Source organism: Schistocerca gregaria, chromosome X, assembly GCF_023897955.1.
Source record: "Schistocerca gregaria isolate iqSchGreg1 chromosome X, iqSchGreg1.2, whole genome shotgun sequence".
NCBI lineage: Eukaryota > Metazoa > Arthropoda > Insecta > Orthoptera > Acrididae > Schistocerca > Schistocerca gregaria.
Window position 1 is genome coordinate 66628094 of NC_064931.1, and position 288358 is coordinate 66916451.

The following is a 288358-nucleotide window of genomic DNA, read 5'->3' on the forward strand; positions in this document are numbered from 1 at the left end:
AAGATCTCCGGATCTGTCCCCCATTGAGCATGTTTGGGACTGGATGAAGCGTCGTCTCATGCGGTCTGCACGTCCAGCACGAACGCTGGTCCAACTGAGGCGCCAGGTGGAAATGGCATGGCAAGCCGTTCCACAGGACTACATCCAGCGTCTCTCGGTCGTCTCCATGGGAGAATAGCAGCCTGCATTGCTGCGAAAGGTGGATATACACTGTACTAGTGCCGACATTGTGCATGCTCTGTTGCCTGTGTCTATGTGCCTGTGGTTCTGCCAGTGTGATGATGTGATGTATCTGACCCCAGGAATGTGTCAATAAAGTTTCCCCTTCCTGGGACAATGAATTCACGATGTTCTTATTTCAATTTCCAGGAGTGTATAATATCTTCCGCGTCAGCAGACCCAAAACAGTTGTTAGGATACGGCCACCAGCGTCTAACCATCCTCTTTTCCTACGGAAACGCGGGATTAACCCTGCAGTTTGCCTGAACTGAGCTTATAAGCGTGCAAAAGCTGATCGTTGTAGCTGATATTCCCCCTGTGTGTCATTAAATCTTGACTGATTAGCCACCATGGAATGAAGTTCGTTAAATGTATCCTCTAATTTACAGATTTCGTCTTCAACCGCCCAAATATTACAGTCCACCCTTAAGATCCATTGATGTCCGGACATAATTACATCCGCTTGTCGTGAGAACAAAACACCGCTTGATATAGGACGTATCTTCAAGGCTTCAGCTAAGTTGCAACAGCAAAACAGAATAATTATGCTGAGAGATAGTGCACACCTTCCCCCTTCCCTCTTCAGCGTAACCCATGATGCTGGAACTGCTGGTCTTACCAGAACGTCACGCCTTCTCAGAAACAAAAAAAACCTCACATTAGCTTTTCCTTTTTACGCGTGGCCTAAGAGCATAATAGCATGTCTGTTCGCTTCCACAATTAACTTGCTTCTCTTGTTTATCTACTCCTTTCTTATTCTTTTTCTTAGATTCATCTTTCTCTCCACTAGAAGTTCCTCAAAATTCCCCTTTGAAAGGCCTAATTCGGCTCATATGCACAATAGTAGGGCGAGTTGGAAGCTGTAATTTTACATTCACCTGCGATGTCATCTCGATCACCTGGAAAGGACATTGATGACGGGATACAATTTTTTTAGTTTTGCCTTTTGGCACATACGGATTAGTCATCATGACCCATTGTCCTACATATTTGGGTAAAGCCGCCTTTCTATTGTGAACTTTGTCCTGCCTCTCTAACGATTTAGTGTTCATTTTTCTCACCTGCCGCTAGATTGTTTCCAACTTTGTGGATAAATTCTTAACAGCCAAAATATTGGTTCCTGGTGGGGTCTTGAGCAATTCAGATGGAGATGGCACTTTTGAGTTATACGCCGCGGTTACAAACGCCAATAGGGTATATCAATTGTTGTGTTGCGAATTTACATAATAACTTAACATCTTAGCTATTGTACGATGAACTCTCTCGGTCCGACCATTAGCCTGCCGGTGTAACGCGCTCGTTCTCAATTTCTTTACATGCAACAACTTGCGTAACTGTTTCATCAAATAGGACATAAAGTTTGACTCTTGATCTGTAATTATAGTTTCGGGTGTTCCGAATTTCAATATCCATTAATGTACCATGGCGTGAGCCACAGTTTCGGCTCGCTGGTCCAGAATAGCTGTCACAGATACATAGCGCAAAAAATGATCTATTATTGTTAAAACATAGGGATTACCTGCTGGTGTTTGCACAAACGGCCCCAAGACGTCTACACCCAGTAATTGGAGAGATCTATCCGCTTCTGGTAGTCGTTGCAACACATTTTTCTGATGACTCAATTCCGCCCGTTGAGCACACGGAATGCAATTCTTTATGTACTGATCGACATCTTGAATACGCGTTGACTACCTATAACTCTGTGCTACCCTCCTTTCCGTTGCTCTTCGACCCGAATGACCAGAAAGTATTGAATCATGTGCTTGCCATAAAATTTTGTTTCGCAATTTTTCTGGTACGCGTGGACCGTTCTTAGTTTTACGGTACAATATCCCGTCTTCCACGACGAACTGTCTCTGCGAGGTAAATCGTTGACAATCTGTGTCGGCGGTTTGTGCCTCCACCCATTCGTTCTCATTTATTCCTGTGCATTCCATGGCGCATACTTTACGATTCATACCATCCGCATTACTGTGCGATTTACCCGGTCGATGAATGACTTCAAAATCGTACTCACTAAGACGCAAAGCCCACTTAGTTCATCTTGGGTCTTTAATCACCAACAACCACTTAAGTGCTGCATGGTCAGTAATCACCTGGAAATGTCGTCCATACAAATAACACCGGAAATAGGTTATTCCGAAAATTAATGCCAGTAGCTCCTTCTCGGTTGTTGATTAATTTTTTTCTACATTGTTTAGCTATCTGGAAGCATATGCTATCGGGTGTTCCTGCCCATCTATTCCATGAGATAATACAATACCAAAAGCAAAATTGTTAGAGTCACAAGAGAATATAAACTGTTTACTAAAATATGGAAAAGCCAAAACCGGACTAGATGTTAACAAATTTTTTAACTCTTGAAAAGCCTCTTCGCTTTCTGCTGACCAGTGAAATTCTGCTCCCTTCTTCAACAAGTGCGTGAGGGGCCTTGCAATTTCCGCAGATTTTCGAATATACCTCCTGTAAAAATTGGCGAGACCTAAATAAGACTGCAACTCTTTTACTTTTTGTAGGTGTCGGAAAATTCATTACCGCCTCTACCAGTTTTGGATCCATGCGGACACTCTCCTGTCCCATAATATGACCTAAATAACGGACTTCTTGCAACAAAAAATGACATGTTTCCATATGAAGAGTTAACACTCTGCTTTAAGAGGATCGAAAACTTCGCTCAAAAGGCGCACGTGTTCTTGCACGTCCTTTGAGAAAACAATTATGTCGTCCAAATATACCTTACACTGATTATGTTTCAGCCCTCGTAACACGCTATCTAGTAACCGTTGGAAGGTTGCCGGAGCATTTTTGAGTCCGAAAGGCATTCGCCGATACTGAAAATGATCTGTAGGTGTTGAGAAAGCTGTCTTCGGTCGGTCTTGTGGGGCGACATCCAACTGGTGGTACCCGCTTCGAAGAGCCAAGGTCGTGAAGTACCGACACTGACCCAAATTATCCCGAGTTTCAGTGATATTAGGCATTGGGTATACATCCGATACAGTTTTTTGATTCAGGATATGATAATCGCAACAGAAACGATATGCCTTGCCCCCATCAGGTGATTTTTTACTCACTATTACGACAGGAGTGGACCAGGGACTACTACTGGTTTCTATTATCCCATCCCTAAGCTGCTGATTAATAAATTCTTCCATGACAGTCTGCAAGGTTTTTGGAAATGATATGGATGTTTATACACCGGTGCTTCATTTCCAGTGGGAATGTAATGCTGAACTAACGGTGTGACGGGCAGTGGACCATGAGAATTAAATAACTCTTTATATTCCGTCAAAAGGTTCTCCATGACTTCTCTGTCTTGCCCTTCTAAATGTGCTACTTTACCCCTCAGTGCGGACCAGCTGAAAGACTCTCCCGACATTGTGTAATCTACTGCGAAACCCTTATCCAGTTCATCTTCCCTTATTATCTCCACATTCACTCTTAAGGTACCCCGTGCTAACTGCACCTCTTCGAGGCCAAAGTTCAATCAATACTGACAGGCACAACCTTTTTTCCTTCATCTCCAGCACGTAGGACACGCTACGGCGCGTAAAACACTTCATTTTATCCAGCGGCTCATTCTCAGACAAAAGTTCAACGACACACAACGAATTTACCGGCACGCTAGCTCCAACATCTGCCCAGATTATTTTTCCTGTACCCTTCGATATATTATCCCTCGAGTTAACCCTAAGGAACCTTGTACGCAGTTTAGCTGACCCACCCGACGTCTGGGCAGTTCCTTGCGACAGTAATGGAGTAATGGTTTTTCGGCAGCAGAACCTAGGCGAAATTGTATTCCGTCCAGTTCTACTGTATGTCTTTCACGGTCAACTTTTGCGTGATGCGCAACCAGGAAATCCAATCCGAGAATGACGTCATACCTGCTGCCAACAACTGGAAGAACTTCTATCTTCACCTGGAAGTTCCTCATTTCCACTCGGTAGTTTAACACCGCTGATCAGAGTGACTTCACCTGTTCCCCACCCACGCCACTTAACGCCCAGCGTGGTGGTTTTAATTCTACTTTACCGAGTACATTTCTACTCGCCACGGACACCTGAGACCCAGTATCCAATAAAAATTTCTACGGTTTACCCCTCATCAAGCCGGTCAGAAAAAAGTCTGCCACTGATTCTGCACTAGCATTAATCCTTACCACGGGTGTTGCACAGTGGACACATTTAACTGAGGGGGTGAGGCCCACCTTGCGGTTTCATATCATGTTTCTGCCAGGACCCATTGCAATTACGCTTCATATGACCCCAACGTCTGCATTTCCTGCACTGCACTTCCTTGCAAACGCGTCTAATGTGTCCCATCTGACCACATCTGAAACATTTTATTTCTGCATTAAACACTGCTTTCCTGTACCGTTGTCTTTGTTACTGCTTCAACTTCCTATAACGCTACAGCGATTCCAAATGCCTCATTGAGAGTCTTAGGGAATTCCATCCTAATCTTGCGGGAGGTTTCGGGTTGTACTCCCCGCAAAAATGAGTCTAGTGCCCTCTGCTCAGCTTCCTGCAGAATGGCTTCATTAACCCTATCGGAATCCGTGAGCTTATAGGTATTAACATTAATTTTTCGTATTCGATCTACAAAAGCTTCTATTGATACATTCTATTCAATTGTTCCCGATAATATCTAGAGGTATTTTTCCTCCGATACCTTTCCAGCAACCCTTTTTTGAATACTTCAAATGTCCGAGCATCAATTAATTCTTCATGGCATGTAATGTACGCTCTGGCATCCCCAGTTACTTTCATTACTTTCAACTTAGCCACATGAAAAGTGTTTCTGCACTCCAATTTCTCAATTTAGCGCCGTGCTAAGGTTCTACAAAAAAAAAAAAAAAAAAAAAAAAAAAAAAAAAAAAAAAAAAAAAAACACGTAACATCCTCCCCAGCTTTTCCCGAGAAATGGGTGACCAAAGACGCAGCGTTAGTGTCAAGAATTACTGTATTAACAGGAAATCGTTCCTTGCTCGCTTCTTTAGACTGAGCAAGCTCTCTAATTCCGACACTCGCTCAAGTTGCTGCTGAATAGCCACCTCGGCTGACACAGACTGCTCCAGCACTACCAGCTATCGAATCAAGACTACAGTAAGCCAAGAAAGAAGACCAGGAAGGGAAGACAGACTATGCTACAGGTTCAGACAAACCACCAAACGAAAAATTGGCACTTACTTGTCATGTTGGAGGAGTTGCTGATCCATTGTTACCCTTCTCAGGTGTCACATATCCTCGTCGATTACCAGCCACAATTTCCTCCAAATCCAGGGAGAAGACCACTGCTGTCACCAATTGTAACAGGAGTGTGTGATGCTCAAGTTGCCCAACTGACACAACTTCTAATAGGATGACCGGAGCAGGTGACGTGGTCAGGGTTGTAGGGTGTGGCTGGGAAGAAGAAGGTGGCTGTTTTTAGCAATCTTCCTCTTTATTGTTGGTTCTTCCAATAGATTTTCCTGTGGCTCAGCCCCACTGCTCGTGCCGTGGTGAACACGTGCTGATGCTCGCAGCCCCGGAGATTCAGACGCCATGCTCAGTCAGCGACTGCGCAGGCGGTAGGAGGTTAGCGCCATGAGGCCCGGCCCAGCTCGCCTGCCTCCTGCAGCCGCTGCAGCTCGTGACGACGCCGGGAGTCGCCGGTGCAGCAGCGGGCAACGCCCTCCGCCGGCCGGTCCTTGGGGACAGCGTCACAGATGACGACGATGTAACAGCGACCGAGCGCCAAATCGGTCGAACTGAATGCCGACGCCGACCTCTGATGCCCTTAAATAGTGTAGACCGCTGCTGAATCCGCCGGTTACGCGGCGGCGTGTTTATTAGAAGGTCCTCGGTGAGTTGGCTAACGCAACCGCGCCACACGCGGCCCGCGCCTGCGTAATTCTGCTGATGCTGCATTCTGGCTGTTGATGGCTGCCTTGCACGTACACTCATACCGACGCTCGTTGCAAAACTGTGTCACGTGTATAACGCGCCGGCCAGCCTCCATCCGCCATCTGCCGTGATGCTGGCGCATTGCGCACTGAAATGCGCTAAATTACAATTTTGCACCATATTACCTATAAATACCCCTTGTCCTCTACAAACTTTTAATTCTCACATAACAGTTTCAAAACAAATAGGCACTAATGAACACATATTACTTCCTTAAAATTTTGTATTCTCTCGCTATTGTAGTACAGATCAGTTTATCCTAAATAGTTAACTACCTGTTTTGGTATATTACAACTAAATGAATCAAAAACAATTTTTATGTTGTTATTCTCATAATACCAAATCCAGTGAGTACTAGGATGATTAGATGTATCTAAATTAACTATTCGACATTCATGTGTTTTTGAATGATTCGGTAATTCATCAATCACGTATACACTGCGAAAGTGTTTAATTTTCAATTGTTTAGCAAGTTTTTCTATATCGAAATTAGGTTATTTATAAATTAGGTTATTTATAAATTACTTTTTGGAATTTTTTAAAATTTTATTCAGTCCAGCACCAGCACAAGCTGAAGCAGGCTTAGAAACTTTGTCGAGTGCCAGCTTTCTTCTCCATTGTTTGATTATGACTTTTCTGTTCTTCTAATTTTTTATCAGCTTTCTTCTTGTTTATGACTGCATTTGTGATTGCTGCAGATCCGCCATCAGGTGAACCAATAGTTGCTAGATATGGTAATGCAGCTAAAAGTAATGGTAGAAATCCACCTTTCTGATGTGTTAGTCCTTTTCCTTCCTTGTTTTTTGTTAGATATTCGATAATTTTTTTTTACAAAAGGAATAGCTAATTTTCTTTATTTATGAATATGGCCAGCTATGGACCGCATACAACTTAAGACTTATGGTGTTTCTTTTCCTTCTGTTCTTCCCAGTACTTCTTCATTTTCTCGCCAACTGCTCCTCTCTGTTCATCTGTCCACACTCTCTTGGGTCGAGGTTTTGGCTCATCTTCTTCATAGTTTGCGTTTTCTATCAGTAGTCAGAAGTGATTCCTGTCACATATTATTTCTTCTGTAACACCTATTTTGTTGGCGGCTTTCTTTACTGCTTCTATCCATCCTACAGTTAGTTACAGCTTACTAAGATAATTAAAAATTTTCTTTGCAATCCATGTTTCTTCCATTCTTTTTAAATGTCTATAAAATTTTAGCCATCTCTTTCTCATTGTCTCTGTGATCTTTTCTGTATTTTTTTATATGTCTTCATTTCTCCTTTTAATCCACGTACTTTCCTTGTTTTTTCTAGAACTTTTCTTAGTAGTTTTCTCTCTCTTTTCTCTAGTTCTCTTAATTTGCCTTTTTTATTTAATGTTAGGCACTCTGATCCATACGTTGCTTGTGTTCTAATAACTGAATTATAATGTTTTATCTTCGCTTGTATGGATATTGGTTTCTTATTGTAGTAATATTTTTCTCTTTTAAACATCAGTTAAAATGGTTCAATTGCATTTAATTGTTTATTACTCAACTTTAATTTAACTGATTTTGGTATAGTTTTGCCTCTAGACAGCAAAGTATAATCAATAGTAAAATTGTTCATTTATATAGATTAAAAATTTAATAAAGATTAACATTTTTATATTCTCCATCCATTGTCATCCACACCTAAGGCAGCGCCAACTGTGCCCATTCCTGATTTTCGTTTTCCATACATTACTCCTGTAATTGCTGTTGCTGTAACTTCTTCTCCTAATGAAGCATCACTTGCATGCATTCTTTCTTTTGCAGCTAACTGAAGTTCTTTGTTTGGTTCATGTCTTTTTTCTAAATCTTTATGATCACGATAAGCAATATCATGTTTTTTACAAGCCTCGTCTAGTGGATTAATTTCCAGATCACCATGTGCGGGTCTTTCTTATAGCTTACTAAATTCCCCACAGTAATTAAATCCTGGTAGATGTATTTCAGGCAGTGGTACATTATTTAAAACCTAACTGACTAACCCTTTACCATGATTTTCACTCTTCCAAAAGTATGAGGAAGATTATTTAAAATTCTAATCAAATATGGAATGCCTTTTGGATTGTTGATTATGAAATCACTAAATTTATTTGTCAACATTTGCATTATTCCCACTTTTTCATTATGATAATTTTTATTTGCAGCTAGTTCTTCACCATAAATAACTGCTAATCTGTCGATTAATTGCTGAACATCATTCATCCAAACGTATTCAATTGGTTTTTCTGTATATTTTTTAACCAAGCCTTTACCTTTTTTCTTAGCAACAGCTGAATCAGTCTTAGAACTGTGCTCAGGTGATCTAGAATCTACAGTTAGTCTTCTTAAGGTTGGAAAATCGGTTATCAACTATCGGCTTTATCAGATATTTATGTTTATGAGCTCTACTTGATCTTATTTTATTTATTACTGTTACAATACGATGTTCCTGAATTATATAATATATCTGCATAATTTGATAAATCTACTTCATCAAACTTTTCTCCCATCACATCTATAGTAATTTGTTTATCAGTTAAAAGACTCATTAATCCATCAGTTCCTTCATATGTTTTTTTCACCAATTTTTAATTTATCTCCTTCAAATTTTACTGGTAATCTTCTTATATATTTAAAGGTACCAACAGGCCTTAATCCAAAGGCAGTATCTTCACTATGGTTTACATATTTTAGTATTCTTTCACTTATATTTATTTTCTTAACATTGCTATCCTTTATAGATTTTTTATCTTTTTATGTTTTTGTTGTTGTCTTCAGTCCTGAGACTGGTTTGATGCAGCTCTCCATGCTACTCTATCCTGTGCAAGCTTCTTCATCTCCTGAGACTGGTTTGATGCAGCTCTCCATGCTACTCTATCCTGTGCAAGCTTCTTCATCTCCTGAGACTGGTTTGATGCAGCTCTCCATGCTACTCTATCCTGTGCAAGCTTCTTCATCTCCCAGTACCTACTGCAACCTACATCCTTCTGAATCTGCTTAGTGTACTCATCTCTTGGTCTCCCTCTACGATTTTTACCCTCCACGCTGCCCTCCAATGCTAAATTTGTGATCCCTTGATGCCTCAAAACATGTCCTACCAACCGATCCCTTCTTCTAGTCAAGTTGTGCCAAACACTTCTCTTCTCCCCAATCCTATTCAATGCCTCCTCATTAGTTATGTGATCTATCCACCTTATCTTCAGTATTCTTCTGTAGCACCACATTTCGAAAGCTTCTATTCTCTTCTTGTCCAAACTAGTTATCGTCCATGTTTCACTTCCATACATGGCTACACTCCAAACAAATACTTTCAGAAACGACTTCCTGATACATAAATCTATATTCGATGTTAACAAATTTCTCTTCTTGAGAAACGCTTTCCTTGCCATTCCCAGTCTACATTTTATATCCTCTCTACTTCGACCATCATCAGTTATTTTACTTCCTAAATAGCAAAACTCCTTTACTACTTTAAGTGTCTCATTTCCTAATCTAATTCCCTCAGCATCACCCAATTTAATTTGACTACATTCCATTATCCTCGTTTTGCTTTTATGATGTTCATCTTATATCCTCCTTTCAAGACACTGCCTATTCCGTTCAACTGCTCTTCCAAGTCCTTTGCCGTCTCTGACAGAATTACAATCTCATCGGCGAACCTCAAAGTTTTTACTTCTTCTCCATGAATTTTAATACCAACTCCAATTTTTTCTTTTGTTTCCTTTTTGTTATCTTTTTAATATTTATTGAATGCATCTTGAATTTGTGATTCACTTAATGTAAATCACATTTACCAGGAATATCATCAGATCATTCGTGTAATCGTCTTATTAGTGATAAATCTCCGAAATCTTCTTTTTGATGAGTATATTGACTCATCTGTTTTTCAACTTCTATGTTTTCCTTTGTTATTTTTAGAACATTATCACATAATCCTTCAATACCTTGTTGACTTGTTCAATGGCATCGGTAACTGTTTGATCTTCTTTTTTGAATTTTTCATACTCTGTTCTTGGTAGTGTTTTCCATTTTTTAAACTCATCTTTTAACTGTTTTTTTTACTCTCCTGTTCTGTCTAGCCTTTTTAACGATTTCTGGGTCACATTTTGCAAACATTTATTTAAAAATAAAAACATTAATTACAATATTTTTAAGTTTATGTTGTTATGAAGGGTTGTATTTTATTTCTGAACTTTCCATCATTTGATTTTCGCACCATGTGTATTGGGAGAAATCCAAACTGATCATTCCAATATTTGCTACACATGTCTTTAAATTCATCAAACTTTAAATCTCCTCCAACAAATTCATGGTAAATACGATTTAAATTTGTGTCATCTTGTCTAAAGATATCTGAAAAAAAAATTAAGTTATCTCTTACTATTTGTTTTGGTACCTTCGAGTACGTTTGGGCTAAGTAAAAACAATATATTCCTTTATGTCTTCCTCTAATGAAATATTTTCTATCGATATCTTGATTTTCGAGAATGAAGTCATCAAACACAACAACTGAATTTTTTTCACATTCATCTAATGGAATGATTTCTTCCTTATTTTCAATAAAACTAACAATTTTTTCATTAAATTTATCTCCAATTTTTTACTTTTTTTAAATTTCTTGATATTTTCGTTGATCTAAACTTTTTGAATAAACATAAAAATGATTAATTTTATTCCAGTTCAGCCATCCTGGAGCTAAAATATAATTATTAATCATTAATGTTGGTTTTCCACATGCACGTGGTCCAATTATTGCACTTCTAATAGACTTTGGTAAAAGTTTACCATGTTTGTTTTTCGAATTCTTTTCTGGAAGTTTTATTTTTGGTTACCAATCAGTTTCGCTCATTTAGTAATAAAATTTTTAATAGTAAATGAGTAGTGATACTTCAGTTTCTCCTGGCGTATTTGTTGGTCGAACAGTCCATGGGTATACTGCCAGTTCATAGTGTCCAACGGGCACAATATTTCGGTGATCAGACATGTCGCCATCGTCAGGGGCGCTGGACACTATAAACCGGCAGTATACCCGTGGACTGTTCGAGCAACAAATACGCCGGGAGAAACTGAAGAATCGCATCATATACCTTTACGGGGATGAGATGTATCACAGTATGAAGAAACTCAACAAGCTGCGCCACCGAAGATGCCGTTTGCTGAGTGCTCTTGGATTCCTGAAGACATGTCAGACCGAGCAGATGGTGCCGAACTTTGCCACTCATCACATCGATTCTGGAGTAGCCAAAAGAATTAAGAGACGGGCCAGCCCTGCCATGGTACACGAGAGGGGTGCACTTTAATCGCTGCAGCCTTGAATACAAATCCCAGGAAATATTTAAACTTCATCTTAAACTGGCCAATCAGTTTAATTTGTGGACCTGGGACTGGGTGGATGGTGTTACCTGGACGACAGCCGATTCTGCACATAAAAAGGCCACTGGACGTCAGATTTCAAAATTCTCACGTCTCTCGGATAAACCATCGCTGGAGGCACCATGCAAGACAATCACCAATCTCACTGAAATCGAGCTGTCTCATGAGGCGGTTTCGGTTCTGGAGAAGGGACGCAGCTTTGCTCCCACCCCAAGGTTCACGCCGGTCGCGGACATAGTCAGTGCAGTGGAACAGCAGTGTGATTACCACCTGAAGCAGAAGAAGAAGTGCGTTGGGAAACCTGCCAGGCTCTGACCAGAACTAAACCTACGAAGACTAACATTACCAGTAGAGAGAGGGCGGCCATTCGGGACATAAGATAGTGTTCTGAGATTGTTATCTTACCTGTTGACAAAGGCAATGCCACTGTTGTTCTTTCTCACAAGGACTAAATTGAGAAGATGCAGCGCCTGCTAGATGACGACTCGTATAGGAAGATTAACGCTGACCCCACGAAGAAGGTGGAGAACAAAACCAGGGCTCTACTTTAGGACAAAGATCTACCAGAGGTGGATGCCAAAAATTGTCACCTCAAGGACCTGTACCACCAAGACTCTATGGACTCCCTAAGCTCCACAAAGAGTGGGTACCTATGCTCCCGATTCTGAGCAACATTAGGGCACCTACTTGATTGCTGGCAAGATATCTGGCTGAATTACTTAGCCCTTATGTAGGTAAATGCCCTCACCATACCCGTAATTCCGTGGATTTCGTGGAACGTATCGACAACTTCAGACTGAAAGACACTGATATCCTAGTGAGCTTCGAAGTGGTTTCACTATTCACCAGGGTGCCTCTACGAGAGTCAGTCGAGCTTATTGGGCAGAAATTTGACGAGAAGACCACCGAACTCTTTAGGCATGTCTTGACCTCAACGTATTTTCAGTTTAATGGGGAATACTATGAGCAAACGGATGGAGTCACAATGGGCAGCCCACTCTCGCCGGTGGTCGCGAATTTGTACATGGAGTACTTCGAGGAGGAAGCCTTGGCGTCATCCAATTGGAAACCTACTTGTTTCTTCCGTTACGTCGATGACACGTTCGTTATCTGGCCTCATGATAGGGACGAGCTCCTGGATTTCCTTACACACCTAAACTCTATACATCCAAAAATCAAATTCACTATGGGGACCGAAGCAGAAGGAAGATTACCATTCCTGGACGTCATGGTCAAGAGAAGAGCTGATGGTACCCTGAGCCACGGTGTGTACAGGAAGAAAACGCACACTGACCTGTACCTGCATGCAGACAGCTGTCACCACCCTTCTCAGAGGAATGGAGCACTAAAAACACTAGTACACAGGGTGTGCAGCATCTCTGACGCAGAGAATCTGTCCCAGGAATTGGAACACCTCAAAACCGTGTTCCGAAAAAAAACGGGTACTCGAAATGGCAGATTAGACGCGCTCTCCGTCCCACCACCACAGCACAACATGTGGAGACGGATGAAGTCACGGGAGAAGGGGTAGCCACTGCCTTCATTCCGTACAATGGCGCACTATCGGGGAAAATCGGACGTATATTAAAGAAACACCGAGTTAAACCCGTCTTTTGCCCGCCCAATAAAACACCGGCATTGCTGGGAAGTGTGAAAGATGACCTCGGTTTGAGGAAGGCCGGCGTATACCAAATTCCCTGTGAGTGTGGAAGACTTATATTGGACATACAGTACGCACCATCGAATATCGTTGCCGAAAACATCAAAGGCACACTCGACTGAAATATCCAAATAAGTCGACGGTAACAGAGCACTGTTTGTCCGAGAAACACGAGATGGATTATGAGCGTGCCAAGCTCCTGGCTAAGACCTCTAAATATTGGGAGAGCGTTATAACGGAGGCTATCGAAATTCCCACCGGGGAAGGTCTTATCAACCGAGATTGCGGCTACAATTTCAGCAAGGCTTGGGACCCGGCACTGAATGTAATTTAGAACACTCTCAGCAAGAAGTACGAACTGGCGACCAGAGTGGACGTAGCAAGCACATGGACGCTACGACAGATTCCGACGCCCACGTCTTCGCGTCCGCCGGCACGCGGGCGCGGACGGTGAAGAGAGCGGCCCGCGGCGGGAAGGGATTTAAATCGGCCGCCCGCCCTCAGGAGCTCAGACGCTGACTAGAGCGGACACGCACACGCACGCACTTGCGCTGTGGATGCCGAAGCGAGCGGACGCTCTTAGCTGACGCTGCCGAGGCTATTCCTTTGTTTGCGGTTTTGTAGCAATCGGCTGCGCGGGTTCACGCATTTGGCTTCTCGCCTTGCGTGTTCTCGCAAACCAGCGACTTTCTCTTTCAGAGTCGACAGCCTGCAAGGGCCTTTAGGAACTCGTGCGGCAAAATCCACGTGGCGTGACCCCATTGGCCGAAAAAAAGCAAATTGTCGTGCCCTTTAAAAGAGGCAAAATTGTCGTGTACGGGGTTACGACATGGAGGAGAAGCTCGAACGAGGCGATCGCCCCGGCGAGACTGAGGATGAGGCAGATGGCGGTCTAAGGGAAGTTTCCCGGACGACGGCAGCGTCTGGCCCCCCACCACCGACGAGTGAGAGTGTTGCTCGCGGACGTCGGACGAACGTGGAAACTTCCGCGAACGGACGGCGCCGCGCCCGCACGCTCTCTCTGCCGAGACGACGGATCGAGCAGCCGATCCACCTGACAAAGGAGGAACTCTCCGCCGCCATGGCCATGCTGACTCCCGACGAGTACTGCATCGCCGTGCAACGTCTGGCTATGGGAACAGACGCGGATAGGGTAGAGGTGATAACGAGACTCCGGTCTCGGTTACCTGCGTCTCGCGACAGTCATTTGCCTGTCGCAGTTGCCACGACAGCTGCCGCGCCAGCGCCAGCAGTCGCACCAGCCGTGGTGGCTACTGAAGCCGCCACGCCCTCACCGACGTCCAGGCTGGCAACAGCTGACAAGCCTGTCGAGGTCGAGAAAACCTCGCGGAAGCGCCCAGCCGCGGCCGTAGAGGACACTCCCTCCTCCAAGGCAAGTTCCGGTCGCGCCAGGCGGAAGAAGAGGGCGCGCCGTAGGACGACCACGTCACCGAGGCAACCCGATGGAGAAGGCTCCATCGCGCCTCCCCGGCGCCATACAGCGAGAGCCAGGGCGTTCGAACTGGTGACGCCAGAAGCGGTCCAGGCTGCAAACCGGTTCGCGGGCCTGCCGGAAGTAGCCGAGACCGACGGGGACGGGACACAGCCGACCACGGCGACGAAACCGCCCCGCCGCCCGCCGCATATCTCTATTCAGTTTCCCGGGATCTATACCGAGCTGAGGGACAAGCTGTACGCTGTCGCAAAACCGCGAAAGATGATCGCGGGCAACGACACGTACAAGGTTCGACCAGACTGCGTAGAGGACCATGCGAAACTCATGCAGCTCTGCGAATCGGAAAAGTGGCACTGCTTTACGCAGAGCACCGTTCAGCTGAAGCAGCTGAAGGCAGTCATTCGCCATCTGCCAATGAAGATGGAACCGGAGTTCCTACAGCGGCAGCTGGAAGAGATCGGCTTCCAGACCCGCCACACCGGCTTGATGAAGTCACCCAGGACCCACAGGGACATGCCCTTGTTCCTAGTGGTTCTGGTTGACAACGTTGACAACCGGAAAATTTTTCAGGTTGACAGCATTGCCGACTTCGACGTAAAAGTCGAACCACTCCGTGCAAAAGGCAGGCGAGCCCAGTGCTTCAACTGCCAACGCATGGACCATGTGTCCAAATTTTGCAGGATGCCGGAGCGCTGCTGCAAATGCGGAGAGCAACACCAGTCGCGGGACTGCCCCAAGAAGAAGGAAGACCGGCCGACGTGCTGCAATTGCGGCGGGGACCACGTCGCGTGCTACCGAGGGTGCGTCGCCTTCAAGCGAGGGAAGCGCGCCAGCCGCGTAAACCCGGGTCGCAGCTTTGCGGACGCAGCTAAGGGGAAGCCGGCCGCCACGGCCGCTCGCGGGGGAGGCCGCACCGGCACCGCAACCGTAGCAGCTGCCCTCGCCGGCGGTGCCGCCTGCGGTCGGGGGTGTCGGCTTGCCGGCGCCCGCGGCTGCTAGGATGGTTGCCGCCCCCGCAGGGCGTTCTCAGCACGCCGCTCCGCTGCCGATTACGGGAAACGTCGCGATGGAGTCGAACCCTCCCGAAACAGTGAAGGATGACACCACCGAGCTGGCCGCGCTTCTGCAGTCGCTCAACCAGCTGATGACTCAGCTACCGGTGCTCGTGGGAGCAGTGACGGCGGCCCTCCAGGCCACCGCCGGGAGAAGCCAGCCCTAATATGGATAACGACCATATTTATGGGTTAACCATCTGCACGTTCAACGCTCGGGGTCTCATATTCATGAGGCGCTTTCTGCTATTCTTGACAAACATCAGCAATTTGTAATCACTGAGTGATACAACTGTGTGATGATAATGGTACAGTTTGTCAGTGGATGTAATGGTGTTATGCTGTCAAACTGCCTACAGTAACGTTAATGGTGGCGCACATAATTTAGCGCTGACTACATACTTAAGTAAAGATAGTATGGTAATTCTGCAGTCAATTGCTTAGCAAATATAACCCTCAACTATGCAGCTGGAGTGACTAATTACACAGGTATTCTACATTGCATATGCTCAAGTGATCAGTTCGCTGCAATTCTGCTTCTACTGTTCGTAAATACTTGTATACTCACCAGTCGTTATTTGACTAAATATGGGCTACAATCTGATTCGCATGTATATGACATGGATTAGTGCCGTCACAAAGGAACAACTAACGATAGGATGCCGTTGAAGCCCCGTTACATTGTTGGCAAGACAAATGTTCGCAAATCACCTCTATTGCCTAAAAACCAATTGCATCTTAAATATCGAAGGACTGACATCCACACTGTCACAGTTCGTTGAAATACAGCAACGACGGCAGGTGAAAATTTGTGACCGACCGGGATTCGAACCTGGACCTCCTGCTTACTAGGCAGACTGCACTATTTTTTTTTAGAGTTTGAGAAGACTTTCAGCACAAGGTAGGTGGAGGCGAAGAGGGCAGGGGTCGAAGATCCGAGGCCTGGCCACAATGCCTCCCCCATACCTGTCACTGAGTAGCTACATTATTCCCATGTATTCAGTGTTTGTTCCCATATATGCCTTAAATTGTAGAACAGAATGGAAGTAGTAATTAAGGTAAAATAAATTACAGATTGCCGCTTCCAATGGCGTGCGTTCCTTGTAGATCATAACCCAAACAGGCAAAAGGGTGACCCAAAAGTACACAGCAAACATTCATTCAGAAATATATTCACAATTTAAGTTATTATGCACTGGATAGATATGAGGTCTGTAACTAAGCCATATATTTTTCAACAAATGAAAGAAATTTCGGAGCCGGAGGGCTTTTGCCAAATTAGAACAGTTCTGATTTTTGAACCAACATAAAAGAAGATTCCAGGTATAAGAAAAGTGACTATTCGTTTCCCACCTAGTTCTGGACTGTAGCACTTCTATACCACAAGCTTTAGAGCCAATTCTTCATTTACAGAAGCTAACAGGGAATAGTTTGGAGATACTAGCTAGTTCATTCACTGGCTCGAAAAATGTGAATCCTGTACATAATGCTTTAATTATGAACAGCACAAAAATGTACATAAATTGTGCACAAAAATATAATAGGAGTTATGACATAAGTATTATTCAGTGAAACAGGATTTCACTTCATTAAATAACAAGACACATGGTGACAAATTATTGTATAAGCTTGCACAAATGGATTCAACATTATGCTTATAAAACAACAACTATGAAAGCACTTTCCACTCCCAGTCTCAAAAATATTGCATGTTGTAGAAATTACAAAATAATTTTGAGCAGTACTCACAAAGTTCTTACAAATGAAAAATGACATTAATAAACATGAGTGAACATTAAAGTGAGTATATAATAATATAACAAGTGTTTTAATATAATGATTTACAATAAACAAATCAGCAAACTTCTGAAAGAGAAGAGTCACTTACTATAGAATTCTCTTTCTTACTGCTAAAATAAAGAAAATTTAATTGCTGTTATTAGTAATCATAGCTATTATAAGTTTACTATGAAAATTTGATATCTTTCAATACTAAATGTACTCTAAAATTATAGGAACATGCTGTAAGAATTGTCATATACCTTACATGAATTCTAAGTATAAATAAATGTGTATATTCCAGGTATTTACGCATCAAGAATATTATCTCAAATATCAGCAAAGTATATTTAAGGAGAAGGAAAGAAAAAAATTATAACTACATATGAGCAGACTATAGCATGTCATATGGAATGTTACAGTATAATTTAAAAAATGTGCTTACTACACACCTGCAGTACCTCATTTGAAGGAAAAATAAAACTGAAAGTTTCAAGATTTGAAAAGTAAGCTCTGTATTCAAGGCATTTAGTTGTGGCAAGATATATTGATGAGAATGACTCTCCATTAAATTTTATTGTAATCTATTGTTCACAAAAATCTGCTACAAATAACATGGCTATGCTAGATGACATTTTTATTACAGTTCATGCTGAAAGCTACAGGTATCCAAGAATATCTTCCCATTATTTAATAAGTCTGTTTTACAGTTGTGAATTACTTGACGTCTCTTACAAGACTATTAAGATTCATCAGATAGTCAGGGAGTGATAAATAGTTTTAGAATGTCATAGAAGTTAATGAAATTGATAGCATGATGCACTATTTGGCAGTCAATATAAAAGTGGATCCAGTAATTGTTTGCGATTCTTTAAGAGAGAAAACAAGAATGAAAATGGAAAGAATGAGCTGGAATAAAATCTTATTCAGAGAAGGGAATCTCAAAGTACAGTGTACTATACACACTTTTATGTAAGAAGTAAATGCATGATCTAAACGAATGTCATAGTACTGATATGGAAACGAAATAATATGCATCACTGACTGAGGAGAATGTATATGATATGTTTCAAGTTTAAGAAAGCTGAAATAACATGGTGGAAGAATAGTTTGTAGTTACATATAAAAGTAAAGATCTCATAAAACCCCTGCAAAAATTAGGTGCTTATATGTGTGAATCACTCATTGTTGAATGTAATGGTCTTGTAGTAAGTTGAAGTACGTGAAACCATATGATCTGTTTCATTATTTTTGGTCATTATCGTTAAAGTGAGGCAGTCTGCGATGAGAATATAGTGGGAGCTTCTTTTCACACACATTAGTCCCTCATATGATTCATCTGAGGCCAAAAAACTTTTGATATTAGTTCACCTCTGTGAGAGCAAAAAAAGGCTACTCATTCGGATACCAAATCTATAGCGGTACTACACAGAAAAGCAAATGCTGAAATATTTTAAAAAAATGCAAATCTGATTAGAATGTAGCAAACTGGCCAGAAGTGATGGACACATCTATAAAAATTGTTTTCACCTACTTCTAAAGCTATTTGTATTATCTTCCCTCTTCACCAACAGTAAATTGCAATAGTTTCAAATATTTCCTACTAATTGAATAGTTTTAAAAGCATAAAGAAATATTTTGTAGCTATATTGGCTGTTATTCGACTATGGCTCTTTGTTAAAATGTATAAACGGGAGGATTTATAGAGAGTATTACGAGTTACGATGATTTGTTATCTTCCTTAAATTATTTTACTACTGCAACATGTTATGTCATCCTATCATCAGACAAAAATTGCTCTAAAAACTTAAGTAAATACTGTAGATGTAAATATAATAATTTTTAGTCTTGGCATGAACAGAGCAGTCTGCATCACATGCTGGGACTAGGGGCTTGTATATTAGGATGTATGTGCATTTTGTTAAAAGTTTTCGTATTGCCATTTTTAGCTGGTGATGATTTCCTTCTTCAAAGAATTTTGTAACATTAAAATAATTGAAGCAAGATAACGAAGAATTGTAAAAAGTAACAGCCTCTATGAGGCTTTTTTGTAAAGTATTAAAAATTCAATTAGGATCATGTCATCAGTAATGTAAAATATTCAGTAAATAAAATTGCAGATTAGGGATGAAATGGAGTATTGTACACTGTACACAAATGTGAAAAAATTCTTAGATGAGTGACAATGGGTATTTCTTGGCAATACCTCACCAAACTGCATGGCAGGTTAGAATTACTCCATCACTATAACCACGGATCACAAGACAGTGCAGCAGAAACAAAGACTGTATTCCTAAAGAAACTGTGATTGAATATCCATCAGACAACATGTGTGTCACTCTTCTCTGTTTCTGGACACAGAGAGGGCCACTAACAACCATGCTGATGCTTGAATCACTATCTGTGAAAATCAAGTTGATACTCTGGGCAGTGCCTGATAGGAGCGACCGTAAACGTATTTCACATTTCCAGTCGGTCCCATGACCCACTTTCATGAGTGTCAACGTGTTCTGTGGAGGCAGTAGACATAAACACACCGCTATAACTGAAACAAAAGTAAATTTTACAGTATAATAATAAAGTACTGTTCATGGTATATTCGAATTCTGTAGATACGATAATACTCAGAGATTTTATTAAACACATCGGTCTATTTTTGGATAGTTGTCTTTTCCTTTCCTAACACACTGAAAATCAGTCTTATGAAATACACAAAGTCTGAAAATCATGGGTGGCCAATATTTCAAGCGATATTCAGGATGTAATCTTAGATAGGAGTTATAGAGTGTAAAACAGGCTTGCTAATACTTATGTTTATTATTATAGTCGATTTATTTGATATAAGCATAACTGTCAGTATATGAGTGCAGTGTAACAACTTTGCTTGTACTTTGTTGTTTGAATAGTAACTTTAACTAGATCTTAGGAAACCGATATTAAAATTTTAGCATATCCATTTAAAAAACACCTGAAAGTGTGATTAAATACATCCACAATTCTGCATCCACATAGATGTTTGTTAAATAAACCTTGACTGACGTGCACTTTAAACTGAGGATTTCAGTGGAAGTAGTGGCATACTTATTACCTACAATAAAGTGCTAAGGTTTTTTAATTAAATAAATGAATCTCTTTGGTTAATTAAATTTAACTTAAATTCACTATTAAATTTTCAGTTTTTGTACCCATTTATAAGCACCAAACACTTAATCATCAGAAAACAACAGCCATCATACATGCAGCAAGAAATCAGACTTCGTGCTAAATCTCCTTAAGACTGTAGTTTATTAGGTGTAGAGCTATGTCTAATGAATAATACTAACATTACAGTATCACTATATATATATATAAAATTACATAAAGGAGTTAGGGCAAGTACTGAAAAATGAGAAAAGTTGGCTTTTTAATCAACAATACAGCAATTAAAAAAGGACGCCATCTTTTTAAAACAATGCACTATGATTTCTGTTTGAAGTCTCTACCATTATGCACAACTTATTTGCCAATATTGCTAGTCAGTGGTCTAATATCCAAAACCCTATTTTGCAAAAATAATTGATTAGTGAAACAAGTGGGAAGTGAGTGTTTCTTCACATACATAATATACTTGAGGGACTGTTGCCTCTGTATACTATAACACTACAGTTTATTTGATGTAACGTTATTACGGCATGAGTGATCTGCAGGAAACAAAACTGACAAATTTGTGGCATAGAAGCATAAACTGCAGCTTACATTTGGGCACAGATCGTGGGTACTAATGCAAACTTGTGTTTGAAGAATAAATTTATGGCTAATCTTACAAAAATTGAGATAGATAAGTATGATGTACTTTATAAGAAGAATATTAAATCAGTGCTACTTAGTGAGCAGATAATATATGTAGTGCTTGGTATAAATGTTAGGTACGAGTCTACAAAGGGAGATGGTGGATAGTATTTTAAATGTAAGAGGAACATTGCCTGTTAAGAAAAGTTGAAATTATTAAAATCGTTTAATTAAGAAATGTTCAGTGACTGTGACTTTTAGGAGCACTTTTAATATCTTAATTTAGATAATTATTGATCATAGCAAAGAGAAACAAGAACTGTAGCATTAGAAAATCCGGACCAATATTCTGTTGTGATAAAATCGAAATGGTATATCAGTAGTATGGCATTCCAGTAGAAAGTTATACTTCCCCTTTATATCTTTCTTGGTTTTACTATGTACTATATATTTATTATTTAAGGATTAACTATCTTTCTGAGAAGGGCCTGTTTAAATTTCTAGCACATTAAAATTGTCATTTGAAACGAAAATACTTTTTAATTTCCTTAGACGTGAGTTCATTTCACTAACAGTAGTTTTAGTTGTCTGTGGTACATCTAAAAAAGGTAATCTTAATATCATTGTTCCTTTAGTGTTATATCTTCAATTTAGATCTCGTCACTTGTATAGTCTGACATCTTGTGTTTAAAGCAAGGAACTGAACTTTTTTCTTTTGCTTTCCCGGATATATATTTGAAAATGAAAATTTTACGAATTTCCCTAATATTATTTCAGTAATACTGTTTTTCGAATCTTTTTACTTGACCTTACCCTTAGAGTCTAGTAACATTCTAATTACCTTCTCTTATTCAGATTAAATTTCTAATTTGGCTGATAAATCAGAAATAAATTAGATCCTCCCATGTATTATAGCGTTAGAAGAAAGACCTAAAGTCTGTAAAGCACTCATTAAAATACATCAAGCCTCAGAAAGCACTGACAAAATTTGTGAGTGCTTGTCATTGCACTGCCTGTAGGAGCTCTTCCCAATATCTTTACCTATTCAATTGTTTTTTTTTCTGGCATATTGTCTGTATAAGTGTGTAGCTTTATCCAAATATTCCTATTGCACTTCTGGTGGTGAAATGGAGGATCTACCAGAGTATCATCTAGTGTGATAAGAACTCTTAAAACATTAAACAAAAGTCAGTCCAAGTTCGCCAGAGAAACTCAAATCGACAATACGGTGCTATAGGTTCTGTGATAATAATGAAAGCTCTGATTACTTCTTCAACACCTACATTTTACAGTTAGGATTTACACTTAAATGTGTTGTGGAAAGTTTCAGCATTATTTTACATAATTTTACTCATTATAGCGTATTATTTATATTAATGAATCACATGCTTAGACTATATAATCAGTTCCCCAATTTTCATTTCTGACAGTTCATCGTTAGATAAAATTTATGATACAGATTTATTCAGAATACATTTCCAAGTATGATCACCTTTATACAAATTAGAAACTATGTTCCCTGAAATATCTGAAAAGTCTGTATATTTATGACATTTTGGAGTTTTCCTCACCATTCATCTAGTTGTATTACCATTATAATATATCATTGTAGCCTTCTGTTCCTACATGCATTATCTTTGTTTCCTTTCTGCAATTCAATGCACAATTAATAAATGCTTGTTCTTGACCACACTAAAACTGCTGACAGTGATAACGCATTTCATAAATCTATTATCATTAGTTGTTAATGTTTTTTCATAGTTTACTTTAATATATATGACCGATCTGTGCCTTTACATTTTAATTTACAGCAGCCATATTTCTGTTTCCTTTTAGAAATATAATTAAGAATAGTTTTATGGATCAGCTGCTTAGCTTTAGTAGATTAAGTCCAACTTTAGGCAAATCTTAACAATAAAAGTACTAAGTCATTGACTGGTTGAGAACACTCACCTATAACACTACTGAAGGTTTCAATTAGTATGTTCTAAAACATACAAGATTAGAATAATTGGTTGTTATCGTTTTAAAAATTACAGAATAATGTATAAAATTGGTTTTGCTTTAATGTGTTTTTAGTTTTAGGCAGTCATGGGGAAAGTTCAGTTTAATGCAGCCTAACAATAGAGAATTATTAATATTTCCATTTAGAAATGACATAAAATATTTGTACATGTGATGTCTCTTCACTAAGTCCTTGAACAATATTATTGATAAATAAATATCGAGAAAACAGACATAAAATTTTTGAACACACAAGGTAGGCATAAATTCCCATAGTCCACTTATTTCACAAAACTCCAAAATATTTTAAGAGCAATAAATTTTATAGCTCTGTTGGATGTTTAATGAAATAACAAATTTAATGATGTACATCTGAACTGAATAGGAATTTGATTTTAAAAATTTAATCCAGTTTCCTTTCTCTTTCTTCATCTATACCGTGTTTATACCCGTACATTATGGAACTACATGATTTACAATATAATAACTCATTATATCACAAACAAATTTATCTTTATGAAATGTGAACCATAGTGACTAGAAAATGCTATGACATTCCATGAATTCTTTTTCAAGCAGACTTATTTCCCAAAAGATGGAAGGAGAACTAATCTACTTCCTATAACACCATCATTTTCCATGATGCAAAACCGCAATGGAATGTGCCTGTATATTTTGCAAATGGTGACTAAAAATAAATTAACTATGTACAGAGTATTTCTTTGAAAAGCTTATTTTTCCCAAAACATTGCTTGAGAAAGGCATGTTAATGTTTCTAGTTACACACTATATGAAAACTTTTGGTACTCAAGTCCACGTTCATGACTTTATGAGGGATACTACCAGTTAAAAACATCAACACAACATGGAAAAAGTTAAAAAGTCCTCAAAAAGTAATCTGCTGGTAAAGGTGTATAGGATACTTAATTTATCAGGCTGGATTTAATTATTGGACATTTCACCAATAAATTTATAAAAATGATGGCAGTGTAACGCTGCTGCAAAGTACATGTGTGTTTTTGGAATAACAGTCTTATCCCACATCAGAATATTTGAACTGCTTTATCATTATGTTTTGCTGTAGAACAACTACAACTGCAGTCTTTCTACACCTTATCCAAATATATTAAACTAAGATAGATAATAAAAAGTAGAATGATATTCCATCAACCCAGAATTAAGCTCCCAAGGAAGGTGAAATTAATAAGAAAGTAATTACATTCATCTGTTTTTAAGAGGTAATGGAAATAATATATACATAAAAAATCATTGAATTATGTTGGTTATATAACAGTACCAAAAGTAACTGGATCACATAAATCTTTCAGATAGTGCCATTTTCATTCCTAATTAGCAAAGTTTCATAATGGTTATGAGATGGATCAGTTATGGGAGAATTTGTGTCCAGATCCCATCCAATGATCCAGTATGGATCTATTGTTTCAATGAATAAGCTCAGGCGAATAGCAATATGGCACCTTCAATAACACATCTAAAATTATTCATCTGAGTCAGAGCCTCATAAATAATGAGCAATATGATGAACATAAGTGAACGATAAAGAGCAGATCCCTTTTCTACTTACAGACTAGAAATATAACCACTATTGTCTTTATAGAAGATCAAGAACCTTTTCATAACATAGTTAAGTTATAATAAATCACAACTATATATACAAATAGAAGATATATCACATAGAGCCAGTACTAATTACTATTTCCAGTGTTGTTTTAATGAACAGTCACATCTCACATAAAGATTTTGAAACTGTTAGTAAGGAAGTATGTAATGGCTGTTTGTTTTGATTAAAAGAAAAATCCTATCAACTGCCTGTCAAAACTTAATGAATATCAGACAAGTCAATTAAAATCTGACAAAGACTGAAACAAAAATACAGAATGCCAACTGTAAGACTTTTCCCAAGAATGGAACTTAAATCTTAAATAAGAGGTAGAAGAAAATGTATTGCTCATCTTAGATAAATGTTCACATCATAACAGCACAATAAGGCCAAAATTTGACCCTTACATGCATACAGTCTGCGCTGCCTATTGTTCTAGATGCAAAATCATGTTTTCAGAGAATTAATGAAGGTAGCCTGCAGTGTGAATTATAGTATAACTGCAAACTTCTTTCCAAAAAGAACAACATAGATCTTCATCTATTACAGTCCTGTTGCTGTACTGTCCTACAGCCCCTTTACATTTCAGTTCACACAATGAACTATTGTTCTTCTTTAAATATGATGCTGACTACCTTTGTTTATGACTAAGTGAAAAAGTGAAAAGTGTGAACTGTAGTGGTCACAAGTTCAATCATTATGAAAGAAATTAATCTGCAAGAAGTTTGTTTTGGTGTTGTTTCAGTGGTTTATGTGTCAATGTCGCAGATTACTTATTCAAACAGCTTCTAATTTCGTTCGTGAAACTGAATGTATCCGATTTCATACAATAACATTTAAGAAAAATCCGATGTGTTACTGGACTTCTAACACAACCTCCTTGTCCGTTGTCAGTGATAGTAACACTAAACATCAGTCGATATACTAAATATACTAAATTGCTACCATATCCCTTACAAGTTGCCATTACGTAGCGGAAGTCGGCTGCTGCCAAATGGATGATATGTTTTTTGAACAAAAATTCACCAAAAGGAAAGGATTTTGCCATGGGTGACTGACAGTGTGGACTGCGAAGAATTGCCGTGAAAAATTGCACGTGTCTCATATTGTCACTAGTGAATTGTTTACCCAGAAACCGCAGTTATAGTCATTTACTCGTGGAAATGTATAAGAATAACGAATATGACTAGCCTTAGTTGTAGGAATCCACTAGAAATCTTGATGTGGCCTGGGATCAGAAACTCTGTACCTTTGAAGAAAGCCAAAGTCTCCAGCAAGAGATAGACGATCCATTGAAAATTCAGCAACAAACAAAATACTGTAATTTTGATAAAAGCTATATTTGCCGTTATAACTTTTACCTTGCTTACGATGTTGTTACCCAGAACAAACAAATCCTTTTAGGTCCTTACGACTTTCAGCTATAGATCTAAGGACTCACTGGTTGATTAGTATCCTACCGATATTCAATCAACATCGTAATTTCTTAGGACTCCATATTGTCCTGTAACGTTGTTTTTCTGTTGACTCTTATTAATCTCTCAACCAAGTGTTAGAGTAGTGCCGTTTTTGGTTTAGAAGTAACATTCTGACACAGAGACAATAAAGTAATATCCTTACACAGGGAAGGATGTTTTGATGTAGCATCGAAGAGCACTGTGACACATCTTCTCTACCGTTTACCTAGTGCAGTTTTTCATGTTTTCATAATGTTCAGACGATACTGTCAGCCCCTTCCGAGATAGTTTGGGATCTCACCATTTCTCCCAGTTCATGTTTCTATAAACATACTAGATGAATAATTCGATCTAAACACGACCTCTCCAGTACTTGACCCATCCAAAGGCACATTACTATCTCAAGAGCATCTACTGTTCGGCTCTTCATGTGGGCATAACCAGACAAAAACTAAATGTTTTGGCTACCATGGACAATGAGAAGAGTCAGTGTTGCTTTTCTATCGTGATACACCTATTACTGCATGGCCACAGTTACAATGACGTTGTCTTTTCACCACACTGTAGCCACCACTACCACATAAGTTTCAAAGACACACTTGTGCGAATGTAGCCGGTCCGAATCTTAGTAGCGAACAAATTTTCATCGCCAGTGTTTGTCCGACAAATGGGAGAAAGGTGTTGCATGCTGTTTCTCGTAACCAGACTACACCAGAGTCCTAGGTTCAATTCCATTCTCATGGAGGGAGGATATACAACGGATCCCTCAATACCATTCGAGAAAAGCAGGCCATTTGTTGACACACAGTTTCACTTTCATCAACTACATCACTAATACAACATTACAGATACTGATTACATCATCTACACAACATAGTTACACCTAACACACGTAACATTGATCCCACCCAAATGGCGCCAATTACAAGCAGACTGTCCCAGATTTTTTGCCACCTTAATTCATCATCATCATCACATCATCATCACTATACCATTTCTATCTTTATCGCTCGGCTCTTTTCACAGCCCCACTTCCTTCATGAACGCATTTTCTTTATGTAGTATGATGCATTTGGTGATGAAGCGAATGGGAAAGGAGAAGACAGGAGGAGATTTATGAGGCTTCTGACCCAGCTTTCAGTTGCATAAGCTATGAACTGCAATCACCAAGAGTCTTTCTGAACTCTTCCACAGACACCTTCTGCAGCTAATGCTGAGTTTTTGGCAGAAGCTTTTGAAACACGTGTACAGATTCTTTCAGTCAAATATTTTTCCCTCTCTCTTCCTCCTATTTAATGGGGATACTTCCTGTTTAGGACACTGGAACTGAATTGAGGAAGAAATGTATTCAAATCCGGGATTGTTCATCCTCAATTAGGTTTCCGATTGTTTTCCTAAACCAGATCAGGTGAATATCAGAGTGGTACCCCATATAGGCTACGGTCGATTTTCTATCTCCATTCTTGCCCCTAGCAAATCCGTTCTCCATCTCTAAAGAGCTTATTATAACTTCAGATAAAACTTTAATCTTCATTCCTGCATTGTATATCTGACAAAGGAGATTGTGACTGTGTTCTATTAATGTCCCTTTTCTAAGGCAAGTTAAAATTACACGTAATAGATACTTGAAACTCAAGGCTGCGATGAATAAATCGCTGATGTCATCAGCATCATCTGTTGCAACCGCTCACTGATAATTTTTGGAATATTACCGATTTCTTGCTTATAAGATCATCTGCTTTATAAACATTGCTTGTATGAATTTTTTCGGCTCACATGTTGCTGTCCTAAGAAGTGGAATTTAATATTCAACACTATTTTTCTTATTAGTTAACGTTGTTCCACTTTACAGAGGTATCGACGTTTAACACATTAATACGAACATCTGTAACCAAATTTTAGTCTATTCGTCTTAAAATGTTTCGTTCTCTAACACGGATTAACAGCGAACGTAAATGATAACGTCGCTTATCGCTGAGTGTAACAGTCCTAACAGTTAGTTACTGACATGGTAGTCCTGCAAAACGTGCACTTAAAACATCGGTGTATTTTGTGATGGGAGCACACACTACGGAAGAGACAAATTGAGCTTGGGGGCATTTGCGGTGTCACAACTAACAACTACAAATTAAGAAACTATGATTTGTTAATGACTGATCACGGCATTCAGTTGCAATCAGTTTAAAATTCTGCTTTGCTCTTGTTTCTGTATACAGAGAAATATTGAATGAACATGTAATTGGTTCCAAAAGAATTACTACTGGCTTTCAAAATGTATGCGCTATAAACCGTGACCTACAATAGACAGAAAATAATCTAAAAACGTCAAGTAACTGACAGGAAGGAGCTGAGAGGGCCAGAAGACGGAGATTTAGCCTTTATAACCACGAATTACTTTTGGGGTCACAATAATACAGGATACGTCGAGTGCCCAAATCTGATGAGGGGATAAAATTAAGCAGTGTCACGTCATGAGATATTGCAGAGAAATTTGTAATGTCATCCAAGATACTGCTGCAGAATCTGAAGAGTAAGGCTATGTTACAAACAGCTAACAGAATTAAGTTGAATGAAGAGTAAATCCTCGAAACCATGCATCTCGTCACCTTCCTCCCCCCCCCCCCCCTTGACCACGTTTTCCTTCAGCAAGCTACACAATAAATTCCCATGACGTATAGTGAATTAGTATGCGAAACATGTGGCTAATAAATCGCAAGAATATCCACACCAGTGAAGTAGCCATCCTTCGTTTCTTAGTTACTCCAGGAATAATGATCGCCCACTGCAATAGGAATTCAGTCAGAAATAAAACAGCTATGTCATACTCGCTTTTGAGTCAATGTGAATACCGAAGTCACCGCAGGTTAGCATTTTTTTTTTAAACTTCTGCCTCACAGTATAAACAAATTTTAAGAACTTGATCAGTTTTGTTACGATCTGTTAACATTTTTGTGCTAAAGCAGTCAATTTCTCTTATAGGTCAAAATTTCCCTGCTCCGGCTTCATAAAAACTGGTGTACAATAAACCCTTTTTTAAAGTTGTAAAACGATTTTTCGTTTATGGTTCGCTTATAGAACGACAAATAGAGAAGATTTATTTGTTTTACAATGTAATTCTCCTAGAAGATAACCAAGTTTGTGTACACATAATTGCATCACTGAGAACATACTGTTTAAAACAACATGTAGAGGATGAAATAGGTATAACAGTGAGTGAAATTTGATAAATGTAAATGTCGTGTGACTAGGGCCTCCCGAGGGGTAGACCGTTCGCCAAGTGCAAGTCTTTCGATTTGACGACACTTCGGCGACTTGAGCGCCGATGGGGATGAAATGATGATGAGTAGGACAACATAAAACCCAGTCCCTGAGGGGAGAAAATCTCCTACCCCAGCCGGGAATGGAATCCAGGCCGTTAGCATTGACATTCTGTCGCGCTGACCAGTCAGCTACTGGGGGCGCACAGGGAAATATGATGACAACTTTCTATACCTTCGATTCACTAATATCTTTGGCTTAAGGAGTCGAGGACCATAACTGTTGGTCAACATGTACACTCTGATGGCGACAGGCATAGAAGGGCAAAGTGCCTCCATTAGAACCTAAAGCTAAACTGAACTCCGTACGAACATGCCTCGGAAGGCCCAACGATACCGACCGACCGCAGTGTCAACATCTCAACATCAGCCGATAGGCGTCGCTGGATGCAGAGATGGAGAGGAGTGTGGTTAGTACGTAGCTCTCACGGCCGTTGCCAGCTTTCGTGACCGGAGCAGCAACTTCAATTGGCCTCACAAGCGCTGAGTGCACTTCACTTGCCAACAGTGCTCGGCGGAGCTGGACGCTCACAAGCCCGACAGTGCGTAACTTCACTGGTATAATGGGAACTGTTGTTAGCACTGTGGCAAGGCCGTTGGCCCATTAGAACCTACCCAGTGTAAATCCGATGCCTCCTATCACTTAACAAGTGAATTTGACATACGGCGCTGTATGAGCTGAGAATAGTGTAGATGTAAAAGAAGCGCAACAGCACCATATTCATTGACAACACACTATCGAAACTAAATTTCACTCATTGCTGTGACATTTGGAATATGAAAATACTGGCATAAGTAAAGAAAAAAATTAATATACCCGAGGAACTGGAGGAGAAGTAATCGTAAAAGAGGATGTCATCTTTTCATGAAGCTGGGAACATTAAAGAAAAAAACATCACAGCAGAAAATGGCGGGCATACGTAGGGAAGTACAGCCTTTGTTAACTCACGTAGTCGAAACTACGATGGAAATTTGTCTGCGCTAAGCCTTTCGTGGTTGAGTTGATGCATATGTCCCACAACAGTAATATGCAGTTTTGAGGGTTTCGATGCCTACATCTCCCATTTGTCTATGGCAAGCACATAGCAATATACTTTCGAAATTTGGAGAAAAATACTTCGGACCATTGGGTGCATATGTAGAAGGCTGTGACCGGTCAAATTGGGTGGTGTGTTTATAGTGTGCCTCTTTCACAAAAATCAGATCAAATCATCGTCTTCTCCATTCCAAATATGTCTGAAATAACGAACTGTGTTTTCGTGTACATCATATATATTGGTTTGAAACATCAGTACACATCTCAATATTCTCCTGGTTTGTACATAATTTGGATGTAGTGGGACATATGTGACCCAGAAAACTTCATAGACTGTATAAAACTTTCGTGTGTGGTATATTAAAGCCATCTCTAAATGTTATGTTGAAAACTTGTGTGTGAAAGTTCATGTTTTTCATTGTCAGGAGAATATACATGTTTTGGTACTGATTTGTTCTACTTTTTTCCATAACTGCCATCTTGATAAAACCATTCTACAAACTAAATATTTAACTCTGAAAAACTAAGGTTCACGTGAAAATATGGATCTAGTCAGGTTCATCGGACACATGTGACCCACTTCACCGATTTTAAAAATCGGTCAACTTAAAAGTTTTGTTGTTGTTGTGAAAGTGAATTAGCTATCTCAAAGAATGACAGGGGTTGATGTTGTGTTTTTCAATTATATGCTGAAAGAATTTTGGCCTTGAACAGCTCGTCAGAATATACTCAACCAAATCTACACAGTAAAGCGTTACATTAAATTATTTCGAGAATATTTTAGTTTAAAATGTTTGCTGGGCAACCTCGTAAACTTAGAAAATAAAGATACGTAATATATCTGGCACCAGGATTTGTGAGTTAGCCACGAATTTTGGCAGGGACCTTTGAGAGTCAGATAGAGGTTCGTGCCAGGTTGTTGGTTTTTCTGGGTCACAAGGGGAGAGTATGAACTCCCCTCACCGATCTGATTCTTATTGACCCTGCGGGTAGGGCACGACTAGGATTTCAACAAATGTAAGCAGGAAGTCGCAGCCCTCAACTCGAGTTTGAAAATTTTAGACTTGCTCATATACTTTGTGTGGTCGGTAGAATTTATAAGCAGTAATTAGCCGAGCGAGTAAGCTCTTAGTTTCATATGAGCGAGGATTGTGGATCGAAGTTCGCTGCCAGTACTTTTACATTCTGCCTTAATTCTAACAAGAGATTTATTACGACTCTACAAATTATCAATTTCTAATCAGTCATTTATAATTTTCATAATCTTTTCCCGGTATCCACACGTGAGAGAAGAGCTACTTCTTTTGCTCCTTGATTCATGGCATGGACAAATGAACTTTTCAGAATAGAGGGGGTCTGCCGAAGTGAGGTAATAAAGTAATTCCTCCAAAATGTAGTCCGCTGGTGCAGCCTTGCGACGTTCAGGTTTAGAGGTAGCTGAAGAACGTTATAAAACGACTACAAAATTGCGCGTACAACATCGAAGAGAATAGGGTGTTTCTAGAGAACATTGCATAAAAATTCATTCAGTTGTACACCATGACCGAGAGTTATTTAGAATGTAAACCACGTTTATTTTGCAATACACACCTTGAAAAAGGCACTCACACGTAAAAATTCGGCATTCATTACATACGTTGTACGTCGCAATAATGACTGTTTTCCATGTTTCTACTATCAGTATCATCCTAATTCGTGCAGAGGTCCATAGGCTGCACATAATTGATGCAAGTGTGAACACAATAATATAAATAAAATGATTATGGTTATTTGACTGAGAGTTATCGTGTATCCTTATTTTTATTTTCAGTCTTCTTAGGGAATTTTTCTTCTTTTTTTAAGATAAATATTACGAAAATATAAATGAATCATTAAATACTGATAAGCTGTGCAGTAATAATAAAATAAGTCTTTTGATAGAATTACGGGGGAATGAAAAAACGATATTGGACCGAGAGACCACGACCTTGTGAAACTGCGTACTTATTCGCTCGCTACATACTCATTGAATACAAGTGACCATACAAAGTACATATAACCCGGGAAGGCCCAAGAGCTGTCTACCGGGCGCCGTGTCATCCTCTGCCTTGCCACTGCGGTATGAACGAGCATGTGGTCTGCACACCGCTTTTACGGCCACTTCGAAGACTTTCCAGACCGTGGAGCCGCTACTAGCCGGTTAAGCTGTTCCTCAATTGGTATCACGAGGTGAGTGCACCACGTACCAATCCTCCCACCTAGGAAAAGTCGTTGACAGTAGCGGGAATTGAACCCAGGTCTATTCCTGGCGGAGGTTCGGGTCCTCCCTCGCGCATGGGTGTGTGTGTTTGTCCTTAGGATAATTTAGGTTAAGAAGTGTGTAAGCTTAGGGACTGATGACCTTAGCCGTTAAGTCCCATAAGATTCACACACATTTGAACATTTGAACCCAGGTCCCGAGTATGGTAGGCGTCTACGCTGATTAGTCAGCATCGGAGGAGGACCTACAAATTACTCGTATATAAGCTCGCCTAAAATTTTCAAACACGGTTTTGTCGAAAAGAGTTGATATTTGTATCTTGTTTAAACGTGTTCAAGTCCTAGTCGCGCCCTACATACCCTATCACCGTGAATCGAAACGGCCCATTGGTAGTATATGAAGTACGGTACTGTAGCGACAACAGACGTGTCAGTTTCGTAAGTTCCGACATGGTCGCGGATTAAAACAGTGATCCAGGAAGAGGAGAATGAATTTCTTTTGTTTCCACCAATCGTGGGAAATGGAATACAACTAGTAAAACGATTACGTCCATATGCCATAACGAAAAATTATTACTTTCATGGAACATGAACTTAAAGTATGACGAGGCATGCCTGTTTTATCACTAGGCCTAGAATAATAGAATTTTTCGTTTCGGCATATTTTACTGTTCTAAGAGGTAATCTGTTCACTAGCTGTATTCCGTTTCCCATGAATTTCTGCAGATCTGAAGATGGTCATTGCTGACTGAAACCGGTAATCTAAGGACCGAATGTTTTGTGATCATTGGCGGAAATAAAAGAAATTCATTCTAGACGTGCCACTAGGGAGTCTATAGCCAGCCCTCGTTCCAGCTTATTACGATGCCGACGACTGTGACGATATATGGGCTATTGCATCTGAAATGGAAGAACTATTTGCTATAGATTGCTAGGTCCAACTAAGCTAAATTCTACATCCCTACACAAAATACCCGTAATTTCATTCGCTATCGATTGTTTCATTTCAGCTCGTCAGCATTTCACATCATTCTATAAACAGAAAAGAAACTTTCTAACTGAAACTTCTACAGTTTAAGAATATGAGACACTACCTAGCACTACGACGACAGATGCAATGCAAGAATTATCAGTTCCTTCTACACATATTTTTTGCCGAGTGCACAGCTCCTTACTTTCCAAATCCAGAGTACAAGTAGATGAACCATTGCAGTTATCTCTTTTATCGTACTAAGTGTAGCACTTTATCACAGGTCGCTCGAAGTTTCCTGGAGATCTCAGGGAAATCCTTCCAGTAGAAATTCAGTTCAAAGACGCCTTATTGATTTTAAGAAAGCTTTCACTTTATCTTGCCCTTTTATTTTTACGTTCAGGGAGTCCTCGAGTGGAAACAGAATTAGGAACACGTTCACTTGTTATTGACGTTCTGCAGGTTTACTGTCGGATCTTCTCGAAGAAAATAGAGACTGGCCGCGCGGTTACAGGCGCCACGTCACGGATTGCGCGGCCCCTCCCGCCGGAGGTTCGATTACTCCCTCGGGCACGGGTGTGTGTGCTGTTCTTAGCATAAATTAGTCACGTAGTGTGCAAGTCTAGGGACCGATGGACTCAGCAGTTTGGTCCCTCAGGAATCCACACACATCTTGGGTTTGAAACACTTTCTTCATACCTCAGAATCAGATTTAATCGTTCTTCGAGACCGAAGTAAGATTCAGAACGGAGGTTAATCAGTTTTGTATAACGTGTAAGCAACTATTTTGTGGAAACATAGGGACACTTTCAAAGTGGCAGTGATCTCTCATTTGCAGCAGACGAATACAAAGAACGTGCGAGGTATATCCGTCCCTTTGATAGTGCGTGAATAAGCACAACCGACGCAAAGGAAATAGGATGCTGTGCACTAAAAGCACGTTGCCTCATTTTATGGTCTGTTAAGTTTCTCAGACGTGCAACCAACAATTACTGCACGTGCCACTGGAGGAAATATATAAGTGCGATTAATTCTTTTGCACGTCATGTAGTCAGCTGCTTTATGCAACATTAAAGACACTGTCAAAATGACAAATATCTCTCAGCTAGAAGAGAATCGTAATAGTCGGAGACGACGAACATCCGTGGTAGGCAGATATCCAGGTCTCTGGCAATACGTAATGAAGCACAGGAGATCGATAGTGAGAAATAAGGATTCGGAGCACTGCGTCGTTTAACTGTCTGTTACGTTTCTCAGACGTGAGTACACGTCCGTTTCGACGCAGGAATCGTAAGCGCGATAGGTTCAAAGAGTGTCGTCAGTCTTTGCGAACCGTAAACTTTTACAGCGGTACGTTCGGAGGCACTTGTAGCGAGCCATTCAGGAAGATTGTCATTCGTTGTCGCAGGTTTTGGTGACGATAGATTTTTGGTGTTTAGCGTAGAGAGCACTGTGGCGGCGTCGGAGTTAGAGGACGACCGGCGAGGCGGGCGACGCGGCGTCGGAGCCCTGGCGGGAGAGCGGCGCGCGCCGCGGCCGGCCGTGCGGGTGCGGGTGCAGGTTGAGCGGCGGCAGGTTGGGGTGCTCGATGCACGTGGGCGGCGACACGCGCGGGCTGCCCTCCGACAGCTCGCCCAGCGGGAACGCGTCGGCCGACGTGCCGTCCGCATCCGAGTCGACGAACGCCGAGTTGTCGAAGTTGGTGGGCGTGCTGCCGGAGGCGGGCGGCGGCGGCGCCGCCTTGCACGAGGGGGGCGGCGACGCGGGCCTCCGGGCGCAGCCGCCGCCCCCGCCCTCAGCGAGGTGGTGCGCCGTGCCGCGCGGGGTCAGCATGGCCCAGAGCGCCATGCGGCTGTCGGCGCTGTGCGGGTACAGAACGGCCTCGCAGCCCTTGGAGACCCTGCCGTCCAGCGGCGGGCCATCCAGGCTCAGGGTGCCCTTTCCGCTGCGCGGCCTGAAAAGCAAAAAATGGTTCAAATGGCTCTAAGCACTATGGGACTTAACGTCTGAGGTCGCCGGCCGGGGTGGCCGAGCGGTACTAGGCGCCACAGTCTGGAACCGCGGGACCGCTACGGTCGCAGGTTCGAATCCTGCCTCGGGCATGGGTGTGTGTGATGTCCTTAGGTTAGTTAGGTTTAAATAGTTCATCAGGGGACCTCAGAAGTTAAGTCCCATAGTGCTCAGAGCCATTTGAAACATCTGAGGTCATCAGTCCCCTAGACTTAGAACTACTTAAACCTAACTAACCTAAGGACATCGCACACATCCATGCCCGAGGCAGGATTCGAACCTGCGACCGTAGCAGCAGCGCGGTTCCGGACTGAAGCGCCTAGAACCGCTCAGTCACAGCGGCCGGCCACTCTGTTTTCACTTACACGGGCAGTGATCAGGCGCTCACGAAAGAAACGGAAATGCGTTCTAGCAACTTCATTAATAAACTAGATACGGTGACCACCTCACTTTTTAAACTGAACTGTGCCATTTTTGCCTCCCAGGAATCGACTCATAGTCATCTACCCTTTGTCAGATTAGCTTATACGAGTGCATTTCCGCATCTGTGGTTCGTACCGTCGCTAGAATGATTTGACGTATGCGAGGTTTAGCACTGGAAACTCTTAACTTCTAGTGCGAGATGAAGTTTTAACATTTTGTGTTTTACCTTCGTCTTCTCGCGTGGGTTATGTCTGTTCCTTCTGAATGGCTGACATTAGTTATAGCATATTTGCTGAAACCAATTACAGCTACCTAAGTAGCGTTAGTATTAATTCTTTTTCTGCTCGGATGCGTCGATAAGGACCGCGTGCCAATTTCAATTCTTTATTCGCTGAAAAAAATGACTCTGAGCACTATGGGACTTAACATCTATGGTCATCAGTCCGCTAGAACTTAGAACTACTTAAACCTAACCAACCTAAGGACATCACACAACACCCAGTCATCACGATGCAGAGAAAATCCCTGACTCCGCCGGGAATCGAACCCGAGAACCCGGGCGCGGGAAGCGAGAACGCTACCGCACGAGCACGAGCTGCGGACTTTATTCGCTGATCTGTTATATTCTTCTAGTTTTGTTTCATCTGTCCACTACGTTTTTTCTTGCTGTCCTCTTCGTGCCAGTCTGTTTTCACTGTTCACTACGTTTTTTCTTTCTGTCCTCTTCGTGCCAGTTTTTTTTCACTGTTCTACCATGGAGTACTTCTACAGTCAATACTTTTTTCCACCTATACACTTCTCTGTCAGTTGTTTCCTCTACTTTTATATTTTTTTTTCTAAATCATGCTTTACTTCATGAAACCAAATTGTTGACTTCTTATGCTACAAATATTTGAAGATTTTTTTGGTTAATCTACTGTCTCGCATTCAGTATAAATATCTAAAAAGTACCAGTTTTCTTTTTCTCATTACTTCTGATATATTTTCCATGTTTAGATAAACTGCATTTTATGAGTTCCGAAGGTGGTGTGGCCATCGTAGAGCGAGCTAGTACTCGCCTTTGTTGCCCATGTTTCTTATGTGTATATCTGCCGACCCAGTAGTTTGCTGGTGGAACTTCCTCGAAGGTTCTCTATATCGTTCTTTCAGTCACGGTACATCGTCCAGTACGTGCAGTTCTCTCAGTGGATAGTTCCGAGAGAGGTGTAGAGCCAGTAGCAGACGTCGGACGTGAGTGTCGGCCGCATTGCCCCAAGCAGCTTTCGCATATTCGAGCGTATGTCGTATGAGGCACTTGTAGACAGGAAGATAGACGTGGGTGGGCAGCATATAATATGGGCTGATAACTGGATATAGGTCCCTCAGTCGTCCAAGTGCCCTGCCATGTGCGTCTTCCTGTATCTTGGGGCCACGTTAGATGTCTGTCCAGCGTGACGCCAAGGTACCGGGCAGATGATGCCCAGTTTATGACTATTCCCTTGACGATGACAGGCTGCAGGGCTGCTGGCACCACCCTATCCATAATGAATATTGCCTGCGTCTCGCTTGGTTTGAATGCTAGCCGTCATTTTTTGCCTGGTCATCGAGTTAAACTGTCGCCATCTGAAGTCTTCGCTGCAGCGTCTGTGCATGTCCAAGACCATGTTGTCAGCGTATAATGCCAACTTCACCCAATGGTGTTGTGGGTATGTCTGCTATGTACAATGTATATAGGAGCTGGGCGAGGCACCGATCCTTGCAGTACACTGATTGTGGTGGAGTAATGATCCTTCTTGCCAGCATGTCCATGGAAATTATGTCCATCCAAATAGTTGCACTGTAGTCTCACATGTGCATTTCGGACTCCATGTATTAGCAATTTACACAGTAGTCTTTCCTGCCACGCAGTCGAAAGGTTTGACAACGTGGAGAACTAAGGCTCCAGTGAAGTCATGGTGGTCGAAGACCTCTTTTGCATCCTCCACGAAGTGCTGTACTTGCTGGATTGTAGAATACTCTTTCCGGAATCCGCACTGGACGTCTGATAAACGATTTTCGGCTGCCCCATGGTCTAGTAGGCGTCGTAGGAAGAGGCGATCGAACACCTTGGATACTCCCGAGAGTATGCTTATCGGTCGATAAATTGTGGGGAGTGGGCGTCTTTCCCAGGCTTGGGGATGACTATAGTAGTTAGTTTAGTTTAGTTTAGTTATTTAATGTTCTGTAGATCATTTTTACGATTATTTTATCGATATGATGTGGAAAAAGTCAGATTAAAAGATATATACACACAAATGAATAGTGGTAATATTAATATTACTGAAGTTTTTAGTCCTACACATGAAACTACATTTAGAGGTAAACTTTTTAAAAATTAATTTTAATTTTTTTAACAGTTCTGAAACAGAAACTCGCCCATGGAATAGAAGGAGTTGCCCAAAAGAAATGATTTTAAGCTAGATTCAAAACTTGATCTGCTATCTGCCAGACACTTTATGTTGTTGGGCAAATGACCAAAGATTTTTGTTGCTGAATAATGTACTCCTTTTTGAGCAACTGACAGCTTCAATAACGGATAGGAAAGGTCATTGTTCCTTCTAGTGTTGTAAGTATGAACATCACTATTCTTAGCGAATGATCTTCCCATGCTTCCACACTGTAAGGAAGTCGTCTGTCCATGTTACTGCGTTGAGAAGGAAAGCTGAAGGGTCAAAAGGTGGTGGCGGAAATTATAGAAGCATGTCGTTGTAGATATGTGTCGTCCCTCTAGCCTTCCTTGATGCTAGGCAGTGAAGCTCGCACTGCCCTCTTCAGCAGTAATTGGTTCCAAGGCTTCTTCATCTCTGTGTGGTTCGAGGAATCATAGCAGCCTTTTATGGAGCAGATGGACGAAAATAGCTCGCAAAACCATCCCCCAGGGCATTGGGTTTTGTATTGGGATTGCTGACTACGACATTTCACATTTTAAGTGCAGGAAGCCGTGTTGTTTTGTGGAGGAAGTGTTGTGTCTCCTTCCAGGCAGAGCCATCCCAGAATTTTAGGGTGCAACATCTGTTGGCCCTTATTAGACTCCTTGCGTACTTTTCGGCGCTTTCGGTTAAGCAGACACTTCATCGAAAAAAAAAGGTTCAAATGGCTCTGAGCACTATGGGACTTAACATCTGTGGTCATCAGTCCCCTAGAACTCAGAATTACTTAAACCTAACGAACCTAAGGACATCACACACATCCATGCCCGACGCAGGATTCGAACATGCGACTGTAGCCGTCACGCGGTTCCAGACTGAAGCGCCTAGAACCGCACGGCCACACCGGCCGGCGAAGACACTTCATCGCAGGACTTGTAGTGAGCTGCCATTCCCGACAAACACTGTTGTTTTCTGTCATTGCACCACGCAGCTGGGGTGGCAGCCGTCGAGCATGTAGTTGCTGTTGTGCCTTTTCAGACGGTAAGGCCTCGCTGAACTCATTCAACACACAGGTTGAAAAACGTTGCAGAGCTCCACAGTTCCTTCCTCGGTTGGTTTGCTTTAAAGACACGTTGTAACGGCCGTAAGCGTTAGTTATCTTTGAGACGGGACATGGTGAGTTGATGTTAGTCATGAATGATTAGTCAGGAATGCTTTTAAGGCGACAAAGACGCCATTATCAACGCCGCACTAAGTTAAAAAGGAGGTCGTGTAGTGGGGTTACGAAAAGCTGATACTGCAGACCAACATGGAATGAATGTAGCCACTGTACATGATTGCTGCCAGCGGTGGTCACTAGTACGGTCGCGAGAAGACTGGGCTCCGGTTGACCACGTCGCGCTACCGAGAGGGAAGAGCATTCGGGGTATGGCTCTGGTGCGTCTTACTGCATCTGCAGCAGCAGTATTTAGTACCACAGTAACACAATGAACTGCCACACATCGGTTAATTCAAGGACAGCTCCGAGCCAGACGTCCTGAAGCGTTCATTCCAATGACACCAAATCACCGCCATTTGAGATTGCAGTGGTGTCAAGTGAGAGCTCATTGCAGGGCAGGGTGGAGGTATGTCGTGTTTTCTGGTGAAAGATGGTTTGGCCCCGGTCCCAGTGATGGCAGTGTGTTGGTTAAAAGGAAGCCAGTTTAGGGTCTGCAAGCAACCTGCCTGAGTGCTACACACACACGACCTGCACCTGAAACCGCTAGGAAGTTGAATGCAAGTATGCATATGTGCATGCATTGTGTTTTACAGGTGCCAGATGTCAGCTTGTGAGATGGAGTTCCGTGCCCGTTGCACTTGGTCGGTCAGTGGAGGCACAGTTACTGCTGATTGTGGATGAAGTTCGAGTTGTCTGATTAAGTCCCATATGTGCTCGATTTGAAACAGATTTGGGGATCGAGAAGGCCACGACAACATATCGACACTCTGTAGAGCATGTTGGGTTGCAATTAGCAAACCACATGTCAGCAGTTAAGATTAACAGTTTGCAGGTGCTTCGGAACCTAACATCCAGTGAACATAATGCAATTGTCATTGAAGGGGAAAGTGGTAGTAATAGAGGGATACAAGCAGGGGGAAACTTGATTGGGTTAAACATCAGGGAAACAGATTGGGATGGCGTAGTTGCCTATATTGTAGTATTTAAAATGTAATTATTCCAGTATATGTGGACCTGGGTGCGCAGCTAATAACCGATCTCTTGCAAAGAGCACAGGACATTTTCATGCCTAATAAAATGATAAAAAGTCAAGCTATAATCCGTTGGAGACCAGAACTTCGCACTCTGGTGCGAAGTGTTTGATCAAGAAGAGCTTGTGAACGTGCTTTAGGGCAATCAGAGCCCACTAGGAAGCTCCATGAATACAGGGCAATTAGGATGCTCTAAAAATATTGCTTCAGGAAGCTGAAAGAATACACTGGAAGAAGTTTCTATGAATCCAACTGCAAATAGACATATGGAGAGAATCGTGTAACCTACTGACTGAAAAGATTAAGGAACCTACTGTCATTGTAAGGTGTCAGGCAAATCCAACACCTTCCATGAAAACCCTGACATAATAAGCAAATCTAGTAGTATGTCACATAGCTCCAAATAAATTGTGACATTGAATTAATCGAAGTAATATGAGTAACGAGTGAGCAAATGGAATACCACAGACTAACACAAGAATGCCTAAATGCATGTCGTACCTTCCCACCGTGAGACCGACGCAGTTCCGAGGGGAGAAACGAGAACAGAAGCCGATAGCAGAACCGTGTTAAGCTAGAAGGTCCTACGATAAGGGACGGATTGGACACCCACGTCGCCAGCCTACCTCTAAGACTACCACCCGCAGGTTTTAGCGTGAGACTTTTTCGCGTCTCTGTTACGTCAAGGACCACCCCCCAGCCCATGTTAAAAGCTAGAGCCCTCCAGAAAAACAGTATAGATCTTACGATAACACAAAAATGGCCACTACCACCCGCAAGTTTTAGCGTGAGACTTTTTCGCGTGTCTGTTACATTAGGACAATCCTCCAGCCCATGTTAAAAGATAGAGCCCTCCACAAGAACAGTATAGATCTCACGATAACGCTAAAAGGACCACACCAGCTGCAGGTTTTAGCGTGAGACTTTTTCGCGTCTCTGTTACGTTGCAAACTTTAAAAACATTGGCCCACCACGAAAAGTATAACGTTTCCCATTGGATAGACAGAATTTTTGTAGGCGTAGCTTAAGGTTAACATTGAGACCCTGATTGGTCAGATGAAAACACAGACACACAGTTTTTTTTTAAACCAACTTCGGTAAATTGTAGTAAGGAGAAGGGAGAGTTAGTTCCGAGACGGCGAGCTGGATGGCTGCTGCGCCAGCCGCCGCCCCCCTGACGAACACCGACAAGGTAATGAACGCACGCGATGCCGCATAACAGGGCATAAAGCTTCACTCAGAACTGCAGAAATCTCATCTGTTACACCCACTTTTTGCGTAACACTAGTGTCGATCTAAATTGAAGCTCATGGTGTTCACATTTGCCACTTGAAGTAAAAATCTGAAATGCGATGATATCTCTGTTATATAGTTAATGAGAAGCCACATCAGCCACTTTAATTTACGACAAGTTAGATAAGTAATTAAAGATAATTGAGGTTCACTGTAGACCGTTTTGATAGTTTTCTCTTTGTGAAACTTAATTTAAACCTACGAGGGTCGGTCAAAAAGTAATGCCTCCCATTTTCTTTCTACTTAAAAAAATTAAGTTAAGTGAAAAATTTGAATTTGGCGCCATTCCTCAAACCTTCTGCAATCCACTGCAGTAGTAACTTTCTGTGTCAACAGGTGGCAGCACAGCAGAAGTTTGTAAGATGGCCGACATCGATGTTCGTTTGAGACAACGTTATGTGATTGAATTCTTGAATGCAGAAGGTGAAACGCCCATACGCATTCATGAAAGACTGAAGAAGGTGTATGGTGTTGTGACAGTGGATGTCAGCACTGTTAGACGATGGGTTCGTCGTTGTAAGGAAGCTGAAGGGCAAACACCGTTGACTGACGAAAAGCGGAGCGGCAGGCCGGTGAATGCAGTGACTCCACACAACATTCAGCAAGTTGATGAAATCATTCGTGGTGACCGTCGGGTGACTGCAGATGAAGTGTGTCGCATTATTTCTCTTAGTAAAGGCAGTGTGATCACGATTATTAAACAATTGGGGTACTCAAAAGTTTGTGCACGGTGGGTTCCAAGAATGTTAACCGATCAGAATAAAGAGGCAAGGAAAACAATAGCCTCCCAACACTTGCAGCGCTTCCGTTTGGAGGGAGATGAGTTTCTGAAAAAAATTGTGACCTGGGACGAAACATGGGTGCATTTTTTTGAACCCGAATCAAAGAGGCAGTCAATGGAGTGGCGTCACACAAGCTCGCCGAGGAAGAAAAAATTCAAAACTGTGCGATCGGCAGGGAAAGTTATGGCAACAGTTTTCTGGGATACAGAGGGTGTGATTCTGGTTGATGTTTTGGAGCAGGGATGCACAATAAATTCTGTTCCATACATCACAACCCTCAAAAAACTTAAAGCACGTCTTCAGCGAGTTCGCCCAACAAAATCAATGGCAGATGTTCTTCTTTTGCATGACAATGCAAGACCACACACCAGTCGTCACACCTCTGACGAGATTGTCAAAATTGGATGGGAAGTTTTGCCTCATCCCCCATACAGCCCTGACCTGGCACCATCAGACTTCCATCTGTTCGGGCCACTAAAAGAAGCTCATCGTGGGATTCATTTTGAAGATGAGGAGGCCGTCAAAACATCCGTGCGTCAATGGCTTAGGAAGCAGAGCTGTGATTTTTACCGTGCTGGGATACATGCCCTTGTTCAAAGATGGACCAAAACTGTAGAGTTGGGCGGAGATTACACTGAAAAATGACAAAATGATCCTCAATGTTGTGGTTTTCAACCTATGTAATTGCATTTAAATTTCCTGACAATTAAACGTAGAAAAAAAATAGGAGGCATTACTTTTTGACTGACCCTCGTAGATTATAGATGTGATATGGCATAGGTCATCCTTCGATCCATTGTAGAACTTGGAAACCCATTCAGGGAATATTCATTCACATTTTTGTTGAACGCAGTTGGTTTTTACCGTCCTGTATTAAAACATTTCCTTTTATCAATAGTGCAATTTAGAAACGATGTTTTGTGAGTAGAATAAAATTTCCAATGGTAAACATAACTGCTTTTTCGGCGTTATTTTACCAGCTAACTAAAAATAGGAAAGCCTTGAACCCCTTCCACTAAATTTAGTTAGTATTAAGATTCTTTTACAGGAGTGCAGTGGAGCTGACGCTGAAATCATTTAGTATTTGGTTATATCATCGCTAGTCTCACTGAACTCTTCTGAATTCTACATGTCATGTGTGGTCTGGCGTCTCCTTACCAGCAACAGGTCCCAGGTTCAAACTAGTCAATTCCCTAAAAAACACACTCAGAGCGTCTTTGCGCGAAAGTGGTAGGAAGACACGATATAGAACAAACAGACACCACCATGAATGTTTAGATCATGTCCACAATTCGTAAAGAGGATGGTTGGATGACAGCTGGATAGCGGGAGTCAACAGGACAACTGCTAACCGCTCTAATTCCTGGTTATAACACTACATCTACATCTACATCTACGTGATTACTCTGCTATTCACAATAAAGTGCCTGGCAGAGGGTTTAATGAACCACCTTCATGCTGTCTCTCTACCGTTCCACCCTCGAACGGCACGCAGGAAAAACGCGCACTTAAATTTTTCCGTGCGAGCCCTGATTTCTCTTATTTTATCGTGGTGATCATTTCTCCCTATGTAGATGGGTGCCAATAGAACGTTTTCGCAATTGGAGGAGAAAACTGGTGATTGAAATTTCATGAGAAGATCCCGTCGGAACGAAAAACGCCTTTGTTTTAATGATTGCCACTCCGATTCACGTATCATATCTGTGACACTATCTCCCCTATTTCGCGATAATGCAAAACGAGCTGCCCTTCTTTGTACTTTTTCGATGTCATCCGTCAGTCCCACCTGATGCAGATCCCACATCGCACAACAGTACTCCCGAATAGGGCGGACAAGCGTAATGTAAGCACTCTCTTTGGTAGACCTGTTGCACCTTCTAAATGTTCTGCCAATGAATCGCAGTCTTTGGTTTGCTCTAACCACAATACTATCTATGTGATCGTTCCAATTTACGTTATTTGTAATTGTAATCCCTAAGTATTTAGTTGAATTTACAGCCCTCAGATTTGTGTGACTTATCGCGTAATCGATATTTAGCTGATTTCTTTTAGTACTCATGTGAATAACTTCGCACTTTTCTTTATTCAGGGTCAATTGCCACTTTTCGCACCATACAAATATCTTATCTAAATCATTTTGAAAGTCGTTTTGATCATCTGATGACTTCACGAGACGGTAAATGACAGCATCATTTGCAAACAATCTAAGACGGCTGAGTAGATTGTCTCCTATGTCGTTAATATAGATCAAGAACAGTAGAGGGCCTATAACACTTCCTTGGGGAATGCCGGATACTACTTCTGTTTTACTTGATGACTTTCCATTAATTACTACGAACTGTGACCTTTCTGAAAGGAAATCACGAATCCAGTCGCACAATTGAGGCGGTACTCCGTAGGCACGCAGTTTGATTAGAAGACGCTTGTGAGGAAATCTAAAAATATGGAATCAATTTGACATCCTCTGTCTATAGCACTTATTACTTCATGAGTATAAAGAGCTACTTGTGTTTCACAAGAACGATATTTTCTGAATCCGTGCTGACTATATGTCAATAAATCGTTTTCTTCGAGGTAATTCATAATGTTAGAATACAGTATATGTTCTAAAATCCTACTGCAAATCGATGTTAGTGATATAGGCCTGTAATTCAGCGGATTACTCCTACTTCCCTTTTTGGGTATTGATGTGACTTGAGCAATTTTCCAATCTTTAGGTACGTATCTTTCTGTGAGCGAGTGGTTGTATATAATTGCTAAATATGGAGCTATTTTATCAGCATACTCTGAGAGGAACCTGACTGGTATACAATCTGGACCGGAGGTCTTGCTTTTATTAAACGATTTAAGCTGCTTTGTTACGCCGAGGATATCTACTTCTATGTTTCTCATCTTGGCAGTTGTTCTTGATTGGAATTCAGGAATATTTGCTTCGTCTTCTTTGGTGAAGGAGTTTCAGAAAACCGTGTTTAATAACTCTGCTCTAGTGGCACCGTGATCAGTGACTTGACCGTTGTTATCGCGCAGTCTTGCCACCGGTGTGCTTTATGTATGGCCAGAATCTATTTGGGTTTTCTTCCAGATTTCGAGAAAGAATTTCGTTGTGGAAATTATTAAAAGCATCTCGCATTGAAGTATGTCCCATATTGCGAACTTCTGTAAAACTTTGCAAATCTTGGGGATTTTGCGTTCATTTAAATTTGGTATGCTTTTTTCGTTGCTTCTGCAACAACGATCTGACCCGTTTTGTGTACCATGGGGGATCAGTACCATCACTTATTAATTTATGTGCTATATATCTCTCAGTTGCTGTTGATACTTTCTTTTTGAAAACATTCCACAACTTTTCTACACTTACATGATCAGATGGAGTGAAGAGTCTCTTAAAAAGGCGTTAAGAGCATTTTTATCAGGTTTTTTTAAATAGATATACTTTGCGTTTCTTTTTGATGGTTGTAGGTGTTACGGTACTCAGCCTAGCAGCAACTGCCTCGTGGTCGCTAATCCCTGTATTCGTCACAACACTCACTATTTATCCAGGATTATTTGTTGCTAAAAAGTCAAGTATGCTTTCGCAGCCATTCATGCTTCGAGTGGGCTCATGAACTAATTTTCTGAGAAAGCATTCAGTACAATTTCAGATGATGTTTTATGCCTGCCGCCGGCTTTAAACGTATAATTTTTCCAGCATATCGAGGGTAGATTGGAGTCACCATCGACTATAATTGTATGAGAGGGGTACTTATTTGAAATGAGACTGAAGTTTTCTTTTAACTGTTCAGCAACTATGTCTTCTGAGTCGGGGGGTCGGTAAAACGATCCAATTAATAGTTTAGGCCGATTGTCATGTATAACCTCTACCCATACTATTTTACATGAACTATCTACTGCAATTTCGATACAAGGCAAACTACCTCTGACAGCAATAAATACTCCACCACCAACTGTATTTAATCTATCCTTTCTGAACACTGTTAGATCGTTTGAAAAAATTTCGGCTGAACTTATTTCCGGCGTTAGCCAGCTCTCTGTACCTATAACTATTTGAACTTCAGTGCTTTCTGTTAGGGCTTGAAGCTCTGCTTCTTTCCCAACACAACTACGACAATTTACAACTACAATACCAATCGTTTCTGCAACTACCTTACAGTGTTTTACCTGCCCACTTTCTGACGGACGTCCCTTCTGTGGTTCCCTGAGACCCTCTAACTTAAAAAATCGCCCAGTCCCTTCCACACAGCCCCCGCTAGCCGTGTAGCCGCCTCCTGTGTGTAGTGGACTTCTCACCTATTAAGCGGAACCCGGAAACCCACCACCCGATGGCGCAAGTCAAGGAATCTGCAGCCTACACGGTCATAGAACCGCCTGAACCTGTGATTCAGACCTTCCACTTGGCTCTGCACCAAAGGACCACAGTCGGTTCTATCGACGATGCTGCAGATGGTGAGCTCCGCCTTAATCTCGGAAGCAAGACTGGCAGTCTTTACCATTTCCGCTAGCAGCCCGAAACCAGACAAAATCTGCTCCGATCCAAAGCGACACACGTCATTGGTACCGACATGAGCCACCACCTGGAGTTGGCTGCACCCTCTACTCTTCATGGCATCCGGAAGCACCCTTTCCACATCCGGAATGATTCCCCCCGGAATGCACACTGGCTTCTTTCCCCTCCTTGGCAGCCATGTTCCTAAGGGGCCCCAATACGCGCCTAGCGTTGGAGCTCCCAACTACCAGCAAACCCACGCTCTGTGAATGCCGAGACCTTGCGGGCCGAGAAGCTTCCTCTGGAAAGGGATGGACGACTGCATCTGGCTCAGAGACATCGTCAGCCACTATTAACGCCCGAAACCTGTTCGTCAAACGAGCCGGGGAGGCCCTACGATGGACCCCACGGAAAGTTTTTCGCTGCCTGCCAGACTTCGGAATGATCTCCCACTCGACCACGGGTGAGGGGTCAACCTCATTGCAGGCAGTACCCGAAGAGGTCACAGCAGTGGACCGATCGGAGGACACGTGGGACGTGCTCAATGTCCCTCGCATCCCCACGTCCGGTCCCCCACACCAACGCCCCCTGGCAGCAGCCTCAAGCTGTGTGACGAAAGCCACCGCAGCCTGAAGCTGTGAGCGAAGGGTCGCCAGCTCAGCTCGCATCTGTACACAACAATCACACTCCTACTGTTTGAAGCTCGTAAAAATATGTAACAAGCGAACGGTGTACTCGCCTTAGTAATAGCAGGAACTAGCAATGCGCTCTCGCTGATGGTCTAACTGACACTAACACATGTATTGAAATACACGCATAGTTTAGAAGTGAACTAGATAAGGAATACGACAATCTGATAATGGTGATACCTCTCGCTCAAGAGAAAGTTTGCTACACCAATTTTCAAGCTCAAAACTGGAAATGCACCTGGTCTGGATGACGTTTACCCTGAGGTTGTGTATATAGTAGGTCCATTGATAGTGCCATATATAACAGCATAACTAAATAAGGCGTTGCAAATAAGTAGAATACGGGCGATATGGAAAACAACTAGTGCGGTAGTGATTAAAAAGGGAAAGGATAAAGACCTGGCATCACCGTAAAGCTATAGACCTATAACCTTATTAAATGTCTTGGCCAAATTTCAGAAGCTTCTGGTCTGCGACCTGCTGCAGACGCACAGATAGCTCTTGGGCCTTAATCAGTGTCAATGTGATGATACAGTTAAAAAAGCTCTTCAGATCATAGAAGATTAGTTACTAAAGTATGAAATCGCGATGATAATTGACACTGCAGGAGCATTTGATAATGTTTGGTGGTCTGCAATGTTTGCACCCCTCCGAGATCCCGGTGCCCCAAATGTCTGTATAAGAGCTTTGTAGATTATTGCAGTGGACGTAGTGCCCAGTGACTTGTCAGGTAGGGCAAGGTAATCAAAAAGGTTACCAAGGGCTGTCCTCAAGCCCCTATAAGTAGTCCACTGTTTTGGGATCTTAGTATTGAACACCTATTGCATCTGTTAGTTGGAGCAAATGCTACTGAACGTCTTACTGCGTATGCAGATGACATCCTAACAGTTGCGTCAGCAGACTCTGGGGCGAGACTTGCGGAAAAGACGAATGATGTGCTTACTCAGATGCAGCATTGGTGCAAGGGCAACAAACTGACTACAGCTGTTCGTAAAACCACATACATACTTCTGAAGGGATGACCTTGTGTTGCCAGAAATCCATCGCTGAGGCTTGATGAAATCCTTCTAAAACGTAGCACTGTTAGTAGATATTTAGCCATTCTTCTCAGACGAGAAAAGAAAGTTTCTAGAACATGTAAAATCTGTTAATTAGGAAGTTGCTAAAATTATACATAAGATTTCTTGCAGTGGCACAGCTGACTATAAATTACCGTTGCATGCGACGCGGTCATATCACGGAGCTATCTTAAACGCCACTGTGGACTTCGCTGCCAGCCTCTAGGCGCATTACCTTTGACTAGGCAGCTACAAAGCAATACTGCGACGAATGTATTCCGAGGCTCAAGGATGCTACTGGCGATTCTTGGGATATGTCCAACGGATATCGTGGTACCTTAGAGGGCAGCGCTGTATTGGTTGGGACGTGGACAATATATCGTGTGTTCGAGATCACAGGAACTCGTATTACTGATAAAAAATATTTATAATCCTGGAAGTCAGACGAATGACAGTCTGACTGGGACACTATAGGCACTACAAGGCGGGTTTGCAGTATATTCCCAAACATCAGAAACAGGTTCAAACTGCTCGACATTACCCCTACTGGAGGTATGGTGTACCTATAAACGGGTCACGGTTTCATACCCAAACATTTGCATTGAATGGGATGTAGTAACACATCAATCTGTGAATGTGGAGAGGAAGGTTCCGCTCATCATGTCGTTTTGAGTCATCCCTTTTTTTCAGGTAGAGAGAGCCTGCAGACAATTTGACTGCGATTTGCAAACAATTGTAAGCGATTTAAACTTGTGGACTACTCAATATGATTGCACACAGAATATCTAAAAGGGAACTGCTTGGTTCTCAGTCTCTAGCACCAGGTGGACTCTCTGAATTTCAAAGTAAAAAGGAAAGAAAGAAAGGATGCTATGGCCACCCACACGATATGGATAGACTTGAGGATTACCAAGGCACACAAATGCCAGTGTGGGCAATGTACAGGGTGTTTCAAAAATGACCGGTGTATTTGAAACGGCAATACAAACTAAACGAGCAGCGATAGAAATACACCGTTTGTTGCAATATGCTTGGGACAACAGTACATTTTCAGGCAGACAAATTTTCGAAATTACAGTAGTTACAATTGTCAACAACAGATGGCGCTGCAGTCTGGGAAACTCTATAGTACGATATTTTCCACATATCCACCATGCGTAGCAATAATATGGCGTAGTCTCTGAATGAAATTACCCGAAACCTTTGACAACGTGTCTGGCGGAATGGCCTCACATGCAGATGAGATGTACTGCTTCAGCTGTTCAATTGTTTCTGGATTCTGGCGGTACACCTGGTCTTTCAAGTGTCCCCACAGAAAGAAGTCACAGGGGTTCATGTCTGGCGATTAGGGAGGCCAATCCACGCCGCCTCCTGTATGTTTCGGGTAGCCCAAAGCAATCACACGATCATCGAAATATTCATTCAGGAAATTAAAGACGTCGGCCGTGCGATGTGGCCGGGCACCATCTTGCATAAACCACGAGGTGTTCGCAGTGTCGTCTAAGGCAGTTTGTACCGCTACAAATTCACGAAGAATGTCCAGATAGTGTGATGCATTAATCGTTTCGGATCTGAAAAATGGGCCAATCATTCCTTTGGGAGAAATGGCGGCCCAGACCAGTACTTTTTGAGGATGCAGGGACGATGGAACTGCCACATGGGGCTTTCCGGTCCCCATATGCGCCAGTTCTGTTTATTGACGAAGCCGTCCAGGTAAAAATAAGCTTCGTCAGTAAACCAAATGCTGCCCACATGCATATCGCCATCATCAATCCTGTGCACTATACTGTTAGCGAATGTCTCTCGTTCAGCAATGGTAGCGGCGCTGAGGGGTTGCCGCGTTTGAATTTTGTATGGATAGAGGTGTAAACTCTGGCGCATGAGACGATACGTGGACGTTGGCGTCATTTGGACCGCAGCTGCAACACGGCGAACGGAAACCCGAGGCCGCTGTTGGATCACCTGCTGCACTAGCTGTGCGTTGCCGTACGCGGTCGCCCTACCTGTCCAGCACGTTCATCCGTCACGTTCCCAGTCCGTTGAAATTTTTCAAACAGATCATTTATAGTATCGCTTTTCGGTCCTTTGGTTACATTAAACCTCCGTTGAAAACTTCGTCTTGTTGCAACAACACTGTGTTCTAGGCGGTGGAATTCCAACACCAGAAAAATCCTCTGTTCTAAGGAATAAACCATGTTGTCCACAGCACACTTGCACGTTGTGAACAGCACACGCTTACAGCAGAAAGACGAAATACAGAATGGCGCACCCACAGATTGCGTTGTCTTCTATACCTTTCACATCACTTTCAGCACCATCTGTTGTTGAAAATTGTAACTACTGTAATTTCGAAAGTTTGTCCGCCTGAAAATGTACTGTTGTCCCAAGCATATTGCAACGAACGGTGTATTTCTATCGCTGCTCGTTTAGTTTTTATTGCCGTTTCAAATATACCGGTCATTTTTGAATCACCCTGTAGAATGGCGTAGCAACAATAGGTTTAGAAGTAGGTATAGTTGTAGTTATTCAGCAAACCTCGAGTTATTCCAAGGCTGCCAGTAATATTCTTATTTTATAAATGTTGTGTTTTATTTCTACATGAATATTATCAGTGGTTGCTTATAACACAATTTATTACTACACACATAACACAAATCATTGTATGTTACCAAGGTTATTGAATATGTCCAAAATTCGTGTCAATAAATTGAATAGAATTCAAATGAAATACAGTTTGTAGGGGATTTTGCACAAAGTACTAGCTCTTGATTCACCTAGTAAGAAACGGAGTGAAATTCGAGTGGTCAGCAAAGTGTCAAGCCACATTTGAGAAAGAGAAATATGCTGTGGTATTGAAGTCTTGTGTTGGTAGCTCTTAACTTCAAACAAGAGTTCATCCTGTCCTGTGATGCAAACAGTATGACAATTTGTTGTGTTTTGAGCCAGATCGTGGATAATAAGAAACATCCAGTAGCTTTTGCATCGAGAAAATTGAACAAGGTGGAATGCAACTATTCAATGACACAAAAAGGAATGGTTGTTGTTATTGACAGAACTACCTACATTTTCTGTTATTTGTATGGACAAACATTTAAAGTAGTTGCTAACCATGCTTCCCTTAAGTACCTAATTAAGTACTTTAGCTTAATTATGAAATGGGTGCGTAAACTAGGGAAGACAAACACTAACACGGACATGCTAAGCAGGGAAGTTGTATCTCTGCAAGCACTTACTTGGCAAAAACTTGTCAGAGTGGTTTAAGGCAAAATCAGATGACACAGACTGTTGGGCTTTATGGTCACTGTCACAGTTTGCGACACATGACGGCCTGTCGTGCAGAAGTGTGATGAGTGGATCACATGTGGTGGTTCCCACATCACTCAGAAATGAAGTATTGCAACAGGCAATGATCATCTGCTAGCAGGTCATGGAAGATGTACAATGACAGACACATACATAGTCAAAAAGTTTTGGTGGAAAACCCAAACACAAGCTGTTGACCAGTATGTAAAACACTGTGTGCCACGAGGGCAAAGAGTTCATCTTAGTTACTAATGTATGCTATTAAAATGTTTGCCAGTAGCAACAAAACCTTTCAACTGTTTGGTTTGGATATTTTTGGACCATTTAACAGAACAATAGCTGAAAATAAGTATATTCCTATGATAACACATCACTTTCCACAATTTGTAGCAATGATAACGATTCTGGGTCAGCAAATGAGCCCAGTCACATATGCGATGGTTAATAACTGCATTCTAACATTTGGCGTTCCTGATACTACAATTGCTGATCAGGGTGCAAATTTTATGTCAGACTTCTTGAAGCAGCTGTCCCTCCTGCTTCGTACCCAAAAACTTCACCCAATCCCTTTCCGTCCACAAGCAGCTGGTCATACTAAAAGGATTCATTGTATAATTTCTAAAATTTTAAGTCATTTTTGAATAGTTACACGATAATTAGGACCTGTATCTTCAATACATCGCCTCAGCATATAATTCTAAAGTACACAATAGTACAGCTCTTTCACCATATGAGGTGGAATATGGTAGAAATATGCCATATCCTTCTGAAACCTAAATTAGTTGCTCATGAGGAGTCAGTAAAAGAAATTCTGGGAAGTCATTAAGAGAAGTTTGGCAGAAGGTCAAATAAGTGAACACAAAGGCACTTAGATGTGAAGAAAAGGAGAAATTGCCACAATGTGGAGTGGGTCAGTGGGTTTTGGTAAAAACACGATAGACCAAAAGGAAGAACAAAAATGTTTTTAACTAGGTACCAGCGTCCATATCAACTGACAGAAATGACATCACCACAAAATGTGAAGATGCCGCTTACAAAGGATATATTGATCAATCGTATAAGCCAAGTCAGACTCTTCAGTGGAACAGCAGACACTTTGCCACATATTTCAACACCACGGGCAATGCAGAATAAAAACTCTAAGATGGTGAAGAAGAGAATAATTAAAAATTCAGGAGAGATCTAACATACTGTATACATTATGACCATGTGCTCAGTTTCCTTTTCTTTTTCTATTTTGATTTAACACTTCTGACTACTGCAGCAATGTATGTTCAGACAGGATTGTGCTGACATCGCTGACAGTATTTTCTTATACCCAAAGCCATTAAAAGAACCCTAACATACTCATGCAATTGTGATATCATCATTAGCACTCCCTTATCTCCAAAGCCATTCCAGCAATCCTACCATGCTCATGCAGTTGTGCTTGATATCTTTTGTTGACAGCAGCATCAGCACTGCCGTATGTCTGAGGCCATACTGGGAGTCATGACGACAGCAACAGCACTACCTTATTTCTAAGGCTATACCAGGAACCATCACATCGGCATATCTGGCAATATCCCAAAACCATTGAGGAGAGGAGAGGGAATTCCATGCACCCTAGGCACCTCTGACTCCATGCAACTACTCACCAGTCAAATATAAGAAGGTATCTGAATTGCCTAAAACACCAAAACAGTTTGTCAACTAAATTTGTATTACTGTCTTCCAAAAGCTCGTTTTAAGACTGACTCACCAGTCACATTGGTAATTTTCTTTTTTTTGCTATTTCGTTCCTTGCCCCATATGGGCAGAGGAGGGCTGGCAACAGCACAATCCACTGTTCTTCAGCCAAGTGACATTACAGTTAATATAAGGAGGAAACTATACATATAGAAGATGATAGGAAGGGGATATAAGAACATAAGTGGAGACAATGGGGGTTAAAATATACACTGATACAGAGATCTTCATTGTGGAACAGTTAAAAAAAGTCGACATAAATTAAAGAAAAATACTCTGAAGTCACATGCACAAGTTAAAAGTATTAAAATTCTCCAGAACGAAGTCACTTTAAAACCACTGTAAGAAACAGAGCACACACAACAAAGAATAAAATTTGCTGGGAGGGACCTGCTGAGGAAGAGGAGGCCTGAGAGGAGGAAAAATGAGGGAAGAGGAAAGTGCAGTGGGGGAAGAGGAAAGGAAAGGTGGGTCAGGGGGAGCACCAAATGGCAGGCAATGGGTGGGGTGAGAGATGGAGAGGGAGGGTCAGTCAGGAGGGAGCACAGAGACACAGAAGAGGTGCACTGGAAAGGGAGGGGGTGGAGGAGGGAGGGAAGGCGCTCAGGGGGAGGGGAGGGGAGAGGGAGCCCTCAGGAGTGGAAAGGGGGAAAAGCAGGGTTAGAGTTAGTAGGCGGCGTAGATATCAGGGCGAAGCTCACCATCCAGGATTGGTGAGTGCTGGAAGTTGCATTCGGAAAGGAGGTTGAGGGTGTGGAGATGGAGAGAGGGCGGGACACCACAGTAAAGGTGTGGCAAGGGGCTGGGGGTAGAGAGAAAACACCAGGGGTGGGGGGATCAAGTCTAAGTATGATGTACAGGGAGTGGATGTGTTTAAGGAAAAGTAGAAGAAGTGGGAAGAGGATGAGGTCGTAGAGGATCCGTTTGGGAGATGGAAGGCGGATACAGAAGGTGGAGGGCATGGCGTTCAAGGACTTGGAAGGCTTCATAGAATCTGGGAGGAGTGGAATTTGAGGTGATGCTGGCAGAACAAAAGATGGGCGGATCAAGGATTTGTAGGCATGTAGGATGGTGAAAGGATACAGTCCCCATGTCCAGCCAGACAAGAGTTTCAGGAGGTGGAATCTATTGTGGGCTTGGTGCTGGATCGTAAGGAGATGGGGAGTCCAGGCGAGGTGACAGTCGAGGGTGGGGCCAAAGTATTTCAGAGTAGGAGTGATGTAGATAGGCTGACCATAAATCGTCAGTAAAAAATTGTGGAGCCGGAAGGAGGGGGTTGTATGACCTATGATGATTGCCTGGGTCTTGGAAGGGTTGATGCGAAGGAGCCACAGGTTGCACCAGGTGGTGAACTGGTCAAGCTGGGTTAGAAGGGTATGTTGGCACCATTGAAGGGTAGGATAAAGGGCCAGGAAGGCGGTGTCATCAGCTAATTGCAGGAGATGAACTGGTGGGGGAGGTTTGGGCATATCTGCAGCATACAGGAGATAGAGCAGAGGGGAAAGGATGGAGCCTTGGGGCACACTAGTGGTGAATAGAAAGTACGGCAGTTGGTATTGTGGATAGTGACATACGAGGGACGACAGGAGAGGAAGGAAGCAACGAGATGGACGAAACTGATGGGAAGAGCATAGGTCTGGAGTTTACAGAGGAGCCCACGATGCCAGAGACGGTCGTAGGCATTCTGCAGGTTGTGAGAAAGAAAGATAGTGGAGAGACAGCAGTTAAGTTGGAGGGAAAGGAGATTGGTTAGGTTAAGGAGCTGGTCGTCGGCTGAGAAGCAGGGCCAGAAGCCACACAGGGTAAGAGGAAGGAGGTAGTGCTGATTAAGATGGTGATGAATATGGTGGGAGAGAATGGACTCTAAGACGTTACTGAACATGGAGATGGAGCAGATGGGACGATAGGAAAGGTGTCAGAGGGGGGTTTGTTGGATTTAGACAACAGCAGGACATGGAAAGTCTTCCCCAAGTATTTTTTTTCTAAAACAAAAATTGCCTAGTGGGAAAGCGTGCGCTCCGTGATCCAAAGAGCACGTAATCTAATCCCGTTTAGACCACAACTTTTTCACTATGATTTTTAACTGTTAATTCACTTCTCATAGGTGTTGGAGTGGCCACGAAAGACATGTGCCAGCCTCGGTGGCCGAGCGGTTCTAGGAGCTTCAGTCCGGAACCACGCGGCTGCTACGGTCGCTGGTTCGAATCCTGCCTCGGGCATGGATGTGTGTGATGTCCTTAGGTTTAAGTCGTTCTAGGTCTAGGGGACTGATTACCTACGATGTTAAGTCCCAAAGAGCCTAGAGCCATTTGAACCAAAGACATGTGGTTCGGATTCCACGTTAAACTGCAGGTCTTAATTTTGCGATTAGGTAACTGGGGAAGGTTAGGGATACGTACTTAGGTGCAGTGGCGCCCAGTTGAAAGACCTGCAAGAGAAGTACCGGGTACACCACACAGAATTCTCTTTTGCTCGTGTTTGTTAGCTTGTTTGTTCCGGTGAAAACCTGGATTAAGCTATTCAAAGATTTTTTCTGAATAACTTCTTATCGGTAGTTCAGTTCTTGCGCATGCAATTCTGATAAAAGTGACTAGTAGAGAAAGTAAAATCATGGCAGTGTTTGATGTCACAGACGACATCCATCAATGAGGAACTGTAATTTATTGAAATGAAATGTGTCTTGCGCTACTACGTTTTATAACAATTCTTAAAAACCATTCCTAATAACAATGTTTGAAAGTTATACATTTGATTATCAGTGAAACACTTCTTTGTTTATTCGCTGTAGTCGTCACAAAAATGCGAAGTGTCTATTGAATGACAAGAACAAACATTTTTCATGCATCATGCACACCGGACAAAGGAAAAATTGATGCAGTCAGGCACTTGGCAGTAACCACTATTTTTATTTAGACAGAACTGGGATGGAGTCAGAAGTGATCCCGACCGTTGTTCTGCATATTGCACTACATACCAGGCATACTTGATCAAATTCGTGAAGCGTGGCGGAGAAGACTGGTAATGCACAAATGACAGGAGCCTAAGAATACTGTTCCACTGACAAACCTGAAATGAGAGAAAGTGTCGGAAATTATGTTGTCTGATAATATCCTGAAAAATGCTTTCCACTGTCCAAAAAATTCTTTACCGAAAGGTTGAATCGCACTAGTAGTTCCAGGCTGAATCCATACAGGTTTTTCGTCGTCTTCCACAAAATCGGAGGCGTCGTTATGTCCAGACCATGAATCCAACAAAAGCAATGAATTAATTTCTGCAGCTGGTGGGAATACGTTTCAAACGAAGTGTTGAAAATAATTCTTTCCCATTTTTCCAGATTTTGATATGTCGATTACAAAATTTTTGCAACTAAACAGTGCATTTTTTTTATTTTTGGTCCTAATTTGCACTGCGGTTCTTGAAGACAAATACACAACTGCCGAAACAGTAAAGCACTCATAATTATCACTGGCATTATCGTATATGAATGTGTCATTGCATTCACTGATTCGGCAACCGACTCAGTCTTTTTTTCATCCCGAAATAATAAAGTGCGGTGTCCACGCAGATCTTTCAGTAAACCTGACTGATCAGCGTTATAAACAGCAGTTGCGGAGATAACAGCAGGTTTCGTCTTTACGTCAGCTCTGAATTTCTCTATAGCATTGGTTATCACTGGCAACTACTCTGCACTTCTACGTGACGTAAACTTGGTAATTTTGCGACTTCCTATTCTGTACGATTTCTTGAACCTGCGCTGCCAGGTCGACGAAGCCTGCAAGTTAGCAATAATCATGCAAGATGCAATTCGGAGGGCCCAGTCCAGTAAATCTCCATCGGTAACCGTGCATAGCCTCTACGGAGCAGTTCTAAACCTTTCGAACAGTTTTTCATTCAGATGGTTTCCGGTTTCCGTTTGGCGCATATTTCTTACTTCATGTAATTCATTCTTCCATTTGTACAGTTCACGTTCCTATTTTACGAAACGAAAAGGCCTTTTCACACTGCGTAACTTCAAGTGATTTTTCCCTCCTCCGTTTAACCAATATTTCACTGCCTTTCTCTGTCGCTGAAAGCTGTTGCAGTACGTAATTTTTTTAGGCTTGGAAGGTATAATTCTTCAGAACTGTTACGGGCACAACTGACATCGTTCATGGAATCGTCACAGTTATTTCCCGTTTCTTCTGGCGTATCCACAATTTCAAACGAAATGCCGATGTCATTTGAAGGAATGTCAAGGAAATCAACTAACAAATGACACATATGTACGTCCTCAGGAGAAGTAGATGATTTCGGCTAGAAACCATGTTTTTCATATTTCATCATTGGTAAATTGAGAACGTTAATTGGATTCCACATTACTGTGAAACTGGAAGAAAAAAAAGGCACTATTAGCAGGCATGGCTTACGAAAGACAATAAATATTAATTCCGCTTTATCTGTATTGTCAATACGAAAAGCAGCTGATAATTTGTAATAGATGTTACTTGAGTTGCTAATTCGAGAGAGTAGTAAATGTGTACTGTAGTGTCAGAGAAACTATCAACGAACGGCAAACTCAAATGTCCTTTACAAATAACGATCGGGATGGGTCGTGTTTCCTGTTTGCAAATGTACAGCCGACCACGGCTCTGTGTGTGTGGGAAGTGGGGGAGGGGGGGGGGGGGGTACGTCTACCGCGCCTAGTTGCCCATGCGCAGTTGTTACACCGCCAGTAGGGGTGTACATTTCTACCGCCTTCCGCTGCCCGTGTTCTAGTGGCCAGCGCTGCTGCCCCTGGATCAGGGGGTCCTGGGTTCGATTCCCAGCCGGCTTGAAGATTTTCTCTGCCTGGGGACTGGGTGTTTGTGTTGTCCTCATCGTTTCATCAAAAATGGCTGTGAGCACTAATTGTCTTAACATCTATGGTCATCAGTCCCATAGAACTTAGAACGACTTAAACCTAACTAACCTAAGGACATCACACAACACCCACTCATCACGAAGCAGAGAAAATCCCTGAGCCCGCCGGAAATCGAACCCGGGAACCCGGGCGCGGGAACAAGAACGCTCCCGACGACCGGAAGCTGCGGACTCATCGTTTTATCGTCATCATTCGTGACAGTGGCTGGACTGTATAAAAACTGGGACTTTGTACGGGAGCTGATGACCATGCAGTTGAGCGCCCCCCAAACCGAACATCGTCTACAAACCAAAACATTTCTGGAGCGCAACGAATTTGGCAATTATCAGCTATTTTTTAATACCTGCAGTGCCTCTTACAAGGGAACCTCCCCATCGCACCCCCCTCAGATTTAGTTATAAGTTGGCACAGTGGATAGGCCTTGAAAAACTGAAACAGATCAATCGAGAAAACAAGAAAAAGTTGTGTGGAACTATGAAGAAAATAAGCAAAATGTAGAAACTGAGTAGTCCATGCGGAAGATATGCAACATCAAGGAGAGTCTAAGCTCAGGCGTGCCGTGGTCCCGTGGTTAGCGTGAGCAGCTGTGGAGCGAGAGGTCCTTGGTTCAAGTCTTCCCTAGAATGAAGATTTTAATTTTTTTTTTATTTTCAGACAATTATTATCCGTCCGTCAGTCCGTCCGATGCGAGGTAACTGCGCCGTAGTATGGGGACGCTACACCTAAACAAACATCGAAACATCCACAAGAAAACATAAATAGGGCAAGGTAGAAGAATCTTTTTACCCATTCGCCAAGTGTACAAGTTAGATGGATCGACAACATATTCCTGTCATGTGACGCACATGCCGTCACCAGTGTCGTATAGAATATATCAGACGTGTTTTCCTGTGGAGGAATCGGTTAACCTATGACCTTGTGATCAAATGTTTTCGGTTCCCATTGGAGAGGCACGTCCTTTCGTCTACTAATCGCACGGTTTTGCGGGGCGGTCGCAAAACACAGACACTAAACTTATTACAGTGAACAGAGACGTCAATGAACGAACGGACAGATCATAGCTTTGCGAAAATAAAGAAAGTAAACTTTTCACTCGATGGAAGACTTGAGCCAAGGACCTCTCGTTCCGAAGCAGCTCCCGCTAACCACGGGACCACTGCGTTCCTGAGCTCACACTATCCTTGATGTTGCCTATCTTGCTCATGGACTACTCAGTTTGTATATTACGGTTATTTTTTCATAGTTCCACGCAACTTCTTCCTGTTTTCTCGATTGATCTGTTTCAGTATTTCAAGGCCTATCCACTGTGCCAAGTTATAACTAAATCTGAGGGGGGTGCGATGGGGAGGTTCCCCTTTTAGCAGCTAAAATTTTGACAGTGCATTTCTTTCGTTGTCTTCTTTCCGTGTAAAAACAATTTCAGGGTGGGTTTCGCCATGTATTATTGGACTACGAGAAGCTCAGAAGGTTTTTATAACTGAGTTACGGCACATAGTGAACCCAGCTAAGAGCTACACTCATGGAAATGGAAAAAAGAACACATTGACACCGGTGTGTCAGACCCACCATACTTGCTCCGGACACTGCGAGAGGGCTGTACAAGCAATGATCACACGCACGGCACAGCGGACACACCAGGAACCGCGGTGTTGGCCGTCGAATGGCGCTAGCTGCGCAGCATTTGTGCACCGCCGTCGTCAGTGTCAGCCATTTTGCCGTGACATACGGAGCTCCATCGCAGTCTTTAACACTGGTAGCATGCCGCGACAGCGTGGACGTGAACCGTATGTGCAGTTGACGGACTTTGAGCGAGGGCGTACAGTGGGCATGCGGGATGCCGGGTGGACGTACCGCCGAATTGCTCAACACGTGGGGCGTGAGGTCTCCACAGTACATCGATGTTGTCGCCAGTGGTCGGCGGAAGGTGCACGTGCCCGTCGACCTGGGACCGGACCGCAGCGACGCACGGAAGCACGCCAAGACCGTAGGATCCTACGCAGTGCCGTAGGGGACCGCACCACCACTTCCCAACAAATTAGGGACACTGTTGCTCCTGGGGTATCGGCGAGGACCATTCGCAACCGTCTCCATGAAGCTGGGCTACGGTCGCGCACACCGTTAGGCCGTCTTCCGCTCACGCCCCAACATCGTGCAGCCCGCCTCCAGTGGTGTCGCGACAGGCGTGAATGGAGGGACGAATGGAGACGTGTCGTCTTCAGCGATGAGAGTCGCTTCTGCCTTGGTGCCAATGATGGTCGTATGCGTGTTTGGCGCCGTGCAGGTGAGCGCCACAATCAGGACTGCATACGACTGAAGCACACAGGGCCAACACCCGGCATCATGGTGTGGGGAGCGATCTCCTACACTGGCCGTACACCTCTGGTGATCGTCGAGGGGACACTGAATAGTGCACGGTACATCCAAACCGTCCTCCAACCCATCGTTCTACTATTCCTAGACCGGCAAGGGAACTTGCTGTTCCAACAGGACAATGCACGTCCGCATGTATCCCGTGCCACCCAACGTGCTCTAGAAGGTGTAAGTCAACTACCCTGGCCAGCAAGATCTCCGGATCTGTCCCCCATTGAGCATGTTTGTGACTGGATGAAGCGTCGTCTCACGCGGTCTGCACGTCCAGCACGAACGCTGGTCCAACTGAGGCGCCAGGTGGAAATGGCATGGCAAGCCGTTCTACAGGACTACATCCAGCATCTCTACTATCGTCTCCATGGGAGAATAGCAGCCTGCATTGCTGCGAAAGGTGTATATACACTGTACTAGTGCCGACATTGTGCATGCTCTGTTGCCTGTGTCTATGTGCCTGTGGTTCTGTCAGTGTGATCATGTGATGTATCTGACCCCAGGAATGTGTCAATAAAGTTTCCCCTTCCTGGGACAATGAATTCGCGGTGTTCTTATTTCAATTTCCAGGAGTGTATTTAGCGTTGGTTTACTACATGGCGGTAGTCGAAACGAGGACATACAGAGCGAGACTACATGTGGCATTACGTTTTTGATAGTAGGCTTGAACGCTCGGTATCAATGTTTTATTGTACACCCTTATTCAGTGAGATAGGGCTCGGTAGAGAAATGGGTACAAGTAGGCACCAGCAGAGCATCAATAATTTCAGAAAACAGGGGAACCTATGCGCTGATGTCCAGATAAGAGTTACAGGGTTGCCAACAGGAGAGTATCACAGTCTGCCCACGCCGAGTGGACGGACTGACATACGGGCATCTGAAGTACAGTTGTTCCTCAAGCAACAGAGCATTGGAGGAAGTATTAATGCCTATTAGCATTTTTAAAGAACACAACATTGGTACACACACCAGAGACTATAACACTGAATTGTTACAAATAGAGAAAAACACAGGGTATGACTAAGACGGAGCTGAAAGACAGCGGAATTCTAATAAACTGAAGTGTTTGTGATATTTCCAGGACAAAATTTCGCCTGCCAGCCATATCATCTACGACAAGGATGCAGTTATCACATCACTTGCTGTTTGGTCAGAGAAGCCACTGGAGATACTGCCAGTCCAAAACCAAACATTTCTGAACGATACCTTAAACCTGGATATCCTTTACTCATTAGAGCAACTAATAGCGTCACGGAAGTGGCGGATTTCCGCAGAAAAGATGATGGAACACATTCAACAGTACCGCGGGAAGCAGCGCAACTAGGTTATGAACATAAGCATTGCAGCTACTAGTTGTATATCTAAGTCTACATGGACACTCTGCAAATCACAGCTACTGAAAATCACATTTAAGTACCTGGCAGAAGGATCATCGAACTACCTTCACAATATTTCTCTATTATTTCAGTCTCGCACAGCGCGCTGAGAAAACAAACACCTATATCTTTCCGTGCGAACTCTGATTTCCCTTATTTTACTATGGTGATCATTTCTCGTTATTTAGGTCGGCGTCAACAAATAATTTTCGTATTCGCAGGAGAAAGTTCGTGATTGAAGTGTCGTGAGAAGATTCCGCTGCAACGAAAAACGCCTTTGTTTTAATGATGTCCACCCCAAGTTCTGTATCATTTCAGTGACACTTTCTCCCCTATTTCGCGATAATACAAGACGTGCTGCCCTTCTTTGAACTTTGTACTCGGTCAATGCTATCTGATTTCTTTATTTATTAGTATTGATAAGGCCCACCCGTCGGGCAGACCGTTCGCCGGGTGCCGGTCTTTCAATTTGACGCCACTTCGGAGACCTGCAATCAAAAATGTTCAAATGTGTGTGTAATCTTATGGGGCTTAACTACTAAGGTTATCAATCCCTAAGCTTACACACTACTTATCCTAAATTATTCTAAAGACAAACACACACACCCATGCCCTAGGGAGGACTCGAACCTCCGCCGGGACCTGTCGCACAGTCCATGACTGAAGCGCCTGAGACCGCTCGGCTAATCCCGCGCGGCGACCTGCAGTCGATGAGGATTATAGGAGAAAGTACCTCGACCCAGCCGGGAATCGATCCCGGGCCCAGAGGATGGACAATCCGTCACGCTGACCATCCAGCTACCGGGGACGGGCAATACCAATCTGGTAAGGATCCCACACTACACAGCACTACTCCAAAAGAGGATGGACAAGCGTAGTGTAGACAGTCTCTTTAGTAGATATCTTACATTTTCTAAGTGTCCTGCCAATAAAACGGAATCTTTGGTTAGCCTTTCCCCGCAACATTTTCAATGTGTTCCTTCCAATTTAAGTTGTTCGTAATTGCAATTTCTAGGTATTTAGTTGAATTTATGGCTATTAGGTTTGACTGATTTATCGTGTAACCAAAGTTTAACGGATTCCTTTTAGCACTCATGTGGATGACCTCACACTTTACATTATTTAGTGTCAATCGCCAATTTTTGCACCATACAGACATCTTTTCTAAATAATTTTGTAGCTTATTTTGATCTTCTGATGACTTTGCTAGATCATCAACGTCAGCATCATCTGCAAACGACCTACGACGACTGCACATATTATCTCCTACATCGTTTGTATAGATAAGGAACAGCAAAGAGCCTATAACACTATCTCTGGGAACGCCAGAGATCGCCGGAAATCACTTCTGTTTCGCTCGATGGCTTTCCGTCAATTACAACGAACTGTGACCTCTCTGATAGGAAATCAAGACTCCAGTCACATAACTGATTCGATATTACATAAGCACGCAATTTCACTACGATCTGCTTCTGGGAATCTAGAAATACAGAATAAATCTGAACTCCCTTGTCAGTTGCACTCAACACTTCGTGTGTGTAAGGAGCCAGTTGTGTTTCAGAAGAACGATGTTTTCTAAATCCTTGTGGACTTTTTTGTGTCAATTGACCGTTCTCTTCGAGGTTGTTCGTATGTTCGAACACAATATATGTTCCAAAATCGTGCTGCATATCGACATTAATGATATGAGTCTGTAATTTAGTGGATTACTCCTACTACCTTTATTGAATATTGACGTCACATGTGCAACTTTCCAGTCTTTGGGTATGGATCCTCCGGCGAGAGAACGGTTGTGTATGGTTCTTAAGTATGGAGGTATTGTATCAGCATACTCTGTAAGGAACCTGATTGGTACACAGTCTAGATCGGAAGACTTACTTTTGTTCAGTGATTTAAGTTGCTTCACTACTTCTACGTTACTCATGTTGGCAACTGTTCTCGATTCGAATTTGGAAATATTTGCTGCGTCTTCTTTGGTGAAGGAATTCCGGAAGGCTGTGTTTAATAGCTCTGCTTTGGCAGCACTGTCGACCATAGTATTTCCACTGCCATCACGCAGAGTCTCGCGGTTAGCATACTTCACAGACGATCAGAATCTCTTCCGATTTTCTGCCGGTTTCGAGACAAAGTTTCGTTGTAGAAACTAGTATAAGCATCTCACATTAACGTCTGCGCTAAATTTCGAACTTATGTAAAAGATCGCCAATCTTGGAGATTTTGCGTCCGTTTAAATTTGGGATGCGGTTTTCGTTTTTCTGTAACAGTGTTCTGACCAGTTTTGTGGACCAAGGAGGATCAGCTCCGTCGTTTGTTAATTTATTTGGTATAGATCTCTCAATTGCTGCCGACACTATTTCTTTGAATTCAAGCCACATCTGGTGTACATAATTTTTGTTAATTTGGAAGGAGTGGAGAATGTCTCTCATGAAGGCGCCAAGTGAGTTTTTATCTGATTTTTCGAATAGCTGTATTTTTCGTTTCTTTTTGGAGGATTTGAGCTTTACAATATTCAGTTTCGCTACGACAAACCTGTATTCACTAATGCCTGTATCCGTTTTGATGCTTGTTATTAACTCACGATTATTTGTTGCTGAGAGATCAAGCCTGCTTTCACAACCGTTAACTATTCAAGTGGGCTCATGAACTAACTGTTAAAATAATTTTCAGAGATTGCATTTAGCGCAATTTCGGATGATGTTTGATGCGTGCCTCCGGATTTAAACGCGTATTTTCGCCAACATGTCGAGGATAAGTTAGAGTCATTACCAACTATAATTGTATGAGTCGGATGTGTGTTTGAAATTAAATTCAAATTTTTCGTGAACCTTTCATCAATTGTATCATCTGAGTTGGGAGGTCGGTAAAAGGATCCAATGATTATTTTATTACGGTTGCCAAGAATGACCACTGTCAATACTAACTCACAGGAACAATCTACTTCAATTTCGCGACAAGATAAATTACTTCTAACAGCAGCAAACATGCCAGCGCCGCCGGCAGGTGTGGCCGTGCGGTTCTGGGCGCTTTAGTCTGGAACCGCGTGACCGCTACGGCCGCAGGTTCGAATCCTGCCTCTGGCATGGATATGTGTGATGTCCTTAGGTTAGTTAGGTTTAAGTAGTTCTAAGTTCTAGGGGACTGATGACCACCGATGTTAAGTCCCATAGTGCTCAGAGTTATTTGAGCCATGCGAGCGCCAACTTTGTGTACAAAATGGCTCTGAACACTATGCGACTTAACTTCTGAGGTCATCAGTCGCCTAGAACTTAGAACCAAGTAAACCGAACTAACCTAAGGACATCACACACATCCATGCCCGAGGCATGATTCGAACCTGCGACCGTAGCGGTCAACCGGTTCAAGACTGTAGCGTCTAGAACCGTACGGCCACTCCGGCCGGCAACTTTGTTTAGTCTATCCTTTCGGAACACCATTAGGTTCTGCGCAAAAACTTCGGCTGAACATATCTCCCGATTTAGCCCACTTTCAGTGCCTGTAACGATTTGAGTGTCAGTGCTTTCTATTAGCGCTTGGAGCTCTGGTATTATCCCAACACAGGTGCGACAATTTACAACTGTTTGTATCCAGTATCTACTTCCTTCCTGTGTTCGGCTTTCATCCTTTGAGACTGAAGCCCTCTTTGTGCTTTTCCGAGGCCCTCTAGCATAAAAAACCACCCAGTCCAGTTCACACAGCCCCTGCTATTCCCGTAGCCGCCTCCTGCATGTAGTGGACTTCTGACCTATCAGCAGAACCCGAAACCCAACCACCCTATGGCGCAAGTCGAGGAATTTGCAGCCTACACGGTGGCAGAACCGTCTGAGCTTCTGATTCAAACCCTCCACTCGGCTCTGTACCAGAGGTCCGAAATCAGCCCTGTCGACTATGCTGCAAATGGTGAGCTCTGCTTTCTACATCTTCATCTACATGGATACTCTGTAAATCACATTTAAGTGCCTGGCAGAAGGTTCATCGAAACACCTTCACAATTCTCTGTTATTCCAATCTTGTATAGCGCGTGGAAAGAATCTATATTTTTCAACTATATCTTTCCGTGCGAGCTCTGATTTCCCTATTTCCCTTATTTTATCTTGGTGATCGTTCCTCTCTATGTAAGTCGGCGTCAACAAAATATTTTCGCATTCAGAGTTGAAAGTTGGTGATCGGAATTTCGTGAGAAGATTCCGTCGCAACGAAAAACGCCTTTTTTTTAAATGATTTCCAGCACAAATCCTGTTTCATTTCTGTGACACTCTCTCCCATATTTCGCGATAATACAAAACGTGCTGCCTTTCTTTGAACCTTTTCGATGTACTCCGTCAGTCCTATTTGGTAAGGATCCCACACCGCGCAGCAGTATTCTGAAAGAGAACGTACAAGCGTAGTGTAGCCAGTCTCCTTAGTAGGTCTGTTACATTTTCTAAGTGTCCTGCCAATAAAACGCAGTCTTTGGTTAGCCTTCCCCACAACATTTTCTGTGTGTTTCTTCCAATTTAAGTTGTTCGTAATTTTAATACCTAGGCATTTAGTTGAATTTACGGCTTTTAGATTAGACTGATTTATCGTGTAACCGAAGTTTAACGAGTTCCTTTTAGCACTCATGTGGATGACCTCACATTTTTCGTTATTTAAGGTCAACTGCCACTTTTCGCACCATTCAGATATGTTTTCGAAATCGTTTTGCAGTTTGTGTTGATCTTCTAATGACTTTATTAGTCGCTAAACGACAGTGTCATCTGCAAACAACCTAAGACGACTGCTCAGATTGTTTCCCAAATCGTTTATATAGATAAGGAACAGCAAATGGCCTATAACACTACCTTGGGGAACGCAGAAACCACTTCTGTTATACTCGATGACTTTCCGTCAATTACTACGAACTGTGACCTCTCTTACGAGAAATCACAGATCCAGTCACATAACTGAGACGATATTACATAAACACGCAATTTCACTAAGAGCTGCTTGTGTGGTACAGTGTCAAAAGCCTTCCGGAAATCCATAAATACAGAATCGATCTGAAATCCCTTGTCAATAGCTCTCAGCACTTCATGTGAATAAAAAGTTAGTTGTGTTTCATAGGAACGATGTTTTCAAAACCCGTGCTGACTGTGTGTCAATAGACCGTTTCCTTCGAGGTAATTCACAAGATATGTTCTAAAATCCTGCTGCATATAGACGTTAACGACAGGGGCCTGTAATTTAGTGGATCACTCCTACTACCTTTCTTGAAGACTGGTGTGACCTGTGCAACTTTCCAGTCTTTGGGTACGGATCTTTCGTCGAGCGAACAATTGTATATGATTGTTAAGTATGGAGGTAATGCATGAGCATACTCCAAAAGGAACCTAATTGGTATACAGTCTGGACCAGAAGACTTGCTTTTATTAAGTGATTTTAGTTGCTTCGCTATTCCGAGGATATTTACTTCTACGGTACTCATGTTGGCAGCTGTTCTCGATTCGAATTCTCGAATATTTACTTCGTCTTCTTTAGTGAAGGCATTTCGGAAGGCTCTGATTAGTAACTCTGCTTTGCCAGCACTGCCTTCGATAGTATCTCCATTACTATCGCGCAGAGAAGGCATTGATTGTTTCTTGCCGCTAACATACTTTACGTACTACCAGAATCTCTTTGCATTTTCTGCCAGGTTTCGAGACAAAGTTTCATTGTGGAAACTGTAACAGGCATCTCGCATTGAAGTCCGCGCTAAGTTTCGAACTTCTGTAAAAGATCGCCAATCTTGGGGATTTTGCGTCTGTTTAAATTTGGCGTGTTTGTTTCGTTGTTTCTGCAACAGTGTTCTAACCTGTTTTGTGTACCAAGAAGGATCAGCTCCCTCTTTTTTTAATGTATGTGGTATCAATATCTCAATTGCTGCCTATACTATTTCTTTGAATTCAAGCCACATCTGGTCTACACTTATATTATTAATTTGGAATGATTGGAGATTGTCTCTCAGGATGGCGTCAAGTGAGTTTTTATGTTTTTTTGAATAGGTATATTTTTCGCTTATTTTTGGAGGATTTGGGCATTACAATAATCAATCTTGCTACGACAGCCCTGTGTTCACTAATCCTTGAATCGGTTTTGATGTTATTAACTCAGGAGTATTTGTTGCTAAGAGGTCAAGTGTGTTTTCACAACCGTTTACTATTCGCGTGGCTCTTGAACTGACTGCTCGAAATAATTTTCAGAGAATGCGTTTAGCACAATTTCGGATGATATTTTATGCGTACGTCCGGAATGAAACATGTGTTTTCACCAACTTATCGAGGGTTAATTAAAGTCACCACCAACTATTATCGTATGAGTCGGCAACGTGTTTGAAATCAAACTGAAGTTTTCTTTGAACCTTTCAGCAACTGTATCATCTGAATTGGGAGGTCGTTAAAAGTATCCAATTATTATTTTATTCCGGTTGCCAACAATGACCTCTGGCCATACTAACTCACAGGAAGTATCTACTTCAATTTCGCAACAAGTTGAACTACTTCTGACAGCAACAAACACGCTTTCACTTCGCAAGCAAGAGTAGCAGCTGTTAGCTGCTGGAAACGAGAGAGAATCTCTTCCGATCCAAAGCAACACACATTATTGGTACCGACGAGAGCCACCACCTGCAGGTGGCTGCACCCTGTGTACTTCATGGCTTCCAGAGGGACCCGTTCCACGTCTGGAATGACTCCATACGGTATACACATGACGTACGCACTGGCCTTCTGCCCCTCCTTGGCAGCCATGTCCCTAAGGGGCCCCATAACGCATCTAATATTGAAGCTCCCAACTACCAATAATCCCACCCTCTGTGATTTCCCAGATCTTGCAGACTGAGAGGTTTCTTCTGAAACAGGACAGGCAACTGTATGTGGCTGAGCGACAGTGTCAGTCACAGATAGCACCTGGAGCTTGTTTGTCAGAGTAACTGGGGAGGCCTTACGTGCGGCACCCTGGAAAGTCTTTCACCACATGCCACGCCCCCAGATGACCTCCCATTTGACCTCGGGCGAGTAGTCAATCTCAGTGCGAGCAGTAAATAGGCTGGCCACCAGTGAGGACCGATCGGAGGACTCAGACATGCTGGAGGTCCATTGGATTCCCATGGACGGCCCACAGCAGTGATGCCCATCCACTGCAGCTTGAAGCTGCATAACCGAAGCTATCACAGCCTGGAGCTGAGAGCGAAGTGCAAGCAACTCGGTTCGCATCCGCACACAACAGTCCCAGTCCCTATCCATACTACATGGAAAACTACACTACTCAGACAAATGGACTATCGACACTTGCTGCGGAACTCAACTGTAAATCCTACAGAAAACGCAAGAACTGTGTCTAATAAATTAGATTAATATGCAGAGATTAAAAAACCGAACTAACGAAGCACTCAGGTGAGACCAAATAATTCTATCCTGATTTGAAATTTGTAATATGTCACAAAATCGGTTTACTTTCCGACGCAAACGAAAACGCGAGAACTGTGTCTATTAGGTATTAAATTAACAAACAGGAACTCAAGAAACTTAACTATAAAAACACACCGATGAAATTATACAGTTCGCTCCGGGTTAGGAACAAGTAAAAATCACAACGTCAGTTACTTCCCAGTTACTGCTTTCGTCTCGGCCGGTTGCTACTGCCTGACTATAGCGATTCAGGTAGCCATTTCTGTAATTTTGTTACAAGCGAAGATTCGTACAATACCCACAAGTAGTTGTGTATTAGTTACTTGTTGCCTGGTTTGACAATATAACGGGAAATGATATGGAGAAATTAAAGTCGAATTATGGATCTAAGCACTAACAAATAAGACTAAAGAATTAATCAGGAATTTGTGTGATACTTTAAGGGGATAAAGATTGATAAAATTAGCTTCAATTGAAAAGCAGAAATATTCCATGAACGATGAATTAATAGAACAAGTAAACTAGTTAGTAAAGTGGAAAGATTTCGGACTAATTTTATGAAGGACAGAGGAATGTTGCGCAGCAGACTACTAGTTCTGTGTAGGAATAAAATTTTGTTAGAAGAAGATGGGACGACGCTAAGTGGAACATGTCCGCCAGGTACACAGCGGTGGTGTAACTAATGTCAACACTTGTAAAAACTCACATAAATACTTGAACTGAGCTTATTGCCTCATAGTGTGCGAGAGAGGACGTAAGGAACCCCTGATTCAGCACGTAGACAACAGTGCAGAGCAGACACAACGATCAATGCTAATTTTGCATAAAGGAGCGCTCTCAAACGCTGAACTTAAATATTATTCCACTCAAGAGTGCTGACAGGCTCTTAAAACAGAAGAGAATGTTTCAAATGGTTCAAATGGCTCTGAGCACTATGGGACTTAACATCTGAGGTCAACAATCCCCTAGAACTTAGAACTACTTAAACCGAACTAACCTAAGGACATCACACACATCCATACCCGAGGCAGGACTCGAACCCGCGACCGTATCGGTAGCGCGGTTCAAGACTGAAGCGCCTAGAACCACTCGGCCACAACGGCCAGCTTAAAACAGAAGCACATTTGGTCGTCGACCGCTATAAAATTCTCGCCTTCATTCCACTCACTCTCGGAGTTACGCCCTTCCATTTACATCACAGGTTCTCTGGAAGATCAGCTTTAATAAGTTGCAGGATACAACAAAATGTTTGTAGCCGCTGCCACTTTGGAGTCCGCTGCTACCAGTCGATAGTCATCTGACTGTGGAAGGAATTTCGACTCGGTCAGCTGCACTCCTGCTGGTCACACTGGTGACTGACAGAAGATAAGGGCCAGGCCGACCTTCTGTGAATTAAACAGCTATCTGTCCACCTGCGAGCTGTCAACTTGGGAGCAGGACACCAGCGCCGCCACACAGCGCGTTCTGGGCAGTACACGTACCGTGTTACCAGCCGTAAGCTGGGACGCCCCTCGGACTATCCATTGTGTCGCTGTTGGGTTTGTCAACTGTACGACATCTCGACGACCGGTAACAGGGGCATTCAGATTTCTGGAGCCGAGCCTAAGCGCAGCTTCACTCAATAAGGCCACTGAGGCTCAAAAGATGTCCACAACCACGTCAGACTGTAGTGACACGATGGCTTCTGGACCTTCCTACGACAGGACCTGACCACTGACCTTTGACAACGCCAGATCCTGAGCCCAAAAATTCTTCACTGTATAGTAACGTGCTACTCTGCGCCTTCGTGCAACGTTAGCTCAGCACGGCCGCTGCTAGGGAGCTCAGGGAAGAAGACAGTGTGAATACAGAACTATTGCTAATAAATGACGTCTCATTAGCGCCACGGAACCCTACAGGACTCCACGACTGCAATTCCGCTCGTCTATTCTACACTCACTTAGGAGGCTGCATCTAGCTGACTCCCACAGTTTTTATTGGATTTTTCTTTAAAATATATTATCCTTTGACTTAACATTCACGAGCAATTGCATAAGCACACACACACACACACACGTATACTTTAGAAGAAAAAATGCCTCAATTGGAGGTGGGAATGCGCTTCGTCATCCAGATTCAAGACAAAAGTTTATCCAGAAAAATCAGATCGGGTGCATTTTGAAAAATACATGAAAACGATGAGCTGAAAGCACTGTCACATTGTACAGTGCGTCGGAATCTATAGAGGAACGTGTATCACCCCACACTATAGGACCAGCCACTGTAGCTCACTTATTAGACTGCTGGGACATCAAACAAACATCCTCCATGGAGCTATGGTTCGAATCCTCGTCAGGTTCCTTTCTTAGTTTTTAAATGTCTGTTCCTTAGTTCTCGTCATTTAAAAGTAGGAAATCATTTTGTTACATGGCTATAGCCTACCACATGACATTAGGGTCCATCAAACTGCATGCATGTCTCTACTAACTACGAAGTGCTCCGCGCGGGATTAGCCAAGCGGTCTCAAGCGCTGCAGTCATGGACTGTGCGGCTGATCCCGGCGGAAGTTCGAGTCCTCCCTCGGACATGGGAGTGTGTGTTTGTCCTTAGGGTAATTTAGGTTAAGTAGTGTGTAAGCTTAGGGACTGATGACCTTAGCAGTTAAGTCCCATAAGATTTCACACACATTTGAACATTTGAACTACGAAGTGCACAACCATAACTGGCCTGTCAGGTTCATGTAGGGTGGCTTCTCGTTGGAGTACACAAACAATGAATTCGTCGATATGCCTCTGGTGCTGGGTGCATCCGATAGCCATGCTGCTGCTGCTGTTCGTATTTATGCTGCACGGTAGCCTCAAAGGCGCCATCCCGATAAGAATATTTTTTGTCGCCTGGAGCAACATCTTCGGGAAACCGGTAATCTTCGACCAAATGTAATGACAGAGGTCGTCCGAGGACTAGACGTGCTCCACAAACAGAGAACACTTCGTTCACCATTCACCTCGGTGAAGTACCTGTGATACTCCAAGGCACTTCCAGATATCTCAAAGACTGGTTTTTAAAGTGTTGCACCACGAAGAACTGCATCCATATCATTACACGTTAACTCATCACCAGTGGTCAGAAGAACGCATTCGACGAGTACAGTTTGGTGAATGGATTTTGCACCAAGTGGAAGAAAGCGAATATTTTATAAATAACGTGATATGGACTGACGAATCTAGCGTCACCTGTGAAGGTATTTTCAACATTCACAACAGCCATTATTGGCAAGGACACAGCCCACATGCCCCCTGTGAATGTGGATTTCAGGCACTCTTTGACACAAGTTATACCCTGGAATCGTATGAGGGCCCTTATCTATTAACGGACATGTTGAATGCGCCCCTGTATTGTACGTTTCTTTGCAATACCTTGCCTGACGCATTAGAAAACGTTCCACTTCGTGTTCGGCGACAGCAAGATAATGCACCGCCCCATTTTGAAAAGAACGTGTGTAACTATTTAAATTAAGCGTTTCGAAGGAAATGGATTTATCGTGGAGGTCCAATATTCTGGCATCCGCGATCCCTGGACCTTAATTCAAGAGAATTTTATTTGTTGGGACATTTAAAGGAAACAGGTTTATAGTACTCCACCCATGGATGCCTAATAACTCACGTGCATGCTGCTTCGACAATGGTGGATGCAGGTGTGTTGCACAGAATTCAGAAAAGTACGATCCAACGAGCGGAAAAGTGTTTTCAAATGCAAGGTGCACGTTTTGAACATCTTTTCTAAAGTGAACATTGTTGGTACGTGTAGGTACTGCCTGAAGATTAGCCTGGACTTCAGATGTACAGAATGAATTTATTGTGTGTAGCATAATGTGCAATTTCGTATAGCCTACCTTTTTCTTGTGTCTCAGTGGATACAGACGATATTACTGTATCCACTATTGTTTTCTGTTGGCTTTATTTGTGGTCATAGTCGTTTACGTATATAAGAAGTTCATGTTATGTCTTAATGTTTATATAATGTTAACAGTAACAGAAAGATATACACAAGATACCGCTTTGTGGAGGTGTAAAGTGAATACAATTCGATAGTTTAAATGAACAAAATATGCTTGGCGTGAACGCTACTTGAACATAGGCAAGTCTGCATATCTAGTGGGACTGTTCCAGGAGAGGTCAGAGTTCATGTTAGCTGTTCTTAGGCACGCTGCACACAGTTGCAGCATTGCCAGAGCCTCGTATTTTAAATCTAATTTCTGTTAAATATTTTGGTGGGACTTGGTTTTGCTAGATACATTTGTCTTGAATTGGGATGAGGAATCCCAAGTACAACACTTTTTCTTTATCATGCTGACGCATTTTTGATACCAAAATAAATTGATATGCAAATTGATGAAATACATCAATTAATTACCACCAACCACGCGCACCCCCCCCCCCCCCCCAAAGATAGCGGCATGAGTTTTTCTCAGCTTGTGCGTAGGTCCCAGCCCCCTCCCCCCTCCCCACTTCTCTCCCTCACCCACCTATCCTAATGGCGGGAATTTCTTCCCCCCTCCCCTATCCAGGAAATGGCAGGAAATTAAAAATGGCGGTACGCTTTCCGGAACTCGATCCCTGGTCCTCCTTGACGGAAAGCCTTAGTGCGCCCCCCACCCCCTCCCCAATACATGGAAATTGCGCAGATTCAGGAGAGGAAGGTCGGGTTAGTGTATTTTATTTATTTTTCCATGGAAACTAAAGTAACTATCGGTCCTAATAACGTAATTTATCATACATATCGGTCCTAATTACACAACTATATACATAGTGCTACACAAGGACTGCCTAAAATCGCAATACAGCTCAAAAACTGACGATGCCCTACAACTGGTGCTATCCTGCTGGGAAAAAAATTTCACTGTACCACTCAAAACTAGTGACAGACACTCTCAAACTCTACCCTTCACCTACAAGCTGGCGGGAAAAAGGATGGAATGTAAGGTACTACCTTTATTCTTTTTTGCGGGAAATATGTTAAACTCATAAGATGCTGGTGCTGGGCAGAGACGAGTTTAATAAATGTATTACATGTAAGGATATGGTTAAGGATTATATCTATCCCTGCTTGACGTCAACTCGACAATCACCCAGCTGCCCAGGTAATTGAAGCCAATACATGCTACCACAACTGATGGGAAAAAGGCATCACTCTTCTAATGAAAAAAAATGAAATGTCGTGTGACGAGGGCCTCCCTTCGGGAAAACGGTTCGCCTGGTGCAAGTCTTTAGATTTGAAGCCACTTCGGCGACTTGCACGTCGATGGGGATGAAATGATGATGATTAGGACAACACAACACCCAGTCCCTGAGTGGAGAAAATCTCCGACCCAGCCGGGAATCGAAACCGGGCTCTTTGGATTGACATCCTGTCGCGCTGACCACTCAGCTATTACAGCACTCCTAATGAACAGATAACAATGCAACATATGTACTGGGGAATTGGAAAAAATCATTGTAATAACACAACTACCACCAAAACTGACCCCGGTAGATTGGAGAGGGGCAGCAGTTCCAGCTGTGTCCTCCTCGATGGGCGCTCACAAACTAACCAACTTGGAGGTAGTCTTACCACCCCCTTCCATCCCTCATCTCAACCTCCCTCCCACTCTTCATCGTAGGCTTGTCGCTGGTGGTCCACAAAGAGATCCTTCTGGTGAGATTGATATAATGTCTCCAGTCTCCAGAAATCAGTCCCAGATAGACAAAAGACAAGAAGAAGACATTTCATTTAATATGTTAAACGTAATCCTCTAAAAGACTGGGCCCCTGTGGAACAACAACGAAATTCCGGAGAGCGCTACAGATCGATTTTTCAAATAACCACTGACTGCAAAACAGGAAGCCCTCTGCCTAAAGCGACTGCAGCTCCGCCGGCCGCTGTGGCCGAGGGGTTCTAGGCACTTGAGTCCGGAACCGCGCTGCTGATACGGTCGCAGGTTCGAATTCCCCTCGGGCCTGGATGTGTGATGTCCTTAGGTTAGTTAGGTTTAAGTAGTTCTAAGTCTAGGGGACTGATGACCTCAGATGTTTAGTCGCATAGTGCTCAGAGCCATTTGAACCATTTCGACTGCAGCTCCTGTCATATTTAAGCGCAGAGTCTTCCTCGGCTGCGACCCCAGGGCGTGGCACACGCTCGCGCTCTCCTTGAGGCGATGGCCCTTCACCAACACAAAACGGATATTTAGTGGCACCGCCCCAGCCCCGCAGCTGTATCAGGAGACCACGCACTGCACAATACCGACACAGCTATTGCAATCAACACCCGTTCTGCGATCTAGAACAATTGAATTTAAGATCGATGCATCTCTTACAGTCGAGCACCCATTCAAAAGGTGAACACAATCGCGACGGTAATAAATGTACTCTTTCCAAGCAATGAGCAAAATCGGTAAAGTTTTTACATTCGATACAATTCGCATCTCAGTATTATGCGACATCAGTTTACACACTCCCTGTACTCGCCCACCCTGCATAAAACTGGAAAAAACTTCCATTATCTTGCTGCAAAAATTACAGATCACCGCAGAATATCCTCGTTATTTCGAAATAATCTTTGGAATAATGAAATAGTGAGAATTTAAACTCTGGAGAAAAAACATTTATGTCAAGCAATTTCTTTCAGCCCGAACAGGAGGTTGCTGGTACTTACCCTCACAGAATTCGTTTCTGGACAATAAGTAATTTGTTGAAATCAGTCCAGGGGTTAGGAGGAGGCTTTGTCCATGTCACATATGTTTCACATAGCCTCTATTTGACATATGTGAAACATATTTGTACACATATTCCACTTCTGTCCTTAGCGAATTTCGCAATACAGTTTTGTTTTAAAGTAGCTTGGTGTTTATGACGTCATATCTTCTGAACTACCTATCGTACAGTGATATAATTTTGTAGGTACATTCAGCGGCATATGTGGATACTGACTGTGAAATATGTTGCGAATGATATAAGTAGCAAAGAGCTAATAAATTTAAACGTTATATATGATACGACACTTTTTCACGCATCTCAGTCTTTATGACGTATATATCCTGAACTATGTTTCATACAATGATACAATTTTCCTGCTACAGTTTGTGGTATATGTGAAAACTGTATGCAAAACGTATTGTAAATAGAATTGGTAGTAAGGAAGTAATAATTTTGTGGATGATGCATAAAGGACCATCTTACTGCGTGAACAGTGAAGATATAGTAAGCGATAAACTTTTTTCCTTTCCATCATTTTGTAGGGGATGTTAGCGAGAAAAACTCTTTGAAATTAAGTGTAAATTTTGTTACAAATTACTAAGTGCTGTCATTCTCAAATAATGGATGAATATAGCCTGGCTATTTCGAGTCATTAACTACGCTTCTATCTCACAACCAACACCATTATTTTGAGAGGTAGGTGGTTCTTATCGCCCGCCACAGTGGCTGTTTCTAAATGGCTCTGAGCACTATGGGACTCAACTGCTGTGGTCATCAGTCCCCTAGAACTTAGAACTACTTAAACCTAACTAACCTAAGGACATCACACACATCCATGCCCGAGGCAGGATTCGAACCTGCGACCGTAGCAGCCGCACGGTTCCGGACTGCGCGCCTAGAACCGCGAGACCACCGCGGCCGGCAGCTGTTTCTAGACAGTAAGAAATATGTATATCAAGTTTTTTTGAAATCGATGCAAAGTTTTTGAGGAGATGTAAAACATACATGCATTGAGGTGAAAAAAATCGAAACAACAATAAGAGTTGTGAAACATAAACGAAAGTTGGTAGGTGTCTTTCTACCTCTGAAAGATGATGTCTGTTCAGATTTCACACCAGTCGTATAGGAATGGGGCTAGTATCACCACCATGGGGATGCAAATCAAGTTTGCTTTAAATCTACGCTGTAACAGTCTTGATCGTTAGTTGCCTGGTGAGTTGATGTTAGTCAAGAATGCCTTTAACACGTCAAAGACGCCATTATCAGCACCTCATTGAGTTCGAACGAGATCGTGTAATAGGACTGCAAGAAGTTAGATGTTCTATCTGCGATGTTGCAGAAAGATTCGGCAGGAATGTAGCTACTGTACATATTGCTGGAAGCGGTGGTTACGAGAATGTAAGGTCACAAGGAGACAGCGGTGGTTATCCCACGCACCCTGACTGCAAATTTGTACGTCAATCTGATGATTCGACCTGTTGTGCCGCCATTAATGAACAGCATTCTAAGGGGTGTTTTCCAACAGGATAACGATATCCCACATACCACTGTTGCAACCCAACGTGCTCTACAGATTGTCGGCATATTGCCTTGGTCTGTTCGATCACCAAATCTTTCTCCAATCGAGCGTTTATTGCACATCATCAGACCACAAGGCCTGTGTCATCCACGACAGCATTAACAGTCCCTGTATTGACCAACCAAGTGCAACAGACATGGAACTCCATTCGAGAAAATGACATCTGGCACTTGTAAAACATAATGCATGCACATTTGCATGCTTGCAGTCAACATTCTGGTGGTTACACCGGTTATTAATGTACCACCATTTCACATTTGCAGTGGCTTATCTTGCGCTTACAAATAACTTGTGATCATGAAATGTTAATCGTGTAAATAAGTTATCTAGACAAATGTATTCCCGAAATTTCGTTATCCTCCAGTAATTTTTTTTGGTGTTGCGGTTTTTCCCTGTCAGTATAGATATGTGCATACATACATACATTTTTGTAATATTTACAGATGAGAGGCAGAAAGAGAGGAAGAGAGAGAGCGAGAAGGCGAGAGAGAGGTATCGGCAACAATTGTGTAGTTTTTTATCTGTTTTGTCACCCTAAGTTTCCTTAAACAAATAATGCATTTTGAAAAGATTATGCAGTATTTATAGATTTGAGACCCTTTAGGAGCATACACCGGTTACTCAGCCACCACTCTGATTATGCGGCAGTGAAAACTGTATTGAAGCCTATAAGTTAAAAGCTCTTTGAGATCCACAAAACGCATTAACCTTGATAATAATGTATAGTAGGCTACATGTGGTTCCCTGCCGCCGTTGGATAAGCAGCTGCCAGCAAAAAGTCGTATACTCCTAGCTCACTCATTTGTTACATAGTTAAGTTCTTAATTTCTTTGCGTGTTTTTGGTAGTTGCATTGTTTAATTCATAAATTTCCGGCGTATTATAGTATTTGAAAGTTATAGCATCGCGTTTTAGGACCTGAATAATGTAAAATCGCGTAGTCTCCTTCCGCCGCCGAGCAGTGTGTCAGCAGTGCGCAAGTAGCAGCATTACTGCATTTACTAGGCAAACTTGTATTTTAATAACCGTTTAAATTTTGTGTCTATTTCTTTGTGCTCTCTGTAGATTAGTTCAGACGTTCTTTGCACAACAGTTTTTAGCATGGATAGGGACTGCAACTGCTGTGTTCGGATGCAGGCTGAGTTGGCATCCCTTCGCTCCCAGCTTCAGGCAGTGTTGGCTTCGGTCACACAGCTTGAGGCTGTTGCAAATGGGCATCACTGTGGGGGTCCGGATGGGGGTTTGTCGGGGACGGCTAGCTCGTCCCACGCATCCCCCGATCGGAGTACGACTGTGGCTGCCCGGGATACTGCCCACATTGAGGCCGATCCCTCACCTGTGGTAGAGTGGGAAGTCGCCTCGAGGTGTGCCAGAGGGCGGAAGACATTCCGGAGGGCTGAACGGAAGGCCTCTCCAGTTTGTCTGACGAACCGGTTTCAGGCTCTGTCTCTGGCTGATACTGATCTTCGGACGGACACGGCGTCTTGTGCTGTTCCAGAGGTTGCCCCTCAGTCTGCAGAGGGTGAGCTTACTGGTAGTTGGGAGCTCCAACGTCAGGCGCGTAATGGGGCCCCTTAGGGATATGGCAGCAAGAGAGGGGAAGAAAACCAATGTACACTCCGTGTGCATACCGGGGGGAGTCATTCCAGATGTGGAAAGGGTCCTTCCGGATGCCATGAAGGGTACAGGGTGCACCCATCTGCAGGTGGTCGCTCATGTTGGCACTAATGATGTGTGTCGCTATGGATCAAAGGAAATCCTCTCTGGCTTCCGGCGGCTATCTGATTTGGTGAAGACTGCCAGTCTCGCTAGCGGGATGAAAGCAGAGCTCACCATCTGCAGCACCGTCGACAGGACTGACTGCGGACCTTTGGTACAGAGCCGAGTGGAGGGTCTGAATCAGAGGCTGAGACGGTTCTGCGACCATGTGGGCTGCAGATTCCTCGACTTGCGCCATAGGGTGGTGGGGTTTCGGGTTCCGCTGGATAGGTCAGGAGTCCACTACACGCAGCAAGCGGCTACACGGGTAGCAGGGGTTGTGTGGCGTGGACTGGGCTGTTTTTTTAGGTTAGATGGCCTCGGGCAAGTACAGAAAGGGCTACAGCCTCAAAGGATGCGGGGCAAAGTCAGGACATTTGGGGACCAAGCAGCAATCGGTATTGTAATTGTAACTGTCGAAGTTGCATTGGTAAAGTACCGGAACTTCAAGCGCTGATAGAAAGCACCGAAGCTGAAATTGTTATAGGTACAGAAAGCTGGCTGAAGCCAGAGAGAAATTCTGCCGAAATTTTTACAAAGACACAGACGGTGTTTAGAAAGGAGAGATTGCATGCAACCGGTGATGGCGTGTTTGTCGCTGTTAGTAGTAGTTTATCCTTTAGTGAAGTAGAAGTGGATAGTTCCTGTGAATTATTATGGGTGGAGGTTACACTCAACATCCGAGCTAGGTTAATAATTGGCTCCTTTTACCGGCCTCCCGACTCAGCAGCATTAGTGGCAGAACAACTGAGAGAAAATTTGGAACACATTTCACATAAATTTTCTCAGCATGTTATAGTCTTAGGTGGAGATTTCAATTTACCAGATATAGACTGGGACACTCAGATGTTTAGGACGGGTGGTAGGGACAGAGCATCGAGTGACATTATACTGAGTGCACTATGTGAAAATTACCTCGAGCAATTAAACAGAGAACCGACTCGTGCAGATAACATCTTGGACCTGCTGATAACAAACAGACCCGAACTATTCGACCCTGTAAATGCAGAACAGGGAATCAGCGATCGTAAGGCAGTTGCAGCATCCCTGAATATGGAAGTTAATAGGAATATAAAAAAAGGGAGGAAGGTTTATCTGTTTAGCAAGAGTAATAGAAGGCAGATTTCAGACTACCTAACAGATCAAAACGAAAATTTCTGTTCCGACACTGACAATGTTGAGTGTTTATGGAAAAAGTTTAAGGCAATCGTAAAATGCTTTTAGACAGGTACGTGCCGAGTAAAACTGTGAGGGACGGGAAAAACCCACCGTGGTTCAACAACAAAGTTAGGAAACTACTACGAAGCAAAGAGAGCTCCACTGCAAGTTTAAACGCAACCAAAACCTCTCAGACAAACAGAAGCTAAACGATGTCAAAGTTAGCGTAAGGAGGGCTATGCGTGAAGCGTTCAGTGATTTCGAAAGTAAAATTCTATGTACCGACTTGACAGAAAATCCCAGGAAGTTCTGGTCTTACGTTAAATCAGTAAGTGGCTCGAAACAGCATATCCAGACACTCCGGGATGATGATGGCATTGAAACAGAGGATGACACGCGTAAAGCTGAAATACTAAACACCTTTTTCCAAAGCTGTTTCACAGAGGAAGACCGCACTGCAGTTCCTTCTCTAAATCCTCGCACAAACGAAAAACTGGCTGACATCGATATAAGTGTCCAAGGAATAGAAAAGCAACTGAAATCACTCAACAGAAGAAAGTCCACTGGACCTGACGGGATACCAATTCGATTCTACACAGAGTACGCAAAAGAACTTGCCCCCCTTCTAACAGCCTTGTACCGCAAGTCTCTAGAGGAACGGAAGGTTCCAAACGATTAGAAAAGAGCACAAGTAGTTCCAGTCTTCAAGAAGGGTCGTCTAACAGATGCGCAAAACTATAGACCTAAATGTCTCACGTCGATCTGTTGTAGAATTTTAGAACATGTTTTTTGCTCGCGTATCATGTCTTTTTGGAAACCCAGAATCTACTCTGTAGGAATCAACATGGATTCCGGAAACAGCGATCGTGTGAGACCCAACTCGCTTTATTTGTTCATGAGACCCAGAAAATATTAGATGCAGGCTCCCAGGTAGATTCCACTGTCCTTGACTTCCGGAAGGCGTTCGATACAATTCCACACTGTCGCCTGATAACAAAGTAAGAGCCCACGGAATATCAGACTAGCTGTGTGGCTGGATTGAAGAGTTTTTAGCAAACAGAACACAGCATGTTGTTATCAATGGAGAGACGTCTACAGACGTTAAAGTGACCTCTGGCGTGCCACAGGGGAGTGTTATGGGACCATTGCTTTTCACAATATATATAAATGACCTAGTAGATAGTGTCGGAAGTTCCATGCGGCTTTTCGCGGATGATGCTGTAGTATACAGAGAAGTTGCAGCATTAGAAAATTGTAGCGAAATACAGGAAGATCTGCAGCGGATAGGCACTTGGTGCAGGGAGTGGCAACTGACCCTTGACACAGACAAATGTAATGTATTGCGAATACATAGAAAGAAGGACCCTTTATTGTATGATTATATGATAACGCAACAAACACTGGTAGCAGTTACTACTGTAAAATATCTGGGAGTATGCGTGCGGATTGATTTGAAGTGGAATGATCATATACAATTAATGTTGGTAAGGCGGGTGCCAGGTTGAGATTCATTGGGAGAGTCCTTAGAAAATGTAGTCCATCAACAAAGGAAGTGGCTTACAAAACACTCGTTCGACCAATACTTGAGTATTGCTCGTCAGTGTGGGATCCGTACCAGATCGGGTTGACGGAGGAGTTAGAGAAGATCCAAAGAAGAGCGGCCCGTTTCGTCACAGGGTTCTTTGGTAACCGTGATAGAGTTACCGAGATGTTTAGCAAACTCAAGTGGCAGACTCTGCAAGAGAGGCGCTCTGCATCGCGGTGTAGCTTGCTCGCCAGGTTTCGAGAGGGTGCGTTTCTCGATGAGGTATCGAATATATTGCTTCCCCGTACTTATACCTCCCGTGGAGATCACGTATGTAAAATTAGAGAGATTCGAGCGCGCACTGAGGCTTTCAGACAGTCGCTCTTCCCGCGAACCATACGCGACTGCAACAGAAAAGGGAGGTAATGACAGTGGCACGTAAAGTGCCCTCCGCCACACACCGTTGGGTGGCTTGCGGATTTAAATGTAGATGTAGATGTAGATATGTATTCGCAGTTGCAAATATGTACAACGATCAGCTGTATAATGGAATGACGGCAATGCAAATTTGTGTCGCATCGAGACTCGAACCTGGATTTCCCTCTTATTGCGAGCAGTCGCCATACCATTGGGCTACCCGAGAACGTTTCACGGCGAGATCCAAACTTCCATATGTCTGCAACTATGTATCTACAGCCTTAACTCGTACATCCATTATTTATATTCCCATACAGGGTTTACATTTTAACTGAATGTGACTTGCCTGGTGTCGGCGAATAGATATGATATTACAGTGCCTGCGCTATTGAGAAGTACAATGCATTGTTCCTTCGAATATGCATGCATGGATGTACGAGTGCAGGTTGGAGACACGGAGCTCATGACATACGGAAGTTTGGGTCTGTCTTTGAAGTGTGCTCGGATAGCCTAAATGTAAGGAGACCACTCGCAATAAGTGTGAAATCCGAGTTCGAGTCTCGGTCCGCCATAAATTTTCATTGTCAACGTTATTTCGCAACTGCGAATGCAGTTCATGTATTTCATAATGGCTATAGTCGCTGCAGTGCCTGTTCATGTGGACGGCATTTACCCACCAAGACTCTTTTGTGTGGTAGACTTTTATTATTCATTGGATGGAAGTCAGATCCGCACGTTTCATCATAAACGCACTCATACCATTGCAGAATCTCATCCCCACAGTTTAGACATTCACTATATGAAACACATGCAGTGGCGTATGGTTTCCTAACATTGATGCCTAGCCTCCGACCAATCGTGCGGGAGGACACAGAATGTTGCAGGGAATCCATTACTTATTATCGGATGTCAGGCAGTGATTGGAAAGGGCTGCGATGTGCACGGTGCACAATATGCAACAGTCCCTTCTGATGAACAGACGTGGTCGACCGTAATTCTGAGGACGAGTATGCCTGCCCTGACGTTACCATGTAGTCCAACATCTTGCTATAGTCACGTCTGAACGCCCTGCAAATCTGGACATTGGAAGTTTCGATCAGCCGGCCAAATAAGGTGCACAATGAAACCCCTTAGAAACTCTGTCATTTGCTGATAACGCGGCTTTACAGGATTACGCGGCATCTCCATAGCCTTCACGTTGATTAATCAACATATGGCGCGGTCTACACCTCTGATATACTCCAGCGTGGCAGGTAACAACACTAAACACAAACAACTCTAATACTCTCCGTTAGCCGTTCAACTCGACACAAGGTGTTGTAACTCTAATCATTTACATCTCCGTCGATATCGTGTACGTGTATCAAATTACATTGACATCTGACCTTGTCTTCCAGGTATTTCACTTTTTTATGGCAGTGTACATACTCCGCAAGCCATCATAAGGTGTACTTTTCCTGTTCCACTCGCATACACAGCGAGGAGAAATGTCTATATGCCTCCGTAGGAGCCCTAATTTCTCTTACCTTGTATTCGCAGACCGTACACGAAATTTACTTTGGTGGCAGTAGAATCGTCCTGCAGTCAGCCGCAAATGCCATTTCTCTAAATTTTCTCAGTTGTGTTTCGATAAAAGAACGCTGTCTTCTCTGCAGGGATTCCCATTTACATACACGAAGCATCTCCGAAATATTCGTCTGCTGATCGAACCTACCTCTAACAAATCTAGCAACCCGCCTCTGAATTGCTTCGATATTTTCGTCCAATCCCATGTTATGGGGATCCATTACACCCCTGCAGTACCCACGAATAGGTCGCACTATTGTCCTATACACGGCCTCCTTAACAGATGGGCCACACTTCCCTGACATTCTGCCAATAGACCGAATGCGACCATCCGCCTTTATTACTCTTGTCCGTACATGCTCGCTCCATTTCACATTGCTTTGCAACGTTACACTTAGATATTTAATCGATGTTAATGTGTCAGAATCACTTCATTAAGGGTACAGGATACTTATAAATGGTGGAAAAATTGAAATTATTTAACGGCTTTATTAAATTCTACAGTCTTTCCTGATTAGATTGATATATACATTATAGAGTTTCAAATGAAAAATGACATATGTATATCAAATTTTAAAGTTACGGTCACGTATGCCGCCACGCCCCCTTAATTCTGTTACAGAAAACGGTATTATTTCGAAAATAACTGTGAACTTTCTGTTTCCAGCGGTTATATGTATGATACATTGTATATGTTGGTAACAGTGCAGGTTTCTACTGTCCGTAAATGATTATCTTTGCTAGTATTTACTTTTGTTTCGCTGAAGCAGTTTGTTCACATGTTACTGAATGTTTATTGCACAAGTGCTAAATGTATTTGTGGAAGTACATATCCTTTAGTGTGCAATAAATACGAGCTATGCCATGCATCAAGAAATTCAATAAGGGGAAATTCCGTGGTAACCGGTTCACAAACAAAGCAAGCCACACTGTTGAAAGTAAACTAGGCATCAGTTCTTCAGAGAGGAAACTCCTACGTGGCAGACCTCCTGGTGATGCAAATTTTTGTGTTAACAATGGCGCTGTTTTTAGTGCGCATCTTATCTTTTTTTTTATTTTTTTTTATTTTTTTTTTTTTTTTTATAAAAGAAGTGGCGATATGTAAACACCGTTATGGTGTAGGCTGTCTTGAAATGACTGAATAACAAAGTAGCAGGAAGCGTTTAGTGTCAAAATTAGTTGTTCTGTGTAGATCCTGCAATAAATATACCTCGACAATGATTTCGAACATTGTGCATGATTCATATGATGTGAATTTGAAGTTAGTGTATGCAATGCGTGAAATAGGAAAAGGAAAAAAAGGTTGCTCAAACGTTTTGTGGTTTGATGGAGCTTCCTCTCCTCCCAGTAGGTTCAGCAAGTACATAAAAATACTTTTAGGGTCCTTGACGGTTGTGTCTAAAGGATCTATGGAACGTGCGGTAGAAGAAATTGCAAGTATTAGTGGAACCAGAGACATTGCTGTTGCACTTGATGGGGCATGGCAACGTCGAGGACATCGTTCCTTGAATGGTGTTGTAAGTGCTACTTCTCTGGAGAATGATGTTGAGTGCTTATCTAAGTACTGCCACACCTGCCATGGTAAAACTGAAGGACATATTGAACATCAGTGTTCTAAGAATTACGATGGTTACAGTGGAGGTATGGAGTGTGATGGAGCTCTACAAATATTTCAGAGGTCGGTGCCTGTTTATGACGTTAGATATACGAAGTACCTAGACGATGAGGACTCTAAAGATTTCAATAAAATTAATGAGTTAAATGTTTATGGTGATACCTTGGCAACAAAACTGGAGTGTTGTGGACATGCGCAACAGAGGATGGGTGTTAGATTGAGGAAGTTACGAAGAGAAATGAAAGGAAAGTTGCTATCTGATGGAAAATCTCTGTCTGGCCCAGGCAGATTGACAGATACTGAAACAGACCTTCTTCAGAGTTATTATGGACTGGCCATTAGACGAACTGCACCTCTGAATGATGTTACAGCAATGAGAAAAGCTGTATGGGCCACCTACTTTCATACGTTGTCCACAGATGACCACATTGTTCACGGACTTTGCCCTAAAGGAGCAAATTCTTGGTGTGGTTTCCAAAAAGCAAAAGAAAGTGGTCAAATATACCATCATAAGCATTCTCTTCATGAGCCTGTTATGAATGAAATGAAACCAATTTTTAGAGACCTTAGCGACCCTGTTTTGCTTAGTAAATGTCTTCATGGGGGCACTTATAATACAAATGAAAGTTTCAACCATTGCATATGGGGAAGATTACCTTAGAATGTTTTTGTAGGGATAAATACATTAAAAGTTGGTGTACTAGATGCAGTGGTATATTTCAATTAGGGGGTGATGGGAAGGTTGGAAGTCCTGAGAAATTTAGGGATAAAATGTGGCTCTAATACGGAAGACCAATTGCTTGCGTGTAACAGACAACAGGTGCTTGAAGCTGAAAGATTCGCTCATCAAGTTACCAAAGAAGCAAGAAGTTCTAAAAGGACGCCAAGAGGAAGCTTGAAGATGAAGAAATGGTGCGGGATGAAGTCTATGCTTCAGGAATGTTCTGAGGCACAGTTTAATTGGACTCATATCTTCATTCACAATTTCCCACAAGTTGTGTTTTTCAGAATTCATGTACAGATATTTCCTAAAGTTTATAAAGCATGGCTCTAATTTTTTTCTGTAACTTGAAATAGTCCATACTTACGTAGTAGATCTAAGGTTTATTGCAGAATCAACTGAATTATAAAAAATAACATTTTTATTAGGAAAAAATTATAAAAAATAAAATATATGATGTTATATTTTTTATCCTTGTAATATACATAATAGGTGGAATTAAATAGGTCTCGTACCTCAACCATCATGTCATGCATATCTGGTAAAAATGTGGTCTCCTTCAAATGTGTAACATTGGAAAAGGGAAACATGTGGAAAAGGGAAAGCTGATTCTCGGATGGACGGAGCTTTCCGAACTTGTGTTGATTTGTGGACAAAAGCTTTTCTGTTTAAGGAAATTTATTATATTCGAATTTAGAATATGTTCACGATTTCTGCAGCAAACCGACGTAAATGGTCTTTAATTTTGTGGGTCCTTCTTTTACCCTTCATAAATACAGGAGTCACTTGCTATTTGATCTAGTCGCTTGGGACTAGGGCGAGAGATTGGCGTTAATTGGAAGCTGAATATGGGACCAATGCTGAAGAGTACTCGTTGTAAAACCGAATTTGGATTCCATACTGACGTCGGGAATTATTTGTTTTCAAATCTTTCAGTTGCTCCTCAGTGCCAGGGATGTCGTCCATACGAGGGTGTGTGCGCCAATCAAACTATGGTAAGTCTTTACGATCCTCCTGTTACTCTGGGGTGGTGTATTTTAATTAATGTAGGTCTGTCTTCGGTTGTGGATCTGACCTTTTAAAGTAAAACTTTTTTTCATCAGTTTTTGGGAATAAAATCCGTCCATAATTACTTTTTCTTCCAATATTTAGACTTAAAATCTGCCATGAGATCCGAAATGAATGTTGCGCCGTGACCTCTGAATTTGACTTTTACGTAGATGGAAGCTTAGTGAAGTAAACATTAGCGAAATCATTTTTGAGCTTCCCTCGAGTTGTACGTCAAAGCTGATCGCAGTGCCTGAGGTCTCCCTGTTACTGCACCTTTTTGGGTCTTTCGTATATTTTCACACAGAGAACACACATTTTGCAGCCAAAAGCTGCAGGATAAATCGGTGCTTCAGTGCGGTTGCGTCATACCTAAACCATGTACGATCAACAGATAATGTACACTGTGTCGTGCAAAGACTTCAGTCTCTTCTAGTTAATGAAAAAAAAAGAGGAAATGTAAAATTTTCTGTTTTATTCCAAGCAAGAATTCGTTCAGAACCGAACGAGTGTGAAGGGAGAGAAGGCTGTATTACTCCACAAAGCAAGCCGGAGACTCTACGGTAGCAGAAATAACTCGATCACGTACTTAGGTACAACCGTTTTCTAGTTCAAAGTACTGCGCCTTCTTACCTCGCAGTTCGAGCATGGGAAGGAAACTAAGAAGCACATTTCTATGAGTAAGATCTTGTTTTAAAAGGAGCTAGAATAAACGAGTCACTATATATACAAACGAGAAGATACAGTTTCGCAAAAGGCATAAACCGTTATGTTCTTACACGCAAATAAGTAATCAGCATTAAAGCAGCCATTGTTATAGTTACACTGTGTCCTCCAGAAGATACAGGACACAGTCATACTCAGATCAACGCGAAGCTTCCTGATACTAATATTCGATGCATCCGCCTGACGTCACACATGTAGTTCCCAAATAGACTCCATCAGCAAAACGCGGATATAAGCCGACACACGGCTCCAGTCAGTCAATATCAGCGACAGTATCGACACAGGATCCAGCAGTAGCTCAACGCAGCATCGAGACTCATACATAGCCGCCGCCAAGCGCACCCATAGTGGATAGTCGACAAGTGATTGTAATTGTCTGTGGTGTGCGTACTGTAAGACCTTCGGTACACACACCATCAGATTATTTGACTTGTAGCTCTAGAGAAGTAGGCGAGTTTCAGCAATATGTCTCGTGATCTTATCGTGGCGTGTTTATCTTGTGCCGTTAGGTCAGACGATAGAAATGCCACTTGAACGCTTAGTGTTGCAGATTGACGGTGACCGACTTTGAACAGAACTTGATTAATTTTCACACACATTTATTAAAATAATAACAATCATAAACCTTACTTAACTTGATTCTGGATGCTATTTACAATTGACAATCTGAAGTTCCTTTGGTCTTGGTACGTTAATCTTATTCTCACATATCTCTGATACTTGACAAAGTGTCTATGTATTTCTCTTCATGGCTGTGTACAGGAATATGATAATCTTATTAGGCGCAGACTGAAACTTGGCTGTAGACTGGTACAGACAAATGCAGACTGACTAATCGAGGTCTTTACACTCGTTATAATACCTCGCGCGTTCAGGTATCACTGCGCGAGTGTGATCCGCGAGGAGAAAAGGTTCTATATTAGCAGCAATCTCATTGGCTGCGAGACATATTAATACGCGGATCGGCGGAAGCAGAATTTGGTCCGTCTCTAAGATAGCGCCATCTCGTAGTGCGGAGACGGACGAGTGCTGCGCCTGCGCTGTTGTGCTTAGCGAGGCGCGCTCTAGTGGGAAAGTTGTGTACGCGGAACTATGTACACAATATTGTCGTTGACTGGATTCAGGACTAGACCGGAATTAAAGACAGATCAGTCGAAATGAAAACTGATCTACTGTCACACACTATCTTCATGTTAAGCTAAGTATCTGTAAAGTGACTATAAATGAATTATTGTAAATTTTTTCTAATCTGCATTCCCAACATTTCGCCACGTATGTGGCATGACCCTCTTTGGACATGTGACGAGGCTGTATAGTTAACGCGTCCTAGCAAGCCACCTCATAACAACAACTACCTTCAGTGGCAGGAGGGTATCATCCTGCCGCCTATTTATGTTTTACACCAAATGTATTTTGTAAATAAAACATGAAAACCAGGCGACGAGGAAAAAATAGAGATACAAAATTCTGGTACCGAGGAGGCTGCGGCGTGGGGGGCGCAAAACGCGACAGCGCTCCGGTTGCAAGAATAATCGAATGTACTTTGTCATAACCTTGTTTGTCATAACCATGTTTGTCTGCAGTTCACTTTACCAGGGTTAAAGCATTTACACTGCTGGCCATTAAAACTGCAGCACCATGAAGGCATCATGCAACAACCTACGTGATTGGATAAACCAATGATTAGTATTTCCGCGCAATGACACGACGTGGGTAGGAAAACGCCATACACACTGATAAGCCAAAACATTATGACCATTGCGCATCGTGAAGTTGGATGCCACCTGGTGTCGCTGCAGGCACGTGACGCACTACGGAAAGTATGTAAGCGCAGCAGAGAAATATGTGGGATCATCCTAGCGAAGAAATAGGCTGCAAATTGATAAATCCACTGAGATAATCGACTTTATCAAGGGCGAATCACATTTTTTTTTTTTGCCCTGGGTCGCTGGTCTTCTCCACAAACGCCGTCATCGAGGTGAACGGTGGCTCGAAACGTGTAGCGCGCCACGAGCAGTATTACGCTACGGGATAAATTTTTCTGCGCTTGCAAGGGACCTGTGGCAGTAATCGAAGACACGCTGACAGCTGCAAACCACCTGCACCCCTCCATGTTTGATGTCTTCCCCGACGGCGCTGTCACCTTCCAGCAGTATAAATGTCCGTGTTTCGGAGCCAGAAGCGTGCTACAGTGGTTTGAGAAGCGTTATAGTGAACTCATGTTGACGCCTCGACGACCAAATTCGACTGATGTAAATCCTATGGAACCCATCTGGGTCGCTATCGGGCGCCATCACCGCGTACGCAAATCCGGCGTACGCGAATTACATGACCTGTGCGTAGACCTTTAATGTCACATACCACCACAATCCTACTAATAAACTGATACAATGAATAAGTGGTGTATTTCATTCCAAAGTCGGACAAACAAGCTATTAAGCAGGTGGTCATAATGTTTTGGCTCATCAGTGTACATTATGTATTTAATGAAAAATTATGAAACGGGTTTTTCATTCAGAAATCGCATTTGAACGTTGTTCGTTTGAGAGAAGGTTGTGTTATACGCCATAGGAAACACGTCTAGGAGCAAGTGTTGGAATGCGACATCGGAAAGATTGTGAACTATGGAGACTTCAGTATGTCGTTCCGTGGTGTTTCTGTTTGAGTTGGCCAGGATCGCTTCATTGTCATTCGAAATTGGTATCGATGTGTTCAGGAGAGCCATACGCAACGCCATGCGGTATCTTAACGGCTCCACGGGGCTAGAGCTCGAAAGGAGGGACATATTTTTCTCTTGGCCACGCGAGACTGTACAGCCACGTGACGTATCTTGAGTTAGGAAATGCGCTAGTTTACAGGAAGATAACTATCTTGAAACACCCCCGTTTAGTTTCCTTTATTGGGTTTTGAGCGATTTACCGAAGCCGCCAAACAGTTAATTATGATTATATGACTGTGTGCTTAATGGATGAAGGCTATCGGTTTTCCTGCTGTGGTTTCGGGGGTATTTCAACTGAGTGTGGCTGTTCTAAGACGAAATAGTTAATGATTGAAAGTTCGTCTATTATTAAAGACCATAAAGGTTGTGATGTATTTTCTGCGAACACATAAATTCTGAGGCAGTTGCTACCTTCGCCTTACACATTTAATTGCGGTTATATCTTTCATTGGTTGCTGATTTTAGGTACTTCGTCACACGCAATGATGATGGTTAACATTCACAACAATTCTCACTGCAATCCATGGTTGTTGCTAGCCGACGCGGTTGACGCGGAACTCGTAATTCGGCACTTGTCACTTTTGGTTTCATATCACTCGCGAATCGGTATCGATGAGGGTCCACCCCACGACGATGAGGGGGATGCGCTCATCTGTCATACTCCGATGAATATACCATTTACTACTCACTCGACCATCATTCTTACCCGTCTCTCCATTACTACTGTTCACTCGACACTACTCTCACTGCCTCCTGCAGCGCTTGACAATCGACTCTTGTCTGCTATCGACCTGAATGTCGAATACTAGCATCTATGTTTGTAGGATCACGGATCCCTTACAGTCTACAGGAACAGTGTGACGGCGTCTAAAACACAACGGAATGTCAGCTCGGCGACCATCCTTGCAGCTTCCCTCAATGCAGCGGTAGAGAGAAGCACTGACAATGGTGCGCCCAACGACAACGCTGTACAGAGCAGTGGCGCGACGTCGTCTTTTCGGACCAGTCTCGATTCTGTGTACAGCAGCGTGATGGACGTATCCGTGTGTGAAACCTCTGAGGAGAATGAGCGTGGCATTCGTCTTCATCATCTGAGCCCAGCACATGGCTTGATGCTATGGCATACCGTTGGGCACACAACACAGTCACCTCTGATTCGCGTAGCCAGTAATTTGGGCAGCAGGCATTACAATTTTGGCGTGTTTAGGCTGGTGGCAGTGCCCGATAGTTAAGTTACGTTGTCAGTGCCGTTCTGGCTTACCTCGATACAGAGGACAGTCAGCTGTTTTCCTGACCAGTGCGTTCTCCAGGCCTCTCACCCATTGAATACATCTGGTCGTGGGCTGCTATGGGCCACTATGATTGATCGAGACCGGCACAGAGATGAAGAAGCATGGAGTGACGTCCCAGTATCTGCCGTCCAAACTCAGTTCCACTCGATGCCCAGCCGGATTAGGGCCACGGTTTCTATCATAGTTTGTCGCTCTGTGTAGTTAATTGTACATACTGTACATCCCCATATCTATCACATATTTAATTTTGCGTTCTTCTACTATACGCAACAAGGCGCAAAATTTCGTTATTTCCTATCCTGTCTGGCGCTGCAATTTTAATGGGCAGTAGTGTGAAATAATAATGAGTAAAGGCAGCAATCTGGTTACAGAAGAGTGGTGTTGTACGTACAGTTTGCACTTGAGGAGCAGCAAGGCGAGCAGGGCGCCGAGCAGCAGCACGCCCGCGCACGAGGACACCAGCACCAGCAGCCACGTGTCGTCCAGCGCCGGGCCTGCAACACACACCCACAGCTACAGTCACATCTGTGTGGCAGAATGATCCTGTGTTATTACCAAGATAATTTCGCCCCCCTCCCCAGCCTTCCCCACTCCTGTTCCAATCACAAAAGGTGAATGGGAACAAAGATTGTCGGTAAACCTCCATTATCATCATCGGTTTGCCATTACAGCTGCCTGGGTGTGGTTTAAGAGCACTCTCCACTTGTGCCTATCCATGTACTATTCTTCTCTCGGGACTGTATCCCTGCAAATCCCTCCTTCACTTAGTTCAGACGTCTCTTCCTTGGTCTTCCTATCGGTCTTCTAGCATTCACATGTGCGTGCAGCCATTTTTTGCGGACCTTTCTTCTTCCATTCGTTTGAGATGGCCGACCCTTTTCACTTTCTCTTTAAAGGATATGTACACTCCAGCTACTTTCCTTATTCTTTCATTCCTTACACTATCCTTCCTGGATTTTCGGATCAGAGTTCGTAAGAACTTCATTTCTGCTGCTTGCAATTTGTTGTCGATCTATTTGGTTGTTGTGGAGTTCTCAATGCTATGTTGTTGTAAGGATATAATATGACTGAAGGAGAGTCTGTTCGTTTCGGAGTAGATCCCGAACTTCTCGATGGAATTGAACTGATTTTTATCGGTTGAAATGTTCAAATGGTTCAAATGGCTCTGAGCACTATGGGACTTAACATCTATGGTCATCAGTCCCCTAGAACTTAGAACTACTTAAACCTAACTAACCTAAGAACAACACACAACACCCAGTCATCACGAGGCAGAGAAAATGCCTGACCTCGCCGGGAATCTAACCCGGAAACCCGGGCGCGGGAAGCGAGAACGCTACCGCACGACCACGAGATGCGGGCAGCTTGAAATGTTCACGCAAGATATTTGTACTGGTTGTCCTGTGGCATGTATGCTCCATATCGACCCATGTTTTATTACATTTCATCATTCAGTGTAGAAAGGCTTACGCTGCTGTACGTCAGCAAGTAGTTTAGATCGGTAGCACTCCCCACACCACAAAGTGACAGATGGTCACGGAGCGTGAGAACGGAGGCCCAAGCAGCAGCCGTGTCATACTGGAGCAAACTGAGAATACGACGATTTACACTGCTTGGCTTGGTGACAAACGCATAACTTTGTTTACACATACTAACTCTTTAAATGTTTATACACGACTCCAACTAGAGTGTCGGCATTATCCATACTGAAAGCTTCCTAACCGTGATATCAGTAACTACAAAATCAATCCCCATTTTAATTAGAACTTTATAAAATATTCTTAGTCATTGGTTGATTAAATCGACCAGGCGCAAAACACTGAAGCTAGATCACTAGGCAGTTCCCAGTCAGCTTTCATGTGGACAAAATGTATGTTTTACAAGTGTTGTAACTGCGACCAGGACAGTCGCGGGGTAGCAATGACGGAAAGCGCGGCGGGACCCGCGGAGAGGCCCGCGAACAACACCACAACGGGAGAGGACGGACACGACCAACAAAGGACAGAACGAATACATCAAGATCGAACAACGGAGTCACAAGGAAGCAAACACGTCCACTCGTACACAGAACAAGGAAGTAAACTGTCTAACGTGAGGCGAGGTGTCAACCGACGTACGCGTGATAAGACTGGGTGGCTGAGCGAGAGTCAGGCGCTGAAGTAGTCTATCGGGGCGCCGCTATTGGCCGCTGGAGCCAAGTGTGCCACTGTGGCGCCCTCGCATTAAAGGCGGGCCAGGAGGCGCGCGCCGCCACAGTTTACGGCGCGATGGTGCAGAGACCTCTATGGATCTTCGCCGTCCATGACATCTGGCGCGAATTCAAATTCCGCGGCGCGCGGTACCAGAAAAGTTCTGGTACTACGCGTTTAAAAGTGATGTAGTAATTATATGTGCCTCGGAGATCGTTTATATACTGACAGAAAAAAGTAATGAATTATTGAGGCTACATTTGTCTAAGTAACATGGTAAGATCACAGATGTAAGCGTGAGATTAGCCATTGCAAATGTGAAATGCTGGTATATTAATAACCGCTGTAAACGCCAGTCTGTTGAATGCAAGCATGCAAACGTGCGTACACTGTGTTGTACAGGTGCCAGATGGCAGTTTGTGGGATGGAGTTCCATGCCTCTTGCATTTGGTCGGTCTACACAGGGACGGTTTATGCTGTTTGTGGATGAGGCTGAAGTTGTTGTCTGATGATCTCCCATATGTTATCGATTGGAGATAAATCTCGCAATCGAACAGGCCAAGCCAACATGTCGACACTCTATAGAGCGTGTTGGGTTACAACAGATGTATGTGAGCGAGCGTTATCTTGTTGGAAAATGCACCCTGCAGTAATGCTGCGTAGGATAACCACGACACTGTTCCTGTTTTCATAGGAAATCACACTCCATATCATAATTTCATCTGCTGGCTCATCGTGTCTAGTACTGAGAAAGATTGCCTGCACCCCTCAACTGGCCTCCTTCTAACCAACACACGGCCATCTTTCTTCAGAAAATACAATAGATCTCTACCCTACCCTCCAATGAGCTCTCGCTTGACGCGATTGCAGTCGCAAATGGTGGTGGTTTGGGATCAGTGGAATGCACGCAACAAGACGTCTGGCTCCGATTTGTTCTTAAAGTAACCGATTTATAACAGTTCGTTGTGTCACTGTGGTGCCAACGGTTGCTCAAATTTCTGCTGTAGATGGAGTACGATGCGCCAGAGCTCTACGTCGAACACAATGGTCTTCCTTCTCAGTAGCGCCACGTAGCCATGCGGAGCCTAGTCTTCTTCCGAAAGTGCATTATAGTGTACAATGGCTACATTCCTTCCTTCGCAAGAAGGCTAACGAGTTATAATCAAAATACACTGACACGCCAATTTGTCTGTCGTCATGGCGTTAAGTCGGCAGAAATAGTTGGGTATTATTGTCTGCATCACCGGCACCCCATTGTCGTCTTCTCTTACTGAGATGACCCTGAACACAAGACGCCGAGATAAATGTGTATATTCTCCGTGACGAAATATTCCACATTGCATTCATCCTGATCCATTTGTTACGTGCATCAAAGAGTGATAGAAAAGCTGTTGTGAGGTGACGAATAACAATAACAATGGTAGTAATAACAAATTAATAATCAAGGATGTGTAGTGCATTGCACACAATTGTTAACGATTAACAAAATAACCAAGAAAGGCTGAGTGCTTAATTGGCGCACTGCATAGGTGTTCTTACCACTTTTTTACTGAATTCTGTTCTGGTTGTTTGCAGAGAGAAACGAAAGAACCCTGTAGCCATACATATCGCTAGTACAACGAGATATTACCTATCAACTATCCTTGCTTTACATCACGAGACGAACATGGCGTCACTGAGCTGATATTTCAAATATTTCAAATATTCTCTCTATGTCTCTCTCTCTCTTTTTACTTTTATTTTTATATTTTGAGGAAAGCATCGAGAAGCGCGAGTAATAAGCAAGTACGCATATAATTTATTTACAGTTATTTTCATTGGGATACATACTGCAAAAAGACAACTTTTAAGTATATCATTGCGTAATACCAATTACTGACAGTCTGTTCGCGAGCTTGCTCGCATTCAGTGGGGTGAGACCCATCACAGAAGCAAGCAAAACACAAATATTTCTTGCGACATGCGCAACACACAAACGAAATCTCGCTGCACTGACGTGTTGTCCGATATATTGCTCGGAAAACATATCTGATTCATGTTCCTAAATACGGCTCTATCAGATATCAATTTAGATGCGTACCAAGCGTATAAAAGTACGTCTAGAAATACACAGAAAGGCACATAGAGGTATTCGACTGAAACATAGCCATGACGAAGATTGTAACTGGGGTCGACAGCATCGTGGTCTACCACCTTGACAACTCGAACGGTGACACTGCTCGGCCGGTTACTTACGTTTACTGGTATCAAAGCTACAGAATGAAAACACAAAAATGTTAATAACCCAAAGATCATTAACTTTGGAACCCATAGCAAAGTAAAGCAGTCATCAGTTGGAAGATTGGTTAGAACACCACAGTGCTTTAATAGGCACGGTCTTGTTGGAGGTGGTATGCCTTTTCTTTCCTCTGACCAAAAGCTGTCGCCTTTTCTTTTCAAGTTTAGATTTGGTTAAAGATATTGCCCAACATTTCGGTAATTCATGACTCTTCTTGATTAGATTAGATTAGATTAAAAGTTGTTCCGTAGCCATGAATACGACATTCTTTACAACAATTTTTTACTCTCTCTCATTCTTTTTTATTTTTATCTTTCTCTATCTATCTATCTATCTATCTATCTATCTATCTATCTATCTATCTATCTATCTATCTATCTATCTATCTATCTCTTTCTCTCTCTCTCTCTCTCCCTCACACACACACTCTCTCTCTCTCTCTCTCTCTCTCTCTCTCACACACACACACACACACACACGCGCACACACAAACACACAAACACACATTCTTTTTTATTTTGATTTGTTTGTTGTACTCGACTACCAGCGAGGCATGAAAGCGTCCGTGAATGAGTTTCTTAGTTTTGAGTACACTTACGAAAGAAATATAAAAACAACTATGAGAGTTACTGATTTATGATGCTTAGTTTGCAGTCAGTTCTGAATATTATAAGTAACTACGCTCCAGTCCCTAAACCTAGTTACAGAAGTGCGGATCAGACGCATTACATATTCCAGGCCATGACAGCCGTGTCTTTGAGACGCCAGCTATGGTCACTTCCCGGCCCGCTGTAGGAACACATCGGTTCGTCTTCTTCCTGCTGGTACTGTAACTGAGATTTGGCAACAAGGCAGGGTATGTTTGGCAACTCTGTGATCTACTAGTTATTTCCTGGTGTGCACGGACTTAAGCCTCCAAGTTAACTTGATTTTTTCTGCCATTTCCATTGAATAATCTGAGTTATTATCGCTTGAGGTGTAACAAAAAATTATAAATTTACGGTTTTCAGCCCAGGAAAATCGTTTCACGTGGAAATCGCAACTAATCTCGTCCTTTAAAGAGCGGTTTACGAGTTATAGCCACTATTGGCCTCATAAGAGGAAGCCGAGGCACGTACCTCTTCGCTAGCTCTGTGGTAATGTGCTGACCTGTGAAAAAGCGTCTGTTATGGTTCGCGGTTCCAGTCAAACATCGATAAGGAAATCGCAAGAAAATACTTTCGGCTCATAGTGCAATGGTGAAAAACTTACAATGCTGCACAACACTTAACGCCTCTTTCCGCTGCTGACAAGCAAAATTTGTGTTTCTAGGAATACATAACTTTATTTATGAAATGCCACATTTGCATATCTGTTGAATATGACACAGCATATCAATTAAACACAGATCCAATCGAAATCTAAGTGAGTAGTATTTTACTAATTTGTGCCGATAGAGGCACGCTTGTGTACAGATACTCAGTTTTATTCAATTAGACTTTCATCGTTAGGTTATCTTGGATAGTTTTATTTCATTTCTTATAATACAGTACACGATTTTCGTAAGGTTTCTTCTAGTATTGTTAAAACAGTACTAAACATGAGAGAGGACTTAATCATCACCGACATATGTGAATTCTCTGATATTATCTATAACAGTCTGGCAATGCACATGCAGTTTACTGATTACATGCATGTAGAAAACTTGTTCTGAGCTATAGCTGTCAAACAAGGTTTGAAGAAGAATAAAATGCCACTACCACACGATAGCTAATCTAGAAAATACTTTTATGACGTATTTTGGCACGATGCGTTCTCCCCATACATAATACAAAAGTTTCGAGGTGCATCTGCTGCCTGGCCGTCTATTAAACCTGAAAAGAACAAAATGTCGCAGAAGTTAGCCCTCTCTTCCACATGCAACTATTTTGGGTTGAGAATTAAAGGAAATTATGTTCAAAGTTCCATTAGATTGATCAGCAGACAGCAGAATTACGTTTTAAAGAATGTAGCACTGAATGTACTCGAACTCGCAATGTCTTATCTACAGTGCACAAAGCTTACCGTTACGATACTAGCTGACACCTAGCTCCGGCCGCTCCAGAAGTCAACAACAATTCCTCCAGAACTTCCGAATTCCACAGTGCTGTGAGATAATGCATATGACCAGATCTAGACTTCTGAGAGTCTGACAGTGTCAGTTTTTCTTTCACACTGCACGACGTTTTCAACAAACAGATAGCACAATAGAGTAACTCAAGTGGAGAGGAACACTTCCTGTGTAAATTTCTGCATCCTACACTGTTGGCAGTACTGTGTAGATGGCAGTTACGTGATTTTTATCAGTTATTACAAAATAGAATAGAATGTATGCACTGGGTAGCCGAGGCAGCTAGTTCATGGGGATTCGGTCAATCAAGTAAATTAATGTACTGAACATGCTGCAAAACCACTATAGGGAGCCTGTGTGTCAGAATTCTCATCCAGTGTGGTGCAACAGCGTTACAATAGAAACATGAGTCACAGAGAATATTATTTGGTGGTCTGTTGGATTGATGATAGGTTCATGTACTTATGGTCTGGGTTTTATTCCAACTTCTTCCAATGATTATTGATAGGGACAGACAGATTCTATTCTCTTCTGGCTACGCCAAGTGAAGAAGGTATAATGGCATTGTGGTCTGAAATTCACATTAAACGTGATATCCCTTCTCTACGAAGTAGATGTTAGGTTGAACCACAAGAAAGTTAGGAGTGGCGACATGTAGAAACTATCACCAGTAACCGTTCTTATAGTAGTTATTTATTTCTAGTGAGGAAACAAACACTATGTGGAGTCATAGGACACTTATTCCATCTTTTATTTGACCTTCTATATGTCGATAAAATTGGTTCTGAACTGGGAATGCAACTCAGATCGCCCTTAACGTGGAATTTGATCCCTTCATGATAATACAGCTCGACTACAATTTGTTGTTTATTCAAAACTGCATATTCCTCAACATGTCCACATGTTGGCCAGGCACTAAAGTTTTCATTATGTATTATCTAGCTCTAGCATGAGAACACCTATCTGCTGATGGATAATAATTTATATTTTTAATGTATTTTCATTCGTTGTCAACACTAACGATATCTGACTTTTTGACTCCCAGTGAGACACAGAACTATTTGCGAGATCACTGTAAATTCAAGGATGTTATTACGAGCTGCTGGTGGAGAAAAAATCGGTAGCTGACGTCTCTTCGCGTGTAGTCAACAACGATATGTGTGGGGTTCGATTCTCAGTCAACACTGAACTCTTCGTCATGTTATTTCTAGTTCAAACATGCTCACATGTCGCTGCTGGTGTAACAAACCCATATTTAACGTTCGTTTACTCTAGAATGGAACAGCGATAGGTGCCAGGTTGGAGTCCTGGGAAGGAAAAAATCAATGTTTTGTCTCGTCATTTCAGTTAAAACATCCAGCTACTGCCGAGAAAATCCGATATGTTACAGTTGATTGTGCTTCGATAACAATCCGATCAGGTTCTGGGTTCGAATCCCTGTCCAACACAAAGCTTTACCTCACGGCATTTCAAGTAAGTTACTTGTGAAGAAGTAATACTTAACATCTCTCGTAGTTCGTTAACAGGGACAATAAATAATAATATTATCTTGGAAATCTTCCATTTGGTCCGTGTTTGCATAGAAAAACAGTAATATTAGAAATTGAGTCCGCCTTGATGCAAAACACCTTGTTATTCATTTATTTCTTTATTATCCACTACATAGGACAAACAAGCAGAAATTTCCGAACGAGGTACACAGAGCGCATGAGAGCTCTGAAAAGTGACAGCACACATTCGACTTTTGCAGAACATCTAGTGAACAAAAACCATAACCCCACTAATTTCGAAAACGATCTACGCATTCTGAGAAGCAGCAACAATATATACCGACAACTAAGAGTAGAAGAAAATTACTACACACGAAAGGCTATAGTTGAAGGGAAAAATGTAATAAATGAAAACACAACACTCTGCAACAACACACTCTTTACCGCTCTGAGAGAACTGACCAAGGACACAGAACAGAAAGCACACACACGCAAATAACCATTTCCCCATCACACACAGAGACAAAAATAATGAAGAAATGTCGTCGTAATTCGCGCTACAGTTTTTCATAGCCTTTCACGCCACGTGCGATACGCCTCTCGCGACACACGCGAACTGCAAGGTGGCGTAATATTTTGGATCAGAAACAAAGTGCGGAAGTTTGGTTTTTCTGTGTATAAAAGTAGCCACATACCATCCAACGAACGTGAGTACACGAATAGCTAAGCAACAGCTCAATACACACCAAATAACTGGTTTCCACAACACTACCACAACCCGAAGTATGTACTGCTGACATACAAAGTTCACCTTTTAGTATTTGTTTACTAACAGCCGCTCACATGGTTGCAGATGACATTATGTTCACAAGTAAAAAGACAAAAAAAAAAGAGTACAGAAAATATTTCGCAAACAGGGCCAATAATTGCTTAAAACATGCTGTAAAATACTATAAATAAGGTCGTATTAAAATATCAATAGAAAACTATATTTCAAAAGACGAATGGTAAAAATGTAATAATGTTTTACTGTGTTTGTATAACCATGCCATTTTCTGCGAGTTTTAGATTAAAATACCCCACTGATAGTGGTAATATTTGTCGCCGAAACTAGTTTGGGATAATAAAGAAATAAACGAATAGCAAGGTGTTTTGCATCAAGACGGACTCAATTTCTGATATTACTGAGGGACAATAGATGCTGGGTAGGAATTCGCGTCCGTTAAAAATGTTTACGTTATATAATTTAAAGTCGATATTTGCTAACTGATACGGTCTAAAATTGAGGTATATCATTCTCTGCATGCCTAGTAAGGAATGGCTGTTAGTTTCCGTCAGTCACGAAACCTTTGCTTGGTCTGCATGACCAGGTTTTGAATCCATATGCAGAAAGAGACGGTTCGTCGTCTCATTTGAAGTTCATACATATTCTCAACTAGCTGCTCGTGAATAACTTAAATTTTTAATGTTATTTTGTGTAAAATAGTAAGTAAGGTATGTTACTTTGAAGAGGAAATCACGAATACGACGAACTTACCATGTGCATTACCTATCTGACGTAATAATGAGAGTGGTAACAATTCAGGTATGTCGTTTATTGTAATAGATGTGAGCTTACAAGCCTTAAGGGCAGTCTTATCTGTGATAAGGTGTTCTCTCAATTTTTTTTAGTATCGTGGTATTATTTTACATCTTGAGTTATTGCGATACAGAGCAGTATTAGCTGTGACTTGTTGAAACCATTTTCAATAGTCTAACGACTGTATCGAAGAGCTATTAGAGGACCTGCTAGACAGCTGCGTTATTCGGGTTGCATGAGAATCAGGCGAAATGCAATTCGACCACAACTGTACCTGCTGCGCAGGCCCACACGTTGCAACGTTCACTGAATGGTCGTTGAGGAGACACTGTTGTTAGCACCTTGGTTCATCTGTGCGGTCAGCTGCTCAACGGTATTCGTCCGCACAAATGTCCGCAGTCTTCGTTCACCCTTATCACTTATAGCCTGTGCTGCACCTCAGTTGCCTCGGCGCCGGTTTTGGATAGCGCCATTTTCCCATGCACGGTATAAGTTTACAAACTCTGCCTTTTCGAAAATGCTTCCACCCTTGCCTGAAGGTCAATTATCATGCCATTTTGGACGTCAAATAAATCGCTCCATTTCCGCATTACGACAATGACCGCACTGTTTTCCGCGTCACCAAATGTTCAAATGTGTGTGACATCTTATCGAACTTAACTGCTAAGGTCATCAGTCCCTAAGTTTACACACTACTTAACCTAAATTATCCTAAGGACAGACACACACACCCATGCCCGAGGGAGGACTCGAACCTCCGCCGGGACTAGCCGCACAGTCCATGACTGCAGCGCCTGAGACCGCTCGGCTAATTCCGCGCGGCCTTCCGGACGTGCTTTATATACGCTCCGCTGCTGGTGCTACCGCCTGCCGTCTGTGAATGGTTGTTGCACGTTGACGTCGAATATAGGCGGTGGTCGTATTAATGTGACAGGACCGTGTAGATATTCTCGTTATAGCGAAGCAGCTTAAATCACCTAACAAATGCAAGTCTTCGGGTCTAGATTTATCACTTAGGTTCCTATCTGAGCATGGTGTTATAACTACTTCATACGTAGCAATCATGTACAACCTCTCGCTCGAGGAAAGATCCGTACCTTAAGAGTGGTGAGTCGGTCAGATCACACTAATACTCAGGAAAGGAAATAGCGTAATGTGATGAATTACAGACCCATATCACTGTTTTATATTTATAGATGGATGTTAGAGCATATATTGTGTTCGAACATTACGAATTATCTAGAAGAAAACGATCTATTGACACATGGTTAGCATGTATTCAATCTGCTGAAAAACAACTAAAACTTTATTCTCACGACATAATGAGTGCTATCGACAGGGGTATCAACTGAACCCATATTTCTAGATTTTTCAGAATGCTTTTGGTACCGCTCCTCAAAAGAAGCTTCATATCAAATTGCGTGCCTGTGGAGTACCGTCTCAGCTGTGCAGCTAGACTCGTGATTTCCCGTCACAAAGCTCACAGTTGATAGTAGCTGGCAGAAACTCATCGAGTAAGACAGAACTGATATCAGGCGTTCCACAAGGAAGTGTTACAGTTCCTTCGCAGTTTCTAATCTATACAGAGTGCACATGGATAAAACCGACAAACTGGAGGGACAGATTTTTGATTGAAAATGCACCACTGCTACGGTAGATGGCGCTGATGAATGACAGTTGTCGGCCGTGGTGGCCGAGCGGTTGTAGGCGCTACAGTCTGGAACCGCGCAACCGCTACGGTCGCAGGTTCGAATCCTGCCTCGGGCATGGATGTGTGTGATGTCCTTAGGTTAGTTAGGTTTAAGTAGTTCTAAGTTCTAGGGGGCTGATGACCTCAGAAGTTGAGTCCCATAGTGCTCAGAGCCAATGACAGTTCGTCTCACCACGTACCGTGTGTTCCTGGTGTGTTGCAGGCTGTGTGACTCACGCAGCATACTAAAAAATGAAGTGAAATCATCGTATGGCATTGTTGGCCGCGAGGCGCCATTCGGGGGTGTTCGGCCGCCCTATTGCAAGTCCGTTTTATTGTAAGTTAGAGAATGATCCGGTATTCATGTCGGGAACAAATCGAGATATTGTGTGCGTGTACGCCCAAGTAGATGGAAACGGTCGATAGACAGCACGGCTATAACAAACCAAATACCCTCACAGAGACCACCCACATCACACAACGTTTCAATCCCTTTTGCGATGTTTGTGTGCTCATGGGTCCCTTCAGACAGACGAATGCCCAGGGAGTTGGTGGACTGTGTGCATACCAAATTTGGAGGACCAGGTTTTACAGGATATTGAGACGAACCCTAGTACAAGCTCCAGTCAGATGGCCCGCTAACATGGTATAAGTCAAGGAACGGTTATGTGTATCCTCCATGACAACAGCAATACCATCCCTATCACCTGGAATTCCGTGGAGGCCACTTTGAACATCTGCTGTGATGTGGATGCGATACAGCTCCGCACTGTGTTCCTGGACGATTTGTTGTCGTAACACACACACTGGCCATTACTGAACACATGTTCATGGAGCCTTTTTTCTCCATTTCCAGTGAGGAACCCGTTCCTGTAGTTTGTCGGTTTGATTGAAGTTCACCCTGTTAGGACAATCTGACTAGTCCTGTAAGAGTGTTTGCAGATGAAACTGTCATTTATCGTCTAGTAAAATAATCAGAAGAACGAAAACGACTGTAAAACGATTGGAAGATATAAATAAGGTGCGAAAAGTGGCAGTTGACCCTAAATAATGTGAAGTGTGAGGTCACCCACATGACTACTAAAAGGAATCCAGTAAATTTCGACTACACGAGAAATCATAAGAATTTAAAGGCTATCAATTTAACTTAACTCCACAGGATTACAGTTGCGAACGACGTAAATTGGAACGATCAAAGATATAATGCTGTCGGGAAGGCGAATCAAAGATGGCGTTTTATTGTTAGAACACTTACAAGATGCAACAGATCTAGTGAAGAAACAATCTAGACTAATCTTGTCCGTCCTCTTCTGGAGTAACGCTGCGCGGTATGGCATCCTTACGAGATGGGATTAACAAAGCGTATCGAAAAAGTTGAGAGAAGGGCAGCACCCTCTATATTATCATGAAATAGGGAGGGAATATTACGACTACGATGTCAAAGTTAAGGTGGCAGTCCTTAAAGCAAAGGCGTGTTTCGTCGCGGCGAATTCTTTTCAAGAAATTTCAACCACCATCTTCCTTCTTCGAATGCTGAAATGTTTAATTGATGCCCACCTACATAAGGAGAAATGATCATCGTAGTAAAAGAAGAGAAATCAGAGCTCGCAGTTCGAAGAAGAAATAGGCTGAAGATGGTTCGATGAACCCTGTGCCAGGCACTTAAGTGTGTAAGTGTAGATGTAGATGAACAGAAATGAGAATCTCCGGAGTGTAGAGAATGTTTTTTTTTTCGTGAAACACTACTTATCCTGCAACTGTTTGGCTGTTATCATTTACCGTGAAGAATTTCAACAGCTGCTGTTTCAGCCATGTTTAAAATCTTGAAACTACTGAGAAAATTTAGAAAATAGGCATCTCCGGCGGACGGCAGAATGATTCTGCAACCACCAACGTATATCTCGCGTAAAGACTGCTAATATAAGATAAGAGAAATTAGGGCTCTTACGGAAGCATATAGATAGTCGTTTCTCCCTCGCTTCATTTGCGAGTGGATCAGGAAACGGAATTTCTAGCAGCGCAGCGGTACAAAGTAACCTCCGCTAGGCACGGTAAGCCGGCTTACGGAGTATGTATGCAGACGTAGATGTAGATGTAGGAGAATGCTATAGAGAGGTCTTGGACTACCTCTACAACTAACTGAAGGAAATACAGCTACGTTTGGCGAGGGAGAAAGTGCCGTTTCATCACGACAATGTAACAGTGCATTCATCTGGCGTTATCACCGTAAGACCGCATGAATTACTTGCTGCAATTACCCAAGTTTTCGCTCGACCTGCTTCCTTGTGATTTGTTCATGCTCCTATACGTGACAAAACTGATCAGTGGTAAAAATATTTTACAAATGAGGATGTCGTCATAGGGACAGAAGCATATAGAGAGCTTGACAATTCCCATTTTTGGAAGAGCTGAAAAATGGCCGGGGCGTTGGGAAACGTTTATATCATTAACTTATATCATTAAAAGAGGAGTAAGTTGAAAAAATATGTGTTTTAGAGACAATGGCTTCTTCATTAGTAACATGGTATTTATTGAACCAACGTCGTATTTTAAACATTGTTGCATGCCAAATACTGGGTTTCTCAAAAAGAGTCAGTCGATTTCACAAGACTATAACTCATAAATGAATGACGACAGAATGTTGGGGCGAATTTTGACTTATGCAGAGGACTACACAGTTTTCACTTTCAAAAGACTCTTCCCATTTTACAAAGACAAAGCTTCTGCATGCATGTACATACAATCTTCGGGTGATATTCATAATTACGTTTAAGATCGAAGTTTTCATTTTCTTTTCACAAATGTCTAACGTGCATAGGTTTCATGTTTGTTCCACTGGCAAGTTCTTAATCATAATATTAATCGTGAATATGATCTATGGAACAAGTAACTAACCAACAAACTAATAGCTGTAATTACATGTGAGCGTCCAACAATGTGTCTCCAACCCGTCGTTTCACCATCATGCAACTATTTTCTTCAGATGCTCACGCGAACAGCTGTCCAGCTTCGCCGTTTATGAGAATCCAGGCGTCGGAGCATAATATTCTGCTCTTCTCCAAAGTCGCTCATGTCAGTGAGTTCCACATTAGCTCGTCGTATCGTCGCTAGAATGATTTCCCATTCATCTCTGCCCCGCTTATCTACATTAGTTACAAGGAAACATCTCCAAATGTAAATAAACCATCTTGATAAAACTTGGTAGGTATGTAGAAGGGTCAAAATAATGCAATGCGAATTTTTTGCCTTTTGTCCAGTTTCACTTTTACGGGGTAAAACACCCTCTGAAAAGTAATTTGGTATGTTAAGTTTCGAGGGAATATCTTCGAAACCATGATATATGTAGAGTAGGTTTCATATAAATTGTTATTTTACCTTTCACACTCATGTTTTTTTTGTTTACCTTTTCAAATACATATATTTCATTAATTGAAAATAATAGGTAACTCATTATTACAAAACAAAATCATTACAACTATGATAATTTGCAAGGAAATGCTTAAAACATATTTTTTTTTACTCCATGCACATTATATGAACGAATTTTTTCACATTATACACATGACGGACAACAAACATAAAACAGAATTCAGTAGGAATTCAAATTGTGACGTGTAATCCTCTAATACCCTGATTTGTACCAGGAATATTTCAGTGCATTGGAAAACCTTGGCAGAAAGAACTGACTAAGTTCTAGTGACTGCGGCTTGGTTATGTTGTTTCTCAGGTGGAGAGTGACATCATAATGATTCAGCAGAACTAGATTTGAGGAACTTCGCACAAAGTTTTTCCGACAACGAAAGCCGTATACGTCCAGTGTACTGTCGAGCCTTTTGCGATCGCCGTGTGAACACGTTCCTTATTCTCAGGTACGAGATTCAAAACAGTTTTCACACTCTCAGCCACTCTTTTCATAGTTTTGAAAGAAACTAATGAAGACTGTGGACCAAGAAATCGGTAATTTTTTTTGAACCTCCAAATGTTCTTGTGACCGTACCAGCATATGATAAACTAACGTCTGACCAGGTCAAAAGATATTCGAAAGAAGTCTTCTTTCCATGTGCCGGAGAAAATCTGTATTATTGCTAGATTCTTAGGGTGGTCATTGTAAAAGAACCGTTTTGAACATCGTGCCTCAGCACAAGGAACTTTTTCATCACTAGTTAATCTGGTGATTCCGAAAGGCTTGACGAGACAGGTACATTGTCGTATATGGCATTCGTGTGGAAGAACTCTGTTGAATGATTATGATGTCAATGGCCACTTGAAAAATAATGTAATCAAACTGCAGTCATTAGTACTTAATCAGCTCTTCGCCAAGGTTTTCCAATGTGCTGAAATATGCCTGGTACAAATCAGTATGTTTAGAAGATCGCTCACCGCAATTTGAAGTTCTGCTGAATTTTGTTTTATATTATTTGTCCATTGTCTGCATTATGTGGAGAAATTTAATTCATATTATGTGCGTGATGTATGCAAAATGTTATATTTTAAGCAGTTCTTTTCTTCAGAGATAATCATTGTTGTACTCGATTTCTATCATAATAATGAGTTACTTATTATTTTCAATTACCAAACTATATGTATTAGGAAGCAAGCAGTAAAGGAAACAAAAGAAAAATTCGGAGTAGGTATTAATGTCCATGGAGAAAAAATAAAAACGTTGAGGTTCGCCGATGACATTGTAATTCTATCAGAGGCAGCAAAGGACTGACTTGGAAGAGCAGTTGAACGGAATGGACAGTGTCTTGAAAGGAGGATATAAGATGAACATCAACAAAAGCAAAACGAGGATCATGGAATGTAGTCGAATTAAGTCGGGTGATGCTGAGGGAGTTAGATTAGGAAACGAGACACTTAAAGTAGTAAAGGAGTTTTGCTATTTGGGGAGCAATTAACTGATGATGGTCGAAGTAGAGAGGATATAAAATGTAGACTGGCAATGGCAAGGAAAGCGTTTCTCAAGAAGAGAAATTTGTTAACATCGAGTATAGATTTAAGTGTCAGGAAGTCTTTTCTGAAAGTATTTGTATGGAGTGTAGCCATGTATGGAAGTGAAACATGGACGATAAATAGTTTGGACAAGAAGAGAATAGAAGCTTTCGAAATTTGGTGCTACAGAAGAATGCTGAATATTATATGGGAAGATCACATAATTAATGAGGAGATATTGAAAAGAATTGGGGAGAAGAGGAGTTTGTGGCACAACTTGACGAGAAGAAGGGACCGATGGGTCGGACATGTTCTGAGGCATCAAAGGATCACGAATATAGCATTGGAGGGCAGCGTGGAGGGTAAAAATCGTAGAGGAAGACCAAGACATGAATACACTAAACAGATTCAAAAGGATGTAGGTTGTACTGGGAGATGAAGAAGCTTGCACAGGATAGAGTGGCATGGAGAGCTGCATCAAACCAGTCTCAGGAATGAAGACAACAACAACATGTATTTGGAATGGTAAAATAAAGAAACGAATGTAAAACTTAAAGTAATAATTTAAAACAAAACAAAAATAAGTGATTAGAATGATAATGGAAGTTTAATTATTTTAACTAGGTATGTTGCAAACATTCCGACAGCAGACTGTGTAGAGCTTATTTTCCTAACATGGTGTTTAAGGAACTAGGTTTATTTTACACATGTGTATGTAGCAAGGAAGCTTCTTTAATACGTATTGTAACGAAGTTTCTTTTCTTCAAAATTAATTAATTGTGGTGGGGTGCTTTCCGAAATTTCAGATTATTCCAGAAGATGATTATATAGTTTCAAGAACGTTAACTACGTTTTAAGTTTTATATGAACTACATTTCATATTTATTATAGCTTCAAAGATACCCTCCATTCCTGTCATCCCGAATTACCATCTGGGGTGTGTTTTACCACTTAAAACTGAAATTTGGCAAAAGAAAAAGTATGTATTGCATTATTTTGAGTCTTCGACATAAAAACCAAGTTTCATCAAGATAGTTTATCTACACCTGGGTATGTTCTCTAGTAAGCGACCACCCAAGAACCCAGAACTCGGAACCAATTGCAGGGCGCCTATCTACGACCTCAGAGATAACAAGAATTTGATTTTAAATATGTCACGAAATTATTGAGCGAATTGAAAAATTTCAAATGCTGCCATAATCTGGTCGTTAAGAGGTATAATATTTTGTTAAAAGTTTAACGCACTGAGACAAGTATAGCATTAGAAACTGTGTATTTGTCTTGAGGTACCGTAGTAACTGACGATGCCCAAATACGCTGACATTATACATCCAGCATTTCAGACAGAGGGCACTTAGCAACTTCCAACGAACTTCACACATAGTTTCAAATCTTTAAGAAATTGTTTCTCGATGTCACCTTCTACAAGATGTTGAGAGGAAGAAGTTTATTCCAATCCATTGTGGCTCTATGGTGCAGCAACCTTCTATTGTGATTAATATTAAAGACAGTCCAAAGCTGCAGAAAGCTCTTTATTGCCTAAAAGCCGATGCCGGATAGAGCATCATCAGGTTATCTGGAAGTACATTGAAAAATGGACACAAAAAATAACCGTGTGGGGTCCTGTTCTTAGCTTATATACTCAACAACGAAAACCAAAACCGAAATATGCAATACGTAAAGGACAGGAATGCATATAAAAATGTTATAATTACAGCTAAAAAGCATTCGTGAAATAGCCGATAACGAGCGTGAAAAACACCGTAACAGAGGGTATGAAAACCATAAAGAATAAACCTACAGAAGAATGCTTAAAAAGTGTAACCATCGGTTTACCTTGTGCGATGTAGGCCATTAGCCATAGCAACGCAGAATAAGGCCTCCATCAAAATCTGTAAACACTGCCCGGGAGCGAACTGCTGGTGGCCGATCCGCGCTCCACAATGTATGCAGGTATTGACATAATCGCGGTCGAGTGGTGTCGCTAGTAAAGTAACCGTTATTAGGAGGCGCCAAATACAAGTACGGAAGCAACAATGAAAAATAATTGTAGTAAAGAGAACGACATTCTCATAAACGAACTACAGATACTTTGAATAGGAAATAACTTGTATTCATATTGTTACAGAATTCTATCCAGTACCTGAGGCATGGAGTTCAAGTATGCGAAAGTATTACAGTATGATGGAGAAGGTTTAGAAACACGAAGTAGAAGTGCGGAAGAGATGTGTAATACAATAAACAGAGTGGGGAAGGTGACAAACAATAAGAAGAGAAAGTAATAAGAATTATACAACAAAACATCAAAACCTAAGGTTCTATCTTACCCAAAAGTATCCGAAAGACCTGACATTGCTTTCGCCTGATTTGCATGGTTGGCTCTGAGCACTATGAGACTTAACTTCTGAGTTTATCAGTCCCCTAGAACTTAGAACTACTTAAACCTAACTAACCTAAGGACGTCACACACATCCATGCCCGAGGCAAAATTCGAACCTGCTCCCGAAATGGTCGCGCGGTTCCAGACTGAAGCGCCTAGAACCGCTCGGCCACTCCGGCCGGCTGATTTGCTTGCAGCCCACAAAATGTAACTGACTTGTATGTCATCTAATTTCTTTGCAGTACAGTCGTTTGACTATACAAAATAGATGCCACAAGAGACACTAGAGAACACTGTTTTTTAAGGCAATCAGGCCAGATGTAAATGAAAACAACGATGTCGCAAATACTTGGAAACGTGTCATTAGAGATGAGACAGTCCTGTAAACTCAGTTTTATAACAGGGATTTCAACATCACTATCACACTCATCACAATTTGATTTAACTAACTCCGCCACATAAGTCGATCCAGCAATCTTTAGGCAAAATTAATATTTTTATGAATAAGATATTTTTAGACAATACCTGGACTTCTAAGGTTCTCTGAGAATTCGGACTATTTCCACTCTTGAAAAGGTTTTACCACATCTGATACGAGTGGTTTGTCATAAATTGTATGTTAAACTAAACAGTTTAGAGCAACCCGGTTAACAGTGGCAACGCCTTCTGGAAATCTCAACATTAACATCGTATCACCAGTAATTTCTCTGTACTCATGACTGAGCGTTTGTTTGCCCACATATTTGAACTTTAAACGACATAATGAACTTTCCTGTTCTGGAACTTAATTGAAGCCAAGCACCCACTGCTATTGTAACTAAGCAAAGTTTTCGTGCCTGACCGAGACTCGATCGTAGTAACGTTCGTCACTGGCGACTGGGAATAAAGAGTTTTGAAATATCGAAGTTTTAATCAGTATCAGTCAGGAAATCTCAACTTGAAAATTTTTCTGCACTTTCTGGAATCATATCAAGACTCTTACCTCCCTGTTAAGTAACCACGGAAAACGTTTAATATGATTTCAAGTAACAAAGTTTGCACGTGTTTAAAACAAAGTGCCATTATGTAAAGTTTTGTGACGGGGACTCGAATCCAGCACTTAGTAAATAAAATTAGACGTCAGATTTCGAACTGTTTCACGAACAGCGAGATGTTTGAATTTGAAATGTGGATACAAATTCTTTTGCACGAGCGGAAATCAAACCCGACATCTACCGCTGTTGTTTCCTATCCGCGAGTTGTTTCCTCACCAGTAGTGAGATGTGTGTGTGTTTGACTAGAAATAACGGCAGCTATCGTTACTATTGACAACACACGAAAACACATTAAACATGAAAATTATTTATCACTAGTAGTGTGGTGTACTCGTGTATGCTAGGGCTTCAAATGAAACCAAGAGTATTTTTGAGCTGGACCAGCTTTCGAACCCACATATATGCTTTTACTGGAGACCAGCTGGAGTCGGTAGCGAAGGAATATGATGTTTATAACGCTGATTCTGAACTGTGATAAAACCTGATGTTCTTCACTTGATATTACTATGCGAGAAGGATATATGTTTGTGGTTCTTTAAAATACATGGCGGAAGAGGAAATCAAACACAAACCTCGCAACTAATAAACTAGGATCAGTCCACAAAACCACTGAAGCCCACATTTGCAACATTCATGATTGTGTCGTAAAGTGTAATGCGCTTGGCTCACAATTTAGACAAAGTGAAAAAAATTCAGCTCTATATCAACTGGTTCATTAAAAGGAGGCTCCTGACACGGAAATTATGCTAGTCTTATGTTATCGGCTATAAAGACGCTTTTAGCCATCATAGCCTCGATTTGAGGTCATTCTGAAATATTTACAATTTCAAGCGATTAGCTAGATCGAGTAATAGCACTGCAGAGAATGAAGTTGCCGAATACTTCGATTATTATTGCCATTATCTCTATTAACTTCCTCATTCTGCTGCTGCTGCACTCATGCTTGAAGGAACCATTTGATATTTCCTGATCATTTTCAGAATCAGCTGCCCAGAATCAGGTCAATATTTAGTTCACCGCAAATGGTTGCGGCGTTCTGTACCAAATGGACCGTCACAAGTTGTTCAAATGTATGTGAAGTCTTATGACACTTTAACTGCTAAGGTCATCAGTTCCTAAGCTTACACATTGCTTAACCTAAAGTATCCTACACACTACTTATCCTAAATCATCCTAAAGACAAACACACACACCCATGCCCGAGGGAGGACTCGAACCTCCGCCAGGACCAGCCGCACAGTCCATGACTGTCCATGACCTGACCGCTCGGCTAATCCCGCACGGCTCACAAGTAGTTATTTAGCTTTTTACGCGTATAGGGAATACCTTTTAAGTTAATATCGGACATCTACAGTTATTCTTAGATTACATTAAAATTAAACTATCTGATGGAAACGTTACTTCCTAACAAAAATAGCGTTGCACTGCTTCTCTTACTTGCGCTTAGCAACGAAACTTGTAAAATACCAAAACTGGCAGTAAACACACTTTCAAACCAATAGGATCTTAATGTCTTCTATTAAATGTCAGCATCATTCTCTCTAGATGACTTGCTCGAAATCAAGTATTTCAAGTACTACAGGGAAGAAATAATTGCAAAAGGTCAATTTGTTTTCCGTTCCAATAAACTCATTTTACGCGGCCCACGTTCACTTTTTCGCGGAATTACTCCACTATAGTATCCACATCAAAAATGTAGAAAAATATTTCAATGTTGCAAAACTTACATCTATCTCAGTGGCCTTACACTTCGTCATGAACCAGAAATTCTAGCTCTGTGGAACACCAGTTTCAGCCAAGTGTTGCAGCGAAGACTGTGTACCTCTACTCTCTCCCACCGGAGTATACGCAGGTGACTTATGGGACTCTATAACTGTACTGCAACAATAATCTCCTGTGCAGGCAATGCATACGAATTGCAGAATTTACTAGAGCCGTGACTTCCAGTTCTGTATATTCCTGACCTAAACTGGTTCTGCGTCGTTTCAGGCCCCCAGGTTCGGCAACGTCATACTGACACGAACAGTGTGTTCAGACTGCCAACTTAATTGTTCGTTTAACTCGATTTTGTAATCACTGAAATGAAGGTCACGTGACCTTGCAACTTGTTTTATTTCGTTTCTTATTTTCTTGTGGGAGATTATTTTTCTGGTAAGCTCTTTTCTTTCGAACCAGCGAAATGCGGCAAAATGCTGCCAGTAATCGCTTCACAAACCGCTATTTACCCCTGTTAAGAAGATTTTTTTCCTAACGTAGTCGTAGGTGAAGGAATTTAGTTTAATCTTAAAACATGTTAAGCTGCAACGTTCACAACTCTGGGGAATAAGAAATGCACATTGCCCAAATAGGGAAAGGTTTAAGAATAAAGACTGCATAGTCTAGGCCAGATCGACCCTTTCGTCTCATGGCGGTGCATTGTAGTTTGTCTAGTATCGCAAGTTATGTTCCTGTAACTGTGGAAATCACTAGCTGAAACCGAGTTTAACATGAACTGTTAGTTTGAAAATGAATTCAGCCCTCGGTTGCTAATCGTTGTGTATTTATAGCAGTACCATACCGGTACACGTTAAACACGGTTTCATCCGTGATTTCCAAAGCTACAGGAACACAACGTGCGATACCTCTTAGAGAAACTACAGTGCAGTCCCATGAGACGAAAAGGTCGGTCTGGCCTAGACTGTGCAACCTTTATTCTTAAACCTTTCCCTATATGGGCAATGTGCTTTTCTTATTCTCTTAAGTTGTGAACATTGCTGATTAACATGTTTTAAGATTTACCGGTTTGTGAAGCGATTACTGGCTGCATTTTGTCGTATTTCGCTGGTTAGAAGGGAAAAAAACTTACCAGAAAACTAATCTCCTACAAGAAAATAAGAAACGAAATAAAACATGTTGGAAGGTCATGCGACATACATTTCATTGATTACAAAATCGAGTTCAACGAACAATGAAGTTGGCAGTATGAGCACACTGTTCGTGTTAGTAACACGCTGCCGTACCTGGGGCCTGAAACGACTCAGAACCAGTTTAGGCCAGGAATATACAGAACTGAAAGCCACGGCACTAGTAAATTCTGCAATTCCTATGCATTAATTGCACACGAAATTACTGTTATTACTGTTGCAGTATCGTTATAGAGCCCAATATGTCACCTGCGTAAATTCCGGTGGAAAGAGAGCAGTGGAAAAAGGGTACATAGTCTTCGCTACAACACTTTACTGCAACTAGTGTTCCACACAGCTAGAATTTCTGGTTGGGGACGTAGTGTAAGGCCACTGAGATAGATGTAAGTTTTGCGACGTTGAAATATTTTTCTGCATTTTTGATGCGGATACTATAGTTTTAGTAATTCCGCGAAAGGTGAACGTGGGCCACGTAAAATGAGTTTATTGGAACGAAGAACAAATTGATCTTTTGCAATATTTTCTTCCCTGTACTACGTGAAATACGTGACGGCGACCAAGTCATCTGGAGAGAATGATGCTGACATTTAATGGAAGACATTAACATCCTATTGTTTTGAACGTGGTGTTTACCGCCAGTTTTAGTATTTTACAGGTGTCTTTGCTAAGTGCAACTAAAAGAAGTAAAGCATCGCAATTTCTGTTTTGAAGTAACGTCTTCATCAGTTAATTTAGTTTTAATGTACTCTACGAATAATTGGAGATGTGCGATATTAACTTCAAAAGGATTCCCTAGATATTTAAAGAACTAAACAACTACTTGTGACGGTCCACTTGCCACAGAACGCCGCTACCATTTGCAGCGAACTAAAGATTTACATGTTTTTAAGCAACTACTTCTTAAAATGAACAAGCAGCATTAAATCTTTCCTTCAGGCACGGGTGTAGAAGCAGCTGAATGAGGAAGTTAATAGAAACAATGGCAATAATAATCGAAGTATTTGGTAACTTCATGCTCTGCAATGGTATTCTCGATTAGGAAATTTCTTGAAATAGTAAAAATTTCAAAATGGCTTCGAATCGAGGCTATGACGGCCATAAGCCTCCTTACAGGCTGTTGACGTGAGGCTAGCATAATTGCCGTGTCAGAAGCCTGCCCATAATTAACCAGTTAATGGAGAACTGAATTTTTTTCGCTTTGCCTAATTTGTAAGCTAAGCGCATCGTATGTTACGACCCAATCACGAATATAGCAAACTTGGCCTTCCATAATATATTTTGAACAAATAGGAACAGATCTCTTTCTCGTCCAGTAATACCAAATGATGATTGTCTGGTTGCACCTCAGTTCAGAATTCGCGTTACAGATTTCATATCGCTTGGCTATCAAGTGCTGCAGAGTCGGCATAGGTTGGGCCACAGCAGAGACGGAAGTCGCGGCAAACAGAAACTCTGTCGCCAATGATCTCCCTTTCATTATAAACTTTATTTTAGTTAATGAGCCAAGGTTCACTTCACGTCACAGGGCTCTTATTTAATGCGATCTTGACGCGTTTAAAAATTTGGTGCTGATCGAGGATTCGAATTTGGATCTCCCCTTTCTTGGTATCTGACCAACGCCGAACAATATAGTAAGATCACTTCGTTGTTTTCTCCAAGACTGCAAACTCTTCTAGGTTTCTACGAAAGGCACGAATGTGGGTTCTAATCCTAGTCCAGTACAAAAATAGTCTTCTCGTTCGTAAAATTATTTAATTTTGTATAAAGATTGCTGGATTGACCTATGTGACGGAGTTAGTTAACCCAGATTTTAATGAGTGTGATAGTGATCTTGAAATGACCCTTACAGTAATAAAATGAGTTTACAAGGTCTGTCTCATCTTTAATTTGCAACATCATGGTCTTGATTTAAATCTGGACTGATTACCTTAAATACACTATTCTCTAGTGGTCTCTTGAGGTATCCACTATGTACAGGGAGACGACTGTACTGCAAAGGGATTAGAAGACGTGCAAGACAGCTACGTTCTGTGGGCTGCATGCAAATCAGGCGAAACGCAGTTCAAGTCATTCGGATACTTTTGTCTATGATAGTACATAAACGGGAGCGTTTGTCAGGAAAAAAATTAATTTTTTTAATGCAGAGTGATCAGAACTAAAAGAGCGCCAGCAGTCGTCAAGATGACGTGGCCCAAAACATAATTAGTTTATAGCACTAAAACGGATAGCCTCAAAGATGTGCTGGCGTGTTCAGAAATCTTCAGTATAAAAGAAGGCAAAACAGTAAACGTCAAATATTTTATACAAGAAACCTACAACAAGTCTTACCTTAATGATAAAATATTATGCAAAATAGGATGGTCTGGGAGCCATCCAAGGGAGAGGGCATTATCAGTAAAAATTAAGTAAAATGACTAAAGCCAAAACGGAACCTATGCTTGCGAAGAATATATAGGCCTAAACGATTAGTTTATAAGATAAAATTACCGTAAGACTCTGCTGTTGAGAGCAAGAACCTTCAAGATATGACTATGTCCCTATATTTAAAAGTTTTTGTATTCCTAAAATGACGTATAGTCAGTAAGGCTTGTTTTCTATATATACATCTTCATGTTTTTTACCTTAAGAATCCTGGTTTTTTAATTAAATAACTCTCTTTATTGTGCTTGGGATTTGTAGCTTGTGTTGTTTTATCTTGAAGGTTTCTGCTTTTCACAGCAGTGCCTTATGCTAATTTTAGTTATAAACTAATCATGTAGGCCTACATATTCTTCATAAGCACAGGTTACATTTTTTATTTCGTCATTTTACTTAATTTTACTGATAATACGCTCTTCTTTACATGCCTCCCAGCCCGTCCCCCTGTGCACAATATTTTACTATGGCCGGCCGCGGTGGTCTCGCGGTTAAGGCGCTCAGTCCGGAACTGCGACTGCTACGGCCGCAGGTTCGAATCCTGCCTCGGGCATGGATGTGTGTGATGTCCTTAGGTTAGTTAGGTTTAAGTAGTTCTAAGTTCTAGGGGAGTGATGACCATAGCAGTTAAGTCCCATAGTGCTCAGAGCCATTTGAACCATTTTCTTTTACTATGGAGGCACATTAACTTATATGGTTTGTTGTAGGTTTCAGTTATGATTTTTCCTGACAACCTTAGATTTGGATGCTTTATTGTATAATTCTTTGTACTTTACATTCTTATTGTTTGTCAGCTTCCCCACTCTATTTACTGTATTACACATCTCTAGCGCATTTCTCCTTCCTGATTCTAAATCTTCTCTATTCCACTATAATACACTACTGGCCATTAAAATTGCTACACCAATAAGAAATGCAGATGATAAATGGGTATTCATTGGACAAATATATTATACTAGAACTGACATGTGATTATATTTTCACGCAATTTGGGTGCATAGATCCTGAGAAATCAATACCCAGAACAACCACCTCTGGCCGTAATAACGGCCTTGAAACGCCTGGGCTCTGAGTCAAACAGAGCTTGGATGGCGTGCACAGATACAGCTGCCCGTGCAGCTTCAACACGATACCACAGTTCATCAAGAGTAGCGACTGGCGTATTGTGACGAGCCAGTTGCTCGGCCACCATTGACCAGACGTTTCCATTTGGTGAGATATCTGGAGAATGTGCTGGCCAGGGCAGCAGTCGAACATTTTCTGTATCCAGAAAGGCCCGTACAGGACCTGCAACATGCGGTCGTGTATTATCCTGCTGAAATGTAGGGTTTCGAAGGGATCGAATGAAGGGTAGAGCCACGGGTCGTAATACATCTGAAATGTAACGTCCACTGCTCAAAGTGCCGTCAACGCGAACAAGAGGTGACCGAGACGTATAACCAATGGCACCCCATACCATCACGCTGGGTGATGCGCCAGTATGGCGATGAAGAATACGTGCTTCCAATGTGCGTTCAACGCGATGTCGCCAAACACGGATGCGACCATCATGATGCTGTAAACGGAAGCTGGATTCATCCGAAAAAGTGACGTTTTGCCATTCATGCACCCAGGTTCGTCGTTGAGTACACCATCGCAGGTGCTCCTGACTGTGATGCATCGTCAAGGGTAACCGCAGCCATGGTCTCCGAGCTGATAGTCCATGCTGCTGCAAACGTCGACGAACTCTTCATGCAGATGATTGTTGTCTTGCAAACGTCCCCATCTGTTGACTCAGGGATCGAGACGTGGCTGCACGATCCGTTACAGCCATACGGGTAAGATGCCTGTCATCTCGACTGCTAGTGATACGAGGCCTTTGGGATCCAGCACGGCGTTCCGTATTACCCTCGTGAACCCACCGATGCCATATTCTGCTAACAGTTGTTGGATCTCGACCAACGCGAGCAGCAACGTATGCGATACGATAAACCGCAATCGCGATGGGCTACAATCCGACATTTATCAAAGTCGGAAACGTGATGGTACGCATTTTTCCTCCTTACACGAGGCATCACAACAACGTTTCACTAGGCAACGCCGGTCAACTGCTGTTTGTGTATGAGAAATCGGTTGCAAACTTTCCTCATGTCAGCACGTGGTAGGTGTGGCTACCGGCGCCAACCTTGTGTGAATGCTCTGAAAAGCTAATTATTTGCATATCACAGCATCTTCTTCCTGTCGGTTAAATTTCGCGTCTGTAGCACGTCATCTTCGTCGTGTAGCAATTTTAATGGCCAGTAGTGTACGTTGGCATACTTGAACCCCATGACTGAGATATTGGACAGGATTCTGTAACAATATTTATACAAGTTATTTCCTACACAAAGTGTTTGTAACTCGGTTATAAGAATTTCATTCTCTCTACTATAATGATTTTTCATTGACGGCTTTGTACTTGTATTTGGTGCCACCTAATGGCGGTTATGTTTACTAGCGCCATCACTCGCCCCTGATTCTATCAGTACTGTGTATACACCTTGTGTGCACGGATTGGCCACCAGCAGTTCGCTTCGGAGCAATGGTTACAGTTTTTGAACGTGGCTTTTCTCTGCGTTGCTATGACTGATGACTCATATCGTACGATGTAAACCGACGATTACACTTTTTAAGTATTCTTCTGTAGATTTATTCTTGGTGGTTTTTATACCATCTCTTAAAGTGTTCTTCACGTTCGTTTACAGTCTATTTTAGTCGTATTTGACCAATGCTTTTTGGCTGTAATTATAACATTTTTACATGCTTTCTTACCCTTTACGTGTTGCATATTTACGTTTTGGCTTTCGGTGCTGAGTATTGTAGCTCAGGTTAGGACCACGCCCGGTTTTGGTTTTTTATTATGTCCATTTGTTATTGTACTTCCAGATAACCTGACGATGCAGCACCTGGGATAAATGTATCGTTTTTGACCCAATAAAGAGCTTTCCGGAACCTGGGACTGTCTTTAGTGTTAAGAAAGGAATAGGGTTTATTACTTACTAAAATTTCGCTGTCCATGAAGTAAAACTTCTACATCAAACTTCACTTTTTAATTTTATTACTCCCTTAGTACCTGTTTTCTTCACAACACAGTTTGCGGACAGCATCCAAATATACCACTCAAGATATCTATAAAATTATTGTGATTGTGCGGCTCATAGTCCAGGAGATATGACGTCACAGAAACTAAGATACGTGAAATGCTTGCTCTTGCTTGAAATAGAGTGCAAATTATCTCGACTATATTCATCCATTGTCTTGTAATGATGACTTCCAACAAATTTCCTGCATAATTTCAAACATTCTCCAAACGTTTTCATTGCTCGTGTGATTACCGTTCAGTATTTAACGCATTAACTTATTTGCAATATAATCAGATGTTTGAAGCTGTTTTATAAATGGGAGTTTAATTCTTTGGAGAATCGAGGGATTAGAGTTGTACACTTTCTGATGAAAAGAATCCGGGCATCCCTATGTGAACGTAATTGGTCGTTAGATGCGTCGAGAGGCGGCCTCGCCAGTATAAGAGAAGACGGATAGAAGTGTTTTCACAAGAGAAACTGCCCATCGTAACCCCTTCAGATTTCTTGGGAGAATGGCCAGGGCATAGCCCGTCCAAAATTGAACACAGATCAAGCACGAAAACAAGAAGAAGGTGTACTGAACGATGGAAAACAAGCAAAATAGAACAGTGAACGGCCCCAGCAGAAGATGTACAACATCGAGCGACTTGCGAGAATGACGGCGTTGTGGCTGTGTAGTCACGATGTTGGGCTGCCAAGCAGAAGATCCGTGTTCAAATCACTCCCGCGTCCCACTTTTTTCCATAAATTTAAGAACTGTTCGTGCGGCTGCTGACGTGTCTGTTCTCCTTTTTTAGCCATGGTCATTGTCACACTATACACAGGTTATAGAACATGAGTCATGTGGTAAGAATACATTACCGTCGCAAGTAAATGTGGTGGATAGAGACAGCAGGCGAGACGCCGCATAGACCTCTCACAGAAATAAAGAGGTGTGAACTGTGTTACAACAAAGGAATTCGAGAGTCAAAATTTCCAAAACGGAACGCAACTATCATAGGAAGTACGTACATGTGGCGGTCCCTTTGTTACACCTCGCTGTTGCAAACTGATTTTACCCCGCGGCACAAACACAAATTTGAATATAGCGAACAGACACGTTAAGGACTGGAAAGGCAGTTTATAAATTTGGGGCACGAGAGATATCTGAACACGGATCTCATTCTTGGGAGTCCAACACCGTAACGACAGAACCACCACATGTTGTTGTTGTTGTGGTCTTCAGTCCTGAGACTGGTTTGATGCAGCTCTGCATGCTACTCTATCCTGTGCAAGCTTCTTCATCTTCCAGTAACTACTGCAACCTACATCCTTCTGAATCTGCTTAGTGTATTCATCTCTTGGTCTCCCTCCACGATTTTTACCCTCCACGCTGCCCTCCAGTACTAAATTGGTGATCCCTTGATGCCTCAGAACATGTCCTACCAACCGGTACCTTCTTCTAGACAGGTTGTGACACAAACTCCTCTTCTCCCCAATTCTATTCAATACCTCCTCATTAGTTATGTGATCTACCCATCTAATCTTCAGCATTCTTCTGTAGCACCACATTTCGAAACCTTCTATTCTCTTCTTGTCTAAACTATTGATCGTCCATGTTTCACTTCCCTATATGGCTACACTCCATACAAATACTTTCAGAAACGACTTCCTGACACTTAAATCTATAGCCGATGTTAACAAATTTCTCTTCTTCAGAAACGCTTTCCTTGCCATTGCTAGTCTACATTTTATATCCTCTCTACTTCGACCATCATCAGTTATTTTGCTCCCCAAATAGCAAAACTCCTTTACTACTTTAAGTGTCTCATTTCCTAATCTAATTCCCTCAGCATCAACCGACTTAATTCGACTACATTGCATTATCCTCGTTTTGCTTTTGTTGATGTTCATCTTATATCCTCCTTCCAAGACAATATCCATTCCGTTCAACTGCTCTTCCAAGTCCTTTGCTATCTCTGACAGAATTACAATCTTATCGGCGAACCTCAAAGTTTTTATTTCTTCTCCATGGATTTTAATATCTATTCCGAATTTTTGTTTTGTTTCCTTCACTGCTTGCTCAATATACAGATTGAATAACATCGGGGAGAGGCTACAACCCTGTCTCACTCCCTCCCCAACCACTGCTTCCCTTTCATGTCCCTCGATTCTTATAACTGCCATCTGGTTTCTGTACAAATTGTAATATAGCCTTTCGCTCCCTGTATTTTACCCCTGCCACCTTCAGAATTTGAATCTTCAAAAAGTATTCTAAGTCTACAAATGCTAGAAACGTAGGTTTGCCTTTTCTTAATCTAGCTTCTAAGATAAGTCGTATGGTCAGTACTGCCTCACGTGTTCCAATATTTCTACGGAATCCAAACTGAACTTCCCCGAGGTCGGCATCTACCAGTTTTTCCATTCGTCTGTAAAGAATTTGCGTTGGTTTTTTGCAGCCGTGACTTATTAAACTGATAGTTCGGTAATTTTCACATCTGTCAACACCTGCTTTGTTTGGGATTGGAATTATAATATTCTTCTTGAAGTCTACTGGCTTGTTAAATTCGATCGCTGTTGTACGTCTGGAGCTTGCACCTTTCACTGTTTCTAGTTTGCTTCATTTTTCGTAGTTCAGTAAGCCTGCTTCCTGTTTTCATGCTCTATCTGTGTTCAGCTTTTGAAGAGATATCCTTTGGGCTACCTTACCACTAAATCTGAAGGGGGTGTGATGCAGAGTTTCCCCTGCCAGTGAGGAAGCAGTAACATCAGACTATCTCTGAGAACTGTCACGTGAGTAACAAATACATGAAGGAGATTTCAACCTTTCTAAAGCTGCCGTATTCGACTGTAAAGACGGAATACGGAGGAACGAACGCACCTAAACCGAGACCAGGCAGTCGTCATGTACTGACGGACAGGGACTGCCGAACAATGGGAAGGGGGTTGTAAGAAACCGCACGAAATCCACGGAAGGAAGATCCAAATAGCTGCTAGCAGTCCATCCAGCACGTTGACTGTTTGTAACAAGTTACAATGAATGGTGTACAATGGTCGAGTAGCTCTCACAAGCCACACATTTCCGTAGTCAACGCTAAGCGACGCTTGAGGTGGTGTAAACAGCGGCGCCACTGGAAAGAATCACTCTTTACTCCCGGATTATCAGACTGAGGTGTTTGAATTTAGCGGATGCATGGGCAACGGTACCTGACGTCAAGTGTAGTGCCTACAGTGAAATAACGCAGGAAGTTGTACTACGGTATGAGGGTGTTTCTCGTAGTTCGGTTGTTGTCCCACGCTTGTTTCAATGCATTGTTTTGGTTTCTGTTGCCGACTGTCAAATGTTTTTGCCGAAGTTCGAATGTTATTGCCAAACTTTCGAGTGTAATTATTGAAGTATCTGTGATCTGTTCGTGTACTCGTTTGTGTGTGTGTGTGTGTGTGTGTGCGTGCGTGCGTGCGTGCGTGCGTGCGTGCGTGCGTGTGTGTGTGTGGGTGTGTGTGTGTGAGCGTGCGTGCGTGCGTGCGTGTGTGTGTGTGTGTGTGTGTGTGTGTGTGTGTGTGTGTGTGTGTGTGTTTTGGTGTGATATAATTTTGTGTGTGTGTGTGTATTTTGGTGTGATACAATTTCTTTTTGCGGGCTGTGTGTGTGTGTGTGTGTGTGTGTGTGTGTGTGTGTGTGTGTGTGTGTGTGTGTCCAGAAGGTGAAGGGGAAAGAGTTTTTTTGTTTTATCTTATCATTTCCTTTATTAAGTGTAGTAGGGGGCCTGTGCTGATGTGTGTTTGTTCATTTATCGCATGTTTGTTTTGTACTATGGCTTTCTGGATGTGGAAGTTTTCTTACGTTTGTTCAAAATGGTTCAAATGGCTCTTAACATCAGAGATCATCAGTCCCCTAGAACTTAGAACTACTTAAACCTAACTAACCTAAGGACATCAAACACATCCATGCCCGAGGCAGGATTTCGTGAGAAGATTCCGTCGCACCCGAAAACGCCTTTCTTTTAATGATTTCCAGCCCAAATCCTGTATCATTTCTGTGACACTCTCTCCCATATTTCGCGGTAATAAAAAACGTGCTGCCTTTCTTTGAACCTTTTCGATATACTCCGTCAGTCCTACCTGGTAAGGATCCCACACCGCGCAGCAGTATTCTAACAGAGGACGGACAAGCGTAGTGTAGGCAGTCTCCTTAGTAGGTCTTTTATATTTTCTAAGTGTCCTGCCAATAAAACGCAGTCTTTGATTAGCCTTCCCCACAACATTTTCTATGTGTTCATTCCAATTTTAGTTGTTTGTAATTGTAATACCTAGGTATTTAGTTGAATTTACGGCTTTTAGATTAGACTGATCTATCGTGTAACCTAAGTTTAACGAGTTCCTTTTAGCACTCACGTGGATGACCTCACAGTTTTCGTTATTTAAGGTCAACTACCACTTTTCGCACCATTCAGATATCTTTCCTAAATCGTTTTGCAGTTTGTTTTGATCTTCTGATGACTTTATTAGTCGATAAACGATAGCGTCATTTGCAAACAACTGAAGACGGCTGCTCAGATTGTCTCCGAAATCGTTTATATAGATAAGGAACAGCAAAGGGCCTATAACACTACCTCGGGGGACGCCTGAAATCACTTCTGTTTTACTCGATGACTCTCCGTCAATTACTACGAACTGTGACTTCTCTGACAGGAAATCGCAAATCCAGTCACATAACTGAGACGATATTCCATAAACACGCAATTTTACTTCGAGCCGCTAGTGTGGTACAGTGTCAAAAGCCTTCCGGAAATCCAGAAATACGGAATCGATCTGAAATCCCTTGTCAATAGCACTCAGCACTTCATGTAAAGAGCTAGTTGTGTTTCACAGGAACGACATTTTCTAAACCCATGTTGACGGTGTGTCAATAGACCGTTTCCTTCGAGGTAATTGACATGATATGTTCTAAAATCCTGCTGCATATCGACGTTAACGACAGGGGCCTGTAATTTAGTGGATTACTCCTACTACCTTTCTTGAAGACTTGTGTGACCTGTGCAACTTTCCAGTCTTTGGGTACGGATCTTTCGTCGAGCGAACAATTGTATATGATTGTTAAGTATGGAGGTAATGCATGAGCATATTCCGAATGGAACCTAATTGGTACACAGTCTGGACCAGAAGACTTGCTTTTATTAAGTGATTTTAGTTGCTTCATTACTTCGAGGATATTTACAGACGGTACTCATGTTGGCAGCTGTTCTCGATTCGAATTCTCGAATACTTACTTCGTCTTCTTTAGTGAAGGCATTTCGGAAGGATGTGATTAGTAACTCTGCTTTGGCAGCTCTGTCTTCGATAGTATCTCCATTCCTATCGCGCAGAGAAAGCATTGATTGTTTCTTGTTGCTAACATACTTCACATACTACCAGAATCTCTTGGCATTTTCTGCCAGGTTTCGAGACAGTTTCGTTGTGAAAACTGTTATATGCATCTCGCATTGAACTCCGCGCTAAGTTTCGAGCTTCTGTAAAGGATCGCCAGTCTTGGGGATTTTGCGTCTGTTTAAATTTGGCATGTTTGTTTCGTTGTTTCTGCAACAGTGTTCTAACCCGTTTTGTGTACCAAGGAGGGTCAGCTCCGTCGTTTGTTAGTTTATTTGGTGTAAACCTCTCAATTGCTACTGATACTATTTCTTTGAATTTAAGCCACATCTCGTCTACACTTACATTATTAATTTGGAATGAGTAGAGATTGTCTCTGAGGAAGACGTCAAGTGAATTTTTACCTGCTTTTCTGAATGGGTATATTTTTCGCTTATTTTTCGAGGATTTGGGGATTACAATATTCAATCTCGCTACGACAACCCTGTGTTCACTAATCCCTAGATCGGTTTTGATGCTCGTTATTAACTCAGGATTATTTGTTGCTAAGAGGTCAAGTGTGTTTTCACAACCGTTTACTATTCTCGTAGGCTCATGAACTAACTGCTCGAAGTAATTCTCAGAGAATGCGTTTAGCACAATTTCGGATAGTATTTTATGCGTACCTACGGAATTAAACATGTATTTTCGCCAACATATCGAGGGTAAACTGAAGTCACCACCAACTATTATCTTATGACTCGGTTACGTGTTTTAAATCAAACTCAAATTTTATTTGAACCTTTCAGCAACTGTACCATCTGAACTGGGAGGTCGGTGAAAAGATCCAATTATTATTTTACTCCGGTTGCCAACAATGACCTCTGACCATACTAACTCACAGGAAGTATCTACTTCAATTTCGTAACTAGTTAAACTACTTCTAACAGCAACAAACACGCCACCGCAACCGTGTTTAGCCTGTCTTTTCGGAACACCGTTAGGTTCTTCGCAAAAATTTCGGCTGAGCTTATATACGGCTTTAGCCAGCTTTCAGTTCCTATAACCAAAAGCGAACAGCCGATTCGAAGACGGCTATACACTGCAAAAGGCTGAAATTTCTACGATATTTTCCTGAGATTCCGATCTTAACAGCTTTGAAGAATTGGCTGATATCTTTAACCGTTTCCGAGATACAGTGGTTCATTTTTACTTATACAGGTAAAAAACGCACATGATATTTATTGTGAGACAAAATATAAATAATAAACGGCCGAATAAAATAGCTCAAAGATTTAGGGTATATTATCTAGGCGTTTATCTAAATGTTTTTCCGCTATCGATAAACACCCCAAAAACCTGGTTTCTGGGTATCAAAACTGAGCCGCGGATTCAAAGACGCCTATGGTGAGAAAATGGCTGTAATTTTTACGGTGTATTCCTAAGATCCCGATCTGAAACTCCCTTTGCAAATTGTTTTGATATCTTTATCTGTTTCCAAGAAACAGAAGTCCAAATTTACTGCACTTTTACATATAAGATATGCTCGTAAAATGTGATGTGATGCGAAATCAAAATAGTAAATAACCGCAGAAAATTTCTCAAATTTTAACTGTATAGCCTCTAGGCATTTATCTGGAAGTACCATCTTCCAGTTTTCAAAAGTCTTTATTCATTATTGGGAAACACTCGAAAAACACGGATTTTTGGGTACGAAAGTCGAGCTGCGAATTCGAAGATGGCTATGAACAGCAAATGGCTGTAATTTTTACGATGTATTCCTAAAATTCCTAACTCGAACAAACTTGAAAGTTTTCTTGATATCTTTACCCGTTTCCGAGATACAGATGTTCGAAGTTACCCTGTTGGTACACGTAAAATACGCACCTAAAATCCGGTATAAGGCGAAAACTTAATTTATAAAGTGATGTAGCACGGAGCAATAATCGTACGCTATAAAGTGTGTCCTTACCTTCTGAAGGGTTCTGGACACCATATGTTGTAGTACCGAAGCACTTGCAGAATTTTTGTGCACGTAAAATCAGGTCTGAGATGTAAAATTAGCTTTGTGTCGTTTGAATTTCACATAAGTAAACTACCTAAATTTTTCTGACCAATTCAATTCGCATGAGTCTCGTGCCTTGGGGTGCAGCAGGGAAAAGAAGGGGCCCAGTGGAAATATGCAAGTATTGGGACAGAAAAAATGCGAATATGTTTCTGTTTATTTAAAAGACTCTGACTGAAAACTGAGGTACCAGCAGCCTCGTTCTACATTCCTCAGTACGTTTAAAATTTTTCTCAAACATTTTGTGATGCGAACATATTCTTGTTTTTTCTTTTTCTTTTTTTACGCTGAGAGTGAAGAAGACACTGGCAGTGGCGAATAGACGGAAAAGTGACAATTACTGGAAGATAGTAGACAGTGGTTGAGGTTTAGAAAGTGAGAAGGAGACAATGGCAGTGTGAGAGAAAGAGAGGGACACAGTGGCAGTGGAACATAGTTGACAGTGACAGAACAGTGCTAGGAAAAGAGTGAAGGAGACAGTTCTAGTGAAAGAGGAATATAGAGAAGGAGAAAGTGATAGCCAGTGATAATGAGAGACAGAGTCTGTGACGGTGACAATGAGGAGGAGAGGGGTAGTGACAGTGAGAAGATACGTGAGCAGTAGGAAGGGATGGATGAGATAGTAGCAGTGAGAGAGAGCAAGAGGGAGGGTGACAGTGAGAGTAGACAGTATTAGTAGAACAGAAAAAAGGGAATTTTGGCTGTGACACAGAAACAGTAACATTACAGAGACAAAAAGAAAAAATGACAACGAGTTGGGCTGAAAGAGTGAATGAGAACAGACAAGTGTGAGTGGGTGGATATGAGCAACCTATAGCGATGGGTTAGTGGGATGAGCGAGTTACTTGTAGGAGAGCTTGTGCGAATGAAAGGTGAGTCGCACGTTGAAAAGAGCACGAATATGTTCGCATGCTAAAATTTTTTAAAGGTGCTGAGGAAGGTAGACTGAGGCAGCTGGTACCTCACTTTTCAGTCAGAGACTTTCAATACACAGCAGGATATTCATCCTTTTGTGCTGCGATAGGAGAATTTTTCCGGTGGTGTGGCTCAGCACGTGAAATCGAAACGGGACGTATATTGTGTGTTCCAGATGTACCGTTGTGGAAGGATGCGGTCGGACAGCGAGGCGGCGTTACCTTGGCGGGGCAGCTCGACGTACTCGACGGCGGGCGTGTCCGTGAAGGCGCAGGGCGCCGCGCAGGCGGGCTGCCCCTCGGCGGCGGCGGCGGCGGCGGCGGCGGCGGCCGCGTCCGCGTCGTGCGCCAGGGCGCGCTGCAGGAACGTGGGCAGCGGCGGCGGCGGGATGTGCAGGATCGCGTCCGGCGGCGGGCCGCACTCCACGCACGACACGTTCATCTGCGCAGGCACACCGTCACCGTTCACACTGCGCGGCCGCGGCTCGTCGTCCAACAGAACGGCACGCCACCGTCAAACTATGATGTTAAAATACGCTACTGGCCATTAAAATTTCTACACGAAGAAGAAATGCAGATGATAAATAGGTATTCATTGGACAAATATATGTTACTAGTACTAACATGTGATTACATCTTCACGCAATTTGGGTGCATGGATCCTGAGAAATTATTACCCAGGACAACTACCTCTGGCCGTAATAACGGCCTTGATACGCTTCGATATTGAGTCAAACAGAGCTTGGATGGCGTGTACAGGTACAGCTGCCCATGCACCTTCAACACGATACCACAGTTCATCAAGAGTAGTGACTGGCGTCTTGTGACGGGCCAGTTGCTCGGCCACCATTGACCAGACGTTTTCAATTGGTGAGAGATCTGGACACTGTGCTGGCCAGGGCAGCAGTCGAACATTTTCTGTATCCAGAAAGGCCAGTACAGGACCTACAACATGTGGTTGTGCATTATCCTGCTGAAATGTAGGGTTTCGCAGGGATAGAATGAAGGGTAGAGCCACGGGTCGTACCACATCTGAAATGTGACGTCCATTGTTCAAAGTGTCAATGCGAACAAGAGGTGACCGAGACGTGTAACCAATGGCACCCCATACCATCACGCTGGGTGATACGCCAGTATGGCGACGACGAATATACGCTTCCAATGTGCGTTCACCGCGATGTCGCCAAACACGGATGCGACTAAAATGATGCTGTAAACAGAAGCTGGATTCATCCAAAGAAATGACGTTTTGCCATTCTTGCACCCAGCTTCGTCGTTGAGTACACCCTTGCAGGTGCTCCTGTCTGTGATGCATCGTCAAGTGTAACCGCAGCCACGGTCTCCGAGCTGATAGTCCATGCTGCTGCAAACGTCGTCGAACTGTTCGTGCAGATAGTTGTTGTCTTGCAAACGTCCCCATCTGTTGACTCAGGGATCTAGATGTGGCTGCACGAACCGTTACAGCCATGAGGATAAGACGCCTGTCATCTCGACTGCTAGTGATACGAGGCTGTTGGCATCCCGCACTGCGTTCCGTATTACCCTCCTGAACCCACCCATTCCATATTCTGCTAACAGTCATTGGGTCTCGACCAACGCGAGCAGCAACGTCGTGATACGATAAACCGCAATCGCGATAGGTTACAATCCCTTTATAAAAGTCGGAAACGTGATGGTACGCATCTCTCCTCCTTACACAGGGCATCACAACAACGTTTCACCAGGCAACTGCGATCAACTGCTGTTTGTGTATGAGAAATCGGTTGGAAATCTTCCTCATGTCAGCACGTTGTAGGTTGTGGTTGACGGACATCATTTTGAGCATTTATTGCATTAATGTGGTATTTACAGGTAATCATGCTGTAACAGCATGCGTTCTCAGAAATGATAAGTTCACAAAGGTGGATGTATCACATTGGAACAACCGAAATAAAATGTTCAAACGTACCTACGTTCTGTATTTTAATTTAAAAAACATACCTGTTACCAAGTGTTCGTCGAAAATTGTGAGCCATATGTTTGTGACTATTACAGCGCCATCCATCACAAAGCAAAAAAGTGGTCCAACGAAAACATTAATTATTCTTTACGTACTACGCGAATATGTAATAAAAATGGGGTCTGCTGTTTAAAAAAGCGCAGTTGATATCCGTTTGACCTATGGCAGCGCCATCTAGCGGGCCAACACTAGCGCCATCTGGTTTCCCCTGAAAGGTAGACGAGTTTCGTTCTTTGTAGTTTTTTCTTTTGATGCTTATTTCGTGAGATATTTGGCCCGGTCACTATCAATGGACCACCCTGTATAGGTGTTGCCGACCGCGGAGTGGTATTCTGCGTGTTTACATGTCTCTGTATTTCAATATGCATGCCTATACCGGTTTCTGTAGTGTAACTTATTTTATAAGAGGCAATCAAAAAGTTCGAAGGTCCTGTTTACATGTCTCTGTTTGTAAACCAGCATCGGAGTCTCGCTGTGATCCATAACCGCTGCAGCAGCTCCCACGAACGAAAACTTTTAGATCGCTTCTTGTTCCAGGTGTTACCTGCGGCTGAGCTCATACAGCAGTATGGTTATGATGAGTGATTTTTAGTAAGTGTGCTATTCTACGTGCAATAACGTCAGCTGCACTCGTGTAGCTGCCTAGTTGGGTATGACACGCGAGTTGGGAGCCATTCACTAAAACAGAGGTGTTTTTCTTCGTGTCAGGAGTTTTTGACGAAATTTTAGTCACCAACATTCTCCTCCCAATGGAAAATATGTTGTTAGCGCCTACCAACATTGTGATGAAATAAAAGAAAACAGAGATCGCACAAAAAGATTTTAGTTCGACAATGATAGAAGCTGTAGAAATGAATTAAAATTTACACCAAGGTCGGGACTTGAACCAAGGTCTTCTGCTTACGAGGGATGTGTTATCCATTACACTACCTTGGCATTCTGGCTAACACTGCTGCACAGGCTATCCTCGTCCAACCTCGTCCCTAACACACACACATCTGTTCACGACTCAGCCCATCCTGATGTTCCCCTTTAATCGCCAGTATTGGTGAGGCTCTTCGATAATGGAACAACAGCCCAGCTTTGTAGATAATGGGGAAATGCTGCCTGTAAATTGCAGAGTGGTCATGTAGATGTGATGTATGCGTAGCTCCTGACGCGCATCCCATCTTGCACAGGGCCAATCCTCACTTCAAGACACGGTCTCACGCGCAGTGTCGTTGCCGAGCGGTGCGGGGGCCAGTGCGTCATCCATCTGCTATCGAAGTAGCACTACATTATACAATATGTACCGTGCGCGTCAAATATAATAATTACCTAACATGGTTTGTGTTCCCTAATGTAAAAAAAAATGTTCCGTTCCTTACGTTATCCTCCTGGAGATCGGTTATTTTCTACTGATGCAAAAAAAAGGTTCCGTTCCTTACTTCACCCTCTTGGGCATTTTTTTCCTTCAATTTCTCAGGTAGCTTAGGTTCTTCTCCAGGGCCCAACCTCCCTTCATGCCAAATTTAATAGAAATCGATTGACCGGGTTCATCGTGAGAGCTTCACAGAATTTAATAATGTTAGAATGAAAGTGTGGATTAAACATGTTATATGCTTGTATAAACATTGTATTCATTACGTTCAATCGTATTTTGTACAACAATTCAGCCAATAAAAGTACTTCCACAAATATGATAACGTTCAAAAGTCAAAGAGTAGGTAGCTTTTTTAAAGAGTAAGTATGTTTCCCTAATTAACGTTGTATTCTTCAAATCCATAAATGTATAGTACTATACACTTTCTAAAGTAGCCTATTTTATTCCCAGCGTTTACGTGACACATATATCAGTTCCTTAATTTCTCAGCTAAATTATGGAGAATGAAGTAGCATGAAAATTAAGGGTCTCAAAAAGGGTAAGGGATTCTAGGAATGACAGGCTACATATAACGAAGACGTGTAGGGAAAGATCCAGCGCAAAATTGAACAAATGAAAGCAACAGCGTTCCCCTGATCTGCAAGCTCTTTTAAAAATAAAACGCTGCTCATATAGTTGTACTTTGCAGAGCAGGCTTTACAGTCGGAATGCTTGGTAAATACTTATTATTCTGAAAGCACACTTCGAATTAATATCACATAAATTATAATGTTATGAAAGTTGGAGAGGCTTACGCCATTATAGTTCTTAAATTAACTGTGTGATACATATACGTATCAAATTTTCGGAGGTATGCTTTTCAAAGCGTATATTTTTCTGAAATCCAATTTCTTGGACGTTATAGTACTGTGCTGTTTACAAATATAAGCAAATGATTATGATTTCATTAAATTATATTATATATTTGATGCTAGTTAAACTACTTATTAGCATTATTATATAAATTTTATATATTTTGTTGTTATTATTACTAAAATCGTACACGGTCTGAAAGTAGGGCTGATGGAAAGTTATGTTTGGGAGGGGCAGGGACAGATACCGTAACAAACTGTGGGCCTATCCCCTCCCCCATCGCTACCACCGCCAGAACCGAACGCTGGATACGCAGCTTTTCAGACTACATGTAATATCCTCTTTTCGTCGCTCAGTTGCCTGTGTTGAAAATTCAGAGTACATGTATATAGGGCGGGGAAAACAAGGCGAGAATAAGGTCAGAGAAAGATAGGGGACGTGAAATTCAGCAAAATTTTCCAGATAACCATAGGCCGGAAATGCACCGTTGTGGGGCTGCGGCCATCAAAAGACAGCCAATCAGCGTCGAGTGTATGGAAGCGTGTGCATGTAAACTAACTTGCCCCACCCAGTACCTGCTACGCCAAAGAGCGCAGTTATTAAATTAGCTAAAGGTAATAGCTTCAGTCCAACAGTCAACGCTAGTGAAACCTTAAACTCTCATCCAGTTTGGTTACTTTAGACGCGAATTTTCTGTGATGTTCCTGGGTGAAGCCCGGCTATTGAATTAGCAACTCTAAAAGTACCGTAATGTCATCACAGTAATGCCATTAATTTTGAAAATCTTCGATAATGAAGTTGAAACTCAGTATGCGCCCAGAAAAGTATAATCACATCGGATCAGTTTTAAAGATGTTTTCGAATCGATGTCCCTCACCCTGGTCTGATCCTATTGGTTTTCGCCATCCAGTAACATCAACAATCAGGAACTGTTTAGTGGTAGTAGTGTTTATTGATGAACAAAGCAAAATTCGTAATGAATATTCTTGGTAAAGGCCGTATGGTAAACTTTCTACACTACTGGGAACTGAAACAAAAGGAAAAGCGTCGTACAAACATTTCCAGACATCAAAAGTTATTTGCTGGAAGAAAGCAAATCAAAGAGTTTTGGAAAGGAACACGGCGCCTTTCTGCTATATACTTTGCATCTTATTTTCTATGTAACTGCGAAGTAACACAAAAACTGTATTCTCCTCCTTCACCAGTGGCGTTTTTACTCACTGTTGAAATGATTTTCACTAAAAAGGCTTTTTTTATGCTCAATTTTTTATATACAGTGTAGGATTTATTTTAGAAAGTGGTGTGTTAGGCTTGATAAATGGACATGCCTTGATAATTTGAAGGTTGTTTGTCAATTGTTTGGGCAGTGCGGACTGAAATAATACATGTGTCAAAAATTAATCATGGAAATATTGGTTTAGCCGTTGTATTACTGAGGTTCATATGAAAGTATTGCCATGTATGCTTCACAATCTATACTTATTATTCATTTTTACTCCAATATAAGTTCATTTTCCTTTGTTTTCATTTAAATAAGTTACGTGTGAACATTATAACACATATAGTGCGTTCACGTGTGAAGTTTAGTAATTAACTGAATACGACATCATTATGGATATATATATACTATTTTGTTTCATAGTTGTTAAAATAACATTGAAAAGAATGGTGGGCGACAGCTGTCACCCACACGACCAATAATGAGGCAGGAATTCACGCGACTCCTATAATTTCACTTATATTTAAATGCGCTACGCAATATGAGACAATATCACAAATGATTACTAAATGCCTTGAATGTCATTTTCTTCTACTCATTGCGTTGTATTACAATAACCTTTATTTAATTTGATATCCCTTGCTGCAGGTAATTTGAAGATGACCGTCTTTGTACTGCGCTTTCACGAGCCCACGTTACTTCCCTGTCAGAATTTATACCATAGCAGCTGATCGGTAAGATCCACGAACGCTCGTGAGTTGGCAGTACTGGAAGACAAACAGTAAACAGTTCCACCTCTCACATCCTCTAATCTCGCAGTGACTGCGTTACTTCACCTCTGCTCGTGAGGCAAAATGAAGCACATCTTAACATATTACTGCCACTGTAGGTATCTTTTTTTCCTGTCAAGAAGGTCGCAATTCGTAGTAATAGACGGCAAATCATCGATTAAAACTGAAGTGATATTAGCTGCTCCCCAGGGAAGCGTCCTGGACCTCTGCTGTTCCTGATCTATATAAATGACCTGAGTAACAATTTGAGCAGTTCTCTTAGGTCGGTCGCAGATGATGCTGTAATTCACCGTCTAGTAAGGTCATCCGAAGACCAGTATCAGTTGCAAAGCGATTTAGAAAAGATTGCTGTACGGTGTGGTAGGTGGCAGTTGACGCTAAATAACGAAAAGTGTGATGTGATCCACATGAGTTCCAAAAGAAATCCGTTGGAATTCGATTACTCGATAAATAGTACAATTCTCAAGGCTGTCAATTCAACTAAGTACCTGGGTGTTAAAATTACGAACAACTTCAGTTGGATAGACCACATAGATAATAGTGTGGGGAAGGCGAGCCAAAGGTTGCGTTTCATTGGCAGGACACTTGGAAGATGCAACAAGCCTACTAAAGAGACAGCTTACACTACACTCGTTCGTCCTCTGTTAGAATATTGCTGCGCGGTGTGGGATCCTTACCAGATGGGATTGACGGAGGACATCGAAAGGGTGCAAAAAAGGGCAGCTCGTTTTGTATTATCACGTAATAGGGGAGAGAGTGTGGCAGATATGATACGCGAGTTGGGATAGAAGTCATTAAAGCAAAGACGTTTTTCGTCGCGGCGAGATCTGTTTACGAAATTTCAGTCACCAACTTTCTCTTCCGAATGCGAAAATATTTTGTTGAGCCCAACCTACATAGGTAGGAATGATCATCAAAATAAAATAAGAGAAATCAGAGCTCGAACAGAAAGGTTTACGTGTTCGTTTTTCCCGCGCGCTGTTCGGGAGTGGAATGGAATAGAGATAATATGTTTGTGGTTCGATGAACTCTCTGCCAAGCACTTAAATGTGAATTGCAGATTAATTATCGAGATGTTGATGTAGAGAAGACATATTGCAAAAAACAGAAGCTATATACCTCAGAATGTGCTATAAGCTATAGCAAAAAAATGGTTCAAATGGCTCTGAGCACTATGGGACTTAACATCTGTGGTCAGCAGTCCCCTAGAACTTAGAACTACTTAAACCTAACTAACCTAAGGACATCACACACATCCATGCCCAAGGCAGGATTCGAACCTGCGACTGTAGCAGTCACGCGGTTCCAAGCTGAGCGCCTTAACGGCGAGACCACCGCGGCCGGCAAGCTATAGCATACCGAGGTCAACATCCCTGAGAATTCATGACGACGACGACGACGACGAGAGAGCTGCCAGCTGATTTGAAGCCAGTGCTAATCGTAGGCGACCCTATCACTCGGCCATGCACTGGAGAATACCTCGGTGTCACAATGGACAGGCGCCTAATGTGGAAGGAGCATACACGGGAGGTGAGGGGCAAAGTGGTGGGCCTGAAGGGGTTACTATACCCCACGAAGACGTTGCCCTCACACTGCGACATCAAGTTGTACCTAGTACTCTTCGTACCACGGCACGGGGAAAAGCCACAGAAACCTCACTGAATACGCAGCAAACGGTGCAGAATAAATCGCCCAGGCTTGCAGATGTACATGACCCTGGACTTCCCGACCAACACCACATTGAAGGAATTCCAAAGCTTAAATATAGATTCTGGCAATCCGCAAAAAGATTTCACCCGGAAACTTAGGAATTGTGCAAGCAGTTCGTCAGTGGCTCGAGTAATCTGCTACACTAGAGGACCTACTTTCTACGAGATTGCCAGACCTGCTGCGTGATTAGTCACGCCACGCCACAAAAGATGAAGACGTCGCCAAGTGAAACCGAGAGGAGAAAAATCACACCGAGAGGCCACGCAATTTCAACACCAGAAATAAGCAGGAACAGCAGCAACTACTCATCCTGCGACTAAACGGGGCAGGGAGCCACATGCAAGTCACAATTGAGTGAATGCAAGTGAAGGAGTCGTATCCATTAGTCGTCTCTCCGCAGTCTGCCTCGGGTGTAGTAAAACTTTGCTAAATATTCCTTCTGGTTAGGATGAGACTTTCATTCCTGAACGATGTTGTAAACGCCGAGTATAGCAATCTGAACTTCGTATTGACTGTTTTCCATAATGCCATATGTGTTAAATACCACATGGCAAGTGAAGCATTCTCCTTGTGCAATACTGATTTAGAGTATATGGCAGTTTGGTGAACTTCACTTCAGGGTAAGCATCTTAATGCTTGAACATTACCGATGGTAAGCTACTGTTCAACTTTTTGTCGTTACGTAGACTGTCGCCTTAGCGAACTAAGAGAGACGATTGTTAGAAAGGAACTTCTGTATTATTTCATCTTCAAAACAGTGAAAGTAAGTGTACAGAACAAGGTCGTCGTAAATATCAATGAATTGTTATCAGAGTAGAAACAGTTTTTTCCGAAGATTTGTGTTAGACAATTTGGTATAAATATTTTTTCTTTCCTTGTATGAACATTAATTACGGATCTGATGCGACGGACATGAGGAAGCCGCAAAGAGGACACTGTTTCTCCACTATTTTTCGGGTGTCATTTTCATCTCTACCGTTAGTGAGCTGCCAAATTATAGACAGAAAGACAAATGTGAACATCACTAGCTCGGAAAATTTTTCTTACAAGATTCCGCCAATTAACAATTTATTCGAAATTTTTATATACCATCTCACCAATGCATCCCTACACATGTTTTCCAATGAAATGTTTGCTTTACCGACCATGGGATAATTAAGTCGCGAAGCCAAATCAAGTACTTCGTGAACCGCTTGGATTATAATTTTGGAAGGGACATTACAGACTGTAATATTATATGTACAGGAACAGACAACATAAAGTTACAAAACATAATACACGAGTAATGCAACAACACTAAAACAAAACACGTAGTGATAACGGCACTGGTCTTTAATTTAGGAGGAGAGGAGTTTGGATTTCCATCTGGGCATCGAAATTTAGCTCTTCTGTGGTTTCCCTAAGTAATAACTTCAGCTGAATGCCAGGCTGCTTTCTTAAATAGACACTAACGATTTTACTCCCCCCCCCCCCCTTCCCCCCCGTTGTACAACATGCTACGTATGGAATGTGCTCGCCGTCAGATTTGAAATATGCATCGGCACAAGCCTCCTGTACATTAGTAGGAATAAATGCTTTCATGAAAAAAAAAACAAAAAATAAAAAACACGAAAAACGTATCTGATATCCGTGTGCTACTGGAAATCTCATTAACCTTCTACGACCCCGAAGGGTCATACGGTCGATGCCATTAGTAATTTAAAGGACGCACAAAACAGGCGACGCTGCCACACGGTTAACTGAATGAGTGGAATCCTACCACTGAGCGCCATACAAACTAGTCGAAACAGCGAGCAGTTAAAAATTAACTCTTATAACTGGGAACGTATGTAATTTTATGTATCTTATGACCAACGAGAGGTAAAACGAAGATTAGGGTTTAACTCTCTGTCAACGACGTGGTCTTTAAGGACAAATCACAAGTTCGAATTGAGGAAGAAAAAGCCTGCGCCTTCTCAAAAGAGCCATTTCAATATTTGCCTTATACGATTTAGAGAAATCTTGGCGAACCTAAATATGGTTGGAGGGACGGGGTTTCAACTACCTTCCTCGTGAATCTGGGCCCAGTGTCATCACGGTCGCTGACAAGACGCTGACTTACGTATTTGATTAGGGAATTTATTTGAGATGCAACAATCAAGTTGTATTAAGAGTGAACAATGTGGGGACGAATTTCGCCGTATACTGTCTGGTTCTTCTTACTTCAAGTTTTAAAATAGCAGGACACGCGTTTTTTGCTCTCGTATACTTGCTCTCGCTCGAGAGTAGCTGAATTGAAAGAACCGACTTGTGTGACAACTTCGGTGTAATTGGTAGCAATGTCAGAGCTTTTTTCTAATTGAACTGACAAATATTACATTACCTAACAAGGGAAGTGAAGCACCAGAAGACATGATCGGATGTGTGTGTAACTTCATTTACATACACATTGTCGATTACGTGAATGATTAGAGTTGTAGAACGACCACCAGAGTGCATCAGTGTTACTCGTGTTTTATATTGATGCCGGGCCTGGTAGGTTATATAAGGGGCGTGAACAGCTTCAGGTGATGAGTGATTACTGCGAAGGACACGGAAATGCCGGGTTCTCGTATGAGGTTGAAAGGGCTCCATTGTGGGTCTCAGGCTGGAAGTGATGGAGGGAACTCTGGTGGCACGATGGTACGTCACAGAGAACCGCTCTTACGACAGTATCACGGTGCCATTTTTCAACAGGACAATGCTCGTCCATATATGACATGCGCCCTATAAACTGTTTGCCTGATACTGAGGTATTCTGTTGGTTGGCAATATCCCGAGATCTTTCGCCGTCAGAACACGTGTGGGATCAGCTCGGACGTATTCCGTTCTAGTTCTATTATAAAGGATATCGAGGACCAGTTTCAACAGTTGTGGGCCATCTTGCCTCAGCAAAAAATCCAACGATTTTACGACATCCATTTCAACACAATCAGTGCGTACATCCTGGCCAGAGGGAATGCTACGTCATACTGACAAGTGGGCTCATACTGCTAAAATCTTTGTAAAATTGACACGATTTTGTAATCACCAAAATAACATTACATGCTCTCTCAGCCCACGAAGTTACATTTCGTTTCCTCCAGTCTTTCTGAATGCTTCACTTTTTTTGTCAGGTAGTGCGTTTCTCTCGAAGACATGGTTGTGTAACTAATTTGTAACTTACTTGTGTATTCATTCGGGTTTCACTACTAGGGATTTTTATTTGTATCAGCGGCGTGTTACACATTGCAAAAGTACCCGCATTTCACTTGAAGAAGTAGCATGCCAGCATTAAGTAAATATCTGTTGAAGAAGCAGAAGAAACTAAAACTGTATTCACCAAGGAAGAAAAGTATTATTACGGCACATTACGTGCTTTGCGCCACTCCGTACGGTGGATAATAGAGTAAACTTGTATATACATTGACCAGCCAGAGCATTATGGCCACCAACCTAATAATCGATATGTCCACCTTTGGATAATAGTGTCGACGCTCCTTGACATAGAAGCACTGAGTTCTTGGCAGGTCGCTGGTGGAAGTTGGCACCACATCTGCACAAACAAGTCAGGTAATTCTCCTAAATTCCGGAAAGGGGAGTGAAGAGCATTGACGTCACGTTCGATCACAGCCCGGATGTGTTCGAATGAGTTCAGATCTGGCGTGTTGAGGGGCCAGAACATCAATTGGAACTCGCTACTGTGTTCCTCGAACCACTCCATCACACTCCTGGCCTTGTCACAGATGCATTATCTTGCTGAAAAATTCCACTGCCGTCGGGAAATATGATCATCATGACGTGGTGTACGTGGTCTGCAACCAGCGCACGATACTCCTTGGCCGTCATGGTGTGTTGCACGAACTCCACTGGACCCACAGATGCCAACTTCAATGTCCCCCAGAACATAATGGAGCCGCCGCCAACTTGTCTCCGACCCTCCGTACATGTGTCAGTGAACTGCTCCCCAGGAAGACGACGAATTCGCGCCCTCACATCGGGATGATGAAGCAGGTATCGGGGTCCATCAGACCGCACAAAGCTCCGCCAGTGCCTCAATGTCCAGTGCCGGTGGCCATGTGCCCATTTCAGTCGAGTTACCGATGTCGTTGTGTTGACATTGGAGTATACATGGGTCGTCGGCTGCGGAGGCCCATCGTTGGGAGTGTTCGGTACACTGTGTGTTCAGACTCATTTGCACTCTGCCCAGCATGAAAGTTTGGTGTCATTTTCGCCACAGTTCCTGTTTTTCCAATCTGTCCAGCCAACGACATCCGACATCTGTAAGGAAGGGTGGTTGCCCAACCGCACCACCTCTGGACGTGGTCTCACCTTGGTTTCGCCACTTGTTGAAGACACTCATGACAGCGCTGCTCGAACACCCGACCAGTCGTGCTGTTTCTGAAATGTTTGTGCTGAGCCTCCGGGCCATCACTATTTGCCGTTGGTGAAACGCACCTTCCTCATTCTAAACACCGAGAGCACGCTCGCTGATACTGCATGCACCGTGCGTGTGTCTGACTAGCAGTCATTTCACGCCACGCGAAGCTGCCTGGACGGGTTAATGTCGATAATAAGTCGGTGGCCATAATGTTCTGGCTGATCAGCGTATATGTCTAATAGGTTGGAAGGGAGATTAGGGTTTAACATCCCGAAAACGACAAGGTCGTTAGTGGCGGGACAACATATCAGATTGGTGAAGGACTTGGAAGGAAATCGACCGTTTCCTTTACAGAGAAACCACCCTGGTATTTGGCTTAAGATTTCTGATTTTGACTATTTACACTTTTGTTCACACCTTCAAAAAATGAAACACACCTAAGTTGCACCACAGGGCGGGAAACGTAAGTATATATTGTATTGGTTGTGTTCTTCAACTTCAAAACTGGCAGAGGTCTGAAACAAGTAGGGCTTTCAAAGTTACCAAATCCTTTACGGATGAATGAATTTAAATGTGTGTTATGCAACAAGAACCCAACTGCAAAGGAACAGAAGTTGCTGCAGTGCCATCGAATGCCGTCTGATAAAATATTTGGTAAAATTGGTTGTATACATCGCTCTTATCTTCCAAAATCATAGCCACTCCTGTGACTGCACTAGGAAGATACCTTGAGAGACGTGGAGAACGAGTTTTACGAAAACATTCGAAGTCCCTGGTGAGATGAGCTGCTCTACGTTCCCTCCCAGTTATGATTAACAGCTACCCGCTGTTACAGTTCTTGACTTTCTCTGCCATCGAACCAGATTTAAGTGCATACATTTTTTGTATTTTGTTAGTAGTCATTGCGGGCGCAATGCGAGATCACAAATCGCAGAAACGAGAAATGGGTAAATTTGCTGGCCAGGGATGAATCTTAGTACACCACATGATAGGGAGTGAGAGCTATCACAGATTTTTACCGCCCACTATATATGATTTCTCCAGTACAGAGAAATTAAACAGGGATGTGAGTTACTCACTGAATGACGTTCCTTTAATACTGCTGTATAGCTCAAAAGTTTGGCACTACAAACATAGATTTTTACTTCGTCCACACTCTCACCCGAATACATAACTTATTCCAAAACGAAAGCCTCGATTCACTGATACATAAGCTGTTAACAGATATGAAGTTTAACTTCGCTTTAACACCGCTCATATGTATTACAACTATCGACATCTCCGCAGCTCACATAACTGTGTTAGTAAACAAAGTATTTTACTCATTCTACAAGTATTGACACTGCTTGGTAGACTTTTAGTTCCCCGGTTGATACGTGAATATTATTCCATTATTAGGAAAAGAAAAGAAAACAGAACGTAACATTCATAGCGAAGCAAGAGAAGTTGTAGCAATGCCAAAGGATGCCGTATGATAAAATATTTTGTGAAACAGATTGTATACATCGTTCGTCTTATGAAACCATAGGCACTTCTGTGACTGCACTAGGAAGATTCCTTGAAAGATGTGGAGAACGAGTTTTTCGAAAATATTCGAAAGGTCTGGTGAGATGTGTTGCTCTAAATTCCTTCCCAATGTGATTAACAGCTTCTTCGCTGTTGCAGTTCGTGACTTTCTGTCATCGAAGCAGTTGTCAGTGTATATATTTTTTGCAGTTTGTTACTGGTCTTTGCGATCACAGAAGACGGTAAACTTCTTTATCCCAGATGTTATTTCCGAAAACGTATGGTGCTTTTTGCGAAATGTTCGAATCTGGGTGGAAGTTTTGAAATAATTTCTAATTCTTTTGCTGCCACACTGAAGAATGAAAGTATCAATAAAGCAAAATTCATCGAAGATGCGTAACTCGACTACACAGCCCACGTTCGGCTATTTTATTTTAACCAAAGTTGAATATCGTTTAACGATATATACACCCTAAGACAAATAAAAAAAAGTCGCATACCACGAAAGAATTATCTTAAGAGAACGAAGATAATAGATGTGATGTACCAGCACGCTCGAACTCGTAGAGGAATCAGCGAAACGCCGCGAGTAATGAGGGTAATGGGCAGGGGCACTACGTCAGTAGTGTGCGGATCAGTTGAGAATTTGGTTATGATGCGAGGAGTGCTAGGGTATTACGCACAGTTGCGCTGACCACTGTGTCGGTCGGAGCATCTGCCTCGTAAGCAAAAGACACGGGCTTGAACCCAGGTCCGGCAGAAATTTTCAACTTTTCCCATTGATGTCAATCTATGCCAACTAGGCAGAAAACCTTCGTTCACTCCTTTGTGTCCAAAAGACAAAAATTTCTGAAAAATTCTACGATTTATTCAGCAGAAAGAATGTTACGAACTGAGCAAATCAATAACGCGTTAGCCCACCTCTGGCCTTAAAGCAAGCAGTTATTTGGCTTGACATTGATTGATGGAGTTGTTGGATGTCCTCCTGAGAGGTATCGTGCCAAATTCTGTCCGACTGGCGTCAAAATCCCGAGCTGGTTAGACGTCCCTGCCAGTAATGTTCCAAACGTCCTCCTCCGTGAAAAGATCTGGCGACCGTGGTGGGCAAGTTATGGTTTGGCAAGCACGAAAACAGGCAGTAGAAACTCTCGCCATGTACGAGGGGACATTATCTTGCTGAGACGTAAGCCCAGGATGTCTTCCAATGAAGCGCAGTACAACAGGGTGTACAATATGGTCGACGAACCGCTGTGCTGTAAGGGTGCCTCGGATGACAAGCAAAGGGGCCTGGCTATGAAAAGAAATGCCGCCCCAGACCATCACTCCTGGTTATCAGGGTGTATGGAAGGCGACAGTCAGGTTGGTATCCCTCCGCTCCAGATACGTCTTCAGCGTGGAATCTCACTGACTAGAGTAGAATTGTCTTCAGTGGTCTGCCCATCGCAGACGTGTCTGAAGACGTCCCAGACAGCGGTGGGATACCAATCTCATTGTTGCCCGCCATACCATCTGACTGGGTGACAGTTCATTTCATAGCAGGACATCTTGGGCTGTCATCCGCGGTATCCTTACAACAAAACGGTACGTCGACGATAGTCTACGCCCCTTTTCGTTACCCTTCATAGCAGGCCACCCTAGGCTTACATTTCAGGAAGATAATGCTCCCCTGCACACGGCGATAGTTTCTGCTGCTTGTCTTCTTGCTCTCCAAACCCTACCTTGGCCAACAATGTCGCTGGATCTCTCCCCAAATGAGAACGTTTGCAGAATTATGGGCAGGCTTCTCCAACCAGCTCGAGACTTTGACGATCAAACGTTCGACCTGGACAGAATGTGGCACGATATCCCTCAAGAGGGCGTGCGAAAACTCCATCAATCAATTTCGAGCCGAATAACTGCTTGCACAAGGAACAGATGTGAAGCAGTACATTATTGACTTGCTGAATATGAATCATCAAAATTTTCCGAAACTGTAATCATTTGTTTGTCTGTATGTGTACATCGCATTTACCGATTTCCGTCCCATTCGGATAATTCCTTCGTGGTGCGTCTTTTTTTTTTTGTCTTAGAGTGTATATACATTGCGGAACATAATTAAAGAATCAACTCTTCAAAAACCTGTAATAATTTCCCACTGCGACGTGTAAGTTTGGAATTTGGTTCGAAGGTGTCTAGAGCCTTCTTCTGTAATGGAGCAAAAGCGTGGCGCCCTGCGACGTCACATTCGGCCTCGGCGACGCCTCGAACAGCAAGGTGTCGACGCATGCAGAAAGAAAGCCACAGCTCGGGAGTTCATGTGAGCTGTAAGGTGGGTTAACGACATCGCAAAGCACCAAATCTCACCACAATTCTGTCAAACGCTACCGTGGACGTGTTACACGATGGGAAGGTCGTCCCGATCCCTCTTACCAACATTTTACCCCTACGTTTCACGCCTCCGCAATGCAGGTTAGAAACGCGGCGCCCAGCATTGAGATCACGCAGAGTTCTTATGTGTGACCGAAGAAAAATTTCAGACACACCGCCACTGAGATTCGACACGAGAAGTCTTCCAGGAATGATATAAAGGTCGTCCTCGAGGCGTAGATTCCCACGTATTTTGAGGTCTAAAAGGACAGTTCACGGTGTGATGAGCAACAGGACGATGTACTCGAGGATCGTTGATTCTGCTGACACCGCACAAACGCTTCAACCGTTCTCTGAAGACATCGTGGGCCATCAATCCCGATGAACGTGATCGCACCCATTTGGAGTGCAGTTCAACAGCAAATTTTGCTCTGGTGTACTGTGTGGAACCACAAGGGAAGGTTGAAACCCAGCCGACGATATTTTAACCCGATCCGAAGCAGCAAAGAATGCTTATGCTTTTTCCGTCCTCCTGTTTTGCACCCTCCTGTGGTGTGATCACGGAAGGACGTGACATTGACACACGTGTGAATAAAACGGCAAAGGGTCGCTCTAAGACCCCTCCTGTCAGACAGCACCGTCAGTGCCACCTGCCCACACTCGATGAGCTCTTTGAAAATGTACCTGTAAAGAGATAATTCTTGATGATAGCCCAGGGGCCTGCAGGTAGGTAACCACTTGACATCCCTCCGTCCTGACACGTGTACTACCAGGCTGCTAGGACTCTCTCCTGGGCCTTCTTTGTGCAGGGATACTTTTAAAGCGCTCAATAAACTTGGGTGGGTGGCAATGACAGTAATGCCGAACTGGAGGCAGAGGGGGGTGTTAGAGGAGTCCTTTTCGTTTTATTCATCACGTGTCAATGTCGCACACCTCCGTGATGACGCCACAGGAGGGCACAAAATAACAGAGCTGCAAAACATAATAACCCTTTGCTGCTTCTGATAACGTTCAAATTGCGTCGAGTGGTTTTGAGCGGACACCTGTGGTTCCACACTGTGCGGCAGAGCAAAATTTGCGGTCGCACTGCACTCCAAAGTGGTGCAGTCACATTCAATGCGGCTGACGCCCTATGATGACTTTAGAAAATTGGAATTTTGTGGTAAGGTCTTATGGGACCAAACTGCTGAGGTCATCGGTCCCTAGGCCTACACGCTACTTAAACTAACTCACGCTATGAACAACACACACACACATTCGTGCCCGAGGGAGGACTCGAACCACCGACGGGAGGAGCCGCACGGACTGTGACAAGGCGACCAAGACCGCGCGGCGATGATTTTACAGAAGGGTTGAAGCGTCCGTGGGATGTCAGCAGCGTCAAAGATTCTTAACAACGTCGTCCTGTTGCTCGTCGCACTGTGAACTGTTGTTCTCGATCTCAAAACACGTGGGGCTCGACGCCTCATGGGAAGGAATGGTTTCATTGACGCCCTTATGCTACCCCCTGAGGCCATATCGTGTCGACTCTGGGAGACGATGTGTCTGGAATGTTTTCCTGGGCCGCGCATAAGAAATCCGCGTTATTTCGACGCTGGATGTCACCCAGGCGTCAAAAGAAGCGATAAAATGTGGGTAAGAGGCGGTGCAGCAATCTTCCCACCGTGTGGCACGTCCACAGTGGCGTTGGCCAGAGTTGTGGTGCAATTTGATGCCAATGCGACATCATTAGACGTCACGTGAACTTCCGAGTTGTGGACTTTTTTTCCGCATGTGTCGACATCTTCCTGTCTGTAGCATCGCCGAGCCTGAGGGTGACGTCACATGGTGTCATGCTTTTGCGTCATTACATAGAAAGGTCTGAGGCACCTCTGAGCCAAATTCAAACTCATACGTCGCAATTAGAAATAATTACGGGGTTTCGAAAAAGTGAATCTTTAATTGTGTTGCGCAGTGGAAGTGTTAGACAAATGTTCGGACGGAAAAATAAAAAATAAATGATAATTTGTACTGGAAATTCTACGCATTCAAATTGGCAGTGGAGAAACCGTGGAAATGCCCGGTAACTACTGGATAACCCTTAACGTGTGGTGAATCGTCTACGGCTACGACAAGCTGCTCAATTCTGTAGCGTGGTACGTCGTCGTGCGCAGGGGTTGTCGTTTCCTTTGACGGGAAAGGGGAGCGCTCGCTTTCTTTCTGGAGGTTGAATCCACTTAAGGGTGGGGGCGGCCTTTCAGGTTGCAGGCGTCAGACCGTGGAGAACGAGTGCACATGTCCCAAGGCGCTGCTTTGAACTGTGCATAGGGCCGGATGAATGCCGACCGATTAATAATAACACGCTTGGCTCGAGGTTACAAAGTGTATCACATTCCCCATTCACAGACATCTAAGAATCATTATTTTATACAAGAAATAAAAATCTAGTTCAAATTCAATTACAAAAATTAGCCTTCAACGAGTAAGGTAAAAGTATCTGCCTAGTACTTCGACATTTGTACCGAGTTTTATAGTAGATTTTTTAAGTTTGGTGGGGTTTTCTACGCTTCGCTACAGTTACATCCAGAAGATTATAGAATCTGTTTTTTTTATATTTTCTAGCTTTGGTCTGTCGCTAGTAATTCTCACGTTTACTGTTCCTCTCAGCAAAAGGCTGTTACAATAGATCTTCTATTAACGTAGTCGTAACAGACGCAGAACGTCACATGTGCTTAAATTATTTGTTTTGTTCCGCTACTAGTGTCTTAATTTAACACGTTGATACTTGCTTAGAACATGTTTTGTTAATCACCGAACGATTATATTCTATGGAAAAGAAAAGAAAAATTACTGAAATAATATAAAATTAACTATTTTTTAATTTGCAAACTATGTGTCATATAATTTTGTCACAGTCACCTCTTGTGAGACACTGTGTTTTGGAGGGGGGGAGGGGCGGGGGTACAAGGGCGAGAAAGTGACGTTCAGTATTGTTTCTGTTGTTGTTGTTATGATGAGCTGCACCTTGTTGTTTGCGGAAATGTGGTTTAAACATTCCAACTTCCATTTTCATGTATTTACTGTTAGAACCACTATATCATATTGCAGAATTATCGCAAGATAATAAGCACTCAGCTCAAAACAGTTATTATTTTCCGCAATTCACTAAAGACCTCGGTTTGTTACTATACATAAACATGCTTCAACATGAAAATTATGTACGGAACTTATAAATCACACTTCCACTATCAAGAGGATGTAGCTCAACACAAAACAACAACAACAACGTCACTTTATCTCACTCAGGGTGTCTTACAACGGACGTGCTTAATAGTTCATAAGCAACTGAACATTTCAAAACAAGGTTTATAGCAAGTGATAGTACTCAAAGCGGTCGATAACTTCTGTAAAATGTATAGTTCTAACTTTATTCCTTACAGCGATATCGAAGATAGTATGTTTTTTCTATTTAGATGGAATAATCTACTTTCATGGCGACATTTGAGAGGAGAGGTCAATGATACAACACATGCTAACATTTGCAGTGGAGCTATGGGCCAAGACAGAGGAAGTGTGCAAGAAGTAAAAATAAAAGCCCAGACTATGAGAGAGCGCAGATCCACCTCCGTTGCCACGTAAACATATAACGGGACAGAACTCACTCTCGGTCGCCACATACAGGCGTTGTATCTCGGCGTTTCTCTTTAGATAATCTCTCTAGTACTGTGGAAAGTAAAGCGATAAATCTAAAACGAGGGAACATTCGTTTCGATGTCTTGCTGAGTAATGAAGTTGCAAGTCTTAAATGCACAGAAAATTACTAGTCCCTTTTGCTTACTAATACTTCATTTCGATGTTTTGGACGTTGCACTGATTGTCAGGGATGTCATAATGTAAACAAGGTCGATTTGAGTGAAAGAATATAAACGGGTATTACGGAGATCAACTTAACGAAAGCTTACTTCTGTAAGTTGTATAGGAATTATCCTTTTAAGAAACAGGATGTGATGTAAAAGAAAAATGGAAAACACGGTACTCGTTCGAAAGATAAATAGATGCCGAATATTCACTGAGTCAGACATCTAAATAAACGCCTGTTTCAGTTGTTATTTCAGAAAAGTCCGCACTGCCTGAAAGTATTGTTTCTTCTGCGCATTGTATTCGTAGCGACACTGCATAAAATAAAATGATTTAAATGGCCTCTAGCATCCATAGCCTACAGAACAGTAGCACGTCTTCAACACTGAACAACTCTTTTTGTTTGCGAGCAGCTGTGACATTAGCAGATACCATATAAAGGGGCGCAGTAATAAACACTGTTTTCCATTGATTCTCTCTTTGCATCAGAAAGGTGCGAAATCTATTACTATAAAATCAATAGGGAAATAAACTATACGACTGAAAGTAGAAACATTTTTAAAATCATATCTCAGTTGCTCCTTGTTCACAAATGCTTACATTATTTCTAGAAAACAAGTAGATAAGTACAATTAGATAATTAGTATTACGACGAACACGAAGGAGAAGAAAGTTTCTGATATCAGTAAATTGGCGTCATGCTGACTTCCGTTGTACGACCACTCTGGTGTAGATCTTGCTCTCCTCGATAAGGATGGGGTAGTAAATCAGCCGTGGGCATTTAGGGGAGCTATGCTGGCAGTCAGCTTAAGGAGAACCCCTGATACCCTAAATCTGGGTGGCCTGGCGGGGATTTGAACGTCATTCGTTGCATTGTAAATTCGAGTTATGGAGCATGTAGTTAGGTGATTAGGTTAATCTAGTGTGGAGCAAAGGTCGAGCAAATTATACTGAAACGGGTTTTCGTTAACCTTCTACTGCCCTAGTATGTGTTTGTGAATATTGCTGTGTCTGTGAGATAAGAGGGTTGTAATTTAGAAAGACGGATTACATTTACTCCACAGACGAACTGGAAATAGAGAGCACGAACGAAGCTGCTGCAGTATGCACACAGACAGACGCTACTTCGTACGGTAGTTATACAGTGACGCGGAAAGGAGTAAGGCTGGTAGAGTACTGAACATACGAATAAGTACAAGAGGCGCGCTTTCGGATCCGGAGTAGGTTGCCTATCCGGGCTGGGTCGGGACGATGATGTTTACGGTGGTTAAATTCGACACTATTACATAGCAAAGCAATGACTAATACATAAAAGGTTTCAAAATAAAGAAGCGTATTATCGAACAGACACAGCAATTTTCGGACGGTTTTAATTCGCGTAGCAGAGCTGTAAGCGAAGCCATAGAAAAGATAAACAATGCACATAGGTTCGGCCCGCTGCCGTCAAGCTGTGATTTGTGGAGGAACCGTCAGATGGGCAGTTCGTTAGTTTTGCACGGCTACGAAGGAGCGACGATTTTTGAGGAAGAGGCGACTTACCTGGGCAGTTGCGGGTCACGTGCGGCGGCAGGCCGTGTCACATGTGGGCCCGGCCCTGTTGCTACAGGAGACGCGGCCGCGCGCCGCGCATGCGCACCCGGCGCCGGCCGGCGCGGCGCCCGCCCACGCCGCCATATTGATCGGCGCCGCTATCGAGCGCCGCCGCCGCGCCGCCCCGCCCACGCACCGAATTTTGTGCGCTTTCTCGGCCGCTGCATCGAGCGGCCCTGCCCGCGCCGCACCCGCCCCGGATCTTTCCCGTCCTCCCGTGCCGACCGCCCTGTCGATTGCATTACTGCGCCCCACGTGTTCCGACGCCGGCCACGGCCCGACTTAAAATTTTACTCCGTCGTGACAGCTTCCAGACCGGCTAAGCCGCTTTCGACTTGCGTACCACGTAAGAACTGCGCAAAGTGCGGAACGGGGCTCGGCTTTTACCACCGCGTTATTTTCCATTAACGGGACAAACTTCTGGGGGACTCACCGTGAAAAATTAAGAAACAAACTAGAGTCGAAGGAAGAAATAGGAAAGCGGTATTTGAGAAGGGTGTGGGACAGAATTTTAGCTATCTCCTACGTTATTCAGTCTGTATAATGAGCACGCAATGAAGGAAACCTAGGACAAATTTGGAAAAGGAACTAAAGGTTTCCCGATGATGTTATGTTCCAGACGGCCGAGGAATTTAAAGATTAGCCGAATGAAATACTTGGTGTCTCGAAAAGAGGTTATAAGATGAATATAGACACATTTAAAAGAAGGGTAATGAAAAATAGTCGAATTAAACAGAGCGATGCTGAGGGAATTAGATTAGGAAATGAGACTCTAAAACTAGCACTTGAGTATTGGTGTTCGAACGGCAAAATAAGTGACGATGGTGGGTGTTAGAAAACCTTTACTGAAGGTATTCGTCTGGAGTGTTGCCTTGTGCGGAAGTCAAGCCTAGGTGAAATTGAAATGTGGCGCTACAGGATAGTGCTGAACGTTAAAGGGATAGAACGAATAACTAATGAGGAGATACTGTATCGCATTGGCGAGTAAAGAAATTTACGAAGCAGTTTCGCTAAAAGAACGGATTGATATACAGGCGCACGCTGAGGCATCAAGGAATAGTCAATTTGTTAATGGAATGAACTGTGGGTGATAAAAATGCAGAGGGAGATCAAGGGTTGACTGCAGTAAGCAGGTTCATCTACTTCTACATACATTCTTCGCAAGCCACGCTATGGCGCATAGCCGAAGGTAGCCTGTACCACTACTAGCTATTTTCTTTCATGCTGCACTCGAAAATAAAACCAGAGAAAAACAACTATCTGTACGCCTCCGTACGAGCCCTAATTTCTCTTATCTTCGTGGACATAACGCAAAAGTATATATATATATATATATGATTACTTTTGAATACTATTAAGGTAAATACATTGTTTGTTCTCTATCAAAATCTTTCATTTGCTAACTATGCCTACCAGCAGTTAGTGCCTTGAGTACTTAGAATCTTTTATTTAGCTGGCAGTATTGGCGCATTCTGTATTGCAGTAGTTTGAGTAACGAAGATTTTTGTGAGGTAAGTGATTCATGAAATGTATAGGTTATTGTTAGTCAGGGCCATTCTTTTGTAGGGATTATTGAAAGTCAGATTCCGTTGCGCTAAAAGAAATTTTGTGTCAGTTTAGTGATGATCAGAATAAGTAAAGAGAGAAATGTCTGAGTGCGTCCAGTTTTGCTCAGCTGTTTGAAAATCAAATAACGTAAGAGGTTTATCACCACAGTAATTCATTAATTTTTGTAAGGAGAGGTTTCAATGCAAATGATTAGCTTTTCAGAGCATTCGCACAAGATTGGCGCCGGTGGCGACACCTACAACGTGCTGACATGAGGAAGGTTTCCATCCGATTTCTCATACACAAACAGCAGTTGACCGGCGTTGCCTGGTGAAACGTTGTTGTGATACCTCATGTAAGGAGGATTGTAGCCTATCGCCATTGCGGTTTATCGTATCGCGACATTGCTGCTTGCGTTGGTCGAGATCTAATGACTGTTAGCAGAATATGGAATCGGTGGGTTCAGGAGAGTAATACGGAACGCCGTGCTGGATCCCAACGGCCTCGTATCACTAGCAGTCGAGATGACATGCATCTTATCCGCATGGCTGTAATGGATCGTGCAGCTACGTCTCGATCCCTGAGTCAACAAATGGTGACGTTTGCAAGACAACTACCAACTGCAAGAACAGTGCGACGACGTTTGCAGCAGCATGGACTATCAGGGCGGGGACCATGGCTGCGGTTACCCTTGACGCTGCATCACAGACAGGAGCGCCTGCGATGGTGTACTCAACTACGAACGTGGGAGCACGAATTTGCAAAACGTCATTTTTTCGGATGAATCCAGGTTCTGTTTACAGCATCATTATGGTCGCATCCGTGTTTGGCGACATCGCGGTGAACGCACATTGGAAGCGTGTATTCGTCATCGCCATACTGCTGTATCACCCGGCGTGATGGTATGGGGTGCCATTGACTACACGTCTCGGTCACCTCTTGTTCGCCCTGACGGCGCTTTGAACAGTGGACATTTCATTTCAGATGTGTTACTACCCGTGGCTCTACCCTTCATTCGATCCCTGCGAAACCCCACTATTCAGCAGGATAATGCACGAACGCATGTTGTAGGTCCTGTACTGGCCTTTCTCGTTACAGAAAATGTTCGATTGCTACCCTGGCCAGCACATTCTCCAGATCTCTCACCAACTGAAAACGTCTGGTCAATGGTGGCCCAGCAACTGGTTGGTCACAATACGCCAGTCACTACTCTTGATGAACTGTGGTATCGTGTTGAAGCTGCATGGACAGCTGTACCTGTACACGCCATCCAAGCTCTGTTTGGCTCAATGCCCAAGCGTATCAAGGCCGCTACTACGGCCAAAGGTGGTTGTTGTGGGTACTGATTTCTCAGGATCCATGCACCCAAATTGCGTGAAAATATAATCACATGTCAGTTCTAGTATAATATATTTGTCCAATGAATACCCATTTATCATCTGCATTTCTTATTGGTGTAGCAATTTTAAAGGCCAATAGTGTAGTATCAATACTAGGAATAAGAACACTCTACATAAAGACCTAAGATATCTTACCTTGGTCCAAAAGGCGTCCAATGTTCAGGAACACACAATTTCAATAAATTTCCAGCACCCATTAAAAACCTAGTTTCAGATTAAGCAGTTTTTAAAGAGTTTTTGATAGGTAACTCCTTCTACTCCATAGATGGATATCTTAACAGAGACTGTTAAGCCAGCTTAAGTAAAAATATCTGTTAGATTTCAGTTTTGACAACACTTGACGACAACAGTCGAGATTAGGTATTCTGCGCATGATAAATTTATTAATAGTGCATAACAGAGTTTCGTTCTGACAGCGTGTTAATTCTGTAAATAATAGCTGCTCCAGTTTACTGCATTGTATTAACTTATTTCGAATATCTCCTGAAAAATGATAAGGGTAGAAAGTTAGATATAGTGGGAATTAGCGAAGTTCGGTGGCAGGAGGAACAAGACTTTTGGTCAGGTGAATACAGGGTTATAAATACAAAATCAAATAGGTGTAATGCAGGAGTAGGTTTAATAATGATTAGGAAAATAGGAATGCGGGTAAGCTACTACCAACAGCATAGTAAACGCATTATTGTGGCCACGATAGATACGAAGCCCACACCTACTACAGTAGGACGAGTTTATATGCCAACTAGCTCTGCAGATGACGAAGAAATTGAAGAAATGTATGATGAAATAAAAGAAACTATTCAGAAGTGAAGGGAGACGAAAATCTAATAGTCATGGGGGACTGGAATTCGAGTGTAGGAAAAGGGAGAGAAGAAAACGTAGTAGGTGAATATGGATTGGAGCGAAGAAATGAAAAAGGAAGCCGCCTGGTAGAATTTTGCACAGAGCACAACTTAATCATAGCTAACACTTGGATTAAGAATCATGAAAGAAGGTTTTATACATGGAAGAACCCTGGAGATACTAACAGGTATCAGATAGATTATATAATGGTAAGACAGAGATTTAGGAACTAGGTTTTAAATTGTAAGACATTTCCAGGGGCAGATGTGGACTCTGACCACAATCTATTGGTTATGACCTGTTGATTAAAACTGAAGAATCTGCAAAAAGGTGGGAATTTGGGAGGTTTTACAGAGTTTCAGGGAGAGCATAAGGGAACAATTGACAGGAATGGGGGAAATGAATACAGTAGAAGAAGAATGGGTAGCTTTGAGGGATGAAGTAGTGAAGGCAGCAGAGGATCAAGTAGGTAAAAAGACGAGGGCTAGTAGAAATCCTAGGGTAACAGAAGAAATATTGAATTTCATTGATGAAAGGAGAAAATATAAAAATGCAGTAAATGAAGCAGGCAAAAAGGAATACAAACGTCTCAAAAATGAGATCGATAGGAAGTGCAAAATGGCTAAGCAGGGATGCCTAGAAGACAAATGTAAGGATGTAGAGGTTTATCTCACTAGGGGTAAGATAGATACTGCCTACAGGAAAATTAAAGAGACCTTTGGAGAAAAGGTAACCACTTGTATGAACATCAAGAGCTCAGATGGAAACCGCAAAGAAGGGAAAGCAGAAAGGTGGAAGGAGTATATAGAGGGTCTATACAAGGGCGATGTACTTGAGTACAATATTATGGAAATGGAAGAGGATGTAAATGAAGATGAAATGGGAGATACGATATTGCGTGAAGAGTTTGACAGAGCACGGAAAGACCTGAGTCGAAACAAGGCCCCCGGAGTAGACAACATTCCATTGGAACTACTGACGACCTTGGGGAGACAGTCGTGACAAAACTCTACCATCTGGTGAGCAAGATGTATGAAACAGGCGAAATACCCTCAGACTTCAAGAAGAATATAATAATTACAATCCCAAAGAAAGCATGTGTTGACAGATGTGAAAATTACCGAACTATCAGTTTAATAAGCCACAGCTGCAAAATACTAACGCGAATTCTTTACAGACGAATGGAAAAACTAGTAGAAGCCGACCTCGGGGAAGATCAGCTTGGATTCCGTAGAAATATTGGAACAAGTGAGGCAATACTGACCTTACGACTTATCTTAGAAGAAAGATTAAGAAAAGGCAAACCTACGTTTATAGCATTTGTATACGTGGAGAAAACTTTTGACATTGTTGACTGGAATACTCTCTTTCAAATTCTAAACATGGTAGGGGTAAAATACAGGGAGCGAAAGGCCATTTACAATTTGTACAGAAACCAGATGGCAGTTATAAGAGTCGAGGGACATGAAAGGGAAGCAGTGGTTGGGAAGGGAGTGAGACAGGTTTGTAGCCTCTCCCCGATGTTATTCAATCTGTATATTGAGCAAGCAGTAAAGGAAAGAAAAGAAAAATTCGGAGTAGATATTAAAATCCACGGAGAAGAAATAAAAACTTTGAGGTTCGCCGATGACATTGTAATTCTGTCAGAGACAGCAAAGGATTTGGAAGAGCAGTTGAATGGAATGGACAGTGTATTGAAAGGAGGATATAAGATGAACACCAACAAAAGCAAAACGAGGATAATGGAATGTAGTCGAATTAAGTCGGGTGATGCTGAGGGAATTAGATTAGAAAATGAGACACTTAAAGTAGTATTTGGGGAGCAAAATGACTGATGATGGTCGAAGTAGAGAGGATATAAAATATAGACTGGCAATGGCAAGGAAAGCGTTTCTGAAGAAGAGAAATTTGTTAACATCGGGTATAGATTTAAGTGTCAGGAAGTCATTTCTGAAAGTATTTGAATGGAGTGTAGCCATGTATGGAAGTGAAACATGGACGATAAATAGTTTGGACAAGAAGAGAATAGAAGCTTTCGAAATGTGGTGCTACAGAAGAATGCTGAAGATTACATGGGTAGATCACATAACTAATGAGGAAGTATTGAATAGAATTGGAGAGAAGAGGAATTTGTGGCACAACTTGACCAGAAGAAGGGATCGGTTGGTAGGACATGTTCTGAGGCATCAAGGGATCACCAATTTAGTATTGGGGATCAGCGTGGAGGGTAAAAATCGTAGAGGGAGACCAAGAGATGAATACACTAAGCGGATTCAGAAGGATGTAGGTTGCAGTAGGTACTGGGAGATGAATAAGCTTGCACAGAATAGAGTAGCATGGAGAGCTGCATCAAACCACTTTCAGGACTGAAGACCACAACAACAACAGTAAGTATTATACTCAAATGTTTTATGTTATACTTTCTGACATGTTCCACAACCACGAGAATCATCTCATTTTTTTGGGTCTACGGAACGGAAACTGAATCTAATCTAATTTAATCTAATCGAGCGGTACTCAAGGATGGGTCGCACTAGTGGTCCGTACGAGGTGTCCTCTACAGATGAACCTCACTCCCCTAACATTCTCCCAATAAACCCAAGTCGACCATTCGCCTTCACAAGTAAGAGCTCTTTCATATCACTTTGCATCGTTACGTCTACACATTTAATCGAAGTGAATATGCCAAGAAGAAGGCCAGCGCCTATGCTGTGTTCGAACATTAGGGGATTATTTTAGTACTCAGCTACATTAACTAAGATTTTTGTACATTTAGATCAAGCTGCCGTCCATCACAGCAAATAGACATTTTGTCTAAGTCTTCTTGTATCCTGTTGCAATCGCTCACCGACGGCATCTACTCATACACCAAAGCGTCATCACCAAACACCCGCAGACTGCTGCTCATCCTCTGCATCAGATCATTCAACTACACGTAAGTTACCGTTGTTATACAGAGATGAAGATGCTTGTACAAGATAACCAGTGAGGGGGGTTTCGAGAAACCAGTCTTCAGACTGAAGATCACAACAGCAGCAAAATCTAATGAACATATACTGGTAAACGGACAGTTTCCCAGGTTATGACGCTTCTGTTTATACACGGTGCAGTCATATTAATGCGACCACGGCCGGTGTTCGATGGTGGCTCTCAGTAACCACTCACAGACGGCAAGAGGCAGCAGTAGCAGCGGAGGGTATATAAAGCGCTTCCGGGGGACGCGTGAAACAGTACAGTCGTTGTCTTAATGCTGAGCCGGCCGCGGTGGTCTCGCGGTTCAGTCCTGAGCCGCGCAACTGCTACGGTCGCAGGTTCGAATCCTGCCTCGGGCATGGATGTGTGTGATGTCCTTAGGTTAGTTAGGTTTAAGTAGTTCTAAGTTCTAGGGGACTGGTGACCTAAGATGTTAAGTCCCATAGTGCTCAGAGCCATTTGAACCGAAGTGGAGTGATTTATGTGACGCCCAAAAGGGCATGTTCCTTGGCTCTCAGCTCAAGGACGGAAGCATTTCCAGAAGGCTAAGTTTGTAAACTGTTCGCCTGACGCAGTGGTTAAAGCATACGGTGCGTGGCAAAATGGCGCTATCCAGAACCGGTGCCGAGGCAAATGCTTTGCACCACGTGTCATCAGTGGCAGGGGTGAACGACGGCTGTGGAGATGTGTACGTCCGAATAGACGTACAACTGTTGAGCGGCCGATCGCCCGGATGAATTATGGGGCTACCAAGAGTGACTCTTCGACGACCGTTCAGTGAACTTCACTGCGTATGGGCGTCCACAACAGGCGCCTGGTTCATACACCCATGCGAGGAGGCTGGAACTTGCACGCATCTGGGTGTCCACTGAATGGCGACAGGTGGTCTTTTGTGATAAATCGCGTTTCATGCTACATCGGAGAGATGGCTAGCACTCTGAACAATCGTCGGGAGGATCCAGGCCGGTGGAACGAGCGTTATGGTTTTTGGAATGTTTTCGTGGCATTTCTGGACGATCTCGTCATTCTGGAAGGCAATGTATCAATACAAATATGCACCTTTGCTTGAGGACCATTTCAACGCTTAAAGGCATTGTGCTTTTCCTCAGGGCGATTGCACGTACCAGCAGGACAATGCATGTCACACTGCTCGCAGTGTACACGCGTGGTTCGAAGGGTTTACTATACTCCCCTGGTCACCAAAATCCCCGGATTTAAACCCAACTAAGGCTCTGTAGGGCCACCTTGATCATGCTGTTCACACTGTGGATCTTCAACCGAGGAATATAGCACAGCTGTCCACGACACTGGGGTAGGAATGGTTCCACATCCCTGTCGGTGCCTTCCAGAACCTCACTGACTCTCTTGCTGCACGTCACATCTACATCTACATCTACATCTACATGGATACTCTGCAAATGCCGGCCGGGGTGCCGAGGGGTTCTAGGAGCTACAGTCTGGAACCGCCAGACCGCTACGGTCACAGGTTCGAATCCTGCCATGGCCATGCATGTGTGTGATGTCCTTAGATTACTTAGATTTAAGTAGTTCTAAGTTCTGGGGGACTGATGACCTCAGAAGTTAAGTCCCATAGTGCTCAGAGCCATTTTGAACTCTGCAAATAACATTTAAGTGCCTGGCAAAGGGTTGATCGAACCACCTTTACAATTCTCTGTTATTACAATCTCGTATCGCGCACGGAATGAATGAACACCTATATCTTTCCGTACGAACTCTGATTTCCTTTATTTAATGGTCGTAATCGTTTCTTCCTATGTAGGTCAGTGTCAACCGGATCGCACTGCGAAGGATGGTTATTCAAGCTTTTGACAAGTAGGATCATTAATGTGACCGGACAGTGTACTACTCCCTGCATTAGTGTAGACGACACGCTTTCGTTGGCTGTCACATGGCTGTACTGCTGCCCGTGACGTAAACAGTACTGTTCAGCACACGTTGTCTGTTGTTCACCACAGCCGAGGCGTATGTCCGCTTCCTGCGGAAGCAACTGCTGAAACAAGTGTCTTTGAAGTACGAGGCGTCCTGTGGTTGCTGCACCATGATGCCCCACCCCACTTACGCTCCATAACAGGAAACAGGAATGTGTTGTTCGTTGGGATGCCCTGTTGGAGGGTGGTACATGTTAAGAATAAAATGCCTTCTACGATAGAAACTATACGCTTCTGATCATATACTGATTAGACCTCTGCGTTCCTTACCTTCTCAGCGATAATCTCTTGCAGAGGGCCCGGCTATTCAAAATCACCCCGATCCATGTGTTCGTAGTTGATGGTCTACATGTGCATCTACACTGGTACTCCGTTAGCAACCACACGATGTGTGGTGATATGTTCATAGTGTAGCAGTATTATTTTCCACCTTCCTATTCAATTCGTGGATGGTAATGGATATAATTACTGTCGATAACCCTCATAGTGCAAATTTCTCTGCTTTTACGACCGAACAAGTTGGTGCAGTAATAAAACACTGGATTCGCACTCTGGAGGACGTCGGTCCAAAGGCCCATCTGTCTATCCAGATTAAGATTTTGCATGTTTTCTCTATATCGTTTAAAGAAATTGACGGAATGATTCCTTCGAAACGGACATAACTGGTTTCCTTCCCCAATCCGAGCTTCTTCTCCGTCTCTAATGACCTCGTCGTGGACGGGACGTTGAAACATAATCTGTCTAGTCGTTACATGACATGCGTATTGAAATTCACAGCATCTGTCTGGCAGCGTCTAACACTGGTGTTGATCCACCTATTATGCGACGCTCTAGCGATGTGTGAACAAACCCGGGAGTGATCGGAGAGCCGCTCTTTACACCTCTTTGTATCTTTCATATATATCCGGTCCCGCATCAACGAACGACTCTTAGGAACTGGTAGCACCAAGTTTTGTTGGCGGTCACTTTGATGGCGCACTTAAACTTCCTTAGGATTTTTCCGAAAAATTTCAGTCTGCCATTGTTTTTTCCCGGGGTCTTATTTATGTGATCTTCAGTGGCTCCAGGCAGATACTACTAGATACCTGGTGGGCGTGGCAAGTTCCACTGATAGCTCGCATGAACATGTAGTCAAATGGTATGGGCTCATTTCCTCTACTTTCTTAATACTATGTGACAATTATTAATGTTTAGAGACAGTTACCATCCTTTGCACCAAGTACCGATTACTTGAAAGCCTGCCTGCATTTCGCATCTATTTTTTACTGACATCGTCTCCACGTATAGAATTGCATTGTCTGCGAACAGCCTCAGAAAGCTAAAAACGATATCTGCTATATCATTTACATATATATGTCAGCCCCCGGTAGCTGAGCGGTCAGCGCGACAGATTGTCAATCCTAAGGGCCCAGGCTCGATTCCAGTGTGGATCGGAGATTTTCTCCGCTCGGGGACTGGGTGTTGTATTGTCCTAATCATCATCATTTCATCTCCATCGATGCGCAAGTCACGGAAGCGTCGTCAAATCGAAAGAGTTGCATCCGGCTAACGGTCTACCCGACGGGAGGCCTAGTCACACGACATTTACTATTTAAATATATCATGAGCAATAATATAAGTATAATACATTATTATGCAAATAGGCTGCTACTCTTGCTGCTGACGATATTTCCCAATTGAGTGCGGCTTAATGAGTTCTGTTCGACAGAATGCCTTCAATCTCCTCGCATACCAGATTCGATATTCCGGAAGTATGTATTTTGTTTACTACGCAGCAATGTTAATGAACGGCTTTGTTTCTAAATTTATCATCAACTGAAAAAATATCTCACAATTACACCTGCGTATAGAATGAACCAGAACTCCACCGGAAAACATTTGAAGTCAGTTCAAGGATTACTTCTAAGTCATTTTGTATAAGAGATCCATGGTCTCCAGAGGTTCGTTACATAATTATTGCATTTCGTTTGGATTCCTGCCCCACTTAGCTTTGTATCTGTATTGTACTGAAAACAGTGCACGACAGTGCGAATTGGACCATATTTGCCCCTGAGAATTCGTCAGGTCCTGTGGTTTCAACAAGACGGGGAGCCAGCCCACTTCGCACTCGATGTTAGAACCACATTGAATTAAAGTTTGGACGACAGTCGGTTGGTCACGGTGGTCCTGTTCCATGGCCAGCTCAGTTACCAGACATGACACCAATGGACCGCTCCATCTGCGGGCATGTGAAGAGCCTTGTCTACGAGACTCAGGTCGATAGTCGCGCAGACCTGGCTACTAGGATTATCGCAACACGTGCGTAGTTCGGCAAACTCCTGGAATTCTTGAACGCCTAAAGGTCATTTCACACCGGCGTACCGTATCTCGCGCTACGTCTTCGGAAGACGTCGCAGGACGTAGCACGTATCCTGACTAGAGATACGTACCCTTCAAACCGAAAGCTACGTATTATGAGCTACGTTTTCTATCCCATCTTCGTATTTGCTCAGTTGTTGAGATGGTGTGCTAACGTGAGTACAGTTTGTGCATGGTACCAGAAATGGCGTTCAGTGTGCCGTGGTGTGAGCCAGACATCAACTTCAGTGTGCCGTGGATGGACTGTAGTTCAAGTAGCGATAGTGATGATGAACTGCTGTTGTTGTATTCAGTGTCAAATAAATCGAATTGGGTTCATCCGATAAATGTTAGAAGAACAGTGTTTGGCGAATACCACCACCTAATGCAAGATTTACAGCTTGACGATGAAAAGTTTAGAAGTTACTTCAGGCTTAATGAAGACCAGTTCAATGAAGTTTTATCCCTCATTGGCAGTGACATTAAGAAACAGGACACAAATTACAGAAAATCAATACCTCCTGAGGAACGGCTAGCTATTTGTCTAAGGTAACAATTCCTTTCCCATAATGTCAAAATAGAAACGTAGCCTGTTAGTATAAGGTTGTAGGAAATGGAATAAAAATATATTTTCATTACAGTAATATTACACAAGTATATTTGTTAGCTGCCGTGATAAGACAAAATGTAAAAGATGATAGACATATATTAACCAGCCACAGCCACAAAAAGAAATCAGCATAAGATATATTTTGTTTGACTTTAAAGTTAATGAGGTTTGTGCTTAAAGTATTTGAAGATTGTCTTCAGTTGCTTGTCCTGAATAGTTTTCCGCTAACAAATCAACATCTGTATCTTCTTGCAGTGATCGAAGTAATGAGCCACTTTCTGTAAGTAATGTTTCATTTTGATGGTGAAGGATCGTGGGCTGGTTTGAATAGTTACCACCTGACCATGTTGAGCTGTCAGAGGAGGTACTTGGAGACACCAGTGGAGAGCTAGTTTGACGCACTGCCGGTGTTATTAGACTCATCAGTGAATCATGTTCATTTTCAGCTCGGTTTACTGCCTCTAAAACTTCTCTCTTTACTCTGTTTTGTAACCTTCGAGGCAATTTTTTTACCGACATTGATATGCTACCAAAAAACAAATCTAATTCGTCAGGGACAGAGCGAACAGGTTTGTTTATCTCTTTATTTTTCAGAAAATTCAGAATTTTGTCGACTCCTTTGGGTTTGTTCCGGACTGTGCTGACATCGTGATCAGAGTTGGAAAATTCATCATCATCAGGAGCAGCAGGAGCTTCAGCATTAACAATGCTATCATCGTTTATTTGATTTTCAGAAACTTGCGTGTCATCCATATCAGGAATATTACTGTCGTGTCTGAAAAAATTAATTTCAACAAACAAATAAAAAATTACTCTCACCAGAGGAATGCGATTCAGTTATTTATTTATAAAGTTCCCACCAGGGCAATAACAGTACTAAAATTTCAATTCAAAAGAACACTTACAGTCTGTGAGCTGGCAATACGGAAAGTAAAAATTCCATTTCTTTCTCGTACTTCCACTTTTTTGAGTTTGCTGCAGCTTGATCACTTTTCGTCTCTCTTCTTTTGAGGGCATTCCTATGGGCATCTCTCAGTGTTTTCCAGTCCGTTTTTACAACAGCCTCTGTAACAACAATTTTGTTTCAGGTATCTCGCTACTGGAGACTCATACACTACTATAAGCTTCAGCTACAGAGTCGGCATTAGTACTGTATCGTCGATCGTAAACCAAGTGTGTGACGCTTTGTGGCGTACAATGCAACCGTTGTACATGCCAACACCCACTGAAGATTTCTGGAGGAACGTTGCTGCGGGATTTCACGACAGGTGGAATTTCCCTCAGTGCATCGGTGCAATAGATGGAAAACACGTCAGAATTCAGGCACCACCTGCATCTGGATCTTCTTTCTACAATTACAAAAAATACTACTCTACAGTGTTGTTGGGTTTGGTAGATGCTAACTATAAGTTCATAACCGTAGACGTGGGCTCATAAGGAAAGGAATGTGATTCCATCATATTTTCAAATAGCACACTTGGGAAAAGACTGTCTACCTACAGCCTTGGTGTGCCAATAGACGAGCCACTAGTACCAGGAGGATCCCCTGTTCCATATGTTATCGTGGGAGACGAGGGTTTCCCCCTGCAGCGGTACATGATTCGTCCCTACCCACGCAGAAATCTTAACGATGAGAAGAGAGTTTACAACTACAGAGTGAGTCGGTGCAGACGTGTTGTTGAAAACGTTTTCGGCATACTTGCCCAACGGTGGAGATTGTACTTTCGGCCATTGCAGTGCAACCTTGACACTGTACATAAAGTAATAAAAGCCACAGTAATACTACATAACTATCTGTGCAATAAATGTGACGTTACAACAGTTGGGTCACCAGAAGAAATTTTGGTCGCCTACAGTACATGCTGGAAACCTCTTGAAAAAACTGCTGCCGCAGCTACAAAGGAGATCGCCGCAATAAGAAACCACTTTGTCAATTTCTTTAACTCTCCTGAAGGAAGCGTGCCTTGGCAGTGGCGGCACATTGCTAACACGTAACTACAATGCACTTATGAAAAATAAGCATTCGTTTAATACTCCACAAACTTTCATTAAGATTATTGTTTCATTAAGATTATTGTAACAGTTTTGTCAGTATGTTATTGTGACCACTTTCTGCAAATAAACACTAATGAATACGTAATTATAATGTTTGATGATTATTTTTATTGGCAAAGACAAATTGTTTGCAAATAGTAAACACCAGAAGAAGAGGGTGCAAACCCTCGATACGCGTCGTAGAAGAAAAACAATGTGACGAACACAGAAAAGTTTATGTCAATGTGTCTTTGTCATCAAAAATGGTCCCACATTCGTGATTTAGTCCATCATAGACGAAATATGATATTGTTATCTTATTTTTATTTTACTGTTCATTAGTATCTAATAGAGGGAAAGGGTAACTAATAATGGTCACCTTCTAATTTCAACATCAACTTCTATATACCCTGTGGATTTTATAAACAAGGTTTTTGCAGCTTTTCAGATAAAAAAAAATCACGATACACGATACTAATTGAATTGTACACGGCATGTTACTGTCAGTCATTTAGCCAGGAGAATGGCGTAGATTAAGAAGTATATCGATATATAGAGAAGTATTGTTTATTTTAGTAGAGAAGAACTAGTAGTGGCCACATTATCCGGATCTGACTGCTTATTTGAAAAATAGCTTTTTCTTAGTAACTAAAATTGAGGAGAATACGAACATACCAAATAATCTTTTATAACAAGGAAAAGAAAGTTGTACAGCCGTAATAAGGACTTAATACTGCAGTCTTACTTACACCTAAATACTGGACGAAAAGAAATTTTCATTCTTACTTGGCTTCCTTAAAACTTGCGAAATTTCTACCCAAGCTAAGTCAAACAAGTTAGCATCTCTATATTCCAATTTCGAGTAGTCCCACAGCACTGGATACTTTTGCTCTTGGTCAATTAATGCAGACATTTTGCACAATAAACACACAAAGACGCAGTAATAGAGCTGCTCAGCATAAGAGCACGTGGCTTGCAGTGCAGTGTAGTGCGCATGCGCCAGCCGAGATACGCAGCGACGCTACGTGTGCAAGCGTAGCTGGAGATACGTGTATTACGTATCTCGGCTGGACGCGACGCCATCTGCGTCAGTCTGAAATGCCCCATTTGATTACATTACAAGATACGTCTGCGACGTCTTTCCGAAGACGTAGCTCGAGATACGCTACGCCGGTGTGAAATGACCTTAAGAAAGTCGATGGTGCGCCACTGTACAGCTTCCCGTGATCATACTGGTCGACATTTTGCACAGCAGCTGTAAAAAATCGGTTCTGCACTTTGTTAGCCGGCCGTTGTGGCCGAGCGGTTCTAGGCGCTCCAGTCTGGAACCTCGTGACTGCTACGGTTGCAGGTTCGAATCCTGCCTCGGGCACGGTTGTATGTGATGTCCTTAGGTTAGTTAGGTTTAAGTAGTTCTAAGTTCTAGGCGACTGATAATCTCAGATGTCAAGTCCCATAGTGCTCAGAGCCATTTGAACCTTTTTTTTTTTTTTTTTTTTTTTTTTTTTTTTTTTTTTTTTTTTTTTTTTTGCTATGACCTGCATTGTACACGGACAGAACAGCCATAACACACTGTGATAAAAGCGTACGTGTTTCGTCTGAAGGTTCTTGCATTTTGTGTTCTGTAAATTTTGGTTACTGCATATTACCTGTTTCTTCACTGTTGTATAGCTATTTTCGTAGAACCAACGGTGACTGCGGCAACAAACCGAATAACCTGAAATTACATTATTACCCAGTCAGAGAGCGTGGGTCCCTTATACTAAAATACTCAGAAGATATCCCTCTGAATGTTTGTCGGTTGAGTTCTGGTTCACTTTTTATATCTACATCTATACTTCGGAAATCATTGGAAACTTACCTTGCAATCACGGATGGAAGAATAATTGCTTACAGGTCGCTATTTGAGCTGAAATTAATTTCATTTTACTATCACAGCCGCACGGAAATACTGTACAATGAGCAAAAAAATGTTCGTAGATTTCGTCCTGAAAGCAAGCTCTAGAAATTTGGTATGTAGGATTCTGCGAGATATTATACATATGTCACCCACTTTCAGCCGGTCGAGACCTTTCATCGTTTCTGTTAGGCTGTCCGAGGCAAGGAGGTTTGCGAACATTCGCACTGCCGTTCCGTGTGTACGTAAGATTTTCCTTACTGATCCACCATGATGTGGATCCTACACACCTGAGAAGTAGTCTGGTAGGATTTTTCAAAGAAAAACTGTAGAGTCACAAGTATCTTACCAATAAATCGAAGTCTGTTGTCTAATTTACCCATATCCGACACCATATATTCACTTCACTTTCAAAGAACACACCCAGACATAATATCTACAGCCCACTGCTCATGAAATGCGAGGGCAGCGGCAAAGAAGGTATTCAGGAGTAACAAGCCATATACACTGGCCGGCCGGTGTGGCCGAGCGGTTCTACTCGCTAAAGTCTGGAACCGCGCGACTGCTTCGGTTGCAGGTTGGAATCCTGCCTCGGGCATGGATGTGTGTGACGTCCTTAGGTTTGTTAGGTTTAAGTAGTTCCTAGTTCGAGGGGACTGCTGACCTCAGAAGTTAAGTCCCATAGTGCTCTGAGCCATTTGAACCATATACACTGAGGTGCCAAAAGTCATGACATACCTCTTAATATCATGTCGGACCTCATTTTTCCGGGCGTAGTGCAGCATCTCAATGTGCAATAGACGCAGGAAGTCGTTGGAAGTCCCCTGCAGAAATAGTGAGCCATTCTGCGTCTATAGCTGCCCATAGTTACAAAAATGTTACCGTTGCAGGATTCTGTGCACGAACTGACCACTCGATTCTGTCCCATAAATGTTAGATGGGATTCGTGTCGGGTGATCTGGTTGGCAAAAGCAGTCAAAATGTCCTGAATATCCTTCAAACCAATCGCGAACAATTGTGGTCCAATAACATGGTGCACTGTCACCCATAAAGTTTTCGTCATTGTATGGGAATATGAAGTCGATGAATGACTGCAAATGGTCTCCTGGTAGTCGAACATAGTCAAATCAAGTAACGTTCCATGTTAACACTGCCCAAACAATTATGGAGTCACCATGAGCTTGCACCGTGTCTTGTTGACAACTTGGGTTCATCGCTTCGTGAGATTTGCGCCACACACGAACCCTACCCTCTGCTCTTACCGGCTGAAATCGGGACTCATCTGACCAGGTAACGGTTTTTCAGTCGCCTAGGGTCCAACCGATATGGTCTGCATCCCAAGAGAGGCACTACAGGCGATACCGTACTGTTAGCAAAGGGACTCTGGTTGCTCGTCTGCTGCCATAGCCCATTAACGCTGACTTTCTCCTCACTGCCTAACGCATACGTTTTTCGTACGTCTCAAATTGATTTCTGCTGTTATTTCACGCAGTGGTGCTTGTCTGTTAACACTGACAACCCTACGGAAACGCCGCTGCTCTCGGTCGTTAAGTGAAGGCCGTCGGCCACTGCGTTGTTTGTAGTGAGAGATAATGCTTGAAATTTTGTATTACCGTAAAGTCTTGACACTGTGGCTATCGAAGTACTGAATTTCCTAACGATTTCCAAAATGGAGTGTCCCATGCGTCTAGCTCCAATTAACGTTCCACGTTCAAAGTCTGTTAATTCCCGTCGTGCGGCCATAACCAAGTCAGAAACATTTTCACATGAATCATCTGAGAACAAATCAGTACTACTGCGGTGAACTAGCAAGAAAGTTTTTAATTTGCTAAAATTATCGAAAATGATGTTTGAGATGTAACCTTTATCAACTATCAAACTTGGTGGCGCATGTGTTAAGATACTGAAATTGAATAGGGAAGATGATGACCCAAATTCCTTTCGATACATCCAGATTTAAGGTTTCCGTGGGTTCCCTAAATCTATTATGGCCAGTTCCGTGATGGTTCCTTTGAAAAGACACGGACATATAGATCTACCTTCCACCTCCTTCCAATGAGAGATAATGCTCATCTCTAATGTCCACGTTGTCGACGAGACGTTAACTCATAATACTCATTTTCCGTTTTTCCTTATATGAATCACGTTTTCTACATTATAGGATAGGTAGGCGTTGACATGTGAAGGATGAAACTTCTTGGAATATACAGTATTCACCAATTTCTGGAAGAACGCGTGGTTATGAGGACAATGTTATGTTCTTGAAAATAGTTTCTTGAAATCCTGTAGTGACAATAATGCCTGTATGACCTACTTGTAATCGTCGTCGAAACGAATCAAACGTCAAGTATCCTTTTCAATCATCGTGATGAGTATTTTCTAGGGATAATAAAATACGAAACTACGGGACACGTGGCCAGACGTATCTGCAAATGGCAGAAAGATGACGATCCAGAGTTTTCATATTTCATTGTTTACGCAGCGTACTCAAAACTGTAGATATTCAGCAGAAACCTGTGAAGTTTATGGGGACGAGCAGTGTGCATATTTGTTTTTCATTGATGTGCACACACACCACAGCTGCAGCACAGCGGCTTTTGGCAAGAATCATACTGTTCCCTCTCCTTAAAGTTCAGATCTGGCTGCAATTGGTTTTCTCATATTTCAGCAGTTACATTCAACCCTTGTTCGACGGCGCTACGCTGAAAATTCCGAGCTAAGTGGTGGAGCGCTTAAGACACTGACTTCACGGGGTTACCATCTTTCACGATTATTCAGATTTTATTTTTATTTAATTTTCCTAAAACGGTAAAGGGAACACTGGAAAGTTGCTTTGAAAAATACAAGACTAATTTCCTTTCCGATTTTTGTTCTATCCGAGCTTGTGCTCTGTCTCTAAAGATTTTAAACCTTAATCATTCACTGCAGGTTTCCACAGCCAGTGTTTATTACAGTTAAAAATTCTAGGCTGAGAGGCCGTGGTCTGTATATAATTGTTTCCTGACGTTTCGCCTTCGACTGCGCAAGAACGTATTCTGATGTTGCCGTTTACCTCTGAAGACGTCTCCTGCAATCGGAGGTGAAACGTGAGGGGACGATTTTATGTACCGATCACGTACTCTCAGCCCGGAATTGCTAGCTAGACTTTAAGCCTTAGTTTTCTTTATCCATTGCCCCTTGTCTCTCGTCCCCAGTCCTTTGTCTTTTTGCTTCTCTTTTGCGTTTGTCTTTGGTTTTCGATGAAGAAAACTACAATGTAGAGGATAACATGCAAAAGCTGCAACTACAGTACAATTCATTATTCAATAAACGAAATAGTTACGGAGAAAGAACTTTAAACTTACATTTACGACAAATAACAATGTCGTTATTTTTGTTTTTGATTTTCTTTATATCGGAACCTACATTTTTGATAATCTTCATATTTCTGCTAACTTCGACGGCTCAAACAAAGGACTTAGGAAAATGTATCACCTGTGACTAGAGAGGAAAAGGGTTAAATGGAACGTGTGTTCTAGGTATCTTACTTACAGTTGCTTATTAATATATGAGTCGACCTTGAAAATAACAGTGCAACATAATTTATCAGAACTGTTCGGAGAAGCATAGATGCGAAATGTATAGATAATCACCATGGAAGGTTGCAGGGAAAATTTCGGAACACAACCGGAAAATGGAAAATTGTAGTACAGTACCTGCAGATTAAGCGACAGGCTACCAAATGTACAATTCGAGTGAAATAAAGTACGAGTATGGTTAAGTCGGCACAGAAATATAAAACAGCCGTTATCCAGGTAACATCAACGGAAAAGATAGTTTCAAATCTATATCACGCTTTTACACGCTTGAAAGGAACAATTATAGACACTTATTATAAATAAATTGTCAAGATCCGTAGTAAATGGGGTAACTTTTAATGTGTTATAAGGATATTACGGACAGAAACAGAGAAACTCTATCTTCAGTCCAGTGTAATGGAATACAAAAAAGTCTATAGTAATCGAAGCACACCGGACGAAACGTTAGTCACCCCAGTAAAATAGCACACTGGTAGATTCGAGGTCCGAAAACTTTCTTCTGTGCTTACCTTTTACTTATTATGCATGGTCTCCTTCGAAACACTTTCCTCCACAGTTGACACACCGCTCCCAACACCGTTCCCACTTTCGGAAGCGGTCTTGTTACGGATTGCGAGAAGCGCCATCTGAGATTCGTTTTATCTCGTCTACCATTGCAAATCTTCGTTCTTTCAAGGGAGTTTCAACTTTTAACATAAAAAAGTCCACAGGCAGTGGTCACGCCCCAACAGGGATGAATGTGCGGGTGTGTTATTGTGATGCATGAGCCATGAATTGTCTCGCCATATTTCCTTCTCACATTTCCTTCTCATCTCGACTAACAGTTTGTCCCTGTGGCAAGAATTCATGAAGAACTAATCCTTCAAATTTAAAGAAAACTAGCAGCATAGCTTCGACATTTGGCCTGACCTCAAGAGCTTTTTTTGGTCTTGGACAACCAATCCCGACCTAATGTGAAGACTCAACTTTGGTCTCAACATCATAACCGTAGACCCACGTCTCATCACCAGTTATGACTCTCTTAAGGAACATCTCATTCTCATTTCGCTATGAAAAAGCTCTTCACAGAAAGCTCATCACAGACTTCCGGTCTTGACTCGTAAGCCGTGGGACGAATTTGGCGGCAACATGATGCATTACAAGATCATGACATATTATACTCTTCTGAGATCTCTCGGACAGTCGGTCTTCGATTGGCACGCACCGTTTCGTTGACGTTTCTGACATGAGCGTCTACGGTAGACGTCGAAGGGCGTCCGGAATGGTGATCACCTTTAACTTCCGTCCGGCCATTTTTAAACCGTGTGAACCATTCGTAACACCAAGTACGGTTTAAGCACTCATTACCGTAGGCTTCCTGCATCATTGGGTGTGTATCAGTAAAGGTTTTCTTGAGTTTCACGCAAAATTTAATGCAGACGCGTTGCTCCTCTGCTCCTCTATCTCGAAATTGGCAAACTGTGCAGCACAGTTTTCTACTCAATACAGCACTGAACAATAACTAACAGACATACATCTATGAAACTTCCGACAGTTACACAATAAACACAGATGTGTGCAGAAATGGCAACCGAATTTCGCTCTAACACACCATTGGCGCGAAATTACGAATGTTCCGAGAGTTTTTGAACAGACCTCAAATTGAGCGCCGTAGGTTGTGTTGAACTGGCACCACTTGATCGTATGTCTCTCCGCCAAACACGTAAGTTGGGGCAGTGAGGTAGTGGGTGTATGCCAGTCAGCTGAATGCAATCAGCGCAGTCGTAGAGACGTAAGAGAATAAGAGAAAGAAATTGTCATGTTTTGACGCGCCCACGACCACACCGTAAATGTAGTTGCCTAATTAGTTGGTGTAGCAACGCATGTTGTGCAATGTGCCTACATAGGCAAGTGTATCACTTGCAGCCATTTAAAACAGATAACAACAATGATCATAAAGAGATCCTGACTGACATGGACTGATGTAGAATTTCACGGTCTTGTCCATGACAATATATTTTCAAACTGGAATTGCTGCTGTCAGTGTACGTCAGTAGAGTACAAGGGACGGTATGAGCACAGCCTACACGGTTACCAGATTTTAGATGACCTGCTTTCCCCTATGGTATCATCCAACAATGCCAGATTTCTTCTCCTACACCTCCCCCCCCCCCCCCCCCCCCAGCTGTGTCAGATTACAATCCAAGGTGACGGAAACAGTCCACTTGTACTGATGGGAAGATCAGAAAAGGTAGAGATGGTTGAACTAACCCATTTCTCCTACGTTTAACTCGTTCACTCTGAGATTGAGAATTCTGTTTCTCGCTGTGCGGTGGCGTGAGTATTCGTGCTTCTTTTTATGTGAACGGCGCTGCTTTTCCTATTGCTCACTATGGAGCGGCGGTCATATTCAAACGCCCCAGGCTACTCTTTTCATATAGGGACCGTTTATTTTAATACTCTATTCTTTTAAAACATTGAGAGATCACATAAAATACTTTTACGCTACATTAATGATAAATTATGTGATATATCATTTATTCAGAAAGCTATGTCGGTGAAGAGTCACACAAAATTGTATTCAGAGATTTTCGTTGCGCCTGGCTGGTAGGCAATACATCACACTCAGAGTACTGCCTGTACCATAATTGACAGAGTCGATTGTGTGCCACTTGCAGCACACGCAGCCAGGTGGGAGAAGCTAGCGTGAGACACCAATGGTTTACGCCGGTGTGAATGTGTTAAAATGACTGGAAATCCTAAAAGTCCACTTGAGCTAATGAGAAATTCAGTAATACATGATACCACAACTAGCCCATTGTTGTTCAAAATGCCGTCTTTCAGCACACTTAATACACTCCTGGAAATTGAAATAAGAACACCGTGAATACATTGTCCCAGGAGGGGGAAACTTAATTTACACATTCCTGGGGTCAGATACATCACATGATCACACTGACAGAACCACAGGCACATAGACACAGGCAACAGAGCATGCACAATGTCGGCACTAGTACAGTGTATATCCACCTTTCGCAGCAATGCAGGCTGCTATTCTCCCATGGAGACGATCGTAGAGATGCTGGATGTAGTCCTGTGGAACGGCTTGCCATGCCATTTCCAGTTGGACCAGCGTTCGTGCTGGGCGTGCAGACCGCGTGAGACGACGCTTCATCCAGTCCCAAACATGCTCAATGGGGGACAGATCCGAAGATCTTGCTGGCCAGGGTAGTTGACTTACACCTTCTAGACCACGTTGGGTGGCACGGGATACATGCGGACGTGCATTGTCCTGTTGGAACAGCAAGTTCCCTTGCCGGTCTAGGAATGGTAGAACGATGGGTTCGATGACGGTTTGGATGTACTGTGCACTATTCAGTGTCCCCTCGACGATCACCAGAGGTGTACGGCCAGTGTAGGAGATCGCTCCCCACACCATGATGCCGGGTGTTGGCCCTGTGTGCCTCGGTCGTATGCAGTCCTGATTGTGGCGCTCACCTGCACGGCGCCAAACACGCATACGACCATCATTGGTACCAAGGCAGAATCGACTCTCATCGCTGAAGACGACACGTCTCCATTCGTCCCTCCATTCACGCCTGTCGCGACACCACTGGAGGCGGGCTGCACGATGTTGGGGCGTGAGCGGAAGACGGTCTAACGGTGTGCGGGACCGTATCCCAGCTTCATGGAGACGGTTGCGAATGGTCCTCGCCGATACCCCAGGAGCAACAGTGTCCCTAACTTGATGGGAAGTGGCGGTGCGGTCCCATACAGCACTGCGTAGGATCCTACGGTCTTGTCGTGCATCCGTGCGTCGCTGCGGTCCGGTCCCAGGTCGACGGGCACGTGCACCTTCCGCCGACCACTGGCGACAACATCGATGTACTGTGGAGACCTCACACCCCACGTGTTGAGCAATTCGGCGGTACGACCACCCGGCCTCCCGCATGCCCACTATACGCCCTCGCTCAAAGTCCGTCAACTGCACATACGGTTCACGTCCACGCTGTCGCGGCATGCTACCAGTGTTAAACACTGCGATGGAGCTCCGTATGCCACGGCAAACTGGCTGACACTGACGGCGGCGGTGTACAAATGCTGCGCAGCTAGCGCCATTCGACGGCCAACACCGCGGTTCCTGGTGTGTCCGCTGTGCTGTGCCTGTGATCATTGCTTGTAGAGCCGTCTCGCAGTGTCCGGAGCAAGTATGGTGGGTCTGACACTCCGGTGTCAATGTGTTCTTTTTTCCATTTCCAGGAGTGTATAATATTTCAGCAATTGCTCACATGCCCCCCCCCCCTCCCCAGTTCGTTATCATTATTCAAACATTCAAACAATTATGATTTTTAAACAATTATTGCTATGGCATCATCCAACAATGCCACATTTCTTCACCTACGCCTCCCCCCAGCTGTGTCAGATTACGATCCAAGGTGACGGAAATAGCCCACTTGTACTGATGGGAAGTTCAGGAAAGTTAGAGATGGTTGAACTAAACCATTTCTCCTACCTTTAACTCGTTCATTGATAGTGACCCTACCAAATATCTCACGAAATAAACATCAAATGAAAAAACTACAAAGAACGGAACTTGTCTAGCTTGAAGGGAAAAACCAGATGGCACTATGGTTGGCCCGGTAGATGGCGCTGCCATAGGTCAAACGGATATCAACTGCGTTTTTTTTAAACAGGAACCACAGTTTTATTACATATTCGTGTAGTACCTAAAGAAATATGAATGTTTTAGTTGGACCACTTTTTTCACTTTGTGATAGATGGCGCTGTGATAGTCACAAACATATGGCTCACAATTTTAGACGAACAGTTGGTAACAGGTAGGTTTTTTAAATTAAAATACAGAATGTAGGTACGTTTGAACATTTTATTTCGGTTGTTCCAATGTGACACATGTACCTTTGTGAACTTATCATTTCTGTAATGTTCGCACATGCATTGACAATGCGCTGACCCATATTGTCAAGCGTTGTCGGTGGATGACGATAGCAAATATCCTTCAACTTTCCCCACAGAAAGAAACCCGGGGACGTCAGATCCGGTGGACGTGCGGGCCATGGTATTGTGTTTCGACAATCAATCCACCTGTCGTGACATATGCTATTCAATACTGCTTCAACCGCACGCGAGCTATATGCCGGACATCCACCATGTTGGAAGTACATCGCCATTCTGTCATGCAGTGAAACATCTTGTAGTAACATTAGCAGAATATTACGTAGGAAATCAGCATACATTGCACCATTTAGATTGCCATCGATAAAATGGGGGCCAATTATCCTTCCTCCCATAATGCCGCACCATACATTAATCAGCCAAGGTCGCTGATGTTCCACTTGTCGCAGCCATCGTGGATTTTCCGCTTCCCAATAGTGCATATTATACCGGTTTACTTTACCGCTGTTGGTGAATGACGCTTCGTCCCTAAATAGAACGCGAGCAAAAAATCTGTCATCGTCCCGTAATTTCTCTTGTGCCCAGTGGCAGAACTGTACACGACGTTCGAAGTCGTCGCCGTGCATTTCCTGGTTCAGAGAAATATGGTACGGGTGCAACCGATGTTGATGTATTATTCTCAACACCGATGTTTTTGAGATTCCTGATTCTCGCGCAGTTTGTCTGCTACTGATGTGCAGATCAGCCGCTACAGCAGCTAAAACACCTACTTGGGCATCATCATTTGTTGCAGGTCGTGGTTGACGTTTCACATGTGGCTGAACACTTCCTGTTTCCTTAAATAACGTAACTAGTCGGCGAATGGTCCGGACACTTGGATGATGTCGTCCAGGATACCGAGCAGCAAACATAGCACACGCCCGTTAGGCAGTTTGATCGCAATAGCCATACATCAACACGATATCGACCTTTTCCGCAATTGGTGAAAGGTCCATTTTAACACGGGTAATGTATGACGAAGCAAATACCGTCCGCACTGCCGGAATGTTACGTGATACCACGTACTTATACGTTTGTGACTATTACAGCGCCATCTATCACAAAGCGAAAAAAGTGGTCCAACTAAAACATTCATATTTATTTACGTACTACACGAACATGTAATAAAAATGGGGGTTCCTATTTTTAAAAATGCAGTTGATATCCGTTTGACCTATGACAGCGCCATCTAGCGGGCCTACCATAGCGCCATCTGGTTTCCCCCTTCAAGCTAGACGAGTTTCGTTCCTTGTAGTTTATCCGCTTGACACTTATTTCGTGAGATATTTGGCCCCATCACGATCAATGGACCACCCTGTATATGCGTGTGCAGAAGTATTAGGATGGGAGAAAAGAGGAATGTTTTTACTGGCACAGCTGAGATCGCACAGTGAGCACGAGACGTGTGCAGGTAACGCACCTTCTGAGACAGGTTGATGGACTGGCCACCTGACCTGGCAACTCCAGAGTTCCGTGGCACCACTGATTCATCGTTGTTATTTAAACAACTTCGCCTTGGGTGTGAGACGAAGCATGAGGGATGTGTTCGACATTTTCATTTCAATAACTGGAGGTGTCTGCAGGCTTTGACGTCCATCGGTGTGCTGTTTTGAAGGCCACCAGGACTACAGACAAGTCACGTTACTTCACACTGTCCGTCCCAGAGTTCACAAGGGGATCATACGGCAATCGAATTCTTGTAATTTTTTATATTTATTGTACGTGAAGTTCAGAACTCAAATAGTAATTTCCCAGTATAGTTCGACGCAACTTTCAAAAATTCTCGAGAAAATAAACTTTGATATTTTCTGACCGTCGTTGATATACTAAAACAAGGCCGAGTTTTCTCGAGTGCCTGCGTGGCTGTGTGGTGGAATGTTCACATTTCAAGTGGGACTTTTAGGTTCGATTTTCAGCAGTTGTACATTTTTAAACAGAGGTGCATGTTCTACCAGCAATTCCGTGAAGTTCAAAATATATAAAGATAGAAGAAAAAATCAGTAGCGCTCGAGACGTAACCGCTGGTTCAAATCTCGTTTCGCTTATTATTTTTTTCGTTCATTTCGAATACCTACGTCATTTAAATATGAGATTCGTCTCATATATGCTAATTAACAGATATATAACTGTTATTTTTATAAAATATGCCCGTGTTCTTATTTATAATTATGTATCACACACATAAAACCCGTTTCCGTTCCAAATATTAACTCTTAATTACTTATCTCTTATAAAATTTTTTGCAAGGGCAGGGCCGTGTCATCGTAGGCTGACCATGTGAGGGTTGGCTTCTCCTCTCCTCTTCTTTCCCCAAAAACCTATGAACATCGCAATTATTTCTAGCGGAAAGCACCCATCATGACCACGATAGTACCTGTGTAACAGTTGCTCATACCGAATCAGAGGCTTTTCGAGGGTCAGTAAGTACTCCATCCCTCTCATTGTAGCATTTAGGAGACAGCTTCAGTTTAGAAAAAGACCAAACAATTAATATCAGTTCATATCAAATACACTCCACAATATATATTCTCTGTGACATACATATATATATATATATATATATATATATATATATATATATATATATATATATATATATATATATAAGACGGTCATTCAATAATTAAAGAGACAAATTGGTCTGGGGAGAAAACTGTTAGTAGGGCAAGATCGGTACTTTTATAGCTTTAAGTTGGTATCACTGGGGTGAGCCCTGATCAACTTATGTATCAGCATTGTTTTGTTTATAACATCAAAAATACATTTCAAGATGGCGAGTCCGCTTGAAACGTCCACATTAGTTGAACAATGTTGTCTTATTCGTTATTTACTTCAAATGGTTCAAATGGCTCTGAGCACTATGGGACTCAACTGCTGTGGTCATTAGTCCCCTAGAACTTAGAACTACTTAAACCTAACTAACCTAAGGACATCACACACATCCATGCCCGAGGCAGGATTCGAACCTGCGACCGTAGCAGTCGCACGGTTCCGGACTGCGCGCCTAGAACCGCGAGACCACCGCGGCCGGCCCGTTATTTACTTGATGAAGGCGAGAAACCAGTGAATATATACTGTAGAATGTCTAAAGTTTATGGTGAAGGTTGTATGAAGTGTGCAAATTTTTACAAGTGGGTAGAGCCGTTCAGAAATGGTCGCGACTCAGTGATTGACGAACACCGTTCTGGCCGACCAGTTGCAGTTTCAACTCCCTCATTTGAAAGTCGAATTGATAACATTATTCGTGCGGAACACTGTGTAACTGTGGAAATAATGCTTGATAAGAAACGTCCTGGCAGATTAAAACTGTGTGCCGGACCGAGACTCGAACTCGGGACCTTTGCCTTTCGCGGGCAAGTGCTCTACCAACTGAGCCACCCAAACACGACTCACGCCCTGTCCTCACAACTGTACTTCTGCCAGTACCTCGTCTCCTACCTTCCAAACTTAACAGAAGCTCTCCTGCGAAACTGGCAGAACTAGCACTCCTGAAAGAAAGGATATTGCGGAGACATAGCTTAGCCACAGCCTGGGGGATGTTTTTAGAATGAGCAAGTTTCTCAGGAGAGCTTCTGTTAAGTTTGGAAGGTAGGAGACGAGGTACTGGGTGAAGTAAAGTTGTGAGGACGGGGGGTAAGTCGGCTTGGGTAGCTCAGTTGGTAGAGCACTTGCCCGCGAAAGGCAAAGGTCCCGAGTTCGAGTTTCGGTCCGGCACACAGTTTTAATCTGCCAGGAAGTTTCATATCAGCGCACACTCGGCTGCAGAGTGAAAATCTCATCTCATTCTGGAAACATCCCCCAGACTGTGGCTAAGCCATATCTCTGAGGTCAACAGTCGCCTATAACTTAGAACTAATTAAACCTAACTAACCTAAGGACATCACACACATCCATGCTCGAGGCAGGATTCGAACCTGCGACCGTAGCGGCTGCTCGGTTTCGAGACTGCAGTGCGTAGAACCGCACGGCCACTCCGGCCGGCCTTTGAGATTCCCGCAGGAGGTCGAACGTGACCGTGCATTCGCAGTGTAGGTGGTGGATTGATACCCCACTGAGGCGACTCAGTTATGTGAATGCGCCGCGTATGTTCTTTCGGACATTTCCGACGTGGTATCCGCGAATTACGAGTAATACTCTTATCGAAACATTATTTACTAGTATTTAGGTACTCACAATTATGATAGAATCAAAGGAGAGCAGTTTCTCACCTTCTAATTTACGTCTCACTAGCGATTTTTCGAAATGATCGTAGCTATATACATTAACAGTGTTGTAACATTGCCATGTCTCCACTTGCACATACTTCTCATCGGCGAAGCCAAACTTGTTTTCTGGACCCATGTTCATTAGGATTTTTTGCTTATTTCATTATCCTCTACTCGCCCGTTTCGTTTGTACCTATAATAGTGAAACAGTCTGTATAAGAGGAATTAGGGAGTGCACGGAGGCATACGAGCAACATTGTTCCTTTCGCCCAAGTTGCGACGGTAAAAGAGAAGGGAATTATTGATATATTTCGTCATGCACTATACTAGTGGCTTTCGGAATATGTACGCAGATGCACACTGAGGTGAAATAAAAAAAGCCATGGGATACCTCCCAGTATCGTGTCGGACCTCCTTTTGCCCTGCGTAGTGCAGCACTTCGACTAAATTGTCATCGATCACGCCAAATGCAAATTCTGTTCACGTCACAGCGTCATCAGCAAACAGTCTGAGGCTGCTGCCCACGCTATTGTACAGACTGTTTAGACAACCAGAATTGACCTGTTACATTTGGCGGGGTCACTGCTAATGTTACCTCTGTCTGTGATGTTCACTCGTCGCCCACTCAAAACGGCCTCTAATCAGTCGCGTATTTGAGAACCTGTTCTGTATGTTGAGCGATCTATTAACGGTGTAAGCGTGGTACAGGTTCGAACGATTTCGTAAATCTAGGAATGTAGGATCTACCGGCTGGTCATTTCATTGTTTGAGCCAAACGTGAAGCTGATTGAGAGACAGCCTTCAGTTACAGTTCCACTAGGTTTTTATTATTTTAGGACTTCAGTGCATTTCTTACATAGCGTGTGAAGGTGTTACATCTATTCATCTTATTATCTGAGTACCAACAATGAGGTCATGGAAGAGAATAGCACAGCCGCAACGTAGGCAACTTCCTCATTGCTGCAAAACACTGATTCCATCTGATTGTCCTTAGGTGGCAGTGAAAGAAGAATACAAGTTATGATTTTTTCATGTGCACCAGGACAAGGACAAACATCAAACGTTATGTTTTATTTGAACTTCGGATATGTTTCGTTAATTTGAACTTAAAAATATCTAAGGCAATAGAAATAAAGAGGAAAAACCAAGTTGCCTACAAATAACATTCATTTTTTCAGATACAGCTGCACGCACGTGCTTAGAACGAGCTGAAAACCTCATGAACGCTCGTAAATTATATAACATGTTTCTGTCATTTACAGTCCGCCATCGCCTTGCAAGGGATGAAAGATGAAACTGTAATGAAAAAAAGAAAAGTAAAATAGTCTTCCCTCCTGTTCCCGTGACATAGGTACTCCACTGTTATTGCCACACTGTCCCAGTATAACAAAACAAATTCGGAACTGTCTCTCACAGAAGCTGGCACACTTCGCCGACGGGGCGTGTGACAAATGGAAATGTCAGCCTAGTGGAAAGACGTGAGGAAGCGAAAGGAAATTAGGAGAGAATTTCTTGTGGAAGCTTACCTGAAGTTTTTCGTTGTACGCGTGATTGTCATCGAATGTCATATTTTGGGGGAAACTCGCTCATGGGCCTATATGCCGCAGAACACATTTCATGCTCATCCCTGAAAGTATGTCACATGTCAGAGTGAATGACCTGATGTGAATGGCAGACGATATTCTGCGAAAAAAGTGAAGCACCGAGATTTATTTAGACGATACATGGATTAGCACGCATAAAATTGTGAATAAATGCTGTCGAAGTTGCAGTGTACAAGAAGCATTGTCGGACAAAATTACTGATGGTCTTTAACGGTCATAATCAATTAACAAGTGGCAATGATCAACTTTTACGGAAAACGGAACGTACACTGTTGGGACTTCAGTTTGCCTCTACGTCAGGTAATGAAACACAGTTTTTTTCACGTTCTCTCAAACGAGTAGCTTCAACAGTGTGTTTTTGCTACCATTTATCGATGTAGATTTCAAAGCAGGCACGCGTACCAAACTTTCAGTGACAAACTATCGCTGGAAATTTCGATTTCGATATAAACAGAGACAATACTGTTAGAGCATGGCATGCACTGTGCTCTGTTTTACAGGGCTCATACTAACAATTTTACTCTTTGTGTGGTAATAATTATTTTATTGTTTTATACACATATCATATTGAGTGGCAACCACTATTTTAATATTTATCGTGCAGATTATACTATATGCATACTCCCATAGATCTTCATGTGTTTATGTAATTGTTGTTGTGGTCTTCAGTCCAAAGACTGGCTTGCTGCAGCTCTCCATGCAACTCTATGCTTTGTAAGCCTATTTATCTCAGAGTAACTACTGAAATCTACATCCTTCTCAATCTGCTTAGTGTATTCATTTCTTGGTCACCCTCTACGATTTCTATCCTCCACATTTCCATCCTGTACGAAATTGATGATCTCTTGATGCCTCAGAAAGTGCCCTGCCAACCGATCCCTTCTTCTAGTCAAGTTGTGCCACAAATTCCTCTTGTCCCCAGTTTTATTCAGTATCTCCCTATTACTTACGTAATCTACCCATTTAATCATCAGCATACTTCTGTAGCACCACATTTCGAAAGCGTCTATTCTGTTCTTGTCTAAGCTATTTATCGTCCATGGCTACAATTCATACAAATACTTTCAGAAAAGATTTCCTGACACTTAAATCTGTAGTCGATGTTAACAAACTTCTCTTCTTCAGAAACGCTTTCCGTGCCATTGCCAGTCTACATTTTATATCCTCTCTACTTGACCATTATCAGTTATTTTGATCCCCAAGTAGCAAAACTCATTTACTACTTTAAGTGTCTCATTTCCTCATCTAATTCCCTCAGCATCATATGATTTAATTCGATTAAATTCCAATATCCGCGTTTAGCTTTTGCTGTTGTTCGTCTTATATCCTTCTTTCAAGACACTGTCGATTCCAAACTCTTCGCTATGTCTGACAGAATTATAACGCCATCGTAGACTTCAAGGTTTTTGTTTCTTTTCCCTACATTTTAATTCCTACTCCAAAATTTTATTTGGTTTCCTTCACTACTTGTTCAACGTACAGATTGAATAACATAGTTGATGCTACAACCCTTTCTCACTACCTTCGCAACCATTGCTTCTCTTTCGTGCCCCTCGACTATTATAACTGTCTTCTGGTTTCTGTCTAGATTTTAAATATTCTTTTGCTCCCTGTATTTTGCCCTTGCCATCTACAGAATTTGAAAGAGATTATTCCAGTCAACATTTTCAAAAGTTTCCTCTACGTCTACAATTGCTACAAACGTAGATCTGCCTTTTCTTAACCGAGCTTCTAAGATAAGTTCCTAAGAAATCCAAACTGATCTTCCCCGAGGTCGTCTTCTACCAGTTTTTTCACCGCCTGTAAAGGTTTCGTGTTAGCATTTTGCAACCGTCACTTATGATACTGTCAGCACCTCCTTCCCATGGAATTGAAATTATTATATGCTTCTTGAAGTCTGAGGGTATTTCGCCTGTCTCATACATCTTGCTCACCAGATGGAAGAGTTTAGTCATGGCTGGCTTTCCCAAGGCCCTCAGTAGCTGGCTTTCCCAAGGCCCTTAGTACTTCTAACAGATTTACTCCTGGGGCCTTGTTTCTACTTACGTCTTTCAGTGCTCTGTCAAATTCTTCAAGCATTCCATAATATTGCCCTCAAGTACATCTCCCTTGTATAGACCCTCTACATACTCCTCCCACCTCTCGGCTTTCCTTCTTTGCTCAGGAGTGGTTTTCCATCTGAGCTCTTGATTTTCATACAGGTGTCTCTCTTTTCTCCAAAGTTCTCTTAAATTGTTTCTGTAGGTTGCATCTATATTAGCACGTACTGATATATGCTTCTCAATCATTACATACACTCCTGGAAATTGAAATAAGAACACCGTGAATTCATTGTCCCAGGAAGGGGAAACTTTATTGACACATTCCTGGGGTCATATACATCACATGATCACACTGACAGAACCACAGGCACATAGACACAGGCAACAGAGCATGCACAATGTCGGCACTAGTACAGTGTATATCCACCTTTCGCAGCAATGCAGGCTGCTATTCTCCCATGGAGACGATCGTAGAGATGCTGGATGTAGTCCTGTGGAACGGCTTGCCATGCTATTTCCACCTGGCGCCTCAGTTGGACCAGCGTTCGTGCTGGACGTGCAGACCGCGTGAGACGACGCTTCATCCAGTCCCAAACATGCTCAATGGTGGACAGATCCGGAAATCTTGCTGGCCAGGGTAGTTGACTTACACCTTCTAGAGCATGTTAGGTGGCACGGGATACATGCGGACGTGCATTGTCCTGTTGGAACAGCAAGTTCCCTTGCCGGTCTAGGAATGGTAGAACGATGGGTTCGATGACGGTTTGGATGTACCGTGCACTATTCAGTGTCCCCTCGACGATCACCAGAGGTGTACGGCCAGTGTAGGAGATCGCTCCCCACACCATGATGCCAGGTGTTGGCCCTGTGTGCCTCTGTCGTATGCAGTCCTGATTGTGGCGCTCACCTGCACGGCGCCAAACACGCATACGACCATCATTGGCACCAAGGCAGAAGCGACTCTCATCGCTGAAGACGACACGTCTCCATTCGTCCCTCCATTCACGCCTGTCGCGACACCACTGGAGGCGGGCTGCACGATGTTGGGGCGTGAGCGTAAGACGGCCTAACGGTGTGCGGGACCGTAGCCTAGCTTCATGGAGACGGTTGCGAATGGTCCTCGCCGATACCCCAGGAGCAAGAGTGTCCCTAATTTGCTGGGAAGTGGCGGTGCGGTCCCCTACGGCACTGCGTAGGATCCTACGGTCTTGGCGTGCATCCGTGCGTCGCTGTGGTCCGGTCCCAGGTCGACGGGCACGTGCACCTTCCGCCGACCACTGGCGACAACATCGATGTACTGTGGAGACCTCACGCCCCACGTGTTGAGCAATTCGGCGGTACGTCCACCCGGCCTCCCGCATGCCCACTATACGCCCTCGCTCAAAGTCCGTCAACTGCACATACGGTTCACGTCCACGCTGTCGCGGCATGCTACCAGTGTTAAAGACTACGATGGAGCTCCGTATGCCACGGCAAACTGGCTGACACTGACGGCGGCGGTGCAGAAATGCTGCGCAGCTAGCGCCATTCGACGGCCAACACCGCGGTTCCTGGTGTGTCCGCTGACCCGTGCGTGTGATCATTGCTTGTAGAGTCCTCTCGCAGTGTCTGGAGCAAGTATGGTGGGTCTGACACACCGGTGTCAATGTGTTCTTTTTTCCATTTCCAGGACTTTATGTCTAGCTGTTTTGCACTTCCTGTCGATCTCTTTTTTGAGACGTTTGTATTCCTTTTCGCCTGCTTCATATACTGCATTTTTATTCTTTCTCTTTCATCAATTAAATTCAATATCTCTTGTGTTACCCAAGTATTTCTACTAGCGCTCGTCTTTTTACCTACTTGATCCTCGGGTGACTTCAATATTTCATCTACCAAAGCTACCCATTCTTCCTCTACTGTATTCCTTTCCCCTGTTCTTGTTAATCGTTCCCTAATTCTCCCTCTGAAACTCTGTGCAACTTCTAGTTCTCTCAGTTTATCCAGGTCCTATCTCCTTAAATTCATACCTATCTGTAGTTTCTTCGGTTTTAAACTAAATTAATAACCAATTAATTGTGGTCGGAGTCTACATTTGTCCCTGAAAGTGTCTTACAATTTGAAACTTGGTTCCTAAATCTCTGTCTTACCATTATATAACCTGTCTGAAACCTTTCGGTGTCTCCAGGTCTCTTCCACGTATACAACCTCCTTTCATGATACTCAAAGCAAGTGTTAGCGATGATTAAGTTATGCTCTGTGCAAAATTCTACTAGGCCGCTTCCTCTTTCATTCCTTACACCCAGTCCCTATTCACCTGCTACTGTTCCTTCTCTCCGTTTTCCTACTATCGAATTTCAGTCCCCCGTGACTATTAAATGTTCGCCTCCTTATCTCTTTGAATAATTTCTTTTATGTCAACACACATTTCTTCGATCTCCTCATCATCTGCGGAGCTAGTTGGCATATAAACTTTTACAATTGTGGTAGGTGTGGGCTTCATGTTTATCTTGGCTACAACAATGCGCTCGCTATGTTGTTCGTAGTAGCTTATCCGAGTTGTTATTTTTTATTCAGTATTAAAACTTTTCCTACATTACCGCTATTTGATTTTGTATTTATCACCCTGTATTCCCCTGACCAGAAGTCCTGTTCCTCCTGCCACCGAACTTCACTAATTCCCACTTTATTTAATTTTCACATTTTTAAATTTTCTAACCCACCTGCCCTTGTAAGCCATCTGCCATTTCACATTCCGATCCGTAGAACGCCAGTTTTATTCTCCCGATAACGATGTCCTCCTGAGTAGTCCCGTCTGCAGATCAGAATGGGGGCCATTTTACCTCCAGAATAATTTATCCAGGAGGACACCATCATCATTTAACCATACAGCAAACCTGCATGCCGTCGGGAAAAATTACAGCTGTGTTCTCCCCTTGCTTTCAGCCGTTTGCAGTACCAGCACAGCAATGCTGTTTCGGTTACTGTTACAAAGCCCGTTCCGTCAATCATCCAAACTGTTGCCCCTGAAACTACTGAAAAGGCTGCTGCCCCTCTTCAGGAACCACACGTTTGTCTGCCCTCTCAACTCTCAGATACCTGTGCTCTGTGGTTGTGCTGAGGGTACGGCTATCTGCATTGCTGAGGAAAGCAAGTCTCCCTACCAACGGCAGGGTCCATGGTTCACGGGGAGAGGATGTGCTTATAGAGAGACGAATCGCATGAGCAGAGGCCTTGGTTGTTGTCTTGATAATACAATTTTATTCATGGATTTATGTGCCTGACAATTAGCTAAAATAGCCCAATAATTGTTTACACTAACTGACATATACCGTCTAGCCGAAAGTAATATAATATTGCGAAAAATTTCAAGAGACTGTGGAACCAAATCCGCAAAAAAACATTAAGACCTTGAAATCTTTGTACTCATGGCGTTTTGCCTCTTTATTATAGTTAGAACTGCTATTTACTTTTCTTAAGATAAGAGTAATATTGGTAATAAAAAAAGTACACTAAGGTGTGTACTTGTTGCTAAACTTTTATCAGAATATGAATTTTCGTGCAAAGACGTCTGGACGATGCTGTAGGATACAAAAGATACACTTACGCTGAATGATGCGTACTACAAACGCAGTTGACCTAGGACGCTTCATTAAGCCTAGTTATCGGATTTCCAGTTCAGATTGTGGTATATTTGTAATTTTATACATTGAACATCACTTAAATTTTGTATTCATTTGTAACTATGCAGGGCACCGCTTCCCAACATCTAATGGCAATCAATTTGTCTTTTCTTATTCTTAGACCTGTATTACCTGCCAAAATAATAAAATTTGTATCTCGTGACTGTGCAAACAGAATGGAAAGAAGAAGTAACAAAAAATCCTATGAAACCATACAGTGCTTCATGCCCGACAGAGTGTCTATTCCGATGTGATACAGAACAAACTGACAGGTATTAATGTTTACCATGTAGAAATTCCGTAGTAGTTTCACCTTAGCATACACAGTTCACATAATCAAAGAACTGTCATAACTAATAACTTCAGTTTTACTAACTGCTACATTTTCTGTCAAGATAAATATTAACTGTCCAGTTGCCAGTCATTTAAAACCTCAAAACAATTGAATGTAGTCGTTTCAAATATGGATGTTAATATAGTTCGATTAATTTATTAGCGGTACTACACTAAGCACTATAACACTTATTTTTAAGAGAACTGATTCCATTGGAAACCCTTTTCTTAGAGATGGAGAAGGTAGTAAAATTTTATCAAACATGTTTTGGAATGTTGTTCTTACAAAATGTATTTATTTATTTATTTATTTATTTATGCATTTATTTTACCTGGCAAGATTAGGGCCTTCTGTCCCTCTCTTACATCTAACCAGGCATACTCAGATTGAATGAGTTACAGTTTCTAGATAACATTAAGGACATATAGCGTATTATGCAGTATTGATGTTAAAGAAAAAAATAGATATTATAACAGTAGTACAATGATAAATATAACAATAAAAATAATTATAACAACCAATAATAATAATAATAATAATAATAATAATAATAATAATGACTATGTATATGAAAGTAAACATACTCTTCTTTTGTGAATGTCAGTCCCATTGTTAGTTGGGAATTTTCTCGTTATGTTCTTGCAGCTTGTGAGTTATTGTCATCGAGCAGAGACATAAGACGAGAGAATGGGGTGAAAGAGATATACACTCCTGGAAATGGAAAAAAGAACACATTGACACCGGTGTGTCAGACCCACCATACTTGCTCCGGACACTGCGAGAGGGCTGTACAAGCAATGATCACACGCACGGCACAGCGGACACACCAGGAACAGCGGTGTTGGCCGTCGAATGGCGCTATCTGCGCAGCATTTGTGCACCGCCGCCGTCAGTGTCAGCCAGTTTGCCGTGGCATACGGAGCTCCATCGCAGTGTTTAACACTGGTAGCATGCCGCGACAGCGTGGACGTGAACCGTATGTGCAGTTGACGGACTTTGAGCGAGGGCGTATAGTGGGCATGCGGGAGGCTGGGTGGACGTACCGCCGAATTGCTCAACACGTGGGGCGTGAGGTCTCCACAGTACATCGATGTTGTCGCCAGTGGTCGGCGGAAGGTGCACGTGCCCGTCGACCTGGGACCGGACCGCAGCGACGCACGGATGCACGCCAAGACCGTAGGATCCTACACAGTGCCATATGGGACCGCATCGCCACTTCCCAGCACATTAGGGACACTGTTGCTCCTGGGGTATCGGCGAGGACCATTCGCAACCGTATCCATGAAGTTGGGCTACGGTCCCGCACACGGTTAGGCCGTATTACGCTCACGCCCCAACATCGTGCAGCCCGCCTCCAGTGGTGTCGCGACAGGCGTGAATGGAGGGACGAATGGAGACGTGTCGTGTTCAGCGATGAGAGTCGCTTCTGCCTTGGTGCCAATGATGGTCGTATGCGTGTTTGGCGCCGTGCACGTGAGCGCCACAATCAGGATTGCATACGGCCGAGGCACACAGGGCCAACACCCGGCATCATGGCGTGGGGAGCGATCTCCTACACTGGCCGTACACCTCTGGTGATCGTCGAGGGGACACTGAATAGTGCACGGTACATCCAAACCGTCATCGAACCCATCGTTCTACCATTCCTAGACCGGCAAGGGAACTTGCTGTTCCAACAGGACAATGCACGTCCGCATGTATCCCGTGCCACCCAATGTGCTCTAGAAGGTGTAAGTCAACTACCCTGGCCAGCAAGATCTCCGGATCTGTCCCCCATTGAGCATGTTTGGGACTGTACGAAGCGTCGTCTCACGCGGTCTGCACGTCCAGCACGAACGCTGGTCCAACTGAGGCGCCAGGTGGAAATAGCATGGCAAGCCGTTCCACAGGACTACATCCAGCATCTCTACGATCGTCTCCATGGGAGAATAGCAGCCTGCATTGCTGCGAAAGGTGGATATACACTGTACTAGTGCCGACATTGTGCATGCTCTGTTGCCTGTGTCTATGTGCCTGTGGTTCTGTCAGTGTGATCATGTGATGTATCTGACCCCAGGAATGTGTCAATAAAGTTTCCCCTTCCTGGGACAATGAATTCACGGTGTTCTTATTTCAATTTCCAGGAGTGTATAAGAGGTAAATAGTTTAGAGGAAGAGAAATAGAATGGTAAAATTCGAAGCTGTGATGGAGAGGAGAAAGAAAGAGATGGGAGGGGCACAACAATGGTGGCTATACCGTCCCTAACATGTAAGTTTTGAGTTCCCTCTTGAATCTTGAGTAGTTCTGAATAAGATCACAGGGGAGCGCGTTCCATAGTCGTATGGCCGAGATGGAGAATGACACCGAGAAAGATTTTGTGTTATGTAAAGGTACAGCCAAGACGATAGACGTATCCGATCTGGTGTTGCGATTGTGGAATGATGATAGGTGTTTAATTTGAGAAGATAAGTATTGGGGGCACCAGTGGCTAAGAAATCGATGAAGTAAGCACATCGTGTGGAGATCGCGTGCCTTATGTGGTCGTATCCAACCTAGCTGGGAGTATGAAGGACTGATATGATCATACAACCGAATATTGCACACGTATCGAACGCAAGCATTCATCACAAGCTCGAGGCATCTAGAATTTTCACTATTTGTGCCGTGTTGAACTACATCGTAGTAGTAAAGATTAGGCAAGACTAGTGTTTGGACTAATTTTTGTTTAACATGGGTTGGAAATATTTTTCTAAATTTTTGAATTACATGTAGGGAGGAGAGTGATTTCCGGCAAGCTGTTACTGTTTGTTCTTCCCAGTTTAGGTGTTCATCCAAGATCATTCCAAGGTCTTTTATTGTTTTTTGGTATGGTAGTTGGGTACCACTGAGGAGTATTTTAGGGACTGTTTCCCGAAAGTACAGGCTGATTAACTTTGGATGAGATATAAGTATGACCTGGGATTTCTTGGGGTTTAGTTTCAGACCTATGTTCTGTGCCCATCGAGAAACAGAGCAAAGATCTGCGTTCATACTCGCTAATGCGCCAGCAATGTTTTTGGGGCTTTCACTTATGTACAGTTGGATGTCGTCGGCATAAAGATGGTAGTTGCAGGAGTGAATCACTGAAGAAATATCATTAATGTAAGGTATTCTCTAAATAAACATTCAGTCAAAAAACTATTAAATGCATAAATGTTTCTTCATTTTCTCAGTTTAATTTTTTTATATTTTAGCTGCATGTCAAATAATTCTTAACTTGTTGCTACAGGGACTTACATTTCTTTAATATGTTAACTGGCCAGCATCTCATCACCCCTTCTGCGTGTGCGTGGTCAACTTTGTATCTTCAAATGGGAACTCCCTATTCTTAAAGTATTTTGGATTCTACGACAAAAAACACGAGCCGTTTACTCAAACTATTGTTTCCCATTCGTGGTACATGGCACTATAATCGACAAATACCAAGTGTGACTGTTCTTGCATTTGATTCAACGAGGGTTGGAACTTTAATAGTGACAGCTATTTATTTACAGCTTGTACAAAATAGATATGTGTTTCAAAGTTTTACTGACCCTCGAAATAGCCACCAGCATTGTGTGCAACCGGTTGCCAGCGATGTGGAAGTCGTGGGATACTCTTAGCAGGGCCAGTTGTGTTGGCAGTTCGAGCGGCGTGGTCTGTTGCTCAAGTTTGTAGCAGTTCTGAAGCGAATGCCCTGAATTGTTTCCTTCAGTTTAGAAATCGAATTGAACTCACGAGGGCTTAAGTCAAGGGAGTGCAGTAGGTGGTATAGCACTTAGCAACCCCATCAGTCAAACAAATCAGTAACAGCTTGCACTGTACGTGCTTGAGCATTTCACGGACAGCGCGCCCCCTCCCGCCGGAGGTTCGAGTCCTCCCTCGGGCATGGGTGTGTGTGTGCTACAAAAATCGTCGTGAAATAGACCGCGCACCTAGAACTGTCAATACAGCTGGAACTGCTAAGAGTACCGATATCCTAAGACTTCCACATCATTAGCAACGGGTTATACACAATGAGGATGACCACTTTGAACGTCAGTAAAATTTTGAAACTCGTATCTATTTTGTACGAGTTGTAAATAAATGGTTGCCACTATTAAAGTTCTAACCCTCGTACGTTTCATTTACGATGCAAATACAAACGTTTGTGTTCTAACGATTGATACTGATGTTTAAACGTTATTTGAGTGTTGCAAATGTGATTATGCAGTATAAATGATGTGGTTAGACTTTGATATTTCTCGCAAACAGGCTACTTGTGTGGGAACCTGGTTTTCTGTTCCATACGGAGTTGATTGTGGTGAGTCCACAAACCATCGGTGGCCGCCCTCGAACCCCACCATCAAGATGACTGATTCTGGTGTGTGTTTGCATCCACACGATGTAACCGTCGTGCTAGACGCCATGCTGATACCGGCGGAATACAAACCACAACCATTTTAATTATGTAAAATGACCATGAAGTGATTTTGATAGGCGCCCCTGCCAGGGATGCGGGATACTCACTGAAATCAAACATCCTAGAGGTGAGAGGCAAGGGGCTCACCGAAATTAAACATCTCAATGGTGACAGGCAAGGGGTGTCGCTGACATCAAGCACCCTAATGGTGAGAGGAAAGGAGATTTAGCGATATCAAACATTCTGATGGGGACAGGAAACTATGAATTCCACGTCGTTGTTCTGTTCAAGCCAAACGTAGTTTCCAACCAGACGTTGAAATGGTTAACCATTCTCTACTGTACAATCAAATCTGCAACACGAAAGTAAATTTCGAACACAAATGTCAACCATTGAACACAGAGGATTACACATACATCGTAAATGAAATATGCATCGATTATTAATTGCAAAAGACAGGCATACTTGATATTTGTTGGTTGGAAGCTATCTACAACGAATGGAAAACAATGGTTTAAATAAACGAACGCATTTTTTGGTTGTAGAATCCGAATATGCAAAATAAATCTGGGTTCCCATTTAAATACAAAGTTGATGCCAACCAAGTAGAAGAGGTGTCTAGGAGATGGCTAGTTATTGCACAGATGGTCCCTTTACTAATATTAACTTTCCACCTAGAACATTTTTTTTTCGTACGGTGCCTCGTTTTCGATATATTTAATTGTCTCAGGTTAAAACAAGCATCCCGTACCATTAATAATAACATGAAATCAGTTTATAAGTAGCAATAAAATTACATATAAAAGTAAGAGAACACCATAGTTAAATATAAGCAACAATGGTTACAGTGATAATTAATATGACAAGTCTATTGTAAATATATACTGATACTATAACGACTTTACTCACAATTCTACAGAACAGTTGTCATGTTATCAACTTACACTGTGATCATCATCATTATTTAATATTAATTTCAGTATGCTCTTCCCTTAATTGGTATAATATTCTGATTTTTTTAGCATTTAATTGAGTGACAAATTCAAATTTCAGGGCATCATTTTCCAAATTAGTCTGTTTCTGTGTTGTAAAACAATTAGTTTTTTCATGTATGGCCTGTTCATTATGTACTGCATTCTGCACTGTTGAATTTCTCAGTGCCTGTTTCGTTTAACACTCTTCTTCGTTTTCCACTTATTGCTGTTATCTTTGTCAAAACTCTTGATATTAAATATTATCAGCCAAGCATTTTGATCTTAGAGATACATATGTATAGGATTCATAGTATGATTTTTCACTAAGGTTGTGTTTGTAAAACATAACTAATGTCAGTGCTACTGGTTGTCTCAGACATGGCAGCAGCTGTGTAAGGGGACTTAGATTGCATGAAATGGAATAGATAAAGGCCTCTAATATTATTCTGGAAGAGGTATATCTAGACAAAATACATTAAAATCTCCACTTCCTAATACTTCTTTCTAATTACACATTTTACAGCTTCTTAATGCATTAAGGTCTTTCATAGATATCTAAAATTCACCAGGGAGGGCCTGTACTTTGTGAGTTGTATTATTAATGAACTTACGTATTTTGTTCAATACAACAAAAATGCTAATCAATGCTAAATATAGGAGTATAAGTCTTAGCTATCTAATTCAAGTGCAGTTGCCCATTTCTCTATATCTGACCTACAGTAATACTAAGCTATATCAAACAACATCCATCATTTACATTTCAGTGCTTAAATGCTGTTCAGGAAAACATAGCTACATAATTTGTAGGGTGCAGTGTATATAAGCAAATCATAAGTTTATTTATTTAATTTTGTAAGCATATAATATTTGTGTGTAACGAATTTACTTTAATTTCTTTTTAACTTCAAAGCATTCAAGCCCAGAATATCCAGTTACACCGATTTCTCTGAATTTTGATAATATGTATGTTTTTTGATTGGGTCTGCCTATAGGAAAGCACAATTTTGTTTTATATCCCAAACATGTTTCACTGTTTCACTGAAGTTGCAACATAAAGAACGTTCTTTACTGTTTGTACACATGAAAATATTAGTTTTTAAAATCGTAATTACAATTTTTTTTGAAGAACACATAAAGTTATGTATTCATACCTTTTTACCACATGGTGTGATTTTCCTGAGAGATTATGTTTTATAATGCTTGTTTTCTTTCACAGTTTGTCTTCTGAAACCGGATACAACATAATGTAGACAAATTATATAAGCAAAAATTACTATTTTCAAGCTGTTATGGCTATGCCTGAAGTTAATTAATTCTACGTTGAAGGTTGTGTTTGTGTGTGTGTGTGTGTGTGTGTGTGTGTGTGTGTGTGTGTATTTGTGTGTGTGTGTGTGTGTGTGTTGCATGTGTGTGTGTGCACTTGTGGCTGTGTGTGAAGGGTAATTTTTGGGGAGGGGGGTTCAATAGGTTGGCGTTATCTAAAAATGGTTTCAGGTCAGAGAACAGAGTTCCATTGCAGAAAACTGTGTTCATTTATAATTTCTATGGCTTTTTGGATTTGATAGTTTTCTTCAATTATTATTTTTTGTAGGGGCTGTTGTTGCATTTGAGAATTTTCAAGTCAGTATTGATGTCTGTTTGGCTATGTTCTTGTCCATAAGGTGTTCAGCAAATGTGGAATGACAGCCGTTACTTTTTAATGGTCTTCTGTGTTCTGTTTATCTGTTATTAAAGTTTCTGTTTGTATGTCCTGTATAAACTGATTTACATTCCTGACATGTTAGTTGGTAAATACCAGATGTGTTGCGTTTGTCTTTGCTTGTATTGGTTGTCATTAGTTTTCTCTGTGTTGAGTTGTCTGTCCTGTAGGCTATTTTTAGCCCTTGTTTTTTTGAGTGTGTTGCCTATTCTATGGGCTGTTGTGTTGCTGTAGGTGAGAGTGAACCACTCGTTTGTTGTTGTGGGTATTTATTGTTCAACTGTGCTCATATGTGTGTTCTGTGTGTTTATAAGTTGGTGCGAGGGCTTTTGTTTATGTGTGTTGGGTGTCCTATAATTTCGTTTTAATTTTGTTTATCTTTATTGTTTATCTATAGTGTTTGTATCGTATCAATTCTCTACACCTTTTTTCTGATTGTCTGTAATTCATTGTTATTGTTGTTTTCAGTGAGTGAAGTTTTGTTCAGTCTGTGCAGCATGTATTGGAAACTGGTTAGTTTGTGCACAATCAGATGATTAGAATGTTTCTGAATGGCTGTGCTGGTGGTGGTCACTTTCCTGAATATGAAGAACTGGTATTGGTCGTTGTGTCTGAATACTGTGAGGTCAAGAAAATTTAACATTTTGTCGTTTTCTGTTTCTATGGTGAATTTTATTTTTGTGTGGACTTTGTTTATATCATTATTGAGTTGTTAGATGTAACTGGGTGTTTCGCGCAGAGGGAATATGATATCATCTACATAATGATATCAATATATTATCTGGTCTTGTTTGGGTGTTACTACTGTTTCAGATATTTTATTTTCAATGTGATTGAGCAAAACGTTGGCTAGGAGTCCACTGACTAGTGACCACATTGGAAGCCTGTCTTCTTGTGAGAAGAACTGATTGTCAAATGAGAAATAGTTTTTCTCCGTGATTTGTTTTAGAATGCTAGTTATTTCTCTTATGTGGGGTTTGGGAATTCTGCCTCTTCTTCTAATTGTTGTTTGATGATATTGATGGTGTCTGTGGTGGGGATGTTGGCGTCCGTTGATGTGATGTCAAATGATGTGAGTGTGGCTGTTGTGGCTGTGTTGATATCTTTGATTTTTTGTATCGGCTCTTCAGTGTAGTGTATGCTTCTGTCTCCGGTTTTCACGTCTTTCTCCCTTCTGCTATATTTCTATGTAGCTGTCACTGCTGATATCTTCTCTAATTTCATGTATATTAGTTATGGTCTTCATCTAGTTCTTTTTCCATCGAAATTTCCCTCTATTACCGTTTATAGGAGCACATCATGTCTCAATAGGAACCCGGTTGTATGAACTCTTCTTTTTACAGTAGTGTTCCATGAATATCTCATTTCCCCCATCCTTTTAAGGACTTCATCATTCTTGGTCTTATCAGTATCCAGAGCCCAGGTCTCAAAGCCATGCAATGCTCCAATCCTGGGCTTTCTGAAACCTTTTCTTTTAGGGGTTAGTATCTTCTTCTTTTTATTGAAGGCACTTTTTATTTGGGCAATAGCACTCTTTGCTTCTTCCACCTCTACTGGTCTCGCTTCGTAAATAAATAAATGAATCAAGCAGGTATAGTAGTCACGGGCTTTGGATTGCTACCCCTTGTCACAAACCATCACCTTTGCCATAGACTAGTTTAGTTTCATGTCACATGTTTTTCCAATAACTCTACACAGTTTACTTAACGGGGCTCCAAGGTACTGTTCAGTTTCAACTAAAGCGTTTATGTCATCAGCATATCAATTTCTTCTGCCACTTACTACATTTATATCTACCTGAATTTTTAAAGTGCCTACCCTATAAACAGATTAAAAATAGCGGGTGACTGTGCACATTCTTGCCGGACTCCTTTTTGAACCTGTGCTTCTTCTTGTGTTAAGCGCCCACCAATAACAGCTATGTTGTTAGTTACCTATTGGGTGTCAGCCTCTATCTGTAATTATCTCTGTTTTCTTCTATGTCTAAAGGATTTTCCCCATTTCACATCATCAAATGCTGGTATTTCCAAGGTTTTCAGGACAGCCACAAGTCACATTCAGTATGTTTTATTGACCGATTTCGCTCTTCAGTTTAACAAGCGCGTGAGCAGAAACTCTGGAATTTACAGTTTAAAGTAAAGTAGCAGGCTGATAACATTGTCGGTGCCAGAGATTAACACAAAGAAGAAATCGATATATGCCAATTAAACCTGTGGCGCCGGCAATCTAATCACCCAACTACTGCAAATTCCAGATTTCTGACGATGCTCTTGTTAAATTACAGAGTTAAGTCGGTCAATAAAATATACTGAGTGTGACAGTGCCTAATCTGTAAAGCTTTAATACAACTGTCGCTGTTTCACCTATAGACAATGCCACTCTCGTTAGTATTCCCTCTTTGCCTTCTGGTCTTTTTTTCCGGAAGCCGATCTGATATTCTGAGAGTGCGGTTTCAACTTTCAGTTGGTAATTATTTTCGATGTGTACACAACTAGGGTAAGCAATCAGTAACTTTCCCATTTCAAGAAATTCGATTTTCTAGGGATGGGAATTATAAGGTTCCTCTCAGTATCCGTGGATGGTTTTCATACGTGCTACAAAGAAGAGTATACATCCGGTCATTCACTTCCGCTCCTTCAGCGTTGAGACATCCTTTGAAAATATTGTCTATTCGGAGGCTTTATCATTTCTCAGTTTTGAAAGGCTAGTACAAATTTCCCTTTTAAGATAAATTCATCAATACAGTAGCATCTATTTTTTTCCTTCTTTAATGGTAATCTGAGACAGTCTTCAGTCGCATTACCTTAATATACTGTTTTCATATTCCAGAATGAGATTTTCACTCTGCAGCGGAGTGTGCGCTGATATGAAACTTCCTGGCAGATTAAAACTGTGTGCCGGACCGAAACTCGAACTCGGGACCTTTGCCTTTCGCGGGCAAGTGCTCTACCAACTGAGCTACACAAGCCGACTTACCGCCCGTCCTCACAACTTTACTTCTGTCAGTACCTCGTCTCCTACCTTCCAAACTTAACAGAAGCTCTCCTGCGAAACTTGCTCATTCTGGAAACATCCCCCAGGCTGTGGCTAAGCCATGTCTCCGCAGTATCCTTTCTTTCAGGAGTGCTAGTTTGCAAGGTTCGCAGGAGAGCTTCTGTCAAGTTTGGAAGGTAGGAGACGAGATGCAGGCAGAAGTAAAGCTGTGAGTAGCGGCCGTGAGTCGTGCTTCGGTAGCTCAGTTGGTAGAGCACTTGCCCGCGAAAGGCAAAGGTTTCGAGTTCGAGTCTCGGTCCGGCACACAGTTTTGATCTGTTTTCATATTCTTGCAATTTCATCATCATCATGCAATACAATACTATTTTAATCCCTAACTGTCCTATCCCTGCTTCTTTTGTCTCCAAAAAAATATTTGCCGAATTTATATGCTACATTTAAGCTTCCCTCGTTCATATTCTTGCAATTTCATCATCATCATGCAATACAATGCTATTTTAATCCCTAACTGTCCTATCCCTGCTTCTTTTGTGTCCAAAAAAATATTTGCCGAATTTATATGCTACATTTAAGCTTCCCTCGTTCATATTCTTGAAATTTCATCGTCATCATGCAATACAATGCTATTTTAATCCCTAACTGTCCTATCCCTGCTTCTTTTGTCTCCAAAAAATATTTGCCGAATTTATATGCTACATTTAAGCTTCCCTCGTTCATATTACCTTCCACTTTCGAATCAAATACTCTCAATGTATTTTTAATTTTTTATCTTGACTTGTTTTTCATAATTTTTGTACTTCTATTAATCTCCTAGTTATCTGAGATCTGTGGATCCTATTTTGCTCCACTATATTCAGGTGTTCGGCAGTAATCCATTGCTTTAGTTTCCTTATCCTATATTTCATTTCTGCTTCTAAGATACTAGTTTTAATCGACAAACAACTTACTTAGATGTCATTACAGTCTACCTTTCGTCGTATTTTGAGCTTTTAAACAGTTCCAGTGTGATTTTGTTTTATGATTTAGTTAAATTCGATTTATATCTGCTACTTTTCATGATATTTTTAAATTTTAGCAAGCTTTTCATCGTAACCAATACATTATCACATTTCACATCGGGTAGCATCTACTTTCATTGAAGTTATTTTTAAACCTTTTTTTTTAATGATTATGAAGTGAATCTCATATTTATTGCTGTCGTCAGGTGTTTTCCATGTATAAAATCCCCTTTGGGCGATGGTTGAAACACATGTTCAGTGAAGCAAGGTTTATATCTATGGCAAATTTCACAACCTTTACTTCCCATTCATTCCTTGATCCCAATTCTAATACTCCAACGACCTTTCGCTCCTCTTCTTTTCCAACTATAGCATTCATATCACCCAGTAAGATAATTCATTAATATCTCTTGATTCTTAAAATAATCTCTTCCCATTCGTCATATATCGATTTCTCCTTCGTGTCCATTTGTTGGGAGATGTATCTGATTTATAAGTGCGTCTCTTGGCTTCTCTCGACTATAACCAGAATTATTTTATATTATATTGTCGGGTATACCAAGAAATCGATAGAATGAAGAATGAAATGCATATATACATTTAACTGCTTCTTCTGAACAGTTAAAAGTAACTGAATAAGGAATGGTTATTGGTATGACCGATATACTATTGAGTTTACTCTTAATGGAGCATTTGAGTCATATAGAAAATCTTTATGGTCACAATAAGTAACCAATGTGACTTTCAGATGCTCGCAATATTATAAGAGTAAAGTTTACATAGTATGTTCTCGTGACTCTTTGCATAAGAAGAAAAACACGGAGTGTCGAGTCATGAAAACAAAGATACTAAGATCGATTAAGAAGCCGCTTTCAAAAATTCAAATTAAACACAGAAAATAGGTACAGAAAACCGTCAGACGATTAAAACGAATATTGCAGTCTTATGGTGAGCAATAAGAAAAATATAGTACTGCAAAGCGTTGTCTGGATACACAATTAAAGACAATATACTGCATTTTCTGGTGTTACTTCTACACCATCAAAGTTATTGTATAAAAAAATGAAAAAAAAGAAGACGTACTGGATTATTTCGAATTATGAAATTGATTGTACTGATGATAAATGAATCAGCTATTATCTGAAAAAGAGTTTCATCAGACTGTTGTATAATACATGACTTCTACTGCTAACTCCGGAAGTGTCTCTTTATAAAACATGTATTTAAACGGTTGGTAGAATACTGCGGTTTTACTCAGTACTCGGTGATTACACAGCAGCGTTTAATGCAGCAACATTCCGAGCTGCAGAGTAGAAATTTCGTGTGGCTCGCTGTTTTTTGTCACACAGAGGATGCGGTGAGCTGGTAACACTTTCCTTCTTCGCAGGCTTCAAAACGTACTGTCGCATTCATCTCACGTCCATGGCCTGTGGTCTCTCATTTGTGTCGTGTAAAATCGACCGCCAACGTAATGAGACGATTTCACTTTACACCTTAACTGTTCATAAATTACGTCAGCAATTGGCTTTTGCATGGATACATCTATTCATCAGTTACTGCTATAAGACTGAATGACAGAACAATACAGACAGTAACAGTTGAGAATAGTAGGCGACATGCTAATATCAGCGCATTGCAGTCTGAGTGTCAGCGGAAACGTTCCTTTACTACTGACGAATCCCGCCAGCACATTACAGATATTACTACAGCTTTCTCTAGGTACGTCTGCAACTATATACACTATCGAACCAAAAGATTTAGGACTTATTAGGGGACATGAAGATGGGCTGTGTCCAGCTTAAAACTTTATGATGACTCTGCAGGGAAGGCTTTCAGTGATGTGTCTGTGGAGGAATAGCAGCCCATCATTCTTCAGTAGTCTAAACCAGAGAAGGTAGTGTTATTGGACGTTGGGTCTGGGGCAAAGTCGCCGTTCTACACCGAAGCGCCAAGTAAACGCGTATAGACATGCGTATTCGAATATAGAGAATACGGCGTTGCGGTCGACAACGCATATATAGGACAAGTGTCTGACGCAGTTTTTAGATCGGTTACTGCTGTTACAATGGCAGGTTATCAAGATTAAAGTGAGTTTGAAAGTGGTGTTATAGTCGACGCACGAGCGATGGGACACAGCATCTCCGAAGCAGCGATGAAGTGGGGATTTTTCCGTACGGCCATTTCACGAGTGTACCGTGAATATCAGGAATCCGGTAAAACATCGAATCTCCGACATCTATGCGGCCGGAAATAGATCCTACGGGACCAACGACGACTGAAGAGAATCGTTCAACGTGACTGAAGGGCAACACTTTCGCAAATTGCTGCAGATTGTAATGCTGGGAAATCAACAAGTGCCAGATTGCGAACTGTTCAACGAAACACCATCGATATGGGCTTTCGGAGCCCGTCAACTCCGAAATTCAACTGTTGATGACTGGAAACATGTTGCCTGGTCGGACAAGTCTCGTTTCAAATTGTATCGGTTGGATGGATGAGTACGGGTATGGAGACAACTTCATGATTCCATGGACCCTGCATGTCAGCAGGGGACTGTTCAAGCTGATGGAGGCTCTGTAACGGTGTGGGGCGAGAGCAGTTGGAGTGATATAGGACCTATGATACGTCTAGATACAACTTTGACAAGTGACACGTACGTAAGCATCCTGTTTGATCACCTATATCCATTCATGACAACTGTGCATTCCGATGGACTTGGGCAATTCCAACAGGACAATGTGACACCTCACACGTCCAGAATTGCTACAGAGTGGCTCCAGGAACACTCATCTGAGTTTAAACTCTTCCGCTGCCTACCAAACTCCCCAGACATGAACATTATTGAGCATATATGGGACACCTTGCAACGTGCTGTTCAGAAGAGATCTCCACCTCCCTGTTCTCTTACGGATTTATGGACAGCCCTGCAGAGTTCATGGTGTCATTTCCCTCCAGCATTACTTCCGACATTAGTCGAGTCCATGCCACATCGTATTGCGGCATTTCTGCGTGCTCGCGGGGGCACTTGTACCAGTTTCTTTGGCTCTTTAGTGTATCTCATTCCAAAGTTTTGAGGGCTTATGAGAAGGTGCTCAACCATTGTTCCAAGTTCCAAGGCAACACTAATGTGCTAACTGGAATGCTGGTAGCACTTTGGAACTCCTGAGTGATTCCTTCACATACTTTCATGTGATCATCTACACCCACGCTCCACAATGGTCGTCGGTCTCTGTTCGTCAGTACACAAAGTGTGCCTGATCCCAAGTGAGCTGTGGTCGTGCCTTCGCAGGTCCCCCTCACAATAACGTCGACAGCGGACGACTTGAGCAGCTTTAGAAGGGTTGAAATGTACATGATGGATGCTACACGGGTGAGTCAACATTCGCAGACATTAAGTTCTCCTGACCGGCTATTCTACGGTTACTGTTTCTTTACTGACAAGTCTATACTCCCCGGCCCTTTTATACTGGCGGGTCTTCATCACATGATATCTACTGGTAAATTCCACATTACATAGGGTTCAACAGATACCATTCACAAGATAGTTTTTTTTTAATCTTATGGGACTTAACTGCTAAGGTCATCATTCCCTAAGCTTACACACTACTTAACCTAAATTATTCTAAGGACAAACACACACACCCATGCCCGAGGGAGGACTCTAACCTCCGCCGGGACCAGCCGCACAGTCCATGACTGCGGCGCCTTAGAGCGCTCGGCTAATCCAGCGCGGCCATAAGATAGTTTACTTCCTCTACAAACCACTGCGAAATGCATATCATATCGTATCACGTTTAGAGTTTCTTTAAGTTCCATTCGTGTACGGAATACGCGAAGAAGACTACTTAAATAGCTAGGTGCACGCTGTAACTAGACTAAACTTGTCTGTCGATACGGGAACAATATATGAAGAGCTTATTTCGATAGTGGTACGAGTCCATTACCTCCACTTTGCTGCCTATAATGCTTCTGAAATTAATGATCCAAACAAACAGAATTAAAGGTTCATCTCTAGCAAGAAGCCATGTGCTTGAATATGTATGCTTCCCACGCCCGGGTTCCTGGGTTCGATTCCCGGAGGGGTCAGGGATTTTCTCTGACTCGTGATGGCTGGGTGTTGTGTGATCTCCTTAGGTTAGTTAGGTTTAAATAGTTCTAAGTTCTAGGGGACTGATGACCTTAGATGTTAAGTCCGATAGTGCTTTGAACCATTTGAATATTTCTAGTATCTCAACTGTAGATTTTTCAGCGCTCATTTAACTTTATGTCTCTGTATCTCAAAATGAACAAAAATTGACTTGTACTACTATTTAAATAAGACCTTCATATATTCCTACACTCTGGTAAGGCTAGTAAACAGGGGACATGTCGATACCAACGCATGAAGTCTTCGCTAATTTCATTCCGTGTACTTAGTTGGGCAGTAACTATGCCTCGCAGAGAGGCGCATGGACAATATAAACATACGCGTTTGAGAGAGGACGTGTAGTTGGGCTCGAAGAAGCGGTTTGGAGTAATTGGCGAATAGATAGCCGTTTGAATAGGAGCGATGCCAGCATTCTACGACGCTGTGCAGGAATGGGTGAACTATGGTCGAACACAGAGCTGGAGAGATAACAGAACTTGAGAACCTATCGGTCGTAAGAGAGGCACTCAGAGCTCCGGATTCATCATCGATCCGGCCTGCGGCTGGTGCTTCAGTGGCTACGAGCACCATTAATAGGCAGCCCACAGCAAGGGGGCGGAGCTCTCGGTGCCCTTGCGTCGACAGTCATCGACCTTTGTATACCAACAAGCTTGTTTGCAGTGGTATTGATCACATTTGGCCTGGAATATCATTGACTGGAGCAAAATTGTCTTCAGCGATGATTCCCGCTTCGAACTGAGCTTCGATGAGCATCGAAACGTTTCTGGAGACGCCACGGACAGCGGTGGAAAACCAACCTGACTGTCACCCGCCATACGGCTCGATAACTAGGAGTGACCGTCTAGGGTGCTATTTCTTTTCATTGCAAGTCCCCATTGGTGGTAATCTGCGGCACTCTTGTAGCTACAAGTTTTCCACAAGTGATTACCTGAGAGAAAAAGGTAGGGAGCAAGACTTACAAGAGTTACAATGAGCCTTTACGCAGCCCACTCTCCTGGAGGCAACTAGTCGTGGAATTTGGTTGTTTTTAGAGAATTTCCTTACGTCGCAACTACAAAGAGTGCTTCTCTTTCCACTGCCTAACCTGAAACGTGTCCGAGCATTGACCTAGAAGACACGTCTCTGAAGTCACCTCACACCATGAGGGGAGTGACCCCCATACCGCAGGCCATTACATGAGTGGGTTCCCCTTCTATACAAAACTCCCTTCGCAATGATTCGCATCAGTCGTGGAGTATAATTGTTGAAACCGAAAGCCAACAATAAATAAAGAATTCATTCCTTTATACAAAGTCATAAAATGTTAAAATATACTCTGCGTAGAGAAGGAAATTAATCTGCACTGAAGTCAGAGGACTCGGTTGTGAGACATCACATAAATTTATCATTTGCAACTGCTTCTCGTAATTATCAATGTCTTCCCCACTGCCTTCCTATTGAAGGTGGCAAGAATTAAACTCGGAGCATAAGAAGTCAATGTTGGATTTAGCTGGATCCCTTGTCTTATACTGTACAGAAATCTCGAAGTATGTATAATTAATTATTCTTTTCAATAGATTTCAATACCACGCAACATCGGATGCTGAAAACCGCAAGAGTTCGTTTAAAAAATGCTTGTTGATATCCATAATTACTATGTTATGACAAGAAAGTTGTATTACGTCATGAGGACAGAGCTGAACTTCGTCTGGCTAAAGCAATATAGCCACATTGAAATACTCGGTGTGATGCTAGGAATCATAATATTTTAGAAATATGGTAAAGTTCACTCACAAGACATTTGACACGCAACAGTCTCCAAAAGATCTATTTAAAAAAAAAAACTTCTCAGACTCAAGAGTGAAGTTGTAAATCCCTTAAAGCTGACAACAGTTGAAAAAACAGTTTGTAAGATATATGTATGACTATAGCTTGGCAACGAAGTAGAACACGTTCTTTGAGGTGGTTCAATGGCTCTATTGGTAGTCGATTCCTTTCCCGAGAAAGAATGCTTCACAGTTCGGGTAGAGTCCTTTGTTGTGGCTGGCTGGATGAAGTTCATTCCCCAACATACATCGGGCTGACGAAAGTCACGGGCTACTTCGTAATACTGTGTCAGGCGCCGTTCTGCCATACGTAGTACAGCAATTCGACGTGGCACAGACTCAACAAGTCGTTGGAAGTCCTCTGCAGAAATACTGAGTCATGCTGCCTCTATAGCCGTCCATACTTGCGAAAGTGTTGCCGGTGCAGGATGTTGTGTACGAACTGACCGTTCCTTTCAATTACGTACCATAAATGTGCAATGGGATTTATGTCGGGCGATCTGGGTGGCCAAATCATTAGCTCAAATTGTCCAGAATGTTCTTCAAACCAATCGCGAACAATTGTGGCCCAGTGGCATGGTGCATTGTCATCCATAAAAATTCCATCGTTGATTGGGAACATGAAGTCGAGGAACAGCTACAAATGATCTCCATGTAGCCGAACATAACCAGTTCAGTCAATGATCGGTTCAGTTGGACCACAGGACCCAGTCCATTCTATGTAAACCCGGCCCACACCATTACGGAGTTACCACCAGCTTGTACATTGCCTCGTTGGCAACTTGGATACAGGCTTCGTGCAGTCGGTGCCAAACTCGAACCATACCATCAGTTCTTACCAAGTGAACTAGGGACTCCTGTTGCCAAGCCAAGGTTTTCCAGCCGCATAGAGTCCAACCGATATGGTCAAGATCCCGGGAGATGTCGTGTTGCCGGCCGCGGTGGTCTAGCGGTTCAAGGCGCTCAGTCCGGAACCGCGCGACTGCTACGGTCGCAGGTTCGAATCGTGCCTCGGGCATGGATGTGTGTGATGTCCTTAGGTTAGTTAGGTTAAAGTAGTTCTAAGTTCTAGGGGACTGATAACCACAGCAATTAAGTCCCATAGTGCTCAGAGCCATTTGAACCATTTTTTTGAGATGTCGTGTTGTAAGCCAAGGTCCTCGCGTCGCTCGTCTTTTGCCATGATCCATTAACGCCAAATTTCGCCACATTGTCATAACGGGTACGTTTATCGTGTATCCCACATTGATTTCTGCGGTTATTTCATGAAGTGTTGCTTGCTTGTTAGCACTGACAAATCTACGCAATCGTTTTATTCTTGGTCGAAGTGCACACCGTCGACCATTGCGTTGTCCGTGGTGAGAGGTAATGCGTGAAATTTGGTTTTCTCGGCACACTCTTGACAGTGTTGATCTCGGAATATTGAATTTAAGAAACCATTTCCGAAATGGAATGTCCTATGCGTCTATCTCCAACTACTATTCTGAGTTGAAAGTCTGTTAATTCCCGTCGTGCGGCCATAATCACGTCGGTAACCTTTTTACATGAATCACCTGAGTGCAAATGACAGATACGCCAATGCACTGCCCTTTTATACCTTCTGTACGCCGTACTATCGCAATCTACACTCCTGGAAATTGAAATAAGAACACCGTGAATTCATTGTCCCAGGAAGGGGAAACTTTATTGACAGATTCCTGGGGTCAGATACATCACATGATCACACTGACAGAACCACAGGCACATAGACACAGGCAACAGAGCATGCACAATGTCGGCACTAGTACAGTGTATATCCACCTTTCGCAGCAATGCAGGCTGCTATTCTCCCATGGAGACGATCGTAGAGATGCTGGATGTAGTCCTGTGGAACGGCTTGCCATGCCATTTCCACCTGGCGCCTCAGTTGGACCAGCGTTCGTGCTGGACGTGCAGACCGCGTGAGACGACGCTTCATCCAGTCCCAAACATGCTCAATGGGGGACAGATCCGGAGATCTTGCTGGCCAGGGTAGTTGACTTACACCTTCTAGAGCACGTTGGGTGGCACGGGATACATGCGGACGTGCATTGTAATGTTGGAACAACAAGTTCCCTTGTCGGTTTAGGAATGGTAGAACGATGGGTTCGATGACGGTTTGGATGTACCGTGCACTATTCAGTGTCCCCTCGACGATCACCAGAGGTGTACGGCCAGTGTAGGAGATCACTCCCTACATCATGATGCCGGGTGTTGGCCCTGTGTGCCTCGGTCGTATGCAGTCCTGATTGTGGCGCTCACCTGCACGGCGCCAAACACGCATACGACCATCATTGGCACCAAGGCAGAATCGACTCTCATCGCTGAAGACGACACGTCTCCATTCGTCCCTCCATTCACGCCTGTCGCGACACCACTGGAGGCGGGCTGCACGATGTTGGGGCGTGAGCGGAAGACGGCCTAACGGTGTGCGGGACCGTAGCCCAGCTTCATGGAGACGGTTGCGAATGGTCCTCGCCGATACCCCAGGAGCAACAGTGTCCCTAATTTGCTGGGAAGTGGCGGTGCGGTCCCCTACGGCACTGCGTAGGATCCTACGGTCTTGGCGTGCATCCGTGCGTCGCTGCGGTCCGGTCCCAGGTCGACGGGCACGTGCACCTTCCGCCGACCACTGGCGACAACATCGATGTACTGTGGAGACCTCACGCCCCACGTGCTGAGCAATTCGGCGGGACGTCCACCCGGCCTCCCGCATGCCCACTATACGCCCTCGCTCAAAGTCCGTCAACTGCACATACGGTTCACGTCCACGCTGTCCCGGCATGCTACCAGTGTTAAAGACTGCGATGGAGCTCCGTATGCCACGGCAAACTGGCTGACACTGACGGCGGCGGTGCACAAATGCTGCGCAGCTAGCGCCATTCGACGGCGAACACCGCGGTTCCTGGTGTGTCCGCTGTGCCGTGCGTGTGATCATTGCTTGTAGAGCCCTCTCGCAGTGTCCGGAGCAAGTATGGTGGGTCTGACACACTGGTGTCAATGTGTTCTTTTTTCCATTTCCAGGAGTGTATATGTGCATATCTGTATTCCATGACTTTTATCACCCCAGCGTATGCCAGACATGCTCTTTACCTTTGACAAATTCACCCAGCAGATGGACAAGCATTGCAGTTCATGAAGGGAAAATGAGAGAAACGGCACGTAGGAAATGTATCAGATCTGGTCCAGTACTTATCACTGTACCTGTGGGCCACCAAAGAAGATGTGTAGCTCCATATGCCATCCAGGATGATGATTCCTACACATCCTACACACCCATGCCCGAGGGAGGACTCGAACCTGCGGCGGAAGGGGCCGCGCAATTCGTGACATGACGCCTCAAACCGCATGGCCACTCCGCGCGGCCCTACACATCAAAACACCACCAAGGATGTAGTTTATTTACATTGTGTTCCCCTGATTGTGCACGCTCCATGTAAAGTCGAAGTGAGATACTGGGAAACTGAAGTGGGGTTAATGCGTAACTGGCACATTCATAGCCACCATCTCTGTGCCATATGGTTGTTTATGTATTTTCAGCACGTGGCAGTATTTTTCCTGCGTTCTTTTCCCTAGAAGCTAGGGTCCTGTTCGGTGTCTACCTACACTTTCCAGAATTCAACACTTTAAATTTTTGTTTGGGGAATGCGTTCCCCAGTTTTTAGCGGCATCTTAGTTATTATTGCTATACGTGTTTTAAGTATTCGTGTTTCTACACCTACCTGTAACTCCTACTAGACTTTTATTCTGCAAATTTTTAGATTTAAACGGTGATAACAGTTACGTTGTAATTTTGAATTTAGGCCTCTACAGATATTTTTGCCCATACCAAGTATACATTTGTTTTTACTTTATTCCTAAAATCAGTTCTGCTTGTTACTGTCATGTATCATATCATGTTTTTAAGATGGACAGAGTGTCATTTACATTTTTTTTGGAGTCTGAGGCAACAATATTTAAAAAATTCCTGTATAAAATGTGTTTTATACGCATATTTGACCCTCCTGCTACCTTCGTGTGCCTATTCATCACGTCACTTGAAATAATAAAACCAACAGTCATACCAGTTTTACTGCTTGCACTCTACAATTATTGCCCATGTGTCTGAGTGAAAGGTGACTTCTACAGAAGAAAACTTCATGCAAGCAATGAACTACTTATTCGCATGATTTGCTTCTACGAAGGAATTTCTTGAATATCGTCTTCGCCCGGCTAGGTAATTAGCCCTTATAAAAAAAATACTACTGTGGTAACGTTTACATTAAAAAGGTACGCGATTGTTATTCGATATAGACTACATGTTTATATTAACATTTTTGTAGAGACTGACCAATAGTGTAATCTCCCATAATATCACGTATTCTTCCTAAGGCACCCAATAAATTTATCGTGTGTCAGTGTCTATATTACAGGCTACAGTCTATATGGTAGTTACGACAACGGCTTCCAAGGCTGCGGACACGCTGTTCCATCAGGGATATTCTTGTTAAGCACGAACTTCACGCTGTTCTGGCAACACAGGATCTCCATCAGCGTAGGTCGTGCCTGCACTACGGATATTGACAGCAATGAACCGCAAAGCGCGCGGGAGGCACTGGGGAAACGAGACGGAAATTGAGCCTTCATAACAGGGCTAATATGACGGGAGGATATGAGAGTTCGGTTCTCCTGCCTAAAACAGTTTCACTCTGTTTTATTGCCAGAACTGAGCGAACTGGCAATTTACGTGGGAAATTGACTTCTTACTACTACTAGGAGAATACAGTAAGCGATATTATTAACGATGGAAACAGTATATGAATGAGTGAGGCAGTGCAAGCAATGAAACTCTTAGTAATAGGAATTAGAGTGCTCACGTAATCATAGTGACTTGTTCTTATACTTCCAGAACAGTTAGGGAAAGTATTTTTTTCGGTTCTCTTCCTAAATCTCGTACAGTCAACAGGAAGACTTCACTGGACTGAAGTGAGATCGTAGTCAACAATGTGTCGAACATTAGCATAAAATAGACTGATTCAACAAAACATGAACAATACGAGCAACCTGATCACAGACGACGAAGAAGACCTACATATAAATATACACTAATTACGGAGTTTAACGCATAATAGTTGACATACCATTCAAGAAATTTGGAATAGAAGTTTTTTTCCACCAAAGATCCGGTGACGTTTCTGAGCAACTGAAATTTAAAAAATAAAAGAAGAGAAAAAAAATTACCGATTATCTTGTCACGAGGTCCCTGTCCACTTCATCGACGAGACAATTACAAGCATTAAAACACCTTTTCAGAAACATAGCTGCATTTACAGTGAACCACTTCGATACATCAACAACATCACATAAGTTTCAAAGGCTCGAAGAGAAGGAAATAAATGACAGTCTTGTTGTACGAAGTGGAGAAAATAATGACAGTCTCTGAAATCCGCCATGATTAAATGAATCTTAGTTTGCTTCAGAATCGAAGGAGGGGCACAGATAAAGACTGTTTAATAATGTATCCAGGAAAATACAGTATCATGTAGGCAACAGAAATAGGATTGAAACGGATTAAGTTTTTCCTCCATTATAATATCATGTGCACCATATAACAGCTATTAAACAGGAACACTCAGTTGTTTAAATACCTTTAAATGACCAGCAGGCGTCCGTATCAAGTATAATTCAAATAAGTGTCTGTTGTGCAAAATGGTTCAAATGTCTCTGAGCACTATGTAACTTAACATCTGAGGCCATCAGTCCCCTAGAACTTAGAACTACGTAAACCTAACTAACCTAAGGACGTCACACACATCCATGCCCGAGGCAGGATTCAGACCTGCGACAGTAGCGTTCGCGCGCCTCTAGGCTGAAGCGCCTAGAACCGCTCGACCACACCGGCTTGCCAACTGTTGTGGAACTAAAACGTTAAACGTTAATCTGATCAACGGAAACATAACAAGCCAACTTGGAAAAATAACAGAAATTAACACTTGTTAACCAGTGTAAGATTTAAGTTTAATGAACTCAATTTCTTAGGCATTTTCATCTCTATAAATTTGGAGATTCAGTATAAGATAACAAACTGAAATACGTATAAGCACGTAAGTAAGATAAGTATTATGGTGTACAAACGCAAGTCAAAGAGGCTGTGTTTTTAGCAAGAATTTATCCATTGTCATAGCATCTTCAGCATGAAGCGTCACTGTTAAATTTATAGGCCAACTATGTGTAAACTATCCCGTTGAGACGAGCAAGGGCGAAGAGTGATCGTACGTCATACGAAAACTCAGGAAGGGTGGCAATTACGTGGACTGGTTATTCAAACAGCTACATTGGTTAGTCGACTTTCTCTCGTTTTTCCTTTTTGCAGCTCAAATCAAGTCAGGAATTCAATAACTGTATTCTTAAACTAACCTTATCAACGCTCATTTGCGATTAATGATAAGTGAACAGTCTGCCTTGACCCGTGTGGAGTGTGAAATGCCATTAAAATGACTGAAGAGGAAGTTTATTTAATCTCTTATGTACTGATGTCCGCATTCAAAACAGAAAATAATGATAAAAGAAGGAAGAAACGAAAGACGTTGAAAGGTGACAACTGTTCATTAATTAACAGCGATTTTGTCTTTTTTTAAACGCGATTCACGCTACTACATGTGCTGATAAGGTAATAATTACACTGCATTTCACTTTGATTTCTTATATTCTAATTGCGAAGCCATCTTCGTCACTGGATTCAACCATTCCTTCTTATTTTAATACTTCTAAGAATACTATATAGCAATAGAGTTGGTGCCAAGAAACATGTGAGAAGGTATTTTTCGCTCGCCTTCTACAGATAACGTGTTTTTAGAGAAGCCAAACATTCAAGGTAGTTGTTAATAATTAAGTAGTTTTAAAATCCTGCATTTGACTATTATACACGATAAGCACTGAAATACATCTTGCGTGAATGTTTTACTATTAATTATTACCTCTCAATTAAACAGAAAATTTCTTTCGTAAAAGGTTTAAAAAGTTATGACGCACAGTAAGTAGACCACGAATATTAATTAATGAAGAAATAGTTTGTAAGTTAATTGAGACACCAGACTGATTTTGATGCAGTCACTCGTAAGAAACGCAATATTACGTGAAACACAACGACAGGACACAGATGACTAAGGTAAACAGTATGTAGCAAAAATTGATAGACATAGAAAAACCAATCTATCTGAGGTTGAGACAAACTACAAAGATATTACTGCTGTCATCAAATTTTTCCTGAGAGAGTTTTACCTACGTTTACAGAATTGTTCAAATGGTTCAAATGGCTCTATGCACTGTAGGTCTTAACATCTGAAGTCATCAGTCCCCTATACTTAAAACTACTTAATCCTAACTAACCTGAGGACATCACACATATTCGTGCCCGAGGCAGAATTCGAACCTGGGACCTTAGAGGTCGCACGGTTCCAGACTAAAGTGCCTTGAAGCGCTCGGCCACAGCGGCCGGCTACAGAACTGTCGTCGACTGTCTGATATACAATTCACACAGGTGGAAAGAAAGAAGATAAGAGTTTGTTGTCATGTCCACAACTAGAGCATTAGAGACGGAGTTAAAAATCGTGTATGATGACTATAGGGATCAAAATAGCCCGTGTCCTTTCCAAGGGAACCATCTGGCTACTAAACCTTAAGCCATTTACGGAAGCCGTGGAAAATATGAGTCTGGAAAGGTGGATCAAGATTTGAAGCTAGTTCCTCCAGAATCCGAGTCTAGTGTCTTAACTATATTTTCTATTGTTTTTATTAAAGCCTCCATCCTCCCCCACAGGTGATTTCCGATTTAATTCGGAAAGAATGATAGGAATTAGTTAATTTTGATTCTGATGCTGAGATTAATAATTATAACATTCCGAACAAAACCACCAAGTAATTTACATTTCTGGCAACCACCAGTAATAATAACCGCCACATTAATATAAGTCATTGAGCTTTATATAGGAAGAATTATGTGTTGTGTCTGATTGGATTCCGTGTATCTTATCGTAGATGAAACGAGATCGTTATATTTAAAATTTTGGTTAAGTGACAATCAACAGCCGTTAACTACTTGGAAAACGCATTATTAAGCGTCAGTTGTTTATTATTCTATCGGATTCGGTCGTAGATCACAGGATGACAGGTAAAAACAGATGAGGTGAAAGCATATTTCATGCTACATTAAGGCCTATACAACGTCAAAGTTGACGCAGTGAAAGTCCAAAATCAACAGTCAAACACAGCCCTTACGGTAGTAACATAGTATCGCAATGATTGTTAAGCACTTACACAGAGTATTAGAGTGATTATTAACCATTGTGATATATTTTTAATACTGTGAATGCTGTATTTTATTATTGACTATTAACTTTCACTATATCATATTCGTTGTTATATGAACCTAAAAGAAACATGAAATATGCTTTTACCTGACTGTTTTCGCTTTAGGCCCTGTAATGGTGGTCTATGACCGAAACTGGAAAACGGACAGGTTTATAATACACAGGTAATCGTTAATAATGCATTTTTTTCGAGATCGTTATACACTTCTGGCCACTAAAATTGCAACACCATGAAGCCAGCAAATAATGAACGTGTAACCGGCAAGAAGGGCACGATGTGCTCGGATACGAAACCGGAGAAACGAATAACATCACCATCATTCTGTGTATAATGAAAGACATACAGCGGGTTTACCATTCAGATAACGTATCTGGATGTTGTTTGTTTATAAGAAGACCATGTTATGTCTCGTGTGAGGAGGGTAACCGTCAATCAGGATATGCCGGAGTTCGCGGCCGTGCAGAATTATGCAGCATCGTCATTTACAACACGTTCAGTGAGGGAATAGCGATGTTTGCAGCAAGACAAGTATCTACAGGGACATTGTGATGACGGCTGGGTCACCCTCTGCCAGTTTCAATACGGCGGCTTGTGGAATATGTATGTAGGTGAGAATGTAGGCCACGGATTGTCAGCACGGCGACCTTTGTTGCTGCTTCCCGCGTCGCAGCAACAGAGGGAGGGGATCATACAGTAGCGCATAGTAGTGTGTGAAGACTCCGAACAGAACGAATGTTGCTCTTATTCTATCACATATAGATACTACATCACTGGCGTTCCGCAGTTGCTAGTGAAATAGCAAGTTACCGTCAGACGCCGCTAGCCATATCCGGACACCCCCAAGCACATGCGCTTTTCATATTAGGTGCGTTGTGCTGCCACCTGCCGCCAGGTATTCCATATCAGCGACCTCAGTAGTCATTACAATTCGTGAGAGAGCAGAAGGGAGCGCTCCGCGGAACTCACGGACGTCGAACGTGGTCAGGTAATTGGGTGTCACTTGTGTCGTACGAGATTTCCACACTCCTAAACATCCCTAGGTCTACTGTTTCCGATGTGATAGTGAAGTGGAAACGTGAAGAGACACGTACAGCACAAATGCGTAATGGCCGACCTCGTCTGTTGACTGACAGAGACCGCCGACAGTTGAAGAGGGTCGCAATGTGTAATAGGCGGACATCTATCCAGATCATCACACAGGAATTCCAAACTGCATCAGGATCCACTGCAAGTACTATGACAGTTAGGTGGGAGGTGAGAAAAATTGGAATTCATAGTCGATCGGCTGCTCATAAGCCACACATCACCCCAGTAAATTCCAAACAACGTCTCATTTGGTGTAAGAAGCGTAAACATTGGACCATTGAACAGTGGAAACGTTGTGTGGAGTCACGAATCACTGTACACAATGTGGCGATCTGATGGCAGGGTGTGGGTATGCCAAGCTGGTCCCAGGTAATGCTCCAAAAACGAACAGTAATGCGTTAGGATAACAACATCACCATATCTTTCCCCATACTGGGCTCTGACACACTTTCGCGGCGACCCATAATGTTTTGCGACAGAAGCGGCGACACTTTCTGCGCAACCCACCCATCATTTTGCACGACAATGCGCGGGAGCATACAACGCATGCTGTGGCTGCTCTGTTCGGTCGATGGGACTGGGAGGTACTGCACCATCCACCATACCCCCCGGACTTAAGCCCTTGTGACTTTGATTTGATTCCAAAGATGAAGGAACCACTTCGTTTCAGAACTGTTCCAGAGATTCGACAGGCAGTAGACCGCTCCATTCCCACCATCAACAGAACAGCTTCTGCTAACGGTATACTACGCCTTCTACACCGCTGGCAACGCGTTCTACTCAACGCTGGTGACTACTTTGAAGGACAGTAACAGGGGCAAACATCTAATTCATTTGTATCGGTTGTGAATAAATACACTACAAGCCATTAAAATTGCTACACCAAGAAGAAATGCAGATGATAAACGGGTATTCATTGGACAAATATAAACTACAACTGACATGTGATTACATTTTCACACAATTTGGGTGCATAGATCCTGAGAAATCAGTACCCAGAACAACCACCTCTGGCCGTAATAACGACCTTGATACGCCTGGGCATTGAGTCAAACAGAGCTTGGATGGCGTGTACAGGTACAGCTCGCCATGAAGCTTCAACACAATATCACAGTTCATCAAGAGTAGTGACTGGGGTATTGTGACGAGCCAGTTGCTCGGCCACCATTCACCAGACGTTTTCAGTTGGTGAGAGATCTGGACAATGTGCTGGCCAGGGCAGCAGTCGAACATTTTATGTATCCAGAAAGGCCCGTACAGGACCCGCAACATGCAGTCGTGCATTATCCTGCTGAAATGTAGCGTTTCGCAGAGATTGAATGAAGAGTAGAGCCGTGGGTCGTAACACATCTGAAATGTAACGTCCACTACTCAAAGTGCCGTCAATGCGAACAAGAGGTGACCGAGACGTGTAACCAATGGCACCCCATACCATCACGCCAGGTGATACGCCAGTATGGCGATGACGAATACACGCTTCCAGTGTGCCTTCACTTCGATGTCGCCAAACACGAATGCGACCATCATGATGCTGTAAACAGAACCTGGATTCATCCCAAAAAATGACGTTTTTCCATTCGTGCACCCAGGGTCGTCTTTGAGTACACTATCGCAGGCGCTCCATGTCTCCGAGTTGATAGTCCATGCTGCTGCAATCGTCGTCGAACTGTTTCTGCAGATGGTTGTTGTCTTGCAAACGTCCCCATCTGTTGACTCGAGGCGTGGCTGCACGATCCGTTACAGTCATGCGGGTAAGATGCCTGTCATCTCGACTGCCAGTGATACGAAAAAAAATGGCTCTGAGCACTATGGGACTTAACATCTGTGGTCATCAGTCCCCTAGAACGTAGAACTACTTAAACCTAACCAACCTAAGGACATCACTCACATCCATGCCCGAGGCAGGATTCGAACCTGCGACCGTAGCAGTCGCGCGGTTCCGGACTGAGCGCCTAGAACCGCTAGACCACGGCGGCCGGCTGCTAGTGATACGAGGCCGTTGGGATCCAGCACGGCGTTCCGTATTACCCTCCAGAACCCACCGATTCAATATTCTGCTAACGGTCGTTAGATCTCAACCAACTCGAGCAACACTGTCGCGATACGATAAACCACAATCGCGATAGGCTACAATCCGACCGTTATCAAAGTCGGAAACGTGATGGTACGCATTTATCCTCCTTACACGAGGCATCACATCAACTTTTTATCAGGCATCGCCGGTCAACTGCTGTTTGTGTATGAGAAATCGGTTGGGAACATTCCTCATGTCAGCACGTTTTAGATGTCGCCACCGGCGCCAACCTTATGTGAATGCTCTGAAAAGCTGATCATTTGCATATCACAGCATCTTCTTCCTGTCGGTTAAATTTCGCGTCTGTACCACGTCATCTTCGTGGTGGATCAATGTTAATGGCCAGTAGTGTAGTTGCCACTATTTAAGTTCCAATCCTCATGTCTGCCATAAATATTTATAAAATGTAATATTCAGAATTTACAAATATGATAGTTTCTAAAACACTATTTTAATCTAGTCCTTCAGTAATACTAGTTCTTATTTATTAACCCATTAAGTGCCATGATCCCCACTTGGGGATTTGTCTTTGTAACGGCAATTTTGCAATTCTAATAATGCTGGTTGCGATTGCTACAATTTTCCATTGTTATCCAGACCTTTGTCGAGCGCTTGCATTGAAGTTTCGTCAGTTGTTAAATGAGTAAGTTGTACACTTTTATTTCTGTGAAGAAGCTACGTTTTTTAGCGTTACAAGAGTTACACATTTTCAAAACAGCGTAAGCTATATTATTATGTATATAACCTCCAATATCTGTGTACGGGCATGTTCTGTAATGGTTTGAGGAGATGTTTATCGATCATTCATTTTCAAGACCTATTTCATTTCTGCATGACACCTGTTTGATCTTCGATCCCCATTTGGGGCTCATGACAGATTCCATGTAAAACTTTATTTTTTATTTGCTCCTCACGCACAGTGAGTCACTATGAAGGACTTTCTATAAGGGAGCCGAACTTCATAGCTATTTTTGGCGATGATTCTGATGTGAATGAAACCATTGACATTGTCGCTCTCCCTCCAGATCGTGTAGATGAGATGTCTGCCTGTGAAGATATCGACGAAAATATATTTGAAAATTATGTTGCATCTGATGTGCTAGGTTCCTTGGATATTCATGCGAATGGAGATAAGGAAAACGAGGATCATGCAGGTCAACGTCAGAAGAAAGTGAAAGCTATTATCATTTCTAATTGGACAAGAGAAGATGCGACTTATTCTGAAACCTAACATAATACGACAAAAATTGTACAGCGAAAATCCAATTTGGTAGCAGCACTAAAGGGAAAATCTACTGTTTAGTGCTTTAGATGTATCGCTTGTCAACGAGCACGTCACTTACTGCCTCTCAAATGAAAATATTCCACTGCTTCAATTCCGGAGGATGGTAGCAAGGGCATATCTTGAAAAGGGCACAACGTCCATCATACCCAAAATCATACTTTTCATGTGCTCCAGTTGAACTCAGGACTTCTGGAAACGGACAAGTGATTGAATGCACAACACTGGAGAAACAAAGAAAATGTGCAATTTCCAAGAAAAACGTGAGGGAACAGTGTTGTGTGTGCAATCCATATTGATTGTTTAGTTGTCTGACACAAAAAAATAAGAAAAAAAATGTAAAAAGGGAGTATCATTTGCCATAATCTACGTTTGTCGACCAATTAAAATAAATAATTTATTTTAAGGTTATTGCATCTTTTTATTTTATATTCCTTTTCCTCATCTCTATGTCAATCATTCAACACAAAAAAAATGCACATCGAAGAGAACAAAATGGTGCTTAATGACTTAAGATCATAGTAATCAGTTATGCACAGTTATCATGTGGGTTATTGGTTAAAGGTGTGTGAACAACATTTGCACCTTCATGAAATTATAAAAATATCTTAAGATAACAGAAGAAATGTTTGCTAACATTCAGACAAATCTTGCTCCTGTGATAAAATATTTTGTTCTTGTTAGTGAAACCCTTGATGTATCAGTATTTCTTTTGAATAAGCAAATAAACGAGTTAGGGCTAATTGGAGATAGGTTTATAACAAGGCTTTCAAGCATCGTTGATTTAGGTGATCTGTTAGACTGTGTGGGAAAAGCTGATATGCAGGTTACTGCAGCAGATAATATTGAGTAAATTTTGAGTATTGTGTGTGACATTCTTCAGACACTTCAATTATCTGAGTATGAAGCGACAAAGAAACATACGCTTTATCATTGAACAGTTGAAGTTACTGTCATCGAAGAAACTTTCACATACTATGTTATTCATGATATTTTCTTGTTTATCTTATAGGTTTAATAGAAATTATGGTTTTTTTGTATGCCCTCATTCAACAATTCAATTAACTTAGGTCTACAGGAAGAGCAATGCGAAAATCATTTTTTGTCATATACAAGAGCTAAATGTAAATTTCTTAAACCACACGATTATCATGTCAGTCTTCTAATAGATGAAATACATATAAAAGAATATTTTGAGTATAACAAAGGAGGAAGTGTTGTTGGTATAGTTAATGGCGAATGTTCAACAGCAAATTCAGCATATATTTCCATGATCAGCAGTGTACTGAGTAACTTTAAAGATGTTGTTCATATTCTACCAGTCAAGAAAGGAACAGGTGATAATTTGCATCAGTGGATTAAAAGTCTTGAATATACAGGATACAAAGTGTTTTCTGTGATTTCAGACAATGATTGTGTTAACACAAAGGCAGTCATCATATTCAAATCCCCCTTCAGTATCATGTATATAACCATCCTAAAGATTCAACAAGACCTTTGTTTTTGTAATTGACTGTGTACACATTATGAAGACTGGCACAACTGGCTAAAGCAAAAGAATAATTCTTTTAAGATTTACCTCACATTTCAGGACAATGATTGTTGCATGCATATGCCTGTTTTGACACCTTACTAAAACTGTACTACCTTGAACATGAAAAACTGGCAAAATATTGTTATGGTTTAACTTTGAAAGCAATGAGATCAAATAACTTTTAAAAACAAAACGCTAAACTAGCTCTGCAAATTTTCAGTGAAGTCACAGCTAACGCCCTTCACACCCTGGGTCCAAAACACTCCTTCCATCACTGTGTAGAAACAGCAAATTACGTTGATTTGTTTGTGAGTGGTGGAAAATAGGTAATGTGAAAACACCATTTAAAGGTAACAGGTTAAATGACGAGTTCATGAGGCATATAAAATAATGTACAGTAGCTGACCCCAAGTATGCATAACGTAACGAATGTTAGAATGGCTAAGTAGATGGTAAGTAATAAATATTTGATATCCTGAGCGTTCACTAACAAAAGAAACATGTTCAGCCTTAATGAAAACAATGCAGGCTTTTATAAAACTGTCTGAATATTGCATTAATAAGGTGAAGTTTTATTACGTTCTGCCTGGAATGTTTCACTTTAATTTGCTTGAAGACAGATATGGAAAGTATAGGCAATTATGTGGAGTTCAGTATAACGCCATAAGGCAGGTGTATCAAGTAGAGAAGAAGCTTAGCTTGCAGTCTGTAAATGGGTTAAATTTAAAATTAACTGAGGTCAGCATACAATCCAAACAGGACGTTTTCTCTGAGCTAACAAATATTGGCACTGACATTTCTTCACTGTATGATAAAACAGTAGTTAATGTATCAGGAATTACTGAAAACTGTAATGAAGATTTACCTGTTATGACATACATAGCAGGTTATTATTCTACTGTGGTTTGAAACATAAAACCTGTGAGTCTTGAAAAGATATTCTGGTGTTAGATGACATTTTAGATGGTCAAGAAATGAATTCCCTTATACAGAATGTGAATAGAGGAAAACTAGTCTTTCCTTGCTCTCAAGTTATCAGTGTGATTGTCACTACTTACATGATGGTTACAAAATTGTGTGATAGATTTGAAACTGAGTTTCTTAAAGCACTGGACTGAAGAAAACTGGTTTCAAACCTGGCTTACACTTCAGTCTTAATGAAAAACTGCTTTTGGGAAGAAAATGTGTTAGTCACAGTTCTCAAGACATTTGCGAAAAGGTAATATGGGTTTCAACAAATGTTTTTCTTAACAATTTCACTACAAAGAAGAATGAAAGAATTTGAAGGATTCTGTCCCTAGAAAGAAAAACATATTTAGTGAAAGCAAATGAAGCTTGAATTAATCTCTAATTATACAGTGTGTGCAGAATTTATGTGGTGGAATATGGTTGAAATCCATACTATACATATACCAATATTATTATTCACTGTTCCTCATAATTATTATGATTAATAAAGCTATTACTTAGAGAAATATTGAATAACAGTTCAGTCTATGTGAAGTCAACTAATGGTGTGGTTCTTGACAACTTAGATTTTGATCTTTTTTTTTACATTATCTTCATGTTTGTTTCAACTATCATTACTTTCACATTTTGACGAGCTGTACAAATATGAACAGTGTGAGTCACATAAGCTCCAGCTCTAATACACTTGTTTTGCTTTTAGTAGAGCGAATTTTCAGAATCCAATTTGATTGGAAAAGTTTGTACACTTATCTCAGGTTCCTGCTTTGAATATACATAGGCTTGCCATCAAAATATTTCCCATAGAAATGTAATCCTGTTTGTTAGGCATTCACCTGCTGCTACTGTCATTACAAAAAAAAAAGAAACTCTTTCACTAGCAGAACTATTTTAACAGACAAAGACTATCTAGGCTTAGGATTAGGAATAGGGTGTATGCCTTTTCTTCCACTATTTTTTTCTTACCATTCAGTCGCTTACTCCAAACTCTTTTTATATTAGTGCACAGCCAACTTTGGTTAGAGAAGTCAGCACTAATTTTTTTTTCAATTTTACTAGAAATCCGAAACTGGTCTTTAAACCAGTCAATTATTTCAGATTGTGTATCATCACAGCCTCATGTTTTCTGATGTTCACCTGCTTCTCCCTGAAAGAAGGGTTCACTTAATTTTAATATAATTTCTTCAGCTTTACCTTTGCAGTATGTCTTTGAGCTGATACAATTCCTCATTACTGAGGATTTCTGTATTGAAGCCAAAGAGTAGTTCATCAAATGCAAGCCCTCTGCAACGTCCATAAACTCAGGCTGATCAGTTGTGCTACAACTCAGTTGTCCCGTTCCATAAGATTCTTTGGTTTCAGTTATCAGTAATTCAGGTTTTCTTTCATTGATAATTTCTCTCTCCATGCAGTGCAGATTTTAATTCTTTCTTTAGTAGTCAAGTTTAGATCAATCATCGAGAGTCAGGTTCTTTTTAATGGATTGCAACACGATTTTGACCACTTTTTGTTCATAGTGCATGTTCTTAGGAACTCAAAGAAAGATTAATCACAAGCATCAAAAAGATGAAACTTATAAGAAGTATAAAAATGTAAAATTCATTACTATAAATTAAGTTAGTTCATTAATTATGAAGGAACAATGTTTTGAAATACCATTGGTGCTCGTGTCTTCAGATTGTAATGTATCTTACTGCATTCTGTGTAAAATGCCACTACTACTATTTCAGAAAGATTGCTACACATAAGCTTGAGTTGTGCATCACCTGTTACAATACAGCAACCTGCTTCTCTTTCTGTCTATCTGTCTTCATTCACTTGCTTTGGTAACTTTGTTTCAAGAACTGATCTCTAGTGAAGTTCATTATTGTGTCAATGAAAATGAAAAGTTTTGTTTAATTATTGTTTATTGGCAGTATTTATTTTCTGTTATTTTAGTTGTAATTCATTAATTGTAAAACAAAACTGACATCCACTGAAAACATCTCGTAAATAAGGTGAAATGAGTCTGGGTGCAGAAATAAAATAAAAAATACTTAATTTGCAGCTTGCAGAGGACATATTTCTTTTAAACTACAGTAGTTTTGAGACAGGTACTACAAGAATGGCTCCGTGAATAACTTTTTTATATCATTTTAATTATAGTTTTATGAAACATCGTTTTATCAACCAGTCTGCAAAAGTTGTGATATATATATATGACAAAAAATATTTCAGTAAAATTAAATAATGGAGTATTATCATAAGATTTAATACACACATTATAGAAAGTGTATAAGAATCTCTTTTTGTTTTTCAAAACAAAAAAATTCTAATTTTGGAATTTTAAGAGTTAAAAAGCTGGTTTTGGAAAACCCAACATTTTTCGGAATCTAGCATAGAGCACACATTTGTATACCTTTGAAGAAACTGAATAAAGTAGAACAAACTTCAGTTCTATAATTCAAATAGTTTCAGGGATGTAGCCTTTTTAAAATTTCAAAGCATGACAGAAATGTCACAATTATTGTTCGCTTTAAAAATTAAGAACTCTAAAATGAAAAGACCAAAAAATTATAGTTTTGGATTTTTCATTATTCTGACAGGTAGAATAAAATGACAGATAATTTCGAAACCCTAAATCATCAATGTTCAAATTTAAGTTTTTGTTGTTTGAAAAAAAAATGGTTCACATGGTTCAGATGGCTCTGAGCACTATGGGATGCAGCTGCTGTGGTCATCAGTCCCCTAGAACTTAGAACTACTTAAACCTAACTAACCTAAGGACATCACACACATCCATGCCCGAGGCAGGATTCGAACCTGCGACGTAGCAGGCGCACGGTTCCGGAATGCGCGCCTAGAACCGCGAGACCACCGCGGCCGGCTTTGTTGTTTGAATTCACATGGAATGACCCTGATTATTAAACACACTAATTTGTATGTAATTAAAAACATGTGTGTAGGCCTAATGAAGAGATCAGTCCGTGTATAAGTTTCGCATTTTCAGTATCATAATGTCTGAATGTATAAGCGTATGAAATAATTGCTTTAACTACTTCTGTTAAATCAGCGATGTATACCACTAGAAATATAATATATATCCAGAAAAAAGGGTATCTAGAAGTGCCTGCCAGTAGAAACTGATCTTGGATCGAAAAGACTTGTATGACTATTGTTGGTAGGAGGGATGCTCAGCCCTCAGGCCTTCTTTCTAGGTGGCGCTGACTAGGAGCACCCTCTGCTGTCACAATATACGACAGGCGGCGGCAGCCGCTCGACCCCACTTGTGTTGCTTGGAGCCATGTCTCTGCGGCACCATTATTCGTGATTAGGACGGCGAGTCTCATACTAGTTGCTATTCTATGAGCTCGGCTCTCTTTCTTTCTGCATTATTTGTACTGAGTCTTCGTTCACTTGGAAAATTATATGCTAAGTAAATCTTTTGTTTACTGTGTTAATCTGTTTGCTAATCATTTCAGCTCCTGTCCAGCTTTCCCATTACGACAGTTGCCGCACCACTATGTAGCCCGACTCTCCTCACCGTTGTGTAAGAAGTCGTACGCAACAGCTGTATTGTATTCGTCGTCGTTATATGTTCCCAGAACCTGCCATTATGGCGTGGGTTGCAGCTAGATACACAATACGATCGCGTGTGGTTCACCTAGCTATTAATTTTGACAGTAGTCGTTACATTTCTGTCGAGTTGAGGGCGGTTGCAGTGCTCGATCTTAGAGTTTTCCGTAACTTTAACATTCGGGTAGATAACGTAAAACCTAACGTTGCCTATTGTGTCATAATACACCTCGATACAGAGACTAAATGACTGTGCCCCGACTAGTACGTTCTACTGAGCTCTCTTTCATATATCGCCGAGCGAATGGCACACTACCACTTGTCAGCATCTACATGGATGAACTCGCTACCACTAACCTGTATCTACAATGGATGAACTTGGGTGAAGAGTTGAAGCAGAATAGTATGACATAGCCTCACCCAAAACAGAAAAATTAACATAATTGTGAAGGTGACTGTTTAGTGGGGAAAGTTCGGGGCGGAGATAAGAATATCCCATTCGCGTATTTATAACAGGCTGCAGTAATAAAGATAAAAGTACTTCGTCTTTGCTCCACTTTTATTACAGAGGTTTTCTTTGAACGGAACTATGTACTAGTAAATTTTCCATGACACACTGCTTAATAAAAAGTCGATTTTAAATGGACATGTGTTTTCGTAGTTAAATGAATACCTTTTGTGGAAACATTATACACTCCATTAAAACATCACCTTATGAGTAAAGTCTGTCTTGGCATCCACTGTAATCAAAATGTCATGCATCTCATAAACTGTAAAATAATAATGAAGAACAAAACAGTCTCAGTTACAATTGGCGCTGTCTCATACTTTATTGCTGACTAAGTATATGGAAAAAATAACAAAATCTACCATTTTTTCACTGGTTCTACACGATTACAGGTAATTTGTTGAATCGGTAATATACACCCCTAAATTCAAAAATGGCCGTTCGCCTCCGTGCCATTCTCAAAACCACATGTGTCCTGCGGGTGGTGTTAAAAAGCAGTCAATTCGATGCTAATATCTAAGCAGAGGCAGCCACATAATCTCAAAGATAACCGGGTTAAAAAGAATTTGTCACAAGACATGGACTCTCACTTGTTTTTAGGACGCTCCAGCTATAAAATTTGGACCTATCAAGATTTGTCAAACAAATATTAAAGGCTGTAAATCAATCTGTCAAGCCTTCTAGAATATTTTGTCAAAATATAGCATCTATATAGTTTCAACACAAGAAATTCGTGCTGAAGATCAGGATGAGCTGAATTAGAGAGGAAAAAGTCCTAGCTTTGACTTAGTAGGAGCAACGTTGTATCGTCCTTAAGAAGCGTCAATTTTGGTGCGAACGTCAATTAAGAATGCGCACTTATGCCCTATACTTAATCTCAATGACGTCTACGCGAAGTTACCATCAAAACTGTGTAACTAACAGTAATTAATACATAAAAACTTCCAGTTATTTCTTAGCCCCCATAGGTCACTCCAGTATCTCAACACTCCGTCAAATATCTCGGAGATTTAATGTACTGCAGCTTTAACATTTAATGTAATGCAGTTATAACAATAGCAACAAGCAAACCTGGCATGATTCTCATCAGTGTTGTTTGGTGTCTATGAAGTGTCTTACCGTTTTCCACCTCCACACATGAACCATGGACCTTGCCGTTGGTGGGGAGGCTAACAAGTCACAGCTGCAAACTACTAACACGAATTATTTACAGACGAATGGAGAAACTGGTAGAAGCCGACCTCGGGGAAGATCAGTTTGGATTCCGTAGAAATACTGGAACACGTGAGGCAATACTGACCGCACGACTTATCTTAGAAGAAAGATTAAGGAAAGGCAAACCTACGTTTCTAGCATTTGTAGATTTAGAGAAAGCTTTTGACAATGTTGACTGGAATACTCTCATTCAAATTTTAAAGGTGCCAGGGTAAAATACAGGGAGTGAAAGGCTATTTACAATTTGTACAGAAACCAGATGGCAGTTATAAGAGTCGAGGGGCATGAAAGGGAAGCAGTCGCTGGGAAGGGAGTGAGACAGGGTTGTAGCCTCTCCCCGATGTTATTCGATCTGTATATTGAGCAAGAAGTAAAGAAAACAAAAGAAAAATTTGGAGTAGGTATTAAAATCCAGGGAAAAGAAATAAAAACTTTGAGGTTCGCCGATTACATTGTAATTCTGTCAGAGACAGCAAAGGAGTTGGAAGAGTAGTTGAATGGAATGGACAGTGTCTTGAAAGGAGGATATAAGATGAACATCAACAAAAGCAAAACAAGGATAATGGAATGTAGTCGAATTAATCGGGTGATGCTGAGGGAATTAGATTAGGAAATGAGACACTTAAAGTAGTAAAGGAGTTTTTTCTATTTGGGGAGCAAAATAACTGATGATGGTCGAAGTAGAGAGGGTGTAAAATGTAGACTGGCAATGGCAAGGAAAGCGTTTCTTGAAGAAGAGAAATTTGTTAACATCGAGTATAGATTTAGTGTCAATAAGTGGTTTCTGAAAGTATTTGTATGGAGTGTAGCCATGTATGGAAGTGGAACATGGACAATAAATAATTTGGGCAAGAAGAGTATAGAAGCTTTCGAAATGTGGTGCTGGAGAAGAATGTTGAAGATTAGGTGGGTAGATCACGTAACTAATGAGGAGGTATTGAATAGGACTGGGGAGAAGAGAAGTTTGTGGCACAACTTGACTAGAAGAAGGGATCGGTTGGTAGGACATGTCCTGAGGCATCAAGGGATCACAAATTTAGCATTGGAGGGCAGCGTGGAGGGTAAAAATCGCAGATGGAGACCAAGAGGTGAATACACTTTGGAGATTCAGAAGGATGTAGGTTGCAGTAGGTACTGGGAAATGGAGCTTGCACAGGATAGATTAGCGTGGAGAGCTGCATCAAACCAGTTTCAGGACTGAAGACCACAACAACAACAACCGTTTTCCACTTGAACACTTTATTAAGGACAATAAACAACATGAACATACATTGAGACATTTGTTGATACAAATTTAGTTTATTTCAGTGTGATGACACTGCAAATGTAAGCACAAGCCCCGTCGATCCCGTGTAGCCCTAAACTCTCTTGCAAACATAGCTGCCGTTATTCGTTCTACGCCTGTAAAACTACAGTTTTTCAGTTGTTGAAGGTTATTAATTTTCGCTTGACACACCTTGGACATGACAACTTGCTAGATGAAAAAGACCTCTGGATCAAATAGGGCGAGTGGGTGACCCAAAGGCTTGGCGATGCACGAAAAATCTATCTCCCAGAAAAAATAGCATTCAGGTAGTTCTGGACGCAGTCGGCCAGCAAAAACAGGTGTTCTTTCTTCTATGCTGTGCATTCTTTTGTATAACGTATAAAAAGTCAAATTTTTAACGTTTAGCCAGAAATGGTTAGGGTCTTTATAAAACACCCTATGTATCATTTCTGTAATTGTTTTGAAAGAGGTAAATTGCTTTCGCGCCACCTTCATAATTTTATCTCTCGTTGACTTACTACTGTTTTATTTAATATTTCTATCAGACTCCTATTTTTCTGTGAGTTGTCGATGCTTGTAGGTAAAATTCTCTGGATATTTGCATTATTTTGTTTTTGGTTTCGTTACTGGGATCAACTGCCTCATTCCTTTTCACATACCGAATACCAGCATAGCCACCTGCATGAGATGGGAACATGTCGATGTAGCTTCGAGTTACAGGCAGTTACTTTCTTTCTTCCCTGGGAGTCATGGGAAAGTCCGTTGGCTTCATTTAAACCTGGCTGACCGGTCCCAGTCTCAACTACGGAAGAGAACCTTCCTACCTTTTCCAAAAATCGAGTCCTTTTTCTAGCCCTGTAAAATATCGTTCACAGCTTTGTAGAACATTCTGGAGTTTTTCTCTATTCGGAAAGAACTGGCGGCAAAGACGTCCCACACTGCCCCAGCGTCTCTCGTTGGCTCAATGGTCAACACACTTTAGCAGGCACGGGGGAATGGTCACGTGCCACACCTCCCTAAAGAACTAAATATGAACACAGAGTCTGGAGAAAGTTTGAGTTTTTCGACACTGAGACCGAGGAGCCAGTGAGTACACACCTTCTGATGGAACATGGAGTTAGATGTTAAGTCTGGTTGAAATTTATAAGTTAGGTGGCGTGTAAATCCATTGATATCAGTAGGGAGTGACTGACTTCATTTGCATTAACTTTTGCGTGGGAAGTTTACTCATTTCCGTGAAACTCAGGCTGTCACGTGGCCTTCTTACCGTTCGTGGGGTCTCACTATGAAATCCATGATTTATTTTACATTAATTATTTCTCAAAAATCATCAGATGTAGCTTGGTGGGCGAAATAATAATTTGTTTTGTTCCAGATACAGTGATGAGTAAATCTGCGATTTTTCTTAGCACTGTGTCAGACACGATGTGCTCGCTTCTTCAACCCCTTCACTGTAGACAACTCAGGCCAGTGTGACTATCCAGTACCAACACTCGTTGCATTAAATAAATAATTTACACTGAGATGACAAAAGTCATGAGATACGTCTTGGACCTTCTTTTGTCTGGCATAGTGCAGCAACTCGACGTGACATGGACACAACAAGTCGCTGGAAGTCCTCTGCAGAAATATTGAGCCATGCGGCCTCTATAGTCGTTCATAACTGGGAAAGTGTTCCTTGTACAGGATTTTGTGCACGAACGGGTATCTTGCTTATGTCCCGTAAATGTTCTCTGGGATTCATGTCGCGCGGTCTTGGTGGCCAAATCATTCGCTCGAATTGTCCAGAATGTTTTTCAAACCACTCGTGAATAATTGTGGTCTGATGACAAGGTGCACTTTTATGCATAAAAATTCCGTTCTTGTTTGGGAACATGAAGTCCATGAATGGCTGCAAATAGTCTCCAGACAGCCAAACATAGCCACTTCCAGCAATGATCGGTTTAGCTGGAGCAGAGGACCCAGTCCATTTCATCTAAACACAGCCCACACCATTATGGAGCCACCACCAGTTTGCACAGTACCTTGTTGACAACTTGGGTCCATGGCTTCGTTGAGTGTGTGCAACACTCGAACCCTACCAACAGCTCTTAACAACTGAAATCACAACTCATCTGACCAGGCCCCAGTTCTCCAGGCATCTACCTGTAGGGTCCAACTGACATGGTGACGAGCCCAGGAGAGGCGCTGCAGGCAATGTGCTGTTAACAAAGTCACTTGCATCGGTCGTCTGCTCATTAATGCCAAATTTCACCGCACTGTCCTAATTGATACGTTCGTCATTCTCTTCATATTGATTTCTGTGGTTTTTGCCCGGCGTTATCTGTTAGCACTGACAACGCTACAGAAATACCGCTGCTCTTGGTCGTTAAGTGAAGGCCGTCGGCCACTGCGTTGTCCGTGGTGAAAGGTAATGCCTAAAATTATGTATTCTCGCCGCGCTCTTGATACAGTGGATCTCGTAGTATTGAATCCCCTAAAGATTTTCGAAATGGAATGCCTCATGCGTCTAGCTCCACCTACCACTCCGCGTTCAACGTCATTTAACTACCGTCGTGGGGCCATAATTACGACTGAAACCTTATCAAAAGCATCATCTGAGTACAAATGATAGCTTCACCCATGCACTGTCTTTTTTCACCTTGCGTACGCGATACTACCGTCATCTGTGTACATATCACTATCCTCGACTTTTGTCAAAAAATGGCTCTCAGCACTATGGGACTTAACATCTGAGGTCATCAGTCCTCTAGAACATAGAACTACTTAAACCTAACTAACCTAAGAACATCACACACATCCATGCCCGGGGCAGGATTCGAACCTGCGACCGCAGCGGTCGCGCGGTTCCAGACTGAAGCGCCTAGAGCCGCTCGGCCACACCAACCGGCGACTTTTGTCACCTCGCTGTATAGCTCCCTAGAATTTATCATAGTCTTAAAAATGACAGGTGTTGCCCTCTCGCTGATTTCTATCAGTCTGAAAATCCTGTCTGTGGTCATGTTCGTAAATCCATTCTAAAGTAGATAACTATCCAAAGTGTACAAGGAGGCTTTTCATGCTAAGTGCCCATGCAAACTGCGATATCCACTCCACCCTTGTGTATATATACGGCATTAAAGTACTATAAGATTGTTTATGTGTTACATGTGTTCAAGCTGGTATTAAGTTTTGTAATAAATAACCAGACTTGTGAACTCAGCATACTTATCATTCAAGAGTATCCCACTTCCCTTTTCTTTGGAGAGTATTTGTATGTCAGTAAAGAAAATGGACGCTGAATCAGTGTAAATAGTTTCGTCACTGCATGATCGTGCCTTGCACATCCCTTGCTTTCGATTGCTTTTCCTTTCTCAGATCAGTCAGAGAATGTAGAACTCAGATGTTTCATTTCAACTATTCAGAAACAAGTACTACCCTTGCACGTGCTTTAAACCATTTGTCCAGTCATGATGCGGTCTACGACGAGCGAAATTTTTCTCCTTGTGTTAGCTTGTATCCATTTCCCCTCTGTTTTCATGACAACAACGCCCACGATCGGCGAATTAATGAAAGAATACGGTACAATTAGGATAAAATTCTTTGCGTGCAGCAACAGCTGGTTATTCTTATTTTATTATAATTGGTAGGTAAGGATAATTAAATTACCCCACCTTTCACGTGGCGATCTGGCTTAGGATTCCTTTATATAACGTAGGGGGGTCAAACTGAGATGGCGTCTCCTCCCTCTTATAGTTTTACCATCTTGTAATGCTAGTCACACATTGAAATTCACAGCCAGGCCCGAAACAGGTCTTGAACCCGTGAAATTTGGTTTACAAAGCAGCGACGCATAGCCGTATCCATATGGGCCAACAGCACGACGGCCTTGAATCGCTTTACCTTCGGGCTTTCCGATATACCCCCATCTTGCACGTTGACATCACTGTTTGAGTCGGGTCTGGAGCAACGACCATCCGATGAAGGGGCGCATGGTTACTGCGGGAGGCAAAAAGTGAAATGTGCTATACCAGGAAATACGATGCACAGTGATTCTTGCTGCTGCATTTATAAATGTTTTGTTCTGATTTGATGTATCGTAAACAGTGAGATTAAGAAGCACGGAGACGTACTGCGGCAGAACGGCTTCTGTAGCCCATAGAATTTAGCGAGACAAAGAGGCAAGGGGGCGTAAGAATTCTTGTTTTCAAAATATACGCAAACACATCTCGATAAAAATGCCTGTAAAAAGTCTTACGAATGTATAGAGAGATTGCTTGTAATGTAACAACTCTGTACATCAGTTTACGAGTATTTTAATGACGATTTCATTCTTTCTGTTAACGAAACTGAATGTGCGAAGTTTTTGGTGTAGAAATCTGCTAAATAAAGACAATGAAAATTTTGGTAATGAGTATTGAGAAGCTGTAGGAAAAATATAACCAAAATCCTAAAGAGGCGAATCTGACAAAACATCAGAACCTTCACTAATTTTATGCATTCCATCTATTTTGCACGCTTAACACTTTGCGGCCCAATAATGGATACTTTGTGTGGAAACCGCTACCTGTCCTTTTATAATGTATTAAACTTTCTTATTGTCTCATTATCTAGGTTTCATACCATTACAAGTTTATCACTTGGTGGTTTTTATGATGGGACTTCAAAAAAAATTACAAATTATTATGGTAGGCCAAGTAAAATTTGTTATGGAGATATTCGAGAATGGTTGCGTGGATGTTCACATTGTTGGCGGTTGTTCCTTAACTGGCTGGGCATTGTCGTATTGTGATCGATGTTGAAAGTCATTCTGTACGGTCAAAATGTTGGCACTACTTCACTACGTCTTTAGTCCGGAACAGCGCTGCTGCTACGGTCGCAGGTTTGAATCCTGCCTCGGGCATGGATGTGTGTGATATCCTTAGGTTAGTTACGTTCAAGTAGTTCTAAGTCTAGGGGACTGATGACCTCAGATGTTAAGTCGTATAGTGCTTAGAGCCATTTGAACCATTTCACTAGGTCTGGACATGATGTTTGGTTTGTGGGGCACTCAACTGCGAAGTGTGGACGTGACATTGTGTTTGGTCATATGCAGCCAGAACTTCATGGTGAATCTGTGTGGAATTTAGACGTTTTACACATAGGAAATGTACTTCAAGTGTGGAGGAAGTTTGCAGTTGCCGCGCTATTTCACTCCTACAATATGATGTCCGTGTTATCCATACCATGGTAGAACTGTATCCGCAGGATACTCAGAATGTGTGTTTCTTCTGACATTGCGCCAGTCTTGTAGCACAGTAAATGGCCTTAGCTTGGCCGAAATGTGTAACTTACTTTTTGAGGTCCCTTCGTATTTAAAGGGGCTTGTAATGTTTCGAAAACTCAATAATGCGACAATAAAAGAAGTTAAAAACACTACAAGTAGTAGTATAGTCGTGGTGCCACTTCACTTTTGGCATCAAACTGATATGCAAATTAATTAAATTGGTCAATTAGTCACCCAAACTCCTGCCAACCCCCGCCCCTGACCATGTCCACCACCACCCCTGGATGACGACACGTGTTTTTCTCAGTATGCACGTGCGCCCCAGCCCTCTCCCCCTCCCGCACCCATCCTCCTCCTACAAGCTACCCTAATTGCGGGAATTTCGAATTTTGGCCGGTATTTCGAATTTTGGTGGGAATTTCGAATTTTGGCGGCAATTCCAAATTTTCGCTGTATATATCAATTGTTGGTTCAGAGGACATAATATTAACTGAAATTATTGATGGAAATTGTTTATAAAACGGGAATAAGTGGCAGAAATCGAAAAAAAGAAACAATTCAGAGAGCGGCAAATCTGAGAATTATGCTCTGAGAAGGACATAATTTGCATTTCGTATTGCATGGGTACTCTTATTTAAACTTCCGAACGCTTCATCGCTTTGTATATTGCGATCGCAAAGTCATTAAGATGCTCTGCAGTGCGTTGAGGGGTCGCAAATTATCGCTGTCGCCTCCTGTAGGGACTTCGCCATTGTAGCTTCTGAGCGGCCGCCAGACTCCACGCATCAGGCAGCAGTCCCTTGCCGGTGTTGGAGATGGCCCGCCCCCTGACGAGCTGCGAGAAGCTGCATCCAATTTTCGGTCCACTTGCCGGCAAACACAGGATGTTTTCGGAAAGGGGTCTCTACTGGTTTCACAGAAGTTTTTTCGTCTCCCACAGCAACTGCCTGCACCAAGAGGAAAAAGAATGCATAGTTAGTGTCTTCCTCCGCAGCTCTCTCCTAAGGAAAACAGCAACATATTTTTCGAGGGATGTAGCTGGCATTGGATCTTCAAAAATGGCTCAAATGGCTCTGAGCACTATACGACTTAACTTCTGAGGTCATCAGTCGCCTAGAACTTAGAACTAATTAAACTTAACCAACGTAAGGACATCACACACATCCATGCCCGAGGTAGGATTCGAACCTGCGACCATAGCGGTCGCTCGGTTCCAGAATGTAGCGCCTAGAACCGCACGGCCACTGCGGCCGGCGGCATTGGATGTATCAGACTATACATCTGTCTTAGAATGAACAAAGAGCGTTTTTATAAAGTTAGCAGCTGCATCCAATATTTAATCCACTTGCAGGCAAACACAGGATGTTTGGCTCAGATCTTTCTTTCCTCCCCCCACAGATGTGGTACTTTCCTCGAACAGTTGCACCAAGCCTGCTCGAAGAAAAAAAGAATGCAAGTTATAGCTTGCTAGTATGGCACTCTGAGTTCCTAGTGGTCCTCTACAAAATAGAGTGTGGAGTCTGAAGCTATATAAAGCCCAAGCCTCACCACAATAATCATCAGTCTTTGACAGTGCATAGTTCTGTCAGTGTGATTACTGCACCATGAAATGCTAAGCCAGCTGTGATCCCAGCAGCAGTTGTGTCAATTACCACGTAAGTATTTATTTCAAAAATTATGAGTCCAAATTGTTATAAAATTTCTTAGCAAAGTATTCAAATTTTTCGAGATTGTGATATATTTTTGTAACAAGTGGTTATAAAAGTTGTTTTTTCTTACTATTACAGCATTCATTCCCGAAATGTTGTTGGAATTAGAACGCCAGCTGGAAGCTGAAAGTCTCCATCAAGCGGAAGACGTTGTGCCAGCATCATGTAAGTTCTGGTACCGCGCGCCGAGGAATTTGAATCCCTGCCAGACGTCATGGACGTCGAAGACCCCTAGAGGTCTGCACCATCGCGCCGTAAGCTGTGGCGGCGCGCGCCTCCTGGCCCGCATTTAGTTAAAGGCGCCACAGTGGAACACGTGGTTCCAGCGGCCAATAGCGGCGCCCCCGAAAGAATATTTAAGCGCCTGCCTCTGGCTCACCCAGTCAAACACTGCCTCCCCCCCTCCCTCCTTCCTTTCAGTCCTTGCCAACCTCTACAACGTCATCCTTGCCACCAGCTTCTACCCCGACCTGTGGAAAACCTCCTGTATCCTGATGTTCTCCAAACCCAACAAGCCTCCATCTGACGCCTCTTCCTATCGTCCTATCTGTCTCACATCGGTGTTCAGCAAGCTCTTGGAATCCATCCTTGTCCGGCGCATCCATCAACACCTCCACCGAAACCACCTCTAACTGACACCCAATGTGACTTTCGGCCTTCCTTCTCTACCGATGACCAACTCCTATGCCTCACTCGTCTCCTCTCCCTCCAGCTTAACTCCCGTCGTTCTGCCATTTTTGCTACCTCGGCCTCGAAAGGGCCTACACCCATATCTGGCATCCCAGTCTCCTGTTTAAACTCCAAACCTACGCCCTTCCTGTCAACTACATCCATCTGATAGCCCCCTTCCTCTCCCACCGCCCCTCCTATGTTACCATCCATAATACCAATTCCCACACTTTCTACCCCTCTGCAGGTGTGCCCCTCTCCTATACCTCCTGTCCATGGCAGATATGCCCCAACCCCCCCCCCCCCTCTCCCCTACAGCACACCTTGTGCAGCATACCACTGACACCGCATTCCTCGCCCTCACGTCTACCCTCCAACGGTCCCAGCGGCTTCTCCAGAATCACCTTGACCATTTTGCCGCATGGTGTAACCAGTGGCTCCTGAAAAATCAATCCTTCCAAGAACTAGGCAATCATCATAGGTCATACCACTCGCTCCTTCTGGCTGCTGGATTTCTCCCTTACCGTCTGCCCCCGTTCTGTCCGCCTCTCCCCCATCCTCACCTACCTTGGCCTCATCATTGACCGTCACCTCACCTGGATCCCTCATCTCCACTCCATCCAATCCAAAGCCCACAATCGCCTCTGCCTCCTCAAACTCCTCTCTGGCCGGACATGGGGGTTGCACCCCTCTACCATCCTCCACGCCTATAAATCCTTAATCCATCCCATCCTCTATTATGCCAGTCCCGCCTGGATATCTGCCCCCCCCCCCCAAATTCTATAAGTCCCTCCAGATTATGCATTCCGCCTCGCCTTCCGTATACGCTCCTGTCCCCCATGTGGATACTCTATGACCTCATTCTTTTCCCCCATCTGCTCCTATTCCTTGAAAATATCTGCATACTCTACATCTCCCGCCACCTTGACCCCCCCCCTCACCCCCTGGTTGCTCCTCTCCTCTCCTGTCCCCGCCTCCTGCCATGCCTTCACTGTTGTGTCCCCCCTACCCTCCATCTCTACACCCTTCATCTCCTTTCCCAAGGTGGCTTCCATCAACTCCCCCTCCCAGATGATGCCCTCTCTCCCTCCATTTATCCCTCCTATCAACTCTGATCCTCACCCCCCCATCCTCTCCTCTGTCCATTCCCTGGGCTCCCTCTTCCCCTCTCCCCTTTCCATCCTGTTTTCTCCCCGCCTAACCTCTCCCTCCCTCCCTTCCCCTCAAGTCCTTTTGTAGTACCCTCCTCTGCCTTCCCCACTCCCTGTCGCGTCTGCCCAGCATCCCCCGCTCCTCTTATGAGTCCTCATCCTCCATTGGCTCCTTTCCCCCCTCCCCCCCTTCGCTTTTCCTCTCCTTCCCCCTTTTTATTTTCCCGTCATCTGTCCAGTTTCCCTCCACTTGTTCTCGGTTGTGGTATGTCATATTTGCCATTTTTTTTAGTGCAGTGTTCCACTGAATGTTCAGTGTTGTTTGTCTTTCCAAAGTGTTGTGAACAGAAACCATGCTGTCGCTGGGTGTGAATTTTATGTCTTTTGCGAACCAGACTGTCACCGTGTTTTTTAATTATCTGTCTATTATTTTACCTGTCTGCTTCATATGTATTTTATTAGCATCATCATCCCTTTGTTCTATGTTTTAAGTACCACGATTTTTTCGCCATGTTACCATTTAAGTCTCCGATTTTATCGCCTGTTTTTATTATTTATTATCTTCATCTTTTTAAAACGATGTCTGTAGGCTTAAGAGTGGCATACTAAGCTGCTGCCAGCACGGCCCCTTCGGGGGGAATCGAAACTCAATAAAGGAAAAAAAGAAAAAAGCTCAGCCAGCGAGTGTAATCTTGCGTACGTCTCTGGACACATCGCCTCGCCTTAGACAGCTTATTTACTTTCTTGTTCTGTGTACGAGTGGACGTGGTTGTTAGGTTTTCTTGTGACTCTGTGGTTCGATCTTGTTGCTGTTCGTTCTATCCTTCTTTGGTCGTGTCCGTCCTCTCCCATTGTGTTGTTGTTCGAGGGCCGCTTCGCGTTTCTTAAAGTGTTCAAATCTTAACAAGTGCTTGTAACATAAGTACTGTTGTTCTAGCATTAGAGCAGCAGCAACTGGAAACTGAAAGTCCCCATCTAGTGGAAGAGCTGGTGCTACCATCATGTAAGTACATCTTCAAATTCTGTGTGGTCGTTTACATGTTCGGAAAACAGCTCTTGTGTATTCAGATAGTAATAAGTGTTTATAAAACTTTCGATCTCGCTGTTGTAGCATTAGAGCAGCAGCTGATGGACATCGAGCTGCTGCTGTTGGAGTCTGAAATGCAGCAAGAGAGTAAGTACAGTTCTGATATATTGCCATTAGACTTTTTTATCATATGCAGTTGTGTGAGGTATATATAAATTCATCGTTGTACATGTTGCGACTGCTCAAAAGGAAAATGATTTTCCTGTAGGGGTATGTATCACGAATGATGACGAGGAGTCATCACTTTCATCTGGTATGAACATCTTACTTACTCCTTTGTCTTATCATCCCTCATCGTAGCCATAGGCAAAATACTACTCATGCAAAATACCTTACACTCACACACATGTGAAATTATACTCAGAACGAATGATGTAATTTTTCTCTTAACATTCTAAGCCTGAAATCTTACTATAAAACAAAATTAAACTATACCAAGATGACTGCAGTGCCTGTATCCACATCTCGGAGTGTTTACGAGGGAAGCGACCTGACTTACCAAGAGATCGAACAGGAGTGACCCACTCTGGGAGCCAGAGCTAGTCAAAGATCGCTGCTACCTGATACCAACCGCTGCATAAACTCTTATGCAGAAACACCTGTCTCTTCCTGTTGGTAAACCACTCCGACCTTCTACCTAATTATCCTACATTGGCAAAAGTGTCCTAACGGACTACAAGACTTCCTTCACCCGCGAGAAGACACACTTATCTCACACACTCACATAGGACATACATCAAAACAGAGGTTTTGGGCATAGGATACCAAAACACAGATGCAATTATTGAAAGACCGAAGAAACACGGCTCTTTTCCTTCCTTGATGTTCGCTTTCGTCACATACGGGAAGCTAAACACATCGAAAACGAAGAGCGAGCGAGTTGAGGATGTGGTCATTAATTCACGTAACCACGGTTAGCGAAAAGAAATTTAAGAATGAGGCATATGTGAGAGCTATTTGAGAAACGGGACTGACAGAGGCTTCAAATGTATTGCAAAGATTAATTATCTGACAGTGTGCTCTCGCGGTGTGGACGTACCTGTTGTGGACACCCTCATCATCATATGTTCGATAAATATGGCTATTATCTAAGCAATTACCGTCGAATCATTACGCGTAGATGGAAACATGATGGCTGTCATAAATGGACTGTCCATCATTTTTATCAGAAAATATTTCTGATAAACCGAGAATGATACAAAGAAGTGAAATCGACATGTTTTTGTCGATAAATACTCCAGGGTTAATTTAATGCGAATGAAATAATAAATCAACCAAAATATTATGTATCATGTATTGTCAGTTAATTCTCTCTCAAAAAAGAACAAATCTCAGTAACTGGCTGAAATGCATTACAAGACCATGCAGCTTTTGCTGGTTGGAAGTATGCGTAATGCATTGAAAAGTCATCGATATTTAGGAAGTACCACATTAATGTGGGTGTTATATTATCGATTACTATGACAGATGTGGTACACCCTTACGGGGGGACGCTGTTCTCCTGTTTAAACCTACCTGATACGTGTTCCTCAAGTAGATACCTCAAACACCAGTGATCGTGAAGAATTATATAAATATGAGAAAGTGTCCCAATAGCTTCATTGAATTCACTGTATTCGTACAAGGAAGCTAATCTTCCAAGTGGTACCAAAGGCTTTTTTCGAGATTGAAAATAAACCTATTGGGTGTTACTTGCACAGGAAAGTCTACTGTGTACGTAAGTTTAACAGAATCAGTTTCTTAATCAGTTTCTTATTTACTGACCACACGTGGTAAGAGAGAACGGAGCTGCCTGCTGTTAGTATCGGGGACACTGTATTAACCACTCGAGGATGCATGAGGCGTCCCTGGTTTCAGTAGAGTTTTCTAGATCACAGCACGTAAGAGTCGAGGAAATCGCTCTCTCACGTGCTGTTGAGGAGGGTAATGACGGTTTTAACGGCCCCTGTGATGCTATAATGGATTTCGTTATGAGACCAGATCTTGTGTTACTAGTTTAGAGAAGTGGTTAAAACACTGTACTCATGTTTGCCCTCTAGATTTAGGTTTTTCACGGTTTCCCTAGATTGCTTAAGGTGAACACTGGATTGGTCTCTTTTTATAAGAGCACGGGCGGATTAATTTCCCCATCCTTTTTCAACTCGAGATGTCCTATGCGTCTATTTATCTCGTTGTTGATGAAACGTTAAATCCCAATCTTCTGCCCTTCCCCTGTGAGCCAGAGACACTTCAGCGATGAAGTAAATAATAACGGCCACCACGACGGAAGTAGAGTCGACGCAACCTCATCTACCGACCTTGTCAACCAGAGTCGCCTGCGCTCTGAAGTTTCCTGCGCCACCGCCCAACTTTAGCCGGCCCACGTCACTGCCTCGTGACTCCGGAAAGTTAATAAAAGCCCGGTCGCAGTTGGAATTCTGCCTTTTTACTTTGCGCGTCTCGTCGTAGCGTCTATTCCGTGTACTGACTCTCTTTATCTTGTCAAACTTTGCCGTTCTTCTAGACTCCCGTTGTAGTTTTCAATAATCTGAATCGATTGTTGTCAATGTGTCTCATTATCACACGCCATCAGATCTGCAGAGTTTCTCTCATGTGTGCCTGTTTTTGTCAGACAGTGCATTTAATTTTACATTCTTGCCCTGTTCAGGATGATCGAGGTAATGGAAACTTTCACTACATTGTAGCAATTCTTGTATAAATAAATGTTTAAGTAATTACCGTACCATTGCAAACAATCAATGCTGTAATGAAAGTGCCAACTACCCCTTCTGGGGAAAGCAACGTGTTGGCGAACCATTAGGTCTTGGATAGCTATGGCACACACTTTAACTAAGTTTTTCACCACTTTGTACTCAGTGCTTCACTGGATCACACGCCTCCCTGCCTTCGGAGCGGCACGTCTTACTTTCACGAAACAAATGACATTTTGGATGGATCCATCATCATGACGGAAGGTGGTATACGAGAAGGTAACTGTTGAATCTGGAAGTTCTCAGATATATTATACCTGTATAACGACAAGAAAGAGATTTCAGTGGTGAAAGGAATTGCATCCGGCCACTTAAATTGTGGAATCCAGATTAACATGCTGACCCCTTGAAGATACGGCATAAGGCCGAGAAAAAGACGAAACCAGATTTATATTTGCAAAACGTTAGAAGGGGTACATGAGGACTCTGATCATAATTTATTGGTTGTGAACTGTTGATTAAAACTGAATAAACTGGAGAGAGATAGAAAATTAAGTAGACGGGAAATGGATAAATTGGAAGAACTGAGGTTGTTCAGAGTTTCAAAAGGAGCATTAGGCAATGGCTAATAGAAACAGAGGAAAGGAATGCAATAGAAGAAACTTTGAGAGATTAAATAGCAAAGGCAGCAGAGGACCAAGTAGGCATAACTACAAGCCCCAGCTGAAATCCTCAGACAACATATGAGATATTGAATTTACTTAACAAAAGGAGGAAATATAATAATGCAGCAAGCAAAGCGGGTAAAAGGGAATACGGACGACTAAACAATGATATAGACAGTAAGTGTAAAGCAGGAACGGCTATAAAAGAAATGCGTATCTGTAGAGTCATGCATGATGATGGATGCCACATATAGGAAAAGCAAAGAGATGTTTAGAGAAAAGAGAAGCAGCTGTATGCCTATTAAAAGACAAATCAGCAAGCCAGTACTAATCAAAGAAGGGCAGGCTGAAAGGTGGAATGATTGTATAGAGGGCCTAAATAAGGGAAATAGCTTGAAGACAATAGTCAGGAAAAAGAAGAGGGAGTAGATGAAGATGAAGTGTGAGATATAATACTGGGAGAAGAATTTGACAGAGAACTAGTAGGGTATCAAGAAAAGAACTATATCAGATAACTGTCTTATCCTAAGGTGAAAGGATAACACTCCTCCCCCCTTCCTTCGTACTCTCCTATGGAATCCCCACAGCTTGGTTACTTTCGCGGTGGGAAATAAGGGTGTCATATTCGATGTCACCTATGTCCGCACACACCTCTGGGGTAATAGATGGCGGGAACTCCATCCCCTCCCGCTTTCCTCTCTAGGCCAACAACTATCACGTTCCCTCCCTACTCATCTTCTCCCTTTTTATTACAAATCGAACTGCATCAATCTCGTCATTCAAGGTCTGCTCACCATAGTGAGATGATCGACTTTGTCTGGATTCAGGGTGCAGGTATTTTTATAAACAATTACAACAAACTAATTTCTTTTCTACAATCAGGAACATGTTCTAAGTTTTACAATACATTTTTGTTCATTAAAATAATTTTTCAGAGTTCTTTTGCAATACATTTTTAACGTTTTTTGTATTATTAAAAATTATTTCTTTTTGTACGTTACAGACGACTAGAAAAATTATATACGTATATAAATTTTTATAGTATAGAGATATTTTTTGTACACACACATAAAGAGGGAGAGAGAGAGAGAGAGAGAGAGAGAGAGAGAGAGAGAGAGAGAGAGAGAGAGAGAGAGAGAGATGCTAAAAAAAGTTAAATAAAGTTAAATGAAAGAAATGGTGCACCACAAAGGAATTATCCGATTGAGACAAAGCCGGTAGATGTAATATACATGTGCAGACAAACAAATGGTTACAGTTTCTAAAAAATTGGATGGTTTATTCAAGAGAAAGACCTTCATAAATTGAGAAAGACAATAGCACATTGGCTCATCTTTGGCCCTTATGCGAAGAGTTATTCGGCATAACATTGATTGATAGAGTTGTTGGATGTCTTCCTGAGGGATATCGTGCCAAATTATATCCAATTCGCTTGTTAGATCGACAAAATCCCAGGCTGGTTGGAGGGTCCTGGCAATAACGTCCAAACTTTCTCAATTGGAGATAGATCCGACGACCTTGCTGGGTAAGGTAGCATTTAGCAAGCATGAAGACAAGCAGTAGAAATCCTCTGCGTGTGTGAGCGGGCACTATCTTGCTGAAATGAAGGCTCATTATGGCTTGGCAGGAAGGGCAACAAAATGGGGCGTAGAGTATCGTTGATGCAATGTACTGGTGTGCTGTAAGGATATCACGGCCGACAACCAAAGAGATCCTGCTATTAAAAGGAGTGGCACGCAGAACAATCATTCATAGTTGTCAGCCGCCCGGTGTGGATGAGCGGTTCTAGGCGCTTCAATCTGGAACCGCGCTAGCGCTACGGTCGCAGGTTCGAATCCTGGCTCGGGTATGGGTGTGTGTGATGTTCTTAGGTTAATTAGGTTTACGTAGTTCTAAGTTATAGGGGACTGATGACCTCAGATGTTAAGTCCCATAGTGCTCAGAGCCAGAGCCATGGTTGTCAGATCATAGAGCGGCGAAAGTGATGTTGGTATCTGGGTGTCTCCAAACATGTCTTCAACCTGGAATATCATTGACTGTAGTAGAAATGGAAATGCCATGTGGCAAGGGCCTCCCGTCGGGTAGACCGTTCGCATGGTGCAAGTCTTTCGAGTTGACGCCACTTCGGCGACTTGCGTGTCGATGGGGATGAAATGATGATGAAAGACACACAACACCCAGTCATTACGAGGCAGAGAAAATCCCTGGCCCCGCCAGGAATCTAACCTAGGACCCCGTGCGCGGGAAACGAGAAAGCTACCGCAAGACCACGAGCTGCGGACTGTAGTAGAATTGTCTTCAGTGATGAGTCCCGCTTCGAACTGAGCTCCAATGAGCAGTGGAAGCGTGTCTGGAGGTGCCCTGGGCAGCAGTGGGATACCAACGTGCCTGTCGGCCGCCGTACGGCTGGACAAGCAGGATGCCACTTATTTTCATAGCAGAATCCCTTTGGTTGTCATCTGCGGCACCCTTACAGCAGAATGGTTCGTCGACGATATTCTACTCTCCTGAGCTTACGTTTCATCAAAGTAATGTCCACCCGCACACTGCGAGAGTTTCTACTGCTTGTTTTCATGCTTTTCTTGGCCAGCAAAGTCGCCGGATCTCTCCCCAAATGAGAATCTTTGGAGCATTGGAGGAGGGTCCTCGGACAATCTCGGGATTTAGACAATCTAACCCACCAATACCCTATTTTTCTGTGTTAAAAATATTGTTTGGTAAGTTGTTATTCTGATTGATTATAACATTTAAATAGCATTTGTGCTCAATATTCAAACAAAATATCTGTTATTTTTATGCAATTAAAGCTTAAAAATCATTAAATATTAAGATCTGGTCACATGATAGAAAACGCTCTGTTATTGGCTGATTCTCTGGTGACATCACAGGCTAGGAGTAAGAAGCTATACATGCGTTATAGGAGCGTTAGCCGAAGTTACGAGGTTTTTACGTACTTTTACTGCAATCAGTTTAGCTATGTAGTGATGGAAAGCGTCATTACAATTTTAAGTAACAATAGAAAGGAATTTTATGGACACTAAGCCTAGTAAAAGTTGATGCGTTTACGCTTCACCCATTTAGAGCAGTGATATGTGCAACGACGGAAATTCTTTTCGCTGCTTCCTGCAACGCCATTAAACTCAATCAAAGCTAAGGAATTGTGGAACTTTTGCAAGTGGGTCCGTATATTATAAGTAGATTGTCGACAATCACTCATGGCTACGAACCAAAGCACAACAACATTTTTCTTAACAAAGCTTAGTGCCGATTTCGTTTGTAGAAGGCACACAGTAGAGGTCTGGAGAGATGTCATCTGACAAGCGTTCTGTAGAGCAATTCGACTGCAGGTAAGGAGGTCACATGTTCTAATCCTGACGTATTTTTAAAAGTTTTTCACGGAATACAAAAATACCATTAGCAAGAACTGACTGTGGCAGTTGTTTCTATTGTGGGATGTGTTGTACAGGGTGGTCCATCTGAAGTTTCGGATGTGATTATTTCGAAAACTATACAGAGGGTAAAAATAGTGGGTAAGACAAATTCGTAAGCTTAGTGGGGGACATCAAATGATACTACACGTGACGCCCAGCCCCCGCCCCCTTGGGTGGAGCGGGGGGCAACTTTTAAATCTTAAATGGAAACACCATAAAAAGGTAATCAAGTTTTGTCTGAAACATTTTTTTAAACCGTTGACAGATGGCGCTGAAATCGAGAAAAATTAAAATTGGCGAAGAACTCCGATTTATTTAGTATAATCCGAGAAAGACGCATCAAATAGATACAAAAAGTGCACCAATTCTTTCATTGCGCCAAATTAAGCTTTTTTTTTTTTTTTACAAAATGTATCTTAACCTGCCACAGTTTTTGTTGGAGGGAGATGGAATGGTATTAAAACCTCGTTAGGGAACTCTTCACAATTGCATTACTCACGCGACTCTGGCGCTACCATGGTCAAACTGTGAACTATGGTTCAGTAGGTCGGTGCAATGCGATCAGACGCCACTTCACTTTCAGATTGTGAACCATAAACATCAACTTACGAAAGTAAATTATTTTTTAGCGAAACATGGCTCACTATCCTCCTACAGAGATTGTTGATGTGATGTTAATTTTAGGTGAATGCCATAAAAATTACGCTGCAGCTGCGCAATTGTATGCGGATCGTTTCCCAAACAGGCGACATCCAAGCGAAAACATTATTCGAAATTGCACTCAACGAGCTCGAAATGGATACGTGCACCGTCCACCTCGTCATCGCGAACACAATGAAAATGACTCTCGTACCCTTACAGTTCCCGCCTGTGTTCAACTGGATCCCAAAATGAGTTGTTGTGCGATTCAGAGACAAACTGGAAAGACTGGAATACCGAAATCAACTGTTTTGAGCATTTTGAAGGCACATAAATATTATGCGCAACATATCACAAAGGACACAGGCATTAACGCCGAATGATATGCAAGTACTCGTGAAGTTTTGCCTACGGGCCTTGGAAATGAGAATGTTGTTGTTGTTGTTGTTGTCTTCAGTCCTGAGACTGGTTTGATGCAGCTGTCCATGCTACTCCATCCTGTGCAAGCTTCATCATCTCCGAATACCTACTGTAGCATACATCTTTCTGAATCTGCTTAGTGTATTCATCTCTTGGTTTCCCTCTACGAGTTTTGCCCTCCACGCTGCTCTCCAATACTAAATTGGTGATCCTTCGATGTCTCAGAACATGTCCTACCAACGTCCATATCGTTGTTCTTGGGTAACGATAAAAGTAGGATACAGTACATTTTGTACAAAAATAGCTTAATTTGCCGCAAAGAAAGAATTGGTGCATAGTTTTTATCGATTTGATGCGTTCTTCTCGAATAATTCTAAATAAATTAAAGTTCTTCTCCAATATTACTTTTTTTCGATTTCAGCGCCATCTGTCAACGGTTTAAAAAATGTTTCAGACAAATGTTTCAGACAAAGTTTGATTACTTTTTTTATTCATAATCCGAATCTGCAATAAAAATGGGTGTTTGCATTTAACATTTAAAAGTTGGCCCCCCTCCCCGCCCCACCCAAGGGGGTGAGGGCTGGAGGTCACGTGTAGTATCATTTGATGTCCCCCTTTGAGCTTACGAACTTGTCTTACGCACTATTTTTACCCGATGTATAGTTTTCGAGATAATCTCATTCGAGACTTCAGATGGACCACCCTCATTAGTCTTAGTTTGAGAAATGGACAACAGTGGGTAAATGAATTTACTTCGCGAAAAAACAATTCACTTTTTTGAAAAGCATTGCTAGTAGTGAAGATATCGCCATACATCCACAGTACAACGAGATATATGACGGAGAGGTTATACAGAGAGATATAATGCATGTACAACACGCAGATGTCACAAACGTAAGGCCTGTGATGTTTGTGTCTGGAGCAGACTTACTTCATCTTTATGTACGATGATGAAACTGCAAACGTTCAGACAATAAGGATCAAAGCTAGAAAGTGCAAAGATAAAAACTTTGCTTCTGTTTATGTATGAAGTGTGTGGTCACATTAACTAGGAAATATCTTTTTAATGTAATGTGCATGAACAGCGATTGGAAATGCATACCAAGCAAACTGGTAGGATATAGCACTTCTGCCTCCACGACATGCCCATAAAAGTTGTTTACATCTAAGTTAACGATGTATCTCAAATCGTCAGATTTTCTACTCCCCCTCATTTGTAGGTTATTTACCTTGGCGTAGGGCTGCATGTCAACTTCAGTCAATAGTTTGATGTTGACATGTGTCCTATGCCCTTCCTTTGTCACAAGCTCCTAACACATTGTCTCTATAACTTTCTGAAGTGATGCATATTTCAAATGTGTTGAATCCAGGAATTTAATGTCCTTGGTGACTTGTTCGGAGAATGAGTCGTGAACATAATATTTTCCGTCTGATAGCTCCAAAAGTGTGTTTTGCTCTACGATTTCTTCCCCAAGGGTGTGTGCATCACAGCTGGAACTTGTTGCCAACAACTGAGTCACCATTCGGTCGCAATGTATCTGCGTACTGGTTGGCGCATGTGTTGTTCAGCCGGCCGGAGTGGCCGAGCGCTTCTAGGCGCTACAGTCTGAAACCGCGAGATCGCTGCGTTCGTAGGTTCGAATCCTGCCTCGGGCATGGATGTGTGTGATGTCCTTAGGTTAGTTAGGTTTAAGTAGTTCTAAGTTCTAGGGGACTGATGACCTTAGAAGTTAAGTCCCATAGTGCTCAGAGCCATTTGAACCATTTGTGTTGTTCAACAGACAGCAGTCATCCCTTTCACTGAACTCTCTCTCTCTCTCTCTCTCTCTCTCTCTCTCTCTCTCTCTCTTTGTGTGTGTGTGTGTGTGTGTGTGTGTGTGTGTGTGTGTGTGTGTGCGTGCGTTTTCGTGTTCAACCACAATCTGAATCAATACGTATTAACATTAGAGAGACAAGCAACAATAAATATTGCATCAAATATAACTGTAAAGTATTTTAATGCAATGGCTAGTTACTACAAACTGAATTTTTACCCAACCCTTGTCCTGCATATTACGTCAAGTCAGTAATGTGTATTAACTCCATAATATCGTTACAGACACAGCGCGTTCTTGTTGCCGCGGCTCGCGATAAGTGCAGCGATTAGCAGTGCCCAATGCCACCACGATATGTGTATGTTGGCTGAGCGTGGCACCGCAGCAGACGCTTCACCATACACAGAAAGAAATCACTTTGGCTCTGGCTGCAGTGAGCGGACATCATTGCCTGTATGTTCTTATAGCAACCAACGTGAGACTCTTCTCACAGGTGCCACCGACCAATTAGAACGAGTATCATGTCATTAGCCATCAGGATATAAACCAGTGATGAAATATCCACTCTATTTGAATCCCAACTAAATAGGAACCTTCTCACAAAGTAATGTGAGGTGATATCAAAATTTATCCAAGACACAAAAGTTAACTGCACAGCTTGCATGCACGAAGTAGTAGAACACAAGGAAATATTATGTCTTGGAAGCGTATAATTCATTTCCTCCTCTGATATGGTTCAAATGGCCCTGAGCACTATGGGACTTAATATCTGAGGTCATCAGTGCCCTAGAACTTAGAACTACTTAAACCTAACTAACCTAAGGACATCACACACATCCATGCCCGCGGCAGGATTCGAACCTGCGACCTTAGCGGTCGCGCGGTTCCAGACTGAAGCGCCTAGAACTGCTCGGCCACACAGGCCGGCTCCTCTGATATCAACGCCCTTGTTTTAGTATGAAGTGAGAAAATAAATACAAAAAACTAAATTTTCTGAGAAGCATAGAAGTTCGAAATGCAATAATGTCTCTGTCAACGAAACTTTCGAGTCCACCAACATTGGGTACTCCAGAACCTCCACGGACAATTGCTACAGTAAACCATCCATTACCATGACCAAACGAATCATTAATATCTAAACTAAAATTAAGTCGACAACCACAGAAAACAGAAGGACCATCCAGCAAGGCTTGAGCAGCGACAGACTTGACTGGTATACGATTGTTCTTGTCTCCAGATGTTGTTGCAAACTCGATGTTCTCGATGGTCTTGTACACTGTCTGTTTACAATATCATAGCTTTTGTTTTTGTATGAAGTGAAAAAAATAAACAGATTAGGGTTCCGAAGGATAATATGATACCAGATTCTTATCGTAGCCCCTATCGGAAACGCGAAAAGCAGGGACATCTCCATGCCTTTGTCCAACAGTTTGTTTCCTTGCATACATTACTACCGCTCTCAGATTCTTATTTAAGGACTTGCGGGAATCAAGTTCTTCAGCAGAACGAGCCTTAAATGGTTCAAATGGCTCTGAGCACTATGGGACCTAACATATGAGGTCATCAGTGCCATAGAACTTAGAACTACTTAAACATAACTAGCCTAAGGACATCACACACATCCATGCCCAAGGCTGGACTCGAACCTGCGACCGTAGCAGTCGCACGGTTCCATACTGAAGTGTCTAGGACCGCTCGGCCACACCAGCCGGCTAATAAGCCTTATGTCATTTTGCTAATTACGGCATGGAAAAAATGCAATAAAGACGAGTTCCCCTAGAGCAATGAAGATATTTGCACATGCCTGTATTCAGCAACGACTGCAAGCTCCCACAACACTTTACAGAATTCATGCGGCCTGCAACACAACTGTGAGTGCACTTCAGGCTTCATTCAGTAAATCGTCATGAGACGGACGGAAACGTCAAATTATCGACGCTTTCCGAGTCATATTCAGTCCAAAATGAGATGTTATTAAGGAATTTGAGTGTTCTAGCAATTACACTTTGATAATTCCCATATGAGTAATCCGATATCGAAAAGAACCCGTTAATGTGAAACGATATGGAACTACATTAATATCAAACTGCAAGAACTCTAGACAACATCTGGACTCTTCCCTTTGATGGGTAACCCCTAACTGTTATTTAGGATTCTCTCTGCCCTATGCGTAAAGCCAATGGAACTTCACATTCATGAGACGCCTTCAGCTATTATTGACAAACATCAGCAACTTGTTATCACAGCGAGTAACAACTGTGTGATGATAATGGCACAGGTTGTCAGTGGATATGGTGGTGCTATGCTGTCAAACCGCTTACAGTAACGTTAATCGTAGGGCACATAATCTAGCGCTGACTACATAAGTAGAGGTAGTGTGGTGGCGTCTTCGCTTGTTTTTATTTGTCATCAGCTTGAGTAATCTGATTTAACGAAGATAGTACTCCGTTCACGAGCTGCTAATGTAACAGTATGAGTAAGAGATCATCGTACGGGTATTACATTAATTCTGAAGTGAATTGCTTGACATGTATTATCGTCAGCTATGCAGCTGAAATGACTCACTACACAGGTACTCTATGTTGCACTTAGCTAAGGGATCAGCTCGCTGCAATCCTGCTGCTACTGTTCGCAAATACTTCTATACTGACTATACTGACCATTCGTTATTTGATTAAATATATGCTACAATCTGATTCGCATGTATATGACATGCTTTATCGGCACCACAAAGCAATGACTAAGGAATGGATGGCAAGACAAATGTTCGCAAATCACCTGTATTGGCTCAAAAAACAATTGCATCTTAAATAACGAAGGACAGACGTCCACACAGTCACAGGGCGTTGAAATATAGCAACGACGGCAGATGAAAATTTCGACCGACTGGAGTTCGAACCTGGCTCTCCTACTTACTAGGCAGACGCGTTGACCATTGCGCTATTTTTTGAAACATGTTACACATTCCAAATACATACTAAGTACATGTACTAGCCATTCACATATGTTATACGTTAAATGATTTAAACAAAAACAGTTTGCTCATTGCAGTTATGCTGATGTTAAAGAAAGACAACAGAAAATTATGTTACTGACAAGATTATAAAAATAATTAATTTGAACATCAAGAAAAGTTTTTTTAAAGACATTCAAACTTCTTCAAACATGAATAAATAAAAACTGCACTTTGAATTACATGTGCTCCAATCTTCACAGAAGCATAAATAGTACTTTATGAAGGATGTCAGCAAGTTTTTGGCAACGGCGGCAGATGGAAATTTGTGCCCGGCTGGAGTTCGAAGCTGGATCTCTTACTAGGCAGACGCGCTGACCGTTTCCCTATAGGGACACACCCGCCATCATCCGTGCAGGACCTGTTTGCACACGCTCCTCCTCAGACGCAAATTCTCATCGGATGATCACGTGCGTCTAGCACTGAAAACTTTCGATGGCCCGTCGAGACGTGAATAATTATACAGGATTTGTCAGTAGGAATAGTAAATATTGTAGGAGGTGGCAGTACAGACAAAATGCAGAAACAGTGCCATATAACATGTGTCCAATTTTTATTGAGTACATGCAGCTTACAGGACCCGTTTGTCTACACTTCCTTGAAAATGAAGGAGAAGAGGTTCCTTTGGTTACAAGAGTGCGTAAGTTCCTCCAGCATGACGAGCCTCGTCCACATTCTAGTCGTCAGGTGACAAATCGTCCAAACCTAACATTTCCCGGAAGATAGAGCATTAGATATGGGCACTTTTCTTGGCCACCTTTTCCCTTTGGATTTTTGCCTGTGGGGATGCTTGAAAGGCGAAATCTACATAGAAAAAGTAGACCCAGGGGCCGATTTGATCGCTCGGGTTATGAATAGTGCAGCCCTCATAAAAGAACACAAAGACGACCTCAGAAGAGCTACACGTGATGTTATCAAGAGAAGTCAAAAGTGCACTGAAGTTGGTTGAAAACCAACTTTGAACCTCCTCATTTGCATTTGCTTTGAGTTTGTTAGGGTTACGTACTAACAGTTGTATCTCTAGACTCAACAAAAGGAGGACACATTTACATGGAAATTTTTATGCAATTCGCCTGCTAAAATATATATTACTTCTCCCGAAACACCCTGTATATTCATACAGGATGGTCCATTGATAGTGACCGGGCCAAATATCTCACGAAATAAGCGTGAAACGAAAAAACTACAAAGAACGAAACTTGTCTAACTTGAAGGGGGAAACCAGATGGCGCTATGGTTGGCCCCCTAGATGGCGCTGTCATAGGTCAAACGGATATCAACTGCGTTTTTAAAAATAGGAACCCCCATTTTTTATTACATATTCGTCTAGTACGTAAAGAAATATGAATGTTTTAGTTGGACCACTTTTTTCGTTTTGTGACAGATGGCGCTGTAATAGTCACAAACACATGGCTCACAATTTTAGACGAACAGTTGGTAACAGGTAGGTTTAAAATATAGAACGTTGGTACGTTTGAACATTTATTTCGGCTGTTCCAATGTGATACATGTACCTTTGTGAACTTATCATTTCTGAGAACGCATGCTGTAACAGCATAATTACCTATAAATACCACATTAATGAAATAAACGCTCAAAATGATATCCGTGAACCACAATGCATTTCGCAATACGTGTAACGACATTCCTCTCAACAGCGAGTAGTTCGCTTTCCGTAATGTTTGCACATGCACTGACAATGCGCTGACGCACGATGTCAGGCGTTGTCGGTGGGTCACGATAGCAAATATCCTTCAACTTTCCCCACAGAAAGAAATCTAGGGACGTCAGATCCGGTGAACGTACAGGCCATGGCATGGTGCTTCGACGACCAACCCACCTGTCTTGAAATGTGCTATTCAATACTGCTTCAACCGCACGCGAGCTATGTGCCGGACATCCATCATGTTGGGAGTACATCACCATTCTCTCATGCAGTGACACATCTTGTAGTAACATCGGTAGAACATTACGTAGAAAATCAGCATACATTTTACCATTTAGATTGCCATCGATAAAATGGGGGGCAATTATTCTTCCTCCCACAATGCCGCACCATACATTAACCTTCCAAGGTCGCTGATGTTCCACTTGTCGCTGCCATAGTAGATTTTCCGTTACCCAATAGTGCATCCTATGCCGGTTTACGTTACCACTGTTGGTGAATGACGCTTCGTCGCTAAATAGAACGCGTGCAAAAAAATCTGTCATCGTCCCGTAATTTCTCTTGTGCCCTGTGGCAGAACTGTACACGACGTTCAAAATCGTCGCCAAGCAATTCCTGATGCATAGAAATACGGGACGAGTGAAATCGATGTTGATATAGCATTCTCAACACCGACGTTTTCGAGATTCCCGATTCTGGCACAATTTGTCTTCTACTGATGAGCGGATTAGCAGCGACAGCAGCTAAACTACCTACTTGGGCATCGTTATTTGCTGCAGGTCGTGGCTGACGTTTCACATGTGGCTGAACACTTCCTGTTTCCTTAAATAACGTAACTATCTGGATAACGGTCCAGACACTTGGATGATTCTTTCGGGCATGTCCGAAAGAAAAGACACCGCGAATCCGGGTTCAAACCACGCTTAGTGACAGCCTGGACATCTGTCCTTCGGTATTTAATTGATTAACAGGGCTGTTTGTTTCTATTCGTAGTATCTGTTCTTTCGGACATGTCCGAAAGAGAAGACACCATACACTCACACACACACACACACACACACACACACACACACACACACACACACATTTCTATCTTAAGTGCTATTCGGGAAATGTTTGGCAACTCAGTGGTAGTGACGGACTGGGGGTGCATTAACATACTCATTCCACCACATATAATTGTAATTTCCTGAACATTTCATGTTTAATAAGAGACAGCGATTTGGAAAATTTGCGTTTGCGAGATGGTTATTTGATGCGTTAGTTATAGTGTCTCTAGTCGTTTACTTTGTGGGGAACCTGCTTCTTTCTACCCTAGGCTATACTAGAGCATTAGTGTCTTGGAGAGCCGTCGGCAGAGTACCTGTAGTATGCAATGGCGAAGCAATTTCTGTGTCTCGTTGCCAAAGTGAGTGTGCGAAGGTTACAGAAAACCGGTAGCGGAGATCAGTGCAAGCTACTTGACTCCCAGGAGACATTCCTTGCGGTGACCGTAGCCGCGCCAGTATCATAGATTAATACAAGCAGACTGAATCCGAGATGTCCTCGAGGCTTATGCAATATCCCAGCAGACGTCTAATGGCGATACAATTCCTGAGGGCGGCATTAGTGTCATGGAGAGATGTCGGCAGAGAAGCTATAATATGCAAAGACGAAGGAAATTCTCCGCATCAGCGCCAACGTGAGGGTGCTAGGGTCCCAAAAAACTTGCAGCGATGCATCGGTTACAAGGTACTGGGTTGCTAGCGGAGGTTCCATGCGGTGACCTTAGACGCACCAGTATCACAGATGTGCACTAGCAGAATGTCTCCGACAATGACCTCGACGCTTATGCAATAGTTTTCACCGGCCTTATGACAAGGAAATTCCTGAGAGCGGCATTAGTTTCTCGGAGACACGTCGGCAAAGACCCTGTAGTATCCAGTGGCGAACAATTTCTGTTTCCCCTCGTCATTGTGAGGATGTGAGGGTTACGGCAAATGGGTAACGGTGCATCGGTTACAAGCTACTTGACAACCCGGAGACGTTCCATGCGGTGACCGTAGCCTAGTCAAAAAATGTTCAAATGTGTGTGAAATCTTGTGGGACGTAACTGCGAAGGTCATCAGTCGCTAAGTTTACACATTACTTAACCTAATTTATCCTAAGGACAAACACTCACACCCATGCTCGAGGGAGGACTCGAACCTCCGCCGGGACTAGCCGAGCCTAGTCACTATCGTAGATATACACTAGCAGAATGACTCCGGCAATCTCCTGCGGGCTTATGCAATAGCTCAGCACCTACCTAATGGCGAGACAATTCCTCTGGGTGGTATTAATGTTTCGGAGAGACTTCGGCAGGGAGCCTGTAGTATAAAGCGTCTTAACAATTTCTGTGTGCCATCGTCAATGCGATGGTGCGAGGATTACTATAAACAGGCGATGCAATTCCTCAGGGCAGCATTAGTGTCTTGGGGAGACTTCGGCACATAGTCTGTAGTATACAATCGCGAACCAATTTCTGTGCACCATCGTCAATGCCATGGTGGGAGTGTTACAGAAAATCGGCAGCGGTGCATTGGTTATAACCTACTTGACTGCAAGGAGATGTTCCATGCGGTGACGGTAGCAGCGCCAGTTTCACAGATATACGGTAGCAGAATAACTCCGACAATGTCCTCGATGCTTGTGCAATTGAGCAGCGGCCTCCTAATGGCGAGACAATTCCCGACTGCGGCATTAGTCTCTTGGAGAGACGCCGGCAGAGAGCCTGCAGAATGCAATAGCGAAGCATATATGTGTCATACCGTCAATGTGAGCGAGCGAGGCTTACAGGAAACGGATAGCGGAGCATTGGTAACAAGCTTATTGACTTCCAGCACATGTTCCATGCGGTGACGATAGCGGTGCCAGTATCATAGATATACTATAGCAGAATGACTCCGACAATGTCCCCGAGGCTTATGCAATTGCGCAGCATCATCGTAATGGCGAAGCAATTCCTAAATGCGGCGTGAGTGTCCTGGAGAGTCTATGGGAGAGAGCCTGTAGTATGCAATTTCTATGTTTCATCGTCAGTGTGACGGTGCGAGAGATAAAATAAACTAGCATTGTTGCGCCGGTTAGAAGTTACTGAACAGTGATGAGAGGTCGCATGCGGTCACCGTAGCCGTGAATCTATGTTACTGAACATAGATGTACACAATGTCCTGGAGACAGCACCCGCCCAATGGCGAGGCATTAGTTTCGTAGAGGGACGGCGGACGAGAAACTGTAGTATGCAATAACGAAGCATATTCTGCGTCCCATCTCCAATGTGAGGGTGCGATGACTACAATAAATCGGCCATGGAGCAAGTGTTACAAGTTACTAGACACTGAGGAGAGGTTCCATGCGGTGACCGAAGCCTCGCCAGTATACCACCAGAATGACTCCGAAAATGTCCTCGAGGCTTATGCAATAGCCCCGCACAAGTCTAATGACGAGAGAATTGCTGAGGTCGGCTTTAGTGTCTCAGAGAGCCGTCGGCAGTGAGCCTGTAGTATGAAATCGCGAAGCAGTTTCATTGTTCCATCGTCAATGTGAGGGTGCGAGAGTTACAATAAATTGGCAGTGGTGCGTCAGTTACAAGTTACTGGACACTGATGAGAGATTCCATGCAGTCACCTTAATTGTGTTAGTATCATAGATATCCACTGGCAGAGTGACTCCAACAACGTCCTCGAGGCATATGCAATAGCGCAGTAAACGTCTGATGGAGTTTCAGCTCCTGAGGACAGCATTAGTGACTTGGAGAAACGTCGGCAGGAAGGCTGTAGAATGCAACGGCGAAGCAATTTCTGTGTACAGGCGTCAGTGTGAGTGTGCGTTGGTTACTGTAAATGGAGAGCGGTGCAGCGATTACAGGCTACTGGATTTCCAGGAGACGTTCATTATGGTGACCGTAGCAGCCCCAGTATCATAGATGTTCACTAGCTGAATCACTCCGACAATGTCCTCTAGGTGTATACAGTAGCCCAGCACATGCGTTGTGGAGAGAGAATTCCTGAGGTCGGCCTTAGTGTCTCGGAGAGCCGAGGGCAGAGAGCCTGTAGTATGCAATCGTGAAGGAATTTCTCTGTTCCATCGTCAATGTAAGATTGCGGTGGTTACAGTAAACAGGCAGCGATGCATTGGTTACAAGCTATTGGATTCCCAGGAGGTGTTCCATGTGGTGACCGTAGCTGTGCCAGTATCATAGATGTACACTAGCAGAATGACTTTGGCAATGTCCTTCAGGCTTACGCAGTCGCCCAGCACACACCTAATGCCGAGGCAATGTCTGACGGTAGCGTTAGTCTCTTGGAGAGACGTCGGCAGAGAGCCTGTAATATGCAATGGCGAATTAATATCTGTGTACCATCGTTAATGTGACGGTGCGAGGGCTACAATATACCGGTAACGTTGCTTCGGTTACAAGTTGCTGGACACTCAGGAGGGGTTCCATGGAGTGACCATAGATGCGCCAGTATGATAAATGTACACCATCTGAATGGCTCTGAGAATGTCCTTGAGGCTTATACAATAGCGCAGCACCCGCTCAGTGGCGGGGAAAATCCTGAGGGCGGCATTAGTGTCGTAGAAAGGCGTCGGCACAGAAGCAGTAGTATGCAGTTACGAAGCAATTTATGTGCCCCATCGTCAATGTGAGGTTGTGAGGGTTACAATGAACCGACAACGGTGCCTCGGTTACAGTTTACTGGACACCAAGGAGAGGTTCCGTGTAGTGACCGTAGGCACTCTAGTATCATAGATAAACACTAGCAAAATGACGCCGACATTGTCCTCGAGGCTTATGCAATAGTTCAGTACCCTCCTAATGACGAGGAAATTTTTGAGGGCGAGATTAGTCTCTTCGAGAGACATCGGCAGACAGCCTCTAATATGCAACGTCGAAGCAAGATTTGCGTCCCATCGTCAATGTGAGGGTGCGAGGGTTACAGTAAACGGGCAGCTGTGCGTCGGTAACGAGCTACTGGACTCCCTGGAAAGGTTCTATTTGGTGGCCGAAGCGGCGCCAGTATCATAGATATACATTGGCAGAATGACTGCGACGATGTACTGTTATTGTCTGATGTATTTGAAAATTTTAGAAAAACTTGTATAAGAGCTTAGGATTTAGATCCATCTCGGTATTTTCTGCACCAGGATTATCTTGGGATGCAATGTTGAACATGACGAAAATTAACATAGTTTCATTACATGAATATGATATAATTTTATTTCTTGAGAAATGAATAAGAGGAGGAATATCACAGTGTTGTAAAAGATACATTAAAGCATACGATAAATTATCTAGCATATTTAGGTGTGAATAATGTGTATATATATGGTATGAGTCAGTATTTCCATATGGTGAATTTGAATGGGATGAACAAAATAATCTTGATTGTACAAAAATAAGTGAAATTTCAGATACTGCTAAAATTGGATACATTTTTGAGGTAGATTTAGAGTAGCCAAAAGAATTACATGATTTACGTAAAGATTAACCGTTATATCCTGAAAATAAAATTGTCCCCAGAATAAACAATGCAAATTGTCAGCTAAACAGTATTTATCATTAGGAATGAAATTAACAAAAAGACATAGTTTTAAAATGTAAATAATCGGATTGGTTGAAGAAGTATAGAGATTTAAATACAGAAATGAGAAGCAGAGCCAAAAATAATTTTGAAAACGATTTCTATAAACTTATGAATAATTCAGTCCTTGACAAGACAATGGAAAATATTAGAAGTAGAGTTGATATAAAATGAGTGCCAGATGGAGAAGAATGTGATAAATTAACAGCAAAGCCAACCTTTAAAGCAAGAACGATATTCAATGAAAATCTTGCTGCTATTCATATGAATAAGACAAAAATCACATGTAATATACCAATCTATGTTGGAATGAGTATACTAGATTTATCTAAAGTACTGATTATGATTTTCACTGCAGAATAATGAACCCAAAATATGGAGAAAATATTGAGTTTTCTTATCAAGATATGGGCAGTTATATATATAATATAAGAACTGAATGTTTTATGAAGATATAAAATCAATGATTGATAAATTTCATACTAGTGATGATCCTGAAAATAATAATTATGGTATTACACAAGTTAACAACAAGGTTGAAGGAAAAATGAAAGATTAATACAATGGAAAAGTAATGGAAGAATTTTGTGGTCTGAGAGTAAAAATGTGTGTTTATAATGTTGGTGATAAAATAGAGAACTAATCTAAAGGAGTTAAGAAATGTATTGTCAAAAATTGAATAAGCTTAGAAGATTATAAAAATTGTTTGTTTAATAACAGAGAACAGTACAGAAGAATTATTATGATTCGAAGTGAAAAACATGAAATGTACACAGTTGAAATAAACAAGAAAGCATTGAGTCCTCATGATGATAAAATATATGTTTTGAAAAATAGAATAGATACTTCACGATAGGAAAATCACAACTTACAAAAATTTCTTACATTCACCATAATTCTTTTATTTATTTACTTACGTTCAACTGGCAGAGTGACTCCAACAACGTCCTCGAAGCATATGCAATAGCGCAGTAAACGTCTGATGGAGTTTCAGCTCCTGAGGACAGCATTAGTGACTTGGAGAAACGTCGGCAGGAAGGCTGTAGAATGCAACGGCGAAGCAATTTCTGTGTACAGGCGTCAGTGTGAGTGTGCATTGGTTACTGTAAATGGAGAGCGGTGCAGCGATTACAGGCTACTGGATTTCCAGGAGACGTTCATTATGGTGACCGTAGCAGCCCCAGTATCATAGATGTTCACTAGCTGAATCACTCCGACAATGTCCTCTAGGTGTATACAGTAGCCCAGCACATGCGTTGTGGAGAGAGAATTCCTGAGGTCGGCCTTAGTGTCTCGGAGAGCCGAGGGCAGAGAGCCTGTAGTATGCAATCGTGAAGGAATTTCTCTGTTCCATCGTCAATGTAAGATTGCGGTGGTTACAGTAAACAGGCAGCGATGCATTGGTTACAAGCTATGGGATTCCCAGGAGGTGTTCCATGTGGTGACCGTAGCTGTGCCAGTATCATAGATGTACACTAGCAGAATGACTTTGGCAATGTCCTTCAGGCTTACGCAGTCGCCCAGCACACACCTAATGCCGAGGCAATGTCTGACGGTAGCATTAGTCTCTTGGAGAGACGTCGGCAGAGAGCCTGTAATATGCAATGGCGAATTAATATCTGTGTACCATCGTTAATGTGACAGCGCGAGGGCTACAATATACCGGTAACGTTGCTTCGGTTACAAGTTGCTGGACACTCAGGAGGGGTTCCATGGAGTGACCATAGATGCGCCAGTATGATAAATGTACACCATCTGAATGGCTCTGAGAATGTCCTTGAGGCTTATACAATAGCGCAGCACCCGCTCAGTGGCGGGGAAAATCCTGAGGGCGGCATTAGTGTCGTAGAAAGGCGTCGGCACAGAAGCAGTAGTATGCAGTTACGAAGCAATTTATGTGCCCCATCGTCAATGTGAGGTTGTGAGGGTTACAATGAACCGACAACGGTGCCTCGGTTACAGTTTACTGGACACCAAGGAGAGGTTCCGTGTAGTGACCGTAGGCACTCTAGTATCATAGATAAACACTAGCAAAATGACGCCGACATTGTCCTCGAGGCTTATGCAATAGTTCAGTACCCTCCTAATGACGAGGAAATTTTTGAGGGCGAGATTAGTCTCTTCGAGAGACATCGGCAGACAGCCTCTAATATGCAACGTCGAAGCAAGATTTGCGTCCCATCGTCAATGTGAGGGTGCGAGGGTTACAGTAAACGGGCAGCTGTGCGTCGGTAACGAGCTACTGGACTCCCTGGAAAGGTTCTATTTGGTGGCCGAAGCGGCGCCAGTATCATAGATATACATTGGCAGAATGACTGCGACGATGTACTGTTATTGTCTGATGTATTTGAAAATTATAGAAAAACTTGTATAAGAGCTTAGGATTTAGATCCATCTCGGTATTTTCTGCACCAGGATTATCTTGGGATGCAATGTTGAACATGACGAAAATTAACATAGTTTCATTACATGAATATGATATAATTTTATTTCTTGAGAAATGAATAAGAGGAGGAATATCACAGTGTTGTAAAAGATACATTAAAGCATACGATAAATTATCTAGCATATTTAGGTGTGAATAATGTGTATGTATATGGTATGAGTCAGTATTTCCATATGGTGAATTTGAATGGGATGAACAAAATAATCTTGATTGTACAAAAATAAGTGAAATTTCAGATACTGCTAAAATTGGATACATTTTTGAGGTAGATTTAGAGTAGCCAAAAGAATTACATGATTTACGTAAAGATTAACCGTTATATCCTGAAAATAAAATTGTCCCCAGAATAAACAATGCAAATTGTCAGCTAAACAGTATTTATCATTAGGAATGAAATTAACAAAAAGACATAGTTTTAAAATGTAAATAATCGGATTGGTTGAAGAAGTATAGAGATTTAAATACAGAAATGAGAAGCAGAGCCAAAAATAATTTTGAAAACGATTTCTATAAACTTATGAATAATTCAGTCCTTGACAAGACAATGGAAAATATTAGAAGTAGAGTTGATATAAAATGAGTGCCAGATGGAGAAGAATGTGATAAATTAACAGCAAAGCCAACCTTTAAAGCAAGAACGATATTCAATGAAAATCTTGCTGCTATTCATATGAATAAGACAAAAATCACATGTAATAAACCAATCTATGTTGGAATGAGTATACTAGATTTATCTAAAGTACTGATTATGATTTTCACTGCAGAATAATGAACCCAAAATATGGAGAAAATATTGAGTTTTCTTATCAAGATATGGGCAGTTATATATATAATATAAGAACTGAATGTTTTATGAAGATATAAAATCAATGATTGATAAATTTCATACTAGTGATGATCCTGAAAATAATAATTATGGTATTACACAAGTTAACAACAAGGTTGAAGGAAAAATGAAAGATTAATACAATGGAAAAGTAATGGAAGAATTTTGTGGTCTGAGAGTAAAAATGTGTGTTTATAATGTTGGTGATAAAATAGAGAACTAATCTAAAGGAGTTAAGAAATGTATTGTCAAAAATTGAATAAGCTTAGAAGATTATAAAAATTGTTTGTTTAATAACAGAGAACAGTACAGAAGAATTAATATGATTCGAAGTGAAAAACATGAAATGTACACAGTTGAAATAAACAAGAAAGCATTGAGTCCTCATGATGATAAAATATATGTTTTGAAAAATAGAATAGATACTTCACGATAGGAAAATCACAACTTACAAAAATTTCTTACATTCACCATAATTCTTTTATTTATTTACTTACGTTCAACTGGCAGAGTGACTCCAACAACGTCCTCGAAGCATATGCAATAGCGCAGTAAACGTCTGATGGAGTTTCAGCTCCTGAGGACAGCATTAGTGACTTGGAGAAACGTCGGCAGGAAGGCTGTAGAATGCAACGGCGAAGCAATTTCTGTGTACAGGCGTCAGTGTGAGTGTGCATTGGTTACTGTAAATGGAGAGCGGTGCAGCGATTACAGGCTACTGGATTTCCAGGAGACGTTCATTATGGTGACCGTAGCAGCCCCAGTATCATAGATGTTCACTAGCTGAATCACTCCGACAATGTCCTCTAGGTGTATACAGTAGCCCAGCACATGCGTTGTGGAGAGAGAATTCCTGAGGTCGGCCTTAGTGTCTCGGAGAGCCGAGGGCAGAGAGCCTGTAGTATGCAATCGTGAAGGAATTTCTCTGTTCCATCGTCAATGTAAGATTGCGGTGGTTACAGTAAACAGGCAGCGATGCATTGGTTACAAGCTATGGGATTCCCAGGAGGTGTTCCATGTGGTGACCGTAGCTGTGCCAGTATCATAGATGTACACTAGCAGAATGACTTTGGCAATGTCCTTCAGGCTTACGCAGTCGCCCAGCACACACCTAATGCCGAGGCAATGTCTGACGGTAGCATTAGTCTCTTGGAGAGACGTCGGCAGAGAGCCTGTAATATGCAATGGCGAATTAATATCTGTGTACCATCGTTAATGTGACAGCGCGAGGGCTACAATATACCGGTAACGTTGCTTCGGTTACAAGTTGCTGGACACTCAGGAGGGGTTCCATGGAGTGACCATAGATGCGCCAGTATGATAAATGTACACCATCTGAATGGCTCTGAGAATGTCCTTGAGGCTTATACAATAGCGCAGCACCCGCTCAGTGGCGGGGAAAATCCTGAGGGCGGCATTAGTGTCGTAGAAAGGCGTCGGCACAGAAGCAGTAGTATGCAGTTACGAAGCAATTTATGTGCCCCATCGTCAATGTGAGGTTGTGAGGGTTACAATGAACCGACAACGGTGCCTCGGTTACAGTTTACTGGACACCAAGGAGAGGTTCCGTGTAGTGACCGTAGGCACTCTAGTATCATAGATAAACACTAGCAAAATGACGCCGACATTGTCCTCGAGGCTTATGCAATAGTTCAGTACCCTCCTAATGACGAGGAAATTTTTGAGGGCGAGATTAGTCTCTTCGAGAGACATCGGCAGACAGCCTCTAATATGCAACGTCGAAGCAAGATTTGCGTCCCATCGTCAATGTGAGGGTGCGAGGGTTACAGTAAACGGGCAGCTGTGCGTCGGTAACGAGCTACTGGACTCCCTGGAAAGGTTCTATTTGGTGGCCGAAGCGGCGCCAGTATCATAGATATACATTGGCAGAATGACTGCGACGATGTACTGTTATTGTCTGATGTATTTGAAAATTTTAGAAAAACTTGTATAAGAGCTTAGGATTTAGATCCATCTCGGTATTTTCTGCACCAGGATTATCTTGGGATGCAATGTTGAACATGAGGAAAATTAACATAGTTTCATTACATGAATATGATATAATTTTATTTCTTGAGAAATGAATAAGAGGAGGAATATCACAGTGTTGTAAAAGATACATTAAAGCATACGATAAATTATCTAGCATATTTAGGTGTGAATAATGTGTATGTATATGGTATGAGTCAGTATTTCCATATGGTGAATTTGAATGGGATGAACAAAATAATCTTGATTGTACAAAAATAAGTGAAATTTCAGATACTGCTAAAATTGGATACATTTTTGAGGTAGATTTAGAGTAGCCAAAAGAATTACATGATTTACGTAAAGATTAACCGTTATATCCTGAAAATAAAATTGTCCCCAGAATAAACAATGCAAATTGTCAGCTAAACAGTATTTATCATTAGGAATGAAATTAACAAAAAGACATAGTTTTAAAATGTAAATAATCGGATTGGTTGAAGAAGTATAGAGATTTAAATACAGAAATGAGAAGCAGAGCCAAAAATAATTTTGAAAACGATTTCTATAAACTTATGAATAATTCAGTCCTTGACAAGACAATGGAAAATATTGGAAATAGAGTTGATATAAAATGAGTGCCAGATGGAGAAGAATGTGATAAATTAACAGCAAAGCCAACCTTTAAAGCAAGAACAATATTCAATGAAAATCTTGCTGCTATTCATATGAATAAGACAAAAATCACATGTAATAAACCAATCTATGTTGGAATGAGTATACTAGATTTATCTAAAGTACTGATTATGATTTTCACTGCAGAATAATGAACCCAAAATATGGAGAAAATATTGAGTTTTCTTATCAAGATATGGGCAGTTATATATATAATATAAGAACTGAATGTTTTATGAAGATATAAAATCAATGATTGATAAATTTCATACTAGTGATGATCCTGAAAATAATAATTATGGTATTACACTAGTTAACAACAAGGTTGAAGGAAAAATGAAAGATTAATACAATGGAAAAGTAATGGAAGAATTTTGTGGTCTGAGAGTAAAAATGTGTGTTTATAATGTTGGTGATAAAATAGAGAACTAATCTAAAGGAGTTAAGAAATGTATTGTCAAAAATTGAATAAGCTTAGAAGATTATAAAAATTGTTTGTTTAATAACAGAGAACAGTACAGAAGAATTAATATGATTCGAAGTGAAAAACATGAAATGTACACAGTTGAAATAAACAAGAAAGCATTGAGTCCTCATGATGATAAAATATATGTTTTGAAAAATAGAATAGATACTTCACGATAGGAAAATCACAACTTACAAAAATTTCTTACATTCACCATAATTCTTTTATTTATTTACTTACGTTCAACTTTTATAAAAATGTTCAAATGTGAGTGAATTCCTAAGGGACGAAACTGCTGAGGTTATCAGACCCTAGACTTACACATTACTTAAACTAACTTGAACTAAATTACGGTAAGGACAACACACACACCCAAGCCCGAGGGAGGACTAGAACCTCCGGCGGTCACCTTTTATAAAACAATATTAAATTTAATTTTCTTACGTTTACTTGAGCTAGAACCTTCTAAATGCACCTATTGCTGCTGCTATTTCGCCACTACATAGCTGTTCTTGCATCTGCTAGTACGCCAATCGGATTGGGAGATTGTCGAAGGGGTTGCTGGTCTGCAAGTGCGTAGGACTTCGTCACGTGTTCTATCTATACAAGCACATTTCTGAAATTCTCAATGAAGGTGGTCGGGAGCCAGTTTTGCCGAAATAGGCTTAGAGGAACCCTTTTCCGGTTAATTCACGCATGTGCTAGTGACACATTCCCCCGTTATCACTCCACGGGAGAACGCGAAATAGGTGGGATGAAAAAGCATAAGCACCGTTTGCTGCTTCGGACCATTATCAAATTTTTAAGATGGCAAATAGCTCTGAGCGCTATGGGACTTAACATCTAAGGTCATCAGTCCCCTAGAACTTTGAACTGCTTAAACCTAGCTAACCTAAGGACATCACACACATCAATGCCCGAGGCAGTATTCGAACCTGCGACCGTCGCAGTCGCGCGGTTCCAGACTAAAGCGCGTAGAACCGCTTGTCCAGCGCAGCCTGCTAAATTTTGAAGAATGGTGTGGAACGGTTCCTAGTAGTTCCAACCTGTACAAGAGAGCAAATATTGCAGTTGCACTGCGCTCCAAATGGGTATCATCACTTTCGATTGGGATGCAACCCACAATGTCGTTAGAGACGGGTTGAGATGCCCGAGGGTGCCAGCAGTGTCAAATGTTGTCAAGAACGTCTTCCTGTTGCTCATCGGACCGCGACATAGTGGAAATCAACGCCCTAGGGAAAGCTGTGGTTCCATTGACGCCCTTAACGTCATCCCCAGAGGCCTTTTGGTGCCGATTCTGAGCAGCGATGTGTTTCCATGTTTTCCTGGGCCACTCATAAGAAAACTGCGTGATTTCAACGCTAGGCGTCGCGATTCTGACCTCCATCGCAGAGGCGTCAAAAGGAGGGGGTAAGAGGCACTGTGACGACTTTCCTATCGCGTGACCCGTCCACGTTGCCTTGGGTAGAAGTTTGGTGAAATTCCGTGCTCACTTCACACGTCTGATGAATTTTCGAGCTGTGTCGACACATTTGTGTTTGAAGCGTCATGGAGCTCGACGGTGACGTCACAGGACGCCACACTCTTCCACCATTACAGAGGAAGGTTGCACGCACCTTTGAACTTAATTTCAAACTTCTGCGTCGCAATGGGTGCAAATTACGTGGTTTCGAAATAGTAATCCCTTAATTCAGATGTGCAGTGTACAAAAAATGTATCCTTCAGAATAAATGACGACAGGAGGAAGAACGTCAAATGCGAGTACCTTGTCACTTGTGAACTCTGTGCAAAATTAGATAACAGGTAAGATCTACCAAGCGATTTAAAAAATTTGCAGCTCTATGAAAGCGAACTAACAGAGGAAATTATCACATGTGACAATTAGAGTCACGTACTGTTGTGTTGGCAGAAGAGCCAACACCGTGTTACTAGTGGGGGCCGAAATGCACGCGTTTTAGCTCACGCAGGCAGGCATGAGGAGGGAAGAACTATACTGACGTGGGGTCAAGAACATGACAAGGAATTAGAATTCAGAAATCGGACGTATTTAGTTTGATACTTAACTTTAATCCATTAATGATGAACGTCGCTCTTGACGGTACATGATTCACAATATTATATGTTCAGAATAGTAACTGAACATGGCGCCTTGCTAGGTCGTAGCAAATGACGTAGCTGAAGGCTATGCTAAACTGTCGTCTCCGCAAATGAGAGCGTAGAAGTCAGTGAACAATCGCCAGCAAAGTCGGCTGTACAACTGGGGCGAGTGCTAGGGAGTCTCTCTAGGCATGCCGTGTGGCGGCGCTCGGTCTGCAATCACTGATAGTGGCGACACGCGGGTCCGACGTATACTAACGGACGGCGGCTGATTAAAGGCTACCACCTAGCAAGTGTGGTGTCTGGCGGTGACATCACACTTCCCATGAGAAGTGATGTATTTTAGCACCTTACAAGAGAACAAAAATAATGTAAGCAGAGATACTGTACATGAGTAATATTTTGTCTCGAGAAGGGAATTAATATGTTAAACATTAGGGGATAGAAGATCATTTCCAAAGGTTTTTGGGAGTGTCAAAACACAGGGACCCTGGAACAGAAAATATCCTCTATGAATTTTATAAAGCTTTCTGACGAATCATCAGGAAGAGTTCAAGGAAGTAACAAGGGAGAAACGATGCTGTGGAAACTGAAAAAGAAACCTGGAATAATCGTACTCGTTTTCCCAAGAAAAAAGAATAACTGATATCAGGCCTATAGCATTGTTAGGGAAACACTCGAAAATCATAGTGATAAGATTAAAGAAACCGTTACAGACATCCACCGGCTGAAACAGACGTGTAACATACTCATCGAAAGCATTATAGATGTAATTTATTCACAATCTTCTTCCCCAGACAGCGTCAGCCGCAAACATTAGCGTTATTTAACCTGTGGAAATGTGTTGCAGTCCACCGCGCGACCGCTACGGTCGCAGGTTCGATTCCTGCCTCGGGCATGGATGTGTGTGATGTTCTTAGGTTAGTTAGGTTTAAGTAGTTCTAAGTACTAGGGGACTTATGGCCTTAGAAGTTAAGTCCCATAGTGCTCAGAGCCATTTGAACCATTCCGAATTTGTGTTGCAGTCCGTTGAGGGAGGAGGAATGTGCTCTATGCCCATGCGCAAACACAAGTTGCAAATATTTGGTGCTTTATAACTAAAAGTCCAGAAGAACAGTAGCGGGTCTCTTCACCTATTTATTAATATGTAATGAGTTACATTTACCGTAGAAATAATCCTCTTCAATTCGCTACTACAAACAAAACCGCTGGAAAGCCTGTTTCAAGGCAAAATTGAAAATAAAAATAGTGTTGCATTCGTTCTTGACGTTAGAGTTCCTCGAACGACGTTGTGCGCGAAATACAGCATTTCCTCCTTAAGGTAGGTTGATCGAATTATACCTTATATCTTACGTAAGTACCTAAAGAATCAAATGCTATATACGACACTCAACTATATGTAGTTTTAAGGGTATGTCCTCATGACCACACCTGGAATCACATAAAATTCTACTTTAATATTCACACCCAATTCCTACAGTTCGTGGTAGTACAGTTAATCGTTCATTACATTTTTTTTACGAGGAATCGCTTAAGAATGTAGCTCTGGTCTGAACACAAGATCGCTTTACGTTTATAAGTTAGTCACCTGATCATGACGTCACTTCCGGTTATGACTCCTAAATTTAGAAAGCATATTGACGCTACTGATAAAATCGCGTTGATGACTGGTTGGTTCGTGGCGTTTTCGGCGTATCTCAGAGTCCTATGCTAGAACCACATAACAGTAAGTGTTGCAGTCCCTACTACACTACTGCAGTGTACGTATTAGAGTAGATTTCTAATGAAATACGACAAAGACAATAATCGGAAGTACTCAGAAAAGTTCTCCAATCCAGATTAAACACAAGTACTTAAACTGGAAGACGATAGAAATGAATCTGTCAGTTCACAGACGCGCTCAGGGCATGAACATTTATAACTGATTGAAAGTCGACAGTATCGGATCCCCACGAAATAAAACTGACGAGTCATCCGTGGTTAACAAACCCATATGCTGAACAGTAGATTACCATAGAATTACAGGTCTGTTAAGATCGTTACAGTTTAAATCAACGGGTGTTGACAAAGTAAACGAAATAAACTCTGTGAATTTAATGTACATGGAGATCAAAGTGTTTCCAACATTCAAGACAAGAACACTTCCATGGTTTATATATACGTTTTTAACGAGGGAGATGAATCTATGGTGATTGCTTGCTGCATGTGGAATTCATAGGAATCTACCTATTTCGTATTTAGGGAACGAATTTTAGATAAATATCGAAGGTATAGTACACTGACACACGATTGCTCACTTATGGTGTAATGATTTCAATAACGACTTATTACTGGAAATGTTATCATGTAATAAAGAAATATATTTTATACCGTTTTAAAAAGGCTGCTCGGTGCGTTTCCTCGAGCCTCAGTTGTTATTTCGTCCGGCCCGCATTCTCAGGCGGTGGCTCTTTATCTCTGCTGCTTTTCCGGCTAGGGTATGCTGACTGTTGTCTTCCACGTGAGGGACGACACTTAACGGTCAGCCTCAGGGGAGCACACGGCTTCTGTGATAGTATCTCAAATGCGTAGGATGCTTTTGGGTGCCAGATTCTCCATTTGTCAGCTACGCGTAGGTTGCTTCTGGCAGTTACTGGCGATCAGTGGATGCTGAGTTCTGTTATTGCAGATACACCGGTGCTTCCCGGGCTTCCAGCTGTGACAAGGCTGTGGTCCGTCAAGGCGGTAGCAGCGTTATCAGTGCTGGCGGAAGACGCGCAGGCCACTGGGCAGTGGCAGCAGCGGTAGCCATCTCTGCGGGCACAAGGCACTCGGCTCGTGTGTGAGCACTGGGACGATTACACTTCAGTTTCCTCCTCGCGCTTTTGAATAAAGTGCAGTTCGGTGCTCCATTAAATTCCGAGTGTGCAGTCGCATAAATTCAGCTTCTCAAGCTGAATTTATGCGGCTGCACACCCGAAGTTTAATGGAACTGTCATTACGCTGTGGAAACATGAAGATGCACATAAAGCGCATTTCCTCTACTATTCCTACCCTGTGGTGGTGATACTGTTTAAAGTGTAGATTTACTGATGTGTTGTGAGTAGACTTTTTTTCCGTCATCGTTTACGAGTCTACAAGGGGCAGACTAATAATGATGTCACACACTAATAACGCAGGGACCAGAATTGGGAAGTATTTGTTACACCGTGGAAATTTTTTAACATGTGATATGGGTGTATTTGATAAAAGATCATACCATGCCAATAATTTAATGTGTGATTTTGGTGTATTTGGTTTAAATATCGCACTGTACGAATTGTTAAACATTTAAAATCACGTATTTAAATGTACCTTAGAATGGAAACGTCGGTATTATGAGAAAATCGGTGAAATTATAGAAAATAGCAATGGGAGGTGGGAGTGCTTACAGGAAACGCCATAATGTCATTTTACAGTAATTCAGCTACATGCTGTAATGTCAAAGTGTCTTATGCCGCCATTCGGCGGACTATCACGTGATGTCATTGAATTATAGTAATTCAGCCACATACTGTAATGTCAAAGTGTCTTACGTCATAAATTATCCACCGTTTTGCAGACTATGCTATGACAACATTAGCTTATAATAATTAAGTGACATACTCTGATGTCAAAGTGAAATCGCCCGTAAATTATGATAATGTTTACCTCCATTTTCTAAGTAGGATAGCTCTGCCTGCTGACGCTCCTCTCACTACGGCGCACAGAACACAAATGAAGAGGCTCATGCTAATCAACTAGGAACAAAAGTGGGGAGTTTGATCCTTTTTGGTATAGAGAGAAAGGGGTGGAGGGTTTTCCAAACACCCTATTACTCCAGAGGCATGGGAATCCATGGTTGATCTCGAGGCATGCCAGCTTCATTGTCCCGCCATTTTCAATTGCAGAATTGTCCAATATGCGAGAACGGATTTGGATGACACCGAAAAGTGCCGGCCTCATTTTCCTGCCACACAAGTGCCCAAGATGTGGGGATTCCCTGTGAGAGGGGGCAGGGGGTTGGAGTCCTCGGGAGTCTCATCACCTTGACATAAGATCGTCATCTGAGCTCGTTCTCTCCTTGATACTCTTAGCACTGAAAGAGCTATGTCGAATCGAGGCTCTTGGAGTAGATATCATTCCCTCAGAATTACTGAGGTCGTTGAGGAGCGAGTCATGACTAAATTATTCTAACTCATATGCAAGAGCTATGAAAAAGACAAAGTAACCTCAAAATTCAACAAGAATGTAATAATTATTATTAAAAAGAAGGCGGGTCCTGGCAGGTGTTAATTTTACCGAACCCTCAATCTCAGAAGTCACGAATGGAGAACAGAAACATGAATATTTACGGAAGAATGGAAAAATTGCTAGAGGTCGACCTCTAGCAAGATCAGTTTGATTAGATTAGATTACATTAGATTGAGTTTTCATTCTATAGACCCAAAAATGAGATTATTCTGCCGGCCGTTGTTGCCTAGCGGTTCTAGGCACTACAGTCTGGAACCGCGCGACCGCTTCGGTCGAAAGTTCGAATCCTGCCTCGGGCATGGATGTGTGTGATGTCCTTAGGTTAGTTAGGTTTAAGTAGTTCTAAGTTCTAGGGGACTGATGACCTCAGCAGTTAAGTCCCATAGTTCTCAGAATCATTTGAATTTTGAGATTATTCTAGTGGGTGTGGAACAAGTCAGACAGTTTAACATAGAAAACATAATTGAATGTTACTGACTATCACAGCAAGATTAATGACTTACTAGATCCGCAGACTTACAAGAAGCTGAGTAAAGACCCGACTGATAAAGTTCTTAGAACGGTTACGCGGTTAATTAAGAAGTCCTCTATCGAACAGAACGTTCAGAAAAGTCTGTTCAATTCAGTTGCGCTGCCACCAAGACTCTATGGCTTGCCGAAGGTTCATAAACAACTTGTTCCTCTGAGACCTATAGTGAGTGCCATTGGTTCGCCCACCTATTCTATTGCCAAGTTTTTGACAACGCTATTACGGCCGCATGTGGGACGATCGGACTCCTATATCAAGAATTCTGCACATTTCATCAGTAAATTAAGCGGCATAGTTGTCCAGCCGGAGGACATGTTAGTCAGTTTCGATGTGGCATCGCTATTTACTATGGTTCCTCTCAATGAGGTGTTGCAACAGCTGAATAGAATTTTTCCTCCCGACATTGCAGAACTATTTAAATATTGCCTTACGACCACATATTTCAAATGGAACGATGAGTTCTACGAACAGACTGATGGCGTGGCAATGGGGAGCCCCTTAAGCCCGGTTATAGCTAACTTTTTCATGGAAAAATTCGAGGCGCAGGCTCTAGAAACTGCCAACAAAAAACCGAATATCTGGTTCCGCTACGTAGATGATACGTTTGTGTTGTGGAGGCATGGCAGAGAGGAACTGGGCCGTTTTCACAAACATCTAAACGGTATTAATCCGAAGATTCAGTTTACCATGGAGGAGGAGGCAGAAGGGAGACTAAATTTTCTGGATGTGCTAGTTTACAAGAAACAGGATGGTAGCTTAGGCCATACAGTTTACCGGAAACCCACGCACACGGATCGTTATCTACACCGGGATTCGAACCACCACCCACAGCAAAAGCGAGGCATAATAATAACGTTGGCGGATAGAGCGAGGAACATCTGTGAACCTGGGCTACTGGATACGGAACTGGAACACCTCACTGATGCATTACTCAGGAATGGTTACTCGGCTGCTGAGATAAAAAGAGCGTTAAGACTGCCGCGTGAAAATCATAGCAATGCACAAGCGCTTGCAAAATCGAAAGTTTTCCTGCCTTTTATTAAGGACGTCACTGACCGCATAGGGAAAATATTGAAAAAACGGAATATCGCGGTGATTTACAAACCTACCCGGAAGATACAAGAACACCTGAGATTGGCTAAGGATGCTCGTAAACCGCTGGAAAAAGCAGGAATTTACAGGACCCCGTGTAGTTGTGGGGAGGTATATGTGGGTACCACAAAAAGAACGGTCAAAAAACGACTAGAAGAGCACAAGGGCAATTGCAGAAGGGGAGAGATTGATAGATCAGCTGTTGCGGAACACGCTTTGCAGACAGGAGACCACCACATTTATTTTGATAGAACTCAAGTACTGGCAGCCACAAGCGGATATCATGAAAGGCTTTACAGAGAGGCTATAGAGATTATGAAACACCCCAGGAATTTTAATAGGAAGGAGGAGGGCGTGAAATTGAATGACATCTGGATGCCGGTGCTGAAGAAGATGTGTACCAGTCTTCCGCCATGGGATGATAGCAACAGCGGACGGCGGCAACCGACAACGGCCAATTGCGCTCGCGTATTCAAAACATGTGACGTCACGCCTATGCGCGGGAGCACGCGAAAACAAAAATTTGCTGCAGTCAGTAGTGAGACAGTGTGTGTTTCGGAAGTTAACAGAAGCCACGAACCCCCTTGAAGATGTCCTCCGCAGATGGGGACGAAACGTCGGATTACAATGCGAAATCCATCAGACCACGGCATAATAGCCCGGAAAAGAATTTTATTAATCATGACAGTTCCGGCCGTGAAAGTTTACATTTTACAAATAGAAAACATAAACATTTGAATACAGCACTCACTACCCTGATCATTTGTCAGGAGACTGTCAAAGATGGTGAATATACGAGGGTTGTCCAGAAAGTAAGTTCCGATCGGTCGCGAAATGCAAACCACAGTGAAAACCAGAAACTTTTATTTGCAACAGTTAGGTACACTTTCCACCTACTTCTCTACCTAGTTGCCGCTCCAACTTCGAGTTTTGTCGTAGTGTTGTCTCAACTTTCCAATATCATCATCATAGAAAGCAGCCACCTGTGCTTTTGTACAGTTATCTACAGTGATCTGCAGCTCGTTGTCTGTGGAAAAATTTTGTTTTCATAGCCAGCGGTTCTTGTGAGCAGAGATGAGACTCAGGGGGTTCCAATTAAGGACTGTACTGTGGGTGATCACACACTTGTCATCGGAAACGCTGCAGCAGCCTGTGCATTGCCACTGAAGTGTGCGGCCGAGAATTGGCATGAAGAAGGAACTGCTCGAGAGTTGTGTTAAGTGGGTTGCTTAACACAGGTGAAATCTCTAACCAGGTCCTCATACTTGGCGGGAGCGACGCGACACGATCCATGGGCATACTAGAGATACTCCACAACTCATCTGTGCAAAGCTTTATCGGATTTTCCCAGTGGTTTCCATCGGAAATTACTTTCTGGACAACCCTCGTATTACAGTAACTTCGATCTGCTAATATTTACAGAATTAATATACTATCAGAATGAAACATAGTTATGCACTTATTAAAATTTATCATATACAGAATGCCTAATCTTGACTGATGTGACCAAGTGCTGTCAAAACTGAAATATAACAGACATTTTTACTCAAGCTGGTCTGACAGTCCTTCTTAAGATATTGATCTATAGCGTAGAAGAAGCCTCCTATCAAAAATTCTTTCAAACTCTGTTTAAACTGTGCTTTATCTGGGTTCCAGAGAAAGATAGGAACACACTAGGCAATACTGCCTCTACAACATATCTTAGAAGATAAATCTACATTTACAGCATTTCTAAATTTAGACAGAACTTTTGACTGTGATGATTGTAGTACATTCATGGAAATTCTGAAGGTATCAGAGATAAAATACAGGGTACAGAAGGTAAGCTACAACTTTAACAGAAATCTGACTGTCGTATAAGAGTCAAAGTATGTGAAATGGAAGTAGTGGCTCAGAACGGAGTGACATAGTCTTGTATTCTATTATTCTATCTATACATTGAGCAAGCCGGAAAGGAAACCAGCGAGAAATCTGGAAAACGAATTACAGTTCAGGCTGATGAAACAAAAATATTGAGGTTTCTCGATAACTCTGTAATTCTGTCAGAGACGGAAAAGGGCTTGGAAAATCAATAGAATGAAATGGATGATGTCTCCAAAAGAGATTATAAGATGATTATTAACAAATGTAAAACAAAAATAACAGATAGTAGTCTACTTACATCCGACAACGCTGAGAGAATTTGTTTAAAAAACGAGAAACTAAAAGTAGTAGATAAATTTTGGTGTTTTTGTCATATATTGACGACATGTACGTTGTTACGCTTAAGGCTGTTGGGGGCCATCAAGGGCCATCCAAGATAGGAAATCAAGGCACATTGTAGAGAGCAGGCAAAAGTGATAACGCTTAGGTTACCGGAGATACAGCAACACTAGAGCCGTGCAAATTGCAGACACTCTGGAAAGTTGTCCAAGGGGAGAAGTTTCACTTCGGAAAATTAACTGGTAACGACATCCACCGCCCGGTCGTTGTCGTAACGCGTCACTACAGTCGGTTGCCACGAAAAGGAACGTGTTAGCAGAGGCAGCAAGCTTGATACTTGCTCCTGAGAACTGCAATGTCAGTGGGTTCACACATGTCAGAGTGCCACTCCCCACTCAAGAAGAACAGACGGCGGGGCCAAGTGACGCAAAATACTGTTGTTGCTGGCCGTAACAGGTAGCTTTCAGCTGAACGCTGTTGGTACCAATCTTGGAGTTTGTCGATGTAAAATCCAGAAGCATCCCTACCTACCGAGTAGGAGTAAGGGAGGAGTCAAAACGTAGTTGGCCAGAGGCACTCTGGGGTCCAGAACAACTCGCCAGATTGCCCGAAGCTTTTTAAGTGCCGGTGGATTGGTTGGTCGATTATAGGAAGGGAGAAATGGAGCACCACCACGATTCTTTAAGAACCGTTGTTCTTGTATTCAAAGGGAGTTCTCAGTCAGATCGCCAGCCTCGATAAGCTCCTACATGTCTGTTTTTCTCACTTGGCGTGCTACTCCCAAGTTTGTTGTCAAAGTGCTGCTACCGTTCGCTACTTCTGTTGGCATCCGCTCCCGTGGCTTCAGGCAGGACTTCTGTTGGCAACAAATTGCCGCCTTTGCTTTTTCTAAACTTTAGAATTAGCTTTCAGTGCATTAGTCTGATCGCAAATAAATAGTGTTAATCAGACCCCTGAATTCCATGAGTCTCCTGCTGCAAGCATCCTCTCGAGTCCGAAAATCCGCATCTCTGTTAGATGCCCTGTGGCTGTTTGGCGCTGATCCGAGCCATCGACCTGCCTTCACTGGGAATTTGTCTTTCTGCATTTGCTATTCACAGCTCGGAAATTGCAGACTGACTGTAAACCCACTGTCTTCCCTCTATCCTTTGTCAGGACACGACATCTGGATAATAAGTAAGTAACGATGGTTGAAGAAGATACAATATAAAATGCACACTGGCAATAGCAAGAGTGACATTTCTGAAAAATTCTAGAAAATTTCTTCTTAAGATATTTGTCTTGTACAAGATTGAAAAGTAGATGGTAAATGATATACACAAGAAGAGAATACAAGCTTTTGAAATATGATTCTGCAGAAGAACGCTGAAGATATAAGATATGGTGGGTAATCGAATAACTGAAGAGATACTGGATGTAACTGGGGAGAAAAGAAAATTACGTCACAACTTGACTAAAGGAAATCGGCTGATAGAGGGGGACGAAGGTTTGACTACAGTAAGCAGGTTGAAACGGAAGTAGTTTGCACTAGGTATGCAGAGGCTTGAACAGAATAGACTCGCGTATAGACCTGCATCAAACCAGTCTTTGGACTGAAGAATACAACAATAACGTGTCTACCCCTTTGTTAATATTGACTGTAACGTAATGTACTACTTGATGAACACTATCGCGAATTTGGGAAATGGTCATCTTAGTTACAAACAATCCAACTATGTTCTGAAAGGCGAAAGCGCTGTTGCCAGCTGTCAAGCATGAGGTACAATAAGCTGCTGCCCATACTGCCTGAAAGCCATACTCGCTTACAACTGTAAGAATAGAGAGGCACTGCATAGACAGGTTAAACGAATTGTATTACTTGATTGGTCGTTTTAGGTGCATGATATAGATGTGCGGGGCTCGCCTTATAACTGGATTCACATAAGTGGAATTGAGGACCGTTTTCACAAAACTCGCTTTATGCATTTTTTTAAAATCGTTTTTCTTTTCTTAATACATTCTGTTTAGCTTCCTCTACAAGGCTATGCACCCGGCTATAGCAAAACTTGCTTTATTTCGCACTTATAGCACATAGAATACTGTCCATTTTAACAAAACTTGCCTCAAACATCTGTAAGGGTCTTTTCAAAACTCGCTTTATGCTACTTAGTTTTCCGAAGACGTTAGAGGTGTTTCTGGGTTTTCTCACTATCTGATGTGCGATAGATGCCAGAATAAGTACTTTTCTGAATGTGTTGAAGCACTCCTGAAATAACTGGTTTGCTTGGCCCTAGATGGCAGGCCATATTATTGTGCGCATCATCTAACCTGACATCGCGTTGGCTGTTGGGAGTTTCCATTAGGCACAGTGCCGGCTGTTTATTTAGTTTACATTGACAATATTATGCGCTCTCGCGACTCTGTCGACGGGACGCCGCTCACCTGCCGAAAGCAGACTGCGTTCAGCCAAGGAGCAGTGATACAGTTTGTTATGCTTGGACTTAACAATTATTTTGACAAGACTGTAGCATGCGTAAAGTGTATCTTTAATTGATTTTTTACATGTCTACTTACAAATACAAGTGTTTGCACCATTTTATTCGTATTGGATTTGTGTTTCAGTATTTACTCTGTGAACCGGTTTCTTCTGGGCAGATTTGAACGTTCTGGTAATTACTAGAGACTCGTGTGCGTTATAAACCATTCTTACCACACAATATGAAATACGTTTTGTTTAGCTTAGTATGTAAAATTTTCTCCTCCGTGTGCACTCTCATTAGAATATTTTTTTGCAATTTCTCATTTAACTACTTTCGCCATATTTTCTGTCACATGAACCTCTCATACACCACTCTTATTGCAGTTATGATGTTACCAAGTACAGGATAATGCTGGGTTACCAAACGGTGAAACTGAGGTTGTTACGTAGTTCACCCATCATGATATAGCCAGCGGCTTGTTTCATTATGGACGTTATTGCTTAGTGTGAGAACGAGATTCCTAATAGCAAACTAATTAGTCACTAGGTAAATTTAGATGCTTGAGTAAGTACGTTGAGTGAGTGAAAGCCGTCCTAGCCTATTAAGCAGGTACGAGGCAGACCGCTAAAGGTTCCGCAGTAAGAGAGGCGCTGTTTCTCGCACAGCGAAATCTTTTAACATCGTAATGTGAGCCACGGATTACAGTTCTCTTCTTTCCGTAGAAGATCGCATAGCCTCTATCAACAATAAGATAACATTTCTAAAACTTACATGCGCCGGCCGGTGTGGCCGAGCGGTTCTAGGCGCTTCAGTCTGGAACCGCGCGACCGCTACGGTCGCAGGTTCGAATCCTGCCTCGGGCATGGATGTTTGTGATGTCCTTAGGTTAGTTATGTTTAAGTAGTTCTAAGTTCTAGGGGACTGATGACCTCAGATGTTAAGTCCCATAGTGCTCAGAGCCATTTGAAAACTTACATGCGAACCACTATTAATTTCATATAATTATTTGGCTAAAAAAGCATGGCGCGAATGATACACATGAGCCTTTCAATAGGCTGGAGAAGGGTGCTTACAAGTTGTACACCCGATTCAGTATTCCTGATTCGTATAGTTTTTTAAGATGTTTGTAAAACTAGATTTTGGGAGCTGATTTCACTACGTTAGAATAACATTTGCTTTTTCATTATGAAACGTGTCCTGATGCCCAGCGATAACGTCTTTGATTGGAAGTGCTAAATTGTGCGTTGTTTCTACATGTTTTAAATTGTATACAAATTCAAACAGCTTTAATTAAAATAACTCGCGTGGCGTATGCCGAGGTTCACCACAAACAATTATCTAACCGTAGCTTCATAAAATATCTTAAAATACGCTTATAATACATAATTTAACAATGTAAACCGAAAAAGTAAAATCCGTCATTAACTAGACGATTTTCAAGTGAACTGCTAATGGAACGTGAGGTGCCAATCCCAATATTTTAAAATCAAGTGTATTATGGTGTACTGTCTACAATGGATAATAGAAGGTACAATCATTTCAGTCTGTGTAATCTGCAAGATAGTTTTTAGTGCAGAATATATGCATTACGAGCGACTATTTTCTCACTGAGCCTTGAAGATTGGTAGGCCCTTTGTCTTCATCTCAATACTTGATAAAAAATTATTTCACTGAAGCGTGAAGCTGCTGCAGAATTTGTAGTTCATGAACGCAGAAAGCCTAAGGATAAGACGTACGCTTGGAAGTAATATGTAAATAAAGCAGCGAATGGGATGAGTTGGCTGTGCGAAATTTCTCCCTACGAAAGTTATTGGTTCAGAAAGTCAAGGAGCTATGGTATTCGAGGTAAAATCGAGGGATAATAACATTATTCTCTATACAATAATATTTTAATATAACCACTGACTTTCCAATAGAAACAAGATGAAATGTTTGAAAAAATTTTAAACATTATTTACATTTTTCATCGATAACTGCTCGTAAGCAGTTCAAATGGTTCAAATAGCTCTGAGCACTGTGGGACTTAACATCTAAGGTCATCAGTCCCCTAGAACTTAGAACTACTTAAACCTAACTAACCTAAACACATCACACACAACCATGCCCGAGGCAGGATTCGAACCTGCGACCGTAGCAGTCACGCGGTTCCGGACTGACTCGCCTAGAACCGCACGGCCGGCCGTAAGCAGTTCGCCAAGCCTCTCTACAATTTTAGGGGGAGGGGGGGGGGGGAGGGAGAAATCTCCGAATGAAAAAGGGTTAGAGACGTGGTAATAGACTGAACTCCTGAAAAAAGTACGTGAACTTGTAGTGGCTTCTACAGGCAAACGAAACCTTACGAAGAATATAGTGAACAGTGAAGCTGTGTTTAACTTCAACAACTGGTCACCTCGAGTTTACAAATAAATAATTCCTACACAGAAAACTGTATCAAGAATATTCACAAGGAAGAATAGGTTTCTTCCAGAATTTCAAATTTTATGGAATTCTGCTTCTCAATAGATAGTGTTGGTATGGTAGTGCCAAGATTATCCATTTGTGGGCTGATTCAATAAATATTCATTCTTGCTCTATCCTTTGAGCATATCCGAGAACTTCTTACTTTCAGAGCGTGTTTTTTTTGGTTCCTACCTGATCAACGAAAACAAGCTTCAGAACTTCCGCTAAATATTTAAATACATTCCAGATGGTACTCATATACAAAACTTACACAATACCAGATTTTTTGAGTTCATTATCAATGTGCTAGCGGCAGAATAATTTTTAAATAGTAGTGATTATCGTCTTGCTTACAGGTGGTGACTTTGGTGCCCTGATGTCTACCGGAAAAGTATGTTAATTATTGTCTTGGAAATTCCGATCTTTTAAACAAGAAACATCAGTACAGTATTTTATGAATGCTAGTTGTCAATAGGTTTCTATCTTTATAATTAACAAACTACTTTAAACAAAGAAGTTTCGACTATAACTATGTATACAGTACGTAGGTGAACAGTCTTGTGAGCTGACTCCTTCAAACACGTCATGGTATGCTACAAGAGCGGATTAAAGGCGAAGGGGGAAGAAAGAAGTGGCGATACCCCTCCCCCCTCCACCGAAAAGTAAAACTAAATTGATTTCAAATGGTAAATTTCTCAACTTATTCACGATCTTGGCCAAAGTTAGGCACACAAATTTATAGCCGTGGTCAGTATATTTAGTCATTTACGTTTGTATCCCCCAAGCCACAATACTTCGTGTACCTGGAGAACGCGTTCCTTTATCAATGTCGTGTACTGCCTCCTCCTGCTAGGCTCCCGAATTTTGTGCGCGATATATTAGCAACGGTTACCAGAGTGCTGCCGGCTGCGCTGCGCTTCGCCAATACAATAACCATTTTGCCCGCATTATTGACATTGCTATTAATGTTAGACTGCTCGCCCAGAATTCAGTAGCTCATCGAAACATTTCGTCGTGACAATGGCGAGTTTTTCAGTTTTGTGCGTCATGAAAAAGAGTTTCATATATAACATTTTTCTTCTCTGGAAAACAGATGGCAACGTGTAAGTGGCTCCTTAGGTATTATATGAAGCAATGGTTTTTTGTTCCTGTATTACTTAATTTCGGAATTTAGGTTATTAAAGTAAAATTATTTGACGTTACTCATGAATTTTTACAGGTCCACGTCCATAGTGGACTGTTCATGATACTGCGGCTGTAAAGTTAAATTAGAAAGTAGAGAATATTTCTGCATCAGCCGCTTAACTTGACACGCAAGAAGTATTTTGATGATCACCTGTTATCTCCAGGTGGTAAATGGGTCAAACTTATTGACCAAACTAAATTAATTCCATTTGCTTAGGCAGCGAAAAATGAACTTCCATGGGGCGGGGGGGATGTACTTGTTCATGCAATGAGTGCACTTGACCCAATTTTAGCTTATCTTTTCGTCAATTTTTCCGAGCATCTATAGCGGTGGTTGTAAAACTTCTATGTTAGGGTGACCAAATTATTTTCGGTGAAAACCGGGACACATTCACCCGGGTGCCAATGGACACCTCATTCCACATGTACCCAGGTTTGTTAATTTTAAATATTATGTTTTGTTGATACATTTTGTTAACCCGATTGTTATAACTAATAAGTGGAAAAAACTTTCATATAATCTAGATTATCTGTATAATTAATGACATTTAATAAACGTCTACAGTAATAAAGAAATGTATTACGATTTTACAAAATTTTACAGCCATTCAAATTTTAATCAATTAATGTTAACATGAGCTTTAATATTACTGAGCACTTGTAGATGGAATTGACTGTCCTTGGAGAAAAGGGTATTTTTCACTGCTTCCAGCCTTCTTGATCATTTCTTTGTTCTTTGAGAGACAGTGATAAAACTCGGCACAATCCATTTTGTAGTTGTACACAATCTGCAGGATTGCTTCAAGAGAGTCCACCTCCATTCTGTTTCTTTCATCAGTCCACTGGAAATTCATGAACGAAAAGATTCTTTCCACATTGGAGTTATGGGCTGGGATTGCAAATAAATACCTTGCAATTATTACCAACTCAGAATAATGCTGAAGACAGTCACAGCTTTTAAAAACACTCACCCACTTCTCATGACATCCCAGTGGTGTTTTTTTCTTTTTCATCATTCCACTTGTGAAGACTTTCTTCACCAAAACTTGTCAATATGCCGAACTGATCAAAGAGAATAGAATCATCGATTTCAATCTCTTTTTGCTCTTCAAATAAGAAACTGTCTCTTCAACACTTTCCCATTTTGGCACTCTCTTCAGTAACATCCAATCAAACACCGGCGACGAGGGCAAATATGAAGCGCTCCACTTGCTGAGATATTCTACACAAGTTTCATAAAGCTTGTTAGCTTCTTCTCTAAAACTCTAAAACTCGTTTCCGATGCTTCTGATACTTCTGCACTTTTAAGGACAGAAACATTAAAAGAAATGAACTGCTGTTCTTTCCTCTTAGTAACAGTTTCCAGAGTATTTTTCAAAACATCATTTACCTCTATTACACTTTTCGTGCTTCCCTCAATTTCCTTTATCCCATGCTGCAAGGTGCTAAGCTGACTGTGAATGAACCATAAGTAGGCTTCACGTAAAGGGTTACTGAAAAACTGAACCAATATTTTGGGGGCTTTGTCTTCATTTAGGAATAAATATTTTAACGGTTCAAACAGGCGGGTTACTCTTTCAACTGCTGGAAACAGTGATAACCAGCGAGTTTTTGAGTGACACATTACGTTCATATATTCAGCTCCCACATAATCACAGAACTCCTTAAGCCTCTCAGTTCTAACAGTACATATGTAGAAGTGTGAGTATACCTTCATGACGATACTTTCAACACCACAGCTTCAACTGTCAGCAGATGTCTGCACGCTGTTGTGTAAAACATGTGCAGTGCACCCTATGCCTTCAATGTTTTCATGCAATGTTGCCTTTAATTTGGTACATACGTTTTATTTTCCTTGTCTTTTTAAACCACGAAAGTTTGTGTTGGTGTTGTCTCCACAAAATGCCACACATTTATTTTTCTCAAGAGCAAACATTTCGATAGTATTCATACAAAATCTTGAAATTTCGTCAGATGTTTCATTAAGTAGGGAACTCACCTTCAAAAGTTTGGTCTGAATTCCCTGATTAATATCGAAAAACTGAACAACAAACTGAATTATTTTAGTGGGCTTATGATTGCTGGCATCAGTGGATATCCTGTAGAAAGAAGACTTTTTGATGTATTAAAGGCTTTCCTTTACACTCTGTGGAGCAATAACTCCTTTCACTAAGGCTGACACTTTAGTTCTTGCTGAACTAAACTTTTTTGTAATGGAAGAATCATCAAACATAAGCTGTTAAGCTTATTAGTACAATGACTAGATCTATAAGTTTGGTGGTGTTTTACTGTGTGGTAGGCTAGTGTAAGCTCGGCTCCTTGAACTTTCGTCTCTTCACTTGACTGATGTTACACAAAATAATTTTGTAGAGTTTTACTGGAGCTCGGTGCACTGTATCTGTTAATGTGTTTCTTTGACCTGATGTGACCAACTACACTCCTGGAAATTAAAATAAGAACACCGTGAATTCATTGTCTCAGGAAGAGGAAACTTTACTGACACATTCCTGGGGTCAGATACATCACATGATCACACTGACAGAACCACAGGCACATAGACACAGGCAACAGAGCATGCACAATGTCGGCACTAGTACAGCGTATATCCACCTTTCGCAGCAATGCAGGCTGCTATTCTCCCATGGAGACGATTGTAGAGATGCTGGATGTAGTCCTGTGGAACGGCTTGCCATGCCATTTCCACCTGGCGCCTCAGTTGGACCAGCGTTCGTGCTGGACGTGCAGACCGCGTGAGACGACGCTTCATCCAGTCCCAAACATGCTCAATGGGGGACAGATCCGGAGATCTTGCTGGCCAGGGTAGTTGACTTACACCTTCTAGAGCACGTTGGGTGGCACGGGATACATGCGGACGTGCATTGTCCTGTTGGAACAGCAAGTTCCCTTGCCGGTCTAGGAATGGTAGAACGATGGGTTTGTTGACGGTTTGGATTTACCGTGCACTATTCAGTGTCCCCTCGACGATCACCAGAGGTGTACGGCCTGTGTAGGAGATCGCTCCCCACACCATCATGCCGGGTGTTGGCCCTGTGTGCCTCGGTCGTATGCAGTCCTGATTGTGGCGCTCACCTGCACGGCGCCAAACACGCATACGACCATCACTGGCACCAAGGCAGAAGCGACTCTCATCGCTGAAGACGACACGTCTCCATTCGTCCCTCCATTCACGCTCAAAGTCCGTCAACTGCACATACGGTTCACGTCCACGCTGTTGCGGCATGCTACCAGTGTTAAAGACTGCGATGGAGCAGCGTATGCCACGGCAAACTGGCTGACACTGACGGCGGCGGTGCACAAATGCTGCGCAGCTAGGGCCATTCGACGGCCAACACCGCGGTTCCTGGTGTGTCCGCTATGCCGTGTGTGTGATCATTGCTTGTACAGCCCTCTCGCAGTGTCCGGAGCAAGTATGGTGGGTCTGACACACCGGTGTCAATGTGTTCTTTTTTCCATTTCCAGGAGTGTATGTCGGAACGTCCACCATGACATATACTAATAAAACAGTTACATACGGAACACTTTGCTTCGTAATCAAAACGACCTTTCTTAATGAAATTCCATTCCTTGGAATAACAGTCACTGAACTGGCAGGCACGTTTCTGCATTGCGTTTCACAGTACTGCAGCAATAATACCACAAATATGAGAAAAAACTATTGCAGTTTATCTGGCAAAACATAAACTACTACACTGTTCTGACAATGAGTGTGTGAGTAAGTGGCGCGACAATCGGAAGGTTTCATAGCTCTGTTACAATAATACAACTTACTACTTGTTGGCCAAAGTACCACTCAAAGTAAATTATTGCCTGAATGTATCAATACTGATACTGTGATTACTAACTAGTATGGGACAATGGAGGTTTCAGACAAATAAGATAAAATATATTAATTTATTGTGTTGTATTTCCTTTAATATAGCGAAATCCCAAAGTTTGAGAAAGTTTTACGAAATGTATTTAAAAACTCAATTCCGGGACTTTTGAGCGTCCCGAAACAAATTTTCGGGACACCACAACACAGGGATGAAAACCGGGACAATCCCGGTTTTCCGGGACGTTTGGTCACCCTATTCTGTGCTGAAGAACCAATACTGACATTGTGGGGCGGCACCTAGGGTCATATATGGACCAATCTTATGAATAATTGGTAACCTACATAAATTAGTATAATAAGGGAGCGATATGTTGGCCGCGAAGACCCCCCTCCCCTCCTCCCCCGCCCTACACCCCCCTCCCCAAGATACTGATCTTTAAGTCGGCACCCTTCGGAATACTCCGTTTAGAGTGTATCTTTTTTTAATTACTGCCACACTCAGGGATCCTAAAGCTGTGACTCTGTAATTGCCTGACGACGTCTTGTTCCGTCTCCTGTGTTAGCGGATGATCAACTGATTAATAACAGTAGTTGTAGTTACAGTTAAATGCATTATGCAACATGAGACACGATCACAAATGTTTACTAAATGTTTTTATGTTATTTTTCTTCTACTCATTGCGTTGTATCACAACAGCCTTATTTATATTTATGTTTCTTGCTACAAATATGTAGCGCATTTGAAGATGACGATCACCGCCATGTGCTTTCACGAAGCTATGTCACTTCGGTTTGAAATTTATGTCATAGCAGCTGATCGGTACGAGTCGCTCACTCCCATGAGTCGTCAATACTGGAAGACAAACGCTATAGCATTCCCCCTCTCATGTCCCCTAATCGCACAATGGCCACACTACTTACCTCACTGCCCTCGAGGTAAGCAGCCAGTTTGACTTAGCCCACATCCGAAGTCATCAACTTCAATTAAAATTAAGCACATCTTAAAGTGTTATTGTCTCTGTACGTGTTTGCATTTATTACTAAGGGGAGGTACTACACTCTTAAGTGGCACTTTACATAATTTGACGTTTTTGGATCCTGTTGTTACTTGCTAGACGCAAATTATTATAAAATACGTCTGACAACCTTGGATCGCATGAATATTTGACTGCAGTTTGACGACCATTGATCTGTAGGGTAGGTGGAAATAAAAGTACGCGTGGGGCAACACTACACACCAAGTTTTCAGGCCCGTATCGTAACAGTTCACCATTCTGCCACTAGGCAACTCAGACGTCCAGTCCTATCCTGGAACCTCGCGGCAGTCACAGATGGAGAAAATTCTGTAATATTGGTATAGTTTTGATTGAGTGTTTAGGTGAACCTCAGTCTATTCAAAAATTAATTAAACTCGGTACCGGGTTCAGCGGCTATAAGCTTAGAATGTCCTCCTTGATCTCCACGACTTCAGTTGAGTTTTTATCTGTTGCCAGAAAAGAAAAACTGGAATGAGGTAAAAGTACGCACGTCTAATGGAGCATAAGTTCGCAGGGTGTACTTTAACCCCATCAAGAAATTACTTGCGAACTTTTACCCCATAACTTGTACATTGACTTGTTCCTTCTAGAGTACTCAAGCATTTTTTGTTGGTGTTCATTTACCTTAGATTCCCCATTATTCACCGTACAGAACTTCAATTTATTTTTCTTTCCTGTAGTTTTTATTCAGCTTGGTAGTTTTTTAAAACATACCTATCTCTCCAGGACACTTCGAGCATAGTCACGTCTTCCTTAGTGGCCTTTTTCCCCAGAAACCGACCGAGAACATGCCATTAGCAGTGACGATCTGGCATGAAGCTTTTGGCGTTATTGAAAATGGAAGCTCAGTACTGCAAGCATCCAAAGCTAAGGGGTTTTCAGAGGCTATCTGAAGAAAATGTCTTAAAACCTGCGAAGGTAGTGAGCACCTCACCACCTTCAAAACAAAACCTTTTTGATTGGAGGAAAAAGAATCAACAATGCAGCGCTGCATTTCCCTCGATAATCCTTTTTCCAGCCTTACTCTCAGATCATTACGACATTTAATTTTTGAAGTCGCCCAAAAATTGAGAGTCTCTAATTTGTTTTTCCATGTATTTATTAGCAATCTCTTTTGTTATCTTGAGTTCCGGCGCTCTTCCGACGTAGCTTGGCTTCAGATTAGGCAAAATTATTTTCTAGGAAAACTTTTATTAATCCTCCAAATAATAATTTAATGACAATGAAAATTTTACGCAATATCACTGTAAGTTTTTCAAAATATTTAGTAAAGCCAAAAATGCGTAGTTTCACCTCCTTGCCGGCCGCGGTGGTCTCGCGGTTCTAGGCGCGCAGTCCGGAACAGTGCGACTGCTACGGTCGCAGGTTCGAATCCTGCCTCGGGGATGGATGTGTGTGATGTCCTTAGGTTAGTTAGGTTTAAATAGTTCTAAGTTCTAGGGGACTAATGACCACAGCAGTTGAGTCCCATAGTACTCAGAGCCATTTGAACCATTTTTTTCACCTCCAGCTGTGACCGTTCATCGTTTAGTGCGACGTGTTGTACGCGATATTGTTCACATAACCGTCATAAATACAGCTGCGAATACTTATGCAAAACAGAGGTATCTTCCTTGAATGTTTCCCTTTTTCTGGTAATGTCCCTTTCTTCCATGTCTCTGTAGAAACTTTCTGTCACAGCTGCGTCTAGTTAACCGTATTTACATGTGACATCTAGGTGTGCTATGTCCATGTCACTGCTTAACAGACCAAGTCTCCTTTTAAATTTACGATAGTATTTTACCTGTAAGCCCCTGATTGTGTAAACACTCGAACTCTCATGAATTAAATGGCTTCAAACGTCTGATTACTTTAAAAACGAGTGAAAGTGTTAAATATTTATCGAAGCATATAAGCGAGAAAAAGTTTAGAAAAAACTCAAAAAGTGCAAATCAGATGCTGATATGCATGACGCACGTCAGATATATAGTGCATGAGAAGAGAACTAAAATGAAAAATAGAAACGCTAATGTTTTTGATAAAAAGGTGTTCTGTGTCTGATTTTAAACACTCGGTGTATTAAAAAAATGCAATATCACATTGAAAACTGCAGTTTTGTACACCTTAAGTAACCGTAACGATGTAATATCACTTTTCGGAGTGCTGACTTGTGCACTTGTGAGATTTCCATTTTGATGTTTTACTTGGGCATTCATTAGTAATTTGTTACTTTATTGTGGCACTGTACGCGTGCAAGAGGGAGAAGTTTAGGGACTGAGGGTGCGAGGAGGTCAGTGACCTCGTGGATTTATGTAAAATATGTACTGATTTATGCTTTGTATAAGAGTGTGGCAAAGAATTTAGTGGTCAGTTTGGAAGGGTATTAAAATTGTAATTGTATGTGCATGGAGGTAGGAAGGAGTGATTAAAGTCAATTAAATAAAACTTATTGGAATTTGAGCTTACTCTGAGTCAGCCGTTTGCCTTGTGACTTTGTTCCTGAAGTATCATTTTCCGCTGGAGGGAATCTTTAGCGAGCATCCTGGTTGGTTTTGGGAAATGGTTTGTTGAAGGGTTTCTACTTTTGGTTTCATTGTAGACAGATTTGTCACGATAAACGGTGGATCTCGGAATTCAGAGACAGACACGATTTCTGCGAGTCACTTGGTCAAAAGACTGGTGTGAGTTGATCAATACTTCGTGCTAAAATCCGTGTGAGCGTGTGTAGTGAGACGGGAAAAATTAGTGTATGAAGGAACCTTAGCGCTGAGTGAGAGGCACAAGAAGTGCTTACAACATCGCACATGAGTGAAAGTGCCTTTAAAAATTTTATTTCTTCTCCAAAAAGTTATTTATGCACAACTGAAACGCAGGCATTTATTTAATATGCCGTTTCGTTAATCATTTGTGTTAGATTAAGTTTATTTCGAAATTCATGCTGCTCCACAGCACCACAAAAGCTTTGTAAACACGATTTCATGTTAACAATTAGGTATAAGTGAAACTACATAGAAAAAAGCTGTGAATTCTACGCTTTTCAAGAATTTTTAAACTTTTTTGTCTAAAATAAAGCGCAGTTTTGCACTTCTTTAGTACTTTAATATTTTTAAATATCAGAACAATTTAAAGTATTAGTTTCTGAAGATTTTTCCCTTATCTTTCGAGGGGCGACCCTGGGACTTTCTGTCTCTTCCAGGCAACCATCACCACCCGCAAAATTTCATTAATCCGCTACTATGTACTGTTTATCAAGCAATACCGTAATGAAATGATGGTTCAGACAGATTGTACTCCTAAAAGGAATATGTGAACGTTGCAGGAAGAATGATAATATTTACTAATGAACAGTACAAATGTTATGTTTCTTTTCACACCATGTACAGGAGTCACTTGCACAACTTTCACAAGAGATATTCTCCCCCGTATAATCTACTATTGCACATTATTGTGATATTGTTGTGGCCACATTATTGCAAGTGATGCGTTACGATAATAACGGTAGCTTATTTAAAACATATCAAGTCTTTTATAATGCCTTAGATAAAGGTCTGAAGTCTTCTTCATTGTGTCTCTTTTTTCTGTTCAGTGGTGTACGTACCCTTAGCAGTACTCGTGGTTATTACGCGAAGTTGAACAATCACGTAGATTAAGCATATGGCAGATTCTTAATACTCTCTCCTGATTTCCAACACTCGTTTAAATAACGTCGCATAGCAGACATACAGGGCTGCGGCGTATAGTACCATTCGTTCCGATACACATTCTTTGACGTGCTTGCAGAGGAAGATACAAGAAAACAGCAAGGAAATCAGTGAGGAAAATATACAACTGAATCGAATTCAGTCTCTCTTGAAGTTAATGCGGACCTGTTACTCAGACATTCAAAAATAAATAATAATGGACTCTCGAGGTATCAAATTGTCGTTCCCTAGTTAGATAAGGGTTTTACTGTCAGTTAACGGTAGTGCACATTAAGTTCAGTGGTAAATGTTTCATCATGAGTTCAAGGCTACGAAATCTCGCTGGTTATTAGACTGTTGCAATAAGCAGCTATAGAATTGTAGTCCGTTACTGCGGTCTTCTGTACATCAGTTTTACGTCTTGGTGAAGTGATAAGTCTAAGGTCAGCTAAAACAAAACCGTGTGGCGAATCATACGTGGCATCCCAAATGTGGCGGTCTGTTTGCGCACTGATGAACAGAGTATCTCCATGCACAGCAGAGAGTACATGATCTAGTGTACTTAAATGACTTCGTGCATTTACGCCGCTAAAACGAAGCAGCTGGTTCTTGGAAGTCTTTGGTCATCATATAAAAAGACTTTGGGTCAGATATTTGTCACCAGAGTCGTGAAGCAGCATTTACGACGTCGCGATGTTCTCCAGAAATCAAGTACAAGTCTGCACACGCAGTGAAGCGAAAGTTATGGTGTCATCCGTTAAAAGAGGTCCTAAAGCAAAGTTATTCCTCGCGAGGGAGCCACAAGTGATCATAGTCGCTGCCAGACACAGCGGGGAATGAGTGAAGTCGGCGTAGATACGTCCTCAGGAGTTCCATACGCCACCGCTTCAGCATGCTTACTTACGTCAGAGTAGAAGCTGCAATCATCGCTGAAGACGACATACTGCCAGGAAGACGAGATTGTTTTAGACAGAACTAGGAAGCAAAGTTTATAGTCAACTGCGCACTGAGAGGAGAGACTATTATTCTGTACTGTAGTAAGTGGCATGATAGTGATTGATTGGTTGATTTGGACGAGAGGACCAAACAGCGAGATCATAGGTCCCATCGGATTAGGAAAGGTTGGGGAAGGAAGCCGGCCATGCCCTATCAAAGGAACCATCCCGGCATTGGCCTGAAAAGATACAGGAAAATCACGAGAAACCTAAATCAGGATGGCCAGACGCGGATGTGAAGCAGGCCGTAGTGGCCGAGCGGTTCTAGGCGCTTCAGTCCGGAACCGACCTGCTGCTACGGTCGCAGGTTCGAATCTTGCCTCGGGCATGGATATGTGTGACGTCCTTAGGTTAGTTAGGTTCAAATAGTTCTAAGTCTAGGGGACTGATGACCTCAGATGTTAAGTCCCATAGTGCTTAGAGCCATTTTGAG

At 42.2% G+C, this 288358-nt stretch overlaps 1 protein-coding gene and 1 non-coding gene across 3 annotated transcripts; both read right to left on the bottom strand.

The window, feature by feature from the left end:
- Nucleotides 1–28965: 28965 nt before the first annotated feature.
- Nucleotides 28966–151230, bottom strand: LOC126298781 (uncharacterized). Of its 2 annotated transcripts, none has more exons than XM_049990240.1 (4): nt 151093–151230; nt 129775–129994; nt 93560–93662; nt 28966–35844 (listed from the first exon to the last, which is right to left on the bottom strand). In XM_049990240.1, exons 2-4 carry the CDS (start codon nt 129992–129994, stop codon nt 35358–35360), a joined length of 810 nt encoding a protein of 269 aa, XP_049846197.1. In that variant the 5' UTR covers nt 151093–151230; the 3' UTR covers nt 28966–35357. The 2 variants fall into 2 exon arrangements, with proteins under 2 accessions (XP_049846197.1, XP_049846198.1); XM_049990241.1 differs by having other exon boundaries at nt 129775–130071; nt 151093–151137.
- Nucleotides 151231–178553: 27323 nt separating this feature from the next.
- Trnas-cga (transfer RNA serine (anticodon CGA)) lies at nt 178554–178628 on the bottom strand. The gene has a single exon. It is a non-coding gene; the product is annotated as a tRNA-Ser (tRNA).
- Between the last annotated feature and the right edge of the window lie 109730 nt (nt 178629–288358).

What these genes read in the sequence shown, in the direction of transcription:
- LOC126298781 (XM_049990240.1), bottom strand. Translation starts at nt 129,994, where the DNA reads ATGAACGTGTCGTGCGTGGAGTGCGGCCCGCCGCCGGACGCGATCCTG. An exon ending in CGTCGAGCTGCCCCGCCAAG is followed by an intron (nt 93,663 to 129,774) that starts GTAACGCCGCCT and finishes TGTGTGTTGCAG; the next exon opens with GCCCGGCGCTGGACGACACG. An exon ending in CTGCTCCTCAAGTGCAAACT is followed by an intron (nt 35,845 to 93,559) that starts GTACGTACAACA and finishes TTTGCTTTTCAG; the next exon opens with GCCGCGCAGCGGAAAGGGCA.